This window comes from Artemia franciscana, chromosome 18 (assembly GCF_032884065.1).
Source record: "Artemia franciscana chromosome 18, ASM3288406v1, whole genome shotgun sequence".
Taxonomy (NCBI): Eukaryota; Metazoa; Arthropoda; class Branchiopoda; order Anostraca; family Artemiidae; genus Artemia; species Artemia franciscana.
This window is the reverse complement of record NC_088880.1, coordinates 19,686,270-19,967,148: the sequence shown is the minus strand read 5'-3', so window position 1 is coordinate 19,967,148 and position 280,879 is coordinate 19,686,270. Positions and strand designations below refer to the sequence as shown.

Sequence of the window (280,879 nt, the reverse complement as noted above, 5' to 3'; positions counted from 1 at the left end):
AAGATTAAAGGGTCGATTGAAGCATACGTCAACCGATTGACAGAAGCTTTTGATCAAAACCGTTAACCGTCTCGGGCCTCCTTTATATGTCAGCTTTGATTCTCATTGTATTATGGTGAATAGCACTTTTTTGCCAATACGGCTTAACGTGAATTATCAGGCCAATGCTAGGTCATCCAGCATTCCAGAATGATAACCAGTAATATATTGTCTGAACATGAGTTACACCAAAATCAAGCCATTTTGAGCACTAAACCAGATATTTTGGCCGAAAAAATTTGGAGAAAGTATTTTTAGCAGGACTTTAACCCAGGACTACGATCCGAGAGGAAGGAGCGGAACACTTCTTTACAGCGGAATTCAAGCCTTTTTGGATGCAGAGAAGGAGAAATTCAACTGTAGAAAAGTATTCTAAGTCTTGCTTTGCCATTAAATGTTTAAAAGAGCATGTTTTATGAAAATGTTACAAGTTTAGGGGAGGGGTTGAGCTCCCTTCCAAGGTGAAGCCTCGAATCTCATCCAGCAGATACGCGATTTTCAGATCTAATGTCTTATGTTTAATGCATACAAAGCTGTTTTTAAGCACAATATTACCTACAGGCTTAAGATATCGCTCAGGTGATAAGATCTGCCTAACTCTTTCTTTATAAATGATTTCTCTTATTTGGTCATTATTTATTTACTTTTTCAAGTGAAAGATTTACGTTTTGATGTTGAAAGAGCGAACTTACTTATGTCTAATTGGTTTCATCGTACTCGAAATCTCTTTCTTTTCAGACTTGAATTCATGCTGATGATTCAACAAAAGAAAAAGGCGAAGGGATTAAGATAGTTCATATCTACTTTCAACAAACTGCATAAAAACTCGGTTTTTGGTCGAAAAGAACGGCAACGAACGTCAATTTCGATAGTTTGGTCTAACTTTTTTGCTTACGGAGCTAGTGATATAGATATTTAAATTTGCATTTAATTGTAAGGAGTCGCACGTTTTTTGACGGTTGTCACGGAGTTCTTTTTATCAAAAAATTTTCGTTGATGCGTTATATTCAATGCTTCTTTTAGTGTTCTACGTAGCCAATTTAAATCTAAATAATCTAAAAACATTTACAGATTTGAAGTATTTGAAGCTTTAGATGTTCAAGTCCCACTCTCCATGACTATATTCCTCCGCGATACAGCGGACTGTCTTAACAGTTAAATAGTAAATTTAAGGTATTTTAGTTTTCTACTGAAGCCTGAAGCCACTTAGAAGCCGAATCTATCAACTCTTGGTTTCCTACATTTACAAAGAAATTCCAAAAAAAACAACAATAAAGATTCCAAAATGACAAGCAACTTATTGATACTTAGCAATTTAATGCATTTTTTTTTAAAGCCAATTCCACTAATTCCACACTATATAGCACCTTATAATGCATGCGCCCTGTGAAGCATGCAGCTGTAACCTGCACTGAAAGTACAAGCTACTTACGTCATTCAATACATTAACTTCAGATCTATCTATTACTGGGGCAAGAATTATGATATTGTTAGACTTGTTCCTAGAGAAAGACCTAACTCGCCAATAGGAAAATTTTCCCTTTTTGTCATGTTTCTGACGTACTTATAACGTGTTTTTTTAATAAAAAAAAAAATTATTCAAGCCAAGGGACAGTTAGTTTCCTATATGGGGGTATTGAACAAGGTGGTTCTAATGATCTATTTCTTTTTTGATCCGATTCCAGTTTAAAGACTTATGGGTTTTGGGATTTCTTAGTATGGGACGTAATCATCACTTCCTAGGCTTCTAGCTACTGCTGCAACCCAGATGCAACACCGATTACAAACAGGAAAAAACCTTTTCCTTGTTGGAATAGTAAGGAACGAACCTTAGTATGGAACTAAACCTAGGACAAGTAACTGTTCAAAAGATGCTTGCATTATCTTAACTTTTAGTTGATACGTGTCCGATGATCCCTTATGTAATTAAATAAAAAAAAAACTAGTTTTTTAACTGAAAATAAGGAGCGACATTAAAACTTAAAACGAACAGAAATTACTCCATGTATGAAAGGGGCTGTTCCCTTCTCAACGCCCTGCTTTTTGCGCCAAAGTTTTTAACTGTTTAATAAAGTAGGATTGAGAGAAAGAGTCAAACTTTAGCCACATAGCTATGTTTCACCCATTGAATAATAGCCAAATTAGCATTTTGCGTTACAACACTAACACGATTCTCCCTCGTTGAAAGACAATGCTATTTCCTATAATATTGCAATACGTAACGAGATTTCCTCCTTTCTCATTGGCTTAATTGCTCTTTGAGGGGTGTGCCAGAATATCTAAACACTGTTGACTTAAGCTAACTGGCCAACTGAAGCCAATGAGAAATAAGGAAATCTTGGATATCCAAAATTATTGCTAAAATTCATATCTTATAACTACAAGCTTAAGAATCTTTGGGATTATTTATCGGTATACGATCTACAAAAGATCACAAAAATCAAAGCTGTACGATTAGTACAACTCTTATAAATAGTAAAGGAAGTATATCTTAAATGGCCGATTTTAAAGAAAACTGATAATAATAAAAACAAAAATCACGGCCAAAAATTTTGGAATCTTGTGGCAAATCGAGAGGCTACTTAACAATGCTCTACGTCTTGTAAAAATAGTTTTATTATTACTTTTAAAAATTAGAGGTGGCCCCACTAATTAATTTTTATCAAGCTCTAAAGAAAAAAAATGCAAATTTGTCCAGCCTATCCATGTTAAAGCTTTCAATGAAGCCACGGAAATTTTTTCATCAAAGAATCTGCTCGTGTCTGTTGTTAATACGCTTTTCACTGCTATGGGAAAATAGCATTGGCTTTCAACCTGGGAGAATGACCTTAAAACCGTAAAGCTACGGAAAAATTATGTACCAAACACTTGCACAGGGATGCCATCTTTGAATTGTTTCTCACATTCCAATTCATAAAAAAATAAACACAAGATTCTGACCATAATTCGATCACAAGATTGATCAATAGAACACACTGTTTCCCTCAGTCTTCTTCAGTATTTCTTTTATGTCAATTTGGCTACTAGATCACTCTTTTATGACATATACTTTTAATCTTGCATAATTAAGCTGAAAAGGTAAATTGATCTGCGAGAAAATAAAATAGAAGAAAATCGTCAAACAGATTTCTATTTGGAATGAACACCTTTTTTTTCCTCAATAGTATTTAAAGCACTTAATTTAGAAACTCAGAAAAAATTTATTTACGCCACTCACTAAGTTACTGGCAACTCTGTGTTGATAAGTTGATTAATTGCAATCGGCTTCTGTTTATCATGTTACGTTCATTTTTGAAGTGTAAATGAATTGAATAAAATTAGTTAAAAAGAGACAATCTTTACCGTGTTTAGTTATTCATCTAGGAAAATGATTCCCAACTTTTCCCAATCCCGCATCCTCTTTGAATCTTATCTCAAACCTCTTCTACAATTATGACGCACCTCTGTCTACAATATTTTGCTAATGTACTACATCAGGTATGACTATTCATATGTACCATATACTGACTGTGCCTTTGTGGAGAAATCATTTACAAAATCACCCTAGTGAATCCTTCCAAGCATTGTCGAGGCGTGCGCTCCTTCTAACCCTTCATCTAAGGAGCAATATTCAGCAAAGATAGTTTCTTAACTTTTTTTTCTTGCTCTGATTTTGAATTAATGCTTACGTAATATGTTATTCCCCCACTTTTAGGCCATACAAATCTTAGAGGCACTAATGTTTTGTATTTCATTTCCTTATTTGCGAATGAAAAAAACAGTCTCATCATCGAAACAGCAGATAAGCAAAACCATTATGAGCTGATACGGAAAATCATTCTCACATTCATTTTTGATTGTGTATTTCAACAGATTTTAAATTGCTGTTCCAAATTACTGTTACTGTTCCAAATCGTCGATAATCTGTACAAATGCCATTATTTTTTTAGTTCTTTTTCTTCTTATTTGAAGTTGTTTGTAATTTTCCTTTTGAGTAATTTTTCTTATTCTTTGAAGGTCTTTAAAAACTTTATTTTATTTTATTAGTACTTGATTGCCGATTAATGTGTATCAATGAGAAGTAATATTCATATCTGTTCTTCGTTTTTTGTTGTTGTTTTTTTCGCTTTTTTATCTGGTTGAATATCCACTAAATGAAATTCCGCTCATACTGGTACCAACCAGTCCACATGTCGTAGATAATTTTAAATTGCTGTAAGTGCAAATGTGATCTTAAGCCAAAGAGGGTGTTTTTTTTTCAATAACTTTGTAGTTTTTGGGAATAATCACGCTCCCTTTCAACTGAAATTGCCCCTGTTAATGGTAACTGTAATTAAATCTTAAAGAAGGCATAGCTTTCTAGACGGGAATAATACCAAAGAACTCCCTGACACTTACAAAAGGAAGAGAAAGATACTTGTATCTACGTTAAACCCGTTGGCTTTTATCGTTCAATGTCAAATTTAGTGTAAAGCTTCACTTTTTTAGTGTAACAGACAAAAATTTAGGAGTCAGAGCCAAATAGTCACTTTTTGGGTATCGTCGAATACCAGCAAATCAGGAACTTCCTAATGACTTAATAACAATGTAACTGAAAAGTAATTTACTTTAGAAAAAAATTTGAGATGCATAATACTTAAAGATACATTCAGTATTAATCCAACGGTAGTTTGAGCTTCATGTTTTACTCAGTAAATCTATGGCAGCAGTTGACATTAGTGCATACGTAGTAAAGCCTCATTTCGTCTTCAGCTCTCCTTGAAATTGCCTAAAAGAATAAAATAAAAATTTTACAAGTGACATTTGAAAAGTAGTTGGAAAGGGGAAATTCGTGTTCTACGCTCAGAAATGAATCTGACAGTTCGTGGTAATGAACTGTATTAAGGAACGACCCGGCTCATTTGTAACCGAAACTCTAAAAAACGGAATTTCGATACCAATAGTTAAATCAAAAGAATTGAATTTTAATGCTGGTTTTAAATATTCAAGTTTCGTCAAGTTTAGTCTGACCCATCAAGTTAAAAGCCTGAGAAAATTTGCTCATTTTAGAAAATAGGGGGAAACACCTTCTATAAGTCATAGAATCTAAACGAAAACCACACCATCAGATTCAGCTTATCAGAGAAATCTACTGTAGAAGTTTCAAGCTCCTATCTACAAAAATGTAGAATTTTGTATTTTTTGCCAGAAAACAGATCACGGGTGATCGTATCGAGCCAATGGTCCTAGAATGTCGCGAGAGGGCTCATTCTAAAGGAAATTGAAAGTTCTAGTGCCCTTTTCAAGTGACCGAAAAAATTGGAGGGCACCTAGGCCCCCTCCCACTCTCATTTTCCCCCTAAGTCACTGTATCAAAATTTTGAGATAGCCATTTTGTTCAACAAGTCGAAAAACCTAATAACTATGGAGGGAAGAGAATTTCCATGAAAAAGGCTCAGGATTTTCTAGAATTATTAAAAAAATGAGAAAATAAATAAAAACCAAGTTTTTTCAACAGGAAGTAAGGAGCAGCAATAAAACTTAAAACGAACAGAAAATATTACGTACATAAGGAGGTTAAAAAATTAATAATAATAATAAAAATATAAGGGGGTAAAAAAATTAATACGCAAATTTCGATTTAGTTATTCATGTGCGGTGAGCCAAAATCAAAACACACATTTATTTAAAAACGTTCAGAAATTAAATAAAAACAAACACGTTTTTTAAATGCAAGTAAGGAGCGACATTGAAACTTAAAAAGAACAAAAATTATTCCGTATATGAAAGGGGTTGTCCCCTCCTCAACGCCTCGCTCTTTACGCCAAAGTTTTTTACTATTTTAAAAAGTAGAACAGTGACAAAGAGTCAAACTTTACAGGGACAACCCCTTTCATATACGGAATAATTTCTGTTCGTTTTAAGTTTTAATGTCGCTCCTTACTTGCACTTGAGAAAACTTGTTGTTTTTTTTTTACTTAATTGCACAAATAAGACCACTCGTCTTTGTTATCCTTTAAAGTGTGGACACTTAAAACCCATTTTCATGAGTGCTTAGTCATCCATTTTCTCGGCTCATCACTTCGGACCAATCAGGGCAGCTTATAAAACATTCTTCTTTTCACTTATGATTGTTAGATAATGATTATACCTAGTCATTGACGTCTAGCTAAGCATGCATATAAAATAAACCTAAGGAACCTAAATAATTTATTAGAAATCTAGTCTTACCAGAGACTGGTTTCTCTTTCTTTTATATTTTTCAATGGCTCTAGATGAAACCGGTAATCATTTTAAAGCTGTGTTGCTAAATTATTACTAAATGTTTCACGTTTACCAAAAACAGAGTAATTTATAATAACGGTCTTACAATTTTGCGTTGATGCAAAATATCTGAATTCACAAATGCATTTAGTGTGGCAATTGATGCTTATCTTTAAATCGCTGACGAATATATACCTAACATTGTGTTTTTTATGACATTACTTTATTTGCATCCTTCTTATGTTACACCAGATAAATACATTGAAGTGATTAGTTCTATGTACAAGAACAGCATTACTGCGGTTAGGATAGGTAATGAGGTTAGTAACTGGTTTTGCAATAAATCCGGAGTTAAACAGGGTTGCGTTTTATCCCTGTTTATATGTATCATTTGAATGGACTTAGTTCTAAGGAACAGGCCAATGGCAATGAGAGGGCAAATAATCAAGTGGGAAGATAAAACTCTGCTAGACTTAGATTATGCAAACGATTTGAGCATCCGCTAGATGAATTTTAACCAAAGAAATGATATTTCGAAGGTTTTGCGATTTCAGGGGACAAGAATAGGTTTGAAAGTTAATGTTAAGAAAAAAAGTCGCTTAGACTAGGAATAAATGAAGGTGAAGAGATGACTTTGGGTAAACAGAAAATCGACCAAGTGAATAGTTTTACTTACCTGGGCATTAGTATTACCAAAGATGGTTGGTGCAGTGAATATTTTAGAAGTAAAATAGCTAAGGCCTAGGGTGCTTTTTTGCAGTTGAAAAAAGCTTGGAAGAATAGAAAGATAAGTCTAGGAATCGAGATTAGAATATTAGGGGCTTCAGTGATGACAGTGATCAATTATGATTCTAAAACGTGGGCACTCCGAAAGACAGAGTAGAATTTGTTAGACAGTTTGCGGAGGAATTGTCTACGGATAGTTATTGTTACCCATTTGACTGACAGGATTTCAAACAGTAAGCGGTGCGAAAAATTTGATTATATCCTGCTTTCTTGGGCTACAATGAGATAAGGTTGAGATGGCTAGGGCACATTTTACGTATGGAGGATGACAGTTTGCCAAAGAGCAGCCTTTTCACCCATGCATCTAGCCCAAACAAAAAAAAACCTCCCCGAATTGGATGCAAAAAGGTCGTAGGAAATGATTTTAAGGAAATTGGAAATCCTTAGGATGGTGCAAAGAGGGAAGTTTTGAGTAGATTGGGATGGAGCAGGAGCATAGGCATGTATTGGCCTGAGGTGGTTTGGTGCTGCAGTGAGTTGCTAATAGTAGTACAAATAGTATTAGCATGATCTATTCAGTGTCTAAATTTTTCTCTAGTCGAAATTCCTTAACCTTTCTCTAATCACCTTTGTTTTCCTCGAAACACTACACGGCTAGGGAGCTTTTAAAGTAGGAATCATTGCAGCTCTGAATATTGTTGTTTATATACACCTTGTTGCCCACTTACATCAGGTTGCAAAGTTGGGAAAAAGCTTCAAGGACAAAGGAGTACTAAAAATATTAGAATATACCAATATTTGTTCAATAAGTGGGATTTTTTAATATTGAGTATACTAGTTGACACCTTAAAATTGTCTTATAAGATCACTTACTTGAAAAAAAACTGTTTCTCTATGACCACACTTCGGACAGGAATGCTCTGAAGAACGTGGCAATGTTGGATCGGCTATTACGTCAGTCACAATTTGAGTAAGTTCACTGAGAAGAAATGAATACAGTGAGTGAACAGAAGAAGAATAAATTGGAATACGCTACATGCTCATTTCTAGAGCTTAGAATGGATTTTAAATCGTACTACTTTCACCCTTATTTGCAACAAAGTGTGAATTTAAGGCTAGAGCAGTTTGGGGTATTTGTTATCTAAGATGTCTGATATCTGCAAAGCATTTCAATACAAATTTATCACCAGATACCAGACAAAATACTAAGCTTGAGGTTTACGATTTCAGGCAGTCAGACACATCACAAGTCTTAGTAAATATGCCCAAGGTAATTCAAAGAACCTATATCAAAAAAACGTAAACTATCCCCCCCCCCTCCTTGATGAAAATATATTTGACCAGTCGCAAAAAAATCGACATGTGAAATCAATTGCAATTCTTCGATTAGGCTATATTAGTGAAATATTTTGTAAGAATTAGCAACGAAACCTTCGTCAAACTAGTAATACAAGTAAGTACAAATATATCAGGTAATTTACCGCAATTGTCCTGACCACCCAAAGTCATAATCCATGCCGGGGAGAATTTGTTGCTTCCCTAATACTCAGCTAATAGCATATCTATCTCTGAATATCTTGAAAACCAGATCCGATGCTGAAAACGTATCGGGCCAACCGATCCAGCAGCCCCGGTCAATCCTAACGAATTGCAGCGTACTAAGGTGGGACATGAACGCATGACTAACAAACGACATCGCATTAGACTAGTTAGGTTATTTAGTGCAATTCTAGAGTTAGCTTTAAGAACAGCCATTTAGGAAGGGAAAACTTACAAAAGAAACCTTTTTTTTAAACTTGGATCAATCTTACAGCGTCATTATCCTTTCCAATTCACATCAATAGGTGGCCATGTTTGCATTTTCTGCATGTAAAACTGCTTTATAATGTTTGTTTTCCCTTTAACATGCATAGAATCCCCAAATAAAAGCGTCAGATATAAAATGTCTTATCTATAATTTGGGAATGACAAACTAGTGTACACATATGATAGACTGTCAAAGTTCTGTTAGAATAAAATAACTCTTATTCGATTAAGAGTCTCATTGCACATTTGAAATATTACTGTTCTTACATTCAAATGGCGAAGATCTTAGTAGCATTTTTTTTTTTTTTTTTTTTTTTTTTTTTGTAGCAACCTGTTTCCCAGAACGTTTTATTATCAGATTGAAGAAAAATCCTTCTAAACAAGTAAATAGTCCAGAGAGCAGCATTAACTTGGAAGAAATCAGAAAAAAAAAATATTTTTTACAAGTTATTCATCCCCACGTTTAAATATTTTGCTCGATAATATCATTCAACATAATGATGAACTAAACCAACAAAATTTCCACACAGATACAAAGTTTGCTGTGGTAACTTAAAACTGAGAAAAAAGATTTTAATAGCCAATCCTTCAAAATCAGGGCCCAATTCAGGCTATAAGAAAGCCATTGAGCTCCAATAGGCACTTACTTGTTGTCAGTAACTTTTTCTTATTCAATATTAATCATTCCTTGTGAGTGTGAGCATCTGTGGATAAAACTTAACTGATTTTTAACACTGTCTAATTGATTCCAAATTTTAGAAACAAGCTCAGAATTGATGACAATAAAATATTATAAAGAATTTACTAAGAAACTAGTGAACACGCTTGCTTGAGAATCACGCCTAATTATACTATTTAAGTGAGGGAATTCAAAAAGTTGACATATACTCGTTATTACTTTTAATTATCAATCTATGTCTAACTTTCAGAAATAACGATTATGAGATGAAAACGTAAAAACAGGCAAAACCTTTAGCAAAGACAGTGAACTTTGAAAAAGAAAAAAACATTTTTTTTTTTACAAATACTGATGAACGTCAAAATATTTTGGCTTCACATACAGAAGCTACAATAAAACAGGGGGAAAATGTTTAAAAAAGTGTAAAATTCTTGAGCAAAATACAAAAGATGAAAACAAACAAATGAACGGTCTAAAAAAAGCAAAACAAAGGTAATTCACATGTGAAAAAATACAGTTGTTTATTTTAAACAAATTTGGCAGGACTTTTGGCATATCGGATATGTTTTAAAGCAGCAGCTGTAGTTCAGCTTAACATTTGTGAGTTTTTTCGTTTTCCTTCTTTTTGTTTAGCGTTTGTGTGTTTTTCTTATCTGTTGTGTTCTAGTATAGATCAATCTGTTTAGTCTATTTTTATTTTAATTTTTTTCTGTTGATAAAAGCTTCAGGATATGAATCCAAAACATTCAGACTTTCGTTAGTTTTGCATGAGAAAAATTTTCTATTATCTTAATTCACAGTTTTACTCAGTAGTATATTTTTGTTTGATTTAACAGATTACATCAAAAACTAAAGCTCCTGGCAAAACGACAAGGGTTTGGTACTTTCTTTAAAAGCAAAAATCTAGTATTGATTCGTCTTTACTGTTTGACCCATTGAAAAACCAAAAGAAGCAAGCACATCAACGGAAAAACTTGAATTATACGAATTCTGGTAATTATGTACCATTTATACAATAGAAAAACATCAACGGCTCTTTTGTATGTAATTAAGTGTTTGAGGACCTAGAAAGTGTTTCAGCCAATTTTAATGCTATTACATTTACAAACATAAATAGAAATGGCCGAACTGTCTCTTAAAATAAGCATCCAGTACTTCAAGGGTACAATCTAAAGAATGATGTAATCTTTTGACTTATGAATGGGCCATTCTATAATTAGTCTTATACTTTAAAAAGAGCCACTTACTCAACCTCGTGCATAATTTTGTTGACGTAAATGCAGTTGTTGTCAGCTAACTGTCTGAAGTCACAATTACGGCACTATAATTAAATAAGAAAAAATGAGGTACCACTACTAATAGCCCAATTTGCCAATAAGTGTAAGCATATTAAAGAGGAGAAAGATATTTGGACTCCCAGAAGTAGAAGGAGACTCCACTTTTAGTAGAACACAAACTGCCAACTCATGGCCCAAAGATTCTTTTTAAGGAGGAGTAGAAAAAGAAAAGAAATACATTTGGGAGGGGGGATATTAACTTTTCACGGTAATCTTAATGAATATAAATAAATCTTGAATACGAAACAATTTATAACGTTTTATATCAGTAGCCTACGCCAAGTTGGATTTCAACCAGCAATAATTTTTTAGTGAACATAGTTTCTCAAAAAGGAAGAAACCTTGTGTCATGTGTCATACATAACAAAAAAAAAGCAAACTAAATTAACTTGGACAGGAGAAATAGGAAACCCCGCATAGCTACGCAGTATGGTCTTGTTCCAAAAGATTGCTCTTTACGCTAAAGGCTTAAGGTTCTTTAAAAATACTTTTCATTCAAATACAACGAACCTTGTGCATGAGCAGCCATTCTTAAAGAATATTGACAAAAAGATAGACATTACCATAAAGAGACATGGTCGAGTTTTCGATCTTAACTATCAAAAAATATTTGATGGTTAACATTAAACTTAACGAATTATATATGTCCATAATCAACATAAAAAAGCCGATTCTTTTAATGCATCTATTGGTAATAAAACTTTTAAGGTTTCGGCTACTGTTTGGCCGAGTTGCTCCTAACTTACCGTGTGTTACCACGAACCATTTGACAGAGTTGACTGCAAATTCAAAACGTTGAAAAATCAGAAGAAATATCTGACAAAGGCCAATTTCCACAGTTTAAACTATTACTGACAGTTTTCTTTTAGCTCATGAAAACAGAACTATTAACTCTCAAAAATTTATAACGAACTAATCTTTGAAACAAAGAATCATCCATTACGAACGTCTTTAGTTTGTGTGGCCAAACTATTTAGAATTAACTTGGCGATCTTGATATAACTTGTAGAACTTGGATGATAGACTCGAATGAACGAGAGAAAACTAAAAGACGACACCGAATTTCCCAGATATCTTAGAAAAACCATTTAATTTCTTTCAGTTTGGGCCTGATATAGATATATTCAGTTTTAATGAGACATCGTCAGAAAGTATAATTTTGTTTCTTCTATTAATCAGAGCTGAATTTTCAAATATAAGTAACAGGAAACAGAAGTTTCTAAAAATTTTCTAGCCTACCTGGTCGACAAATACTAAGATTCCGTTCAAAGGAATTATCCCTTGATTAATTTTGCTGCTTCGGAAGTTCCTTTGCTGTCACCCGCTCTGATTGACAGACTGGCAGAAAAAAGGGAAGTAACATTTCACTGTCTTATAAAAGCAGTTGGATCAAAGTTGGGTAAAAAAAAAAATTATATATGTTTTATTTGGCATTTTATGTTCTTGTTATTAAGTTAGTCTTGTCAAGTGAAAGACAATTGCTTGTGATATTCTGCACTTTAACTGAATTAAATTACGCTCTTTTGCTTTTTCCTGAGTCAACCTTTGTATACCTTTCATCAATCAAATTAATCTGATTTCATTTTCATTGAGACCACACAGCCTTTTTTCATTTCAAGACATTTTTCTAACACTAAAAAGCATAATACTGAGATACACCCAAAGCCATATCCAGGGGGGTAGTGTTTGTTCGACTCTTAAAAACATAACCAAATGAATATAAACATGCGTTTTTAAGTTTTTTGGTACACCCCCCAAAAATAAACCCTTTCTACCCCCCTCCCAAAAAAAATCCTTTCGTACCCCACCCCCTCTAAAAAAAATCCTGGATACAGCCCAGGATCCTAAGAAAAATCATAAACCACTTACAGCATAGAGCAGAACTCGATTTTCACGGTCTTCTCTTGGATAAAGCATGTTATTGCTAAAAAATAAACAAAAAAGGAAAAATAGTTATAATAATATTTATCAATACCGTTCTCCAAACATTTTATTTCATAAACTGAAAACCAAACTGAAACTTTCACATTCATTTTATGGAAATTTCAAAAAAAAGCCTGAAAACCGTCGAAAACGCTGGATGAAAACAAACAGTATATCATTGGATTTGTCATTGCTGACAAACCTGTACAGAAGACATACATTCCCATGGTTTGAACAACACGCAAAATTACCTTTTAGCATAGTTAGCACTGATGTAACCTCTTTTTCCCTTTTTTTTATCACTCTTAGCAGGGCACTGAAACATCATAAAGAGCTTATTAAGGCCTCATCTAAAAGAAATTGCTAAATCTTCGTACATTAACAAAAATATTTAAAAGATAATGCAATTTTTGACAAAAAACCGCGTCTTCATGTACAAGATGATGCATCTCATGTACATTTTGGAAAGAGGTTATACAACACATATAATTCTCGAAAATTGATTTTCTGTCGCTGTATTTGAACGATTCTGCTGCATGACTCCCTTTAGTTTGTTCTTTGCTAGATTGGATACACTCTGAATGAAACACTTCCCATTTCTAATTATAATCCTACATATAAAAAATGGGCAAACGCAACAATTTATAATGCTTGCCTCAAAGCTGTGGGAACCATGGCATCTATGGAAGCATAGCTATTAGACCTTTTGACTATTTTGAACAAAATGACAATTTCAAAATTTTGATCAGTGTTGAAAAGAAGGGGTACCTAAAAAGGGCAAGTAAGTGGGGGGGGAGGCTGTCTGCCCTCCAATCTCTTCAACATCTTGCCGACATACCTCGAATCTTTTAACTTAATATCCTCAGCCGTCCCTTAGATATTCCCGATATTTCCTTTTCAAAACCAGCAAACATATAGCAGATTTTGATTGCATTCGGCATCCCTCGTAACATTCACCTTAATACACCAGTAAAAATTGGACACTAGTAAAACCTGTTTAAAAAATGACTTTCTCAAATTTTGGACAAAGTGGCTATCTCAAATTTTGATCAAATGCATTTGGGTAAAATGGCTGTGGGACAGGTCTTATTTCCCTCCAAGCATTTTTAACTCTTGAAAAGCACACTAGAATTTTCGATTTCCAATCGAATGAGCCCCCCTCCAAAGTTTATATGACCGCCCTTCCATGTGAGGTGCCTCTGGTAAAAAAAACCCTACCGATTTGATCCTAGTTTGTTTCAAAATAATTAATCTTGGTTTACTTTTGGTCAACGTTTGTCCTTTACTAGGTTGCAGCTACGGCTGCAACCACAATTAAATATTTTTATCGACTTCATCAAAAGAAACACAACAAAGGCCATGGGAGATTATAGAATCAAATGGGAAGGTAAAACTCTAATAGACTTAGATTTTGCAGAAGATCTCAGTGTCCTAGATAAAAACGTCAGCAAAACAAATGAGCTTTTGGAGGTTTTGTGAGTTCAGGGTGCAAGTATAGCTTTGAAAAACAATGATAAGAAGACTAAGTTGCATAGACTAGGAATAAATGAACTTAACAAGGCCATGTGTGAAACAAAAATATCAATCTAGAAGACAACTTCACTTATCCAAGTTTTACTATTTGTAATGATGGCAAATACGGTGACAACTTATAAAGTAGAATACCTAAGGCACATATTATTTTTTTTATTTGAAAAGAAAAGTGGAAGAAAAACAAAATGAGTCTGTACACCAAGACTAGAATATTGGAAGCTATGGTAGTGACAGTGACCAAGTATGGTTCTAAATTATGGAGACTTTAAAAGGCACAGAAATATTTGTTGAATATATTCTGGAAGATTTTCTATAGATAGTTTTATGCACCTGTTTGATTGACAGTATGTCAAGCAACAAACTGTACAAAAGATACAGTTTGTCCATGTTCTAAAGCTATAACAACAGAAAGGTATCACACGCTTTATGGATGAAAGAAGACAGATTGCCAAAGATTGTTGTTTTTGGCCATCCACCTGGGGCCAAACAAAAGCAGTTTGTTCCCAAATGGGGTGAGAGAACATAAGGAAATATTTAATGGAAATTGGAACTTGATAGTAGGAGGTAAAGATTGAAGCTTTGAATATATTGAGGTAGAAGGAGTATGCACAGCCGCGTTGGTCTTGTGTAGCTTTGTGCTTCAATGAGTTTATACTATTATTAGTAGCAATAGTAGTATTTTAATAGCTTATAGTTAAAAGGTAGACTTTTTCAATCACTTCCATGAATGCCAGAATTTTTGTTTTGATGAAACAAAAAAAAAAAAAAAAAATGCCAAAGAGGCATGAGGAGTGTCCAGTCCATATGTCACTATGTTTCAAACAATTAAGCATTATTCATTGCATTATTTCTACTATTTATAGTTCTTTTTTTGCTACTGGAGCAAAAAAGAAAATAATAATGTTGTAGAGCAGCATCCTGTTTGATTCTTCATCAAATAGTCTTCACATATATAGTAATTGCTGTCATCACAATTGCATGCCCACCCAAAGCAACTCAACCATTTTTAACTGAACCCCAATGAAACTGAACCCTTGTATAAATGAATCACCATGTAACTGGACCCCCATGCAAGTGAAACTCCTTTAGCTGGACCATCATGCAATGAAACTTTGCGCAACTCCACTCTATTAAACTGAAGCATTGCTCAGATGAGCCCCCATTTAACTCAATCCCTGCTTAACCCAACCTCATTTAAATCAAGCCCTGTTTGACTCAACTCGACCCAAGGCCTCAGAATAAGATTGAACTAGTGTTGATTAGAAGCTTAAAATTTGCTTCTTACTTTGTTTGCAATTCTTAACTTATATTACCAATTTGCATAGCCATAGAACTTCTCCCAATTGGAAGAAGCTTTCAGGAATAGGTCAATTGCCAAAATCAGGGCCTGATAAAGTGCTTTTTTGATTTTATTACAAACTACGAGTTTTTCAATTAGTGCTTGGGTAAGGGTTTACCAAGGAGCAAGTGAAAACTCTGATTTTATACCTATCCCTAAGCTCTTTCAGTTTGATTTTTGAAGTTACGTGAAAGCACTTCTTAGTGGTCATTTCATTTAAGATCAACGAGGAAATGACACCTGCCTTTATGGGAGGAGAAAATGGAATATTGATTCTGAAAACCTCATATGATTACTCATTTCAGTGCCCCTGCAATGTTCCAGTGACCTGCTAGCAGTGGAGAAAAAAAAAGGAAAGAGAAAGATGACATGTCTGGTTGTCAAGCAGTTTTATGTATTTCACAAGAATTTGTTTTGTAATTAATTCTAGCATTGAAATAAAATAAATAGCATCTATCATTAACAGGTCAGCTTTGTATTTGAATGAATGTTTTTATTTGGTGGTTTTATTCAAAAATCCTTTACTTCCGCTTCCAAATGTGAATGGGAAGGGCAGTATTCAACAGAGGGATTTTAAACACCAGTTTAAGGGTATTTGATCACAGAGATTTCAGTGGTAGACCTTTTATGGTTTCAGGCCTTTACACTTCAGAAATGACACTAAAATTACATTTTGGTGCCATAAGGCATGTAAAATGGTACTGCCATAACAAAATTATAAAACACATAATGTAGGCATAAGCTTTAAAATGACCTTAAACAGCTTTTTATGATATTATAGTACCCTCTTAGTAGCCTATTGGAGAAATACAATAGGAAAAGGGAAACTACAGTAATGCCAAGTTTTTCTTTAGATGAGGATTAAGTTGAGTGGGCTTGAGCTGGATGTGGGTGGTTCAGTTAAACAAGGACTCAGCTAACAGGGGGGTTAAGTTTCACAAAGTTTTGTTTCATAGGGTTCACTTGCAAGGGGGCTGAGTAGCATGAGGATTGAGTTGCATCCAGGTTAATTTACTCAAGGGTTTAGTTAAACAAGAGTTGAGTTGCATGGCGACTGTGTTACATAAGGGTTCAGTTCCAATGGACTCTTCCTCAATGGACTGAATCCTTTATTTGGTTGACATGGGGGCTCAGTTGCTCAAGGGTTCAGTTACACAAGAGTTGAATTGCATGGCGGTTGTGTTTCATGGGGGCTTAGTTGCGCTTCAGGACAGATGCACAAGGGTTCAGTTAGACAAGAGTTCAGTTGCAATGGAGCCATAACATATATAAGGTTGAACAGAGCTTCCCAGACATTCATTTAGGTTTTGGGGTTTAGTGGCAAGGGGGTTCAGCTAAAGAGGGCTCAGTTAAAGGGCAGTTGAGTTGCATGAAGGTTGCAAGGGGGTTGTTTTTTTGTAAAACCCTTTTAATTGTAAAAGGGTTTGCTTAAAAGGGAGTTAAGTTGCACCTGGGGACAGATATATGAGGGTTTAGATGCACAGGATTCAGTTGCACAAGAATTCAGCTGCAATGAAGCCAGAGTAGATGTATAAGGTTGAGTACACCTTCCCAGACCTTTATTCAGACTGTTTATCTATGTTTATTGGTGTTATTGTTACCTATTGGTTTGGCTAACATTACAATGACAAAAGAGTAGCACTGCATGATTTCCCAGCAAACACTCCTTCTAAATTTAACTTTGCAACTGTAAAAATGCACCCCATCCCCCCAATGTATGGCATCATGCCATTATGAAATTAACAGAATACACAGATAAATTCATTTTTTTAAAGAAACATAAAAATCATATTTGAAACTATTTGCATACTGTAAAGTAAATTTTTATTCTAATATGGCTTTTCATATATCTATATATAGCCAAGGGCTATATCTAGTCCTAAAAAGGGGAAGGGGAGGATCGGGTGAACTGCCAGAAGTGACAACTATATTTGAAAAGAGTGCTTATTTGGGATCCATTGGCACAACTCTTTTATTATTACAGGGTTTTCTTAAAAAGAGCCAAGTAAATTTGGAATTTCTTACATTATTTAGTTAAATAAAACATGAACACACCACTAGATATGTCTTTTTATGCTCTTTCCAAATGCACAAATCAATTCCTTTGTAAGTTTCATTGTAAGCCCTTAAAGAAACCCTTAACATTGCACTTTGTTCCCTATTAGAATATGGTAATAAGAATTTCTGAAAATGATCATACCATAAAAGAATCACAAAAACTTCCTTATCTAATTCCTAAAGGTGTTTTGCTTCACTTTACCCCCCCCCCCTCCTGATTGATAAATATGTAGTCTATTTCAATATATTCAGACTGTTTTTTTCAACGGCATGAGTCTTTTCTTCCTTGTTATTTTATCTAAAATGCTAATAAATCAACACAAGGAAAAGTAATGCTACTCTTAAAAAATGTGTAAATATTTATAGCAGGTTACATATCTATCCAGAAGGGGGAAAGGTAACTGAAGCATTGTACTTTTATTATTAATATAAGTAAGCATTATAACTATTTAAAAGTAGTTTTCAGGAAATCTGATAACAATATTCTGCTTGTACATAATAAAAACATGATGTCACTGTTTTCACCTTCTGCATGCATTCCAACTCACATAACTGACACTACTGCTTCTTTGCTTGATAATATTTTTTCATCTTTGCCCTTGGTGCGAAATTCTATATTGATGAGTGATATCTCAGACCATTTTCCTGTTTTTTCCATGTATTATTTTTCCGATTCGTTACCAAGGAGTAGCCAAGAAGCTGGTTTTTCCTCTTTAAAATTGAATGATCAGGGTGTGCATATTCTAGGTTATAGTTAGCAGGTCGTTCATGGAGTATTTCTGAAAATGGATCTGACATAGATTCTTTGTTTAATTCGTTTTATGATTCTTTGAAAGAAGTTATCTTTGATACATGTGATACACCCCAGTCAAATCCAGCATCGAAAAGAACAACCCCTTTGAACCCTTGGATGACCCCTGGACTCCTTAAAAGCTGGAGGAAGAAAAATTATCTTTGGAAGGCTTACAGGTGCTCTAAGCCATTTTTGCGTGATTCTCGGCTTCAACTTTTCAAAGCTTATAGAAGAGTTTACAATTCGCTTTGCCGAAGGGCTAAATTGTTATTTTATCATAGAAAATTCTCTGCGTCCAGTAAAGACACTAGGAAGACATGGCAAGTAATCAATTCTGTTATCAGGCCATCTTTTCTGTCTCCTTCTGTCCCTTCAAGTGTTGTGATTGATGGCAAAAATGTAGAGGGTGAACTAAAAGTTCAAGATGCGTCTACTTCCTATTTTGCTAATATCGGCAAAACTAAAGCCTCTTCTGTAACTCCTTCTTCTTCTCTACCTGATTTTAGGTCTTATCTAGGACTGCCTTGTCCTAAATTAATGGAATTGGAACCTGTATCTGAAGCTGAAATAGCCAGAATTGTCAATTGTTTGAGGGGTTCTTCATCCTCTGGCCCAGACCGTATTCCGACTAAGGTTGTTAAGTTCATTCTTCCTGTCATTGTGTGTGCCCTCACGAGACTTGTCAATCTTTCTTTTGAAAATGGTGTCTTCCCAAGTGCTCTAAAGCGTGCTCGTGTTATCATCCTTTTTAAAGGTGGATCAAGGAATGATCCTGCAAATTATTGTCCCATATCTCTTTTATCAGAATTAGTAAAATTTTTGAAAAAGCTATGCTTTCTCGACTTCTTGATTTTCTTAATTGTAAACACTTTTTTCATGATTTTCAGTTTGGTTTTAGGGCAAAACACTCAATTGAGCATGCATGTGCAACTCTCTTGAATTATTTAAATTCAGCTCTTGACTCTGGTTTAATACCTACTGCTCTTTTTCTTGATGTTCCAAAAGCGTTTGACTCATTAACACACAAGATTCTTCTTTTGAAAATGTCCCATATTGGTAAAAGAGGGAATGCTAATTCATGGTTTCTATCATATTTATCTGGTCAAGTCATCTTGGTTCATCCAGACTTTTCTAATCCTTCTGGAATAGAGTTCGGCGTTCCACAAGGATCTGTCATTGGGCTGATACTCTTTTTAATCTACGTTGATGACCTTTTTAATGCGGTTAAAAATTTAAAACCTACCATTTGCTGTCGTATTTGTCAACCAGTATCCGTCACTATGTGTGACAAGAGTTTGTCCTTACCGGATACACTTATTGCTTTTGCTGATGACAGTACTCTTGGCACAACTGGTAGAACTGAGTCTGATCTTTGTTCAAGGATGATAGCCCTTTTTGAAAGAGTTATCCAGTGGTTTGACGTAAATTATCTTGCCTTAAATGTCGAAAAGTCATGTTTTCTCATTTTCTCTGGAGCCTCAAAGGCTTGCCCTGATTTAAATGAAGTAAATGCATCAAGAGGTTCTCTAAGTAGACTTAAGGATTGTTACGTTTGATTCCTAGGCATCTTGCTTGACAAAAATCTTTCATTCAAGCATCATATTGACCTGACTAAAATGAAAGTCTCCAGGAGTCTCAGAATCCTTAGAAAGCTCAAATATATATTTCCAGGGTCGATTCTTAGAATCTTGTTCTGCAGCCTAGTCCAGTCTTATGTTTCATATTGTTCTGTTATTTGGATGTCAACTTTTCCCTTGTCTCTGAAGCCACTTTCAAAACTTTATGATAAAGCAAGGACTCTTATTCAGGAAACTAACCGATTTTCACTTAAACCCTTGCTTGATTTGAAATTTCTCTATTTTCTTCCTTGTTCTTCTATCACTTTTTTTTACAGTGGCACGGCCATCTTCCTGGTGTCCTATGTAATAATATATCTTTTGTTTCTGATCAATCGACTTATCATCTCCACACTTCCAACAATATACTGGTTCTTCATACACCGTCAGTGAGGTCTGACTTCAACCCTCTGACAGCTTGCAACAAGATCAGGAACACGCTCCCAGAGTTCATACAAAGCTGGCACTTGTTTGGTATGTTCAAAAATTATGTTAGAGATTTTCTAGCTGGTAAATAATTTTGTTTGTTTGTTGTTTTTTTTTGTCTCTTTATTTTATATTCTGGTTTACCTTGGAGTTGATGTCTCTGGATTGAGTTGGATATTTAATTGAGTAGGTGAAATCCCCCTGCCTAGCTTGTCATTTTTTTAGATTATTAAGGTGGGCGACTCAATTTTGTTTTTTGGATTTTGTTTATATTTTTTTTTTCTCCCCTGTTCTTTCCCAGCCATGGAGCCTTATGGGGGAGATTGTCTTGAAGCAATTTTTTATTTATGGATTTTATTGTTAAATAAAGAACTCAGAACTCACAAAACAAGAGCTAAGAGCTCATATGGCAGTTGTGACGAGGCGAGAAGAGCTAAGAGCCAAGAGATCATATGGTATGAGCTCTAACAAAATTCTATGAATCAATAGATTGATTTAAAAAGGAAAATAAGAGGCTTAATGCCGGTCAGGATTTAAAATAAGAGCTCTGAGTCACGATGTCCTTCTAAATATCAAAATTCATTAAGATCTGATCACCCACTCGTAAGTTATAAATACCTAATTTTTTCTAATTTTTCCTCTCCCTTTAGCCCCAGATGGTCGAATGTGGGAAAACGACTTTATCAAGTCAAATTGTGCAGCTCCCTGACACGCCTTCCAATTTTAATCGTCCTAGCACGTCCAGAAGCACCAAATTCGCCAAATCGCTAAACCCCTCCCCCCAACTCCCCCAAAGAGAGCGAATCCAGTACGATTATGTCAATCACGTATGAAGGACATTTGTTTATTCTATCCACCAAGCTTCATCCCGATTCCTCCACTCCAAGTGTTTTTCCAAGATTTCCCCCTCCAACTCCCCCCAATGTCAAAAGATCTGGTTGGGATTTGAGATAAGAGCTCTGAGACATGAATTCCTTCTAAAAATCAAATTTCATTAAGATCCGATCATCTATTCGTAAGATAAAAATACCCCAATTTTCACGTTTTCCAAGAATTCCAATTTCCCCCTCCAACTCCCCCCAATGTCACAGGATCTGGTAGGAATTTAAAATTAGAACTTTAAAGCACAAGATCCTTCTAAATATCAAATTTCATTAAGATCTGGTCACCCTTTCATAAGTTACAAATACCTCAATTTTCAAAATTACCCCCCCCCCAATTCCACCAAAGAGAGCAGATCCAGTCCGGTTATGTCAGTCACGTACCTTAGACAGGTTTCTATTCTTCCCATCCAGTTTTATCCTGATCTCACCGCTTTAAGGATTTTCTAAGATTTTCGGTCCCCCCAACTGCCCCCCCCCCCAATTACGCTTGATCCGGTTGAGATTTGAAATAAGAGATCTGAGTTACGATTTCCTTCTAAATATGAATTTTCATGAAGATCCGATCACTCCTTTGTAAGTTAAAAATATGTCATTTTTTCTTATTTTTCAGAATTAGCCCTGCCCCAATAGTGCGGATCCGTTCCAATTATGTAAATCATGTATGTAAGACTTCTGCTCTTATTTTTCCCACCAAGTTTCATTCCGATCCCTCCAATCTAAGCGTATTCCATGATTTTAGGTTCCCCACCCCAAACTTCCCCCAATGTCACCAGATCAGGTCAGGATTTAAAATAAGAGCTTTGAGACACGATATCCTTCTAAATATCAAATTTCATTGAGATCCGATCACCCGTTCGTAAGTTAAAAATACCTCATTTTTTCAGAATTAACCCCTCCCCCAACTACCCCAAAGAGAGCGGATCCGTTCCGGTTATGTCAATCATGTATCTAGGACTTGTGCTTATTTTTCCCACCAAGTTTCATCCTGATCCCTCCACTCTAAGTGTTTCCAAGTTTTAGGTTTCCCCCTCCATACTCCCCCCCAAGGTCACCAGATCCGGTTGGGTTTAAAATAAGAGCTCTGAGACATGATATCCTTCTAAATATCAAATTTCATTGAGATCCAATCACCTGTTTGTAAGTTAAAAATACCTCATTTTTTCTAATTTTTCAGAATTACTCCCCCCCAACTACCCCAAAGAGAGCGGATCCGTTTCGGTTATGTCAATCATGTATCTAGGACTTGTGCTTAATATTCCCACCAAGTTTCATCCCAATCCCTCCACTCTAAGTTTTTTCCGAGTTTTAGGTTTCCCCCTCCCAACTCCCCCCCCCCCCCAATGTCACCAAATTTGGTCGGGATTTAAAATAAGAGCTCTAAGACACCATATCCTTCTAAATATCAAATTTCATTGAGATCCAATCACCCATTTGTAAGTTAAAAATACCTCATTTTTTTAATTTTTCAGAATTACCCCCCCCCCAACCACTCCAAAGAGAGCGGATCCGTTCCGGTTATGTCAATCATGTATCTAGGGCTTGTGCTTATTTTTCCCACCAAGTTTCATCCCAATCCCTGCACTATAAGTGTTTTCTAAGATTTTAGGTTTCCCCCTCCCATATCCCCCCCTAATGTCATCAGATCCGGTCGGGATTTAAAATAACAGCTCTGAGACACGATATCCTTCCAAACATCAAATTTCATTAAGATCTGATCAACAGTTTGTAAGTTAAAAATACTTCAATTTTTCTATTTTTCCGAATTAACCGGCCCCCCACTCCCCCCCAGATGGTCAAATTGGGAAAACGACTATTTCTAATTTAAGCTGGTCCCGTCCCTGATACGCCTGCCAAATTTCATCGTCCTAGCAGACCGACAGACCGACAGAATTGGTGATTGCTATATGTCACTTGGTTAATACCAAGTGCCATAAAAATGGCTAAAAATTAAATTTGCAAAGGAACCATTTAGTATGTTTGGAAAGAGCACAAAAAAGAAAAAAAAAGGTAGATATAGAGTGCTTTCTAGAACATACTTTTTATGCTAATATTGAAAGCAATACTAATTACTTCCAGCAAAAAGTCAGTTTAAGGCTTTAAAGGTGACTAATTTTGCCACTAAAAAGGGCCAAAAATGTGGCTAGAAACAAACCATTTCTTAAAATCAATTATCCAAAAACCATAGATTCCAAAGGAATCGATTTATAACAATTTAACACAAAAAATTAATTCATACATCTTTTTCTAAGGACAAATTTCACAATGGTGATAACATTTTCCATGAAAAGATTCAGTATAGCAGCAATTGAAAAACAGACACACCTAAATGCTCCTGCATTCAACTGTTTCTAACCTAGCTTTTTTTTTAGAAGAAAAGAGCATGGAACTTTATAGCTTCTTTGAAAATTATTCACAAGGCACATTTTAGGATGGATTCAGTTTTATCTGGCTCTTTCCATGAAATGTCAGGAGAAAAGGGCTAGCAACATTACAACACCAAACAGAAAAAGTAGTTTTCTATCATTTTTATACAAGGAAATCAATCTGTATTTTTTGTTCATAATTCTGTTCATTAATTTGTCATATTGCCACAAAGTTTAGCTTGCAAAAAATGCACCCTTTTATGTAGACACTAAGAAATTCTCTGAAATCTTGGGAAAGAGATCTTCAAGTTGTCCAGTTTATTGGATAAGATTCTAATAAATCAATGCCTTGGAATATTCAGCTTAAACAATTTATCTATATTGGAATGGTAGGTTTTTAATCAATGTAAAACTCTCCTATTCTTAGAATGTTCTGACGATTTAAGCATCTTAAATGAAAAATTTAGAAAACTGAATGAGTTTTTGAGGTTATGCAAGTTCAGGGTGTAAGAATGGGTTGAAATTGATGTTAAGAAGACTAAGTTGCCAAGAATATGAAAAAATGAAGGCAAATACAAGATGTTGGGTAATGAGAAGATCAATCAAGTGGACAGCTTTACTTACTTAAGTAAAATTATTAGTAAAGATGGTGGGTGCAATGAAGATATTAAAAGTAGAAAAGCCAATTCCCCAGTTGTTGTTTTTTTCATATGTTGAAAAAAGTTTGGAAGAATAGGAAAATGGGTCTGCAAACCATGATTGGAATATTGGAAGCTATAGTGATGACAGTGATCAATATAGTTCTGAAGCATGGACACTCCTAAAATAGAGGAGGATTTGCTCAATGTTTTCTAGAGGATTTGTCTACAGATTGTTTTGCATACCCAAATGACTGAATGTATCTCAAACAGTGAACTTTATCAAAAATGTGGTTTACTTCCAACTCCTAGGCCTACAGCAAGAGAAAGGTTGAGATGGCTAGAGCATGTTCTGTGGATAAATGATGATATATTACCAAAGATTGTCCTAATCAGCCAACAGGCTTGGACCAGACAAATAGCAGGTCATTCCCAAATGGGTTGGAATGATGTCACAAGGAGAGATTTAAAGGAAATGGGAACTTCTTGGGAAGGGTGTAAAGAAAGAAGCTTAAATACTACAATAAGTTAGTTAGTAGTTATTAGTATTTACTATTAGTATTTAGTTATCAGTATTAGTGTGTGTTAATGAATTTTTAAACCTGCAATTTTTGGGCTAATAGCACAATTTCTGGCTCTTTCAATCTGATGACACAAATAGAACTTGATGTCATTCTCATAAGCTTTTCAAAAATGTATGGTTCTCAGTATGGTTCAACAAACCATAACATACTTTTTCAGGCACCACAGACAAGTCAGCTCATTACTATCCCAGAAACTGGATTCGTCCTATGATTAGAAAGTGTAATTACAGGCAATAAAATGGAATTTATAGTGGAAGTAATTAGTATACTAAGAGAGAGCATAAAAACATACACTTACCTTAAATTACCTTAAATCACATCTTCTGGCAACTAAGGTTGATGACATATCTAGTGTTTTGGTTGTCCTTAATCTAAACTAAGCATAGAAAAACTCTAAATTTGCAGCAATACCATCTGTTTTATTTACCTCAACAAAACAGCAACAAGTGAAAAGCTTGTTGCAAAAGGAAGTACTTATCTGAATCTTAAAGTTTTATTCCCTTAGCTCTAACATTTGTAAAATATATTATTCAGTGTCATGAAGTAGGAGAATGGGTAGAGTTTGGTGCACTAAAACATGGGTCAGATCACCATTCCCATTGTTCAGAAGGAAACAATACAAAATTATGAAAACTACTTAAAAGATTCTAAAATAGCCTACTTACTCATATCATTACTTAAGGTGTATTAAAAAGCCCCCTAGTAGTAGTTTTGGGCCTCGTAATCTAAGACAGGGGCAAGATATAAAATAACAGTATAAAAATATAAACAAAATGAATTTAATGAAAAAAAAACAGCAGGCACCTGCCACCCCAGTCCAGGATTCCAGCCAGACATAAGGAACAATTTTAAGAAAACAATTTTTACTTTATTGTATTGTATCAGATTAACAATGCTTCTTGACTACTAAGGCCCCTGCATCAGCCCTGCAGTGCATTGCTGCAGCATGATTTGATCTCTGGGTCCTGTATTACCAAGCTAAGGTCAAATCCACTGTGCCACCACAGGACAATTTTGACTTCATAATATTCAGAATCATTTTAATTAAAAAATTTTGCTGGGAGAGAACCTTTATCTTCACTTCTTACCATGTATTTTCAGTTTTTCTATCACAGTTCTAAATATTTGTGTCTATTCTCTAAGTCTTGAAAATTGTTGTATAAGCCAATAAACAAATGCCATCAAACCTAACTTAACCTGATTTATCACTATTTGTCTATTGATATGTCTTTGTGAGATATAATTAGATGGTACTGATGGTTTTTAATTACATATATAGAGTATGTTAAAACAGCAAGGTGCAGTTGGATCCATGTTTATTTTTCAGAATTTTGTTTTAAAAAATCATTCAACGTGAAAGAAGTTCTCCCTATGCAAAACGTGTTAGCTAGGATTATTGTGCATATGCTATTATGAACTAAGAATTGTTTCTTAACATGTTACCTAATGTATGGCTGGAATCCTAGGCTTATATGATATAACCTATATGCAATGAGGGTAAAATTCTAGTTTAGTGACTTCTTGCTATCTTGGAAAGGGGTTAGGTTAGGAAACTGAAACTTTCAGGGATGGTTCTACAGGCAAAAGTATAGGCTATCCCAGGAAGCTATTTTAAAGTACCAATCTCTACTCCTTCTCCCTCTAGAGAGTCCTGAAATTTGCCTACATGACAGGTCTATAGTTATTGAAATTTTGACAAAACAACATTATACCTTAATTTTCAGTTAGGCTACCAGTTGCCTTTTCTCTGCCTTTATTTCTGATAATGAAATTCCTGTTATTTGAGTAGAATTCTGAGCCATATCAATGTTGTTGTTTTTTTCAAAATTTAGGAAATGTATTTGCATATCTTTAAAACCTTATAAATTGGGATTGAGCAAAGTTGTGAAGCTGAAAACAATGTTGTTGTACTTCATTCAAGCAGAAGATACGTTTTGCAAGGTTTCACTTTTAAAACACATTTATTTTTAAAGGTCATCAAAGGACAGGACCCCCTAGAGGGATAGGGAGTGGAGGTAGGTACAGCAAAATACTTTCATGGGACATACTTTAGATTGTAGACCCATCCCTGAAAGTTTCATTTTCCTAACCTAACCCCTTTCCAAGATAGCAAGAAGTCACTAAACTAGAATTTTACCTGGAATGAGTTTCCTATAGGCCAACTCTGTTCTTCCTGCTGGTTGTTGCAGTAGTCCCATTGTTGTAGCTAGTTTGTTCTTAAGCTATATTAGTAGAAAGAAAAGTCAGGCTGTGTAAATACATTAAGCACATATAATTCAGGCTAGGCTATTCATATTTCTATCAGGGGAGGGGGAGGGTAAAGTTTTGGTTTGTCTTAAGGAATGAAATATTCTTGGCTAAGTAAGTACTTTTGACTTTAAAGTAGGTTTTAGACGTTTCCTTCAAGAATGATATTCTCATATCAAAATATATTCTAAGATCCTGAAAATATTATCCACCAAGAAATACGTCTCAAAAGCTTTCTGCATTCAGCCTAGGCCTACAAAACATCCCAATGCTAAGCTACCATTAAAAACAAAAATCCTACCATTCCTGGCAAAAGCGAATGCCAACAAAACCTGGTCCACGACTAGTTGCGGTATTCATCATACAGAGTTTTTCAAAGTATTTCGTAGCCTAATTCCAATTCCAGAATTTAACGTGTTTAAAGAGGCAATTCCGTTACGACAGCACTGCCGCGACACCGAATTCCGATCTATTTTTATACCCGACGGAATCATCGAGAAAAATGCCTGAACTGCCTGAAATGCCTGAAGTATGGGCTTAGGGATTAAGATGTATAGTGCATATTTACCGTCATGTTCACCAATAGAACACCTGTAACAAATTGACTGTGAACAGGTGAATTAGAAGGTGAGAATTTCGAGGAATTATTGCTAATAAAAGTGAGCAAAGTTGTCTTGATTCAACTTTAGATTAACAATTTGATATTTCAATATCAATACTGAAAATTTACATTGAACTTTGTTAAGTTTTTGACTTTATTACAAGAGCTCTTACACAACTTAGCATGAAATGTGATCTATGTTGATAAAAAGGAGCATCAGTTAACATATTTATTGAAATAGCGAAATAACTACCATTCTCCCTTTATGGAGGACATGTGAGGTAAAATTTTTTATTAACACTTCCTCACGTCTCGAGAAGTAAAAAAGATAAATTTTTTATAAGCTACTTGACTTCAAATCAAATATGGACGAACACATATAAAATGAATGCGACTTCAAAGACTCCAAATCTTGACTTCAAAGATGGACGAACTCATATAAAATGAATGCGTCAAAACGGTTGTCGTAGCGTCAGCACATGAGAAATTGATATTATTACTCCCAACGAAACCATCTCGAAGGTCTCATTTCCTACATGTTTTGTTCCTAGTTCGAAATGGAGGAGAAATAAACGCTGAAATCAATCTTGCTTGGTTTGGTTGGAAACAAGAAGAGGAACCCTCAGCCAATATTTGAAGAATTTGCGAGTGTTTCTACTTACCTACTGGCAGTATATAAACTATACTATACACTTGAGTACACTAATCTTCGGTGTTTGCGCAACAAATAAATTCTTTAAAATCTTTTAAAACAAGGAATTTGTCTAAGAAAAGTAAAGAGTCTTATTAAAACATAAAATGAGCTGAAATAAAGTCATTAAATAGATCAAATTTACTACAGATTGAACTAAGATCAATGACCAAACGTGTAAAAATAAAGATGAAGCTTTTACAATGTCGTAAGGTAGCTTTTGGGCTTTACTTTGTTGCTGTCTTCTGCCTCCGTCCCTATTACCGGAAAAAAAAACCTGCACCGTGATATATGGATAGCTCTTTCACGATCTGCTTAACCAGAGCCATGACGACAGACAATGCTACAGGGTGACCTTATAGAGTACCGTTCATTGAAGATATGCTTCGCTAGTAATTGAAATAGAACTCGACTTGATCCCAATTATTAGATTATTGTTCTTTTTTTGTGGGCTCTGCTGGGCTGAATATCCTCTTTCTAGCTGTATTATTTATTACGGGTTTCCTTCCCGATTGAGATTACTTTTGCGGGACATCGACACTTGAGGATTGCTAGATATTGGAAACACTGTGGACGTAAGATTATAAAAAATCCTCCATTGAGTTGTAGATATCGAGAACTTCCTGTTGTTTTGTTCTCTGCCACTTTAAGTGTTCTGTGTTGACTTGAAAAGAAGCAATTGGTCCCTGACCTTCACTGACCAAACTATTACTATGCTTGAGGTTGTAACAATTGCAATGGTATAAATAGAATCCAGGATGAGAATTTGAAAGGAGCCTTCCAAGAACCGCTGGGTATAAATCTAGAGAGCTTACAATTTTAACGTTGTAAAGAATGAACGAAATATGTTTAAAATTAGAAACACATCTAGGAATATGAGCAAAAACTCACTAAGCTTGATAAAAGAGAGAAAGACCTTGTAAAAGAAAATTATGAGCTATAAATTACGCGGAAATAAGGGAAAATTAGTGGAAGTAGAAAAGGATTTAAATTGTAAATTAAAGAAATGTAAAATAAATACTATGGATGAAACTGTGATGATCTGGAAGATGCAGCCTGATGGTAAAAAACCAAAGTATTGAGTTGCCAGGCAATGAAATTTTGAGGAAGTAGTCAGTCTATACTTTTCACAGTTAAAGACAGGAAGGGGCCTTAATTGCTGATAATGAACAGGCTAAAGAAACATGGGCAGAATATTTTGAGACTGTATCAACTATTGAGAAAAAACTATGGGAAACAGCGTAGAAAAGAAAAATACCGACAGTTGCTGATTGAAGGAAAATTTATTTGCTTTGAGAAGTTAGAGACAGACTTTAATTGACTTGTCTGTGATTCTAGTACAAATTTAATGAAACCACTTTAAACAAGAGGTAAAAAGTGTGAATGTGCTCTACCAATATGCATTAGCTTTTTGTTGCTATCCTAAGCCATTTATAAGATAGTGTGGACACCTTATATTTTCAACTTGACTATATTCAGTCTTTCAATTTACATCTCATTTTCATCGTTAATAGATTCTAGTCCCACAAGTACCGAAAGTGCTAAGACTTTTGGGCAGATTTGCAATCAACTTTTGTTAGCCCTTTGAGGGATTAAAGTAAAACTTACAAGAGGCTTTTTTGAAGGGGGAGCATCTGGACCTCGTATTCAACTTTGGGAAGAAGAGAACAATGGCTAAAAAAATTTGTTACAAATCTGCCCCAAAAATTTTAGTACTTTTGGTACTTGTTGGACTAAAATTTATTAACGGAGAAACTACAATGTAAATTGAAAGACTGAATATACCCAAGTTAATAAAGTAGGTATACTTTAGTAGATAGTCGACAAGAAGTAGACTGGGTTCTTGGCCACAGTGTATATTAACAAATACAGTCCAATTATTTGTCAACATTAATGTCGATGGTGAAGTTGAGGGGACTAACGATAAAAAGCTCCGCGAGAAGTGCTGAACCGGTACTAGGCCAGATTGGCCTTAGACCGGTTCGTTAAACATAGCAAAATATTAAAGATGGCGAAGCGATTGCATGGGATAAAGAGATACCGTTTGATGTAGAAAATTTCGAAAATTGAAATCAGGGTTTAACACTTGTAAATAATATATACTTAGTCTAGTCGAATAACCAAGCGTTGTAACAGTCCTGTCTTTTGAAGAGAAAGCCTATATTCGCGAATTATGCCTTTTACCTTAATTACCATGTCACAGCTTAGGCTACTAGTAGTCCAGACCAAGGCCTATAGCCTACTTGAGAAGCAGAATGGTCTATTTAAGTACTGAAAAATGGGAGTAAATTTATATTTTCAGGAAATTCCACTTTAAGACAGGGGCTTAGATAGATATGCCTGTCTAAATTTTGACAATAAAAGATTTTACTCTAAGCCTATCTGAAAGTCTATTTCTTCAAATCAAGGGAAAGTCTCAGTATGGCCTAAAATCTTTCTGAAATAAACGAATTAAATTATCAAAAAGAAAAAAACACCAAACATAATCTGCTGAAGATTATCTCTTTTGTTAAACTAGAAAAATACTGAAGATTATGAAGCAATTACATGGGATTAGGAGTTGCTTTGTCTTTGAGAAAATTTCAAAATTGAAATCAGGGGTATATAAGTAGGATATTAAAACACTTTTAAATTACATATCCTTAGACTAGTTGATCTTTTGACATATCTTTTGACAAGAAGGCCAAGATTTAAAAATTATGACTTTTACCTTTAACCCAATATCATAGCTTAGGCAACTAGTAAGGCCAGACCAATGCCTTTAGCCTGCTTGAGAATCAGAATATTTAGATGCAGAGAAATGAGTATAAATTTCTATTCTAGGGCATTCCAGTTTATGAAAGGGGCTTAGGTAGATGGACAGAACTTTTAGAGACAAAAACCCAGGGCTTAGAATATACTCTGGGAAAGTTTTATCAAGCTACAATCCCTATGCTTACTTGTTTTATAGGGCTTAGAATATAGGATTTTTACAGCTTAGGTTTAATGACATTAGGGGTGGATCCAGGATTTTTTTTTAGGAGGAGGGGGGTGTACATAATAGGTTGCTTTAGTAAACTTTGCAAACAAAGAAATACCCCCAATCAAAAGGGAACCTCAACAAATATCTTTTGTAGGTAGGTAGTGGAAATGGTTGTAAATGTAATCTAAAATTTGGTGAGGGTTTAAGTTCTAATAAATCTGTTGAAATTAAAATGGTATGAAAATATTGATACAAAAAATAGTAAGTTATAAAAACCATCCTGCTGTAAAAAAAATAAAAAGCTATTCACCATATTTAAAAAAAATATGATATTTAATATTTTCTGTATAATTTTTTGCCTTTGCACTTCTGACCACTATAGTGAGTGAGTTTAAGCTTTTTATTTGTAAAAAAAAAGATGGTCTTGAACCATCTTTTGGGGTCATACACTCTTTGTGACAATTTGTATTGGTCAAATCATTTAGTATGTTGCCTAACTTTGTGACATCTCTTAGTAACTATGACAGTAATGAAGAGTAGGAAATCAGGATAAAGACACAACTTGTATATTCATAAAAGATACATTAAACATTCAATTCTAGTTCTTTTAGGGGTTTAAAAGGAAAAACAGAACAAAGAGATAGAAATGCATAGAAGGCATTTAAAGCAAGGGTTTTAAATATAGGCACTAAAGTGTTAACTAATCACTGTTTCTTTTTAAAAATAGTGTTTTATTAAAGAGTTTCAACTTTGACAAAATCTCAAAGATTTATTAATCAAGATTTTACCTTTCATAACAATGTAGCATATCTTTCTGCTTTTTAAAGTTAACAATATTTCACTTAAATTACAAAATTTATAATATTATGAGAAGAAGTTTTTTTTTCTATTTGCACTCCTTCACATCAATTTATTACATAGTTGATGTCTACCTTAATATTTCTAATGGCAAATTCTGTCATACTAGAGTCCTTTCAGTTTAGAGCTCTGTGTTGGTATTTCCTCTTCTATTCATCCTAAAATATTCAAATAAAGACAAAATTGTCAGAAAAATAGGAACTCTAATAAAGATGCATGCAGGTATGTGCTTCAAACTAAGTATGAGTTGAAATACTCCTTAAAAAACAAATAATTATGTGTTTGTTATCTTTGTATTTGATAGGTATAGATTGGCGATTTAAATTTTCAGGGTTTCAAGCTGTGTAGATTTCTAGTTAGTTTTTTGTAAATCTGAATATTTTCATAATTTCAATTCAAATGTTTAAATCTTGATATGTCTATTGAGCACAAACATAAAAATTTGAAATTTGACTCAGATTTAGCATTAAGTAAGAGAATTTTCCTATAAAAATTTTGATCTAAAAATAACTAATTGTGGAAATATGATTGGATGGCATGTATCAAAATAAGTATAAAGATCTTCAGTAGTATATATAGCAGTTTAGACAATTTTATGGACAAATATATGCAACCCTTATACAAAAATATAGCTACATTTTGTGGCTGGTTGGTATTAAGAAGGTAAGAAATTCTGAAGTAATATTGCAGTTGTATTCTGTTTTTGTGGTTAACTCAAGTTGTGTGAATTTCCCCTTTTTATCATTTTTTTTTATTTTAAATATTTGAAAAAAATCAATGCCATTCCACTGATTCAAACTGAGAATTCAGAGACCCATCTATACCAGCTAGATAAAAAAAAAAATAAGCACATAATCATTTGCGTTCTATTATAAACAATTCTTCAAAAATCTATTCTTCTTAAATGATTACTCTAGCCTTTGAAGGAGTATTTTGCCTCATATACTTAGTTGTAAGTATATACATATACAAACCTTTATTAAAGTTTAAAGAGTATAGCCTTTATCATAATGTTTTAGGATGAACAGAGGTGATTTGTCGTATAATATAGAGTTTTCATTAGATAAGAATATGTAGTAAAGAGGCCACTATTTGCTCACCAAAATCTAAAACTTATACTAATGATTTTTGCACTTCTCCTACATTTTCTACTGTACAAATCCCCTAAACACACTGATGTTGTAAAAACTACCCTGCTTTGCAAAAAAAGCAAACCAAACCAGACTACCAAAAAGTAATGATTCCAATTTCTTTGCCTCTGTGCCATAGAAAGGTATGAAAACAAATTTTTGATAGTAAAAAAGAATTAAATATTTTGCTTTCAGCCCTGTTGTGACAGCACAATCCTGAAACATCCTTTCAACAGCCTAAAGAAGCTAGGATTTTAAATTTCCCCTCCTTTTTATTACAAAATTAAGATTTTCGCCTCCCAGTTGGCTTTTGTGGTAAAATGAACAGATTCCCTTGATAAACCTAAATTTAATGAAATACTTTTTGGCAGTATGTATCGTTAGTAAAATTTAACAGAGACTGCACAAAGTAACTAAAACCTTATTTCAAACTTGTTTGCAATTAAAAACTTATTTAAAACTAAACTATTAAAAACCAATTACAAAAAAAAACTTTCTTCCTAACCCTAATCAGAGCAATTGGACCCAACCACAAATCCACCACTACGCTAGGGGGCGCCACCCGCGCCCCCAGGATCTGCCACTGAATGACATGATGCTCACCTACAGGTACCTCCAGCAAGCCGACCAGAAACTGTTCACCTTTTCTCCCCACCTAAGACAAACATGAGGACTTTCCAAAAAGCTGTTCAGATCCACTAGTAACACCAAGGTCTGATTACAGTTTTTCAGCCAGCAAGTGGTGAAGTATTAGAACCAGCTAAGCCAAGAGACAATTTCCATAACCTTGCCTGAGGAATTCAAAAAGATTAGGAATTCAACAAGGATTAGGAGGCCAAACCATGGACATTCCAGTGGGAAAACCCCAGCCCTCACTACCATAACACTCTTGGAAGACAATAGAGAGTCAGCTTGGAGGATGATGCAGCTCGTCATACCCAACCATCTTGAACACTCAATCTGAAGCTGCTGTTTGCAGTGGTGCCAAATCTAAATGGTTGGAGAACGGTTCTTGAACCACACATGCCATGTGATCACCATTACTGAGTGGGCTTAAATTGCATCTCTCCAGCACCCTCTAGTCCTGATGGTTTGTTGCTTGACCTTAAGACGATGACCAGATCTATTGCCATCATATGCTATGGAGCCTCACAGTTCTTGCTACTAATTAGCTCTGAAGTGCAAATTAAAATAATTGCAAATTAGGCCTATACCAAAATATTGCTCTGTTTTAAGCAACAGTTTTTTAATGTCCTGTTCTGAACTAAACATCTTAATGACAAAATCTTTACTTCATTACATTCAAAACAGATCCATTTATTAGATTATCAGAGTGGCTTCCAGTTTAGCAGCCCTGCATCAAAATCAAAGTTTTCAGATTATTCTTTTTTTTATTTGCATTAGGCTACTCGATATTATGAAGTAACTGTTGCTGAGGATATTTAGTTTGACTGTTTTAAGCAATTATTGTTGAATCACTTGACCTTTTTGACAATTATCACTATTCTTGGCTTATTGAATGTGTATACTATTCTGTAAAAGGAAAACAAAGGTTGATTTTCTCAAGTCAATGTTAATTTCACTGGGTTGAGTGCAAAAAAATGTGTATGTACCTATTATTGCCTATAGGGAAGAGTCATAAGACGTGATTCTACTTATTAAAAAAAGAGGTTTTTTTAGCTGAAAGTAAAGAGCCACATTCAACCTTAAAACAAACTTAAACTATTATATATATGAGGGGAGCTATCCCTTCCCAAACTCTTTCTATTTACATTAAAGTCTTAAAGTTCTTCAAAAAATTTTCACTCAAATAAACTTCCCTTGTGTCTGAGCAGTATTTCCCAAAGAATTGTGACAAAAAGTCAAGCTTTAGTGTAAAGAGCAAGAGTTTGGGAAGGGGTAGCTCCACTCATTTACAATGTAATTTCTGTTCATTTTAAGTTTTAATGTTGCCCCTTACATTCAGTCATTTTTTTTTTGTAGAGTTTTTGACTTTTTTTCAAACCATTGCAAGAACTTCTCCATTTCTCCCCTCCCCATGTAAAATTAAACCTGAATTCTCCTCCCCACAGTAATTCCTCTGCCTCAAAAATATTCTTTTTATTTCCTAATAACAAATACTGTGTGTTCAAAATAGGGAAACTGTAATTTACAGCCCTTTCCCCAGGGGCTATGTGGAGTCTCCAAAGTCAAAGCTTATGAACATTTCAACTATGTTGAATTGAATAGCTGTTTCAAGATTTTGATTGGATTTCTTTGGGTAAAAAAGGGTGATGAGGCATAGTTACCCTCTAATCCATTTGGTCACTTGATTTCCATTTGAAAGAACTCTCTCCCAGTCTCCTATGATCATTGGTTTGATGCAATTTCCCCTGTGAAAAAAATATAAATAATCATTGGTATGTGATCTTTCTTCTGGCAAAAGATGCAACGTTCCACATTTTAGTGGATAGGAGCTTAAAATCTCTACAAAAGGATTATCAGATATGCTGAATCCAATGCTTTGATTCCTATCAAGATTGCTTGATTTCTTGTAGTAATTTCTCCGTTTTTTTTTTAAATTCAGGCACATTTTTGAAATTGTTATTTTTGATGAATAACATTAACTTTAATAAATTTTAAATATTTAGAACCGGTATATAAAGCTAATTGTTTTGATGTGTCAATTTTTATACAAATTATTTTTTTTGGAGTTTAGGTTAGGTCTACTATTTGACCCAAGTTTCTCTTTGTTTACAGCTTGTATTAACAAGCTTCTTTGATTATTCCTTTGTCGTTTTCCTCCAGATCCACTTCACTTGGAGAGCTTAGACCTTAGATCCTCTTGTGCTGCTAGAGTCATCTAGGGCATCCACAAAGAGCCAACAGTGATCCTGCTTGTGTGCTGCCACCCAAACGTCTTCCCACTGGGTTGGATTGTTATGTGAATGTTGGAAAGCTCTTGTTAATAGATGTGATGCAAGGTGTTCTTTGGTCAACCTCTTGTGTGGACTCCCTGAGGTTTGCATTCCAGGATCTGTCTTGGGTTCCTATTTTCCTTCATATGGATTACATGCCCAAGGTATGGCCACCTTTGTTGCCAAATGACATCTGTAAGAATGGGCTGAACTGAGATGGAGCAGGCTACTTCTCCAAAGGAAGTGGTTTTTGCAGGCAATAATCTGTCTCTCTTGTTGCTGATTTAAATTCCAGCACACACTGCTGTAGAGAAGTGCAGAAAGGGTATTGCTATTAAATATCCTTATTTTTAATTTTTTAGAATACTTTTTCAATTGCCATGCTGGTTTCAGTCAGTAGGAAGCTTCACTGGCTTGCCTTATCCTTACTTTACTTCCTGCTTGCTTGAACCTGTATTTTTCACTTGGCTGCCAAGGTACCTGAACTCTACAACCTGCTCAATTGTTGAATCTTTGCATTTTGTGTCTGGGGAAATCAGTTGTTGCCAATACTCTTTGTTTTCTCTGTGTCAGTCTTGAGACCAAGTCAGCCAACATTTTCAAAGATAGTACCTATAAGATCCTGGAGTCTGGTCTTATAACTGTCCATCAATGTGATTTTGTCAGTAAAACCCCAGCTGGCTAGATGTTTGACTTCTCCAATTTGGATGCCAGACTCTGTACAATTGCAGAGTATGCAGTCAACAGCAAGGACAAAGAGGAACAGAGAAAGAATACTGCCCTCTTTTACACTAGACATGATACAGAAATATCTGGGATTCCCTTTGTGGGCTAAACCCAGTATTCTGTGTCTTCATATAATGCAACAATTAGGGCCACCATTTTGTCAGGAACTCTGTATTATCACATATGTTCCATAGCGAATCTTGGTCAAAGGAGTCAAAGGCTTTCTCAAAGTCCATGAAAATCAGGTATATTTTTTTGCCATTCATTGCTCTCTTCAATCATCATCTGTAGTCAGGGGCGGATCCAGGATTTTTCTTAGCAGGAGGCGCATAATAGGTTGCTTTGATAAACTTGCGAACAAACAAATTCAAGCAATTTAAAGGGAACCTCATTTATGGTCATAAATTTAATCTAAAATCTGGTCTGGGTAAAAGCTCTAATAAATGTTTTGAAATTAAAATGATGTAAAAATACTGGTACAAAAATAGTAAGTTATAGAAACCACCCCCACCATAAAAAAATAAAAAGCTGTTCAGCATTTGTAAAAAAGATATGATATTTAATATTTTCAGCATAATTTTTCACCTTTGCACTTGTGACACCATAGCGAGTGAGTTAAGCTTTATATTGTCAAATAAATTAGTTTTGAACTAGCCTCTGGGGTCGTTTATTCATTGCGACTATTGTATTAGTCAACCCATTTAGCATGTCATCTAACCTTATCGCATCGCTCAGTGATTATGATAGTAACAAAGAGTAGGAAATGAGGATTAAGATACAAATTGTATATCTGTAAAGCATGTATTAAACATTAAGTACTAGTTCGTCTAGGGTTGTAGCAAAAAAGAAATAGAACAAAGAGATAGAAATAATTAAAATTCATTTAAAACGAGGGTTTTAAATATAGGCAATAAAGCATTAGCATCCGATGCGTGTATTTTTGCCCAGATATTGTCAGAAGCTTTAAAAAGAGGGGTTGATCCTTCTGTTATTAATTGTCTCTGTTATATGTATAGTCATCTTAAAGATAAAATAAAAAGGGGTTCAGATCTTTTCAATCAATTTAAGGGTGTCAGACAGGGGGGTTTAACTGCCCCTGCTCTTTTTAATAGCTCAATTTCTACTGCTCAATGCTCTGTCGAGTGCACGTGTATTTATGGTGGAATCGATGTTTCTTTATTTACTTACGCTAATGATATTTTGAATCTAAGTCGCACCTTTTTGGGAAGTAATAGAACTTTTCCTTAGCTCCAGCATCAATATCAGCAAATTGGTCTGAATTTTAATGTTGATACAGCTGTAGCAGTCGCTTTATTCTTAAGGGTAACTCTGATATGCAACTTGAACTTAGTGAAACATCTATTCCGCTTTCTGATAACCCTATCTATCTTGGTATGCCCGTTTGAAGAAGTATTAAAGAAACCATTAAACTTGCAACTCAAAACCTTGCTAAAAAGATTCGAATTGCATATGCTTTGCTTACATCTAATATCATAAATCTTAGTCGGTTTCACCGTTCCAAACTTTACAACAGTCTAACTGTGCCCCATCTTCTTGCTATGTCCGCCATTTGGAAATTTTTTTCTGCTTCAAATAAAAAAAAATATTAACCAAATTTATTTGAAATTCGCCAAGTATCTGCTGCATCTGCCTCCTTGGACCAATAATTTTTCTCTGGTACAAAAATTTAAGTTGATTCTGCCTGCAAACATTATTGAAAAGAGAATGGAAGATCTCAAATCCCCCGCTAGAAAACTCAACCACCAGTAGTCTTCCCTCTTCGTATAGTATGTAGTTCTGTTTGTGTTTATTGATTGTAATCTCTCTTTTCGTTGATTGTTTATTTTCTCTTTTTATTCTCTTGTCTTACTCTGTCATTAGGGTTGCAAACCCTCTTTTGTTTTGTTGACGGGTCAGAAATAAATTGAATTCAATTAACTTAAGACCCTAACTATTTTTTTAATAGTTCTATTGAGGGGTTTGCAAGTTTTGCTAGTTGGTGTACCATTATTTGTTTCTGGTGTATTTGATGGTAAGACCAATTTGGTCCCAGTGGTAAGACATATTGGGGACTTGTAAGTAATAATCGGCTATTAGGTTACAATCATCTTCAGTGATGAGGGGTTTGCAACTTTTGTTAGTTGTAATGAGGGGTTTGCAACTTTTGCGAGTTGGTGTACCTAGTATTTATTTTAAGATCCTTAGAGATTAACTACTTAAGCATTTAATCGAAGCGAGGAAACCGAACCAAAGTGTTGCTCTCGCAGCACTTTACTCAGCGAAGCCGAACAAAGGTTGCTGCAACACCTCACGTTGCCTATGCAATGTAGATCTAGTCTTCTTGTTGCATTCCGTTTCCATAGTTAATTCAATTGGTGTGTATTTCCACTTTTTTCATCATTTCGTTGGTGAATGTTAAGACAAAATGCTATTTTGCTGATTCAAACTGAGAATTAGGGGAACCATCTATACCAAATAGATGAAAAAAATAAACACATAATTATTTGCCTTCTTTGATAAACAGTTTTTCCAAAATCTAGTTATCTTAAAAAATTACTCCGACCTTTGAAGGAGTATTTTGACTCAAATACTTAGTTTTAAGTGAATGCTTATACAAACCTTTACTAAAGTTTGGATATATCTAAAGACTCTGGCCTTTATTTTAATGTTTTAGGACGAACAGGGGAGGTGATATGTTATATAATGCAGAGCTTTAATTAGATGGAAATGAGCAGTAAAGTGGTCACCATTTGCTCACCAAAATTCAACACGTAAACTAATAATATCTTTGCACTTTTAATAATGCACTTCATGCGCTTCTCTTTAGTTATATTTTGTGCATAATCTGGTCTTGGAGACTTTTAATGAGTTATACTGTCAGAAGTTCTGTTCATGAGCATGATACAAGAAGATGTTATAACTTGGTTATGGATATTGAAAGTAGTGTGAGATCTGGTTTTACTTTGAAGTATCTTGGTCCTTCCATATATAATTTGCTTCCAGTGAGCTTAAGGCTGGCTGAGCACCTCCCACAGTTTAAAAAAAAGTTAAAGGAGTATTTCTGGGGAATCAGTTTTTTCAGTTCTCTTTTTTAGAGTGGGTTTTTTAGAGTGTGAGTGGGTTATAGGTCTGGAAGGAGGAGTGGGTTGAAGGGGTTGGGGTGGATTGAGTTGTATTTTGATGGTGGTTTTTACCCTGGGGGTGTTTAAGAAATGGTGATTGTCTTTTCTTTCTTTTTTTAGTATTATTATTTTAATTAGTCCAGGATGCCTCTAGAAATATTTATGCATTTCTTATTATTATTATCATTATTGTTAAATTAGGATGCCTTTAGGATATAGTTAATTGCTATGCGTTAGCAAAATTTAAAATTTTCCCTAGGATAGTGATTTATATCTGTAATAGTTTATATTTTTGTTTATTATGTTAATAAAAGTCAAAGTAAAGTCCACAAAGTCAAAGTCATACATTTTCTTTCTATTATACAAATCCCCTAAAAATTAGCAATGTTCTAAAAACACCCCAATTTGCAAAAAAAGCAAACCCAAATTTTATGACAGCCAAAAAAGTAAAGATTTCAATTTCTCTGCCTCTTTGCCATAGAAATACTGAAAAACAAATTTTAAAAGTAAAAGTAGTTTAAATATGAAATTTTTTCCACCTCGTCGTGACAGCACAATCCTGAAATGTCATTTCAGGATTCAAATCACCTGAATCAAAAAGGAGTTTGGATTTTAAATTTTCCTTCCTTATTGTTATTAAATGAAGATTTTTGCCTCCCAGTACGCTTTTGTTGTAATACGGACATGTTCCCTTGACAAATATGAATTTAATTAAATACTTTTAGGCATTATGCGTCATCAGTAAAATCTGATGAGACCACACGAAGTAACTGAAACTTTGTTTCAAACTTGTTTGCAAAAAGGAATAGTCTTAACAATTGAAAACTTATAAATAACTCAACTGTTAAAAACTAATTACAAAAAAGAGCTTTCACCCCACTGCCAACCTGAACAAGCGGTCCCATCCCCAAATCCATGACTACGTTAAGGGGGGAGTGCTCCCCACCTGGATCCGCCACTGTCTGTAGTGGTAGATGAGATCAGTGCAAGAATGGGATGACCAGCAACTGTGGCATTTGTCCCACAGATGGTTATCAGGAACTGTCAGGATGTGCTGGAGAAGAGTTTGGAGAGTTGCTGGATCTATGAGAAGAGTTTACCCTGAATAGATAGGAGACTGATGTCCCTCCAGTTGTCACATTTGGTCGTGTCTTCTTTCCTGAAAAGTTTGATGAGTATACTTTTTGTCCAGTCATTGGGTACCTTTTCAGGCTTCCAAATACTAGTAAAGAATTTAAGCCACACATCCATACTGGTGTTCAGTAGTGCTTTTATCATCTTTACTGTGGTTCTGTCAAGTTCCCGCTCATCTACCATTCTTGAGCAAGCAGGCGACCTGTTGAACTTTTACATGCCCAATGTTCTTTGTTGCTGATTTGAGGGTTTAAAAAGGGTCACATCCGGTGGATCCAAAGGGTGGGGTCTTTTCTGAATCTTCTGAAAATGCAAGGCCTATACTTTGGAAAGTTCTGATGGGTCTGAGATAATTTCACCGCTTACATCTTTAATGAGTCCATTTACATTTCAGTTTTTCCTCACAATTTTGTTGGTAATCTTGTATATGGCTTTGGAGTTTCCATGTTTTGCTGCTTCCTCGACCTTGGTAGCTTTTTTATCCAAACTACTGTGTTTGTCCCCCTTTTACTTGTTTATTCAGGTCTATGTGCCTTTGGTTCTTCAGAACCGTGTTGCTTTTGTCACCACCATTTAGAAGCTACTGCTTAAGGTTACAATGCTCATCAATCAGGTTCCAAGTTCTCTCTGATATCCTTTAGTCTCTGGGTCTCTTTTCATACCCAGGCAAAGCAGCAGTTGTCTGATTGTATACCTCTTTGGTGGTGTTCCAGTCTGACTCGAAACTGACATCAATGTCAGCATCTAAGGGGAAGGCAAAATCGTGTCTGGAGACGTTCTAAGGTCGTCAACTTTGGGTAATTCGGGGATGGTCCATGGTTGCTATTATATTGTACAACCATCACATACATGAAAACTTTGGCAATCTTGGCGTGCTTTAAAATCCTATGTTTTTCCAGTTGCTGGTCGCTGGACCCCCACCAAACCAAATTACTAAGTCATTTGCCAATGCGAAGTCCACTTGCAGCGTTTTGTTTTTATATATAGTGCACCCATCACACAAATGAAAACTTTAGTAATCTTGGGATGCATAATGTTTTTGCAGCAGCAGACTGCTAGACCACTGCAAAATCCTCCTCCTTTATCCAGGCTTGGGACTGGCTTTAATTACTAACAGACAGATGTTTTGCCCACCCTTTCATATGGAAACGATAGTCAAAAAGCTTGATAAAGTAAAAAAAGCAATGAAGTCAAAGTTGGTTTGTTGATACTTTTGTGTGTTGTATCTTTGACTCTTAAAGCCAAAGAAATACTTTCAAATAATAGTATTACCAGGTTCAGTGAAGTCCCTCATCCTTTTATAAGGTGTGCTTAAAAGAGATGAGAAAGAGCAGGTTAAATTTACGTTGAGCTTTGGTAAAACAGGGCCTAGCCAGAGCCCTAGTTTCGTCATTACTCTTTAATTTACAACCTAATGGCATTAGGTAAAAGCAGAGAGATAGAAGGACTGTTTGTTCAGGCTTCTGAGTAAAGATATATCACTCTACTAATTGTGTGGATGCTATTTAGATGTTTCTGTAGTTTTGTAACATTGATGTTGGACACAGTGTTAACCATTTTATCTTCCTAAATTGCTTAAAGCTAGATCAAGAAAAGAGGAGCATCTATCACGATCTTTATTCTTTTTCAAGTTGGTCCAAGCGCATTTTTAGATAACCAAATGTTTACTCTCTGGAACAGTTGTAATACTGTATTAGTAACTTATAATGTTTCTTCCCTAGGTATGGGTAGCTTCATCAGTTCTAGAGCAAATATGAATGAATCTCTTGCAAAAAAGGTTGAAGCCGAAATTGTTCAGCACAAAGTAGTAATCTACTCCAAAACCTACTGCCCTTATTGTGTTATGGCTAAAGATGTAAGTTGTTTACTATTAACGATTATGTTTAAATAATATTAAATAAAAATTATGCATAAAATTTCATACTTGCATAATAGCTTGTCAGGTATATACTATGTGACATAGGATACAAAAGGAAGCCACGCCCCTGGCCTGGGAATCAGAGTCTCCTTTTCTATGGACTTGACTTGGAATAAAACTCCTTAAACTCATATGTAGTTCAAGTTTAGTCTGCAAAAATTAATTTGTTTATTAAGTGATATGACCGTTTTTTTGTGCTTTGAACATGAGTAAACAGTTCTGCTGTTTTATTGCTATAATAGACCCCTTCCTTCCCGATCAGAGTCCTGCATCTACCATGCATTATATCTATAATCTAGTAAATTATTTACTGGGTGATACAAGGGGAATTCAATATTGAAGTAAATATCTTGAGAATAACCTTCAACTTGTTAACTCTAAAGTAAAGAGAGTTTACTGAGTTTATTGCTCAGTAGTGCCATCCCTCAGGCCACTCGTCCTTAGGGGGTGGATAGGGAATCCCCAACAGATGTGTAGGGTATCTCAATAGGAAGTGAGGAACAAGAGGGTACCCTATCCCTTTGGTCCATAATAAAAATCGTGTGTGCACATGTCCCATAAGTTACAAATTTTGTCACAATAATGGGTTAAATTGCATAGTAACATAGAACACCATCATTGGAGGATTCTCTATAGGAGGACAACTGCAGCTTAGCATAAGATCCAGATCTATGGTAAATGGCTTCTCCAAGGTCCTCTGGGGTACATGCAGGACTGGGGAGCTTACAGTCAGCTTTATTCCCACTCGAGAAGTGGCTCCCCTCAAAGAAACGGTAGACTAGTAAACAACACAGCATTTGCACGGGTTCTGATTAATGGATAATTCTTCTGGGGTTAGTCTGTTCAGGTGGACGTTTTTGGGATAAAAAGACTTTTCCTAGCTAATTTGTCTACTATGGGTTGCCTCTCTGTAGTTAGCATAATATTTGTAGGTATGAATAAAAATGGCGTGTGTAGGAGTAATGAGTAGGAGTTATTAGGCTTGAGATTGTCTGTGCAGGATTTTGATTCTTTTTGGTAGAATAGCATCACCAAGTGCTGAAAACAATGTTGTTACCAAGATTGGCTCATGGTTGTACAAAGCCTCCATTCAACTGGTCTCAGGAACATCTTTCTGTCCGGTTCTAAACCGACTTAAGTGCTTCAGCGTAGACCTGAGAAGATGTGTTGGTTTCCATCCTGCACTGGTTTCTGGGACAATTGCTTTTCCTGAGGCCAAAATAATGTCAATGGTTTGTAGAAGGTGAAAATTGCAACTTGGAATGTTACAAAGTAGAAAAATGACTGTCGTATCGATATTTTGACTGATGATTTCAGACGCTTTGAGTTGGATGTAGTAGGAGTTTCAAAAACTCATATCCCATAGGTAGGAAACATATAATTAGGTGAAACAAAATTTATTTACTCGGGCAGGAAGTATGGGGTACATAGACAGGGAGTAGGGCTCATGATGAATAAGGAAGCTGCTAAGTCCTATGTTATTGTAAACGAGTCCTGTTTAGGCTTGGAAGTTATTAATATTTGGATACCAGTCACTTATTTTGTGACTAAAGAGTGTAGGGTATCAGTCCTAAACCAACTTAAGTGCTTTGGCGTAGACCTGAGAAGATTTGTTGGCTGGTGAAAATAGCAATTTGGAATGTTACAAATCAAAAAAGTAACTAATGTATCGATATTTTGACTGACGGATTCAGACGCTTCGAATTGGATGTATTAGGAGTTTTAAAAACCCAATATTTCAGGGGTAGGAAACATGTAATTAGATGAAATAAAATTTATTTACTGAGGCAGGAAGGATGGGGTACACACACAGGGAGTAGGGCTCATGATGAATAAGGAAGCTGCTAAGTCCTATGTTATTGTAAACCAAAGACTGGCAGGATCAATGCAAGGTAATAGGGTATATAAAACTGCTGTTATTGATATTTAAAGTAAAGATCACCATCTAGTGGTGTCTAGGGTTAATTTAAAACTTAAATCTCTGCATGGTAACTACCTTCCAGGAAGCTCTGACGTTGGTAGACTCCAGGATGAGAATTCGAGAGGAGCTTTCCGGGAACAGGTGAATACTAAACTGGAGAGTTTGAAATTTGACTGTGTAGAAGACGCGTGGAATAATTTTAGGAAAATAATACATGAAATTGCTAATGGTGTCTTGGGAAAGAAATTTAGGAACGTACCTAAAAATACTAGTGAAAAGGCTTTATGTTTATTAGATAAGAGAAGGGGCTTGTACAAGCATTTCCTGAGTGAAAGATTATATGAAAATAAGAGGAATGTAAAGAAAGTCATTAATGTATTAAAATGTGAAATAAAGAGGTGTGAAGTGGAGACCATGGATAAGATTGCCAAAGATCTGGAAGATGCAGCTAGATGGCATAATAGTAAAATATTGTACTGGCATGTTAATAAATTGAAAGGGAGTAGTGAATCTGGAGTTGTTCCAGTCAAAGATAGGATTGGGACTACAATTACTGATAAGGAAAGAGTTAAAGAGAGATAAGTAGAACATTTTGAGAATGTGTTAAACCAGGATAGAGTTATAGGAAAACTTTGTAACATCTTGGATGCGAAGGAAGATTTATTTTGTGAGGAAGAATTATTGGCAGTACTAAAATTATTGAAAATAATAAGACCCTGGGTACTGATAATGTGGTAAAGGAGCTTCTTAAAATGTTGACTATGAGGTTAGAAATAAGTTACTGAAGATTATGAATATGATTTTTGAAAAGGAAAAGTACCTAGCGATTTTAGGAAAACGGTAATTAAACCCCTTTATAAGAAAGGTAATAAGAGTGAGTGATAATTATGGAGGCATTAGCCTAGTATCTGAAGGTAGCAAATTACTTGGTACGACGATACCTTTTGGACTAAGATATGCTGTAGATAAAGTTTTTAGACAAGAACAGTGCAGCTTTAGGAAGGGTAGAGGATTTTTTGACCAAGTTTTCACTCTTAGCTTAATAATTGAGAAGTGCCTGAGTCATCAAACACCTTTAGTCTTCACTTGTATAAATTAAGAGTAAGCTTTCGATTCAACTGATAGAAGAGGCCTAGTGAAGGTCCTATCCTTGTATGGTATACCAGACAATTACATTAGATTGATTAGTGTTATGTGGCAGAATAACACTGATGCAGTTAAGGTAAGAAATGAGATTGTAAGCCGGTTTCGCATTGAATCAGGAGTCCAGTAGTGTTGCTTTTTATCCTCATTCATATCGGCTGTTTTGATTGATTTTGTTTTAAGGAGCATATAAAGTTAATGGGAGAACAAGGAATCAAATGGGAAAGAAAACTTTCTCGGACTTAGACTATGGTGATGATATAAGCATTCTAGATGAAAGTGTGAGCAAAATGAATGAGCTGTTAGAGGCTTTGCGAGTTCAGGGTGTTAGAATACGTTTCAAAACTAATGAAGCATGGGCGCTCTGAAAAACGGAGGAAGGTTTGCTAGATGTTTTCCAAAGAAATTGCCTACGGATTGTATTGGATACCTGGCTGACTGGCCATATTTCAAACAGTAGGCCTTATGAAATTTAGGTTCATCCTGCTTTCTAGGGCTATAGTGAGAGAAAGGTTGAGATGGCTAGGGCACGTTCTGAAAACGAGGGATGGCAAATTACGAAATGCTGTCCTTTTTGGATAACATTTTGTCCATCTGGGGCTAAGCATTTTGTTGTCCATCTGGGGCTAAGCAAAAATCAGGTCGCCCAAAGAACAGCCCATAGTGACTGACAGTTTGAAGACGCATTTTTGAAGAAACTTTCTAGCAAGAATCATTTCCCAACTAACACAGATTTAAAAATAATAAATACTTTTCGGGTTCCCTTACTGTTGTGATACTGAATTTTTTTAAATTTCGAAGTAGAGTCCGGAACCCCTCAAATATGGTGGTGACTAAACGATGTAACATTGAAATTGCTGTCCTTGGAAAGGCTAAGCTGTAGGTTTGTAGCCACCCACATTAACAAGGTTAATTGTATTTTTATATTGGTAGCAGTGATGCATCTCCATTTTTGTCTTCTTCACGCTCATATCGTTTTTTTTTTTTGCTACTGTGCTAGAGTAACGTGTCATATGGTACCAAAAATGGTACTTTATAGTTCCATTTCCAGAGTGAATAAGGCTAGGAATCAAAAGCATTAAACAATTCAAGTTACCATTGTTGAAAACTGTTAGCTGGAGAGTTACTGTCTCCCATAATGATTGTTCTCATTTGACTGCTCTCCTTGTGTTCGACTTTTGTTAGACTATTTTTTAATAGTCTGTTACACTGTAATACTTCTGGAATTGCGTTAAACAGTCGCTCCTGAGCTTACAGTTCTATTAGGCTCTTTTTGAAAGCATTAAGTTTTTTTGTTAAGTTACCTACTTTTAACGTACTATCATTAATTACGGCTTTACTGATGTATGTATAGTCCTTAGACTTTGTTTATTATTTGTATAAGACATTGCTTTGCTGTTCCAATTACATACGTGCATTGTCTTTACAGGTTTTTAAAGAAATTAAAGTCGAATATCACCTAGTTGAATTAGATGAGCATCCAGAAGGGTCTGAGCTGCAAGCAATTTTGCATAAAATGACGGGTGCTCGCACGGTAAGTTGGTGATGATTGACTTTCTTCGAATTGTTTTGAATTTTTTTTTCTCTGTCAGACCTAGTGGTACCTGTGTTCAATATTTTATGTCCATTATGTGAAGTTTAATTTATTTTGTGATGTTTTTACCCTTTCCTAGCCAATTTGCAGTTCCTGCTGAAGTAACCTAATCTGTGTACGAGCGGACGTATACAAGTGTGTATTTGACATTGCAAATTAAAAGAAAATCATTACAATGTTTTAATTTAAAAATGCACGTTTGTTTCAGTTTATATTTGAATATGAGAAAGTGTTTTCCGTGTTTCAGAGTTCTAGAAATTCCTCAGATGGTAGATTCAAGTAAAATGTGGGCATCGAGCAATAGATAGCGTAAGGACAATCACGAAGGCAGTCACAGACGCTGATTCTAACTTGGCCGTCGCATGTATACCTCGTATGTGGCATGTCGATAGCTATTTGTAAGGAGAACGACGCTAAATTTATCCCTTCTCCTGTTGTTTATGAATACGATACGCCGTATTCTTAATATATATCAATACGCGAAGATGCAGGAATGCGTCAATAAAATAATTAATTAGAAACTGTGCATTGTTTAAAATATAAAAAAAAACAACTTCTAAATGGTGCCTAGGGGTGCCAGTTCACCAAAATTTAGGATGGGGAGGGAGTTCTCGGTTTTTTAAGTGAAAAACAAAGAAAATACATTTTCGAAATTTTAGAGGGGAGGGGGTTATTTTTTAATATTGTTGTGTAAAAACACAAAAATGTAATTTTTAAAACCTAGGGGAAAACTGACTCCCTTCCTTGCTCAGTCCCCTAGTTGGTGCCCCTATTAGTGACTTCATCATGTTCTGAATTAGGAAAAGGTGGGAAGGGGGTAAGGATCCTCTTGGTGTCTCTTCTGGGAGCTACATAATTCATTCAGTCTTTATTAGATTTCTTAGCCTTTGGTTGCCCATTGTTAACGCTCGAATTAATTTCCAAAAATTTGAAAAGATAACTGTTAAAGCTCTCGCTCACTCTCTAAACAATGCTATACTGTTAAGAAGTTTGCAGACATCACTTTGAAATGAAGAGTTTTACCTGCTGGATTACTGTGTTAAATAAAAATATACTAATACTAATTCGCAAAGCCCACAGATCGCCATTAGATCTGGAAAAGGGAGCTTCATTTCAGGCTGTTTTTACTAGTCAAAGAATAATTATTAAAGACTTTAAGACATTAATTTGCTTAACACCTTAAAACTTAAGACTCTTGTAACTTCTGATTTATTCAGAAACAAAAAAATAGAGCCTAAATTAAATAAAAATTGTCCAAAACCAAGTGTCAAAAGACGAAATATTATATAAAGACCGGGCCCGGGGTTATATCTTGCCGAAATAATGTATTAGGGTAATTAAAATTTTATAATTAAATAGAATTATCAGGGAATTGATTTTTTTAAATATTTGCATGAAAAATTACCTTAAAGAAAGGTAAAGAGCAATGTAAAAACTTAGAAGAAGCAGGAATGAATTAATAAATGTAATTTATTCGAACAGAAATACGAACGAATAACAAGTTTCAACTTTATATGAACAAAAATTACTGTTAATTAACAATTTAAACCTAAAACGAACATAAACTAAAACGAACAATCAAGCCCGACTTAAACTTATCAAAAACTACCAGAAATAATTGTAGGACTTCCATCCGTTCATGCAGCCTAAAGGATAGAATGTCATTTACCCACAAAAAGTTGCAACAAAATATTCAATATCCTGAAAGATATTGGAAAACACCCTTATTGATACTAAACAATTTTTTTTACCGTTATAGATTTTTTTTGCCGTAATTGATTTTTTTTGCAAAGCACAAATACATGTACTAAAAGAAGAAAAGATTACTTTAAATTTCAGTATAATTGCTCTAGTTCTAACAAGCTTTCTCGATGCATAAAATTTTAAGGTTCGTTATGTGTGTACTTTTTCAAAACTTGAGGAATTTCGAAACTTGTTGTAAACGACAGCTTTCTGTGGAATAAGTAGTGTGCTGCATAAACATCGTGTAAGATCATAATATGATAGTACAGAGAACGCTTGACACATCAGTATAATATACATGACAATGAGAATCCGAATCGATGAGCTCTTGTAGGCAGCTCCCCTCATAGTCAAGCCTGTCTTAAAATGAATAGAAAATACCACAGATAAAAATGACACTACTGTCCGCTGAAGCCCTTTAAAAGTGAGAGTATCTTTTGTATTTTACTAAAAACAAAATATATCATAACAATTTTTGTCCTATCACTATAAACTTCTAAAGTAAGTTGTATTCCAGTAATTTCTAGTTACGAGAGCCAACATAAAAAAAGAAATATAAAATATCAGTTGAAACGGAAAATTTTATTTTCTTCTATTACGTCTGCAAACAAGTACGTGTATGTATTTAATTTTTTTTTTACAAGGCAGCTATTGTTGTCTGGTAAATGGCATGTGTTTTTGTAATTTGGCTGTGAATTTTCTGATATTGGGTTCATAGTTCGTTTGTGCAATACGAATTAATTCTGTTTAATGATCATTTTTGAGTTGTGAACGATTCGTTTATTTCATAAATTACTTGGCTCAAAACTGTATATTATACTGAATATAAACAGTAATCCGCAAGTAATTTTTCTTAAGTTTGTGTACTTTGATTTTGGCATTAGTTTCCAAAACTCATTTGCAGATCGTAATGATCTGTAATGTATTCTAAGACTGTAATGCTCTTGGAAGTGCTAGTAATTCTATTTCCTTTGCATTTTTTTTGCAATTGTTATTAGAATAACTAATTTTTCGTATCAAGGCATTATGATGGTACAGTTAGGAATGAATAGCATAAATTTTTCAACAATTTTCCTTATTTTCATTCAATTCACCACTATAATCCCACCATTACAATCAATACGACTCCCAAAGTACTTAAATTCATTGACCTGTTCAATAAAAGGCAGCTAAATTCTCGCAATAAGAAGTAATATCAGAATTCCTCCAGAAGCATTTGTCAGTCGCTTTTCATGTAATCTAGTTTTTCAGCAAAAAAAGGAGAAAAAAGACAAAGACAATGACAAATCATAAGATTGACTTATTTGTAGGTGCCGAGAGTTTTTATTAACGGAACGTGCATTGGCGGTGGCACTGAAACAAGGCAGCTGCATAGAGAGGGAAAGCTGCAAGCTATGCTTTCATAGCATTATTGTCCGAAGAATTCTCAGCGCTGGATCTTTTTGTCTTTTCAATGATATAATTTTGTTACTGAAGTCATTTGACATTAACAGTTCTAGTTTAAAAAAAAAAATGAAAAAAAGTAATTAGCGTATGATGGAAGCAGTAAAGATTATCTGTATCTAAATAATAATCATAAATATGTAACACGTGAACGTTGGAAATCTGCAGGAAGAGGGGTCAGATGCTTCACTTCCCCATGAAACCAGAACAAAACAATGATCTCCGATGCCGGGTAAAACTTGCTCATTTGCCCCTCTTATTCCCACTACTGTGTTTCTTATTATTGTTTTTTTTTTCGATGCAAAACGGCTCTCGTATTATGGGTACAGACCAAACGAAAACTAGAAAATAGAAATTCGTTAGGAAAAAGCTTTAAAAGCTGCATGTTCTAAGCTATGAATTAACTATGACTTTGGTATTGGAAAACAAGGTAAATTTCTCACAAATAACATGAACTATCGTTTTGTATAGAATTTCAATTCAGTAGTTGGTTTAAAATATTTCAACGCAGCTGGTGAACGGGAAAGACTCAGAAGCAAAAGAGAAATACATCAATTGAGTATGACATCGTCCAGAATCAAAATATACTTGCTGCAAAAATAGCTTTTGAACGATTGTAGTCTGGAGTTTCTAGATTCCTCGGAAACTGATTATAATATTATTTTGATGATGAAAACAAAGCATTGGGAACATTTTCTGCCAGATAAATAAAATGGACAAAAGCATATATTTTGGCAGCAATCTCCACTTAGTCCAAATCAGTGCAAAAAACATATTAAAGAAACTAAAATTGATATTGATTTTTGGGTGGGATGTTCGTCCTACTCATCAAATTTCACGAATCTCAGCTTCTTTGATGAACGATAAAAATAAATCGCTTACGAGGTAAAACTAGCTCAAACAAAGTGGATATTGAAAATCCTGACCCTCTGAAACTATCCCTTTTTTCACCTTAAGAACAGACTGGTGGTCTTGAAAACACGGGCTATGGTTTCAGAAGGAATAGAAGATGAAGGTAAGATTTCTCCGACCTATAGTATATTTTTAAATCAACCCCCTGTAGATCAACCTGTTTTTGAAATCTTTTTTTGGAAACATGGGTCAGTTTCTTTTGTTTCCTTACATTAATTTTATGCAATATGTGCCCTAAATATATAGCGAGTACTATGCTGCTACTTACCCAGTTGTAAAACGTCTAAACTACCCTAGGGCAAGCGGTTCTTGGCAGTCAAACCGTTAGCTAGATGAAAAAACCATTCAGGAATGAACCTACGATCCACATAAGGTCCTGGAAAAGTAATCTCCGGCTTCTATTTACCCTTATGTCTTATTTCAAATCTCCTGAAGATTTTCTTGAAATTCTACCCACTTAATATTGAGGGCAGGTAAGATATCAGTATGAATCCTATATTAATTGTCGCACTAACCGGCAGTTTTTTATTTGGTGTATTTATGAGGGTGCTCTGTTAAGAACCACTGCTCAAACATAAGGGCCGTTGGTATGGATTAAGAAATAGTTTTAAACCACTATACCCCCCTCAATCTCCCGTCCTTTACGCTTGAATTTTGTAGTGTTTTATAATGTAAGGTTGTGTCTGAACAGTCGTTCTTAAAGAATTGAGATACAAAGTCAAACTAGCGTAAAGGGTGGAAGTTCGGAAGGGGACAGCCCTTAAACATCGAATAATTTTATATTGGTTTCAACATAATTCTTATTCCATACAGCGCCCCTTGTGTTTGAGCAGTAGTTCTTAAAGCAATTGGATAAAAATTCAAACCTTAGCCTAAAGAGGGGAGGGTGGCTCAGAAGGGAGCTGTTTCCCTCATAGACGAAATAATTCATGTGTTTGTCTTCAGTTTTAGTTTTGCTCCTTAGTTGGTTTTTAAGAAGTTAAAAAAAAATTGTTTATCTAAGTTTTATTGAAGGATTACTGCTCCCACACTGTTTGCTGTTAAATTGTGTAGGTTAATGTTTTTAATTTGGTCAGAAGCGTCTGAGATTGGTAGCATCAGGATTTCATGCGGATTAACACAACTTCTCTAGCACTTAATTTCTTTTATGTAGTAACAAGTGACTAAGGTGATTCAATGCATTTGGAAAAAAATGGAAAGAAAGGAGAAAATGAATTTAGGATGATTCGGATGTACGAGACCAGTTTGGGAGTGCAAGAACATAGTTGCGTAAGTATTCCCTCTTTTTTAGTAAAATTCCCATCATACCCGAACATTCCATTGATGCTTTCCCCACCATTTTTTATATCTCAATCATTGAGACGGGTGATGTACCTTACAACGTTCACCTCTACGTAATAATGGCCTGAGCTGAAAACACCAGCATGACCAACAATGGTAATTGCTTCGTCCTTTCTGTGGAGCGATGCTGATTTAGTAGTCCTAAGTTGATAGTCGTCATCATGTCTGTATTTAATTAGGTTTAAAAAAAAAGACAAGTTTTTAAACCGAAAGTAAGAAGTAACATTAAAACTTAAAACAAACAGAAATTATTCCGTATATGAAAGATGCTATCCCCTCCTCAACGCTCTGCTCTTTACGCAAATTTTTGCTTATTGTTTTAAAATGTAGAAGTGTAACAAAGAGTCAAATGAGAATTTTGAGTTAATATAGGTTTCGGATTTTGACTCGTCCTACATGAATAATTAAAAGGAAATCTGCATATTAATTTTTTCTTTTTTGGCGAAATGGCTTTCTCATAGTTTTGATTGGACAATTCTGAGAAAAAAAGGGTGAGGGACGGGGTCTAGTTGCCTTCCAATTTTCTTGGTCATTTAAAAAGGCTACTAGAACTTTTAATCTTATTTACGAATGTTTTTATTAGTAATAAATATACGTAACTTACGAATTAACATACATAACGAACTTCTATATTCGTATATTTTTATTACGTATATAAGGGGGGTTCGCCCCTCGTCAATGCCTCGCTCTTTACACTAAAGCTTGAATTTTCTTCCATTTCTTCAGGAATGACCCCTGAATCACAAAGGCCGTTTAATCAGAATAAATAGCTCTTTTTTAAATTACTAAAAATACTTTAGCGTAAAGAGCGAGGTATTGAGGAGGAAACGAACCCCCTAATATAAATAATGATTTCTGTTCGTTTTAAGTTTTGATGTTGCTCCTTAATTTCAGATCAAAAATCTTGTTTTTTATATATTTAATTTCTCATTTTTTTTCAAATAATGCTGAAAAATCCATCGCCCCCTTCATGGAAATTCTTTTCCTCCATGGAAAGATCCTCCCAAATAGCCCCCGAACCTCCCGCTACCAGAAAAATGCCCCCTATCATGTCATCAAAATTTTGATCCAGTGACTTAGGGAAAAAATGAGCGTGGGAAGGGGTCTAGTTGCCCTCAAATTTTTTGGTTACTTAAAAGGGGCACTATAACTTTTAATTTCCGTTAGAATGAGTCCTCTTGCAACATTCTAGGACTACTGGTTCGATACGATCACCCCTGGGGAAAAAAACAAATAAACACGCAACAGTGATCTTTTTCGAATTTCGTTCCAATTCTTTAAGAATGACCCCTGAACCATAAAGGTCGTTTAATTAGTATAAGTAGCTCTTTTGAAATTGCTAAAAATACTTTAGTGTTAAGAGCGAGATATTGAGGATGGGACGAAAACCCCCGTGATAAATTTTGTTTGTTTTTTAAGTTCTAATGTTGCTTCTTACTTTCAGTTGGAAAAACTTGTTTTTTTTTTAATTGTTCATTGTTTTTTAAATAATACTGGAAAATCCAGCTTCCCCTTCGTGTAAATTCTCTTCCCCCATGATAAATTCCTCCATGGAAAGATCCTCTCACGTAACCCCGATCCCCCCACCACCACCATCAGAAATAACCCCCGAAAACGTCGGTGTGCTTCCTCAATAACCAATACTATATGTAAACAAAGTGCAAAGTTCATAACTTTCAGCCCTTCCCCCAGGGACTGTAGGGGATTAAGTCGTCCACAAAGACATATTTATAAGATTTTCGACTATCCCCAACAAAATAGCTATCTCAAAATTTTGATCCGCTTATTGGGAAAAAAATGAGCATGGGAGGGGGCCTAGTTGCCCTCCAATCTTTTTAGTCACTTAAAAAGAGCACTAGAACTTCTAATTTATGTTAGAATGAGCCCTCTCGCAACATTCTAGGAGCACTGGTTCGATACGATCACCCCTGAGGGAAAAAAACAAATAAACACGCATCAGTGATCTTTCTTCGGGCGAAAAATGCAAAATTCCACATTTCTGCAGAGAGGAACTCGAAACCTTTACAATTGGGTTTTCTGATACGATGAATCTGATGGTGTGATTTTCATTGAGATTCTATGATTTTCAGGGGGTGCTTCTCCTTTCTTCGAAAATAAGGCAAATTTTCTAAGGCTCGTAACTTTTGATGGGTAAAACTAAACTTGATGAAACTTGTCTATTTAAAATCAGCTTAAAAATCAGATTCTTTTAATGTATATATTTGTATCAAAATTCCGGTTTTTAGAGTTTCGATTACTATTGAGGCGGGTCGCTCCTTATTACAGTTCGTTATCACGAACTGTTTGATTTGTAGGCTTTCCGACTGAAAATATCTATTTTAGGAGGAGGAGGTATGGTGGCAATAGTTGAAGTACTAAAAGATACTTGTGATTTTGTTGCCGAATCGGAAAAAGTAGTAATTTCTAGACATAAATGTAATTAATTGGTAACATTAGATGGAACGGAATAGACATAGAGGTTCAGCCCTTGCCAAGTCACTTGGCCATTCACCATAAAAAAGAGTAGTTATCTTTACCACAAGGACCGATAGTGCTATCAACCCAATTTTCCCACTAAAATATATTCCAGCACTGCGGCTTGATAGGAGAATCTGCAAGCCTAACCAAAAGTCTCCTCTAGCACAAAAACCATATTTATAGAGAGCAAGTACTTAATATATCTTTTTGTCTCAAAATGGAAAGTAAGGGTTTGTACTGAGGAGGAGATGGCAGCAATATACTGATCATATTCGAAGGTTCTGCACGACAATAAAGGAAGCATTGCGACATTTTTCTCCCGTCTACTCGTATAATGCTATAGTAACCAGCGAACTGAAAATCTTTGTCCAAAAGTAAAGTTGACAGAAGACATCATTTCGACCACGGTCTCTATCCAACAAATGTCACTCGAAAAACTATTTTATGCGATTACAACACTTTTTTTATGAAGATGAATACTTTTTGAGATAGTATAAAAAAAAGAAGAGGAAGCAGGGATGAAACAAAGAGTAAAAGTAAACAAAATTTTCTGGTTCCGTTCCTTGTTCAGGAGAATATTCAACTGTAGCTTCCTATCCCGTTAATAACCCCTCTTGCGCAATTGTACTTAGAATCTACCATTTTCATTGGACAGTTTAATTGCCCTGCGAAATAAGCTTGATGTGGTTAATGGTCATGTAACCGAACGAAGTGGGTTGGTATTCTCTTAACAAACAGTCTACCTGATCTATAGCATCATCAGCGTCCCTGAGATACTAGACATCACAACAAAAATCCTCGATAGAAAACTTGTTGGAATTGTACTTTTAAGTTTCTGCAAGCGTAACCCAAAAAGAACTGGACGACGGTATTTACGGTCTTACTCGTGTCGATAAGATTGGAAATTTGAGGGCCTTCTGATTGGAATTTTTCGACATTCACGTCCTCAAACTTACTGGAACCACTGATTTGACTTGGTCATTGAAAGCTTAGGATTAGGGTTTGTCACCAGTTACCCCGACACTGTATTCAATGTCAGAACATTAATCATACGATTTCTCGATGCCTACATGCCTCTCATGAACTGAGATGTTCACGCTGTGCTGGTCCACACATTAGCACCAGCGATAACGTGCGTGTCGTGGCTCCAAAACATGCAAAATGGATAAAAAATCCTCTATAGCCCGAAAGGCTCCATACTTGGAAAAGCTCTTTCTGACGCTTCAAAATGAAATGTTTTAATAAAAAAAATCTTACTTTTGTGTCACTGAATATAAACGTAACTAGATAAAGACTTGTTGATCATTGAACTTTTGCAACTAGATTAGATTTTCCTCCAGGAACATATGCTTCCAAAGGTAAGCAAATACAATATAAAAAGATCCTCCTCACTTTTTTATTTTAGTAAAGAAGCAAGAAAACTATAGGGAGATCTTCTGGTACTCTAGCGATTCTTATTTGAAGCCCAACCCAACCATTTGTGGCCCGAAAATCTTAGCTATTCAACATGACAAAGTAGCTTAACGTTTATCTGCCTTTTTACCGCCATGATTTACCATCTTTTTCTGCGTTATAAAACACTTATACACTTGGCGTTTATCCTTAGTACCATAAACGCTCAAATACTATTTTTTTGTGTTCCTCTAAATTGAGGAAAATATAGAATCCATAAATGAAATTGCAAAGACAAAGTTTCAATTCTCAAAATTAATTCAGTATTAATAAAACTAATTGGAAAACCAAATAAAAATTTACGATATTTAAAATAGCACACGCGAACTGAAGAACAAATGGCAGATTTAAAAATTTTTAAAATGAAGAATAGGATAGAGAACATGCTGGAAGGCAATTGAATTAAAAATTTAGATACCACTAAACTGTATTATTGAACGGAAGGCCTTTCTAAATATTTCTTGTATATTGAAAATTAGTATCGACCTCGAAATAGGTAACCCCAGAAACAGAACAGTATCAGAAACCGGAAATGAAGTACTGTTGCAATTTTGTTCAGCATGGTTATTATCATTGATGAGAAAATAAGGACATTTTTTAATACTGATAGAAAGGCAACTATCAATAAGCTTACTGGAAAGGATATTAAATTTTTCAGTTAAACTAGCATTAGAAAGACTTAATAAAATAATATCATCAGCAAATGAAGTAAAAGACATATCCTGCCCCTGAGAGATGAGGGTTGTAGAAAATGAACGAAGACACTTTGCCAAATATATATTAAAAATATTTGGGGATGGAACTCTTCATTGTCTAACTGAACGACCAACAGAAATTGATTTAGAAAAAGAATCGGAAGCAGCAGAAGCACTATGCTCGTATGGATCATTTCAAGACATTGGACATATTTCTATTTTGAACTTCACAATTATAGCTCTAGGACATATTGGCTTTTCCATAATTTGCACATTCTGGCAGAGCATTAAATGATATTTCCTTTGTGTTTACATGAAGTATGGAAAATCCGGGGTACTTTATCAGTATCATTTTAATTTCTAGTTTTATTATGGGTTCATTTGCAGGGATATATACAAAGTTTTATTTTCCAGCATTTGTGTGCAAGAACCAAAAAGTTGCAACGAAATTATGCCCTTAGGCGGGATCTGAATGTTCAGTAGATGATCTATGGACCGTGGTGTTTCTGCAATAACTTTTTAGTTACGGTTCTAATATAAAATTTCCGGCTGATAGGGAAGGAAATATTGAATGACACGAATTGAAAATCTAGAACTTTTGCTCTTTTTCGAAGGTGAAGCCAGTATAAGCAACATCAAGCAGACACCTTTGAATATAAACATATTTTAATTCATCATTTGATTAGAAGAACCTTTTTATGCTTTTTTTTTGTTTTTTCTTTTCAATTGTTAGCGCAGTTAAATGTATAAAAGCCTATGTCATTCGCAAAAAGAATTTCGTTTTGGCGTAATAAGATGGAATTTGGGCATCATGAATCAATACAAAATAAATTGATGTCGAAAATTTTCTGTCTTTTTTTCCTGTATTTGCATGTCTACATGCCCCATAAGTTTTAAGCTAATCAGCGAAAAACAAATCTATCTTTTAACATTTATTAATCCCAATTTTTTCCCTCGTTGATGTACATAACCTAACTGGAGTACCAAGTGCTGATCCTTAAGCACAGTTTTGATACAACACTTGGTGCAAATAGATGTAACTAAGGGGGTGTGGACCGCCCAGGATGGCATTTTCCAGGAGTCGGTACGTAGAGAAGAGGGGAAGACAAAAGAGAGAATGGAGGGTGACTTCTAAAGTATATTAACACCACGGAAGATCGAGTTCCGATTTCTGAAGACGTTGATTAACCGTTAGAAAGATTGGCGTAGAGAATGGTCTGGATTCGGAAGTAGAAATTGTAGGTACCAAAGATGAATATGCTACTGTGAAATCCTCAAGCTCTTCTGATAAAAAATTTGTTTCAAAAAATCGCCGCTGAGGAACTAAGACCACCTACTCATACCGAAACAAGTCAAGAATTCAAGGTAGAAGGAAGTCAAGGACCGTCAAATGCTTAGGATAAGCATGACAGTAAATAAAAAAAAAAGGCAAGTTCCAAGTTAGAAGAAGGTGGCTTCGCAAGCTAATGATTTTCACGACCAGACAACAGTAATTGAAGAAGGACCGCTTGAGTTTATCAGGTAAACATTCTTAATATCTCCTAGCATGGTGATCATGTTGCAATTGTTTTTTACTATCGTAATAAGTTTAGCCGGCTGCAAGAGAAGCTTTTTCAAAATTCAGACTAAGTAAAAATTATTGCTAATCATGTACGAGTCAGCTCAGATTGAAAAACATCACTTTGCTCTACATAGAAAACGAACTAACTGATTAAATACATTTCAAGGTCACTCCAAAGCGGTTCTTTCGATCCCAGCTGCCAAGAGAGAAGAAGTCACCATACCAGCCAAGGTTGACAATGGAGCATTGGCCTCCAGGATTACGGCCCCACGCAAAGTGAGTCTCAAACCAAGAGGGTTTAGAATTAATTTATTTTCATCCCAGAGCCCTATTCACGTAATTTGTTAAATTAATTATGCTTTATTAGTTGTGCAGATGATTGTTCCGCCCTGTTGCAAGTATTATGTTCACAATAAAACTCTCAACTGTTGACTAATGTTAATGTTATCCCTATCATTTCTAAAATAGTCTGTTTTGAGGCATAGAAGGAGGGTGGTTATTCATTGGACTTCAAAAAAAGGGGTGACACTTTAGAGTTAGTTCCAGGTAATATCCATGCTAGTCCCGCATTGACTTGACCCAATACTGGTCATACAGGACAATGTTTTTGGCTTTGGAGAAATTTTGACTCAGTTACGTTTGTTTAGCAGCTCAAATAACAGATTTTTGAAATTATTCCACTGATTCTCCATATTCTACCAAAGTAATGGATTCCAATCCTAATCACTCATTTCTCTTCTAAGCGTCCTGTAATTGGTATATGATCTTTGTACGCATTAATTCGTTATTTTACATAACGGTGAAATTACCTCATTTAGAATATTACTGTTTTCCGCAGAGCTAGTAGATAACTATTCCTTTAAATCTGATCCTTATTTGGCAGAGAAGAACGAATTGGTCCTCACACGCTAGACTAGGTAGATCTATGTGGAATGATCAGAACTTGCTTCAGGAGGAATTACATCCTCAGTTAATTTAGTCCTACAGTAGGTATACGATTAGGAATAAGAAGGTATGAAAATGAATCACTTCAATGCAGATTATTCAATGAGACGGGTCTCAGTTTTCTTCCTGCATACCATTTTGTTCATTGAAATCAATTGGAATTGATATTATAATTAAGAAAAAAATTAGTCAATACTCATAGATCGGAGGTATAGGCCAAGGACACGAATCTAAAAAATGAAGGGGATGTGCCATGGTTTTTTTATTTTTATTATAAAGATACTGATTTTTCAATATCCAGAATCTTTGTTTAGAAAAATAAACTACCAAACTGAAGGTGTTTTTCAAAAACTCAATGGTAATTACACCTCCTTCCCATTGGTACCCTTGTAACAAGCTAAAAAACAAATTAATCATGTTGACAAGAGCCGAAAAATTAATTAGAACCTCTGATTTAGAAACGCTAAACCATGCTGTCTGTTGAAGCAGCTAAATTTATATCTGCTTTAGCTAATTTATTTATTTTTTAAAGTATCCAGCGTTTTTTTCCAGCCGATCGTGACAGTAGTGAACAAACACAAAAAGTGAAATTCAAATTGCTGTAATTGAGGAATATTGATTTAGCAGGAATTGCAATTTTTATAGCCTATTAATCTATATCTCTTCAAGGTAAAAACAGTAGTAGTTTGAAATTAAATTAAGGTAACAGGAGATAGTCGTGGCTTCAAAAAAGGAATCTTGTTAGTAAAAGCAGAGCCCTTAAATTCCTTGTTTTATAATATTTCCAAGCAGCATATCATATTGCATTTGTGTTTATTAGCCTACAATGCGTCCTATCTCCTTCTGAAATTCTAATCTGATTCATATAAACATATTGCAGGCCTATATTAAAGTAAGAATATAATTATGCTAGTGTTTTCTGTTTAGTTGTTTAGTTTTGTTTTTCCCATATCAGGGCTAGCCTATATATGGGACAATAAAGGGGTGGAGTGCACTACCACAGGGGTGGGGTCACTGTTAGTGAAGAAGTTATTGTGTAGTCTATTGGCAGCTTTCTTCTGGTATAGTTTCCAACAATGCCCCTTAATTCTGGTAAATTGGTCTAGTTGAAATAGCCTATTTAATGGAGAAATACAATTCAAGAGCTTAAGCACCACAGTAATACCACCCCTATTATGTCTGTAGACAAGGTAGGGAATTCCATTCTCTTCAGACAGGATGAGTAATTTAAATGTTTGCATCTGTCAATTGCTTTTATAGCCTGTCTCTGAATGGATTCCAACTTCTGCTGGTCACCTTTGTGGAGAGGGCTAGTAACACACATGCCAAACTCCAAATTAGGCCTGACCAATGCCTTATATAATTTAGTCATCACCATTATATGACCTACTAGTGATTGTTCTTTTTATAGTACCAAGGGCTGACAGTGTGCCAGATTAAAATCTGTCATTTGCCAGAATTTGGGGGCATAGCTGTCTTGCTTCAGCTGTATGTGTGTGTATGGTGAATTTTAATTTTTTATCAACTATGACCCCCATGTCTCTCTCTGCTTCAGATGAGACAATGATCTGTCATGATCCATCCATCCTTATCATGCAATAGGGGCGTTTCCTGTTTTTCTTTCCAAAGTAGATTGTTTGACATTTATTTACACTGAATTCAAGCCTCCACAAAGTTGCCCACTGGGAAAGCATCCATAGATTAACCTATGTAGAGGCTCTTTTATTGGGTGTATCAACAGGTCTAATGAGTTTAGAGTCATCAGTATAAAGACTGGTTTTATTTTGACTGAGTAATACTTTGTGTATTACACAAAGTTTGACTTTGTGTAACATTAGCATTCTTCCATTCCTGAGGATTCTGCTTAGCATCAAGAGACTTCTGAAGCATGTTCATAAGGGAAAGGGCTACTTTATTTCTGCATGAGCTTCTTTCAATACTTGTGGGTGAACTCCATCAGAGCCAATGGATTTGTTAGGATTAAGCAGCTTCAGTCAATTCTCCTCTTCAGAGGCAACTACAGTTATCTTTTCTATAGGTTCCTCAATAGAATATTCTGGTGCTTTTGGTAAGGGGGCATTGCCTGGAAGCATGAACACTGACTTAAATTGACTACTCAATTCAGCTGCTATATCTTTTGGGGTACTAACTTTATTGCCATTCACAATTAGTTCCCAAAATCTCTTAGGGCTAGATTTTGAATCAAATTCCAATTCCCCTTCATATTTTGTCATAAGTTTTCTCATGAGATACCTAACTTTGTTTTGGGTTTGTATAAATTTCTCATAATTCTCATGGGGAGGGTTACTTTTGTATATGCTCCAATACTTCTTTTTATGCACAGCTTGCTCAACATCATGAGTGATAAATGTTAGGGTTTTAGGTCTTCTTTTCCAGGAAATTACTGTATGTTTTTCTGTTGCTTTATTTAAGACCATTTTCATTTCAAGCCAAGCCTCCTCCATACTCTTAACATCAATGAATGAACAATCTTGGCATGCCAACTCTTGTCTGATCTGGCTGTAATTTGTGTACACATGGTTAATCCAATTATTCTTTTGTTGGTACAACTTAAGCCTACAAGTAATTGCAACATGGTCACTTGTTCTAAATAGTGGCTCTGAATTGACACTAATAAGCATCTTGTGGTCATTAATAAACACAAGGTCTAATTGAGTTGGGTTCTGCCCATTTCTATGCCTGGTCAGAAAATCAATTGCTTGATATAGCAAATGTTCATGAAGGCTTTCTAGAAGTGGGTCATTATGGTTTTCAACCCCTTCTGTGACAGCAAACCCATCAATCCACTGTAGTTCTGGTAAATTAAAATCTCTGACAATAAGAGCATTCTTACAACATTGCTTCATCACATTATTAGTAGAATATGCATTTGGTAGAGGGAAACTTCTCTGACAAGGGGAGCTTGGACTTCTATAAAAACAGCCTATGACAACAGGAAGACTTTACTTCAGAATTGTTATCCATATTTGATCAACCCAAGGTTTGTAATCTGGATTTACTGTAAGAGCTCTTACCTGGAGTGGAGATTTGACATACACTGCTGTTCCTCTACTATTTGGCTTTGACAAATTGGTGAGTAGCTCAAACACAGGCATTTGAATCTGTATATCAGTAAGAGCAAATGCAGTATGTTTTGGTTTCACCTACACAAAGGCAAAAATATTTACTTCATGCCTTGTTGACATCACCAACTTAATTTCATTCATCTTTGCAGTAATACAGTCTACATTACTATATAGTACCACAAGTCTCTCAATAATAGTATTGTCATCATTAGCTTTGCTTGATTCAGAATCACATGATTTAAAAGAAAGGTATCCAAAATGTTTTCATAATTTCTGTTATCCATTCTAGCACTAATATATAATTCAGTTTCTGTATACTTTGTAGAGCCAACTTCACTAGTACTATCAAAAATGAAAACACTACTTGTAGGACTATTTACAAGTCTTAAAGGAGTACCAGATATGTCTATGATTCCATGACATTCCCTGCAATGGTGACTGATGCATCAAAAGGGTTTGGAAGTTTTTTGATACAATCTTATCTCCTCTAATTACCATGTCCACTTCCTCATTCAATCTTCTCTTATGCAGTTCTTTATAACATTTTTATCATTTTTTGCAATCATGCTTTAACTTGTCATTTCTAAATTGAATGGTACCCTTTCTTTCAAAAGGTTTTTGAAGGATTTGCTTGTTTATTTTGAAATTAGCCACTGAGAAGACAATTGGGATAGGATGTTGTGTATGGGGTCCTGGCGTAGTTGTTACATTCCCTAGTCTGCAAACATTCTGGACGGTAACATCAGGGATTCTGGAATCACTAGCCAAATAATTATTTATAAATTGAGCATCATCAGCTTGCAAAGGAACTCTGAAGACCGCTATGTTCAGTTTTCTTTTTTGTCTTTCATAATCCGTGGCAATCATTACCTTTATGTGATTTTTGAACTGTTCATCTAAAGCTTCTCTTAATGAAGCTACTCTGACAGTCACTTAGTCTTTCAAGGTGCTATTGTCCTTTGCCATTCCTGAGGATTACTCAAGAGTATGAATCCTGTCTTCTATTGCCTGAGACTGAATGTCAATTTCTGCTTTAAGTTCATGTTTAAAGCTAGCAAAAGAGTCCTTAACTGCCTCCTTAATTTTAACGTCCTGGGTCTTTACTGCATTCTCAAAACCACTAAGAGAGTTCTTAATAGATGCATCCACAACTGGCACAATCACAGAGGCATTAACATTGCTCACTTGGGTGTTTCCCTTGCACATTGGACATTTTCACTCACAACCCATACAACAAGTCATTTTTGTTAGTAAGATTATTCTGGTTCTGAGAGCTCAAGACATTCAATACATAGCCAGCAATCACAATCATTACAATTCAAAGCACTTGAATCCTTGCTTAAATTAACCACACAAGACAAACACTTGTCCCGTTTTTTTTTACTGGGCTATAATGCACCTGTTTCTTGCTAGCCCTAACTTTTTTGAGAATTTTTCAGTTTTCAGTTCTCTGCAATAAGCAGGTTGCTACCTTCAGAGCTAACTCAGCAAGGGAACTGCTGGTCCCTGGTCACCTGATCCCTGCATTTACTCCCAGAATGTACACCAGCACTTGCAGCAGGTGACCAACCCTCTTCTGCTTGTTTTGTCATTGAATCAACACTAGGCTGCCAACTTTTTGGCTGGATTTTCAAATTCACCAAAAAGAAAATTATAATGGCAACATATCGAATCATGCTGCAGGAATGCACTGGGGCCCAAGGGAACTAAACTGATATTTCACCAGTTAGAAAACACATAAACAGGATGAAACACTAAGGTAAGTAACTATAATATAACACTTTAGGGTCTGTTAAACAGAAAAATAATACATTAGGCTTGGTAAAATGTCTTTGGCTCACAATTTGAGGCAATAATCCACAATTCTAATTTCAAAATAACACATGGGCTTGTTTGTTTATCCCTCTTTGGTTCCCTTTTATTCTCTTGTTACCATCAAGAAACATAGTGCAAGACACAAGGATTCCAGGTTTCAACACATTTATCTCAGAAGCTTGATGCCTGTCGTTTTCAAGGGCTGCTTATGGTTAAATTACAAAAGTGAATTCTGATTGCTATTCAAAGAATGCTATTGAGGAATACCACCTTTTGTATACAAGTCTAATTAACAATGTCCATCATAAGCCAAACCAAAAATTTCAATCATCCCTTAGTTCTATGGCGATCTAGCCTACCTTAGTTCTATTCTAGGATGGATGGATAAATGATAGACAATATTTAACAACAAGTGAAACTGACACCATTTTTTGTACAATCCTGAAAAGACTTATATCAGATTTGCCTCTCACTCAGACTACTTGTCTTGGCTTTGTCTCCCATTGGTAATTGGCTTGATGGCAACTTGATTTTAGTTAAAAGATCAACATTCTTGGAAGTTAACTAAAAATTGGGAACTTATATGTTAAAGTGCCTTTGTTAAGTTCTTCATCCATTGACACACTATAGAACCATTTTTTTGTTAGTTTCTTTCAGTTTAACATGAGATAAACAAAGACAAATGACAGAACAGATGAGAAATATCTAATTTGGACTATATATTTGCATATTTGGGGAGATGGGGGTAAAGTATTTGGACAGTGTAAAGTTGGAAAACAATTCTTGCTTCTTAAAATGCAGAATAATTGCACCTAACATATTTTGCATGCAGACCCACTACACTTTAACCCACCCCCTAATGTATAAATATATAGCCCAAATTTGTCTCTCAAGTATTATATTTCATCATATTTTGTGATGTATCAGTAGGATTAGTCAGAGAAAAAGGTTCTACTTGGATGAAGAACTTAACACAGGCGCTATAACTCATAAGTACAAAAATTAAGTCTACTAATTGGGGCATGTAAGAATCTTGGATAAGATTTATTCATAATAAATTAATTATGCAATAAGTATATATCACTAGTCCTTTTCTCCATATTTACAGTAATGTCAATCTAAGAGATGTATCAAATAGGTAGAGACAACTAGGACAAAACTGTTTTTGTTATTATTGTGCCTTCTTGTGAAAAATTCCTGCAGGTGAATGTGACTTGACAAACAAATACATAATTTGGAAATTTGGTTGTAGAAACTATATAAGGGAAAACAATATCAATAAAATTGGGTATATGTTTATACTATTTGATTATTCAGGCAGCTAAGAAAGAAACTTACCTCTATAGTCAGAACTGCATCCTGAATCCAAATGTAACATTCATTTGTATTGGAAATGTACTTAACCCCCACTCCTATACAGAGGCATCACCAGCCTTTTACCTTGGAGGAGGGCATCTGAACTGTGCTGACTAATTTCAGTAGGTGCTTATGACACTCTATATTTGTTACTTTGAATTTTTGGTGTTAAAATAATGTTGATTAGTTACAGAAAATTGTCATATATTGTAGAGAAAACTCAAGTATAAAAGAACAATAAAGACAAAGAAAATAAGCTAAACTTTAAGGCTGTGTGGCTTTTCAACTTTCTACTTTTTTACAAGTATGGCAAGGTCAATGTTTTCCACTAGGTCTTTTTCTGACATCATGAGTATGAGATGGTCAAAGTTGATTGTTTCTCATAGTTGACCTAAATCTGTTTTAATGTTTTAAATCTGTTTTTTATGTTTTATTTAATTTTCATCTTGCTAAATATTTGTTCACCTTTGGACCATTTCACTGCAATAGTTCTTTTTAGCAAAAGTGAATGCTCTTGAAACTAAAGGTAACCCTTGTCTATTTTTTTTTCACTAGAGAAAGCAACTTAGCAAACTCAATGATACTTCCAGCACTTTTGCAAAACTCTGCAAAAAGAACAATGATGTTCCCTTTGTGGACTAGACATCTTAGGTAATGAATATTTCTTACAGAATCGTAGCACTGAAATCCAGTTTTTCTTATTTGATATGATCCTTCTGCAAGACTTGTGGAATTTCTTCTGCTATATCAACTCATTTCTTTGACTCAGAGTCTAAAATGACAAATGAACTCTCTTTAATGGCTCACTCTCTATCAATGTGCTATACACCAAATACTTCACTAAATTTCACTAAATACACTATACACTAAATAGTGTATTTAGTGAAAATTCACTAAATACACTATATACTAAATAGCTAAACACTCTTCATGGGTGGTAGTAGGTGTTCTGCCTGCAAAGAAGTCAGGTTCATTAACTTCTGCTATGATTTTTGAACTTGCTCTGTTCAAATAATTACAATTAATTTATTTTGGCTACTATCTGGCAGATAACTGGTGACATTTGGATTCATGTGGTTTTTCATTTGATGGTCCATTTTGATGTTGTGTCTTGAAAGAAGATTAGCTAGCTTAGTGGGATTTTTCCCCATCATGATTCTTCCCACAAAATACCAGCCCTTGTTTACATAGAGTGATGGCAACATCTAGCAACTTGTGTATAATGAAATGCCTTCTCTCCCTTTCTTTTTCTAACTATATCTTTCATTAACTTCTTCTTGTTAACTAAGTATGGCAAAGATTTATCTCTCTCTATAAACAAATAAGACTACCCACAGAAGATTTGTGACCATTTGATTTTAAGTGAGTGACGAGCATTTCAGCCTTGGTGCCAGTTTTCAGCTCCTGTTATGAGTGAAGAATCTTCGCTTCTGTCTTTGCAGCCAGGTCCAGTTGGAAACAACAAACAGGCAAAGAAGTAGGTTAAATCATTCTTTACACTATACTCTAGGTATGGGTACTCATTGTGCCAGTTTTTAACAAATTGAACTGGTCTTTAAAACCCTGGAATTGGATTTCCTTTTTTTGGAAAATTGATTTTTGGCTGAAATGGCTCTATATGGTTTGATAAACTTCAGCTTTTCTGATTTTTTTTTTCTTAAACCTAGGATTATGCTTGACTCTTATGATTCCAGCTTGCTGTAAAATTTTGGCTTCAGATTCTACTCGTTCCATTCTTAACACTTTGTGAGAAATGACTTTCTCTGACTAACTAGTATTTTGTTATTTGTATTTAGCTTACCTATTAATCTATATTTCTTCAAGGTGAAAATGAGGGCAGTTTGAAATTAAATTATGGCAACAGGGGATATTAGTGGGTTCAAAGAAGGAAACATGTTAGTAAAAACAGAACCCTTAAATTCTTTGTTTTATAATTTTTCCAGGTATCTTGCTGCTATTTTTTTGTTATAATGCAGCCTATCTCCCCCTGAATAGCCTAGTCTGATTAATAGAAATATGTTGTAGGTGCATATTAAAGTAAGAATACAATTACTTTAGTGTTTTCTGTTTAGTTGCTTAGTTTTGTATAGCCCATATTCCAGGGTTATATATGGAATCATAAAGGGGCTGGGATACATTGCCACAAACATAAGTATAATATTTAGGAAGAGAATAAAATAAGAAATCTAGTTATGCTACTTTTATTTCATTAAGATTAAAGGCTGGGTCTAGCTCAAAATCTTTAGGATAAGTTTATAACCTTGTAACTATCAGCAAACATGGTCAAAGACGAAAAAAAAAAAATCAATCAGCAGCCTTTTTAGTTGAAAGAGCCAAATGACTTTTTTACAACTTTAAAACAAATCCAATGGGTAATTACAGTTGGGGTGTAAAAGTCTATGAAGATTGTTTATCTCTGCATTCACTGGCTCACAACCCTTTATGAACCAAATTTGAAAGAAATTGAAAACTATGCATGTCTTGAACATTCCTTGGAAAGAACTAATAAAATGAAACTGAATATTTTATATGTAATGATATTGATTAATGAAAGCTCAGCAATATTTTATTTCACTGTATTTTTTATTTTCAGTGTTGAAAGTGCAAAAGAAAATATTTTTAGTATAATTTGTTTTTAGTAAAGCACAAATAATGCAGTAGGATTTACACTTTAACAGTTAAGGGATGGGAGAGGGGGCAGTTGCCAAACTCTTAATTGTAGTGATTTTTGTATGTTTTAATTTTCATTTGAATATTCAGCTTAAGTTTTACTCATTTTATGATCTATTAATTCATTGATATTAGTATATATGATATGTTGGTTTACTATGATTGTTTATTTAACTTCTGTTCATTTTGAGTTTGAATTAATCTAGAAATTTGTTTCTATTGGTCTTAAAATTAATAGGGCTTTTTAATTTTCTTTGGAAAACTTCTTTTTGAGAAAGTTTCTTTTATTAATTATTATTGTTTGTTTTTGATTGCCAAAGTTTGAAGTTTTTCTACATTCCCCATTTTAACATGAAAGTTTTGTCAAAGTTTCAAAATATCAGAGTGGTATCTTTTCAACATTGAAGTTTCAAAGCTCAACGTTCCCTGAAAGTAGTCACAACTAGATAAGTAACAGTTCCAAGCAGTCACAGTCACATTTGCAGTCCCAACAAGTCTTATTTGCAGCCACAGTAGCAGCAGTATTGGTAGTGGCCCTGAAAGTTTTAAGTTAATGCCCTTAATGATTCCTAAATAATGCTGATGCACCTTATTGCTAACTTGGATACAGATACATTCTTTTGATTTAGCTGATGATTTGGAAAAAAATTTAAAAATTGAAGTATTTTTAACTTACGAACGGTTGATCAGATCTTAATGAAAGTTGATGTTAGGAAGGATATCATGTCTCAAAGCTGTTATTTTAAATCCCGACCGGATCTAGTGACATTGGGGGGAGTTGGGAGGGGGAAACCTAAAATCTTGGAAAATACTTAGAGTGGAGGGATCGGGATGAAACTTGATGGGAGAAAAATCACAAGTCCTAGATACATGATTAACATAACCGGAACGGATCTGCTCTCTTTGGGGTAGTTGGGGGAGGGGGGTAATTCTGAAAAATTAGAAAAAATGAGGTATTTTTAACTCACGAACGGGTGATCAGATCTCAATGAAATTTGATATTTAGAAGGATATCGTGTCTCAGAGCTCTTATTTTAAATCCCGACCGGATCTGGTAACATGGGGGGGGGGGTTGGGAGGGGGAAACCTAAAACTTGGAATACACTTTTAGTGGAGGGATTGGGACGAAACTTGGTGGGAAAAATAAACACAAGTCCTAGATACATGATTGACATAACCAGAACGGATTCGCTCTCTTTGGGGTAGTTGGGGGGGGGGGGGTTAAATTCTGAAAAATTAGAAAAAATGAGGTATTTTTAACTTACGAACGGGTGATCGGATCTCAGTGAAATTTGATATTTAGAAGGATATCGTGTCTCAGAGCTCTTATTTTAAATCCCGACCGGATCTGGTGACATTGGGGGGGGGGGGAGTTGGGAGGGAGAAACCTAAAACTTGGAAAACACTTAGAGTGGAGGGATCGGGATGAAGCTTGGTGGGAAAAAAAGCACAAGTCCTAGATACATGATTGACATAACCGGAACGGATCCGCTCTCTTTGGGGTGGTTGGGAGGGGGGGGGGTTAATTCTGAAAAATTAGAAAAAATGAGGTATTTTTAACTTACGAACGGTTTGATCGGATCCCAATGAAATTTGATATTTAGAAGGATATCGTGTCTCAAAGGTCTTATTTTAAATCCCGACCGGATCTGGTGATATTGGGGGGAGTTTGGGTGGGGGAACCTAAAATCATGGAGAATGCTTAGATTGGAGGGATCGGGATGAAATGTGGTGGGAAAAATAGGCAGAAATCCTAGATACGTGATTTACATAATTGGAATGGATCCGCTCTATTCGGGGGGGGGGGGTTAATTCTGAAAAATAAGAAAAAATGACGTATTTTTAACTTACGAAGGAGTGATCGGATCTTCATGAAACTTTATATTTAGAAGGACCTCGTAACTCAAATCTCTTATTTTAAATCTCAACCGGATCAAGCGTAATTGGGGGGGGGGGAAGTTGGGGGGTACCGGGAATCTTAGAAAATACTTAAAGCGGTGAGATCAGGAGGAAACTGGATGGGAAGAATAGAAACCTGTCTAAGATACGTGACTGACATAACCGGACCGGATCTGCTCTCTTTGGTTGAGTTAGGGGGGGGGGGAATTTTGAAAATTGAGGTATTTGTAACTTGTGAAAGGGTGACCAGATCTTAATGAAATTTGATATTTAGAAGGATCTTATGCTTTAAAACTCTAATTTCAAATTCCGACCAGATCCTTTGACATTGGGGGGAGTTGGAGGGGGAAACCGGAATTCTTGGAAAACGTGAAAATGGGGTATTTTTATCTTACGAATACGTGATCGGATCTTAATGTAATGTGATTTTTAGAAGGAATTCATGTCTTAGAGCTCTTATTTCAAATCCCGACCAGATCTTTTGATATTGGGGGGAGTTGGAGGGGGAAATTTTGGAAAACACTTGGAGTGGAGGAATCGGGATGAAGCTTGGTGGATAGAATAAGCAAATGTCCTTGATAAGTGATTTACAGAACCTCACTTGATTCACTCTCTTTGGGGGAGTTGGGGGGAGGGGTTCAGTGATTCGGCGAGTTTGGTGCTTCTGGACGTGCTAGGACGATGAAAATTGGTAGGCGTGTCAGGGAGCTGCACAATATGACTTGATAAAGTCGTTTTCCCAGATTCGACCGTCTCAGGGGGTAAAGGGAGAGGAAAAATTAGAGAAAATTAGGTATTTATAACTTACGAGTGGGTGATTGGATCTTAGTGAATTTTGATATTTAGAAGGACATCGTGACTCAGAGCTCTTATTTAAAATCCTGACCGGCATTAAGCCTCTTATTTTCCTTTTTAAATCAATCTATTGATTCACAGAATTTTGTTAGAGCTCCTACCATATGATCTCTTGGCTCTTAGCTCTTCTTGCCTCGTCACAAGTGCCATATGAGCTCTTAGCTCTTGTTAAGAGATAAAACATGCATCTAAAAAATGGAAAAATTGCATAATTTCCATTCCTTGCCCTGTGGGCTATGGGGGCATGGAATCCCCAGAAGCATAGCTATTAGACTTTTTGACTATTTCTAATAAAATGGCTTTTTAAGATATCTATCAGAATTAAGGCGAACATTCTAAAAGGGCAAGAGGGGATGATGACCCTTTGTTTTGTTTTTCAACATCTATATCAATATGCCTTTAAAGTTTCAACTTAATACCCTTTGCTGTTCTTACACATTGCTGTCTTATCCTTTTGACAACCCTCCTGCATATAATGTGCTTTGACTTTCTTTGAGATCCACCTCAACATTTTCTAAAAATTCTACCATAATATTTTTAGCCTTTTTGGAGACTTTCTAGAGATATTGTTATTTGACTCTTGGACTATTTTGAACAAGACCAACATCAGTATGTGTTGCATTTGACATCTGTTGCAAAGCAAACATTGACACAGGCAGGATACAGGGAGGTGACCTTAGGTAGTCAGGAACACAAGATCTTTTCTATCTTACAGAAAGTTCCAGAGTTTCATTTAGCATGGTGGTAATTCAAAATGAATTGCCTCCAAGTCAAGGGGGATTAAGGTTTGATCTCTATCCTCATAAAGATGTCAGTGATTCATGTCATATGACGGTAATTCAAGATTTAACCATACTTAGGTCAAGCGAGATTGAAATTATAGTATCACTTTACTTAATGATGATGTAATTTTGAATTATCACCAAATTAAATGAAACTCTGGCAATTTTTGGAGGAGAGAGATCAAGATCATAATCTCCCTTGACTTTTGACAGTTCATTTTGACATAGGCTATTTTCACATTAAATGAAAATCTGGCATCTTTTAGAAGATAGAAAAATCTAGTGTTCCTGAATGAGCTAATGTCAACAGGCTAAAGGTCATATAATTTCTCAATGTTAAAATTTCCTTCCAGTGTTATAAATTCCCTTCTGTAATGGAACAATCTAGTTAGAGCACATCTAACCTCTTTAGGAGTAAAATAGACATAGAAAAGGCAATTCTGTCATTCAAAAGAATGGATGTTTTAATTAATTTTGTGACTATAACAGTTTTAAAGAATTCTTAAGACCTCAAATTTAATTAGGAAGTAAGAAAACATGATTTAAACCACGAAAATACAGTTTTGGACTTAACTGATAACTAACTCTCGCTGATATTTTGTCCAGACGCAAAATGGTACTCTCCATTGCTCAACTCAAAAACCAAGGGAGCAAAAACCAGTTCACTTACCAAACTACAGACCAGGACTCAAGCTCTCAAGCTCTCATAGCAGAAGCAAGTACGTAAGGTATTTACGGCAGCTGGAAGACTTTTTTCTAGCAAGTACGGCCTTGAAAGGCGACTGGATGATTAAGGTGATGATGCTTCTCAAGTTCACCTCCTGGTGACTTCACCCAGAAAAAGCAGGGTTCGCGGCAGAATTTCCAGCAGAAAACATACGAGAAGTATGTTGACAAGTGGCTCCAGCTACCCATGTTTAGCTATTGGATAGAGAAAAGAGTGTCAAACAAGTCAAAGAAAAAGACTTATGTACCATACGGTAAGTTCTGTTTGAAGTATGTATACTGTGGGGAATCAGAGATGACCATGGATGAACTGGCCAACAGCATATAAAACCAAGAAATGAAATCGAGACGAATTCTGGCAGTGGTTGCATTGTAAAACTTCTGACTGTAGGCAGTAATTCCAAAGAAATTCACTTTGGGTAAGCAGAGAGCTACAAACAATTTGCGACAAAATTTTCTTTGGTGCTATAAAATCAGTTTTCAGTCCTTCCAACGAATTCAATTAAGTTTTTCAATCTGAACTTTCACTTCTTCACTTCCTAAAGGAACGTACCAAAAAACTTGTGAATGATATTGTGTATAACTTCAAAAAACTGGACTATATTAGCAGTGTCGGTTCTTTTACCGAACTGGATTCTTACTTTTCGAGTTAGTACCTGTCTTTTTAAACCAGAGAGATGTAAGAATAGATGCAATCGATTCAGTGTCAGAACTCGAAAATGTTCAACAGCCAAGTGATAATACTAATCTCTTTTACCAGTCTTGTCAAAAATACGATAAAGTCCTAATCAAGTAGATTTAAGACCATTTTAAGTTTGAAGATGAAATTTATGACATCTTGGGTTTTGTTGAATCAAGGAATACAAGAAATTTGAAGCCAGAATCTCGAAAGCCACTGTTTGCAAGATATCCATGTTCTGACGTAGAAGTTTTGCCTTTAGAAAATGGGCAAATAATGAAAATCACAGGCAATGACTGATGTCACTGAGCTTCATTCGGGAGATGCCCAAGTTGAAGACCTGTCAGTTGAGCAGTACTGGATGAAGATACTTGATCTGAACACTTGCAATGGCGAAACCAAGTATCCGGAATTGCAGAAATGCATATCCGCATATCTTCTCGTTACCTTTTTGGAATGTACAGTGTGCAGCAATGTCTCCTGAAATTGATCAAAACAGCCATTCCAAATAGTCTCGAGAGCGTCATCCTAGTCCAACCTGTTCAAGTCTTTTACTGGTATAAAAATGAAGATGAAACTACATCAAGAGTCAGCATACCATACGCTGTGACTGGTTTAAAGACAAAGGCAAATGCTACATGCAATGAAGTTTTAGAGATGATATTTATTTGAACTGTTTTGTGTATTCTCGTTAGTGTAAAAGATGTTATGTATATCGTGTTCTCAGGTAAAGAATAACAGTTACATGCTGCACTGTGCTTTTCGTGTAATTTCTATGGAATTCTAAGCAAATTTCTATGTAATTTCTCTGCAAAATACCCCTTTTTTCTAGGGAGAAAAATAGGGAGAAATCAGAGCTGAACACGGGGAATTTTAGGGAAATTTGATATGAAAATAGGGAAAATGGAAATCAAAAAGTGGAAGCACTGGAGGGAGGGCAGCTAAAAAGGGAAGGGAGGGGATATGTTGTCCTGTTATCAGTTTTCAACATCCTCTTCAACATCCCCTAAAAGTTTAAACCTAATACCCTCACCTGCTCCTGCGATACTGCAAATACCGCTATTTGATATGCGAGATGCATATAATATGTATAGATTTACTTAACATTCCCTTACTCTTAGCATTTTCAAACACACCTAGAATCACCCCCCCCCCCGCCTTTTTCTAATGATAAATCCAGTATGTAATAAACTGCGAATTTCTTATTTTTGAATCCTTCCCTTGGGGTTGTAGGGGTATTGCATCCCCAGAGGCATTGTTACGAGACCTTTTGACTGTTTTGCACAAAATTACTTTTTAAAAATTTTGATTAGTGATGAGGCAAGGGAGCATCTAAAAAGAGCGAGGAAGCTGCTTAACCCCCTCTAGATCTTCAACAAACCCCTGAATATACTTTGAGATTTTCAACTTATTACCCTTATTGGTTTGGTAGATATTCATTATACATCCTTCTGACAACAAGCACATACATAGCGTGTTTTATTGTGTTCAGCATCCTTCTCCAAAGCTGTGGGAGGTTATGTCACCCCATAAACATAGTTGCTTGATCTTTAACTATTTTAAACAAGATGTATATTTCAAAGTTTTGATTGAATGCTTTCGGAGAGAGGGCAACTAAAAAGAGCATGGGATAAGAATGGTGGCTCTCAAATCACATTTCGAAATCCCTTTCAACATGTCCTAAAAGTTTCAGCTTAATACCCTCAGGTGTTCTTAAAACATTGTATGTTCTCCCTTTTGATATACTGGATGCACATTTTGCCTTTTGATTAAGCATAACATACTCCTCAGCATTCTTCAAAATTTTAGCTAAATGCTGTGGTTTTCAGCTTTTGGATTCAAAGTTTAATTTTTTTTTTGCTGAAAATATTTTCTCTATCCCTAATGATAAATCCTGCAAATAAGCTTTTGACTGGTTCGAACTGAGCAACAATTCAAATTTTTTTTATCAGTGTTGAGCAGAGGGGTGCCTCAAAAGTGCAAGGAGGGGAGAGAGCTGGTTGTCCTTTAATATCTCTTCAACATCTCCTCAATACGCCTTGAAAGTTTCAACTTAAAGCCCTCAGTCGTCCTTTAGGTATTGTTGATATTCCTTTTTTCAAGAGGTGCAAGAACATAGTGTACTTTGTTTGTGTTCAGCATCCCTCTCAGCATTTTTTCTAAAGTTTCCCATTAATGCTCTAACCTCTTTAGAGACCCAGGATCAAAGATGGCATCTTTCCAATAAAGATGCTTATATGTTAACAATTGGCAACTTGCATAACTTATAGCCCTTGCCCCAGAGACGGGGTAGGGGAGGTGTCACCCTGGAGGCACAGTTGTTTGACCTTTGAACTATTATGAACAATATTACTATCTCAAAATTTTGAGATGCGTTTAAGGGAAAAGTTCTGGGGGGTGGGTGGCTGGCTACCCAAACCACTTTTGACTTTTAAAAAGAGACTGTACAAAAGAGAGATACAGTGAAACTGTATTTCTACTCGAATGAACCTCCTCCAAAGTTTATTGACTGCTCCTTCCATAAAACCTTATATGTTAATAATAAGAAACTTTCATAACATACAGTCCTTGCTCCAGAGGCTGGGGGAGGGTCAACTCCAGAAGCATAGTTATTTGAATTTTTGACTATTTTAAACAAATTGGCGATCTCAAAATTTTGATTTGATGTATTTCGGTAAAAGGGCTTGCTGTGGTGGTGGCTGCACTGTGATCTGTTTTGAATCTCAAAAGTAACTAGGACTCTCGGTCTCAAATTGAATTAGCCTCCTCCATACTTAATGCAACCATCCATTCCACGCAAACTTTATACATTAGCAATAGACAGCTTGTGTAACTTACAGTCCTTGCTGCGCAGGTTTGACGAGGATTTTCCAACTTACAGAAGCAGAGTTATTTGTGATCCTTGTACTATTGTAAACAAAATGGCCATCCCAAAATTTTGGTGGGTTGTATTCAAGAAAAAGGGTGGGGGGATGCTTGCCTTTTGATCACTATAAACTCTTTAAAGGGACTAAAACTTTCAAATTCAAATTGAATGAGCTGCCTCCAAATTTGATACAACCACTTCTTCCATAAACACCTTATATGTTAACAGTTGGTAACTTGTATAACTTACAGCCCTTGCTCCTGGTGCTGTGGAGAGGTATGTCAACCCTGGAGGCTTGTTATTTTCCCTTTGGTCTGTTTTAGACAAAATGGCTGTCTCAAAATTTTGATTGGGTATATTTGGGGAAAAGAAGGTGTAGGAGGAAGGCTGGTTACCCTCCAAGATTGCTTTTGACTCTTAAAAAAGGCACTCGAATATTGGATTTTCAATTGAAAATCAATTGCCCTCTGCAAACTTTTCACGACCACCCCTTTTACAGAAACTTTATATGTTAACAATAAGTAACTTCCATAACTTACAGCCTTTGTCTCAGCGTATGGGGGGGGGGTGTCAAACTAAGAAGCATAGTTGTATGACTTTTGGACTATTTTGAAAAAATGCTAACACAAAATTTTCATTCAAAGCATTTGGCTTAAAAAGGGTGCGTGGGGGGGGGGCGGCTTATTGCCCCCCAAGCTCTTTTGACTCTTATAAAGGAAAATAAAACGGAAAGGAAAATAAAATAAAAGTAAAAGTTTTTTACTGTTTAAAAAGAAGAATTGAGAGAAAGAGTCAAACTTTAGCGTAAAGAGCGGGGCGTCGATGAGGAAGCAGCCCCTTTCATATACGAAGTAATTTCTGTTCGTTTTAAGTTTTAATGTCGCTCCTTACTTTCAGTTAAAAAAACTTAGTTTTTTTATTTAATTTTTCTTAAAAGAGGTACTTGCACATCCGATTCCCAATTGAATGAACCCCTTAAAAGTTTGCAAGACCACTCCTTCCATATGAAGTGGCCCTGGGAAGAAAAATGACATTTAAAGATATAAATATAGACAACGCTAAATAATAGCGTTGCCTCGGCAATGCAGCACTGGACCTTTTCACCAAAAATATTTTCCCCAAGACACACCACCTCTTCAGAATCTGTTTGCTCTATTTTACTCTTAAACCTGTAATTTTTTTTAGCCCTTATTATTCTTTACTTTGGGGTTTGAATTGGTCTCCCACATAACAACAAACTTACAGCTCAGCATATTTTTCCCATTTCAGTTTCATCTGATATTATTTTTATATGCTTTATTTTTGCTTTCTTTTTGTCCTTTCTTGCTTTTATTTTTAGTACGACTGTTCCTGTTTGTAGCTTTTATGCCATTTTCGATGTTTTTTAATCTTTTTTCTATTTATGTTTTGCTCGAATCTTTCTTTGTCTATCAACATTACCTTATGTATTATTGTGGCTGGTGTTTTAAGTTTTTCTGTGTGTCTTTGTTTGGCTTGAAAAGGTTGATTTGGCCATTCGGAGCTTGTGATTTTTCATTAATGCTAAAGAACTTATCTGTCTTACTATGTGGCATTATGGATTCTCAAACTAGGAGGGTATATAATTAGATTTTTGATAGTTTTAAATCGGTTGACCATCTCAAAACTTACACTTGATAGTATTTTGTTCCTCTTCACGGCAAACTTACTGTCCTGTACCTTAAAATGGTAGATATAACTGCCGTGTGATCTCTTTTGTTACTTAACGTGTGGAGTAGGATTTAAAGATGTATAAACAAATTAGACTTACCTAATTCGAATGTATTCTATCTAATGCTTTGAATTCAACACTTGCTAATTGTATGACACTTTACTGTGTACTAACATGGATTTTTATCTACATATTTCCCCCTCCCCCAGTTTTTAATTTCCTCTCAGCAGCAATTTGTTGATATTGGAAAGTGTTAATACTGCCTTCGTAATAATTTACATGTTCTCAAAAGCACCTGTCTGCTTCAGCATTAAAAGTTTAAAACTCTTTCTTGTCGTCATCATTGTGTTAGTTTAAAATTTGATGAGAAAGTAACAACCAACCCTTGGCATCAAAGTATGCTTTCCCTTGTAGATAGCCTTCAACTTACTATTTAGCATTTTTCAGGTACAAATGCTTCTTGTTAGTGATGCCCCTGTGGAGTATCAGAAGATTTTTAAGGATGTTACAGAGAAAGGAGAAAGGGACTGTTCTTTGCCCCTATACTTTTCATCGAGTGCATTCAGTGATTCTGTTCCCAGTGAAGTATATGAACCTAGATTCCTGTACGTAATGCAAGAAGAATATTGCATAGTTAGTTCAAAAGATTCAAGCATAAAGTGCATAGGAACATCTGAAAGTACTACCTGTCATATGATTATACTTTTTTTTGCAGAAACAGTTCTTCTTGCTCATACTGGAATTCAAGATTACAACGCCCTTGAATTAATGGTTTCTAGATTCTTAACTGATGCCAATGCTACTGAAGCATCTAAAGTAGATTTATATCTTGTTGGTGGCTATGACGACAACAGTGGTGTTTCCTTTGATCTTTTGAATTTTCTTTTACATTATTTCGCTAAACATAAGACAAGATTTAATTTGAAGCTAATATGTTGTGGTTTATTCAATTCAAGAGAGCAAAGTTTTTATCATCTTCCAAAAGTTACTGGAGTTTTGGTTGATATTGATGCTAAAAAGGTGCTACGTTGCCAGATCAACAAGGATCAACGAGGGCCAGTTCCCATTTTGCGGCATATATGGCTCTACAGCTCATTCGGTTTAAAAGCCATTTATAATTCGAAGAATGGATGTGTAGTTTTGCCTATGTTCAAAATCACCCTACCTGCAAAATTTAAATTGCTAGAAGTGATTGATGATGAATATGCTCTTAGTATTTTCTCAACATCACCAGAAGCTGAAAGTGATTGTTTCATAACAGAGTTAAGAGAAATGTATGGATTTGTTAAAGATTGTATTAAGAAGAAGATAGATCCATTTAAAGGAAAGGAAAGGCTTTGTTTTAAAACTGAAACTGATGGAAAATGGATTGAATGTGATGCCTGATTTGAACCTTTTTTTATTCTCAGACAAGGAAGTCCTGTGTTTTACTTAGTGAAAGGTCAAAACAATTCTCAATGCTTGTGTTCTTTATTTCGGCTTTAACATTGGTGGATATAAAATTTCGGTGAGACTGGCTAGAATTTCCATGACCTTTTTTTCTCTATGCTGAGGTTTAGGGTTTCTTTGTACAGAGTATCTATTCTTTTTTCTCTGAAATTTTGTTCCAATGATAGTAAAAACTGCTCCTGGAACTGAGGATGGTCAGCTCCCGTCCCTTCACCTGGAAATTCAACCTGACTGATGTATTAATTTTAGTTTTATCCAAATAATTTGAGAAATCAGTTCTAATCAGATGGCTAAGTGTCTGTCATATTTTATAGCTCCAGCCAAATGCGAGTTTTTGATGAAATTCTGGACAGCAAGCTTTCATTTGTCAGGGATTTGTTGCTGATCATTTTTCTTAATGCTAATCGGTGACAAGCCCAGTTAACTAAATGTGACTCGAATCAGAATTAATCTGAAAGTAAATGTTCATAGCCTATTTAAGTTTTTAAAAGCTAGCTTTTGCAGGGGATTAGCTGCTTCAATATCATTTTAGAATGACTCTGTTCCCCCGCCCTATCCCGCAAAAGCTGATGTTCATAGACGCAAAGTGATTTGAGATTTCATGCAACTGAATGTACTTTTCTACTGCTGTTTTTTTAAAAGATAATACTTCTTGTATAATGTCATCTTCGCATCTGGTGCTTCAGAAGTACCTAAACTGAAATGATAAGCTGTGAGAAGTGTTTGATGCGTCTTATTGAGGTTTGCACCTACCATTCAGTGGAAATGTTATGAATTTGTACACTCAATTGAGATTATGAATTCATAATTTTTCATCTGGGCATAATGACTTTTTTGAGAACCTGTTTGTAACTTCAAAGCTTCTTGCTGTGTAATTGTCTAATGTTTGGAATGTATCTAGTACAAAATATTTTTTCTCATTGCTATCCAGTCACTGTATGAATTACTGAATAAATTTTGAAAGATGAAGTGATATAAAAAGATCTTTAATTAATTTTCTATTGTAGAGCTTAGGCTAATATAAACCTGATAATAATTTAGCCAGCCAAGGTTTTATCAAAGTCTGAAACCTACTAATGCACTTCATAATCATTCCTAATTACCAAAAAACATCTCAATGTTTAATGGAAGAACTTCCCACGTGCTCTAACTGTCGAAAATGTAACACTGCTTGATTCGCCTGAATTCCCATGACCACTATTATAATGGAACAGTAAATGTACCTACTTGTGATCTGCCTTATTTTGTTAGCAACTTATAGATAATTTGCAAGTAAGGCAGGGTCTTTTAATTCACGGATTAATAAAAAAGATTTTTTCTCAAAATAAGTTTTTCAAAGAAAAGGAAAGAACTCCATTAAACCAAGAATGAGCAAAAATAAAATCAAATAATCTACCAAGCATAAAACTACCCCCAAGTCAGCATCGATAAATAAATGAAACCCATAACGAACAGAAAATAACCGAGTCAAACTCAAAACGAGCAGAAAATAACATGAGTAGTGCTAAAACTTCGCTAAATTTAAAATCTTTTTTTTTTCAGTAAAGAACAAATTATATTCTGGCCTCTGGGAGGCATAGGGGTTTTCAGCCCTACTGGAAACAGTCAGCCCACAGACTTACGATTGATTAATGTAGAATTCAAGCCGACCTCGCGCCAGGGGAGCTGCCATCTAGCTTGTGTCCTGATTCTAGCAAGTATTGGTGTGTTTTATTTGTGTTGCCCATGAATATTGGCAATAATAGTGCAATGCTGCTGTTACTGCCCCAAAAATGGATTTTAGACCTATATATTTTTTTAAAGTGCCAGGTGAAGGAAAATAGTTAGTTGAATGGGAGAAAATCTGTAGTGCTTTGCCAGGAGCATTACAGGGAGTTGAGAGTACTAGCGCCACTGGGACTCCAGCAGAACAAAAAAATCCAACGATGAAGATAAAACTCTTGTTTGGGGTAGCAATTCTAGTTCTAGTTAGAATTCAAATTGAAAGAATAGTAATAACCTGAACGCGAAGAGGTGAGAGACACTTCTTAGTTTTCTAGTTGCATTACAATTCCGAATTTGATTCTTGGATAGCTGCTGAAAACACCTACACACTCTCCTCGGAAGGAGCTTGCGTAGCTGTGCTGGCCTCTGACAGCTTGGTGCTGCAGTGAGTGATTTGTGTTCATAGTAGATTATTCTATTTTGACAAAGATGACTGTTTGATCTTCGGCTTAATGAAAACCAGGGATGACGCGAGACAAATAGGTGCAAGTAACATTTTATGTAGGTTTTCATAATCAGCTGTAGGGTTTTGCCTCGAAAGCTTGATCTTAATACCCTAACCCGTTTATGAGATATTGCAGATACATTGTTTCGACGACCTGGAGGCACATATGTATTTTTTTTTTTTTTTTGTCCAATTCCTCTTCAACATTTGACTCAAGCCCCGTGGTTCCGGTTATGGAGCTAAAAAAATTTTGAAGTTTAACTTTGGGGACATAAATATGTGTACCCAGAGTAGTAAGGCGTCTCTGCTTTTAAGCGCAGCCATCGGGTGTGTGTGTGTGTAAAAATGGAGCCACTAGCCCCTCAATTCGCTATTACGCACACCTGGGTCTGACGCAATAGCGTGCGTGTATAGTACACCTGTCTGTTTCATCATAGGGAATGTTTTCTAAGAGGTATCTATTACGTACTAGCTGTTGGGGTGGCGCTTCTCCCCCCAACCCCCCAAGCCCCCCGCGAGCGTTACGCGCCATATTAGTTACGCGCCATTGTAGTTGTGTCCAACCTGTGATATATATATATATATATATATATATATATATATATATATATATATATATATATATATATATATATATACATATATATATATATATATATATATGTATATATATATATGTTTTTAACTACGTAAAACTTGCGAATATACAACATTCTTTGTTGTCCCATTGTCTGTACATATAAATAGATTGTCAGGTTTACCGACTCTTGAACATGCAACATATAATTGTCCATGGGGAAAACAATCCGTATTCAGATCTATACCTCATTATTCTAATGATTGCCCTTGAGCATTATTGATGGTGATTGCTAATCAAACATTCCCTGTATCCCCATCGTCATTTATATATCCCCCTGTGCCCCCCGGTGTCCCCGTTGTAGTTGTGTCCCTGTGTCCCAGTCGTCATTTATAGTCGACAAACATGACGTCAGTCGACACACAAACATGACGTCAGTCGACACACACGTCCCAGTCGTCATTTGTTTCCCGGTGTCCCAGTCTGTAATTTCTCTTTGATTGTCCCGGTCGTCATTTATATTCCCTGTGTCCCGGTCTGTATATACATTCGTTTTTGAATTGGTATATGATGAGATAAATTTTTCGTTTTTTTCCTTTTTAGTTCTTTTTTGGTTTTTACCTTTTATAGTTTTTTTTTTTTTTAGTTTTCTTTTTCTCCTTTATTTTTGTTTTTTTTCCTTTTTTTAGTTTTTTTTCTTTTTCAGTTTTTAGTTTTTTTATTAGTTTTTAGTTTTTTTGCTGTTTTTACCCTTTTTTTAGATTTTTTAGTTTTTTTCTTTTTTAGTTTTTAGTTTTTTACCTTTTCTTTAGTTTTTTTTTAGTTTTTTAGCTTTTTTAGTTTTTTTAGTAGTTTTTACCTGTTTTTTTATTTTTTTTAAATTTTTTTCTTTTTTAGTTTTTTTTTTCTTCTTTTGTATTAATGCTAAAGCCAAGGCTCGAACCTGGAAACTCTCGGACCTAGAACCTGGAACATAACGCTTTACCAACTCAGCTACTTCGGCTTGAATACATTTACCTTTTTTAGTTTTTTTTTTATTTTTATTTTTATTTTTTAGTTTTCTTTTTCTCCTTTATTTGTCAGTTTTTTTCCTTTTTTTAGTTTTTTTTTTCTTTTTCAATTTTTAGTTTTTTTTAGTTTTTTATTAGTTTTTAGTTTTTTCTTTTTAGTTTTTTTGTAGTTTTTACCTTTTATTATTTTTTTTTAGTTTTTTTTACTCTTTTAGTTTTTAGTTTTTTACCCTTTTTTTAGTTTTTTTAGTTTTTTAGCTTTTTTAGTTTTTTTTGTATTTTCTTTTTAGTTTTTTTGTAGTTTTTATCTTTTTTAGTTTTTTTTCTTCTTTTGTATTAATGCTAAAGCCAAGGCTCGAACCTGGAACCTCTCGGACCTAGAAGCTACTGTATTTGTATTTGTATCGGATTAACGACGCTTCTTGACTACTACGGTCCCTGCGGTGGCCCTGTAGTGCATTCCTGCAGCATGGTTCGATCTCTGGGTCCCGTATTACCACGCTAAGGTCAAACCCACTGCGCCAACACAGGTAGTTATATGACTGAGCTACTTCGGCTTGAATACATTCGTTTTTGAATTGGTATGTGATGGAATAATTCACACCTCATATGCGGACAGTGACGTCACTTGACACACAGACAACTTATTTTTATATATATAGACTAGGGAGGATTTCTCTACGTGAAGGATGATGTAATCTTGCGTTTAATGGATTTATTGTGAGTTCAGCAAGCTCGCGTGACATGCTTGACTTCAGGGGCCCGTGTGGGAAATCCCCGCTTTTAACTGAGGATTACGCACAAGTGGGTGTTTCATAATGACAGTGCACACGTGGGTGTTATGTAATGTCGGTGAATACGTTGGTGTTGCGTAATGGCGGCGCACACGTGAAATGTCGCGTAATGGCACCCCACACACGGGGTGCTACATAATGACGATGCATACAGGAAATGTGACACAAACTTACACGTGAGTGTTGCTTAATGGTGGGGTTACACCTGGGCTTTGCGTAATGACAGCGCACACGTGGGATGTTATGTAATGACGGTGCTTAGGGGGTGTGATGCAATTTCAGACGTTGGTGTTACGTAATGAGATGCCGCGGCATCTAATCTAACTTAACCTAATCTACCATGTCTTGGTTCTGTCACGCTTGGCACAGTCCTCCAAACCTAACCTAATGCAAATTCCATGAACAAAATCAGTTTCACGGGAACAAAAATACATGTACAAGTTTCACGCAGAGAAAAATAAATGTGCAACAAGTTTCACGAAAAAATTCAGCAGACAACAAGTTCCACGAACAAAAATCAGCATGCCACAAATGAACAAAAATCAGTTTCACGAGGAAAAGAATCAGTGTACAAATTTCACGAAGAGAAAAATCAACATGCAACAAGGTCCACGAACAAAAATCAACACGTAACAAGTTTCAAACAGTTCGTGGTAACGAACTGTAGTAAGGAGCAACCCGGCTCAATAGTAACCAAAACTCTAAAAAATTGAATTTTGATATCAAAAGCTACATCAAAAGAATCGCATTTTAATGCTGATTTTAAATATATAAGTTTCATCAAGTTTAGTCTTACCCATCAAAAGTTACGAGCCTGAGAAAATTTGACTTATTTAGGAAAATAGGGGGAAACACCCCTTAAAAGTCGTAGGATCTTAACGTAAATGACACCATCAGATTCAGCGTATCAGAGAACCCTACTGTAGAAGTTTCAAGCTCCTATCTACAAAAATGTGGAATTTTGCATTTTTTGCCAGAAGACAAATCACGGGTGCGTGTTTATTTGTTTTTTTTTGTTTTTGTTTTTTTTTCCCAGGGGTCATCGTATCGACCAAATGGTCCTAGAATCTCGCAAGAGGGCTCATTTTAACGGAAATGAAAAGTTCTAGTGCCCTTTTTAAGTGACCAAAAAAATTGGAGGGCATCTAGGCCCCCTCCCACGCTCATTTGTTTCCCAAAGTCAACGGATCAAAATTTTGAGATAGCCATTTTGTTCAGCATAGTCGAAAACCATAATAACTATGTCTTTGGGGATGACTTACTCCCCCACAATCGCTGGGGGAGGGGCTACAAGTTACAAACTTTGACCAGTGTTTACATATAGTAATGGTTATTGGGAAGTGTACAGACGTTTTCAGGGGGATTTTATTTTGTTTAGGGGTGGGGCTGAGGAGAGGGGGCTATTTTGGAGGATCTTTCCTTGGAGGAATCTGTCATGGGGGAAGAAAAATTAAATGACAAAGGCGCAGGATTCTCTAGCATTACTATAAGAAAACAATGAAAATAAACATGAAAACGTTTTTTTTTCAAATGAAAGGAAGAAGTAGCATTGAAACTTAAAACGAACAGAGATTATTACGTATATGAGGGATTCTAAAACTACTTTAGCATAAAGAGCGAGGTATTTAGGAGGAGATAAATACCTTACTCTTTATGCTAAAGTATTTTTAGTAATTTCAACTATTTATTCTACGGCCTTTCTGATTCAGGGGTCATTCTTAAAGAATTGGGACAAAACTTACGATTTAGTGTAAAGAGCGAGGTATTAACGAGGGTACAAACCCACTCGTATACATAATAAATAAATAAGGTTATGAAAGTTTGTTACGTAAGTTAATTCTCAAGTTACCTATATTTCTTACTAATAAAAACGTTCGTTAAAAATTAAAAGTTCTAGTTACCTTTTTAAGTAACCGAAAAATTGGAGGGCAACTAGGCCTCCTTCTCCACCCCTTATTTCTCAAAATAGTCTGATCAAATCTAAGAGAAAGCCATTTAGCCAAAAAAAGAATAAATATACAAATTTCATTTTAATTAATTTATGTGCGGAGAGCCAAAACCAAACATGCATTAATTCAAAAACATTCAGAAATTAAATAAAAAAAACTAATTTTTTTAGCTGAAAGTAAGGAGCGACATTAAAACTTAAAACGAACAGAAATTACTCCGTATATGAAATGATTTGTCCACTCCGCAATCCCTCGCTCTTTACGCTGAAGTTTGACTCTTTGCCACAATTCTACTTTTTAAAACAATTAAGTTTTAGCGTAAAGAGCGAGGGATTGCGGAGGGGACAAATCATTTCATATACGGAGTAATTTCTGTTCGTTTTAAGTTTTAATGTCGCTCCTTACTTTCAGCTAAAAAAATTAGTTTTTTTTATTTAATCATGAACAAAATCAGTTTCACGAGGTGAAAAAAAAAATCAATGTACAACTTTCAATGCACAAAATCAATGTACAAAAAAAAAATCAATGTACAACTTTTCAGGAATATTCTAGTTTATAAATTTATTTTTGAGGGGAAAAAGCTTGAAAAAACCCTTAGACGTGATTGTGTGCACCAGAATTGTGTCATCGGGGTGTGGTACATTGTGCTACCCTGATCTCAAATGCTAGGAGTAACCAGAAGGAACGCTAATGGGGATTTTTTCATTAAGTTTAAACCATCGATTCTGGTGTAAACGAATATTTTGCAGGAAAACTCCCGAAAAAATGTCATAAGTGTGATCATTCTTGCTACAGGGTGTCGTTTGTCAGTCATTGAGTCTTGGAATGGGAATTGTCGTGGAACATCGCAATCTAGCAATGAAATGGTAAGTTTCTTCCGTTCAAATAAAAACAATAGTCATTTTTTAGTTTATAAATTTTTTTTGAGGGGAAAATGCTAAAAAAATCCTTAGGTGCGATAATGTGCGACAGAATGGTGTCACTGGGTGTGGTGCATTGTGCCACGCAGGCCTCAAATACTAGGAGTCATCATAAGAAACACTAATGGGGATTTCTTATTAAGTTTAAACGATTGATTCTTCTGTAAACGAATACTCTTGCAGGAAAAATGCTTGAAAAAATGTCACGTGTGTGATAATGTGTGCTAGATGGTGTCGTGTGCCATTTCTAGTTTGCCACAGTGGCGTGAATTGTCCTGGGGGTATCATTTTTAGGGATAGAATGCTAAAACGTGAACCATTAGATTTTTTGCGTGATTTTTAATAAGAAAAGATCTGGAAAATGTTTTAAGAATCATGAGAGTTACTGCAAGATGCCAGAAAGGCTTGTCAAATTGTGGCAAAGTAGCATGAATTGAGATGGTGTATCATAGAGGGTTGTCTTGCGAAAACATGAACCAATAAATTTAAATCATATTTATAACAAGAAAATATTTGGAAAATGTCTTAGGAATAATGAGAAGGTGTGAAAGGGTGCTAAAGGGGGAAGTAGTAGTTTGGTACGGTGGTGAGAATTGACATGGTGTATCACGGAGTGTTTGCTTGCGAAAACATGAACCATTGGATTTAATGTATGATTTTTAATGAGGAAATACCTGGAAAATGTCTTAAGAATGATGAGGGGGCGTCAGAGGATACCAGATGGTGAATCCTAGTGTGACGCGGTGGCGGGAATTGAGAAGATTGGTTTTAAATCATATTTTTAAAAAGAAAATATGTGGACAATGTCTTAGGAATGATGATTGGGGGGGCGGTAGAGGGTCAATAGTAGTGTGCCATGGTGGCGTGGATTGACATGCTGTATCACGGAAGGATGGCTTGCAAAAAAAATGAGAATCATTTGATTTAAATAAAAAGTTAAAGAAAGATGGGCGGAACATTTTGAGAATGTGCTAAACCGAGATACAGTTGCAGGAAAAGATATAGATGAAAAATGAAAATGTTTGTGATGCCTTGGATGTGAAGGAAGATTGTTTAGTGAGGAAGAATTAGCGACAGTACTAGAAGGATTAAAAAATAATAAGGCCCCAGGTGCTGATAGTATGATTAATGAGTTCCTTAAATATGGTGGCTCTGAGGTTAGGAATAAGCTACTGGCGATTATGAACATGATTTTTGAAAAAGGGAAAGTACCCAATGATTTTAGGAAAACCTTAATTAAACCACTGTATAAGAAAGGTGACAAGAGTGAGTGTCGTAATTATCGAGGCATTAGTCTGGTCTCTGTAGGTAGCAAATTACTGAGTAATATGATACTTTTTAGACTGAGACATGCTGTAGACAAAGTTTTAAGGGAAGAACAATGCGGTTTTAGAAAAGGTAGAGGATGTGTCGACCATGTTTTCACTATTAGGTTAATAATTGAGAAGTCCCTTCGTTGTCAAACACCTTTGGTCCTTAGTTTTATCGATTATGAGCAAGCTTTCGATTCTGTTGATAGAACAGCGTTAACAAAGGTCTTATCGTTATATGGTATACCAGAAAAATACATTAAAGTGATTTGCGCTATGTACGAGAATAATACTGCTGCGGTTAAGGTAGGAAATGAGGTTAGCAACTGGTTTTGTATTAAATCAGGAGTTAAGGAGGGTTGTGTTCTTTCCCCAACCACGCATTGCACCCCGGCCGAGGGCTGAGAATCAGGAGATCGGCACCTGCGCTACGCGAACCCTAATCGGTTTGCATGCGAAAGTTTGCTTGTTTGCTTTTGCTTGTGTTCTATCCCCCTTTATATGGATCATTTTGATGGACTTCGTCTTAAGGAGTACAGGAAAGGCAATTGGAGACCATGGAATCAAATGGGGAGGAAGAACGCTCCTGGACTTAGATTATGCTGATGATTTAAGCATATTAGATGAAAGTGTGAGCAAAATGAATGAATTTTTAGAGGTTTTACGAGTTCAGGGTGCTAAAATAGGCTTGAAAATTAATGTTAAGAAGACTAAGTCACTAAGGCTAGGAATAAGTGAAGATGAACAGGTGACATTAGGTAACGAAAAGATTGATCAGGTTGGGAGCTTTAGTTACCTTGGTAGTATTATTAGTAAAGATGGTGGGAGCAGTGAAGATGTTAAAAGTAGAATAGCTAAAGCTCAGGGTGTTTTTTCACAGTTAAAAAAAGTTTGGAAGAATAGAAAGATAAGCCTACAAACCAAGATTAGAATATTGGAAGCTACAGTGATGGCAGTGGTCAAATATGGCTCTGAAGCATGGGTACTCCGAAAAGCAGATGAAAATTTACTAGATGTTTTCCAGAGAAATTGCCTAGGGATTGTTCTGGGTACCCGGCTGACTGACCGTATTTCAAGCAGTAGGTTGTACGAAAAGTGTGGTTCAATCCCGCTTTCTGGGGCTATAATGAAAGAAAGGTTGAGATGGCTAGGCCACGTTCTACGGATGAAGGATGACAGATTACCGAAGATTGTCCTTTTTGGCCAACCGTCTGGGGCTACATGGAAAGCAGGTCGTCCTTGTCTGGGTTGGGAGGATCTCATAAATAAAGATGTAAAGGAAATGGGAATTTCCTGGGAGGGTGTAAAGAGGGAGGCTTTAAATAGATTAGGTTGGAGGAGGAGCGTGCGTAGCTGTGTTGGCCTCAGGCGGCTTTGTGCTGCAGTGAGTTAGTAGTAGTAGTAGTAGTAGTTTATCATGAGCATTTCTGGAAAAAAGTCTTAGAAATGATTAGGGGGCAGTCATACTGTGACATGAAGGCATGAATTGACCTGGAGCATCACAGATGAATGGTTGGCGAAAAAACATGAATCATTGGATTTAAATCATATTTATCATGAAAATTTCTGGTAAAAGTGACTTAGGAATGATAATATGTATCACTGGGGGGGGGGGCATGGGGTAGCCTTATATTGCTATGGTGGCGTGAATCTCTTGGACTGACATGTTCTACACCTTAAAGTGAAGGTGGGAGGTGTTAAAGGAATTTATCGGCGGTGGGAAGACCAAAATCTAAAAGTTAGTAAAAAGAAATGAGGTATTTTCATTAGGACTTCTCAGAAATACCTCTTAATATTGCTTAAAATTATCTCTATATGCAACCCTCCCTTCTCTGGAATCGCTTGCTAGGGTGGGCTTTCCGCATATTGTCCCTGCGGTGTGAACATGCATAGCCTTGGCGCAATGGAAGGCAGAATTTTCATTGAAAGTTCTGAGAAATAGCGCTTAATAAAGATTAAATTTATCTCTAATAATCTCCCCCTTCTGGAATTGCTTGTTAGGACCCCACCGTTCTTTAATTATGGTTCGTTTTGTATATATTTTAGCCTATATTAGGTTTTCCACGTTTTGTTTTTCCGTTGTTGAGTTTTAACTGCTTTTTCTGAGTTTTAATAATGCTTTGTATTTTTTTTTATTAATAAAATTTGTACTCACTAAATTTTGTATCCTTCAGATTTAATGGTTCAGGATAAAACTTCAATCAATTTCACTAATAAAATTTAAGCATCTTGTTGCCTATGCACATAGGTATCAAACAGTTCGTGGTAACGAACTGTAGTAAGGAGCGACCCGGCTCAATAGTAACCAAAACTCTAAAAAATGGAATTTTGATACCAATAGCTACATCAAAAGAATCGCATTTTAATGCTGGTTTTAAATATATAAGTTTCATCAAGTTTAGTCTTACCCATCAAAAGTTACGAGCCTGAGAAAATTTGCGTTATTTTAGAAAATAGGGGGAAACGCCCCCTAAAAGTCATAGAGTCTAAACGAAAATCACACCATCAGAATCAGCGTATCAGAGAACCCTACTGTAGGAGTTTCGAGCTCCTATCTACAAAAATGTGGAATTTTGCATTTTTTGCCAGAAGGCAGATCACGGATGCGTGTTTATTTGTTTTTTTGTTTTTTTTCTTTTTCCCAGGGGTGATCGTATCGACCCAGTTGTCCTAGAATGTTGCAAGAGGGCTCATTCTAACGGAAATGAAAAGTTCTAGTGCCCTTTTTAAGTGACCAAAAAGATTGGAGGGCACCTAGGCCCCCTCCCACGCTAATCATTTTCCCAAAGTCAACGGATCAAAATTCTGAGATAGCCATTTTATTCAGCGTAGTCGAAAAACCTTATAACTATGTCTTTGGGGAAGACTTACTCCCCCAAAGTCCCCGTGGGAGGGGCAACAAGTTACAAACTTTGACCTGTGCTTACATATAGTAATGGTTATTGGGAAGTATACAGGCGTTTTCAGGAGGATTTTTTTTGGTTTGGGGAGGGGTTGAGAAGAGGGGGATATGCTGGGGGAACTTTCCTTCGAGAATTTGTAATGGGAGAAGAAAATTTCCATGAAGGGAGAGCATGATTTACTAGCATTATTTAAAAAAAAAATTAAAAAATAAATGCGAAAAAGCTTTTTCAGCTGGAAGTAAGGAACAGCAATAAAACTTAAAACAAAGAGAAATTATTACCCATTTGAGGGGCTCAACTCCTTCTAATACTTCGCTCTTTACGCTAAAGTATTTTTAGTAATTTCAACTACTTATTCTACGGCTTTTGTGATTCAGGGGGTCATTCTTAATGAATTGGGATAAAATTTAAGCTTTAGTGTAAAGAGCGAGGTACTGACGATGGGGCGAATCCCCTCATATATGTAATAAAAACATGAGAATACAAAAGTTCTTTACGTAAGCTAATTTATAAGTTACGTAAATCTTTTACCAATAAAAAGATTCGTAAAAAATTAAAAGTTCTAGTTGCCTTTTTAATTAACCAAAAAATCGGAGGGCAACTAGGCTTCGTCCCCCGCTCTTTTTTTCTCAAAATCATTCGATCAAAATTATGAGAAAGCCATTGAGCCAAAAAAAAAAAAAATGCAAATTTCGTTTTAATTATTCCTCTGCGGAGAGCCAAAATCAAAACATGCATTGATTCAAAAACGTTCAGAAATTAAATAAAAAAAAACAAGTTTTTTTAACTGAAAGTAAGGAGCGACATTAAAACTTAAAACGCACAGAAATTACTTCGTATATGAAAGAGGCTGCTTCCTCATCAACGCCCCGCTCTTTGCGCTAAAGTTTTTTACTGTTTTAAAAAGAAGAATTGAGAGAAAGAGTCGAACTTTAGCGTAAAGAGCGGGGCGTTGATGAGGAAGCAGCCTCTTTCATATACGAAGTAATTTCTGTGCGTTTTAAGTTTTAATGTCGCTCCTTACTTTCAGTTAAAAAAACTTTTTTTTTTATTTAATGCTCATTCAAGAATGCCCTAAATATAAGTGTAAAATTCTGTGTAGTAAAGAGGAAAAGGAAAAACGTATGGTCATGTATTGAGGCGTAGCATTTTCTAGCCATAACGGTAATCTCACTTTTATTTTATTTCTGTTAGAAATATTTTTTGATGACACTCTCTGAAGCATTACTCAACAACCAAGTGTACTTCAAATGTAAGCAAATTTCGGTAATCGATTTTCCACCCTGTATGTCAGTTATTGCAATCATACGAAACACGTAATACATTTGATCATTCTAGTATGCGCAAACAGGGGATTTTCTTTGCGTGCATAGGTTATTCCGTAGAATCTAATTCCTGAAACATAAAATTGGAAATAGATTGCTGGTCCAACTGTCTATGACGAAGATCCATTGGACGCAAATGGCCCTTTCGAATCCTATCGGGGACAGAGAGGACTCATTGCTACCCAGTGCTTGTAACGACTGTTTTAGTATAATATAGCAGCTCATGATTTGAAATTCAAATTGTAGGGACCTTACTATTTTGTAATATTGATCTCATGTAAAAACGTCATAATTTTTGGGGTTGGTGTATTTGAAGACAGAATTATTTTTATTTTCGGAAAAAAAAAGAATATAAAAAATCAAGAACCAGCCCGCATTTTTCCAAGCAGAATGTGCTTGATCTATTTGTAAAGTTTGTATCCGTCAACCTAAAAAAAAATTGTTTTAAATAGTTCCAGGATCACATCCAGTATTTTCTGAAAATCGCAAGATAGTAAAAGGGCCAAAGAAGCCCCCCGCTCTTTGGCACCCCTCCTCCTCCTTACCTGAAAATACGTGGAGTCTTCTTTGAGCTTTCCAGATCTGTCTGAATCTTGGATTTCCGTGTTCAAAAACTGATTTTGTTTTTATGAAATTTGAAAAAAAAAACTGTCTTGATATTGAAACTACTGCCAAGTTTCATGCTTCCGTGTAATAAAAATTGGTTATGTGTAGGAGTTTTAGCAACTGTTCCAAAGTACATATCTCTTTCTGCCTCTGTTTGGCATTGGCTCCTAAAGTACACAACTAAAAAGAACTCGTCATAATTTTTCTCTAATGATATGGAATTGTTTCCAAGAAAAGTGAAGGCTCGAATAATCATCGTTTTAAAATAGACGCTAAAATAACACGTTCCTTGTTCAATTGTAATTTTCATCTCCCGTGCCTTTTTTACTAATCGTCTCGGGTCACAAAATATCCGATAAAATTTTTAGATAGCCATTTTTTTGAAAACTGTTGAGTGGTTGAACAGATATGCCCCCGGGGATTATATGCCCCCAGCCTCTGGAACAATGGCTGTAAACTATTCAGATTATTTTTTTTGTTTTTACGTATTTTGAAATACAAAGTCTGACACTAGGTGTTCGATTAGCTTCAATCTTGCGAAAATCGTTCTCAGGGCCCAAAAATTGTAATTCTACTGCCCTTTCAGAGACCCAAAAGTGATTGAAGGGCAGCCAATACCCGTCCTGTGTCTTTTTCACCAAACGCCCCCGCCCACAAGAGCTCTGATCAGAATCTTGATATAACCGCTGAGCCAAATGGTTCAATAAATACGCCTATAGGGATGAAGTTAATCCCCCACAGCCTTTGGGGTAAGGACTGTAAATTATGTAGGTTGCGCTTTTTTACAGGTTTTACAACAGAAAAGGCATGCATGCTTTACCCTCGGTGTCCAGTTAGTTCAAAAATTGCAAAAATAGCTTTCAAGGCCAGGAAAATCATACATTTGAGTTGTATTCCCTCTCTGCCTTTTAATGGGGGCCCTATACTTTTGATTCCTGATCCTGACATTTTATCAAAACTTCTTCAAGGCCCAGGTGTTTCTTACGTCATTGGGAAGGTTTTCTTCCCAATGCGGGTGCATTTTACGTCATAGAGAATGTATTCTGAGAGACGCAGGTAGCTGATTCCTTTTAAATAACCTACGAGGGCCACGGATTCCTTACTTGGGGATTTCTTTTAATGTTACATGATAGAGAGTCTTTTAAATACCTTCAGAGGCTTATTTTCTCCAGGATTACCATGGTTGTTACGTAATAGGACCTGTTAGAAGGCCCAGGGAAAAAGCTGTTACACAATAGGGTTTGTTTACTTTCGGTTCTAGCTTAATTGGTTTTATTTACTTTTGGTTGTTACGTAATAGGGAATGTTAGAGTCCACTAGCCAAGGATCAGGTGCTTTCATTAAGACATTTTTCTTCAAGACATTTTTCAAGACGTTTCAAGACACTTCAAGACATTTTTCCTCTAGACGTTTCAAGACATTCCAAGACACTTTTACGACATTTGGCTTCAGGTTGTTTCAAGACATCCCAAGACGTTTTTTAAAACATTTTTCTCTGAGACGTGTTTAAAGACGTTTCAAGGCATCCCAATACGTTTTCTAAAACTTTTTCTTCATGACGTTTTGTTAGTAATTTCTTTAGTTCTTACGTAAAAGTTTCTCCGATTCTTAAAAGACCTACGAAGGCAGAGTGAGAAAACAGGGCCTGCTAGTGGGGGGGGGCTCTCAAGACGCCAGACCCTAATAATTAATTCCAGGTGGGGTCTCTTGACACCCGATTTCGCCGGGGGTCACCTAACCTAACCACTGGGGGGTCCTAGCATCCAATTTTACTGAGGAGGACACGCGTGCGGGTTGTTACGTAATGACAATACTTATGTGAGTGTTGGGTAATGCTTTACGAATTTATTATTATGTCAAGGTGTTTTTGTCGGGAAACCTTTATATTCTAAGGATTTTCGTCCACATTAGGATTCGAAAGGGCCATTTCCATCCAATGTAACTGCGCCCCACACAGCTAGACTATGAAAATCCTTCTAATATATTGATTTGGGAAATAGATTAGACGAAATAACCAATTCTATGCGCGAAGAACTCCCATGTCTGATAATACCATAACAGAGCTGAAATAAAAACGAGAGTACCATTATGGCTCGAATATGCTACCCCTTCGTACATGACCAAAAGTCATTTCCCTCTTCTCTTTACTTCACAGAATTTTACACTTATATTAAGGGCATTCTGGAATGAGCATACCTATGTGCATAGGTTACAAGATGCTTAAACTGCATTAGCGAAATATATTGAAGTTTTATCCTGGATCAGTAAATCTAAAGGCTGCTAACGTTTGTACATACAAATTTTATTAATAAAAGAAATTTACAAAGCATTATTAAAACACAAAAAACCAGTTGAAACTCAACAAACAAAAAATATAACGTGTAAATACCTGATATAGGATAAAATATAAGCAAAAATAAGCGTGTATTAAAAAAAGACGGTGGGTCTTAGCAATCAATTCCAGGGTGGCTTGTTATAAGAGGTAAATTTTAACCTCTGTAAAACATTTAAGCTTTTTTAGGGCTGTTAATGAAAATACCTCGTTTAGCCAAGACTATGCATCAACGGTTGAAAACCACACACTTGGAAAATATTTTCTCTTCAAATTTCTCATAACCTCGTTAGAGACAAATTTAAGCCCTATTAAGAGCATAACAAGGTATTTCCATAAAAATCCATTAAAAATATCTTAATATGACTTAAATTTACCTCTAACGAGATTGCGTGAAATTTGATGAGAAAATATATTCAGTGTGCGCTTGTCAATCGCGAATGCAGTCTTGGCTCAAAGAAACGTGGTATTTTCTCTAAAAGCCCTCAAAGTATCTGAATGTGGTTCAAATTTAGCTCTAATAATAAATTTCCCCTATTAAATTGGTTAGTGTGATCCTTTCCAATCTTTAATTTATGGTTCTTTTTGCTTATATTTATCCTTTATAAGCTTTTTCCATGTTCGGTTTTTCCTTTCTTTGAGTTTGATTTGCTTATTTCTGTGTTTAACGGGCCATCCACATATTGTCATGGTGGTGTGAAGTGTGTTTTTTTGGGGGGGAGGGAGGGGACCACGAAGGGCCTGCTTATGAAAAATACGAGCCAATGGAGTGAAAATATAGTTTTTATCAAGAAAATGTCTGAAAGTGTTTTAGGAATGATGAGGGGGGCCAGGGCACCAGTCGTAGTAAGATTTGGTGGCGTGAATTGACGTGGCGTATCACCGAGGATAGGCTTGTGAAAAACATGAATCAATAGATTTAAATTCTATTTTTATCATGGAAATATCTGGAAAATGTCTTAGGAATGATAATATGTATCATTTGGGGCCATGGGGTAGTCACATATTGCCACGGTGGCATGAATTGCTTGGACTAACATATTCTACAGCTTAAAGTTAATGTGTGAGGAGTTAAATGATTTTTCAGCGGTAGAGTGACTGAAATCTAACAACCAGTCAATGAAATGAGGAGTTTTCATTAAGACCCTTCAGAAATAACTCTTGATAAGGACTAAATTTATCTCTAATAATAATCTTCGCCCTCTGGAGTTGTGTGCTAGGGTGGGCTAGTCACATTTTGTCACGGTGACCCCTAAAGCCCCCGGTCGAAATGATTGCCAGGTCCCCGGTGATTAGGTTAGGGTCTTTGATGAAACTGGGTGCTATGGCCTCAATGGAATTGGATGTTAGCCCCCTCCCCTCTCCCCCAGTAAAATTGGATACTAGAGCCTCCCCGGTGGATAGGTTTGGCAGTCCCGCGGTGTAATTGGATGTTAGGGGGCCCGCTAGAATTGCTCGTTAGGGTCCGGCGTCTTGAAGGTCCACCACTTGTGGACCCTGAAGGTTTTACCCCTCTGCCTTCGTAGGTTTTTAAGAATCATAGAAATTATTACGTAAGAGCTAAAGAAATCACGAAGAAAAACGGCTTGAAGAAAAATGTACTAGAAAACGTCTTGGGATGTCTTGAAAGGTCATGAAAAAACGTCTGGAAGAAAAAATGTCTTAAAAAACGTGAAACATCATGAACAGTCTTGAAGAAAAATGTCGTAAAAGTGTCATGGAATGCCTTAAAAAGTATTTAAGATAAATGTCTTGAAACGTCTTGAAAAATGTCTTACTCTAAACATTTCCTATGACGTAACAACCAAATGTAACTTAACCCTATTAAGTAACAACCAAAAGTAAACAAACCCCATTATGTAACAGCTTTTTTCGTGGCCTTCTGACAAGTCCTGTTACGTAACAACCTAATGTGAAAAAACTATTACATAACAGCTTTTTCCTTGGGTCCTCTAACAAGTCCTATTATGCAACAGCCATTGGAGTAAGAAAGCTCCTAAATGTTTTTAAAATACTCTCTATTATTTAACATTTAAAGAAATCCTGAAGTAAGGAAGCTCTGGCCTTCGTAGGTTTTCAAAAATAATCAGACGTCTGCATCTCTTAGAAAATATTCCTTTTGACGCAACAGACACCTGCATCTCTTAGAAAGCATTTCCTATGACGTAACTGACTACCTGCATCTCCTAGAAAACATTCCGTATGACGTAACAAATACCTGGGTCTTAAAGAAGTTTAAAATAAGTGTCAAGATCAGGATTCGAAAAGATAGGGCCCCGGTCAAAAGCAGATAGGGAACATTATTCATTTTGTGGGAATGTGAAGGAGCAGGGGTTTCAGGGCACTGAAATGGGCCAAAAAAGGTTTTGGTTTTTATTAAATATATTTTGATTGAACACTCGTTGATCGTTCACTAAAAGATTCTCAGAGTTCCCCAGGAATATACACTGAAAACAGCACATGCATTTGAGTAAATCAAAAGGCGCTATGTGAACCTGATTTTTAAAGTTGTTTACAATATCACGAAAATGGCTAGTGAGGTCTAATTGAAACTTTAAGAGAGTACTGGAGGATAGGGGCTAAGTGGACATCAAATTTTCATTTAAAGAGGGCGAGGTGAGGTAAATTTAAAGATACTGTATGTATTCATACGTGTATTTTGTTCTTCGAAATACATTTCTTGAATATCGCCGGAACGTTTCCGGGGATGGATATGAAGTTCTTAGGCACTGTTGGAGAAAAGAAGGGGAAAGTTGGTCAAGAAAACTCAAATTCAGTATGGGGGAAGAGAGTAAAAAAGCTTATCTCCTATGAAACTTTTAATTTATGCATGCTTATGTAGGGAGATAATCAAGACACTATGAGTTGCCAGGTTTTTCAAATGGCGTATCTTCAACAAGGTTCCAGCAAACGGTGTTGGCAGTACCATCAGTTTTTCGCTTTTCATAGCGTTTCAGTATTGATTTTGGTGTATGTTTTTTAGTGGTGGCTACTCTTTTGCATTTTCTTTCTGGCTGAATCCTGTCTACATATTCACACCGCTATTTATATATGCTTTTCTTGATTGAAGGAATAATTTGAAGGTAATACCTATGAAAATAAAACTACTCTTTCTAAGCCTCATAGATGTTCAAAGATATTCTTATTCAAACAGCAGTAAAAGTAAAACCCATGAAGTTTATATACAACAGTTTCTTTATCCTTTAATGTTTATTTGTCGTAACTTACCGCCTTTGAATTACCATTGTGCAGCCAAATTTTATAACAAAATGAAAATTGGCGTGATTAATGAAGACAAGTACAGAAAATTCAACTTTAGAACACAAACAAAGAAATAAATTCAAATGAGACCATAGAAAAATGTTTCACATATCACGAGTTCCGAAACTAAAGTAGTTGATCTGATGTAATCGCCACAATAAATCTTTCAAGTTTGTTGAAAAGAATGCGAAAAAGAGAGGGTAAATAAAGTCGTATATTTACCGAATAAATAACGTCATATAAATATTGGTCAAATAAAAAAAAACTAAGACAATTGTAAGCTTTCCCTTCTGAAGTGAATAATATCTTACACCACACTGCTTTTTCATTTACAAGAAAAAGTTTAAGACAGATAAAAAAAAAAATAACAAGTTTAATCTAGACAACGCAGTGACGGTGATAAAGCAGTTCTTTCCTTTCACTGCTCTATGTATCCATGTGTATCCTGTTCTTCGAAATATATTTCTTGAATATCACCGGAACGTTTCCGGGGATGGATTTGAAACTTTTAGGTACTGTTGAGAAAAGAAGGGGGAAGGTGGGTTAAGAAAGCTAATATTCAGTATTGGGGAAGAGATTAAACAAAACTTTTCTCTAATCGGGACAAAATAACGTTTTTGTACTGTAAGTTCCTATGAGACTTATAATCTATGCATGGTTAAGTAGGGAGATAATCAAAAGACACTATGCGTTGCCAGGTTTTCCAAATGGGGTATCTGCAACAAGGTTGCAATAAATGGGGTGGCTGTACCACCAGTTTTTTGCTTTTCGTGGTGTTTCAGTATTGTTTTTGGTGTATTTCATTAATCCCGTTTTTTCTCTCTTAAGCTATCTCTTCCTTAATTAAGAGATACTGGCTTCTATCGTCATGCCCAAAAGCCAGAGAGCATGTCTCAGACTATGTTCGAAAATGAATGAAAGAAAAGATTCTTTACCTGGGTCCTTATTCACCTAGTCTGTTTTTAAAGGATAGTGGCCATGGTTAGGTTGTGCTTTCAGATGCTTTAGTACCCCTAACTCAGAGATTCTTTGTTATAGTCTAATGCTCTAGTCACGTCGTTTGGCTACATATTCTTTAGTTTTTTTTGTCCTTTTCGTATTGGACAAGATATCATTTCAGCTAAAAAAAAATGAAGATAAAGAGTAAAAGCATTTATTCGTAGTTTCAAAATTGTTTTTTTCTTAGGCTATGCTGTTGTTATTAACTCAGGAAATGGAAATTTTCTATGAAAGGTAAATTTCTAAAGTGCTTGGATACGAAGAGTAAAGAACGAAATGTGAAAAAATGTGTCTAGACAAACGACTTGACTTTTTGTTGGTAGTACAGTTTAAATATTAGGTCGAATTTGAAAGTTCAGCCAAAACGGTGGATTATCACTAATATTTCGTAGTAGTTTTTTTTAATAACATATTTGCTATAGAATTCAGGGAGGTAAGGATGAGATTCTCAACCTTACTGACTGAAAATCTGCATAATGTTCTGTTTTCTATGGGACTGAAGCCCTCCTGTACTCAACCTTGAATATGCATATAACATAATGATCAATTTTTATGAAAGTATCTTTCTTGTTCTTTTTTGTTGCAACTGTTATTTTGCTAAAAATAAATACCAGCCATCGCCATTTGTACATGGAGTAATTTTGTACTTAACATAAAAACATACATTTTGACGTCGTAAACCAATGATACCCAATTTCTTGCCTTTATTCAAGTTTCCTTGGCCTTGTCTACATGCACTATATTTTTCAAGTGGGTCAGTACGAATTGATTTTTTTTTTTTTTTAAGTTACGAGCTGACACCACCAAATTTGTCTTCCAAAATGCGTTGTGCTTATTGATGTTCCTTTGGCTCAGTCTACTTATCCTCTAAGTTTCAATTTATTCGGAGAGTAACAATGTTTAGCTCATTTTGGGGTGTGTTTTTTAATGTTTTTTTCTGCATTGAGGTTGCCTTGTTTCCGTTTACAGACATTGTAATTTTAAAGCCGATCGGAGAAACACTATTTTTGTTTTGTATGTATTCTTGCGTCACGAATTGATGTGAGCATTTTTTTACATTTTTATATTTCATTCGCTGGAAGGGATATCCCTTGTTCCAGTCTACACGTCCTGTAGGTTTTAGCCAATTGGAGGAATCGAGATTACTTGACCATGAGACTGGTCCAGTAATCTTGAGACTGGAAGAAAATGTCCTCCCGCCTACCCCAACACTTTCTGAAACTTTAGGCTTTTTCCTCTAAAGTTGTTCTAAGATATTAAAAGTGAGCCATTTTGATAGCCTGTATTCACATAACGTTTCTCAATTTACCTTGATACTTCACTACTAACAAATGTCCTAAATGACCTCATGGAGCAGAAGTTCCAGGCTGATTAGAGACGAAAAAGTTTTGGACCTTCCTCGTCCCTTCCCCGTGCACAAAATTTGAAGTCTCCTTATCCAGCCCAATACTCCTTTTCAACGCTCCAAGTCTTTGGCGTATTCCTTTTCAATTTATCTTGCAGCTTTACAGTACGCACATTCCCAGCTTCACTGCGCAAAACTTTTCGAAGGATTGGAGACAACATTTTTAGCACACCCACCTTGCTCCTTCCCTTTAAGTCAAAACACGAGTTCAATCTTTTCTCCTTCACCATTCATGTAGGTTTCAACTACGAAAAGTTTCAACTTCGTATGTTCTCCTTGCCCTTCCTAAGTTAGTGAACTGAGGATATGCTATTTTGATGACCAGACAACACAGTCGTTTAGGATTTATCGAAATGCTAACCGTGAATGTCTTATTGGCGCTTATAGTGCAAAATATTTAGATAGATCGAAGACAAGAATTTTTTATCCGGCCTTCACCACACAGGCAAGAATGTAAATTCACTCCCCCCCCCACTAACTCCCTGAAATTGCTAGCCAGCTAGCTCCATTCTTCAAGTGGTTTCCCAAGACATTACGAACATGTTATTTTGATAACATGTATACACATTATTCTTTCAGTTTGCCTCTGCCAACTCTTCCTAAACAAAGTTCCACTTCCACCCTCCCAATGCTCAGAGCTCCATTAAGCCAAGAATGAGCAAAAGTAAAGTCAAGTAGTCTTCCAAGCGTAAAACTACCACAAATCCCTATCAATAAATAAATGAAATCAAAACGAACAGAAATTACAATAAATAGCTAAGTCAAACTCAAAATGAGCCGAAATTAGCATGAGTAGGGCTGATAACCTTCATGCTTTATCAAAACAAGAACACAATTTGCACTTACTAAAAAAAAAAAAAAAAAAAAAAAAAAAAAAAAAAAAAAAAAAAAAAAAAATACTATGGACTGTCAGTATAATTTACATATATTTATATTTATTCCTTTTAAGTTCAGATAATTTATTATTTAGGAAAGGAAGAAAAGTGAAAGCATTTCAATCGTATTTTGTTTTCAGTAAAGCACAAATTGTGCTCTGGTGTTGAGAGAGCATAGGGCTACTCATGTTAATTTTTGCTAGTTTTGAGTTTGACTTGGCTATTTATTGTTGTTTCTGTTCGTTTCATTTATATATTGATAGTGGTCTGTGGTAGTTTTACGCTTGAAAGATTATTTGATTTTATTTTTGCTCATATCTTGGCGCAATGGAGCTTTTGACTTTTCTTTGACAAACTTGTTTTGTCGTAAAAGTTGTTTTAAATTAATTTTGTTCGTTTTTCTATTAACATAGTCTTTTTCATGGAAAAAAGGATATTTTTTTTTACCTTTTTAGTTTTTTTTATTAGGATCCATAGTAGGGGTTGCTATTTGTATGTTGGAGAAACTTTTTCAAAAATTGTTAATCCTGACACAAACGATATTTTTTAATTTAATTGCATAGCTTCTTAAGTTGACCTGAAAAATAAAGCTTAATGTCACTCCCAACAGATTCTATCTATGCCCTTTCACAACTTGGATACACTTACAATCTTTTTATTTATTTGCTCTGTTTTCACCAAAAAATTGTAAAAGAAAAAAATGATTTCACAACCAACTCAGCACCTAATACTAGGATTTGCAAGGGGAGCAGGGGACTTATTAAGTCGATCAGGAAAGGAGTTTAATTACAGAAATATATTTTTGTAATTTACATAGAACAGTATCCCGTTATTATCCACTTAATATCCCCTCAGATCCCTTCATATTAAAGAGGGTAGATCCAGATCTTTCCTTTGGATAAAGACAGAGTTTTACTGGAAGCTCTATCAATGAGGACTCACAGACACGATTTATTGACGAAGAAATTTCTAGATAGGCTGAGACGGGCGGCATGTAATAAAAATATAACCTAAAATATTAGTATTTTGTAGAGTTCTTTTCACTAGTTCCTTGGAAAAGTGCCCTTTGGAGCTTATTAACTTTGTGACGTAGGTACTAAAACAAAATAAAACCAAAAGAAACAGGTTCAGAGAGTTAGAGATAAATCAGAGGGGAATAAGTTGTTTAGAGATTGCCACGGTGATACCTACCTTAACGATTGAACAAAGGTTTTGTTTTCTAAATATCTAGAAACCAGTCAGTTGTTTAGTTTCGAGGGTGAAACTTAGCCTTGAATAGTCGTGTGGCCTTGAATAGCCTAAGAAACAGGTATGTCTTGTTCTATTTGTGCGTTTCCACTAAATTGCTTCTACGGAAGACTTTTAAATTTATTTTTTTTCTTGCTGTAATAATACAAATCATTTCTCGTTTTTTACTTCTTACAGGTGTTGTTCATGTTTGAATAGACATTTATCTTGAGCGAAAGAAAAATAAGACCATTTATTTTTTTAAAACCAACTATAAAGGGGGACTATATAATATGTATTCTCCTTTTTTTTTTGTTATATGGAAAATAGTACAGTGCAGACCAGCTGCATTTGTACCCAGCTGCGCGTTCATATGCATGACAAATATATATTTCCAGGCATGTATGTGGCTTTCTTTTAGGAGAACTAGAAAATATATGTTAAAATATGAAATTCTCGCTAATTATGTGAACGATATATGACCAAACAGTTCTTGGTAACGAACTGCGAGTAAGGAGTGACTCCGTTAAACAATAAAAGAAACTCCAAAACACGGAGTTTTGATATTATTAGATACATCAAAATAATTGGATTTTTATGCTGGTTCCAAATATATAAGATTTATTAGGTTTAATGCTACCCTTCAAAAAGTTTCGAGTCTGAAAAAATTTGCCGGACTTTTGATAGAGGGGAAACATCCTTTAAAAGTCAAGTAATCTTACAAAATTAGACCATCAGATTCAGCATATCAGATAACCCTACTGTTGAGGTTTCAAATTCCCATATGTAAAAATGTGGAATTTTGTATTTTTTGCGAGAAAGCAGATGACGATTTTTTTTGTCTTTCTTTTTTTTCTTTTTCGAGGAATGATCGTACAGAACTAACAGTCATAGAAGATTAGGAGATGGTTTATTTGAATGGAAAATAAAGTTTTATTGCCCTTTTTAAGTGACCAAAAATATTGGAGGGCAACAAGCCCCATCCAATGCCAATTTTTCCCCAAAGCCGTCCGATCGAAATTTTAAGTCATTTAATATGTTCTGCATAGTTAAAAGATCCAATAAGTATTCTTTCTGGGGATGACATGACACCTTAGAGCCCCAGAGGCTGCAAGCTATGAAATTTGCCCATTGTTTAGATATAGTATTTTCATTCGGAAGTATGCATGCATTTTCTGGGGAGGGGTCTGTGTGAAAGGTAGAAATGTGTCCCGTATAAGAAAGGGCTGCCCCTGCTCAATACCCCACTTTTTAGCTAATGTTTGACATTTTGCCCAATTCCTTAAGAACGACTTCTAAGACATAATCATAATTAAATAATTAAATCATAAACTTTTTTGAAATTACCCTTGAAAGTACTTAACTTTTATTTTATCTAAATAAGAAAACAAATTTGTACAACTGATAGTTAAAATCAACATTAAAACTTACAGCAAAAGGAAATTATTCTGTATGTGGCAGGAGGGGGGGCTTCCTTAAAACTTGGCTCTTCACGCTAAAGTTTTTAAATACTTTGTTCCATTTATTCAAGGAGCTGCCTTTCCTCAGCCCCTCTTAGTAGTGAGGGGGTTCCTAATGTAAATAATTTCTTTGGATAGTATGTTCAAAAAACCCTGAGGGCCAGGAAAAACCTTCAGGGGCCGCTTTTTTGTACATACAAGTTTTATTAATAAAAACGAATTTACAAGCATTATTAAGATACTTTATTCTCAAGACACTGAGATCATTATTATACAGGTAGGAGGGAGGTATTTTCAGCTAGAAAGTCGTTAAATCAAGGATTATGAACGTATATGCTGGGAAATTCACCAAAATTTCCCCAATACTGTGTTTCAACCACAACCATTGATCAATAAATCCAGATCTTTTGTGAGGAGGTGGCGAGTTATTAAGAGGTAAATTCAAGGTTTTACAGGACATATGACTCAATTTTTTATATTATTCATTTTCCTTGGTATTGTTTTCTGGCGATTCCCCGCCTGTGACACTCAATGGCTGACATACGGTGCCCTCTGACAAGTATTATCACTCATATGGCTTTTTCAGGCATTCTGCTGCAAAAATATCGGTTTACATTAGAATTGATCGTTTAAACTTATGAAAAATCCTCAATAGAGATTCTTCTGATGACTCCTGGTAATTCAAGCTAGCGTGGTACATTGTACATGGCTGATGACACCCTCTGGCGTAGATTATCACATCTAAGGGTCTTTCAACCTTTTTCCCTAAAAATAGCCTTATAACTAAAAATTACCATTGTTTTATTTGGAAAATAGAAAATTGCTATTGCATCAACAGATTGCGATGTACCCTGTAATTGTCAGTCTGTGAAACTCAATGGCTGACACACGGCACCCTATGGGAAGTATTATTTACGCATATGACATTTATTGAGCATTTGCCTCGAAAAATATCTTTTACGCTAGAATCGATCGTTTAAAGTTAATGAAAAAAATCTCAATTATCGTTTCTTCTGATGACTCCTAGCAACGTGGCTGCTCACGTTAAACTAACCTAAATGCACCTAACTTAAAAATATTTGACTTAATGAAACTCAACATATCTATTTATGCTGCTATCTATAACTATAGTGGAATAGATGGTTGTAACACTCGGGTTGTAATTCACGCTCATGTTTTTCTGGCCTTGAAAAAATCCAATGGGCACCGGAGTGTTTGCTGCTGGTATCGTGGGTTAGATTTGTTGGCCAAATATTTACATTTAATGATGAAGTAATCTTATCTGCTTTTCTTGTTTCGGGTGGCCCTTATAACGTAACGCTAATAGGTTTTGGAGGTCGACAACATGTGCCTTGACAGATCTTAAGATTCACATGCTTCAATATTTAAAATAAATTAAATGTGTCAACATTGATTTTTTTTTCATCAGTTATTTTAATGTTCGGTGGGATTGACTCCCACCGAATATTGTGTGACACCACATGAGGACACCACATTCCTCATGTGGTGTCATTTTTCAAGCAGCATTCCAATTTTTAGATGAACAATATCGTGAGGTCTATGGCTATAAATGGAATCTTAAGTACAAAATATTTAATCATAATAAACAACGATTTATATTAAAGTAAACACCCCAACGGTTATGCTCTTAACAGTGGAATGGGATAAACATGTTCCATTATTCAAAATGGTCGAAAAATGTCACTTGTGTGATAATGCTTGCTAGAGGACATCTAGTCTCAGCCATTAAGTGTCACAGGCCAGGAATTGCCATGGAACATCGCAGTCTTACAATGAAATGGCAAGTTTTCTCTGTGTAAATAAAACTTATGGTAATTTTTTAGTTTATAAATTCATTTTTGAGCGAAAAAGATTGAAAAACCATAGGGCGTGATAATATGTGCCAGAAGGATGTCGTGTACGATTAATAGTTTGCCACTGTGTTGTGAATTGTCATGGGGGCATCATGTTTGGGGTGGATTGCTAAAACATGAACCATTGGATTTAACTCTTAATTTTTAACAAGAAAATATTCGGAAAATATCCTTAGGAATGATGAGGGTTGCTAGGCGGTTCTAGAAGGCCAGTCTTAGTGTGGCACAGTGGTGTGAATTGCGACTTGTATATCACGTTGATTGTGGTCTGCGAGAACATAAACTATTCTATTTAATATATATTTTTTTCAGGAAAATACCTGAAAAATGTCTTTGGAATGATGAGTAGGGGCTGGTTGAAGAATGTGCCTGAGGGTCAATTGTAGTTTGGTACGGTAGAGTGAATTGAGATTGTGTATCACTGAGGGTTGGCTCATGAAAATATGAACCATTGGATATAAATCATATTTTTAACAAGAAAATATCTGGAAAATGTCTTAGGAATGATCAGTGAGGAGAGGTACCAAAAGATATGAGATGGTCAATCTTAGTGTTCCATGATAGCCTGAACTGAGATGATGTATGATGGAGGGTTGGCTCGTGAAAATATGAACCATTGGATTTAATGCATGATTTTAACGATACAATATTCGGAAAATATCTTAGGAATGACGAGGGGGTGTCACAGAGTGCCTGAGGGTCAGTAGTAGTTGCACATGGTGGCGTGAATAGAAATGGCGTATCACGAAGTGTTGAGTTGCTAAAACACGAATCAATAGACTTTAAGCATCATATTATCAAAATGATATCTGAAAATGACTTAGGAATGATAAGGGGTGCCAGAGGTTGCAAAAGGGCCAATGATAGTATGGCCTGGTGGTGTGAATTGACATGATGTATCACGGAGGGGTGGCTTGCGACAAAAAACATGAACCGTTGGATTTGAATAATATTTTTATCATGAAAACTTCTCGTAAAATTTTGTTAGGAATGATAATATGTATCACCTGGGTGCCAAGGAGCAGCAACATATTGACATTGTGGCATGAATTGGTCGGAATAAACTTTTCTAAACCTTAAAGCTAAGATGAGCGGTGTTAAAAGAATTTTTCGGTGGTTGGGGGAATGAAATCTAACACTCAGTTAAAAGAAATGAGGTATTTTCATAGGAGTTCTCAGAAATACCTCTTAAATTTGTTTAAATTTATCTCTAATAACAACCCTCCCTATCTCTGAAATTTATTTCGAGGGTGTGCTAGCCACATATTGTCACGGTGGCGTGAATTTTCATAGCCTTGGTTTCAGTGAAACGTGGAATTTTCATTAAAAATTCTCAGAAATAGGTGTTATTATAGATTAATTAATCTCTAATAACAAGCCTCCTTTGGAATTGGGTAGTAGGACCCCCCCCCACGTCTTTCTGTAATTCATGGTTCTGTTTTGCTTATATTTTATCCTGTGCTACATTTTTCCTCAGTTTTGTTTTTTCCGTTGTTGATTTTTAACTGCTTTTCCTGTGTTAAGATAGTGCTTTTTAATTTTCTTATTAATGAAACTTATACGTACGAAAAAGCCCCCCCCCCTCTGGAATTGGTTGCTACTACCCACCCCCCGTCTTTCTTTGGTTCACACTCGTTTTTACTTAATGCTTTGTAATTATTTTTATTAATAAAATTCGTTCGTACAAAATGTTCTTCCCCTCTGCAATTGGTTGTTAGGATCCCCGGCTTTCTTTAATTCATGTTTTTTTTGCTTATGTTTTATCTTATATAAGCCTTTTTCACGTTTTGTTTTTTCGTTGTTTAGTTTTAACTACTACTTCTGTGTTTAATGATTCGTTTTAATTTTTTTATTAATAAAGTGTGTATATGCAACAAGTCCTCCCCTCCGAAATTGGTTGCTAGGATCCCCCTTCTTTTTTTTAATTCACGCTTGTTTTTCTTATATTTTATCCTATATCATATATTTTCATAAATTTTTGTGAGTTTTGACTGTTTGTTCTGTGTTTTAATGGTACTTTTTAAATTTGTTTTTATCTATAAAATTTGTATGTACAAATGTTTGTATCCTTACATTTAATGATTTCCAAAAAAGACTTCAATACATTTTATCAATGCATTTAAGCATCATATAGCCTATATACATAGGTATGCTCGTTCAAGAATACCAATTAACATAATTTTAAACTTCTGTGTAGCAAAGAGGAAAAGGAAAAACTTTTATTCATGGATGAAGGTGTAGCATTGTCTAGCCATAATGGTACTCCTGCTTTTATTTCATCTCTGATATCAATATTATCTGCTAAAACTCTCTAAAGCATTACTCAACCAGCAGGTGTACTTCAAATGTAAGCAAATTTCAGTAAATGATTTTTCACCCTTCATGTTAATTATTGCAATCATGTGGGAACAAGCAAACAGTAGCTTAATCATTCTAGTATGCGTGAACAGGATTTTTTCTTGTCATGCAATAGATTATTTCGCAGAATCTATTTCATGAATCATAATATTAGAAATGTATTGCCAGTCCAGCTGTCTAGGGCGTACTTCCATTGGATGGAATTGGCCCTTTCTAATCCTAGTAGGGAGAAAAATTATTGGAATAAAGGTTCCATGAGAAAAAATGCATTGAAAGAAAAAGAAATCCCGAAGAAAAAATCTCTTAAAATATTATGTAACACCGATGTGTGTACCTTTATTGCGTACCACCGAAATGTGCCCCTATTATTAAGTAACACCCACGTGTAAGATTGTGTCACATCCCACGTGTGCATCGATATTATGTAACAATACATGTGTGCGCCGCCATACGTGATATATCGCGTGTCTGCCGCCATTACTTAACACCACGCATCTACCACCATTATGTAACACCCATGTGTGTACCGCTATTTCTTAAGACCCATGTGTGTGCCGTGCTCAGTTACAAGCGGGGGTTCTCTACGGGCCCTGAAGTCATGCATTTCACACGAGATTGCGTCACTCCCAATAAATCCATCAAGTTACGCGAGACTACGTCTCTCTGAACTCTAATTACGTAACAACCACCTGTAACTCTTAGAAAACATGCCTTACTCTGTAACAGACTCCTGTATCTCTTAGAAAACATTCCTCATTACAGTCGGTACAAACACTAGCGTCTTGAAGAAAATTAATAACGCCTGGGTCATAAGGGAATTGGCAATACACTTCTTTGTCATCTTAAATCATTAAAAGAAGAAAAAAGGGGAAGATATGGGGGTCACAAAAACCGTGGAGGGGACGCTACTTGTGTACTAATTATTCGTCTGTTTTCCTTCTTGGACCAATCCATTCCTCTTTTAATATTATTTTCTACTTTCTCGCATTCTCTGTGTCCTCATCGTTACCTACAAGTGCACCGACCTGTATAAATAACATTTTGCCGATTAGCTTATTTTTTTTCTCTGTAAAACCATTAATGAAATGCTGCATAAACTCAATCACGTAATAACTTTCCAAAATAATGGATTCGCTCCACCGGTTGTTGTATCTTCCTTCTTTTTTTCAAGTCTACTATTAATCGTGCTTGTTGAGTCGAGACAATGGTAATTGTGAATATTATGTTCTACTCTGGTTAGAAAGTGGGTATTAGACAAAAAATTATATTAGAGTAATTTGGCTGTGATCTCATTAACAGGTTTTGACTCCAAAATCATAGGCCCAATTCTTGCTTGACCTGCATAATTACCAATCTGTTTTAAAAGGTAGTTTTCTATTTGGAACTAATAGCTGAGTCACATTCTATTCAACATGCTAAAAATTTACTTGCTTTTCATACCTTCGGTTGACGGAATTTTTTCCGTGGATGAAAGGATCATTGTTTTAATGTCCATCCCTATCAAAATATTCCAAGAAAAGGAAAAAAGAAATTGCACAAGGTGCTTTCAGTACAAAATAAAAGACTGAACGAAAACCTTTAGCTTGTCACTAGTTATTTAGGCCTTTTCGAATAAATTTAGTCTGTCTCCGTGTCAACGACATTTAGGCAATTCTATAAAAAAACGTATTAATACTTTACAAGTCGTATAATGATAATGCCAGTAAGAACAAACAACTATTAAAAAACAAATTAATAGCAGTAAATTATTATGCTGATGATTTGTGTGTGTCTGTGCGTTTTTTTTTTCTTAACCACAATAGTGTCCCAATTTTTCAAGACATTTAAATAGCTAACAAGCCATATTGTAAAAAAATGAAGTTATTAACTATTCAAATTTATTTTAATGTAGCTTGAACAAATTTTTGAGTTTTTTACTAAAAAGTAACGTGTCTAGTTGTTTCTTGCTGTTCATTCTTTCTTTTTTATCCAGTTGTCAGGGTTACGACTATTACGTTATACTTATATTTTCCAGGTATAATTTTTTGTCTTTGTTGAAAAGAAACGGGTGCCTATTGTTATTTTTAATTTGGATTTCTGTGTCCCAATCTAAACGTTTTCTAAAGTAACAAAATCAACAACAAAGTATACTTAGTAGCAAGCATTAAGACATTCATATTGCGTTTTAGATGCCTGTTTCATCTGACGAAGAAACTCTAGAAAAGGTGAACACGGTTACCAAAAATGGTCCAAGGACAAATCAACTTATAACCAATGAGAGTAATCCTGAAGATTTTATTCTCTCTCAACCTCGTGAGTTATATGCATCTCACAAACGTCCTGGACCTGAGCAACTGCCGAGATGGCCAGCAGAATGTGAGGTAGTTTTTATTTTTATGCAAGAGTCAAAATCATCATTATCACTTCTTATTAGCTCTCGAAGTTTAAACAACTGGATAGTTTGAAAAGCTGGAGCTTTTCATAGGAGGTATTAGAGAATGAGCTTTATAACGCCCTACTTTTTGAGCAATCTTTTTGTTTTCTTTTTAGTTTTTATTATGACAATTTAAGTTGAATAATATAACATCATGAGCCTGGGTTTTGTCTGGACCCTGGCACTCGAAACGCGGCAGGTTTGTATACATTTCATTCTCTAACTATGTATTAGCACAATTATCGTGCTATTCTTACTTTTAAGTCATGAGGTGTCAAAGCAGCAATTTCAACTGAATTAAAGACGTAAATTCAATTCTTCCTTCCTGTTAATCCATCAAATAATCATCCATTTTATAGGATTTGTTTTCTCCTGTGAATCGTTGTGATTCTTACTGTGGCTTCTGTTCTGACTGCAGATTTCGTTTACGATCCGATGTCATCATCGCTGTCGCTTATATTCTAACCACAGATCTTTTTTATTCATCATTTTCGTTTGGGATTCGTTGTGATGCTTGTTATCGCATGTTTTCTAGCAGCGAATTTCGTTGTGATTGATTTTCTGCATCATTACCTCAGACGTTTCTTCATTCCCTTTGCGTTAGCTGTTCGGAGTTATTCAAAATCATGTGTAATTTGGCAGGACGTCAAAGATATCAAAACACGTCTTTCAAAGCTTTCCCCAGTGGTTATATTTTGCTTCAGTTGCCTTGATGTATAATTCAGTTTAACCAGGAACGCTCCATTGTCTATACCCTCTGAAATATGCCCTCTGAAATACAATCACCGACCTTCCTCTGTAATAGCAAGACATTCTGGTATTAATTGAATTCCTCTTTTCTGTTTATCCTTCACGAAGAAGCTAAAATAACACGTGTCTTAATTCATTATAATTTCTGAAATATCCAAATTATATGCTACTATAATTATCGTGTTATTCTATAGTTTTAAGTCGTAGAGCGGCAAATCAGAAATTTCATTTAATTAAGAAGTTCTGCCTTGACTCCAATTCTTCCATCCTGTTTACCCTTCACAGACACCAAAATGATTTCAATCCATTCCATGGTGGCTAAGAAATTCATGTGTGAATTCATTGCCTTTTTCCTGTGTATCTGTACAGGCATTCAAATAAAAAATTTTGTGGTTACAGTGGTAGCTGAAACCTAGTTAAAGACAAGAACGGCCTGGAACAATAAAAAGGTTGTTGGACCGAAACACGAAGTACATCATTAAAATATCCTTGGTTGAAAACCTTAGACAAGAAACTTGCAGTCCTTTAGCTTAACAACAAGGAAAATCCATTCTCTTGAAAACCAAGGAAAGTCGTTTTTTCTGCATGGGAAGCTTATTGTTGTCCGTTTTTCTTCTCTGCAGCTAGGGGGGTACCCGAAAATCATACAGGACTGATTAAGGGTTCATTTAAGTGGCTTGTCCTCTTGACAGTGAGGGTAGCTTCAACAGCTTTTCAATAACCTAATCATCGCTGCAGCTGCACCTGCAACCAAGAAAAAGACGATTTCCTGCCTTTAATTATCTTTGAAAAAAATTCTCGTCAACCATCTCTTGAGGAAATTTCTTTGTTTTTTATCAAACAGTTCGTGGTAACGAACTCAATATAAGGAGCGACCCGGCTCAATAGTAACTAAAACTCTAAAAAATGGAATTTTGATACCAATAGTTACATCAAAAGAATTGCATTTTAATGCTGATTTTAAATATATAAGTTTCATCAAGATCAGTTATACTCATCAAAAGTTACGAGCCTGAGAAAATTTGCCTCATTTTAGAAAATAGGGGGAAACACCCCCTAAAAGTCATACAATCTTGACTAAAATCGCACCATCAGATTCAGCGTATCAGAGAACCCTAATGTAGAAGTTTCAAGCTCCTATCTGCAAAAATGTGGAATTTCGCATTTTTTGTCAGAAGACACATCACGGATGCATGTTTATTTGTTTTTTTTTCCCTGGGTGATCGTATCGACTGAGTGGTCCTAGAATGTCGTGAGAGTGCTCATTCTAACGGGAATTAAAAGTCCTAGTGCCCTTTTTGAGTGACCAAAAAAATTAGAGGGCATCTAGGCCCCCTCCCACGCTCATTTTTCCCAAAAGTCACCGGATCAAAATTCTGAGATAGCCACTTTATTCACTATAGTCCAAAAACCAGTGCAGTCCTCGTGGGAGAGGTTGCAAGTTACATACTTGGACCTGTGTTTACATATAGTAATGGTTACTGGGAAGTGTACAGACGTTTTCAGGGGGATATTTTTTGTTTAGGGGGGAGATTTGAGAGGGGGGTTACGAGGGAGAATATTTCCATGGAGAAATTTGTCATGGGGGAAGAGAATTTCAATTAAGGGGGCGCAGGTTTTTCTAGCATTACTTGAAAAAACAATGAAAAAATAGATGTGAAAAGTTTTTTCTACTGAAAGTAAGGAGCAGCATTAAAACTTAAAACGAACAAAAATTATTACGCATGTGAGGGGCTTACCTCCTTGTTATACCTCACTCTTTACGCTAAAGTATTTTTAGTAATGTCAACTATTTATTCTACGGCCTTTGTGATTCAGAGCTCATTCTTAAGAAATTGGGACAAAATTTAAGCTTTAGGGTAAAGAGCGAGGTATAGACGAGGGTTGAACCTCCCCCCCCCCCTATACACGCAATCAAAACATACGACGTTTTCATACGCAATGAAAATGTCTTTTAAGAAATTAAAAGTTGTAGTTGCTTTTTTAAGTAATCAAAAAATTGGAGGGCAACTAGGCCTCCTCCCTCGCTCCTTTTTTCGCAAAATCTTCCGATTAATTGCAATTAATTAATATGCAAATTTGGTTTTAATTATTTATGTGCGGAGAGCCAAGGTCAAAACATGCATTAATTCAAAAACGTCCAGAAATTAAATATAAAAAAACAAGTTTTTTTAAATGAAAGTAAGGAGCAACATTAAAACTTAAAACGAACAGAAATTACTCCGTATATGAAAGGGTCTTTTCCTCCTCAACGCCCCGCTCTTTACGCTAAAGTTTGACTCTTTCTCTTAACTCTATTTTTAAAACAGTAAGAAACTTTAGCGTAAAGAGCGGGGCGTTGAGGAGGAAAAGCCCCTTTCATATACGGAGTAATTTCTGTTTGTTTTGAGTTTTAATGTTGCTCCTCACTTTCATTTAATCATTGGAAAAGGAGGTATTGTTTATCCCTGGGTGTGTGAGAAATTTTAGAAGAACCGCCCCTTAAAATCAAAATACTATGAAGAATATGCTGTTAAAACTAGAAAGATTCAGAGGGAAGAGGGCATTTGCAAAGCCTTCCTTCTGTCCCCAATTGACGGGCGTTTTTTAGACGTTAATGGTAGTGGTAAGTACATGAACGCTTTGAAGGCATATGGTAAATAAAATATTAATTGCAAGAATTTCTCTTAGTTCCACATTTCCACCCTCCTCTGATGTCCCAGTGCCCCACTAGTAATGGAGAAAAAGAAAAAAAGAAAAAATTAAAGTATCCTTCTCTTTTTCGAAATTCACGAAAATGTGATTTACTTTTCTGTTTACTGTTCGGACAAGCATAAACAGTATTTATCATTATTCCTTAACAAACTTTGAATTGGAGTGAAACATTTTTAACTGTGCAGTTTTTTTCAAAACCTTTTTTTTTTCACTCGCTAAGAGGCAGGGAAGCATTCACGAGTGGTACTCATCAAAAAAGGATCTTCTATGGAAAGTTTTGGCACCTCTTGTAAAATCAACGCATTTTAGATATTATGAATCAGAATAACTAATAAACATTTTTTTGTTACATATGTTTTAGTCAGAGGGAAGCATCCAATTAAGGAACTTCGATTCTAGAGATCTCAATCAACGGCGCGCTGTTTGTGCTTTCAGTCCTATTTACTCCAGAAATGGTATAAAAAGTCCCAGGGTACTGTGCGCGACCTTGCGATAGCGTTGCCTGGGCAGCAGCCCACTAGTGCTGGAGAAATATAAAGGATAAAAAAGGACCCATTAGCTTTTCAAGCTTATTTCAAAATTTTTGAAAACGTGCATTCTGTTAAGATAGGCCTAGATAGCTGTTGTTATTCCAAAATTAAAGTTAAAAGAACTTTTTATTGAATAGTTTTTTTTAAACGTGTTTTCTTTCCACCTGCGAAGGGGCTGAGAGAGAAATATGCAATGTTGCGATAGTCTGCTTCCTTTGGTAGACAAAATAAAAAAAAGGAGACAAATCAATGTAACCAATGAGAAAAGTTATTTTCCTTTATGTTCAAGCTGGATCCATATTTTTTTTTTAAACTGGCACACTGAAATTTTCTGGCCTATAAATACTATCTAGGTAGGTCACAAGGTTGGGAAAATTCACTTAGCGCCTTACTGTTGGGAGATTTTTGTAATGTAAATATTTTAAAGAACATAAACGTGACAAGACAAATCCGAACAGCTAAAGTAAAGGGTACAGAAGAACTGTCTGAGGTACTGATAAACGAAAATGAAGCACAAAGGATTATGCGTTTTGAAGACATGCACCAACGACAATCACAACGAATTAAAATGAAAATGAAACACAAAGAACAATGTTTGGTTAGAAGACAATCAAAAGCGATAATTACCATTATCTTTATTCTAGGGTTACAAATCAACAATTTTAACTGAATTAAGTAATTATAGTGTGAATTCAAATCCTCCTTCCTGTTTAACTTTCACAGACTCGGACACAATAAACTGGTACATTCCTTCATTCAAATGTAATTTTGCTTTGTTCAAACCAACTGCAGATTTCGTAGTGTAAAATTTTCGTTTTCAATTAAATAAAATTTTTGCTGTTTTAAATTCCATGGCCTTTGCTTTAGCTGTTCCGAGTTATTTTTCATCTATTATAATTTGCATACGTCACAGATACTAAAAGCGATATGACCTGCCTTGATGGAAAAACTGTATAATTTATGCTCTTGAAATGAATATAAATATGGCGTCACTCACATGAAATTCTTTTCTAAAATTGAGGCTCTAAACGATTTTTTTCAAACTCGTGACCTATCTAGATTTTTTTTTCTTGGCTAGAAAATCTGAGGTTGTCACTTTAAAAATAATGTATATATTGAGGTGTTTCAAGAACAAATGCTCGTTTACATACTCAGTTACATAGTTTCTCGTATAAAGAAAGTAGATATATTAATTCTTTTATTTCAGGTTGCATGTCCTGCAAATAAACATTTGATGAAAACCCCTAAGCGAGAGCCGTATTATTTTATCAATGGCCATGAGCCCCAACCCGAGCCCTGGGGAGAGCGGTACCCTTTGGTTGGAGGATGCCTAGTCTTTAACTATGAAATAAACAGCCCAGTACCATACGTAAGAAGTATTCAAGCTGTTTTATCTGTTTTATTTCACTAATTTTTCAAGTTCTAACTATCATAAGTCCCTGAAATAGGAAGTTCTATTTTTCTTCAAAGCTACTAAGTAGCGCATAGATTTTGAGGAGGTGCCAAGTATTGTCAAAAGGCCGTCAGTTTTCTATTTTAAAACTGACAAAATGACGAAAAATGAAACGAACAGAAAAATCTCAAAAAGAAATGTATCTCTGCACAATTAATAAAACAAAAATCTACCAAGGAGGCAAACCAGTATGTCTCTCCGGGGAGTATCAGTCTATAACACATCCAAAAGCTATGGATGTATCTTTCATTTTCATAAATTTACAGGAGAGCGAAAATACAGCTATTCAACTTTTCACAAGAATAGTATATTCTTCAGGAACTTAGACTAAGTGTAATATTCGAAAATTATATGAGGTCACACTCCTAAACAATTTCTACCTTAACAATGACTTGTAGACATCCTTCATATAAACTTCTTAATTTACATTAGGTAAAAACATCTTTTTCAGTTTTTCAAGTAGATGAACATTATCATCTAGATTCTTTTGTGTTTAAAAAAAAAATTGAATAAGGAAAGTGTGACTTACACTTCACTTCCGTTGTTTTTGGGTAAATAGGGAGATAGATAGATGAATAAATCTATTCAATTTACTCAAAAATACAAAAACATTAATTCCCAACAAAGATCAGAGCTTGTAAAGTTGGGTTCGTGAATAATAGGACATAGAAACAACAAAACATCTCATATTATTAGAATAAAAGACAAAATTATTTGATCAACCAAAAAAACTCCAATAAGAACGTAAAGCCTTAGAAACTAGGAAGAAAGAAATGCCGGGGAGGAGAGGAGTAGGAGGCCATTTCATTATGGAGACATAAAAATAAAACACACAAAGCAAATATAATAAATTTTAATGTATCATCATCAATAGTGAATAAAAAAAAATAATAAACAATCTTTGATGTTTGCTTCATTAAATTCAGCTGAGATTTTTGGAGTGGATCAATCAGTTTTTTCCCATTCAGCTTATATTTATTTGAAATGAATATTATTTGATACCTAATTCAAAATCTTTATCTTTCGGATCTTGTAAAAGAAATTCGGTATATTCCAGACCACCGACGGGCCAAACGAGGGGCAAAATCAGCAAATATTTATTGTAGAAATAATTATCAGATTTTGAATTTGAAAATGCCGTATGGGAATGTTTATTTCTCGTATATGTTTTAAGCCCTACAGATTTTATCATACCTGTATTTTACATCAACACAGGTATTATTTTATTATTTCTGGTCCGTTCCCTCTTATGCCTTCATTTTCTATTTTGTCAGCAAGAATTTCATGGTTTAAAGTGTCAAAGGCTTTCTTAACAACGTAGAAAATAGTAGCCACATGGAAATCATCACCTAAACGATAACTTATTTCTAATAAGTGAGCTCTAACTGCGTGTTGTGTCGAACGGCTTGCCATAAATCCAAACGGTTATTTGTTAAAAAATTTTATACTATCCAAATAATTAGAAATCCTTTCTTTTAATATTTGTTTAACACTTTAGATAATGGTGATACAATTGAATTGGAACGTAAACTATTTGCATCAGATTTATCACCTTTTTATGTAACAGAATTTCCCGGGCAATTTTTTATCTACAAGGAAATATACCTGAACCGATCAATAAATTGAAAATGCCATTGAGTGGTTCAAAAATCACTCTAGCAATACTTTTTAACAATTTTCTCGATAGTTCATCATATCCTACTGAATTATTATTGGTTTGAATAGTGATACTTTGTTTTGTGTTTAGCAACACAGGTGGTTCATGGTTTGAATAGGATACTTTGTGTTTAGCATTTTTAGAAGCTATGGCTTTTTTTTACTATTTCACGAGTTTTTCTTTTGCTTGTTTTATTAAACTAGGTTCGGGCAAAGGACATTTTTGGACATTTCATTTTCGCCTTTTAGACATTTTTGCTCTCCGGACATTTCACACAACTCAAAAGCCTAAGAAGACAGAAAAATGTTGAAGAGTTCTTTATATTATAGTCAGAAAGAGTACGCCCATCTTTTAGCTGTATACCAGACCAAATCAGACGCTGCTGATCAGAGGGCACGCCTTCCTCCTCTTGGATTTTCGCTTTAATATATTCAATTGTGTGCGATGGTTCTACCTCAATAGCAATTGTCCTTCCTCTAACGGTCTTGACTAAAATCCACATATATTTCAGGCGAAGCGTCGAATCCTTCTCTATGTTATAGTCTGAGAGAGTACGCATACTGTTTTCCAGCGCTTTATCTGCAAAAATCAAAATTTGCTGATCCTGGGAAATACCTCCTTTATCTTGAATCTTTGCTTTGACTTTTTCAATAGTGTCTGTGGGCTCAACTTCAAGCGTAATTTCCTTTTCTGTGAGTGTTCTTATGAAAATTTGCATGATTCTATCTGAAAGATAAATACAGTAATAATGTAACAATACTCTCATTGCACCCTAATAGTATTGATTTCGCTAGTACAAAAATTGACAAATATTTCAGCAAAAGAAAACTTTATTCAGAAAAACTTAATTGGGAAGTCCTTGTGAATATTTTAATTAAATGTATACATTTTTTTTGCAATTTTTATGTTTCGATTCAAACTACAAAAATATCTCAATTTTTTTCTTGTTTGTTAGATAAAATCCTCTCGCTACATCATTGAGCTTATGGGTTTGAACGCAACCACTTATATAATGTCAGGAGGAAGGTTCAAAAAGCGAAAATTTGCAATTATAACAAATGATGATTCTCTATTTTGACAAGGTATTACAACAATTCAAAAACGTTAAAAAAGAAAACCAAAAGTTTCAAGCTTAGTACATTTCGATCTTAGAAATCGGACTTGCTTCAAGAATCAAATATTTTTGAAAAGAAATTAAATTACTTAAAGAGCAAACATATATTTGACAAGGGATTAAAACAATTCAAAAACTTCAAAAAAGAAATCTTTTTGAACGCAACCAGTTATACAATCTCAATAGGAAGGCGCAAAAATGAGAATTTGCAATTATTACAAATGGAGATTCTCTATTTGGCAAGGGATTACGAAAATACTAAAAAAAGAAAACTAAAAGTTTGAAGCTTTGTACCTATCGTTGTTATAAATCGACTAGCTTCAATGATCTTTGAACAGAAAGAGTATGAAAAGACATTAAATTGCTTAAAGAGCAAAAAACTAGTAATTGCAAAAATATTTTATTTTATTTCGGACTTGTTTTATAATCAAATATCTTTAATAAAGCTTAGTAAGAAAAAACAAAAAAATTACAAATTGTCTACGGTTAGAGGACAAGTGACGATGAGATTCTATATATAGAAGCCTGCCGCGTGTCGATTACTTTGGCTCGGTGGCTGGTAATTGCAAAAATATTTGTATATAATTTAACAAGGGATTACAACAATTCAAAAACTTTAAAAAATAAACCAAAAGTTCGAAGCTTAGTAAAAATCCTTGTTAAAATCGTACTTGCTTTAATAATCAAATATCTTGCAAAAGATTCAGAATGAAAAGAAATTAAATTGCATGAAGAGCAAAAACCTGGTAATTGCAAAAATATTCGTATATATTTTAACAAGGGATTACAACAATTCAAAACCTTCAAAAAGAAAACCAAAAGTTTGAAGCTTAGTAGAAATTCTTGTTAAAAATTGTGCTTGCTTTAATAGTCAAATATCTTGCAAAAGATACAGTTTGACAAGACATTAAATTGGATAAAGAGCAAAAAACTTGTAATTGCCAAAATATTTGTATATATTTTAACAAGGAACTACAACAATTCAAAAACCTTAAAAAGAAAACCAAAAGTTTGAAGCTTACTAGTAATCCTTGTTAAAAATTGTACTTGCTTTAATAATCAAATATTTTTGAAAAGACCACAATATGAAAAGACAGTAAATTTTCTTCGCACTTTAGCGTAATTACAATAAATAATAGAGGTTAAAAGTGACAAATTAAAACTAAAATTTACAACTTACTAAACTAAGGAATGAGCCCAACAGAAGAAAGCAAGCAAAGGAACAATGAGAAAAAATATTAAAACAAAGAAAATAAAACAAGTCGATAGGCAAATGAAGTGGAAAGGGAAAAGATGAATAAATAATTGAAATGATTGGTCAAGTCATACAAATCATGCTAAATTCTTTATTTTATTTTAGTTTACAAGATCATGCATTGAAGGAGCATACCTGCCTGTTAGACTGGAATCTTTTGAACAGCCATCGTGGGTTTCAAAAGAACCGAAAAAAGATGACCCTTCCCTTGATAGAATTAGTCAATCCGGAGTCAGCTACTCCTTAGAATCAGAGAAAAACAAACCTGGTAGTATTTTAAATAACCTTTACGATCATGTTGGACCGATGATTCCTCCCGATGATTGGTATGGGAGTACTGTTCCTCCTTTGAAATTTGAATCACGATTTGAGAGTGGTAATTTAGCAAAAGCTGTACAATTAACGGCGTCCTTGTATGAGCTGTATTTACGATCAGATCTGTTCTGCAATAGGCATGCATCTTGGTTTTATTTTAGAGTTGAAAATATGAAATCCGGGTTCGTATATAGGTAAGTTTCAATCTCTATTTCTATCGTAAAAACTTTACTATCTTTTCTAGGAAACAAGTTTAGAATATGTACAAAAAAATAAACCTAATACAGAAATTAGGCTACAAATCAACTTCAGTTTTTCCTGTAAAATGATGTTTTGGTTCAATTTTTTTTTAGATTTCGTAACATGCCCAAAATTTTAGACACTTACTATGTTACCTACTGGTTTGGTGGGGAACCGGGAGTTCATCAGGGTTGCATTCCATCATTATTGTTATTGATCATTTTGATGCATGGTGTGTAGAGATTCTTTAATATTCTAAGAGAAGATAGTATAATGCTAACGTATTGCTCCCTAGGTAAGGGTCTGGGGATAACAGAATCTTTTCGGGAATTTTGAGATTCTAAGAAGCGAAAATATGCTAGAACTTGTATATTCATGAACAAAATTAGTGTGTTTTAGGATTTAGTGGGGACGGAAAGGGTAGGTAATGAGATAATTAACCAAATAGATAGTTTTACTTTTTGAGGCTGTATAAGTAGTAAGGAAAGTGACTGGTGTGAAGGGGTAGAACCTAACCTAACCTTAAATAATTTTGGCACTGGGAGTTCTCTGTAGTTAAAAATAAGGTTGGATGCATTAGAAAGTCTTAGAGCAAATATTTTGAAACTAGAAGTCATAGCAGTAATGGGTGTTAAGGGTGCATCTGGGTCTTAGGTATTACGAAAAGCCGTGAAAAAAGTTCTAAGTATTTCAAACAGGAAATGTCTAACGATATGTATAGATGATTGTTCAGCACTAATCAAGATCTTGAAGAAAAATTTATGTTGATCCCTCTCGTCGTCGTCGACATTCAAGAAAGCTCATAATAGTAAGGACACTTCTTTTAAGGACTTTACTTTTAGCAAACCAATTGAAGCTAAACAAAAGTAGAACGTCATTTCGTAGGTAGGAAGATTTTGAAAGAAAGATGTAAAGAAGTCCCCAATTTTTACAAGGGGGTTGTGGGTCAAAGAATAAAGTAAACCTCCAAATAAAGTGGGATGAGGTAGGGTGTCTATTCTTGCTTAGGGTGTCCTTTTATTATATCGTCCACAGCTATCTGTTGCTACTAGTAGCAGCACATGTATTTTAGTCATTCCAATAGCATTATAAAGCAATGAAATAAAAAAGAAATGTAAAATTAGTCAGAAAATGTCAAGTTAGGTTGTCAATCTAGAATATTATCAACTTTCTCTTACTGAATGTTTAAAATCTTGGAGGCTAGTTGAAGAAATTTGTTTTTGCCAGTGTGTAAGAACTAAATTAAGAAAGGAAACATATGACAGCATCGATGCACCATGTAGGCTGGAAGCATGGTGCACTGCTTAAATTGAGCATAAAATGACTAAACACAATGGATGAATAAAAATGAAGTTCTGGCCGCTGTCTGGCCGCAAATATCATTTTATTAGAATAGTTTCGGTTTTCGCTCATCAATCAAAAAGCTTCGTGACACATACAGACATCCTGAATGAGAAATGGAACATATTTGATACAATTTATTACCTTATTACAAAAAAGTTGAAAGTGTTACTTAATTATTAAAAGGCGTAAAGTATTGTTTTTATTTCGCATTTTAAATTTCTTAGACCATGGAAATTTGGGTTTCATGTTTATTTTCTGTAGACTTATCACTCTTAAAATGTCTCCGGTCACTAGCTTTTTTTCTCTTTTTTCATTTCTTTTTATACAGCTCAGTAATTAATTTGGATCCACTGACAGAATATTAAAATATCTTTGTTGAAAAAAAATAAAACGCAAGGAGTATCTAAGAACAATGAGTCTAGAACTCCGTCAGGATCCAGATAGATTATTTATGTGGCTCAGCTCTTATTTTCCAGCTCCTCAGGTGGATGATTGCTATATCAATTTTTGATATAGCAGCTTTGATATAGCAGCTTGATTCGAACAGCTTCTAGCTGTTCGAGCGTTTTTGTTTATTTTATCAAATTTAATATTTTTTAAATGAAAGTAAGGTTTTTTCGAATGATTGAAAAGTGTGACACCAGAACCTAAACGAACAGAAATTATTCCGTATATAATGAGAGTTGGCCCCTTCACAACCCTTCACTTTCTACACTAAAGTTTGACTTTATGTCCCAATCCATTAAGAGTGATTGCTCAAACACGAGGGCTGTCTAATTGGAATAAGAAGTTTTTTGAAGCACTATAGTATTCTAATGTAAAAAGTGATGAGTTGAGAAGGGGTGTCCTCCTTCTTACGTATTTTTACCTCACTTGCTTTTATTTATTTATTTTATCTCTCGTGGTTTCTAATAACATGCGTGCCTAGGATTACCCTAAATTTTAAGAGGGCTATTGCCCCCCTTAAAAAAACAACTCTCTAAATAAAAAATTAATCTTTGCAAATCAACGCTTCAAGAAAAAGAGTTCATTTAGTGTATCTGCTTTTCGAACTAAAGTATAACTATCCGAAACAGGCAATTGTCAATGCTGAGGGAGGAGGAGTCATATGAAAAGGAAGAAACTTCATATTTTATAGGTACCTTTAGGTATCAATTACCTTTAGGTACCTTTATTACCTAGGTACCTTTAGGGTTCTTGTACATTTGAATTTAATTGCATAATTTCATCAAGATCTTCGCCTTCTTTGGAGAGTTTCATTCCTATTTCTATAATCATGTAAATTTTGCCATGATAATAGATTTTAATGAGCGGCTTTAAATTAGTACAGTTTTCATATTAAGGATAAACATGAATCATAGATATTATAATCAAAACCCCGTTTTTATAGATTCCTGTTTCAATTGACGAGGGCCTCTTTGCTTACATTTTTACTGTGACCTGTCAAGGCTCTCTGAAGTGTATACGAGAATTGTTATTCCCTTCCTCAGCTTCCAGTTTTGACATTCAAGTTTAATGTTCTTAAAATAATCTTTGGGTACGATTCACTATAATTGGCTTTTATTCCTTTTCTGTTCCAAAATTTAGAAAAAGATTGGCTGTGCAAAGCCTTATATTTTGTGCATTCAACTGCATATAAAACAGGTTTTATTATTATCAAAGTCCTTTTTAAATTCAATCTTTACCTTTCATTGAAAAACTTTTGTGATAGAAAATTGATATATTAAAAGATTTAGGTATATCATAGTTTTATTGGATCACCAATAGGACTGCAAATCATTCTGCTTACTTTGCTTGGATTTCATGGTGAAGAGTCACGAAAATTTGGAGGGGGAAAAAAGGCTTTTTCTCAGTTTTTTTTTCATAAGGAAAAAAAACTAAAAATCTAACTATTAAGGGTAGTTTTGCTTTATTTCATTTCAATGGAGATATAAACAAGAGCTAAGAGCTCATATGGCACTTGTGACAAGGCCAGAAGAGCTAAGAGCCAAGAGCTCATATGGTATGAGCTCTAACAAAATTCTAAGAATCAATAGATTGATTTAAAAGGAAAATCAGAGGCTTAATGCCGGTCGGGATTTAAGATAAGAGCTCTGAGTCACATTGTCCTTCTAAATATTAAAATTCATTAAGATCTGATCACCCACTTGTAAGTTATAAATACATAATTTTTTCTAATTTTTCCTCTCCCTTTAGCCCCCCAGATGGTGGAATCTGGGAAAACGACTTTATCAAGTCAATTTGTGCAGCTCCCTGAAACGCCTACCAATTTTCATCGTCCTAGCACGTCCAGAAGCACCAAACTCGCCAAAGCACTGAACCCCTCCCCCCAACTCCCCCAAAGAGAGCGAATCCAATACGGCTACGTCAATCACGTATCTACGACATTTGCTTATGCTATCCACCAAGCTTCATCCCGATTCCTCCACTCTAAGCGTTTTCCAAGATTTCCGATTTCCCCCTCCAACTCCCCCCAATGTCAACTGATATGCACGGGATTTGAAATAAGAGCTCTGAGACATGAATTCCTTCTAAATATCAAATTTCATTAAGATCCGGTCACCCGTTCTTAAGTTAAAAATACCTCAATTTTTCTAATTTTTCCAAATTAACACCCCCCAGCTCCTCCAAAGAGAACGGATCAGTTCTAATTATATCAATCACATATCTAGAACTTATGCTTATTCTTCCCATCAAGTTTCATCCCGATCTCCCCACTCTAAGCGTTTTCCAAGATTGCTGTTTCCCTCCTCCAGCTCCCTATGTCCCTGATCCTAGTCGAGTCGAAAATGGAGCATCTGAGACATAAGATCCTTCTATATATCAAGTTTCATTAAGATCCGATCACCTATTCGTAAGATAAAAATACTCCAATTTTCACGTTTTCCAAGAATTCCGGTTTCCCCCTCCAACTCCCCCCAATATCACAGGATCTGGTCGAAATTTAAAATAACAGCTTTAAAGTACAATATCCTTCTAAATATCAAATTTCATTAAGATCTGATCACCCGTTCGCAAGTTACAAATACATCATTTTCTGAATTACCCCCCCCCCCTCAACTCCACCAAAAAGAGTAAATCCGGTCCGGTTATGTCAGTCACGTATCTTAGACTTGTTTTTATTCTTCCCATCCAGTTTCATCCTGATCTCTCCGCTTTAAGTATTTTCTAAGATTTCCGGTCCCCTCCCCCAACTGCCCCCTCCAATGAGGCTGGATCCGGTTGAGATTTAAAATAAGAGACCTGAGTTACGAAGTCCTTCTAAATATGAAGTTTCATGAAGATCCGATCACTCTTTCGAATCGTAAGTTAAAAATACGTAATTTTTTCTAATTTTTCAGAATTACCCCCCCCCCAAATTCCCCCAAATAGAGCGGATCCGTTCCAATTATGTCGATCACGTATCCAAGACTTCTGCTTATTTTTCCCACCAAGTTTCATCCCGATCCCTCCGCTCTAAGTGTTTTCCATGATTTTAGGTCCCCCCAAACTCCCCCCAATGTCACCAGATCCTGTCGGGATTTAAAATAAGAGCCTTGAGACACGATATCCTTCTAAATATCAAATTTCTTTGAGATCCGATCACCCGTTCGTAAGTTAAAAATACCTCATTTTTTTAATTTTTCAGAATTAACCCCCCCCTTAACTACCCCAAAGAGAGCAGATCTGTTCCGGTTATGTCAATCATGTATCTAGGACTTGTGCTTATTTTTCCCACCAGGTTTCATCCCGATCCCTCCACTCTAAGTGTTTTGCAAGATTTTAGGTTTCCCCTTCCCAACTCCTCCCCAATGTCACCAGATCCGGTCGGAATTAAAATAAGAGCTCTGAGACACGATATCCATCCAAACATCAAATTTCATTAAGATCTGATCAACCGTTCGTAAGTTAAAAACACTTCATTTTTTCTATTTTTTCCAAATTGACCGGCCACCACTCCCTCCCCCCAGATAGTCGAATCGGAAAAAAGACTATTTCTAATTTAATCTGGTCTGGTACCTGATATGCCCGCCAAAGTTCATCGTCCTATCTTACCTGGAAGTGCCTAAAGTAGCAAAACCGGGACCGACAGACAGACCGACAGAATTTGCGATTGCTATACGTCACTTGGTTAATACCAAGTGCCATAAAAAAGGTGTCTTGCAAAATCTAGAGGATGGCTTAATTGCCATAAATACAAAAGTTCAGATCAACAGCTACAAAATAACAGTTCTATGAGCACTTGGCAACAAAATCTTGGTATTCAAGCGAGGTTTTTTTGCTATAATAACCTGATAAGTTATTATAATTTATTAAATTTTTCCTTTTTTACAGGTTTTCTATAGTGAACATGCTGAAATCTGACAGTTTGTACAGAGATGGGCTAAAACCATTGATGTATTCTGAAAAGAACGCAAGCGTATCGAATATAGGCTGGCAAAGATGTGGAGATAACATAACGTACTTCAAAAATGAGTCACTGCAAGTTTTTTAATTTTAGTTTGTTGCTTCATGAGTATAATTTACTATGCATACCTATGATCATAGATGTTTTGTATTATTAGCTACTTGAAAAAGGAACAGTCTCTCTCATATACAGGATAATTTCAAAATAAAAAATATATCAACTCTGTATTGTTAGGCATATGTGTGTTCAGCCAACTTTTTAATTTTAAAAGAAAACCATTTTTGTCAAGGTTTTGTGCCAGGTGAGTAGGCCTTTGCTCCTCCTGAAGTCTCAAGGTTTTTAGTCCCCTCTCCTTCAGGCTACAATACATGCTTCCAAACTGCAACACATCAAAATTTCTAGCTTTCATCACCAGTTACAACCCAAACAAGTTGCCTATGCTAATCAAATGTCGATGCCTGATATTTTGCTTATAATTTGAAATTAAACCCTATCCACCAAAATTATTATTCAATTCGATTAGCATATTCTTCTCTTGCCTACATATATCCTTGGGAAATGCTGGTTTTCTCCAAAGCATAATTCCGCTAATCCGAATTGTGTAGTCATCCTTTTCTCGGTTACAAACAATATTGGCAGAATGCTCTATTAACGAACAAACAATTTGCGATGATTTCCTTAGTATTACCTCGTCAAAAGGGATTCTAAAGTATAATATTACTTCGTAAATGTTTTCAGGAATTAATGTTATGTAAGAAGATTAAAGAGGAGAAACATAACAATCTGATTGAAAATGATTTTACTCTGGCTAGAAAATAGTGGCTCCTAAGAATACTTGCTAAATTATCGATCGTTTAAAACTAAAACGCATTACGAGTATTTCTCATGATTTTGGTTTGAGTGCAGATTGTATAGGCTATTGCATATTCGGTACATTTTGTTATTGATAGGCTATAACCCACCAAAGATGAAAATCACCCATCGTCTGGAAGATTGCTTGGAATTTGTGAAGCAAAAGTTTCCTAGATCAGGTATAATAATCCAAGTAGACTTCAACATTCATAATGGCAACTTTCTGAAAAGTCGTACGACTGATGCAGAAGGTGTTGCTCTGCTAGACCTAAGTCCTGCTTGTGCCCTAGAACAATTTGTTGAATTTGACACTTATGTTGGCTCTCGTGAATCATCTCTTCTTAACTGATCATTCGGATTCCTTTATTGTTGAAAGCTAGCCTTTTGCTAGCAACCATGTGGCACTTATAGCTCGTGGAAATCTCAAAATGCCTCCACCTCTAAAGTACGAGTGGCTCATCAGACTGGAATGGTCTGCGTAACTTTTTATCGGCAAAGCCGTGGAGTAAATTTTTAAGAGAAGCCCCTGATAAAGCAGTGGTACTTTACGAAAAAGTCATTACAGAAGCCATTGAGCAATTCTTCCCCCATTGAGCAATCAAAAGAGTAAAGGTCTCATCTCGAAATAAGCCTTGGTTCAATGTTGGTTGTAGAAAGGCAACTAGGGCCAGAAAAAAGGCTCACAAGAAATGGTGTTTGATTGAATCCGACGAGGACCAGGCTGCTTTTATTAGAGCTTGAAACGAGTCTTTAAATCTGCACGTCAAGCTTGAGGCAATTAAAAGCACAAGTTTGTAGACAAACTAAAAGTGCCCCTGCAAAGCAGGGGCACTCAAAGCCCCCCTATGTTCTAAGTTCTACCGTCATCTAAATTAACATCAAGTCCCAGGCTTTGTTTTGAATTAACGATGATCCAGTCAGGCCAGGAAAAGGCAGATGCTCTTGTACAAGCCTCTTCAAAGGTCTCCCAACTTGGTGAAGACGGATTCTCCCCTCCCCCCTTTCCCTCCCCCCTTTCCGCCACAAACTGATGCAAAAATCACCAGTGCTGACATAATTATTAGTGTGGTGCTCAGAACACTAAGCCAGCTGGATATCACCAAAGCTTCAAGAACTGACAAGAATCCCAATCACATCCAATATGTGCCCCTGAGCTTGCTGGTCCTCTCGCCTCTCTGTATAGAAAATGCTTTGTAGTGGGAACATTCCTGGAAGCCGGGAAAACTGCTTATGTAGTCCCTGTTCCAAAGATAGAGTCCAACCTTACTAATGTAGGATAGTTTCGTCCAATAAGTTTCCTGTCCTGCGCAGGTAAAGCTTATGAAAGCGTCATTATAAAGACCCTTTATCAATATCTTGATTCACATCTGTTGCTTGCAGACACGCAATACGGTTTCCGCAGAAAACAGTCTACATTAGACTGTCTCATTGCACAGTATCAAAAGTGGGCTGAGTTCCTTTTTCAGGGGCACGATATTCGCCTTCTCTCCTTTGACATCGCAAAAGCCTTTGATCGTGTATGGCACAAGGGACTTCTTTGGAAACTGAAAGCCTATGGAATTGATGGTCGACTATTTGAGGTACTTACTGACTTTCTTTGTCAATGATTATTGCAAGTTGTCCTTGATCGCTTCGTATCAAAAGAACACCTAAACTTATCAGGAGTAACCGAAGGAAGTATTCTTGGGCCAACTCTTTTCTTGGTGTTCATAAACGACCTAGGGGACAACCTTGTGAAGAAACCTCACCACTTTGCTGATGACACAGCATCAAAAACATCAATTGCAAAAGACGAAGATCCCAGTGAACCCCATAAGGAGCTTCAGGCTGACCTGGAGAGGGTAGAGGCGTGGGTAGATGCATGACTTGTAAGTTTTAACGCCTTGAAAACCAAAGAGCTCCTTGAAAACCACCTTAAAACCAAACGCCTTGGAAACCAAAGAGCTCCAATAAGCTAGGAGTTATCCTAAGATGCAAAATTCTTCTCCCTGATGAGTCTATTCTGCAACTTTTCATTTCGTGTGTAAAACCTGTCATGGAATATGCATGTCTACTCTTCGCTGGTGCACCTAAAAGCCACATCGCTCAAGTCCCACAAATTGAAAATAGAGCAATTCGTGCACCAACCTCTGGCAACACGAAAGCTAAAACCCCACAGTTGATCCAGGAACACCTCGACGTGGCTTCTATGTCGGTTTTCTACACGTACATGTCTAACCCTCTATCAGAGGAGCTATCAAAGCTTGTTTCTAATAGAACTAAGTCCTTGTGATCAACTCTCCGAAGTAAAGCTCGTCAGGACTATAACGTCAAGTAACAACGTGAGTTGATACACTGCACCTGCTTGGAGTTAATTTCTCTTTAGATCTCTCATGGACTGAGAATCTCAGTAAAATTAAATCCTATTGCTCCAAGAAGCTAGGAGTTATCCTAAGATGCAAAAGTCTTCTCTTTGATGAGTGTATTCTGCCAGTTTTCATTTCGTGTATCAGACCTGTCATGGAATATACATATCTTCCCTTCGCTGGTGCACCAAAAAGCCACATCGCTCAACTCCAACAAATCCAAAATAAAGCATTTCGTGCATTAACCTCTGGCAACGCGAAAGCTAACCCCACAGCTGATCCAGGAACACCTCGTCGTGGTTTCCATGTCGGTTTTCTACACGTGCATGTCTAATTCTTCATCAGAGGAGCTATCGAAGCTTGTTTCTAATAGAACAAAGCCCTTGAGATCAACTCGCCGAAGTACAGCTCGTCAAGACTACTTTGAGCAGGTTACTCCCCGCCAAGAATATCTGAAAACGAGTTTTGCACGGTGATCGGTTGTCACATGGAATAGATTGCCGGTAGAGGTAATCCCGGAAAATCTTTCCCTTGACGCGTTCAAAAGAAGGCATGATAAATACCTTAGTGCTGGAAAATGCGGTAATTACCAGGACTAGCAGCAAATCATCATATCTGATGGAGCTATGAAGTCTGTAATAATAAGAAAAAATAGCTCATACACTTAGGCAGACGCGATTGGATTTTGTAGCTTTTCAAATATTGATCTCTCACAATTGTAACAGGTTACCCCTTTTTCGATGTTTTGACGAACTTTCATCCTTTTTATCCCTCCTGCCCCTTTGTAATAAGCTCTTGCTTATGTAGACTTCTAAAGGAGACTTGCACACTAAGTTGAAAGACACTTTTTTCAAGTGATGTATAAACGAGGCTTTTTGCAACCTTAACCCTTCTTAATCGGGAAATCCTTAGCTGTGAAACATTTTCCGTCCCTAAATCAGCAAAAATTAAAATTTTTGACTTTTTTATTTGTCTTAATTCAAAATACAGTTTTACCTGTATTAATTAGTTTTAAACGATAGTTTCCAATAACTTTTGATTCAGTTAGCAAACAACAAATCGAATCTTTGATGCTTTAGCCGGAATTTTACAATAGTTAAAAACTTATATTGCTGTAGACTCTTATTACTACCTAAATAGCGCTGCACGTGATATAGTGCTGCAGACATTGGCAGATGATAGAAAGAAGGCTCCCTTTTGATTGTTAAGTCATACCGGGTTCTTGGGCCAGAGATACCAATCAAATTGAACAAATCAATTGAATTAGTTTTAAACGATAGTTTCCAATAGCTTTTGATTCAGTTAGCAAACAACAAAACGAATCTTTGATGCTTTAGCCAGAATTTTACAATAATTAAAAACTTATATTGCTGTAGACTCGTATTGCTACCTAAATAGCGCTGCACGCGATATAGTGCTGCAGACATTGGCAGATGATAGAAAGGAGCCTCCCTTTTGATTGTTAAGTCATACCGGGTTCGTGGGCCAGAGATACCAATCAAATTGAACAACTCAATTGAATGGAGGTGACAGAAAGTATAAGAGGCTGCAGGGCCGATTGAAGCTATCGTACCTTTTGAAATTTTTTGATCAAAGCGAAAGCAGTGAGACAGGGGGAGACAACAGAAATAAAAAAGCCGTTGAAAAGTGAATCTTTCCGTAAGATTCACGCCCCAATTGAATCGTACATTCAAACCAAAATCAAGCAGCAATTCTTGTTTTCCGTTATTTCAAGCAATTTTGTTGTTGCTTGTTTCCAGGAATTAATAGATCGAGATCTGTAATTCACATCAGAACGTTGAACTTTGGGAAACGCTACCTGTCTTTTGTAAAGAAATAGTGCATTTACTCAACAAAGATATTTCAATGAAACAATTTGAAAGTGTACCTTAAAGTTTATAAAGTGAGACTTACTGACATAAAATCAACAACCAAAATAAATTTACAAGTCACCATAATAATTATAACTCAGAGTTTTGTATAATAATTATCTTGTTTTTTTTACCAGTTGTATTTGGTTAGTCGCATTAAAATATTGATTGTCTCAAACATTTTTCTTGTGACAAACCTGCAAAAAAAGCTTTCAAGCAGCTTCTGAGAGACAAAGCAATCAGATGATTTCCACACTAACTCTAAGAGTTAAACGAAAGGAATACACTTCCATAAATATATTACATTTGATTGTACAGTAAGTTGCAACCTCACTACATTCAATCTCAACAAATTCATAATTACTTCTTCCTTCATAATTACTAATCGTAAAAAGCATTCGGAATTGTTTCGTTTTTGATGTTTTGTGTCAGACACTGAAGATAATTTGCCATTGCTTTTCTTCTAGGGTTGATGGTGTTCAGACCTACACATTAACGTTTGCTATTAATTTTCCATATACTGATGATGTCGTTTATTTGGCGAGCTGTTACCCATACACCTATACGGATTTGCAAAGCTACTTGTCAAATATCCAGGTAGATTAATGTTATCCTCTCTTCGCCTAGTCCTATACATTTATCAATACCAAAAAATTGCCTCATTGGAGCTTTTTTCTCTCTGCACAGTCTTCTCTACAGTGTAAAATCAAAGAGGACGTGTCTTCACGTGTCTTCACCTGATCCGTTTGGTGGTAGGAGCATACTCGTTAAAATACCAGAAAAACGCAACAACGGATTTCAAAAGTAATACAAAAAATCTTGAAATTTAGAAAGCTATATCCCAAGGCCCCTTTTTTTTCATGTCGGGCTCAAAGCAGCTTGCTGGTAACATGTATGTTCGATGCAATTTTGACCAGTGATTTATTGTTAAAGTCTTTTTTTCGGAGTTATGACCGTAAATAAGTAAAAACTTTTGCATTCTAGATCTTGGCTAGATTACAAATATTGATCCGCGAGTACTAACTTAGTAACAAATGAATTCCTCCAATGTAATTTTTGATTTTCTTTTTTTTTTCATATCACTTTGTATCGAAGAGATAATTGTAAAAATTTGACACCAGAAGTGATGACACTACAGGGTGCATTCATTCAAACCTAATTTTTGCGTGAAAGTTTGTTTTATTGGCGTATCGTATTAATATATCATTTAAACTATGTAATACTAAACATTCTGGAATTCTATTTCAAAATTTTATTAATAATCCGTTAAAACTGTCTAATATTATTTGTAAAAAGCAACAAATGTCGAATGGATTCTGTGCCTATCAAAAATTGCTTATGCACGAGGGGTTTCTCGGGGGTGTACTACTGGTTGCGCTATTTGGAAATTTTAAATAGAGTAAAGTGGAGGACAGGGCTATTAGATGTCTCACCTTCAGGTAGCTTAGAAGAATAATGAGCTTATAGCCGTACTTGTTTTAGCTGTGAAACATTTTGCTTAAAAATCTATCCAACTTCGCTTTAGGCCCTAACGTGATTCCATAGAATAAGGTTTTGTACCAGCTACCGTTGGATAGAAAAATGTTTTTGCCCTTAAATAAAAATCCTTTGAGTGGTACCCTACTGAAACTAAAAAAATATGCGTCACGCTAGAGGGCACGTAATCGCAATTCCAGTAAATCACAACTCCTTTATAAACATTATCCTGGTCTAATTTGTAATTACTCTAAAGTAGATACCATAGGTGAACAACCTACCAGTACCCGTAAAAGATCTTGAAAGTTCCTCTACTGAGGACGTCAAGTAAAACTTACCATTCTCATGTTAAGTAGCACACCAATAATCTAGTGCCGATGAAAACATTGTATACCAGTAACAAGTATCTCAGCGAAGTTGATAGCCTCGAAAATTCACGGAAAAACATGCACATCTCTTTACTACTTTTATATTACAGGCGGATCCTGTTAAGTCAAAGATTTGTAAGGTTCGACTTCTCTGTAGAAGTCTGGCTGGGAATTGTGTCCATGTGCTGACCATTACTCAACCTCAATCTTCAGTTGAAACCACCAATCTAGTAAGTCAATTTAAAAAAAGGGCCTGTTTTTTATGCTTTGTATGTTTATCTTGTAATTATAACAATGATTTTATGGGTTCTATAATTTAATGATGGTTGAATATAGCAATTGCTGCATTTGCTTCTGATTCAAGTTTTTCATTACTGAACAAAGCGACAGGTATCGAAACTCAGAATGACTAAATAAATGGAAAGCAAGGGATAGCGGAGAAAGAGAGAGGAATAAATATATAGATAAAGAGAAAGAGATAGTGGAATAAAGAGACAGAGAGAGAGGAGAGAGTTGTTATACCACACAAAGCATGTGGTAACTCAACGCCGCATCTCTTTCGCACAGTCGTTGCTCCTTCTGCTGTAAAGCATGTGTCTAAAAACGAAGAAAATCTCGTGTTATACAATCATATTATGCAATTCCAATATACAATCATGAAGCTAGGCCATTGCACTTACTAGCTCTAGCTTCCGAAGTCTAACAAACCTCTCAAAAAGTAACCATTCATCCAACAAACTCAAAATATACACAAAAAGAATACACAAAAAGAATAGACAAAAAGAATTAGTAAAATTTTGGGAAATAGAATAAGAAAGATAGAAAGATTCAATATTTTGATTGATGTATAAAAGATCGATATATAAAATAATGAAATACTAAGAGAACACGGGGCTATTAAAAAAAACAAGAAAGATTACCATATTTAATGCCAAGTTCCAAATAAATCCCACGCTTTGCGTAAATAGTAATATTTTATCAGAATGTTGCTTATCCAATTTCTTTTTTGTTTGTTTGAATTTTCATAATTTACAAAGTCTACGGGTTTTAGTGTTATATGGTTTACTGATACACTGAAATAATTTTCAGTTGATCCACTTTTCAAAGAAGTTGCACTTCATTTATCTTTTCCTTTACGTTAGCAGTAATCATTTTTTATTTCTTTAGGAACCAGTTTTAAGACCAGCAGTAGTCTTAACCGCACGTGTTCATCCTTGTGAGACACCATCTTCTTGGGCTATCAAAGGAATCATTGATTTCCTTACTAGCAGGTCAGCAGCTGCTAAGGTTTGTACTAGATTATTCTTCCTTATTCGTCTAATTTCCATGTTTATATTAATTTTGTGCTTTTCTTTCTATTTAGACCCTAATTTCGATTAAAAAAAGAGCACCAAGGCACTAAAAATTTTTTCTTTTAATATATATTGTAATTAAAGAATTTAGTTACGCATTATTACTGACAGCGAACAATATTAGTAATATCCTTCCATAGTGTTAATTTTTTATACATTTTTCTTAATAAAATTTTACCATTATGATTAACCGAAATTATAGTTACCATTCCTGTATCATCTTGAAATGACGATTCTTCTTCAAGATACAATTTTTCAGGTACTGTGGGCTGGAGTTCATTTTTACTAGGTTACACCTGACGTCGCAACCATGATGAGATTATTATTTGGAACTATTTTATAGTATATATCAGCTTTTACTTTCGTGTTGGGCAACAACAAATTTGATAATTGTCATTTCTTGCAGGCTCTGCGGGAAAAGTTCATCTTTAAAATAATTCCCATGCTTAATCCAGATGGTGTAATTGTCGGGAACTCGCGATGCTCTTTGGCTGGTAGAGATTTAAATCGTCAGTACAGGGCAGCTAGTCGAGAAGCAACGCCATCTATCTGGCACACAAAGCTGCTTATTAAGAAGTGAGTTTGCATGTAATCATTTATTAAAAACCTGGTGAGTCCAATTGTTGGTGCTAATTTTCTTTGCACATTTATAATCTAAATTTTGAACAACGAAAACTTGTCAGTCAGATTTCATAAAACAAAGATTTGGCATCAAATTTGAAATAAAGACCAGCCCCAAAATTTACATTTAAAAATAAAAAAATCTATCTAAACTAAAAGTGAATCTAAAGCCCAAAAACCTTCTAGAATCACCGAATTAAGATATCTATAGGTTTAATTTCGACCTATAAGTTTTTTTTGTTTGCAATTCAAACCAAAAATTGCTGATAATGATACTGCATTGACGCTCACAAAAAGATATTCCTTGGTCATAATGAAACGATTTTTTATGCAACACTTCTTTTCTTCCTTTTTTTTAGAAATGTCCGTATCTGGTGAGTAGTGGAACAAGGTAACGGGCAACAATTAAGACTGAATAATGGGAACTGTTTTTCTGCTCGTAGTCAAAATCATCCTGCCCATTCAACATTTATGAAAAAAAAATTATTAGAACATACTTTTAAATTTACAAATAAAATTAAATAAAAGCTTATTAGTTTTTCTCAAGAACTGAATGAGTGTTCAGATAATTGCGAATATGAATAAGCGTGGAATATGAGCGCTGTGTGGGGCGAAAACTTCCCTCTTATGTGGGAGAATTATTATATTTTACACAATTATTCTATTCTTCGAAAATCAAATACACTAAGTGAAATGTTTTTCTTTGAGTATTCCTATGCAAAAACTAAATTACATCTATTCCACATAGTTTATTACTTTTGTAATATTTCTGAAAAATTAGAAAAAATGAGGTATTTTTAACTTACGAACGAGTGATCGGATCTCAATGAAATTTGATATTTAGAAGGATATCGTGGCTCAGAGCTCTTATTTTAAACCCGACCGGATCTGGTGACATTTGGGGGGGGGAGTTGGGAGGGGGAAACCTAAAACTTGGAAAACACTTAGAGTGGAGGGATCGGGATGAAACTTGGTGGGAAAAATAAGCACAAGTTCTGGATACATGATTGACATAAAAGGAACGGATCTGCTCTCTTTGGGGTAGTTGGGGGAGGGCTTAATTCTGAAAAATTAGAAAAAATGAGGTATTTTTACCTTACGAATGGGTGATCGGATCTCAATGAAATTTGATATTTAGAAGGATATCGTGTCTCAAAGTAATTATTTTAAATCATGACCGGATCTGGTGACATTGGGGGAGTTTGGGGTGGGGGAACCTAAAATCATGGAAAACGCTTAGATTGGAGGGATCGGGATGAAACTTGGTGGGTAAAATAATCAGAAGTCTTACATACGTGATTTAAATAATTGGAACGGATCCGCTCCATTGGGGGGGGGGGGGCTTGATTCTGAAAAATAAGAAAAAATGGCGTATTTTTAACTTACGAAGGAGTGATCGGATCTTCATGAAACTTCATATTTAGAAGGACCTCGTAACTCAGATATCTTATTTTAAATCTCAACCGGATCAAGCGTAATTGGGGGGGGGGGGCAGTTGGGGGGACCGGAAATCTTAGAAAATACTTAAAGGGGTGAGATCAGGATGAAAATGGATGGGAAGAATAGAAACTTGTCTAAGATACGTGACTGACATAACCGGACCGGATCTGCTCTCTTTGGTGGAATTGGGGGGGGGGGTAATTTTGAAAATTGAGGCATTTGTAACTTACGAAAGGGTGACCAGATCTTAATGAAATTTGATATTAAGAAGGATCTTGTGCTTTAAAGTTCTAATTTTAAATTCCGACCAGATCCTTTTACATTGGGGGGAGTTGGAGGGGGAGACCGGAATTTTTGGAAAACGTGAAAATTGGGGTATTTTTATCTTACGAATAGATGATCGGATCTTAATGAAATTTGATTTCAGAGCTCTTATTTCACATCCCAACCAGATCTTTTGACATTGGGGGGAGTTGGAGGGGTAAATCTTGGAAAAAACACTTGGAGTGGAGGAAACGGGATGAAGCTTGGTGGATAGAATAAACAAATGTCCTTGATACGTGATTGACAGAATCGTACTGGATTCGCTCTCTTTGGGGGAGTTGGGGGGAGGGGTTCAGTGATTTGGCGAGTTTGGTGCTTCTGGACGTGCTAGGACGATGAAAATTGGTAGGCGTGTCAGGAAGCTGCACAATTTGACTTGATAAAGTCGTTTTCCCAAATTCGACCATCTGGGGGGCTAAAGGGAGAGGAAAAATTATAAAAAATTAGGTATTTATAACTTACGAGTGGGTGATCGGATCTTAATGAATTTTGATATTTAGAAGGACATCGTGACTCAGAGCTCTTATTTTAAATCCTGACCGGCATTAAGCCTCTTATTTTCCTTTTAAATCAATCTATTGATTCATAGAATTTTGTTAGAGCTCATACCATATGATCTCTTGGCTCTTAGCTCTTCTCGCCTCGTCACAAGTGCCATATGAGCTCTTAGCTCTTGTTTTTTGTATAATACTTGTAAAATCCTGGTACAAAGGAACACTATTACAAGAGAAAATTGGGCTGGGGGAAGGTGAACTCATAAAAACTTCCATTGGTTTTTAGAAAAAAATTTCAAAGTATTTGGGCCAAAGTGACCCTAAATAGCAAGTTTATAATCGACGAAAGATCGGTCAATTCGAACACATATGTTAAAGAGGGCCAAAAAAGTTTTTCTTCCTGGAAGCTTCGAACTTATATTTGTAACCCTTTAATAGTCCAAGGGGACCGTAAAATGGGCATATAAACGGCGATTTTTTTTGAACGGTTTCAAACTTATATGTTTGAGGTTTTAGGTCAAGTGGACCTAAAAACTCATGGATCTTCTTTTGAACAGCTTAAAGAGCCGAGATCCTGGGCCCAAGGAACCTAATAAACATAATTTTTTTTAGCACACATAGACCAGAATAATCTTTAGTTTTGCTCACATTGGAAATTATATCTCCAAGACTTGACCAAAAAGGTCACCACTTAGAAAGAGTTGAATATAACTTCAGCTGTATTCATCCATGGCGCCCGAAAATGGACCCTAAACATTTTTTTGTTTCTGATTGGTTATAAAATTACAGGGCTCGGCAAACTTCAATGAGAACAATGCAATTTAAAGCTATAAACTTGGTTGGAAAAATTTGGGACTTCAAGAACAATGCCAGAAATTTGTTTTTCCAACGGCTTTGAACTTACTAGGCAATTAGAATAGACCAAGGAAGGTCTGATTGAACCAGTGAATAAAGGTGAAAATCGTTGACAAAAAAATAAATCATCGTATCAATTTACGTCACAATAATATCCCAGAACAAAAGTATTTTTTTCTTTGACTGTTTGAAGATGTAGAAGGGGAAAAGAATGAAGATAATAAAAATAAAATATTGAAAAATATGTCAGTTTGTGTCACCTATGCATGTGAATTTGTCAAAACTTTTTGTAAAAGAATTTAGTTTTCCTGTATCGATTACGTACAATCTTACCTACATAAAAAAAGGGAAGAGGGGGAGACTGGGGCCCGGGCCCCTCTGAAATCCTAAAATTTCTTGAATTTCTGCACACTTCTTTTTTATAATATTCATAAAAATAGTTTTTTACTATTGTTCAACATCAACCTCCCTCGGCCTCGAAAATATTCATGTGTAAGCGTCTAGTTTGGTGTATAACCCCCCAAAATTCTGTTTCTATAACCACACATTGCGGGGTGGTTTTAAAAACAGGCTCTTTTCTCTTAGAACTTTAATTCTATTCTTACAGATATTCTTAGTTGTTTCTACTCTATTGAATGTGGTTCGCTATCTTTTCCCGTAAAGAAATTCTCATAAGCAATTTACAGTGTATTGCTTTCTTGACTTATTGCTTACAATTTTTTTCAAAAGTCATGCAAGAACAGAATAATGCTACTTTTTTACTCAAAGATAAACATCCTTGTGGTAAGCATCTGAATTGATCTTTGCTGTAATTTCTACGTACTTCAGCACGAATTACTGCTTAAATTTCCCTAAGATATTTCTTAGGGAAATTTAAGTTCCCTAATTAAGTTCCCTATTAAGTGCTAGCAGTTTCTTGTTTGTTATATTTTCTTGCTATGACGGTAATTTGAGAAAATTCGATTAGTGTCCACCACTCGGTAAGTGCCAAATCCGATTTGAAAAAAAAACATCATTCAAAGTTGTTTTTTTTTTTAGCTTTCATATATATTACAGGGATTACACAAAAACGAAAAAGATCTTTACAGACGAATTAACTCCTAAATACTTTTTTTTCAGGCTACAAGAAGAAAGGGAAGTTCTTATGTACTGTGATATTCATAGCCATGGACGGAGCCACAATTCGTTTATGTACGGTTGCGAAGCCAGAGATGAAAACGGAACACCAACCATGTTAGAACAAATTTTTCCTCTCATGTTTCATAAGAACACAGTTGCAAAGGTCAGTTTTGACACGCTACCACAGCATTAAACTTATATTCCTTAAGTGTCAGTGGTTTGAGGATTATTCGAGCCTCTTAGAAGCAAATATGACGAAGCCACTTTTGACTTTTGTATTGAAGAACCTGCTTTTCTTCGTTGGAGATGATTCACCATCCAAAATATTCTTAGGGGGTTGGGGGGGGGGTGTTGGTACAAACAAGTTTTCTGGGTAACCAGTAATTTTTTGCCACTGTTTTGCTGAAATATTTCGAGATTTCAGTTAAGCGATAGTAAGTTGGTGAAATTTTGGGTCTGTAAAACATGAAAAGGCCCAGTCAAATGCTGGTAAAATCTTTGAGAAATTTCACCAAACTGAGTGAAATGGGGATATCCTGTGCCGATATCTAAACAATTACTGACAGGCCGAATCCATAAGAGTTTAACCAAGAGTTTTTTTTTGTTTTGCATTTTCATACATTGTCTGTTTCATAGGCTACGTCAAATTCCCATCTAAATGACCTGTTTTTTGACTAGGAGAGTCCCTTTGTCACAAAATAAGTACCCAGTTTCAAATTCTAGCAAGATAAATGAAAAAAGCAATACTCTTTTTCTATAGTAGTCCATTATATTGTGCATAACATCTCCCGTAACTCATCTAGACCTGCGCATTACTCTATTAGGCAATGTATTAGATCTCCCTAGAATGCAGTTTGTTTCAGATTAAAGAGAATTAGATTCATAATTTCATTATGGTCGCTTGCTTCACTTTAATTAGGCTTTAAATATAACTTAGAGGAAGACAGAGAGAGAGAGAGAGAGAGAGAGAGAGAGAGAGAGAGAGAGAGAGAGAGAGAGAGAGAGAGAGAGATTGGCATAGAACGATTGAGAGAAAAAGAGACGAAAGGGTGACAGAGAAAGGGGGAGGGGTATGGGAATGCTCGCCTGAGGATTTTTCAAAGTGAAATTGTAGCTGACTTTAACAGTCATGTTCACGTGCATTCCATGTATTTGTATCTCTAATTTTTGTAATTGATATACAATGAATACTCAGTTTACTGATAATATGCCATTTAATTTAGTTGTTACAACATGAAAAGAAATTGAAGTTGAATATTTTTTGAAAAACTAGTTTGTTCTATTGTCACTTTTCATATTTTTATTCCATCAGAATCAGTTTTAAATAAATTAAATACATGTCGTTAAAAACATGGCAACAGTAGTGAAATGGAAAATTGGTGTCGGAAAATTATACAACCACCCTTTGTCACCATGTTATAGTCCTGCGAGCTCTAAAATGAAAAATCGTACAATTGATTGATCCGAGGAGGATTTGCTACAAATTCCAAAAATTTATATCTACAGATTAGTCAGTGGTGAAAAAACCCTGAAAGTAATTTTCTCCAAGGGATATGCTGATTCTGATGTCCGTTATTTGATAATATAAGTGGCCTTGAGAGTTCGTAGGGAGATTGTTGAACAGGATGGTGTAAAATGCGGCTTTTTGCTATTTCATTGTGCAGATCATTCCCATCTGAAATTATGTTCCAAGTGTTGCTTCTAAGGCCAAACGAAATCACAATGTAAGAGTAGTGAAAATGCTCATGGTATACAGAAGATCACCCATCTGCAAATTTTATCTAGCATTTTTCCAGCAAACCATCTTGTCGCGCATGTGTTAAGGCGAATATCAAGTACCAGCCACACGCAATGTATGAACGCGACAAATGTCCAACTGCCAGAGCTATTATGGAAGAGCTGAAATTAAATATTACTTACCATCAGTGATGTCGAGTTCTAATAACTGTGCATTAAATGTAAATAGTGATTCCGGTTAATTTAAATTCTTACAAATTAATCTGCAACATTCGTACACTCATTTTCTCCCTAAAATTATCTGATCAAAATTTTGAGATAGTCATTTTGTTGAGTATAGTTGAAAGATTAAATAACTATGACTTTATGTGTAAAATGACCCCCCCTCCACAGTCCGTGGGGATAGTGTGTGAGTGGTTCAGCCATTATTTAAATGTTAAATATAATTAACATAATTATTATAATAATTCGGCCTATAAATTTTGATGGTACAACGTCAAAAAACTTTATATGATCTGAAGCCTGATGTTACAAGACCCGTATGTAAACAATTTTGGGAAAATGCCTTGCATACCATCTAATTATGCAGTTTTCTCTAAATTTGACCTTAGTAAGAGATTTATAGTGCGGGAATACTAGTTAAAAAGAGTTTAAATTGTTATATCCATTATGATGTTTCCTGTAATGATTGTTTAACTGTTTTGCTTTACCCTAAAAGTAGAATAGTTACTATTCTAAAACTTTGAAAAAGATTAAAAAAGAAAAAAATTAAAGCATGTTTGTTTTTTTTGTATGTTTTAGGGTTTGCATATGACGTCTTAAAAAAAAGAAAAACCTAAAAAGAAATAAAAACTAAAAAATAAAAAAAATAAAAAAGGAAAAAACTAAAAAAACTAAAAAAGCTACAAAACTAAAAAATAGAAAAAACTAAAAAAGAAAAAAAATTAAAACATGTTTGTTTTTTTGTATGTTTGAGGGTTTGCATATGAAATCTGAAATATAAAGAAGAAAATGAAAACTAAAAAAGAAGAAAAAGGTAAAAAACTAATAAAAAGAAAAATCAAAATAAAAAAGGTAAAAAACTAAAAAGAAAAAAGCTAAAAAGCTACAAAACTAAAAAAAAAGAAAAACTGAAAAAGAAAAAAGGAAAAAAAGAAAAAATTAAAAAACAGAAAGAACTAAAAAAAAGAAAAACTAAAAAAAAAAACTAAAAAAGAAAAAACTAAAAAAAGAAAAAACTAAAAAAGAAAACAAATCAATAAAAATTAGAAACTATAAAAAAGAAAAACTAAAAAAGAAAACAAATCAATAAAAAGAAGAAACTAAAAAAAGAAAAACTAAAAAAGGAAAAAACTAAGAAAAGAAAAAACTAAAAAAGAAAAAATTTAAAAAAGAAACTATATCTATATATATAAAAATAAGTTGTATATATGCATGTTTGTTTGTTTGTGGGTTTGCATGTGACGTTATTATAAATATATAAGGCTTTGTAAATGACGTAATTATAAGATGACACTACAGACCGGGATAGCGGGACACAAATGACGACCGGGACACCGGGACAGAGGGAATATAAATGACGACTGGGACAGTCAAAGAGAAATTACAGACTGGGATACCGGGACACAAATGGCGACCGGGACACAGGGACACAACTACAACGGGGACGCCGGGGGGCACAGGGGGATATATAAATGACGACGGGGACACAGGGAATGTTCGATTAGCAATCACCATCAACAAAGCTCAAGGGCAATCGTTAGAAAAATACTTTATAGATCTGAATACGGATTGTTTTCCCATGGACAATTATGTGTTGCATGTTCAAGAGTCGGTAAACCTGACAATCTATTTATATGGACAGACAATGGGACAGCGAAGAATATTGTATATTCGCAAGTTTTACGTAGTTAAAAACATATCTATATCCATCTACAATGGCGCGCAACTACAATGGCGCACAACTACAATGGCGCGTAACTAATATGGCGCGTAACAACTTACGCGCGCGGGGGGGCTTGGGGGGTGGGCACGAAGCGCCCCCACCTACTAGGTGTTGGGGTGGCGCTTCGCACCACCCCAACAGCTAGTAAGAAATATAAGATGCTTGAACACTGTCTGATCATTATTGCCTTGTTATGCCCATGGCAGGAAGCCACGGCTAGTCGTTGGACTCATGACATACAGTTGGTACTAGTGTGTATTTTTCCTATGTATTTTAGTAGTTTCCTTTAGTAGTTTTTTTTTCTTTCTTAGTTGATTTTTGTATTTTAGTAGTTCTCTTGCGTATTTTTCTGTAGTTTAAGGAATACCATATATTGGTTTACTTAAGTAATAAAATCATATCATATCATCATCATGCAAAGAATTGACAATTAGTTTATTTTTATCACATTGGTATATTTCATAACATAATTCAGCGAAGTTTTAGATAAATTTGTATTTCAGTTCAGTTTTAAGCAGTCCAAGTTTGTCATTCAGAAGAACAAAGAAGGGACAGGCAGAGTTGTTTCATGGACAATGGGTATTCCACTCAGCTATACTTTGGAAATATCTATAGCTGGGAGTACACTAGGAAACAGACGGAGAACTCACTTCACAATAACAGACTTAGAAGCCATTGGAAGGATTTTCTGTCGGACTTTGATGGATTATTTTACACCTGGATCAAGACAGGTAAGAAGTAAAATTAGTTTAATCCAGTAATTTTGTATTTTTAAGTAGCATATTTTGTTTAGTTTCGGAGAAGATTTTGAAAAAGCCCTCTATTGTTGGTTAAATTTCGTACAAAATCAGTAGACTTTCAAGGTCTTAATATGTTATCTCAAAGGCTGAGTGAAGAAAGAATGAAGCAATAAAAAGTGTACCTCGTATTTCCGAACAAGAACAAATTGCCAAAAAGCTAAAATCGTTGGATCTTGGCAGCCGTAAGATGCAACATTGTAATAGAAGGAAGATTTATTTTGTTTTGTCTACATTTGCAGTATGCAAAAACTCTTGTAGATGAAATGTATAGGAAATTTCCATGAATGTGGCAAATATGACTATTTTTTCTACAAATTCATTATTCAAAAAAGTAAACGTGCTGCTCAAAGTGGCTTAACCATTTACTTAAAAGAATCTATTACTTTTTTATTTTCTTTCCAAAGTTCTTACAAAATTCAACTCGGTGAAGATAGATTTTGGAACTGAATTTTAAACACAAGTTAACAAACTTAAAACGATTTTTTAGTACTATTTCGAAGTAAAGACCTTTGTAGTTTTGCTTATGGGTTTTATAAACTGAAGCTTAGAAATTTTGCTGTAAAAATTCTTATTCTTTAACATGTGCCAAATAAGTACCATGAATTTTTACAAATGATTTTTCTTTCCAAATAATCAATTGCTTATAACATTTTTAAATTTAATTTCCAATCTTTTTAATAACCAGAAATGACGTCCTTTTATTGTAAAATCAAACTGAAACGTATCAGCATACACTTTTTCTCAGAGCATGTGCTTTCTTGTATTAAGAATGCTATGATAATGGTATAATTATATAATGGAATAATAGCATGATAATGGAATTAAAAATGTCATGGTTGCAGCAGCAGTTGCAGCCTAGTAAAGAATGAACTGCCGTCCATAGCAATAAAATCTATCAGATATGTAACCCGTCTTACAAACTCGTACTTGAAAATCTGTTTTGGTAAGAAAAAACTGACAAATTTCAGAAAATGTAATGGGAGACAGGGATTTATCACTGCATCATAAGAGAAATTCTCTTATGTAATTGGGTTCATAACTCTTTTTTCTTTTTAATACACTTGGAACATTCAAATACAGAAGCTCAAACTTTAAAAATTTCCATTACTACTTGTCTAATGTAGTAAAATCAAACCAAAAATGAATCTTGTGCTTGAATGTGCTCCTCGTTATTTTTTGTGAACTTGCAAAACCTGGCCTTTGAAAGGCCCATTAATTAGTCCATTAATTAGTATGAGCCAAATAGATAGTCGCAAACCAAGACTAGAGGGATGTGTTGCGAGAGCAAGGGTGTATCCAGGATTATTGTTTGGTAGGGAAATAACAGTTCAATACGGATAAATACTTTTATTTGACAGTGAAACCAACATAAAATCTCTGGATATTTTGGTCTTATATACAACGGCCGTCTGTAGCAGATAAAGAAGGTCACTGTATATGTGACTGAAATATCCAAAGATTCTTTGTTTGCTTCACTGTCAAATGAAGGGATTTATCCTTATCTAACTGTTAGTTCTACATCATGAAAAGGCAGTGTGGTCTTCGGAAATACATGTTTATGAAGGGGAGGGGGCTACACAGTAAAAATTTTAAAGACACGCCAAAAATATTTTTATACAAATTTTTGTTACGTTTTGACGAGCCGGACAATTTTTTATTGGGAGGGGGGACAAACCCAGAAAGCCAGCCATCAGAAACGGCCTTGTAGTAGAGTATAGATATAAAAGTCTTTTCATCCTTCACTTTTTTCCTTATAAGTAACTACTTGATTTTACTCTCCTTCTGCTGCTTGGAATAATTGTTGGTAAGGATCTTCTCAATTCTTTGTCATTGTAAATTGAACATGTTCTTCGCTGTTTAATACCAAAAATAGTGAAAGACATTGTAAAATTTAAAATTTGGAGGACAGCGAATCACGATGCACCAAAAACCCATATCCATTTGTTTGGAACCTAGTGCTCGACAGATTTGGATTTGTTAAGATGTTTGCGTCATCATTTCCTTTGATGATTCTAAGAGAGTGGCTGAAGCCCAAATTACCAAAATCACTGTCGTATTGTAATGATAAGTGGCTTCAATTTTGAAAAAAAGAAGGGTGATACAATGTTTCTTAAAATATGGAGAGGGGGAGGGGGCGATTTTGTTGTTTTCAGTTTTCTTAACAAAAATACCTAAAAAAAAAGCGCATTTTTAATGGAAATAGCGAAAATAGAGTGTTTTTCAAAATTTAGAGGGAAGGCTCGGAAGTAATTAAAATAATATAGGAGGAGCAAATGCCCGCTACCCTGATTGATGCCACTCCCTGTGATTTGATCAAACCCAAAGCCTCATAAAACAAGCAACGTTGCGTTTGCCAATTTTCCATTTTGGCAGGGAAAAAAATATATAAATAAAATAGATCAGAAGGGATAGATATTGAACATATATAGAAATTTAAAATTTTCCTATACATTTGTCAAACCCCCTCCACAACCCTCCTTCCCCCCTCAAGAAATATCAAAACTTATCCGTGCTGATCTATTCGTACAATTCTGCTCCCAGGTATCTGCCCATATCAGCTATGTCACTCAAACTTTGTAAGTTTCTATTTGTACTTATTTGTGTTTTCGTGCATGTGATTCTCTCATTTGTGCATGTTTTAAGGATGATCAAGTTTCAGTAATGGAATTTATTTTGCTTAATAAAACAGGTAACGAACTATAAGTAAGGAGCGACCTGGCTCAATATTTATTGAAAATTTAAAAAACGGAATTTTTATGCCAAAAGATACATCAAAAGAATTGGTTCTCTATGCTGATTTAAAATAAATAAGCTTCATTAAGTTTAGTCCTACTCATCAAAAGCTATGGGCCTAAGAAAATTTGCCTTATTTTCGAAAAAAGGGAGAAACACATCCTAAAACTCATAGAATCTCAATAAAAATCACACCATCAGATTCAGCGTATGAGAGAACCCCATTAATAAGTTTTCAAACTCCTTTCTGCAAAAAATGTGGAATTTGTGAATTTTTGCCAGAAGAAAGATCACGGATGCGTCTTTATTTGTTTTTTTCCCAGGGGTGATCGTATCGACCCAGAGGTCCCAGAATGTTGTGAGAGGACTCATTCGAACGGAAATTAAAGTTCTAATACCCTTTTGAAGTGACCAAAAAATTGGAAGGCAACTAGGCCACCTCACACGCTCATTTTTTCCCAAAGTCACCGGGTAAAAATGTTGAGATATTCATTTTATTCAGCATAGTCGAAAAATTTAGCAACTGTGTCTTTAAGAACGACTTAATCCCCCACAGTCCCCGGAGGAAGGGCTGCAAGTTGTGAGCTTTACACATTCTTCACATATAGTATTAGTTATTGGAAGCATGCAGACGTTTTCAAGGGGGATTTTTTCTGGTGGGGGGTGAGATGGTTGCGTGAGAGGATCTTTCCATGGAAGAATCTTTCATGGGGGAAGGGAATTTTCCATAAAGGAGACGCCGGATTTCCCAGTATCATTTAAAAAACGATCAGAAATTAAATATATAAAAAAGTTTTTTCGACTGAAAGTAAGGAGCAATATTAAAACTTAAGACGAACAGAAATTATTACGTTTATGAGGGGGTGCATCCCCTCGTCAATACCTCCCTCTTTATGCTAGAGTGTTTTTAGTACTTTCAAAAGAGCCATTTATTCTAATTAAAGGGCCTTTGTGATTCAGCGGTCATCTTAAAGAATCGGAACAAAATTGGAACTTTAGTGGAAAGATTGAGGTATTGACGAGGGGGAGCACCCCCTCATATGCGTAACAATTTATGTTCGTTTTGAGTTTTAATGTTGCTTCTTATTTTCAGTTAGGCAAAACCTGGTTTTTTATTTAATAAGTCAAGCATCAATAATACTGCTTCTGCTTCAAACATTTTGGAGCTCTGCTTCTAAAAAGTGTTCGATGAAATTGAACGAATTTAGAATTTAAGTGGTCATTTCAAGTTTTTCACATTTTTCCTGCTTAACAGCTACTTTACCTTATTCGTTAAATTCATATTCTGTCAGCACTTTGAATTACATTGATGCAAATCAGTCTTAATATGCGTTGTTTGTCTTTCAGGAAATATTAAGCAGGTTAGGTTCATCCTCAAAGCAGTGACTCGCTTGTTGTCAGCTGGATCCAATTCAGAAGAGCCAATTCCAATTCCCTTATCAGACTATTCAAGGTAGCCCCTCTAGTTTTCTTAATGAAAATGATATTTAGACTAAAATTACAGAAACCAATGGGTCAAATAAGTTCATGATATCAAAATCCTCTAGATTGGAGTAGTCGTCGCTGAAAAGAGTACAAGGGGTTTTGATTGAGGGGTTTTTTGTTCACTGCTTTGTTGAAATTAAAACCCGTTTTTTACTGCTTAATTTTTCGTAGTTAAAAATGAATTATTCTTCTAAGTTGTTTTTTCTTTAAGAGAGAATCCTTGAAAGCAGCAACTTTGCAAAATATAAACAACAAATAACACTAATGACCTGTGTGGTTATCACTTTAACATACCTTAATAAATGAAATAAATGATAAACACTTATGAACAGAATTCCTTGCCGTAACCAAACCAAAAATTCAAGTAATGCCATTGGAAAGAGAATCAACACTCCATTCCAAACAAAAAAGAAGTACTAAAATGCATAAACAAAAAGACAGCTTTTTCAAATAAGACCCTTGAAAGTCATTCTATTTACTCAAACCCCTTGGAAAAGACTGTGAACAACTGGGAAGAACAAAAAGATAAGAGAAAATCAATCTTGCCGACCTCTCAATTGTCTCACTAAACTGGCTTCAGTAGACCTGCATTCTTCAGGGCACCAATCTATTTAAACTTATCAATGCAGCACTCAGAAGCAGAACCCTGTAGAACATCAAACATAAAAAGTACCAGAAAAAAAGAAATCTGATATTGGTAAAATGCTAGTTTTGATTTCAAATAGCTCTCATTGTGGTCATATTTTTCTTTTGTTATCACGCTTTATCTTTTATGTCTCGGCTTTACTGCTGCTTCATGAAAGCGATTTTATCTTAATTCTTGTTTTATGTTTCTGTTATTGCATGCTTCCTCTTTATTTACCATGCTGCTATCGAAATAGAAAAATAATCACTGAGTCTAGTCTTACGGATATAACGCATGTTTGTCTGACAACATAAGCTTTCCTCTAACGCCTACCTACGGTTGGGCCCACACCATCGCCTTATACGGTTGTTTAAATCTGCCCAATTCTATATTGCTGTTAATTTTGTCGCACTGGCTTTTAAGTTCTTCTCATTTCATAAATTTGCTCTTTCTGCAGTGTGCTTTTAACAAAAATAGATGACCAAACTGAGCAACACTGAACTAGGTGAGGGAGAAAGCAAAAAAATAAGTAAGACATAAAATTCAACTTGGAAACCAAAGCATAGCTTTTCTTAAGATAGCTCTATTCCAAGTTGTTATTGGCCAAATACAATCAATATATTAATTATATTAATCATTCAATACAATCAAACAATATATCATCTTTGCCCAGATTTATTATTACTTATTAAAGCATTTCACTGAATCTTTTTTTATTTTTGATAACACTAGAAACTTCTGTGGTAGGGCAGTGGATTGATTTCTGCTTTGCAATTTGGGATCGAGGTTTGATTTCAGGCCCCGCAAGGAGGGCGATGGGCTTGCTATCTTTCTTAGCAACCAAACCAAGTATCTGAAACGTCAACCTATCGACATCTTATACGCCATCAATGGTTTTATGGGGTCCTTTTTTATCCTGTGAAAAACTATTTCATAAAACTAAGTTGAATCACAAGTGAGACGCAGCTGTTAATTTTAATTTTTTTTTTCAAGCATTTTATGAAACTTTTTTTTTAGTAAAGAGTAGCTTGATAGTTTTTAGGAATACAGATGTGGATCGTGAAAGATCATACCAGAAAAAAATTGAAGATGCTTATTTTGGATTTTAGTGACGAAGGAGCGAATTCTTGGCATTCTGAAGATGAATATCCCTGGAAAATAAGACAAAGAAAAAGTAGAAGAAAACATGAAAGAAAAGTTGATTATCTAAATGTGAGTCCTATAATGACATTCAGCAATTATTTATTTTTAATAAAATCTTGCCGTTAAAATTAATATTAGAAATTGATCTAAATAAAAGTTAGATCTGGTTATGTAAAAGTTAGATCCGTAATTTTAACGTTACGTTGACGAAAAGTAATAAAATCAAACATTCACTATTAGACATAGGCTTCACTAATGTCCTTCAATGAAAATTAGTGAAAATCTTTATTTAAACAGAAAAATTGAAACTAAAGTTATTTCAATAAAACTAACCACAAAACAATACTACTTTCTTATGAAGCTCTTAACAGTTTGTTGGAATAGGATGAAGTGCCGTTTTTAGCTACCTTCTGGAAAGACATAAAGTGCAGCTTTGGAAAAACTTTTGTTTTTCCAAAGCTATAATCGAGTATTAGGGCCAAAATTTTAGATGGCGCAAAAATGTTTCAGGAAATCTTATATTTTTTCATTTTGAATGTAATCTGAACAAATTATAAAATGAACTCTTGTCCTACAATGCAAAATTGCACAAGGATTGTCATCCGAGAATGTAATTTGTAGTTTTAAGTCTGAACAGACTTGGGGACCAATGTCATCCAACATCGCTTTCTTAAATGTTATAAGCTAGTTCTTTCCTACGTGCTTGTTTGAGGAAATCTTGGGACTTCCCACCCAGGATAATATTTTATTCAGCTTTTTATAGTCCAGTTTCATGTTGTTCTAGAGACACCTAGTAGACATTTTTTATAACAATGTGCTCTTCTTTAATTGTTTTTACCGATAAGATAAATGCCATTTGTCAGCAGTTCCAAAGCGTCACACAAAATTGACAGTCAGATTGAATAGGGCTATTTTAGACCATCCACAGTGGGATGATTTGGGCCTTTTTCTATCAAACTCTTAATTTATGGAAGCATAGGTACAGGTACACTTGTCACTTTGACGATAATCTAAGGGAGATTTGGCGCCCCTAGGCCCGGACCAAGTGGGCCTATTGGTAAATCCTGGCCTGAGTGCAGCACTGCCATATTTGGCTGTGATGCCTGTGCGTCAAACTTTCAATGTCAAAATTTTAATCAGAAAAATCTAAATGCAAAAAACGTGTCTCTAAAAGTTGTGTGACCCGAATAATAACAAAAACTAAATAAAAAAAGAAGATTACTGACGAGCTTCAGGCGTAAGATCCATATCTATGGACAACGGCCTCTGCAAAGGCATGCCTCGACCCTTCTGGGGTACTGGCAAGACAGGGGACCTTGCAGTCAACTCTATTCCCACTTGAGGAGTGGTGCCCCTCGAGAAAATTATAGCCTAGTAAACGATAGAGCATTCCTACGGGATTCTGATTAGTGGATAATTCTTCTGGGCTTAGTATGTTTTGAAGGGCGTTTTTGGGGTAAAAAAAACCTCTTCCTAGCTAATTTATTTACTATGGGTTTCCTTCCCGGACTAGCGTAATATTTGTAGGCATGAATATATAATTAGTTGGAGGTAATAGGCTTGAGACTGTCTGTGCAGGATTTTGATTCTTGTTGATAGCAGAGCATCGCCAAGTGCGGATATGACCAAATGTGACCCAAGTGACCGAAATGAGCCCAGGATTGCAAAAATCCTCCATTCATCCTGGAGCTCCTAGCGACTTCTTGGTATCAGGTTATAAGCCGGCTAAGTGCTTCGGTGTACACTTGAGAAGATATGTTGGTCCCCATCCTACACTGGTATCCGAGATCATTGCTTTTCCTGATGCAAAATAATTCCAATGATTTAAAGAAGATGAAAATTGGAACTTTGAATATTACGACATTAAAAAATGACTATCCTAACGACATTTTGACTGATGAATTCAGGCGATTCGAACTGGAATTATTAGGAGTTTCAGATCCTCATATCACAGGGGTAGGAAGCAGGAAATTAGGTGATATAGAATTTGTTAACTCTGGCTGGAAGGATGGAGTACATAGACAGGGAGTAGGGCTCATGATTAACTAGGAAGCTGCTAAGTCTTGTTTCGACTAGGAAGGTATTAATAATAAAATACTAATCGCTCATTTTATGACTAAAAGTTCAGGGTATCAGTTATAGTATGCCCCTGTAGAACCGACTGACGGCGATACTAGTGACTCAGAAGAATTTTATTTACAGTTACAGGAGCAAATAGACAGGGTCCCAGGTAGAAAATTGTGTTTTTACTAGGAAATGTTAACGCCCAGGTCGATAGAAATAGGGATAGATGGTATCCTAGTCTAGGTAAATTTGGTGTAGAAAAAGAAAACAGTATTGGCAACAGACTTGTGCAATTTGTAGGTATAACAATCTAATTATACGGTATACGGTATTTGGTCATAAAATTGCCCAAAAGTTAACATGGTATTTAAGTGATGGTAAGACAGCAAACCTTATTGAATGTGTTATTGTAAACCGAAAACTGGCAGGATCAATACAAAATACTAGGGTATATAGTAGTGCTAGTTATTGATTTTAAAAGTAAATATCATTTTTATCAGAAATATCACAATGTAATACACAAGTAAATATCACGATTTAATATCAGAAGTAAATATCACAATTTAAAGCTGAAATTTTGGATGGATAACTACCTCCTGAGAATTTATGATGTTTATAGATTCCAGGATGAAAATTATTGAGAAATTTTCCAGGAATAGTTAAATACTAAACTGGAGAGTTTAGAATTTGACAATGTGAAAGATGGATGGAATATTTTAGGAAAACGATTTGTGAAATAGCTGATGGTATCTTAGGGAGGAAAGTTAGGAGCATAGCTAGGAATATTAGCGAAAAAGCTTTATAATTAATAGACAGGAGAAGCGGCGAGCACAAGAATTATCTGAGCGATAGATCATATGAAAACAAAAGGAATGTAAAGAAAATCGAAACAGCGATAAAACATGAACTAAGTCGGTGTGAAGTGGTGACCATGGATAAAATATAAAAGATCTGGAAGATGCAGCGAGACGGGTTAATAGAAAAATATTGGACTGTCATGTTAATAAATTGAGAAGGAGCAGTAAATCCGAACTCACCCAAGTTAAATATAGGAACAGGGCCACAATCATTGATAAAGAAAGAGTTAAAAAGAGATGGGCAGAACATTTTGAGAATGTCTTAAACCGAGATAGAGTCGCAGGAAAAGATATAGAGAAAAATGAAAAAAAGTTTGTGATACCTTGGATGTGAAGGAAGATTTGTTTTGTGAGGAAGAATCAGCGCCAGTACTAAAGGGATTAAAAAAATAAAAAAAATAAGGATGCATGTGCCGATAGTGTTGGAAATGAGTTTCTTAAATATGGTGGCTCTCAGGTTAGAAATAAGTTACTGAAGATTATGAGTATGATTTTTGAAAAAGGAGAAGTTAGTAAAGGATCCAGGGGGCACGGGGGGTACCACCCCCCTAAAGTAGTGATAAATTTATAGTTGGTTAAATTTATGGTTCCTTATTATATCATCTGTCTTTAAAGACGGGAGTAGAAAGATTCTCTGGCAAACAAAAAAGTCCACGTGGAGATCACTTGCAATCGCGTGGACAATGACTTCTAAAAGAAGCAGCCTTTGTGGATGCAAAAATCATGCTTTTAACCGATCGATTTCCAAGTACAATAAATGTCAATATATCAGGAATGCTGTCGGTACTATTGAAGAGGTTGCAAGTTTTTTTTTAGCGCTTCGGCAAACCGAAATTTCTTTGTTATACAAGGTTGCTGCGAAATTCGTTGGGTTGAACTTCACTAAAGTAAATTGTGATTCAGTGCTGATATGCCTAAAATAGTTGAAGCCCTTAGAATAGTGTCTTCATGACGTGACAGTTGTTCATTGACAAAAGCAAATTGCTTGTTGTGCGCAAATTTAATCTCCGACTTAATTGCCACTGTTTACTGTTTGGGTGATATAACTGACACAAAACTTGCACTAAGCAGATTACTCTAGACTGAAGCATTAGATTTGTTTTCAGCCACAGAAAAATATCCAAAACCCTAAAGCTTTTAAATAATAAAAAGAGGGAGAGATGTGATGAGGTTTTCCAGATTATGCTTGAAAGTGCAGAGAACGTGAGCTACGGACGTGACTGTTTGCATTCCAAGAATGGTAATAAAGCAAACTTACTTATCTGAAAAGAGCTGTTTATATTCCAGTACTAGATCTCATTATTTCAGACATGACCAACAGATTTTCTGATGAGTCGATGACATTTTATTCACTAAATGTGTTCTTGCCTCAAAATTTAAATTCTGTACCTGATCTTCAAAATTTGAAATCTAAGACTAGCCAATTTGTCACAAATTCTCATCTGATTTTGGACAAAACAGCAACCTTTAATGGTGAAAATATTAAATGAGATATTCAATTGATTAAATTCAATTATTATTGATGATATTATGAGACTGATATTCAATTGTTAAATGAGAGGTATTGAAGAATGGCTCTAATTATTAAACATTTAGATCTACAGCGCAAGTTATCTAGAGCTATATCCAATTGGACATGGCATGTTACCCACTTCTAAAATCCTTCCTTAAAATTCTTCTTTCTCTTCCAATATCGAGTTCCACAGCAGAACTTAGTTTTTCAACATTGAAACGGCTAAAGAGCTGGATGCGGACCAGGTTTTCAGAAGACCATCTTACAGGACTAGCCGTTCTAAACGTTAATCGAAATATTGAGGCCGACATCGACCGTATAATCAATGCACGGGAGCAGAATACTGCGGGAGCAGAAAGAGAAAAATAGACTTTGTCTTATAAAATTGTGAAATGTCTTCTATGTATTTCTATTTCTTTGTTGTTTTTTTTCCTGTCCCACCATAAAACCAACTATTATTTAATGTACATCTAACTAATGTTCATCTAACACATCTAACTCGCTATAGTCGTCAGAAGTGCAAAGCCTACAAACTATGCAAAAAATATTAATTATCATTTTTTTTGTAGAGCGTGAACAGCTTTTTCATTTTTTTTTTATGGCAGGATGATTCTTACAAACTTCCAATTTTTTGTATCAATATTTTTAAGTTACTTTAATTTCAACAGATTTATTGGAACTTTAACCATCGCCAGGTTTTATATTAAATTAACGTCCATGTTCACTACATACCTAGGACGTAAAATTGTTGCGGTTCCCTCGGTCACTAGGGCTAGGATGAAAAGGTGACGTTGGGTAACAAAAAGATTGATTAGGTAGGCAGCTTCACTTGCCTTGGTAGTATTATTTGTAAAGACGGTGGGAGCAGTGAAGATGGAAAAAGTAGAATAAGGCTAAGGGTGTTTTTTCACTGTCAAAAAAATTTTGGAAGAATAGGAAGATAAGTCTGCAAACTTAGATTAAAATATTGGAAACTACAGTGATGATAGTTGTCAGATATGGCTCTGAAGCATGGGTGCTCCGAAAAGCGGAGGAAGATTTACTAGTTGTTTTCCAGAGAAATTGCCAACAGATTGTTCTGGGTAATCGGCTGACTGACCGTATTTCAAACAGTAGGCTTTACAAAAAGTGTGGTTCAACCTTCTTTCTAGGGCTATAAAGAGAGAAAGGTTGAGGTGGCTTGGGCACGTTCTGCGGACGAAGGATGACAGATTGCTGAAAATTGTCCTTTTCGGGCAACCGCCTTGGGCTAAACCAAAAGCTGGTCGTCCTCGTTTGGGTGGGAGGATGTCTGAAAGAAAGAATGAAAGGAAATGGGAACTACCTGGAAGGGTAAAGAGAGGTGCTTTGAACAGATTGGGATAAAGTAGAAGCCTGCATAGCTGTGTTGGCCTCAGGTGGCCTGGTGTTGCGGTGAGTTGTTAGTGTTGTTAGTGAGCAGTAGCAGTAGTAGTTAAATTTACATAATTTTGTAAACCAAGAGGGAAGGGAAATTTCATGTAGATCAATGAAAAAATTATTAAACTTGAAAAAGCCTTTTCAGCTTCAACAAATTAAGAATTAATTAAACAAATTAAGAAATTTGATTTAATATACTGGTGAGACCTGAACATTATGTCGGAATAAAAAAATAAAAAAATTATATTAAGAAGACTAGTAAACAAAGAATTACCCATTGTTATTTTTTTCATTTTTTTTTTTCAAAACTGTGCATAACATAATAACAAGAAAAATTAGAATTACAGGTATAAAAATTATGGTAGCTCATATCCCATGCATTTACATGAATTAGCACATTTTGGGAAGTTTTACCAGCCGAGCTACTATAAAGGTATTTATGTTAGGGACCGTATTTATATTCACTTCTGGTTAATGGCGTAAATATTTAAGTGTTCCTTCATATCCTGTTTGTAAAAACCTAACAAGACCGATATTTTGTTTACTTTTTACACTCTTTTCACAGCGGTTTATAGTTTTCCAAATGTTCTTTTCTAATTCAGTTCCTAAATAGGAACAATTTTTATCTCGATATTTAGCCTCATCACAAAAGAGGTTTCGAACCACATTTTACACGCTAGTAGACCAAGTATGGCAGTGAGCCGTAAGTTCTTTAGGCCGTGAGTTATTTTGCTCAATTTATTTTAGGTAGCCCGTAGCATATCTAAGCAGCAAGTGAACTTACTCCGGGATTCATCTACCTCATCTCGCTCACCCAGTTTAAGCCCAACTCCCACGCCAAATGTTTCCCGTTATTCTTCACCAGTATCTAGTCGAAGACATTCAATGTGCCACACAGATCCTAAGGATTTACTATTGAGATTGGTTGAAAGAAAGCCTCCTTTGAAGACAAAAAAATGGGCGGGAAAGAAGTCAAACAGTCTTCCGCATAGGAAGCGTCAAGAGAAAGGAGTTGCAACAACGAGTGGTGGCTCTTCCCCTGACAAAAATCAAACGTGGACGGAAAGAAAGTGTGAGTCTGTTTATTATTATATTTTGTCTGCAATGTACCCATAGTAGCCAAGGAGAGTGGTAGACGAAGACAGGCGTAAAAAAATGGAGATAAGATAGTTTGCCTCCTTCCTCCAACACCAAGTTCTCTGTCCTCTCCCGAAGAAAACCAAGTTCACCCCTCCCGAAGAAAAATCCTGAACGTTTCAAAACAATACCCAGCCATGATATAGAACAGGTGATACTTGCCAAACTGCTTATGAAATTTGTCATCTTTTAATGATACCTAATGATAATATGAAATGTCTATAATGAGAAATACCTATTTGCCTAGACAGGTTAATAACTTAACCAGTCCAGGGAAAAAAGGTAAAAAAAAAGAAAAAAGAATAAAAAATGTACACTCTCTTCTCAGAATCCTGGAACCTACTGACCCTGATTGTAAGACTACTCTGGAGAAATATTCATTTCAGTTACCCTTTGTGCAAATCCATATTATTGTTTTCAGACTAGTAATTAGCTGTATCACTGCTGGATTCAGAGAGGGGGACTACGGCCCCCCAAGGTTTTCCTGGCACCCTCATTCCTTGTTTTTTTTCTGTTTGCATTCTTTTTTAAAATAAATTTGTCAATTTGAGTAATTATCGGTGCCCTGGTCACAGTGCCCCCCCCCCCAGATTTTGCTTTTTGGCGCCCTCGTCACGTTGCCCCCCCCCCCCCCAATGATTTTAATCTAGATCTGTTAAATGCTATGGACGCTTACCAAGTGCATAAAATAATATAGGTACCGATTTTGAGAGGATTGGAAGGTGGGAATTAACCCTTACATACTAATTGGAAAGAGGAAGTTTGCCTCAGCGATAAATTTTTTTAAAGTTTCTACAGGATCTACGAGTTGTTACTTTCGCTATTTCGTTGAGGGTAATGCTTTTAGGTAAATAAATGCAAGTTAGATAAGCTACCTTTGGTTGTTAAAAAGTAGTTTTGGAATTTCAAGATTATGAAAATAAACAAAAATAGTGAAAAATTAAAAAGTAACCAAAAAGAAGAAGATGATGAATAAAATTGGAAGGTAGAAGAAAATATAAAACAAGTTGAGAAACAGAGGTTTTAGTATAAAAAACGGAGTTTATTTATGTTTATTGTATTTGGATCTAATTCTATTGAAGGTAGCTATTCCCAACCCGATTTATAAAATGAAGACATCTTCGTGAACCTTGCTAGTAGTGAAAGTTCTTTTAATGTTACCTTCATATACAAGATTGTAAGCATGCCACATGTTTTCTTCGTCTTTAGAAATTATGGTAACCACCCCGAGTCTATGAGCTTCTAAACAATTTATGACACAGCTTGATAATTAGATAGGTCCTAACTGCGTAAAATAAATCAGTTTTTTGTTAAAACTTAAGAATGACTTCAGTGACGCTTCGATACTTTAAATGTCTGTTATCCTTTTTTATATCCATATATATTAGTTTCTGAGAAACGGCTACAAAAAGCAAGCTAGCTAAACTACAATATAATACCCTTTCTCCCCCTATCCAAAGATATAAACCTGTTTGTAAGAACTATATTTATTTGCAGCTATTTTGGAGATCTTGGAGGACCAAATCTTGGTTGCATTTACTGTGGGAACATATATGAGTGTAGTTTTCTGAAAGGCTCAGGCCATCATATCGTTATTTAGGTTTGCGTGTAACTGAAACCCAGTTCAAGCAAACCCATTTAACTGAACCCTCGTTCAAAAGCCCCGTCCATTTAACCCCTATTTAAATCAGCTCCCATACAACTCTACCCCCACTCAACTCAACCCCGTGCAACTCAGCCTCATTGATCTCAACTCCATTCAATTGACCCCTCGGGCAACTAAAACTCAGTTTAACCAAGCCTCTGTTTAACTCAGTCCAACGCCACTCAATCCCCGTTTTATGACCGGTGTTAGTACAAAAAAAAAATCAAAAGGACTATGTGCGGTTATTTGACCAAAATGAGATGTTTGCAATATCTTGAAAATAGCATGGTGGTTAGAGATGAAATTTTTTTAAGGTTCTATACGAGGAAGAAGGTGGGAGGAGAACGTATATTTACAATTTTTCATGGGGGAAGTCCTAAAAATGTCACACCTCCGATCCACCTAAATATCTTTGAACTTTCAGCCCCAATGGGACTTAGAATTTATTAACATCTAAGTATTGAGGTAAAGCACATAAGCGAAATAACTTTACAAATGTTCCCAATACTAACTAACAATAAGAATATATCAATTAAAAACAAATAAAAATTGATGTAAAACGAAAATTTTTGGAAAAAAATTCTTCAAAGAAAAGTAAAGAGTAACATAAAAACACAAGATGAGCGGAAATAAAGTGCAATTATTAGGGTTGAAAATAAACAGATATTACTATCAGTAAATAAATGAAATCCAAAAATGAACAGAAATTAAAACAAATAATAATATGAAACACAAAGATAGTATATAGTCAACTGCTATAAATGAATAAAATAAGTCCTAAAATGAACATAAAGCAAAATGAAAAATCCAGTCAAAGTTGAAACGAACAGAAATTACCACAGACAGGAGAGATGCTGCTACTAGCAAGTCACTGCAGCACCAGGTCGCCTGAAGCCAACAAAGCTGCGCACATTCCCTTCTCCATCCCAATCTATTCAAATCGCCCCTCTCTCTACCCTCCCAAGAAGTTCCAGTCATTCTTAAATTTTTTTGTGACCTTTTCCACCCTATTTGGGGATAACTAGCTTTTCATTTGGTCCTAGATAGATAGCTGAAAATAACGATCTTTGGCAATCTGAACTCATTCATCCGCAAAACTTGTCATAACTCTCTCGAATTTTACCTTATTATAGCCCTAGAGAGTGGGTAAACCACATTTTCCATAAAGCTTACTGTTTTTAATATGTTTAGTCAAACGGGTACCCAAAATTATTAGTAAACTTAATTGGGGAGAAATGGCTTCAAATTCCGTTGCAAGTATTTCTTACAAAATGAATTTCTATTTACATACCTGCTAAACAATAAGAAAAATTGAAAACATCCATGTAAACAAATTTTTTTACAAAACAGGTAAAAATTTTGTTTACATGCATTTTGTTACTTTTTTACGAGTCAGGCCAAAAATTCAGGGCTGGAGCTCTGGAAAAGATCTAGAAGATTCTCATCCGTCTTCCGTAACACCCGCATTCCAGAACCATGCTTGACCATAGTCATCATTGAAGCTTCCAATGTTATATTCTTGATAAGCAGGCTTATCTTCTATTCTTCCAAATATATTTCAACTCGGGAAAAACATCCCAGGCCTTGGATATTTCCCTTTTTATAACTTCACTGCATTCAACATCTTTACTAATAATCCTTCCCAGGTAAGTGAAGCTATCTTCTTGATCAATCTTCTCACTACCCAATGTCACTTCGTCATCTTCATTTATTTCTAGTCTAAGTGACTTAGCCTTCCTGATATTAATTTTCAAATCTATTTTCATATCATAATCTCTCAAAACCACAAAAAAATCACTCATTTTGCTAAAAAAAAATCTATCTAGGACACTCAAATCATCTGCATAATCTTAGTCTAGTAAAGTAACTTTCCATTTGATTCCATTCTCTTCGTAGCCTTCACCATGCTCCTTAGGACAAAGCCTATCAAAATTATTTATATAAATGGGGTTAGAACACAACCCTGCTTACCCTCTGACCCTATTCGAAACCCGCCACTATGCTCTTTCCCTACTTTAACCACAGCAATACTGGTCTCATACATAACACTAATCACTTTAATGTATTTTTCTGGTATACCATAAGAGGATAGCACCTTCCCTAAGGCTCCCCTATCGACTGAATCAAACGCTTGGTCATAATCCATAAAACTGAGGGATAAAGAATTTTGATGATTCGGGCAATCTTTAATTATTAATCTAAGAGTTGGTCAACACATACTCTCCCCTTGCTAAAACCTCACTCTCCTCCTTTCAAGTTTTTCTGCAGCATCTCTTAGTCTAAAAAATATTACCATACTAAGTAATTGGTTCTTACACGAACCAAGCTAATGCGTCTATAATTACTACACTCATTTTTGTCACTTTTTTTAGAGCTACTCCCCTCTAACCCATCTAAAAGTGACTGCTTCATTTGCACTTTACTGAAAACAAAATATATTTAAAACATTTGCTCTTCTATAATTAAAGCTTTGAAAAATAAAAAGCTCCCATGATTTCCATAAATAATTATTTTTGTATATTAACAATCAGTCTACTTTTATTAGCTCTTTCCAATTATCTTGATTATTGTGGTGATTTTATTTATTTTTTCTCAATGGTCTGACGAATAGTTTGGATTTAATGCAGCTCTTTGTTTTTGTCGGAAAAAACTTCTTATTTCAATTTTTCTTTAAATTATATCTCAAATAAAAACGAATAAAACATTTACATACAAGAAGATCTTGTCTCATCGGGTTTACTATTAAAAGACTATAGCCTATATATATATATATATATATATATATATATATATATATATATATATATATATATATATATATATATATATATATATATATAAATATTTCTTTTTTCTTTTCATGCTCAGATGTTTCAAACGTGGACTTGGACAGCTCTGGTGATTCTCTCAGTGTTGCAGGATTAAAGATAATAAGTGCGGTAAGATCATTTTATGGAGTTGTGCATTAAAATACTGCCATATTTGTATCACTCAGGCTATTAGAGCACGTGTAGGCTGTATAGGAGAAAAAAAGAGAGCGTGAAAACAAAATAGAGAACAAAAAATCAGAAATGAAGGCATTCAGAAGAGAAAAATACAAATAGAGTAAGAAAGAGAGAGAGAGAGAGAGAGAGAGAGAGAGAGAGAGAGAGAGAGAGAGAGAGAGAGAGAGAGAGAGAGAGAGAGAGAGAGAGAGAGAGAGAGAGAGAGAGAGCAAGAGAGACAGACGATAGCTACCATATCCTCCAAATATTTGCTTTTATATTAAACAGTTCGTGGTAACGAACTCTAAGTCAAGAGCAACCCGGCTGAATAATAAACGAAACTCCAAATCATAGAATGTTGTTACCAATAGATATATCAAAAGAATTGGATTTTTATATTGATTTTAAATATTTAAGCTTTATTAAGTTTAGTCTTACCCATCAAAGGTTACGAATCTGAGAAAATTTTCTTGATTTTCGGAAAAAGGGGGGAAACACCCCCTAAAATTCATAGAATCTTGATGAAAATCACGACATCCGATTCAGCGCATTAGGGGATCCTACTATATAGGTTTCAAGCTCCTATCTTTAAAAATGTGGAATTTGTACTTTTTGCCAGACGAAAAATATTTATGTTTGTTTTTTCCCCAGGGGTGATTGTATCGAACCAGAAGGCCTAGAACATCCAGAGAGGGCTGCTTCTAACAGAAATGGAAAGTTCTAGTTCCCTTTTTAAGTGACCAGACAAATTGGAGGGCAGCTAGGCCCCTTCCTCCGCCACTTTTATCCCAAAACCGTGCGATCAAAATTCTGCGATTCCTATTTTGTTCAGGGTGGTTGAAAAGCATAATAAATATGTCTTTGGAGATAACATGACATCCCATAGCCCATGAGGAAAGGTCTTTAAGTAGTAAAATTTGCCCATTGTTTACCTATAGTATTTGTTATTGGGAATTTTCATACATTTTTCCGGTGGGGAGGGAAGGACGAACTTTTTGCTGGGGGCTTTGCACGGGGAGAATTTTCCATGGAATAGGAATTTTTCCGGGAGTGAACTTTTCAGGGGAAATTGTGAACTGGGGGAATTTTCCAGAATTCCTGTACGAAATGTCTTTATAATGTCTTGCTTTCTCTTTACTGGCTTGATTTTACGCGTGGAAGTGTTAAGGGTAATTGTGCCAAGTAAATTTTCACCAGGATTGAATTCCTCAGAGGATATTTTCGTAGGGAGGGGGTTTTTTCCGTGGAGGTCGAGCCAGATTTTCTTTCCCCCTCGTATACGTAATAATTTGTGTTCGTTTAAGTTTCGATTTTGCTCCTTACTTTCTGTTGAAAAAACTTGTTTTTTTTTTTATTTCAGGACAAGAATGATGATCTTATAACTATGATAACTGAAAAGGACGACAAAAATCCTCACAAGGCCGCACGAAATTTGACGGAGTTCAGAAAATCAAAGAAAAAAGTACAACCGTTCAGACCAGGTTAGTGTCTTTGACGTTTTTCAAGTCTATTCAGCACAAATGCCTTCACCCGGTCGCCATTCTATAATTATTTTGTAATACGATTAAGTATCCCCCGAGAGTAGTTTCGCTAATACACCGTTGTTTATTTGTAATATGTCGGGTATTAAAGTAAACATTTAAAAACTATGATTGGAATCATAAAGCATTATACTGCCTTGTAGCTAGGTATTAGGAGCGGATTGGAGCTTCTTGCTCAAGGTTTGATAGAAGGTTATATTTGCCAAACCGGATTTGGCAAAAATTATTGTGAAAAAGCTCAAAGGGCTTGAGATCTGAGGATGGATGTAAGGGTGTGGCTCAGAGTAAGCAAATAATCGCTGGTAAAACAGGCATGTTTCTTGTAGTCAGTGCTGCATTTTCTCCCTAACTCCTGTCCTCCCGGATTAAGAGGAAGTAATAAGAAAAATTCCGATAATGTTTTCAGAAAGCAATAACAATTTAATAGTATTAGAGGAAACAAACTGTGATAGAAAAAACAGCGAACAAAAATCAAGTGTATAATAATAATTAGTTTCATTTGTCTTACAATTTCCTTAAAGACCTGATGTTAACAATCTAAATAGACATAGTAAATTTCATTTGCAATATTTTGATTTTTTTGAAGATATAATTGGGATGTGTAAAATATTATTACTCGAGGAAGGAGATGGGACCCTTTGACCCTGAGTGATAAAAAAAAAGAAAAGACTCTTAACCTTTTAAACTGCAACTAATATTGCACTGTAATTGGTCAGTATAATTTGAGGGTAACCAATTGGCTTGGAACGCATTAGGGGTGCATGTAGAAAATGGGAATGCATGTTTTTTTATGAAAATTGAGGTTTCCTAAAAGTTTTTTTCCCAACATTAGGAATTTTAGAAGATGTTCAGAAAAACATAATGTTCTGCTTGTTCACTTGAAAAATTCCTTTAAACAATTCACGACCTGAGAGTTAAAAGCATCCTCTTCCATAAAAAATAAAAATTTTGCAGATCTTTCGCTCTTTAGAAAGTTCTTTTTGCTCTTTTGGATGGTGAGTGTGGAGATTGTATGGCCCTCAGTTGCTTCACGAGAGAAAATTAAATTTTATCCTACACGACGCGTCAACGATTTTTCTGAAAGTGAAGTCATCTTGCTAGGAAAGTTATTCTATGTCACTTGTATGTTTACACTGCGATTAACGGCAAAATAAGATATACAATTTTATTACCTGTGTAGTGGAGTGTTTGAAAAGGAACATTCAAAATCTTTAATCAGAATACTCTGTCGGAATAAGTTTTGAGAAGTAGGAAAGTTTCGCTCTCAGGTTGTGTTTTATTTTTTGTGTCGAATTGCATTGTGAGTACCCCACTTTAGTAAGCAGAAATTCTGCATCAGTTTATACACGATACTTGCGGTTGTGGATTGAAATAGGATTAAGCACAACTACTTTCAATAAAGCCAAGCTTTGATTGACTTTGAAACGAAATATAAGGCCAGTAAGAATCAATGATTGGTCAACAGATGTGTATAGAGTCTGGCCAAAGCCTGCAAATATACCGTTAACATTTATTGCTAAGATCATCGTAAGATACCGTAGTTATTGCTAAGATCAATAAAATCTACAAAAGAAATCTGCTATTGAATATCATATACAACAATAGAGTTTCCTTAGTTGCCGCGTTTGCAACACCTTGGCATTTTTATATTATTTTCCATGCGAAAGTGTGATTCCAGCGTCTAATCGCCATTAAATTGTTATTACAGTGAATGTATTTTGACCTCTGATAACAGGGCTTATACTAAGCAAAAGGATTAATTATGAGGCGATACTTGTCTTGCAACTTATTTGTTTTCTCTCTTATAGATGCTTCGATTTTCTGCCCAATTTTTGGATCTCACGCCCCTCGCTCTTTAAGACCATCAAGGGCTGCGTCAGTGGAAAGACGACCACAGTGAGTTTTACTTTTATACTTTTTTTAAAACTCCTAATTTAAAAATTGCCTGAAAAAAAATGAGGAGACATGTCTGACTATTCTTTTTTTATTATTTTGTAAATATACAATTATTTATTTTCATTTGTATCACATAAGTATCAATTTGAAATAGTCATATCACAAGTTGAACAGACTCAAAAACTGTAGGCCTACAATTAACATTAATACTGTCGAAAGTGCGTTGAAAAAAACTAAGCACTTTTATAGCATTTTTTCAAGATAAGATTTATACTTCATTCCCTTGAGAACGCTGGACCAACATTCAATCTGTGCGGCGGGAGGGGGGTGGGTCAAAATGCTTGGAAGTCTTTGACTTTGTACTTTCACTCTTAAAATTTCTGTGAATGCATCACTGAAATTATCAGTATAAGTGAAAACATGTTATTGATGTATGAAAAGGTTGTGAGTGTGTACATATCTAATATTATACCGTTGCAAAAAGAAGCTACTGAGCAATGAAAACAAGCACAAAAAGTGACAAATAAATGAATGTTTCATCAGCATGAATAAATATGTAAGAAACTGGCATATAACTGCTCTACAAGTTTCAATGTGCTCCATAATTACCCTGAGAAATCCCCTGAGGGGATTCCTTACCACGAGGAGCCTCGGCAACCAAATAGTAATACATCATTCATTCTCAATCACACCACTCTTCATCGGATTTTATCTACAACGTGCAATGTTATCACTTAAATCTTTCACTGTTTTTCTTTTGGTACACATCACATGAAGCATGCATTCATTCATTTACTCAAAAACTGGGAATTAACCGACACACTACTCATATACCTACATTATCGGCCTTTAGTTGTCTTACGAATTCTTTCTTCAAGAGGCAAACCGTCATCCTTTAATTCAATAGACCACTTTAAAAAACTCTTTTAAATTCCCCCCTCCCTAAAAAAAACAATAGATCCTCCCCGATTCTTTTTCACCCGACCACATATTCTTAAACAATTTACTGGTTTCTTCTGTTTGCCACGTGTGACTCACTTGGGCTCTCAAACCTTTCTTGGAATGCAACTATTTTCAATATCCAAACCTTTACCTTCAAAGCAATATCCTCCAGGCCGACATCTCTTCAATTTTCTCTTTTTAATTTAGTAAAAAACCAGGAATCTACCGTTCAATCCTTAAAGGCTCAAGATATGCCAATATTACAATGCTCGTCCGGGTGGCTTAGTCATTTTTTCCTGGATATATTGTATTATTTATCAACCTAACGCTTATCAGAGGTGCTAGGCCTTAACCTTCTTTAATTGATAAGTTATTTGCTCCTATACCAACTGCTAAAGGTCACTAATATGTCGTAACTGTAGCTGTTCCAATTTCAAAACCTCATCAGACTCTTTTTGGACAAAGGAACTACCTTTGTCCTCAATATCTGCATCCGCACTACACTATTTTTAAAACCCCAATTGGCTCCTGAAAGTCAAGTTACGACAATGCTTACCAAAAAGTTTAACTTTTGCTTTAAGTTTCCAACCTAAATAGTTCCATCCTCTTTTACCTCTGGACCTAGATTTCCGAAACTAGTATTCCCCTCTCCATAATAACCACTTAGGGAGCGTTATAGGATATTTTTACTTTCAGCAATAAGTACAATGTTACCTAATGATAACGTACGTGTTCAATTTTCTATCATAAACTATTCTAAATTGTTTAAATATTAAATAAACGACTAAGATGATGAAGTACAGCCCTCTTCTACTCTGCTACCGCTTGTAAATACCTTGTACAGCCTACCTCCAACCAATTCAACCTGTCTTACAGATATATAGCATCATCTATGAAAGGGGCTGTCCCCTAGTCAACGTCCCACTCTTTACTCTAAAGTTTCTTATTGTTTTTAAAAGTAGAGGTGTGAGAAAGAGTCAAACTTTAGTGGAAAGAGCGGGGCGTTGAGGAGGGGACAGTCCGTTTCATATACGGAATAATTTCTGTTTGTTTTAAGTTTTAATGTCTCTCTTTACTCTCAGTTAAAAAAAAACTTGTTTCTTTTATTTAATATCTGAACGTTTTTGAATTAATGCAGGTTTTGATTTTGGCTAACTGTACATGAATGTACAGTTAGTAATAAATATACGTAGCTTACAAATTAACTTACTTAACGAACTTTTATATTCGTATATTTTTATTACGTACATGAGGGGGTCCGCCCTCTTGTCAATACCTCACTCTTTACACTAAAGTTTGAATTGTGTTCCAATTCTTTAAGAATAACTCCTAAATCACAAAGGGTTTAATCAGAATAAACAGCTCTTATGAAAGTACTAAAAACAAACTTAAGCATAAAGAACAAGCTGTCCCCTCCTCAAAGCCCCGCTCTTTACGCTAAAGTTTTGTTTTATTGTTTTAAAAAGTAAACCTGAGAGAAAGAGTCAAACTTTAGCATAAAGAGCGGGGCGTTGAGGAGGAGACAACCCCTTCCATATACGGAATAATTTCTGTTCATTTCAAGTTTTAATGTCGCTCCTCATTGTCAGTTAAACGACTATTTTTTATTTAATTTTTGAACGTTTTTAAATTAATGCAGGTTTTGATTTTGGCTCAACGTACATAAATAATTAAAACGAAATTTGCATATTAATTTTCCTTTTTTAACTAATAATAACCTTATAATAACCTAAGTATGATTTTTATTCCACTTATTTAAGAATGACTCATGAATTACAAAGGCTGTTTAATTAGAACAATAACCTCTTTTATAAGTTTAAAAAACAATTCTAGTATAAGAGCGAGCTGTTGAGGAGAGACAACACGCCCCAAATGTGTAATATTTTCTGTTCTTATTAAGTTTATTACAGCGTATTAAGCTACTTGAGATAAAATTAAATGCTAAGATTGGCCGAAAAATAACACAGACAAATTATCGTTTATATCGGCCGTTATTTAATAAATTCGACTTTAGCGTAAAGAGCGAGGTATTGACGAGGGGGTGAACTCCCTCATATATATAATATGAGGAGGTTCACCCCCTCGTCGATACCTCGCTCTTTACGCTGAAGTTCGATTTTTTTTTCCATTTCTTTAAGGATGACCCCTGAAGCACATTGGCCGTTTAATTCGAATAAATAGCTCTTTTGAACTGGGTTGTCACGATTAACTCCGAGAAAAAAATTAAATAAAAACTAAACACGCATCCGCGATCTTTCTTTTGGCAAAAAATACAACATTCCACATTTTTGAAGACAGAAGCTTGAAACTTCTATAGTAGGGTTCTCTGATACACTGACTCTGATGGTGTGATTTTTATTAGGATTCTACGACTTTCCGGGGGTGTTTCCCCTTTTTGGAAAATAAGCGAAATTTTCTCAGGCTCATAATTTTTGATGGATAAGACTAAACTTAACAAAGCTTATAAGGAAACATTATATATTAAATTCCATATAATAATTTTACGAACTACCTAGCCTCGGAATATGTTTACGAAACTAAAGGATACACTGCACCCATGGGAGTCTTTTGAATTTTGACGAGCCCCTTTTTTCAGAAGATTTGAAAAGTTCCAAAAACCTCGTTAAATTTTAAGACAGTGAATCGCCTGGAATAAGGCTGAACTATCAAGCAGTTCGTGGTAACGACTGTAGATAAGAAGCGACCCAGCTTAATAGTGAACGAAACTCTAAAAAACGAATTTTAATACCAACAGATACATTAAAAGACTTTTATTTTTATGCTGAGTTCAAATATATAAGGTTTATTTTAAATATATAAGCTTTATTAAGTTTAGTCTTATCCATCAAAAATTATGAGCCTGAGAGAATTCCGCTTATTTTCCAAAAAAGGGGAAACACCCCCAGAAAGTCATACAATCTTAATAAAAATCACACCATCAGATGCAGCGTGTGTGTGTATATGTATATTTATATAACGGATTAGTCGAAGCATTTGATTATGTCCAAGAAGGACAACATTTTCTTCCGTTAAAACAAACATCATGTAAACATAGACAGAGAATTGCAAATGGTTTTGCAGCAGACCTAAATTAAGAAAAAGCGCAAAAATTATCCGTCGCACGGGTAGCTTGCGAATCAGAGGTGTTATTTTACGAAGCATATACCAACAATCTCACGTCTGATTATTTCCTGCTTCCAAAAATATCCCTAATTATTCTTGACGCTCTGAAAGAACTTTAATGCCCCTCAATTGACTCAACATTCTCATTAAGTTTGACGTTAAGCTTATTGATGAAAAAGAAGAACGCTGTAACTTACGCAATTTATATGAAGTTCCAGCGAAACCCACACAACAGTTCCAAATTATATCTGTTTCTTATGAAAAATTTCTTTTTCAGAAGAAAAACAAAGGATACTAAGCCTAAAACAAGAACTGGAAGAGGAATTTCTTTATTATCGACGAAAAACCGATCTAGTAAATCCCAAATGGTATGCTCAGAAGTGCAGCAAAGTTCATCCCAACAGCCCGTTCGTTGTTTATCTATCCAAAAGAAAGTTAAAACCAAAGTAAAACAAACATCCCGGGATCAATCGCCTGTTTTAAGACCAACAGAATTTGTATTTGGAGTTGACATTCGATAGTGATTGTAATAGTTCTAGTGCTGTATAATGAAACGACCGATACAATAGAAGTACCCATATGCATTGCTCTTGTGGAGGTGGAAAGAGTGTTAAACTTCATGGATTAAAAGTTTTTTAGTTTACGTCTCAGTGTCGTATATATTTAAAGTACGGTATAGGTGTGTTACCTTTACTGCAAAATCAAATTTTGATTAATAATCACTAAAATACGCGCTTAACACGAGTTTCCACCCTGAATCATACTATTTTTACTCAAAAGTTAATTTAAACGACACATAGACACTATATTCATAGTGGAAATATTTAAAGTTTAAATATATTTAAACTATAAAAAATATTAAGTTTAAATATATTAAATATAGTTTAAATATATTAAATATATATTTAAGTTCAAAATCTCTATTATGCATCAGACTGAATAAGTGAAAATGAAAGGTGGATAAACAGTTACAATTTTTGGAAATATTTATAGATTTTAATCTTTAAAATGTTATTTAAATCTTATTTTGAATTACAAGTAGCATCTTCTCAAAACGAAGATATTTGCAAAAAAAAAGAAAAAATCTAAGAAATGGGATAAAATCTGTCATTTACTTACTTGTGATTTATATTACTTCTATAATAATTAGGTCTTACAACACTAATAAAAGCTAGAAAAAACGTATTAATGTATTGCAAAACAATCTATTTTCGGTTTTCATTGAAAAGTCATCTATCAGGATTAAACTAAATAAAATATCGAAAACTGTGCGTTCAATCTCGGACATTCATGTCGCAAGCGGTTTACCTGTCCATAAATAAAAACAATACAGATAGATGAATGAGATGATTTCTACCTTAATTTTAACGTCACACTTGTACTACAGAACACAAAAAAGAAAAACGCAATAAATTAGTTGGAAAATTAGTTTTGCATCTTAGACTAGAAAAATGCTGAAGCAACATTTAATATTTTCTAATTTCAAAATTTTCTAACATAAATCATAAATCTAACTGGTCAGCTACAAAATCTATTCGTGAAAGTTGAACATGGTCTAATTCAAGAAACTTCAAACAGGCTGCATAGGTGGCGCTCTAGTCGTGTGTAATTTTGATTTTATCGACAAGATTTGATCTACGCTGAAAACACTAAATTTGACGGGGTGATTTTTATCAATATTAGCCCCTTCTTTTGGAGTTTCTCTTTTTTTCTGAAATAATGCAAATTTTCTCGGGCTAGTATCTGCTAATATATAACTTTAAAATTAATAAATTTAATATGTTTGTACGTACCATGAAAATCACATCCTTTAGATGCATATGTTGTTACCAAAATTCTTTGTTATTCTTTATTATTAGCGCGGGTTTCTTTTCCCTTCCAGTTAGTTACCACAAACTGTTTGAAAACTGAGTAATGTTTGATCCTTGACCTAAGTCTCTACATTTACCTAAGGAAAAGATAGGCATTAGCTTATCCTTATCCTCTGAAGCATGGGCACTCCGAAAAGCAGATGAAAATTTACTAGATGTTTTCCAGAGAAATTGCCTACGGATTGTTCTGGGTACCCGGCTGACTGACCGTATTTCAAACAGTAGGTTATACGAAAAGTGTGGTTCAATCCCGCTTTCTGGGGCTATAATGAAAGAAAGGTTGAGATGGCTAGGCCACGTTCTACGGATGAAGGATGACAGATTACCGAAGATTGTCCTTTTTGGCCAACCGTCTGGGGCTACACGGAAAGCAGGTCGTCCTTGTCTGGTTGGGAGGATGTCATAAATAAAGATTTAACGGAAATGGGAACTTCCTGGGAGGGTGTAAAGAGGGAGGCTTTAAATAGATTAGGTTGGAGGAGGAGCGTGCGTAGCTGTGTTGGCCTCAGGGGGCTTGGTGCAGGAGTGAGTTATTAGTAGTAGTAGTAGTATTAGCTTATCCTCAAAGCTTCATAAAACTAGGCTTAAAATAACACATTGTAAGAGGGACTTCCAAAAGTTAGTCATTTTCAAGCAATAGATTTCAGTGATGATTACATCATTATCGGTATTATTATTATTACTAGGCTACTGACTTGAGCACCTTTTATGGTTACTGGAGTAATAGAACACAGAAAAGAAAAGCTGCCTGTTCCATTCTAGCAATTGTCACATGTTTAAGACTATTGAGTCTTGAATCAGTTCAATATTATCAATTTGTTTCAACACCAGAAAATCAAAGCCTTGCTGTTCATGAGACTCTACATGGCAGCAGAATTCCGGGAAGTTGAATTCTCATGTCCTTTTGTCTATTACAAAACAACATTTCAGAAACTAGTCCTTGTCCTTGTACTAATGAATATAAAAGTGTTTTTCGCTGCCTTGTTAAAGCTCTTTATGATATTTAGTTTTTTCGTGAGCTTTTTAGTTTGAAATTAAGTTTGGAATAATTCTGCAAGAAAAACCTCAAGATTCTCCAGCCTATAGCTTTTGGAAAACCAGAAATTTTTCGGCTGTTGTTTATTTATCGATGGAGTTCCTGACCCGTCTAAGACACTCTAAATCCTTGCATAGCCCAAGCTTCTTTCAAGTTGAAATGGAACATTCGGCAGCTGTGAGTCCGTTTCACCTTACTTACTTCCGTTGCAAACTTATCGATTGCAGCGAATGAAAAGACATGTCTCTTCTGGTTTTCAGGATAGTACTAGGGGAATTTTTATTTGAAGAAATAAAACAAAACATTTGAGAATAGTTTATTGAGTGCATAGTTCAAAAACCGGCAAGGAACCGTTTAATTGATGATCTGCTTCACGATTTCTGAAGGTGTACGTAGTGCCATTTATCAACTAAAAAAAGAAAAAGATTAATAAATAACAAAGAATTAAAATTCCAACAAAGAACAGATTCTCAAAAGAATCTGTTGTTCAATGAGACATTATCAATGTGACCCTGTGCATTGGATAAATGAATTCAGAAAAATAAAAATAAAATTTTATCATTTGCGACATTGAATGCAAACAAAAAGAAAGAAATTACGACCAATAACATTAAATGTATAAAAGGAAAAGCCTATATTCGTTTTAAAAAGTGAAATGTAATCTATATACAGTATTATTGTGTTAAAGCACTTTTAAGGTCCCAAGGTATTTCCTACATTCGTACTCCACATTTATAGATTATTTCCTATTCCAGGTTATTTAAAAAGTAGAGAACCTTTCCTATTTGTTCGAGGCATTTTTATTGAAGATAGTTGACAATACTTTTGTAATAAAATATTGAATGCCCTTTCCCTATTTGGTTACAGATCAAATTAAAAGAATGTTTGTATTTTTCTCAAGTTTTTTTTTTAGATTATCAATAAATTTAAGTGCCACCAAGCTGTCCAACTATTAGCCAACGACTTTAACACTTTTATGGTAGTTTATGTCCCAAAAGTTTCCTTTTGGAGAAAAGAAAGGAAATACTTGGATCAAAGCTTTTAGTTTTGCCATCAATTTGTCATCAAAAGTCATCAATTTGCACCACTACTTGATTGGAGTTTAATAACCATAGTTGTAGCAATAGGGGCTACCTAGTAAGGAGCGAACCACACCTCACAGTAACCAAAGTTTGAAAGGCACGTTTCTAAATAAATTCTCGAATGTTAAAGAATCAACCTTTGACAGTGATTCACAAATGGTAACTATTATCCATGTCAAAATTAAAAGTAAAAGGTAAAGACAAAAAGAAATTTCAGAAAGAGCTTCAAAACCCCCTGAAAACGAGGACGTGTCGAATCTCCTTTGAAATTACCATTTGAACCACTATACGCCATAGAAATCAAAGACTTTGAGCTGAAGATTCTCAGCCTCTCATCTCAAAAACTAAAGGAAGTCACATTTAGCTTGGATATCACTGATTTGTCCTTTTTCTCCTGGCACAACCATGGCACTGAAACATCGAAGAGAGCTGTTTTATGTCTCATTCAAAAACTATTGCTTTTATACCCATAATTTTTTTAACTTCGTCTTGACAGTGTTAAAGTAAAACAGCAGTTTAAAAAAATCAGAATTCTTTGGAGACATTGCCGTCTCAAGCATCGAAACTGGCGGAATCGCCATAGCCAAAAGCCCTTCACCAAAGGTTATCGGACCCATCCCCCTAAAAATCAGAGAAAGCAATATTTTAACCTGTCTAACATTGATGTGAATCCCTTTCTTCCGGCACTAGTCCTAGTAATGAGCGATAGCTTGAAAAAAATTGGTTTGTTTCTTAGTAGGTTCCAGCTAAGAAAAAGCCGAGGAATTTTCCTGTGTGTGATATACTAATACCAAAATATATCTGTCAGAAAATATAATACTGAAAACTTTACTCTTTTCTACCAAACTTCGCAAACTACTTTCCAAAACTTAGTCAATCCAATCTTATACATTATCAAATAATCACGAAAAAATATGGAAATACCAATCCATTAATAAGAATAACAATCCCCTTCGTCCTGAAGCTGACAGTGAATAAGTTAACTCTAATAAACCGTAATGAAAAGACGTTTAAATGTTGTGAAACAGAACGGGAACAAGTCGGAAGTCTAAATTCCACGGACCTAATTCCAGACTCTTATTTCTTTACGAAGCAGCGGTTATTGCTACTAGAGCTCGGTCCAAACATTCTTCAGCGGTAGCTAGTACCTCCATGATCATGGTTCCAGCGATAGCTGCTACCTAATAAAGGAGGAGCCATGACTTATAGTACCCAAAAACTAAAAAAATGCGTTTAAAAAATACCTGTAAGTGAGAAAAAAACGGTTATTTCTAGCTGATTCAGGAATGGTAACTATTATCTAAATTACTCTAAGAAGTAAAATGTTATTTTGAAAACAAACTTTAGGGAATTTCGAAAATTCAGCCTGAAATTCCTAAAAATTCGCGTCAGATCTAAACACAAAGTATATATCTGTAATTCTCATGACCAAAAACCATCTTCCAGAAACAATTCCCTGGCTCGAATAACAAGAAAAATCACTCTTTTTCATGGTCAAGTTACAAGTGAAAATTTAAGCAGTGATTTGAGAACCATAGAAATGAAGAAAGGGAATAAAAAAGCAAAAAAAAAAAAAACAGAAATGTAATGTCAATACCGCTGAAAATTGACACCTTCCATTAATTCTCTGTTGGGTATATTCAGGGCATAAAAAAATGAAAACCGGTTATTTATTTGAGTGAGGAACTTTTTGCAAAAGTTCAAGCATATGTCGCACTGAGCAGATTGCGATCTTTAGAAGGTTTGCGAATTGAAGAATTTACTGTGACAAGTTTATACAAAAATAGTCCCAAATTTAAATGCAACTGGCTATTTGAGCTTCAAGAATCTGAAATTAAATTTCTTAGTTTGTTTGACAGAACACAAACCAACGTTAAATATCCCCTGTAATTCAAAAATTTTCAAATAATCATTTAAATTCATAAAAAAATCAAACAAAATGACACTTCAGCATATTATGATAGCCTATGAAAAAAGTATAGACCGTTTGTCATTTTATAAGACTCTAGCTCGATTTGCTTGTATACCGCAAAATAGCTGATCGCATCACCAATCTTGGAACCTACTTTTTTCTTGCTAACAAATTTAAATTCAGTTAAATCATCAATGCCATCTAAGTTTTGCTAATTGTCATCTTTATGGAGCTTCACTTCTTTTAGACAATGACTATAATTCTCTTCTCTTTTTTTCTTTTTCCGCTGAGGTATGTAATAAAAAAGTGTTGGTTTAAATTTAAATGCCCAGACTAAAGCTAAAAAAATTGTAGGATTTTGTGTGATTTTTTATGTGATTGAGAGTGAACAATGCACATAAATACATTTCACCATAAACAAGGTTAAAGCTTTTTTATACCATTCAACATCAGAATGCCAAAATATTTTTTGGTAATTCCGTTGAAATTTAGACTTTCATTTATTAATACTCATTTTACCTTCAGAGGAAAGGAGAGCAGGTGCCTGCTTTGTTGGCAATGTAGATATAATCTCAGCTACTTTGACTCCATCGACCTTGAATTGACTAGTTTCTACGTTGACACATGTCCTGGAAATAATCGTATACAGAAAAAAATAATGCGAAGAATATTAAATGCTAATTGAAGAAAAAACAATCGAACCCAATTTACACATGACTCGCTTAATATTGCCAGTAGTCATGGCTATTCCGCTAGTGAATTAATTCCAAAAAACTATTGTTTAAATATACATTCCCCTTGTTAAGTGACTAAAATTAAGTCCTTTGCTTGTGATTATGATTTTATCACGCCGATAGTAATTATAAAGATCAACTGACTCCGAGAAACACGATATTTTTCTGATAAAAATTTAGAGGAGTAAACCCAAGAGAATTAAGGTAATATTCTCCTACTGTACTGAGGTTAAGTAGATTTACATAGCAACAAGGTAACTTACAAGATTTTTCTTTCATTTCTTTTTATAGCTGCCATCCCGCATATGAAGTTTAAAACAATTTGAAACGTATCTGATGGAGCTACCTCTCAGATTAGTCCTAGGGACCTCCCCCCTTCACAGAAAAAAATGTGGCACAAAATTCAATCTCGGACCTCCCCAGGAACATACTCTGTTTCAATAAGGAGAGCCGAGAAGGGACCCAAGGATGGTCCTGAGATTTAAATTTTGTGACAGGCCAAATGAAAACTTAGAAGAGTGTTTGAACGTGAGAAAGAAAAGAATTCTTTACCGTTACAATTTTTTCATACCAACACTTCCCGAATTTTTCCAATAAATTTCCTAACTTTGGGTATTTCCTTGTTATTTCCAACCAGTAGATTCAAACTAAGCAAACTTTATTCCAGCAAAACTTGACTAATATAAAACTCAACCAAGTAAAAGGGAATCCATAAGAAACCCAATTGTCAAACAAATCAAACAGCTCGTGGTAACAAACTGTAGTAAGGAGCAGCCCGGCTCAATAGTAACCGAAACAAAAAAAAAATGGAATTTTGATACCAATAGATACATCAAAAGAATCGGGTATTTATGCTGATTTTAAATATATAAGCTTCATAAATTTTGTCTTACCCATCAAAAGTTACGAGCCTATGAAAATTTGCCTTATTTTAGAAAATAGGGGGAAACACCGCCAAAAAGTCACAGAATCTTATTGAAAATAACACAATCAGATTCAGCGTATCATAGAACCCTACTGTAGAAGTTTCAAGCTCCTATCTGCAAAAAATGTGAAATTTTAAATTTTTTACCAGAAGACAGATCACGGATGCGTCTTTATTTCTTTTTTTTTCAGGGGTGATAGCATCGACTCAGTGGACCTAGAATGTCACAGAAGGACTCATTCTTACGGAAATTGAAAGTTCTAGTGGCCTTTTTAAGTGACTGAAAAAATTGGAGGGCACCTAGCCCCCCTCCCACGCTTATTTTTTCCAAGAGTCACCGGATCAAAATTTTGAGAAAGCCATTTTGTTCAGCATAGTCGAAAAACCTAATAATTATGTCTTTCGGAACGACTTAATCTCCCACAGTCCCCAGGGGAGGGGCTGCAAGTTACAAACTTCGACCATTGTTTACATATATTAATGGTTATTGGGAAGTGTACGGACGTTTTGAGGGGGACTTTTTCGCGTTGAGGGGGACTTTTTTCGCATTACATATAGTAATGGTTATTGGCAAGTGTACAGACGTTTTCAGGGGGACTTTTTCGCGTTGAGAGGGGAGGGTCATGGGTCAAGGGTTACGTGGGAGGATCATTCCATGGAGTAATTTATCATGAGGGAAGGGAATTTCCATGAAGGGGGCGCAGGATTTTCTAGCATTATTAAAAAAAAACAATGAGACAATAAATAATAAAAAAAAATCAGCTTGAAGCAAGGAGCAGCATTAAAACCTAAAACGAACAGGTATTATTAAGCATATAAGAAGGTTCGTATCCTCCATAATATTTCGCTCTTTACGCTTAAGTATTTTTAGTAATTTCAACTATTTATTCTACGGCCTTTGTGATTCAGCAGTAATTCTTAAAGAATTGGGACAAAATCCAAACTTTAGTGTAAAAAGTGAGGTATTGACGATGGGGTGAATCCCCTCATATACCTAATAAAAATATACAAATATAGAAGTTCGTTACGTAAGTTAATTCGTAAGTTACGTATGTTTATTACTAATAAAAAAGTTCGTAAAAAAGGAAAAAGTTCTAGTTGCCTTTTTAAGTGACCAAAAATTGGAGGGCAACTAGGCCTCCTCCCCCACATCTTTTTTTTATCAAAATCGTTCGATCAAAACTATGAGAAAGCCAAATGCAAATTTCGTTTTAATTATTCATATGCGGTGAGCCAAAATCAAAACATGCATTAATTCAAAAATGTTTAGAAATTAAATATTTAAAAAAAAAACTAGCAAGTAAATGCAAGTAAGGAGCGCGATTAAAACTTCAAACGAACAAAATTTATTCCGTATATGAAAGGGGTTGTCCCCTCCTCAACGCTTCGCTCTTTACGCTGAAGTTTTTTATTGTTTTAAAAAGCAGAGTTGTGAAAAAGAGTCAAACCTTAGCGTAAAAAGCGGGGCGCTGAGGAGGGGGCAGCCTCTTCCATATATGGAATAATTTCTGTTCTTTTTAAGTTTTAATGTCGCTCCTTACTTGCAGTTAAAAAAAACTTTTTTTTTTAATCATAATAGGACCAAATGTTCTGACTTTATGGCGAATTACTAACCATGGAAACAACAAGTCATAAAATGTCTCTCGTCATGACGGATGGAGGAAGGATGAAACTGTAAATTACCCTCACTTTGAAGAGGTATCTTGAAGGCATTACATGGTGATGATAATTATCACCATAATCATTCTGACAACATCGTCAGAGACGTTTAACATGACAACAAGGGCAAAGGTGGCCACAAAGAAATTGAGGACGTTGGTGACGAAGATAATGAGACAAAATACTTTCCTCTTTGATCAGTTTGAAACTTACAGCCATAGTATGCTTGGTCTCAGAAGCATCTAATGAAGAAAAATCACACAACGAATTATTCGAGGGGGGGAGTCTCAAAAAGGAGCCACAAATTTTTTTTCGATCGGATCGAAACTAATCCTTTAGTACTTTGGCTAAAAAGATCCTAACACAAAAGGAGAAATGGGGATAAATTAAATTGATTTTCCCTGAAAATATAGCCGAATGAAGGTCCGATTTTTTTCTTTTTTTTTTTGAATAGCTTGAAACTTCCATCAGTAAGTTTCTGTACTAATAGGATCCTAATACATAATAAAAACAATAAAAAAATGGTAGAACTTTTTCGAAACGACCTGAAACTGAAACTACAATTTTCTAACCAAAAAAAAAAAGAAAATTATCAATTTTCTAACCTAGAAAATTATCGGCCGCAGGTCAGAATCATAGTACCACTGAAAGCGAGTGTTTGGCAATTGGGTGTGCAGTTAAAAAACTTTATTATTATATTTATGGGCGCATATTCAAAATTATAACGGACCATAGCTCACTGAGATGCTTAAATATTACGAAACCAGATGACAGACGTCTTTCATGGTAAGCATTATGCCTCCAAGATAACTATTTCAATGTGAAAGCCAGACAAGGCACAGCCAAGAGAATGCCGACAGCATGTCCAGACTACAATTGCACATATTTAAAGGAGGCATAAATTAAAGATTTCTGCTGTAATTATTACTAAACAAATAATCCTCTTTAGCTATTATGTAGTATCCTTTGATAGATGGCTTTATATTGGTCAATGGTCAAGGCGATAGCCAAGTGAATCCGAGATACAATGGCCATGCTTAATAAAAACATATCATCACTAAGGTACTGAACAAAACTATAAGATATTTCCCTAGCCTCGTCGAAGGACGTTAAACCTACCATATTTTCTGACAAAAAATCGTTGGAGGGCCATGACACACGCCGCTTTTTTTCGCACATTCAACAGATTGAAATTTAATTCCTTTTAATGCAGATTCAACCTTCTTAAACAGACAACAGTCGCTTGTTGCAAAGTCAGGCAAATAAGGGGATGGTCTAACACTCGAGTCTTTTACTTGGCTATGAACGTCTTGACAGACAATGCAGAATGGGCCAGCGCACTGTATTGACAGAGAACCCGTGACGTGTTCTTCCACAATAAAGTCGTTTTTTTTCTCATTCTTTCACGGAGTCGAAGATCAATGAAGCAATGTTGATTAATCGATTAAAACTCTGGGAAGGTACACAATCCCATGACTAGAAACAACCGTCATCGCTTTGAATCTCGATTTGGTCATTTGAGCTTTTGTAGCTCTCGGTGAAGATTGGTCTTTTTGTGCATGGATTGGGTTTCGTTTAATGATTGTAAGTGAAAAACCAAGATTCGTCATATGTTATAACTCCTAGCAAGAAAACGTAGTGTGACCTTGGTGGAGTCCTGTAAAATGTCAGGTGAATCTCACAACAATTCGTGGCTCTATTATTACATTTATCATTTTTCCGGCAAAACAAAACATCAGCTCTTATAATAACGAAGGCCATGGCCAGAATAATTTGTTTACAAACATGGGAGGTGCCTCATTGCAAGAGAAGGCTTCACACTACACAGCTTTCGGTCGTCCTTTTTTTGGCGAATGCGTATTTCTTTTTTGGAAGCATCAGGCTCGTTATCTTATAGCCAAACCTCGTATTTAGAAGCGGGTGAACCCCTGAAATTGGCTGGCGGGTGGACCCCTTGAGGGCAAAGTTTTGAAGTTTTGAAACACCTTCAACGGGTTTAAGGAGATAACGTTTATCTCATATCACCCGGTGAAAAACCATATCTGGGCTACATAATAGCATAAGAAAAATAGGTAGAGGAATTCAGCAGTGAATTCCTATATACTGAGCTGGTTATTCCTAAAACCGGTTTTGACTTGCCCATGCGAGACCGAAAATCAAACGATAAGGGCGTTTTGGCCTTTAAGTGGATAGAGTTTTAGGCGAATTCTTAATATATGTTGAAGCGCAGTGCCCACATTTGTCGATCGTAGCAGCTAAAGGCTCCCAAAATATTTAATAAATCAAAAGTATATACAAGTTAACCATAACATGCCAAAAATCTTTATATACTAAATATTTTGCAGCAAATGCTGTCGTATTGACTCGTGACATTCAAAATGGGTTAAACAATATTTTTCTCCGATCAAATGTAGAATAAAGTCTAGTCACTGAAAAAAATAAATATAAATTACGTTTTCCCAAACGGTGTTTAAAACAAAAATTGACCATTGCAAGATTTTCTCAAGGATTTGAAAAAATGCTTGCCCTTCTATTAAGTCAATAGCCCCCTCTCCCCTTAGACTCTACAATTTACATTTTGATGAAGTGTAGCATAATTGATAGTGATATTTCCTGTTACTTGACATAAAAAAAACTCACCTTTCCAAATTAGGACACTTGGCTTGATTATGAATAAGCTGTTTCCAAAAGATATGAGTCTCATGAATGACTTCATGAGCAAAATCTTTGTTCTTCGCTTCGGCGTCAAAAGCAAACTGATTTGCAGGTTTTCCATCTGGCATCTTATATACCCTAAACCATTCTACGGTGGCTTTTAGAAAACCTGGCATATGCTTCTCAACATCATCAATGTCTGGAAAGAAAATACTATACTATAAATTTTACTTTAAAAAAAGAAAGAAAAAGCAAACTTACGCAGTGTGTATATTCCGATTTTTAATTTGTAGGTGTTAGGAACCAGTTTCTTAGGTCAAATAGAAAAATTATCTTGAAAAAATCAGCGTCAAATTTAATTTTAGTAGAATCGAACCATTTGGTTATGCTTTCGCTTAGGTCTAGGCTCAATTTCGCGAGGAAGTCTTTGTAAACATAATTATATCCGTTTTTTTTAGGCCTTGAAAAAGAAACTTTTAAAGGCATATTCATAGCATAGTTGTATAATACATCGATGTTCCCTTCCCTTAGCATCTGAAGTCTCTAGTCTGCTATGCGGTCCTTCATCAACCACTCTCTCTCCCTCTTTCTTTACTGGTATAACATATATGCACGTGATCTCTTTTCAAAACCGTGCTATTTGTTGTATTTAATTAAGTTCAATATTTAACAGGCCTTCGAGCTTTTTTAATGAACACTTTTATCTGAAACAAATTTGTATTTTACCTAACTAAGTTATTAATCCAAGCTTCAATTTGGGATAGAACACGTTTTCCCCAATGGTGATCAACTATTTGGTGGCTTCACAATGTATTCCAAACAACTACATTTTGCACTCTTTGCCTACCTTTTTTGAACTCAATTCCTTTAAATACAAAAAAATATTTTCGGCAAAATAAATGGAAAAGGATGATAAATACACAGTCTAGAATTATTTTAAGCCAAAGGTCCACCATGTTAAATTAAATAGACTGGGGGCACAAAATGGATTAATTTCATGGACACCCTTAAAGGGGAAAAAACTGAATAGACGGTATCAATGGGCAGCTGCACTTTTTCCTGACATAGTTTTTAGTTCTCATTTCGGTTAATCCCTACCCCCCCCCCCATATCAGAGAGAAAATTGAGGATGAAAAATCTTAACTTTAAATTCTTAAACGACTAAAAGTAGTATAATTAAGTAGTAATTAAGTAGTATAATTTTTTCTACTTAACCTATGAACACTTGAACACAATGACGTGAATTGGCCCCTTTTTATCTCTCCCCCCTCCAAAAAAAGCATAACGTATTTTATGTCATTCGACTCCGGACCACCGAGCTACTTGTCCCTCTAAAAAAGACCCAGCAGCTGAAAAGTTAATTCGACACTGCTTTCGCCAGCAATGATTCTAGAGGATCTTTCCCCTATATCCTTTGAATCCAGATATGTTTGACTCCAGGCTCAACTCTTTCGAAGCATACAATTAGCTAGAGCCTTCTATTTTATATCTACAGTGCAATAACTTATAAAAGGTAGTTTAAAATAATTCTAGGGAGGATAGAAAGACTAGGGAGGATAGAAAGTGAGATTTTAAGAGATGAAATATGCTGGGATGAAATTCCATAGAGCAATTGAGTGTTATGAGGGGACTTTAGACGGTTAAACACGTAATAGTTGAAAGGAACCAAAGCGTAAGAGGGGAAATATAGTGCTATATAGACTTTGTCAGAATAGGTTCCATATATATCTCAAAAATGAATACATTAAAAAGGGCAGCAAATCCGACAAATTTCACGAAAAATCGAAATATGACAGTTTAATTATTAACCCTTTCAAGCCGGTAACTCATCTATCTATAAATTAAGAACTTGTCATTTCTTACAATCAACTGCACCAAGAGGGTTAAGTCCAACTTAAAAATTCTACCTGGCGAATAAAGTAAAACAACCAACAATTACAAGTCAAAAATATCTTTGATGATAAAATAACAGCAGAGTTTCTTATATCAATATACTAATTAGATAAGCTTAATGGCTATCTCCTGAATCAAAATTTGAGGTCCACTTGCCTCGCCCGTGACACTCCCTGAAAGTATCAGCTTGATCCCTCAAGCTGTCCCGATATATAGTCCCAGTCTCAATGCTGTATCTGATCCCGGCAACACATGGTGTCGTCGAAATACTTAACCGTTAATAGCAACTAAGTTAATAGATTGTAAATTCCATGGGGGCTGAAATGGGAAAAAAGCGTCTAGGTATATGGGAGGCAAAGTATTTTCAAAAAAGCTTACATCAATATAAAAGAACGACTTACCATTCAATTTTTCAGCTAGGGGATCATTGACATCAATGGCAATAATTTTCCAGTCCGTTTCCCCTGGAGAAAAGACAAAACAAATAATTAATTTAGGGATCAGATATTCTCCTATACACGAAATATAAAAATCAACAAGCCTAATGGCTTAGCAAATTAAGGGACTTACACACGATATCTAACAAACCAAGATCAGGGAATTGTCCCCTGACAACCAAATTACCTTGCTTTCAACATTATAAAATCAATTCTGGAAAATAAATTGCTGTTTGTGAAAGCCTTCATTCCTCCAATTTTAAATGCTTAGTGCAAAAAAACAATCGCAATTTTTCCAGCACACATAGTCTTGGTGCAGTAACTTTTTTTGCTGGCAGCAGATAAAGAAAAATAGGAAGTCTTTCGTGTAAAAACTATGGGTATTGAAAATTATCTTACTGTATTTTTTAACTAGGCACCGGGAAAAAAATCTACATAGAGAAAAGTCTCCGAAATAACCATTTTTCAAAACCCAAAACAGCAAATTTTCACAAAAGAAAATTAAAGAAAAAAAATCAAGACTCAAGACATTTAAAAAGTTTTCCTATTAACCTATTCTTTGGCTCCATGTAAAGGTGCTGGTGAATCTCATCCAATGCAGGATAGTTGACCTCAAAATGAACCGATAAAAAATGTCAAACAAAAACCACAAAAATAAAATTATTTTTTTTTTATAGCCGCAGCATTCTTACCCCAAAAAGGCTCAGCTAAGACTCTACGTGTCTTGCAAACATATAAACGGATGAAATATTTCATGCGGGCATTTTTCACATAACATTAAAAAAACAGGCAAATGACTTTCTTTAAGCTCACTCCAGGTAATTGCGCCAGTTTTATCCCTTAAATAAAATATCATCCCTTAAACACCCAAGTTGTATGTTGATAAATAGTAATTACCATTTTCCCCCACAAAGTCATTCCTTTTAGTTAGAGGGACAAAACTAACTAAAAATACAAAACTAAATAAAACATAAAAACACACCGATAAAAAATGTCTAACTAAAACCACAAAAATCAAATATTTTTTTTTTTTTTTATAGCCGTAGCATTCTTACCCCAAAAAGGCTCAGCTAAGACTCTACATGTCTTGCATGAAATATTTCGCGCGGACATTTTTCACATAAGATTAAAAAAATAGCCAAATGGCTTTCTTTAGGCCCGCTCCATATAATTGCGCCAGTTTTTTACATCCCTTGAATAAAATATTCTTAAACACCCAAGTTGTATGTTGATAAATGAAGTAATTACCATTTTTTCTCCACAAAGTCATTCCTTATAGCTAGAGCGACAAAACTAACTAAAAACATAAAACTAAATAAAACATAAAAACACACACGATAAAAAATGTCAAACTAAAACCACCAAATTATTATTACTTTTTTTTTATAGCCGTAACATTCTTACCCCAAAAAGGCTCAGCTAAGACTCTACATGTCTTGCAAACATATAAATGGATGAAATATTTCGTGCGGGCATTTTTCACATAAGAATAAAAATAACAGGCAAATGGCTTTTTTAAGCCCATTCCAGGTAATTGCGCCAGTTTTTTACATCCTTTTTGTAAAATATTCTTAACCACCCAAGTTGTATGTTGATAAATGAAGTAATTACCATTTTTCCCCACAAAGTCATATAACTCCATATAAACCACATATAAACAGCCATATAAACCTCATATAACTCCATATAAACAGGCAAATGGCTTTCTTTAAGCCCACTCCAGGTAATTGCGCCAGTTTTTTACATTCTTTTTGTAAAATATTTTTAACCACCCAAGTTGTATGTTGATAAATGAAGTAATTACCATTTTTCCCCACAAAGTCACATAACTCCATATAAACCACATATAAACAGCCATATAAACCTCATATAACTCCATATAAACAGGCAAATGGCATTCTTTAAGCCCACTCCAGGTAATTGCGCCAGTTTTTTACATTCTTTTTGTAAAATATTTTTAACCACCCAAGTTGTATGTTGATAAATGAAGTAATTACCATTTTTTCCCCACAAAGTCATATAACTCCATATAAACCCCATATAAACAGCCATATAAACCTCATATAACTCCATATAAACAGGCAAATGGCTTTCTTTAAGCCCACTCAGGTGATTGCACCAGTTTTTTACATTCTTTTTGTAAAATATTCTTAACCACCCAAGTTGTATGTTGATAAATGAAGTAATTACCATTTTTTCCCCACAAAGTCATTCCTTATAGTTAGAGCGACAAAACTAACTAAAAACACAAAACTAAATAAAACATAAAAACACACACGATAAAAAATGTCAAACTGAAACCACCAAATTAATTTTGTATATATATATATATATATATATATATATATATATATATATATATATATATATATATATATATATATATTATTGATAAATGAAGTAATTACCATTTTTTCCCCACAAAGTCATTCCTTATAGTTAGAGCGATCAAACTAACTATAATCCCAACAATATCTTCAGCTAGTGACAAAATATTATAACCACTTCCAACAATTGTTCTATGTAACTTAAAAAGTAGTCTCTGTAAGTTGTATCAAAGCTACAAACCTTCGTCAATTAAAGCGAAACATCCAAGGACCTTGACCTCAATGACTTGGCCACGCTTTGCCACACGGTGTCCGATTTCACAAACATCAATAGGATCATTATCTCCTTTACACCCAGTTCTTTCATCAACCTCATTCGGATTCTCCCATGTCTAAAAATAATACATGGCCTATACATAGATAAGGATTTCTCCATAGAAAAAAATAACAAAAACTCAAACTTGTTACTTTTAGTTAACCATATAGGGTGTAATGCCACTAAACTGTGTTCACTCGTGCTTCAAAAGATAAAGATAGTGTCATCCGTAGGACATTATTCGGAGGAATGGCCATCTATTGCAATGGTCTTTTTAGCCCTTCTATAGCCAAAAATTTCAATTTGTAAGGTTTTTTTTTGTTTATTTTGAATATGAGGGTTTAAACTTAGCGAGCTCATCCCTTAACCCAATACAACCTAGCGTAGAAGTACTTGTTTTCTTTCAGTGTTCTGTTTTTACCATTCTAATAGAAAGCAGATTCTGATCTATGGCGTAGCTCGAGTTTATTTTGAACTCATACACTTCCAAATTCCAAAAATCAATTTAATGGAAAACCGAAGTGAGAATTCCGAAAATTCTAGATTTTTTTTATCATTACTGTCGCCATGTCTTTTTCTTTGGAAACCAGGCCAATTTATAAGATGCAAGCTCAAGTCGAATGTTATTCCCCTTAATACATGGCTAATTCCAACAATCGGCTAAATTAAAATCAAATTTGGGAGCGTCTAATTTCTAGGGCGATTCATCAATAGCACTCGAGCTCTTCCCCCTCCCTCCACATTTCCGTATGAATATGCAAGCCAAGAACCTAAACCACGATAAAATACATTTATTATTTATCATTGTTCAAAACACCAACCGTGAATAGATACCAGACAACAAAATTAAATAAAACCCTCTTAAATTGATACATAAGCAGAAAAAATGTTCAATTAAGAAAAGGTTGAAAAAAGCAAACAAAGTACAGCATTAAAGAGCAAAAGGAACCCAATTTGACTTCAGAAATCATGTGCAATTATTTATGCAGATTTTTCGAGGGGCAATTAGCTTATAAAAAGTTTGAAAATAAGCTATGTTCTGCTTTTGTAAATGTATAAATGAGGGGGTCAGGATTAATGCGGACCAAGTCCCCATCTAACAATCTTAAAATATAGAAACATCATTAACAAAAAACCGTACCAATTGATATACTGGCATATTTCCACAATTACTATAGAGCTATAGGAATAACTTGCTTTCTTTCATAGCTGCAACTTTAATATTGATTAGTTCTATTTTAAACTAAAAAGTTATCAAACCATGGGTAATACACTTTACATTAACTTAGTAGTCATTTAAAATTCCTATCGACAGCAGTAGGTCTGGTTTTTATCACTTCAATAGGGAATTCTTTTCTAAAAGACGCTTTTCTTTGGAAGCATTCCGCTGCAAAAGTGACCCCTCCACATGTTAGCCATGACACGATAAATCTAGAAAACTAGACCAAAATTGGGGGAAAGAAATTCTTGGAAGAAGCCATTATTCTTCATTATTCCAGTTCATTATTCTTCTGTTTTGCTTCTACTTTCAATTTTTTACAAACCCTTTCGACTCAAAATCAAATGCCGCAAGGAATACTAAAATTCCTTATCACATTTTAAAATAATGCTAATTCGTTGAACAGGACTTAAACGGGATTGAGGTAACAAAACAATATTTATTTTCACACTGGTTTTCTACTTATACACGATTGATTTAAAAAGGAAAAAAAATCCAAAAATGTTTTGTAAAGAAGCAAAGAGCTATTTCAAACATTAAACAGGAAAAAAAGTATCTTTCAACAATTCGAACAACGAGCAGAAACTAATACGAATGAATATATTAAAACCCAAAACGAAGAGAAAATAAAAAGATTAATCAAAAAAGAAGACCACAATAATAATTATTCTTTCCGGGAAATGAAATTTCTTGTGGAATTACATTCGTGGCTTTCAATTATACTCCATTATATAAAAATTATCATTTTTTCCAAAAATATTTCATTTTGATTCTGTTTCACATTAACTTATAGAAAATTAATCGCTAAATAAAAGCTTTTACTAAACATAGGTAGTTTCTGATGCAATCAGCTAAGGTCGTCGTTACGGAATATATTGAATTGATGTATCAATTAATAATTCAGCGATTGATTTTCTACAAACCACACATGGTAATTAACTAAAAAACAAGCTTTGGTAACAATACTGATAATAATGAATCAGCTTTTTCTTGTAATCACAAGTACATGAAAATATAAAGAAGTGATTTTGCTTAAAGTTATTCACCAAAAGTTATAAGCCAAAGAAAATTTGCCTTATTTTCAAAAAGGGGGCAAAAGCCCCAAAATTGCAAGAAATCTTGATGAAAATTATACCAATCATATTTGGCATATCGAAAAACCCTACTGTAAAGGTTTCAAGATCTTATCAAGAAAACTGTGAAATTTTGCTTTTTTTCGAGAAGGAAGATGACAGATGTGTGTTTATTTGTTTAGGGTGGTTGCTCTCAACCGATTTTGTGCCATGCCCGACGTACGTATTTCTAAGATCCTAATGCCCCCCTCATGATATTTATATTTTGTTATTCGAAATTTTACGTGTATTCACCAGAGGGAACATAAAAGACCATTAACTTGGTATCTTTTTTGGGTCGTCCCTTGGGTATATTTTATGCTAATGAAAAATTTAAGCTCTAAATTCAGCCAAAGGGTGTAAGTACTGTCCATGACCACGTCAAAATATTGATATGCCCCATCGGTGGTGCCTACACCCAACGTTGGGAATCACTGGTTTAGGATGTATTCTTTGAATTTTCTTTTTATTGCTACCTCATCAGTTTTTATGGGGTTCTCCGAAGTATTCGGTAACCTAATCCATAAATTTGTTGTATATTTCTGTAGATGAGCATATTCCTCCATCCATCAAGCGTTCTTTACTAAATAATATGGTCAATCAATCTTCCTTTCGGTCGCTGTTCTATTGCGACGAATACCTTGGTAGAAAGTCACGACTTTTTCCTGGTTTCATGGTCCCAGTGGGCTTCCCTGTCCCTCTCAAGCAAATAGGATTTCAAATTCTGATAATCTTGATATCTCAAATGATTTGGGCTATTCCGAAAATAGCTATTCGTACGATATAGACTGATCGTTTCTCTTACATTTCTCAGACTTTTTCTTCTTCACAGTATTCTTTTACATTTTTGGAGCGTTAAGTTACTCAACGCTTATTTACTCAATTCGGAAAACAAAACACTTGATTTTATATGTTAAAAAATTGGTTTAGTTCACTTTTAAAATTAAGGTTGAATGAAGGGTTCTACATCGAAGTAGGTTGAGAACTATTTTTTTTTACAATTTCCGAAGTTTCTAGTTCACAATTTTGGTGAAATAATTGAACCAAAAAAATTTAATGGATATGTCTAGATTTGGATAGAATGGATCCTGTTAAAAAGCTTGGTTTGAAAACAAATCGTCCAATATTCAGAAATATGTTGAATTCCGGAAAATTATATAACTGTTTGTAAATCAGCTTTTCAAAGTGTTTTTGCAAAGACTGATATCCATCGCAAAAGGTCCAAAATTATAAGAATTTACCGAGTACCGACTTTTATGAGCTGGAATAACTTAAGCCTTCTCAAAAATGCCCGGCAACGCAAGATTTTCATACGAAAAAGTCAGCGACGGCCTCCTCTTTATCTGTCAGCCAATTCTTGTTTCGACAGCACCCGTGTCAGTAGAAGCCACCCCCAAGAATGAAGCCCACCTAATTCAAGGATGGAATGGGAAGAAAAAGTTTGATTTTTCTCAGTCATTTTAACGTGGAAAACAAATTGATCTTTTTTTATGCTATTTCAGAAAAGAATCAGCCAGGACTGAGATAACATCTCTTCCACATACATTTCTTTATGTTTGTGCACCGGTTTTGAAGGAACTGCAGTATATTTTATGCTTGGGTTTGCTACAGTTTATAATTAAATCCCATGTTTTCCTGCTATTAATCCCATATGCCTGAAATTGCTCTATATAACGTATTCTTACGATTTCAATACTTATTCAGAGAACCACCACATGGCCTATAATCATCGAGTTGTCTTAGCTTCCTTTTTTTAATTGATGCACTGGAGTAAGGAAACTGTTAAAGGGAGATGGGCAAAACATTTTATGAATGTGTTAAACCATTATAAAATTGTAGGAAATGATATAAGCTACTCAATATTGTAAATATGATCCACTTGTGTTACTGTTGTGCTTAATTTTCCAAAACGGCAACCTCTAGAATTTTTTTTTCAAAATCTCCTCGTCTAGTGTCAAATAGGTAAACGCGAGATACTGCAAACGATGCTTTTCTAGATGTTCCAGTGACGCCCGCCAATCAATCGGAGCACTCTCAGTTTGCTGTAGCTCCTGCCAAAGCGCAGAAATTGCTGCCAGAGAAACTGAGGTGCAAATAAGCGATGCGCGCTTCTAAAACAAAATTTAAAAGGTTATCGCAAGCCGTTAGGGAGATAGATAATTGGGTGTGCTATATTCATGTATATGTGAACTTAGAAGTGGCCGGGACACCTCTCTCTTCGCATGGGTACTGCTGATATACGATATGAATTTAATGACGAATTATTAACCGCATGTACTTGGTGCTAAATTGGTCAAGTGTGAACATTGATATTTTTTTTTCATTCATAAATACTTTTGTCCATGTTCATATTATTTGTGGGCATACTCAAATGGTAGTACTGGTTAAATATTTACGTAAACAAAACTGAACTGACCAAATAAAATAAAGCAGGGGAAACAACGTTTGTGGCTTCAGGGAGCCAGCATCTAGAAAGCTCTCTTCCAGGCCCGATTCACTGTAAGACTGAGCTTTCCAATTACGGATTTTGCTCAAGTTCTAGACAGTATATTAAGGTATGAAGAGCAATTCCCATCACAGAACTACCCCATCATTGAGTAGAACATCGGCATAGCCAACAAACCCTATCTCCCATGGATTACAGTCGTCTTTTCTTTTTTACTTTTTTAGTTGAGCTGGAACTTCTGCCAGAATGCTACCATGTTCAGCAAAAACGAGTGAATTGTTTGTCCTTTAAAGATTATGAAAGGGAAGGAGGTAATCAAACCCAATGGTGACTACTAAAAAAGACGTACACCACTTTGGAACGGTATGGAATTACTTATTGATCTTAGTCCTTTGCAGAAAAGCTGCCCGTCAAAACCGCTAATAGAACGTCTTTTAATTAGATACAACAGATGCTATCATTACCATGTTGATTAGACAAAAAGCCGGGATTATTCGAACTAACTGTTAGCCAAGCATGGCAGAACATGTGTCATCGTTTATAATTATTTTATCGCTTGGAAATCAAAACCAAATCCCGCCTAATTGAAATAATGCGTTTATTAACACTTTTTTGTTTGTAAATTATCATCCTATATTTGTAAGACGCGTCTTAACCATCTTAGCCTATCTTTTGTTTTAGACCAAAATATAACTGAACACACGTTCTTAATAATTAATTTTGCAAAAAATAGGGAAAAGTGAGATTACCTGGGGTAATGCACCATAGTTCCATATATATCCATGATGAGGGAAACAATTCGCAACGTATCTGAGGTTACCTTTTTTGATATCTTGCTTAATAGGATTTAATGGTTCTTCTTTGCAGATCTAAACAGAAAAAGCAAATCCTTATTTAGGGTAAAAAAAATTTAGGTATTCCTTAAAACGGGCGTTTTTTCGCCCTATTTCATAACTAAATAGAAGTTACACAAAAAAATAATTCTTTGTACGATTACGAAAAAACAGAAGAAAAGGGTAGCAAAATATAGCTAAACACAAATGTGTACAACAGATTGAATACATTCAACTATTAAATATGATTTCTAGTTTAAAAACATCCTCTGAAGAGTAGGGTGATCTAGAGTCTGGAACTTATTTTGAAAATCATTTACTCTCATAGGGACAGCAACATCTGGATCTATCAGACCAAATCTTTTGATCAAATACTGGTTACTGGTCCATGATGGTAGCCCAAGAAAATACATAGCATACTTAAAACAAATCATAAGCAGCTTTTTCTTATCTGTCTGAATAAAACATTTCCAAAACGGAGATATGTAGGCCTACAAAAAATGTGGTAGAACAAATAGATTATATGACCGGGCTAGAATATGAAGATCAATCCTGTCTTATTCGGGACAAGCCTTCCATATGCACTACGAACTTTTCTAAGGGTATCATCAATAGCAAATTCACGCGTATTCTTGAGCGATGTAAATAGCAAGTTCACGCGTATTCTTGAGCGATGTAAATAGCAAGTTCACGCGCATTCTTGAGCGATGTACTAATTCGGACTCCAAGGTAAGTAATAGCCTGAACTGGTTTTACCTCAGTACCTTCTAGAATGATAGATACATAATCGGTTGGCACATTATAGTTAAAAAACATCAGTTTCGTTTTCGTTGGGTTAAACGAATGGCTGGTACATTATATTTTACTGGCGATTCATTGTAAACTTAACGACCATCTTCCCCTCTTGTTCACCTTTTGACAGTGCTACTATTATGGATCTTTTTAGTTTTTTGTGGTTTCGTAAAACTAATTATAAAACAAAAACAATCTCTGATTGGTCGAAAATGCTGGCGGCTACAAATTAATGTTTTGATACGCATACGTGTAAATTGAGCTTCATAGACATGTATCATCTTCTTCCCAAGAAAAGCGAGGAGTTAATATACACACGCTTTATTTTCATTGCTGACATTGGACACGCTTCTCTCTTTGACTCATTTACAATTCTTATATGTGTCATGAGATTCAGTGGTGCCAATAGCCCCGAAACTGACAAGAAAGTGTGCTATATCTTTACGGGGGCATTTCAAAATCTTAAAGTGTAGCTACTGATAATTTTAGATAAGAAAATAATCCAATGTATTTTTTTATCCTATGAAATTACAAAATTTATAATAAAAAATCACAAAGTTATTTCTCCCTCACTCCCTCTCTCTTTGGAGTAGCTAAAATTTCGTAAAATGAATAATATGTTAGAACTTCCGTTTTAGACACAAAGGTTTAAAGCAAGAAGTTTAACTTAGAGTACTCTATATATTTTACTACAACTCCCATATAGAAACTGAGTTAAGTGATCCTGATTTTTCTTTGGGGACAGATATTCAACTCTTCTCATTTTGGAAGACATATCTATTTCGTCATAAACCCTTTTTCATTAAAGTTTACTAAGAGAAATTGGCGAACATTCTCGTCTCAATTTGTAAAAAACTGAGTCTTCACAAACTCCTCTGTTTTTAGCTGCTTAATTGAAGCTCCAAACCTAGCCTGGCGGACATAGAAATTACCAAAATTGTTACGGGATTGAAAAATTCCGCATCATCTAGCCTTGATAATATTCCGACTAAACTAATTAGGTTCATACTTCCTTCCTTATTTCTCCCTTAAGGAAACTTGTTAACCTCTCCTTTCAGCATGGTATTTTCCCGAGTAGTCTCAAGCGTGCTCGAGTCATCATATTACATAAGGGGGACACGAAAGATCCAGCCAACTATTTGCTAATTTCTTTGTTGTCTGTGCTTAGCAAAATAGTTGAGAAGGAAATGCTTTCTCGTCTTAATAATTTTCTTTACTACTAAAGATTTTTTTCACGATTTTCAATTTGGTTTTCGAGCAAGTCATTCAACTGAGCATGATGTGCAGTTCTACTGAATTATCTTCACTCTGCCCTAGACTCCCTTTTGATTCCTGTTGCTTTGTTTTTGGATGTTTGTTGTTCGTAAAGCCTTTGATTCTTAAACTCATAGTATTCTTCTATTTAAACTTTCGCTTTTTGCCCGGGGGTCCCTCAAGGGTCAATTTTAGTGCTAGTATTGTTCTTAATATATGTAAATGGCCTAATTTTTGTAGTTAGAAATGAAAATCCTCTTTATTGTTGTCGTCTACGTCCTCCAACATTCTCCCGTGCCCATTATCATAGTTTAGATTCCTCGGATGCTCTTGTTGCTTTTGTCGAAGATACCACCCTTATTACTTTTAGGAGAACAGAGGATGAGGATCGTGCATAGTTAGTTGACCTCTTCGAGAGAGTCTCAATCTTGTCTGATGCTAACCCACTTGCCTTAAATATTTCTAAAACTAGTTTTTTAGTTTTTTCTCGTATACATCAGGCTTGTCCTCAACTATCTGAAATTCATACATCCAAAGGCTTTATATGAAGACCAAAGGATAGCCATCTCCGTTTTCTATGTATCCTCCTATATGACAATTTATCTTTTAAACACCATATTGATATGATTAAAATGAAGATATGCAGAAACCTCGGTATTAACCCAAATATATTTTTCATGGACTCATTCTAAGAATCTTATTTCACAGCTCAATTCATTCCAACGTTCCCTATTGTCCAGTCATATGGATGTCTACTGTCCCTTCTTTTCTAAAACCTCTTTTGAACACTTACAATAAAGCTATAAATCTTATCCAGGATCTAAATTGTTCGGCAACTAAACCATTACTTGATATTGAAAAACCTTAATTTTTTTCCTGTGTGTCTTTCGCTTTTCTTCAGCTCCATGATGATATTCCTAGAGCCCTTATTTACGTCTTCTTTTTTCTTCTTTCCCAATTTGGCTCGAGAATGCCAATCGTTTGGCTCCTCCAAAAGACTTGTAAAAAAAAATAGTTTCCACATGATTAATTTTTTCCTTGACGCATATAGTGCTATCTATTTCGATTCATTGCAGTTTGATAAAGCTTGTTTAATGAACTTTCTTTTCTTGTGTTTATTTTTATAAAGTAAAGGCTTTACATGTTAACGGTTAAAGTATTTAATGTTATGTGATCTGTTTCTTAATTCCCCTGCTACAGGACATGGAGCCTTTGTGGGGGTTTGTAGATTGTTGCGTAATTATACTGTAATATGGAAAAATAAATCTATCTAAAAAAACAAGAAAAAAAGAACAAGAGCTAAGAGCTCATATGGCACTTTTGACGAGGCCGGACGAGCCAAGAGCTCATATGGTATGAGCTCTAGCCAAATTCTAAGAATCAATAGATTGATTTAAAAGGAAAATAGGAGGCTTAATGCAGGTCGGGATTTAAAATAAGAACTCTGAGTCTCGAGGTCCTTCTAAATATCAAAATTCATTAAAATCCGATCACTCACTCGTAAGTTATAAATACCTCATTTTTTCTCCTTTTTCTCTCTCCCTTCAGCCCCCCAGATTGTCTAATCGGGGAAAACGACTTTATCAAGTCAATTTGTGCAGCTCCCGGATACGCCTACCAATCCATCGTCCTAGCACGTCCAGAAGCACCAAACTCGCCAAAGCACTGGACCCCACCCCCTAACTCCCCCAAAGAGAGTGGATCCAGTACGGTTACGTCAATCACGTATCTACAACATTTGCTTATTCTACCCACCAAGTTCCATCCCGATTTCTCTACTCTAAGCGTTTTCCAAGATTTCCAGTTTCCCCCTCCAACTACCCCCAATGTCAACAGATCTGGTCGGGATTTGAAATCCCGACCAGCTCTGAGACATGAATTCCTTCTAAATATTAAATTTCATTAAGATCCGGCCACCCGTTCTTAAGTTAAAAAATTCCTCAATTTTTCCAAATCAACAATCCCCAGCTCCTCAAAAGTGAACAGATCCGTTCCAACTATGTCAATCACATATCTATAACTTACGCTTATTCTTCCCATCAAGTTTCATCCCAATCTCTCCACTCTAAGCGTTTTCAAGATTTTTGTTTCCCCCCTATGTCCCCGGGTCCGATTCGAATTGAAAATGGAGCATCTGAGACATAAGATCCTTCTATATATCAAGTTTCATTAAGATCCGATCACCCATTCGTAAGCTAAAGATACCTCAATTTTCACGTTCTCCAAGAATTCTGGTTTCCCCCTCCAACTCCCCCCAATGTCACCGGATCTGGTCGGAATTAACAATAAGAACTCTAAAGCACAAGATCCTTCTAAACATCAAATTTCATTAAGATTTGGTCACCCGTTCGTAAGTTACAAATACCTCATTTTTTCTAATTTTTCCGAATTACTCCCTCCCCCCCCCAACTCCACAAAAGTGGGCGGATCCAGTTCAGTTATGTCAGTCACATATCTTGAACATATTTTTAATCCTCCTACGAAGTTTCATCCTAATATCTCCACTTTATGTGTTTTCCAAGATTTCCAGTCCCCCTCCCAAATGACGCTGGATCTGGTCGCGATTTAAAATGAGAGATCTGAGCTACGAGATCCTTCTAAATATGAAATTTCATTAAGATGCGATGACTCCTTCGTAAGTTAAAAATACCTTATTTTTTCTAATTTTTCAAAATTAACTTGTTCCCCCAACTCCCCCAAATAGAGCGGATCCGTTCCAGTTATGTCAATCACGTATCTAGGACTTCTGCTTATTTGTCCCACCAAGTTCCATCCCAATCACTCCACTCTAAGCGTTTTCCAAGATTTTAGCCCCCCCCCCCAACTCCCCCATATGGCACCGAGTTCAGAGCGGATCCATTCCGGTTATGTCAGTCACGTATCTTGGACTTGTTTTTATTCTTCCCGCTTTCATCCTGATCTCTCCGCTTTGTGTTTTCCAAGATTTCCCCCCCCCCCCTAACGATCCTGGATCCGGTCGGGATTTGAAGTAAGAGATCTGAGTTACGAGGTACTTCTAATTATAAAATTTCATTAAGATCCGATCACTCGTTCGTAAGTTAAAAATACCTCATTTTTTCTATTTTTTCAGAATTCAGCCCCCCCCCCCCCCGACTCCCCCAATCAGAGCAGATCCGTTCTGGTTATGTCAATCACGTATCTAGGACTTCTGGTTATTTTTCCCACCAAGTTTCATCCCGATCCCTCCACTCTAAGCATTTTCCAAGATTTTTGGTTCCCCCTCTAACTCCCCCCAATGTCACCGGATCAGGTCAGGATTTAAAATAAGAGCTCTGAGACACGATATCCTTTCAAACATCAAATTTCATTAAGATCCCATCACCCGTTCGTAAGTTAAAAATACTTCACTTTTTTTATTTTTTCCAAATTAACTGGCCCCCCACTCCTCCCCCCATATGGTCAAATCGGGAAAACGATTTCTAATTGAATCTGGTCCGGTCCCTGATACGCCTGCCAAATTTCATCGTCCTAGCTTACCTGGAAGTGCCTAAAGTAACAAAACCGGGACTGACAGACCGACAGAATTTGCGATAGATATATGTCACTTGGTTAATATCAAGTGCCACAAAAAAAGGAGTGAGCGAATTATCCCAAGAATGCTGTTGCCATCAAAAGGTGTCTTTCACCAGCACTAGCAAATCAATCTTAAGCTACATAAGAAAGTAGGAGCCAAAAGACTACAAAAAATAGACAAAAATCGAATTTTGAACCTAAAATATGTACGTTCGAGAGTTTTTATCTTTTTATCAATCTCTTTTCTGCCAATTTTATTTGGCAGCTTATTACCAAAGGCACGAATTCCTGAGTTTTATAAAAAAAAAATCCATTCAGCGTCTTCTAATTTTATACCAAACTATCTCCCATATGTTAGAATTTTTTCAAAGTAGCTTTACACGTTTAAAAAAATTTCAAAATAGCTTTACACGTTTACGGCTGTACCCCAAGTAATGCATCGTTCAAAATACGGTAAATAAATAAAACAAATGGGTAGATGCTTTACAATAAAAGTAAAGTGAAAACAACATTTAAAGTGGGAATACCAATAACGCCTAACTCAGTACTTATAATTTTAGAAAATGACTAATTCATTCTGAATAGGATTTAAACATATAGAAAATGATAGATTGAAATAATAAGGAAGAAAAAGAAAATGATGAGTTTACCTCCATTTTTGCGTTAGTCCATCTAGGCACTTCTACAACCATATTATAAGTCTTTTTTAACTCGTTGGCAAATAGAGGTATGTCATGGAATGGGGAAAGATAAGTTGTTTCATTTTCTGAAAGAAATATTTCCGATTAATTTTTTGGATTGAGTTAAAGTATAGAAAAAGAGTTTCACATTCAAATATCGCAATAGCTCTCCATTACAGGGTCGTAGTAGATTCTGTACTTGCCAGGAAGTGGTACACTGATGGAAACTTCTTAAGAACTGATAAAAATTAGATGGCGATATTGTTAATATAAACATTTTATGCAATCAAATATCAACTGCACCACATTTTACAGTGGTACATATTTCTTGAATTTTAGTAGAAAGCAATTAAAATTGAATTTATTTACGATTCAAAATCATGTGTTTAGGTGATAGTAGCTAGTAAATTACTTTATTCAATAAAAAGTAGCTAATTGAGAAAAAAACTGACTATCTTCTTTAATGTATTTTATCCTGGGAATCGTCCTCGTTTCCAGTGTTCTAATTTGATATTTAACTTGCACTTTGTTTACACTCTAGTCTCTTATTACAATATCATATAGTTTTGTTTTTATTTTGTATACACGTAGACATTAAAAGAATAATTTTACTATTAAATAGTTATTATATAATTGTCCATGGGAAAAACAATCCGTATTCAGATCTATACCTCATTATTCTAATGATGTGTCCCTGTGTCCCGGTCGTCATTTATATTCCCTGTGTCCCGGTCGTCATTTGTGTCCCGGTGTCCCAGTTTGTAATTTCTCTTTGAGTGTCCCGGTCGTCATTTATATTCCCTGTGTCCCGGTGTCCCAGTCGTCATTTGTGTCCCGGTGTCCCGGTCTGTAATTTCTATTCGAACAATCCCTGTGTCCCGGTCGTCATTTATATATCCCGCCTGTGCCCCCGGCGTCCCCGTTGTAGTTGTGTCCCTGTGTCCCGGTCGTCATTTATATTCCCTGTGTCCCGGTCGTGATTTGTGTCCGGGTGTCCCAGTCTGTAATTTCTCTTTGAGGTTCCCGGTCGTCACTTATATTCCCTCTGTCTCGGTCGTCATTTGTGTCCCGGTCTGTAATTTCTCTTTGAGTGTTTTTTCTTTTTAGTTTTTTACCTTTTTTCTTTTTTCAGTTTTCTTTTTCTTCTTTATTTTTCAGCGTCACTATGAAGTACTAATCGACGAACCTTTGTTTTTTTAACTTAAATCTGGTAGGCATTGATGACCTTATCCAAGTCAAAATCCCAAACCCAATCATCATCGCTATCATTTTCAGTTTTGATATGTTTTGACTCCCGCTGTCCAGGTGGATTTTCATCTAACTGCGCGGTTTTGCGTTCTTTAGCCGCAAGCCTGTTTTCTTGCTGTTCTTGTGATTCCCCGGCACGCTTTCTTTTCTTACTTTCTCTATCAGCTGCAAGCCTGTTTTCTTGCTGTTCTTGTGATTCCTCGGAACGCTTTCTTTTCTTACTTTCTCTATCAGCAGCAAGTTTTTTGGCATAAACTCTTTGAGCAGCTTCCTCGGCTGTTGCCATTGTAGGTTCTTCAGTCATTTTACAATTAAACATTTTTTCGTGAACGCATGTCTTAAATACCATTAATGACGTCACCTTCATAGCAAAAATGACGATAACTAACTTCATGACGTCAGTCGACACAGAAACATGACGTCACCTGACAGACAGACACACAGACAGACAACTTATTTTTATATATATAGATATATTATATATATATATATATATAATATATATATATATATATATTATATATATATATATACTTATTATTATATACTTATATATATATATATATATATATATATATATATATATATATATATATATATATATATATATATATATAAATAAGTTGTCTGTCTGTGGATCTGTGGATCAGGTGACGTCATGTTTCTGTGTCGGCTGACGTCATGTTAAAAAACTAAAAAAGGAAACAAAAAGAAAAATAAAGGAGAAAAACAAAACTAAAAAAATAAAAATAAAAAATAAACTAAAAAGAAAAAAGAAAAAAAGCTAAAAAACTAAAAAATTGTAAAAACCAAAAAAAACTAAAAAGAAAAAAAGGGGAAAAATACAAAACTTTATTTCATCATTTACCATTTCAAAAACGAATGTATATACAGACTGGGACACCGGAATACAAATGACGACCGGGACACAGGGAATATAAATGACGACCGGGACACAGGGACACAACTACAACGGGGACGCCGGGGGGCACAGGGGGATATATAAATGACGATGGGGACACAGAGAATGTTCGATTAGCAATCACCATCAACAAAGCTCAAGGGCAATCATTAGAATCATGAGGTATAACTAAAAAAAACTAAAAAAAAGGCAGAAAACTAAATGCTTAAATGCTAAATACCAAAGAGAAAGTTGAACAGAACAATTCGAAAATGCTTTAAACTGGGGTAAAATTATAGGCACTCATGTAGAGAATAACGCGAGAATTTTCCGTAACTTGGAAGCGGAGGAAAACTTATTTAGCAAGAACGAGTTTGAAGCGGTACAAAAAGCATTGAGAAATAATAAATCTTTCTGTGCTGATAGTAAAATAAATGAATTTCTGAGATATGGCAATTACGAAGATAGACATAAGATAGTAAAAACTATGAATAGGATTTTTGATAAAAGAAAGGTACCTGGTGAAACTAAGAAAACTTCAATTAAATTCCCTTAAAAAAAACAAAAAAAGTGAAAACAGTCAATTTATTAATAACAGAGGTGAGTTAAGGCACTACAGAAAGATAAGAAAATAGAAAATAGATAAATATTTTATAAATAATGGAGATACTTCATTCGACTAATAGAAAAGCTTCAGTGAAGGTCCTGTCCTCGGTACCGCATATCCGTTGAGCATGAAAGAGTGATGTGCTATAAACGAGAATGGTGTTGCTGCGGTTAAGTAGGTAAGGTTAGTAGTCGGTGCAGTGTTGAACGAAGAGTTAAGCAGATTGTGTGTTATCCCCATTTATCTAGACTATACTGAAGGATTTTGACCTAGGGAACACAGCAAACACTATCAAAGAAAACAGTGTCAAAAGGAAAGGTAAACTCTCTTTGACTTCGACTGTGCATACGATTTAACTGAGCTAGATAAAACGTTAGCAAAATAAATGATTTTTATAAGATTTTGAGAGCTCAGGGTGCAAAAATAGGTCTGAAAATTAATGTTAAGAAGACTAAGTGGATTAGATGTTAGCCTTCCTTAACAATATAGTGTAACATTATTGGTAAGCATGGCGGATGCAGTTTAGATACAAAAAGAAGAATAGCTGAGGTGTAGGATGTTTTTCCACAGTTGAAAAATGTCAGAAATTGGACATATCAGTCTTCTAACTAAGATTATGATACTGGAAGTGATGGCTATGACAATGGCCAAGTAGAGAATTTATGTGGGTGCTTCGAAAGGGTTGTTTCCAAACGTTTGATATTTTCCATAGATCTCGCTTAAGAATGGATTCGGGTAGACATTCGAATATCCGTATATCATACAATAAGCTCTAAAAATATTTGTTAGATCCCCCTTTTTAAGGCTATAATAAAAAAAGAGGTCCATGAATTAGTTGTGCTTGGGTTAAAAAATGATAAATTGCCAAAAATCGTTCTTTCTTGGTTATCTAATTAGGGCATTCTCAAATCGGCAAGAAGATATCTTAAGAAAGGATTTAAAGGAAATTGGAACTTAATGGAAGGAAGTCCATTGTGAAGCTTTGAATCGAACAGGACTTAGAGTAGAGTAGCATCCACAGGCCTGAGAGGGCTTCGCGGTGCGATAAATTGCTAGTAGTAGGAGCAGTATTGTTAAAACAAGTGCTTTGGTCATGCAAATCTTCAAGTGATTCAACTAAATTATTTCACAATAGAATGAACAATTTCTTTTACATTGCTGTTTATTATAACTTAGTTACTTTCTAGTTAGTTAGTTACTATGCTTCTAGAGCCAACAATCACTAGCAGTTCTTGTTAAGAAAAATTCTTGCATGAATAAAATGATTGACGCAATTGCAATGATGGTTGGTGCATGGTTTTGACTTGAAGTAATTGAATTACCTTGACAATGAAAAAAGTTTTTTTTTCTAAGAGAGACAAGTTAATTTTTTAGATTATTGGAAAATTAACGAATTAAAGGTAATAAGTTAAAAGATATTACCAAAATTATGAAGATTTCAACACGTCACTGGGATTCGACGATATTTAACGAACTTCCACTGAAACACTGTTAAAAAATTGATTTTTTGCCAACTTCCGAAATTAGAAGTCTGTCTAAAAATGTGAAAGATTAGCATACATCTAGATATGATTTAAAGGTCAAAAATAGGCGAAAGATATGACCCTTTTTAGCTTGAAAAGAAACAGGGTCGGCTTACCATTTAAGCTTGTTTGGCATAATTCCAAAGTTTGCGAGCACAAAAAGGACATAAAGAAGAGGTGGCATACGAGATTTGTTCAAACAAAAATGTGAATTCCCTCTTTTCTGGAACAGCATTTACTTATTTATTCAACATCTATTTTTCCCCCTTAAAACAGACGATCTCGGATATAAGATACTTGTACCAGCGTTTTTTCCAATCTTCAAATTACTCCTGATAAGTGCTTTTCTAATTTTTTCTCGAGCTCTTCCAGCGATGCGGTCTTTTTCTGGCATTAATTCTTTTTGTTGCTTCGATTTGGATGATTAAGCTTTAGTTTGGACGCCATCACCACATAAAAACTATAAAGCAGTTATGACAATTTTGGTCAAATATTGATCGTCGTTGAAGTCACTTGACGTGTCCTAAGGGAAGCTCAGACAACGGTATTGATCAAAATTGGTTACTTTTCAAAATTGGGAACCAACTTGGCTGCCCCACGTCCTATGCCCAAAAAATCCGAAAAATTGGAAGACTTGATTCAACCAATATCCCTATATCCTTAGTAACTCCTTGAGTGGTGATTTGGCGATTTCCCATTACAATTTTAACCACCGCCTCAATGTTTCCACCGGTTGCAGATGCAGTGAGGTGTCCAGAGCAGGTACTGTTATCGACATCTTCTGATTCTCTGTTAAGGGCTTGTATAATCGCTTCATTTTAATTTTCACACCGAATTTTATACAGTCTGTTATCCAATTTTGTGTAAGGAAAAATTCGTTAAGAACGCGAAAATATGTCTAACCTTTATAACTGCCAAAGAAAAACTAAAAATACAAAAAGACTGATCATGTAAACATATCATTCCTGTTAATTATCTTTGCTCGTTCAGACATAGGGTCAGAAAATGGAAAACTATTTTTTGCCATTGTTAATGATTTGAAAAGATAATCAAAGCTAGGTTTTTTAGTCCAATAAAATTACGTTTTCTCCGACTATTGAACATTAATATTATCTTTTATCTATGGAATTAGTTATCAGCATCTATGAAATCATTCACACGTTCCATTTAATTATCTTTGCTCTGTCTGAAACAGGGCCAGAAAATGGCGAACTATCTTTTGCGCCATTTAATGATTTGAAAAGGTTCTAAAATCTAGGTATTTTTAGTCCGATAAAATTACGTTTTCTCCGAGTATTGAACATTAATATTATCTGGTTTCTATGGAATTAGTCAACTGCATCTCTGAAATTATTTTCCCGTTCCTGTTAATTATCTTTGCTCTGTCTGAAATAGGGCCAGAAAATGGCAAACTATCTTTTCCCCTTTTTAACAATTTGAAAAGGTAATTAAAGCTATGTATTTTCAATTCGATGAAAAAATGCCCCCTGCACGGGTGGCGTAAAAGACAGGTATAGTGACATGTTGCATTTCGACAGATAGAAGACATAACTCGGTTTTCAGCTGTAAAAAAGGGTCTTACTACATCTTTTGTTTCCTACAAGACTATTTTATGCAATGTTTAATAATTCACAAAGAATTAAAAAACGAGCCAATAAAGCATTAATTCATTCAAGTATTGGCCAAAACGAAAAGATAATGAAGTATTAAAAAATGAATAAATCTTAAAACTTACTCAGAAAAACTCTATATTCCAAGGTGTTCGGGGCTCCAAACTCTTCAACTGTGTAGTACATCTTGCTTGAATACTTCCTATAGCAAGTAAGAACTCTATGAATTTTTGAATTATATGTGTCCTGTACAAGATTACGAGCTATACTGCCATTTTGGAAACAACCAATTCTCTTTAATTTCCATAACTGCTTGATCATTTTCAGGGAATCTCCGCCTTTCAGAAATGATTACATCAATATATAAAGGGGATAGTTTTGTCAAAGCGAAATAAACTATTTTAAAGTTTTCATGCTCTTAGTACTGACTAAAAGTTATTATCATACCAGATCAGAACGAGGCCCAACGCTATTCCAATGATGAGTTACAATCAAACTGGCTTAAGACCTTAAATTATACTACGGATTTCCAAAATTTGTCTTTGTTACATGAAAAAAAATAGAATCATTGTATTTACTCCAGAGGAGATATATTAGACCAGCCATAATTAAAAAAAAAAAAATTCAGTTGAGGTTTAAGCCCCTCTGATGCGATGACTCTCCCAAATAACAATTTATTCCGAAAAATTTGGTTTAGTCGGCGTTTCTGTAAAGGCCATATATTAAAAGATAAATATTATTTAAAAAAAAAATCAACTAAATTTGCATTCTTTCTTTTTGTAAGATCCAACATTTTGTAGAACTTTTGTTAAATACGAAAATAATCTCTTTGGGATAATTTTTCCATAGCCAAGGATCAAAAACGAAGTTCTCTAATTGACTTATCGTTAAGAAGTCTCCAATAAATCGAACTTGGGTTTTGGCAAAATCGCGTAAGGAACCTAGATCAGCCTTCATTGAGAAAGGGTTTAGTTGCTTCCAAGAATTACAGTTAGAGTCCGACCGCCAGGTCATGGAATGTGACACCCCCCTAACCCAAAAGGTAAAGTTAGGTTTAAAAGTGGATTCCGACCAAATTGAACACGGTGATTCCGAATATGCCGGGAACTAGGTTCGGAAATAATGGCTTAAAGTAGAAATAAAGCCCTATGCTACTCCATTTTTTCCTCTCAATAATAAGTTTTGCTCTCAAGCACAGTAAGTTGAAAAGTAGATTCCAACCAAATCGAACCCGCTGATTCTGAATATACCGGGAATAAGTTCCGAGAAATGATGGCTTAAAGTAGAAATGAAGCCCGATGCTATTCTGTTTTTAAAAAGCAGTGGGATGAAAAGTGAATTCCGATCACAACGAACCCATTGATGACGAATACGCCGTTAATAAACACTTCCCGAAAGGGTGGTTTAACTGGAACGGAAACCTTATAAGTTATTTTCCTACACAGCAACAAATTCCAAGATTAGGCACATGCACAGTGGGCTACCGCTGGCAAAAGTTTATTCCAACCAAATCGAATATGCTGATCACGCAAGAAATGGATAGCCACTGGCTGCTCAAGAATACGACGCGAGTCTGTTGCTTAATAGCCTAAGCCTGTCGGAGTGAATTAACGACTACAGGGAGTATAACAACAATCTCGTGTATTGAAATGTGATAAAATGACTAAAACACAAAGAAACAAGTTAAATGGGACACATCAATCCCAACCTTTCCCAACAATGTTTCACAGAATAAAAGTCTTTAGTCTTCATCCGAGTCGACTGAGCACCTGCCCCCACACGAACAAAGTAAGTCACACTGGCTTCCTAAAGCACACGGACAACGTGCTGAGCACCCATTCTTACAAGAACATGATTTCGGAGCATCTTTGACGGTCAAAGGTCACTGAAGAACCGTGGATTTCACAGGAACAACGCCATCTGAATGGCTGAATGCCCACCCATAATCAGAAGGATTGTGAATGAGTGGCTGTGCCTCGGTTGCTTGCAGCATCAAACACCACCACAAAACAGCTCTCTTCATGTGATACTTGATCGAGTTCTTCGTTGGTAGCAGGCACTATGGACTGTTTCCCTTATGGAACAAGTGCACCCGTAGATCACTGAAGCTAGCGAAATCGTCTGGTCGCTTGCCATAAGCAGTAACAACTATTTTTCGACAAACATTTGTTAACCAACCAGGTATTCCATCAAACGCTGGAGCGCACTTTTCACTTTTGAAGTCAACTCTTCGAGCTTATCCAGGACACCAGCTTTGAAAGCCACATTTATGAAAGTATTTTTTCCTTTTGAACAAAAAAAAAGCTAACCTTGTCAAAACCGCAGAAGTAATGAAGCAGGGTAATGAAGTTCGCAGCAGCAGCTGGGATTCTTTCGACTATTTAGTGAACTGGGAGGTTTTTGTCTCTGAACTTGAGGTACAGCTCAGGATTTGATGCATTGAACCGAGAAGTTATCACTCTGAAATGCTGAATGAGTATAGCGAGAATGTCTGTGTCTATGGCTTTCACTATGACGCGTGGAAAGCCCCTGCGGTAACACTCGGTCACATGGAGTACCACCCTCGTGTCCGCCTCTTCGTGTGTAAAAGCTAGCCTCTCAGCGAGTAGAGAGCAAACATTAGGAGGAAGAACTCTAACATGAACTTCTCTTCTTTCACGAAAACCTTCAGCAAGCACTAGCGGAAAGGGCGTGTTTTCCGTCTCCTCTTTCCATGCCCCAAAAATAATTTCAGCTATTTTTGCTTTCGAGGATGACTGTGTCAGCATCACCTCCCAGTTTTCCAGAGTTGTATCCAGGGAGATTAAACAAGTTCTTCTATTGCCCTTGCTCTTTCTACCATGATAGCCACTGCTGTCTTTGAGGAGAAAAGGACAACCTTCTGGGTCCTTCACAAAATACAATCCATCGTATGTCGCACGCTACGTGGAGTTCAGTCAATTGCGTCGTATCTCTAGTTATGTTTCACAAGGTTCTTAAAGCACAGTTTCCCAAAGTATTGGTTTTCAAAGGGGTTTGTGTTCTGACCTATGGCATAAAATCCATAACAACAGCCTGCCTTGCTACTGGTGTGGGAGAAATGTTTATAGTCCAGGAATCAATCTCACTGAGCATCCGTATAGCATCTAGAAGTGCAGCTTTGGACCCGTCCATAAGGAAATGCCAGCACCAGTCTCTGTTCTTTCAAACAGAGCTGGCGACACCGGAAGAAGTTCATGCGGCATCAATCTTCGCAGCATTGACAAAGACGAAGCGGGAGCACTACCGCAGGCAAGCACTATTTTTCTAGTCACTTCTAGTTCCTCTTAGATGTTGCTGAAGGCTTTCTTTTTTATGTCAATTACCTTTCTTCAGGTGAGTAGTCATTGTAGCTACTTTAACTTTTGAAAAGGAATCGGGCTGCCCAGCAAAAAAATGCTGCAATGGCTTTTAAGCCGTTTTCTTCAGCAGACAAAACACTTTCCCCAACTGATTTTTCTGCAATCTCATTTCTAATGATGTTCGTAAGTTCTTTTTCTTGGTAGTCTAAGGGATTCACGTGACTTTCGACTACTGACATGGTCTTCAGTACTAAGTTTTCGTTTTGAAATCCATCCTCTCGGAATCATTGCGCTCGCTGGTGCCATCAATTCCAGCTAATTTACAGAGTGAAGCTGGAACTTTTGCACAGAACGGAAAGGTAGATGGCCACTTGGCAATCGCAGTGGTGTTCAGAATCATCCCTTTTATACTACCTTTTTGCTTTGCCTCAAAGTTCAGACTTGATTCCAAGGCATGGTCTGGAGAAACGGCATTAGCTGAGCCAAAAGATCTTTTCATAGTGAAGTGGCCTAGGAAGAACTTTTCTCGAAGTTGTTCGGGCATGCGATCCATGTCTTTCAAATACCTTGTGAGGCACGTAAGATAAGAGATAAGATAATATTTATTTTCAAAAGACTATCACAAGCTCTATAGAGCCGAATTCGCTTTATATGTCCATAAGAGTTAAGAAAAAAAATTCCAAATCAGTATATTAAGTCAGACATTTAAAATTAAAAAGAAATTAAAAAGGCAAAATCATCAACGATAAAGGGCAAATCAGTAAACTTGACAATTAAATTATAAAAACATTACAGTAAATCAAAAATAAAAACGGCAATAGATGAAAAGGGGAATTTGGCAAGTACATAATCACGAATTATTATTATTATTAAGGTGTTCCAGAATAAAGGGGATAAAACTTTTACGAAACTTTTTTTGTAACAGCATGGATCGGAGAGTAAGTTGGGATTGCGTTGCGTATTTATGGTGACCTGCAGATACCATGAAAGGAAGCATCATACTAGCTGCTTTCAGATGCAAGTCCCAGTTCCCACAGCGATCAGCAAGTAGAAACTGGAACATAATCAAAACCATTCGAATGTATTGGTTTGGATACCCATCCTGTCTGTATTATGGTAAGTTCTGCAACATTATTCCCACTCTTAATAATTAGAAATTTAATGTTTCTAAATGTTTTACCTTTCTTGTGGCTAAGTTCTCTTAGTAAGTAGCAACAAAGGGTGGTATTTGCTTGATTTCATTATCAAGGCTCTTTGTTCTGCAATTTTATCTTCTCTTCTGTTTTATCTCCTTAGGCCTAGCACTATTAGTGGCGATTATTGCTCGTGCGCACTACCTAGTGAGCAATTCTTAACTAAAACTGGCATGTACCGAAAAGGGAATTCATAATTCTGAAAATCAAGTACAAAAGAAAATAAAACGTGTTTTTAGGGGCAAAACCAGCGTCGGACACCCGAGTTCAAAGCATATTCGGAATCGGGATTTTCTGGTCTATAAAACAGTGTCGTCAGAGTGACTGTACCTTTTGGGTCGGATGTTTTAGAAACTAAGCGTCTTTTGCCGAGCTGGCGGTCGAACAATTAGTTGAAGTCGGTATAACTAAGAAATAGTACTTCGTTAAATCTAACGCAGTGCTTTATTTGATTTTAGACATAACCTATGACGTGACAAATTAAACTCGAAAAAGCTTCCCATATTTCATCACAATATCAAGAGATAAGGCTAAACTCTTTTCAGTCTCGACAAACTCAATATAACTGCATTAAATTCTCGCACAAAACGGGATAATCCAGAAGATTTAAACTTTCATTCAACAGCAAGATATTATTGTCCATCGGTAAGAGAGATGAACAACCACTATTGTCATTCAGACACCTCGAATGAAATACAGAGAGTTGGAATATATTGGGAACTTTATTAAAAGGGATTCTTTCATCGGATTAAATTGTGTGGTTCGGCCTTTCGAAGTTCTGACAAAGAATAAGCTCTTTTACCCTCTATCAGGGCCAAAAGCAATTGGAGGGCAAATAGCCCCTCTCCACATGGCCTTTTTTCCCACGCCAGTGTTGTATAGGACCAATTTCTGTGATCCTATACCACGGTATTTTGTTTTGGGTAGTCAAGAAGTTTAATATGTATACCCCCAGGGTTGACCTAACAATCGTACTCTTGGGGTAACGGCCCAAATTATGTAAATTACCCATTGTTCACAGATAAGCATTAGTAATAAAACTCGGATATATTTAGGCTTGCATATCCGATCAACCTAGAACTCCTAGGCTTCGTTCCCATGGACTAGATTTCCCAGAATTTTGCAAGGGTATATTCCTGGAACAATATGTGCCCATTGAAAGACATTATTTGCTCTCTTAACAAAATAGAAGCATCTGCAATATTTACGGCTTACGGATTTCAAACTTGTTGTTAATGGAGGGGAAGACAAAAAGTTGTCTCTCATCAGCCTAAAACTTTTGCGTTATGAGTCCTGATTTATACACGGTGAAGAGTATATAGGTAGCATATCTTTGACATCTCAGGAACGACTTGGGGGACCTAGTAGAAACTTTCAGGGAGTGCAAGAGGAATAAAGGAACTTCCATTGTTGTTGCCAGTTTTCTGTTAGGAGAAGGTTTGGTAAACAACAAATTTTATTTGGTCTCAGATCCGCCTAAAAATGTTGCACCTCGAGCAACTGTAGGACGATTTGTCACCGCGAAATAGCAACGCAAACAATATGTGTACTAAAGTTATCAAAGTAGTATATCTACAATATCTTGGGAACAGTTTGAGGGATCAAATCGAAACTTTTCGGAACGCAGTAGAGTTAGGGCTTTAAATTGTGTACCTAGGAGGGGATGAGGGCTTGAAGCTTACATCCAGCTTGACACTTATACCTGTTTCAGCAGGTCTTTGAGCACGGGCCAGCCAAAAATGAGCAAAGATGTTTTTTTCTCAATCCTATGAAAATAATATCTAGAAGGCATTGGGCCAATGTAACCCCAATGCATAAAGAAAATACAAATTTGTTTACCAAAGAATGAGGCCCGAAAAGGGAAAAAAACTTGTATTCTTTCCGAACAGCTTGAAAATTATTTCCGTAAGTTCCTTGATCTAGCCGACCATAGAAAAAAAAAACTGATAACAACATATGGTTCACCCAAAAATGGGCAAAAAGATGTTTTTACCAATCAGTCAAGGCTCAAAATATGTTTGGACAGTCCAGAGCAAAAGAAGTTACTGTACATACAAAGTTTTGGACCGTCCCAAGCAAGAAGATTAAACAATTCGTGCCTCTAAAAAAAGGATCCGTTAATTTAGCGTCTCTGATCAGCTTGAAAATTTCACACATAAGACCCTAGGCTAAGTGAGAGTAAATGCAAAAAAAAAAGGAACTATTTTCGGCTATGTTATTTCGACACGCCTATGCACAACTGCTCCCCTAATAAGCATGCAGGACCTTTTTCAGGAAATTATTATATCGGTAGAACTATGTCCATCAAAACATCTGATAAATGAAACATTGTTAAAAAATTATGGAAAAAACATACGAGACTTTGCAGACTCCCTATGGAAAAAACATACGAGACTTTGCAGACTCCCTCCCCCCTCCTCGGTAACCCTCCCCCCTCCTCGGTAATTCCCAGGAAGTACTAGGTTTTGTGCTAACTTTAGTGAAATCAAATCTCTTTTAACCGATAATATGTACGATAACACTTCGAAATAATTAGCATTTCTATATATAATAAAACAACTGGAAATTTACTATCCCAATTCATATAAACTGGGATATCTAGCGTTATCTTATCAACCTTTTGCTAATTCAGAAAAACTTACCAAGGTAGCCTACAGAAATAAACTTCTTCCTCTTAATATGATCGAGCAAACAATAATCAAACACTTAAGAAATCGGTAAGGAGCGCTTATCTCTAATTCATTGCAACTAGACACTGTTGTCTAGTTTGTCTTATCTTCAAATTGGAAAACTTTTCTAAGCGAAATTTCAAAAATCAAAGAAAATCTTGTATTTCCAACTCAATAGCAATCTTGATCCATTTGTCCAAGATTGTTTTGATCAATATTGGGGGAACGGAGACGAGGGGGATGTCTAATTTAATCAAAGGACACTTGGCACCCAGGTTGTCAACCGGGCATTTTTGCGATATCTCATGAACATCTTAGGATAGTAAGTTCAAACTTTTAGGGAAAAATAAACAAAACAAGTTTTTTTTAGCTGAAAGTAAGGAGCGACATTAAAACTTAAAACGAACAGAAATTACTTCGTATATGAAAGGGGCTGCTTCCTCATCAATGCCCCGCTCTTTAGGCTAAAGTTTGACTCTTTCTCTCAACTCTGCTTTTTTTTTAAAGTAAAAAACTTTAGCGTAAAGAACGGGGCGTTGATGAGGAAGCAGCCCCTTTCATATACGAAGTAATTTCTGTTCGTTTTAAGTTTTAATGTCGCTCCTTACTTTCAGCTAAAAAAAACTTGTTTTTTTTATTTAATTTCTGAACGTTTTTGAATCAATGCATGTTTTGATTTTGGCTCTCCGCAGAGGAATAATTAACACGAAATTTGCAAGTTTTCATTTTTGGCTAAATGGCTTTCTCATAGTTTTGATCGGATGATTTTGAGAAGAAAAGGAACGGTGGAGGAAGCCTAGTTGCCCTGCGATTTTTTGGTTACTTAAAAAGGCAACTAGAACTTTTAATTTTTTACGAATATTTTTATTAGTAAAAGATAAACGTAACTTATAAATTAGCTTACGTAACGAACTTTTGTAAATCTCGTGTTTTTATTACATATATGAGGGGTTTCAGCCCCTCGCTCTTTACACTAAAGATTAAATTTTGTCCCAATTTATTTAGAATGACCCCTGAATCACAAAAGCCGTAGAATAAATAGTTGAAATCACTAAAAATACTGTAGCGTAATGAGCGAGGTATTAGGAGGTGAGCCCCTCATATGCGTAATAATTTCTGTTCGTTTTTAGTTTTAATGCTGCTCCTTACTTCCAGTTGAAAAAACCTTTCATATTTATTTTTTCATTGTTTTTTTTTTTAATAATGCTAGAAAATTCTGTGCTCCCTTCATGGAAATTTTCTTCCCCCATGACAAATTCCTCAATGGAAAGTTTCCCCAACATATACCCCTCTTGTCAACCCCTCCCCCCAACCAAAAAATCCCCCTGAAAACGTCTGTACACTTCCCAATAAGCATTACTATATGTAAGCACTGGTCAAAGTTTGTAACTTGCAGCCCCTCCCACGGGGACCATGGGGGAGTAAGTCTTCCCCAAAGACATAGTTATAAGGTTTTTCGACTACGCTGAATAAAATGGCTATCTCAGAATTTTGATCCGTTGACTTTGGGAAAATAATTAGCATGGGAGGGGGCCTAAGTGCCCTCCAATTTTTTTGGTCACTTAAAAAGGGCACTAGAACTTTTCATTTCCGTTAGAATGAGCCCTCTCGCGAGAGGAACACTGAGTCGGTACGATCACCCCTGGGAAAAAAACAGAAAACAAACAAACAAACAAATAAGCAGGCATCCCTGATCTGCCTTCTGGCAAAAAATACAAAATTCCACATTTTTGTAGATAGGAGCTTGAACCTTCTGCAATAGGGTTCTCTGATACGCTGAATCTGATGGTATTTTCGTTAAGATTCTATGACTTTTAAGGGGTGTGTCCCCCTATTTTCTAAAATAAGGTAAATTTTCTCAGGCTCGTAACTTTTGATGGGTAAGACTAAACTTGATGAAACTTGTATATTTAAAATCAGCATTAAAATGCGATTCTTTTGATGTAGCTATCGGTATCAAAATTCCATTTTTTAGAGTTTTGGTTACTATTGAGCCGGGTTGCTCCTTACTACAGTTTGTTACCACAAGCTGTTTGATATTGAGGAGGATGTTGGACCAAATTAGAAGATATTCTTTACATCCTGATTGTAAAAAGGGCGTATCCACAATATCCTTATAACATCTAAGGGTATTAAGTTGAAACTTTTAGGGAATGTTGATGGGATTGTTGAACCAAATCAAAAGACGATATATGAATCCAGATTGTTAAAAGGGTGTATATGCAACATATGAGGAACAACTAGGGTTAGCGAGTAAAAGCTTTAAAGAATGTTGAGGGGATTTTGAACTAAATCAAACAACACCGTCGGCATCCAGGCTGTCAAAAGGGCGTATCAGCAGTAAGTCAGGAACAGCTTGAAGTTTTAACTTGAAACTTTCTAGGAATGTTGAGGGGGTTTTGAATAGTGTTGTGAATGGTAAAATTGGTCACACTAAAATTGTATATTTTTCGCATTTCTCCGTAATTTTATGAACTCCCGTAAAATTGGTATTTTATCTATTTTATTTTTATATAATTTAAGTGTTTTGCATAGTTTACCGGTATCTCATTTATTGACACATTTGTGGCGCCTTGCAGTTTTGACCACATAAAACCACCCAGAAGCTGACAGAAACAGGTTTGGATATGATATTGTTATTGTGTATAAGCTATATTAGACGGTTTAAAAGGCCGTCTGTCTGACTTCAGTCTCTTTTGTTATCAGAACGATAAATGTATTAAAGTACTGGTAATTAGTAATTTAATAGTTGAAGTATAAAGTGTAATAAAATTATATTAGCTCTTTGTGCTTTTAAAGATAGAAAAAGCTACAAACAGGATTATACAGTCCTTCCTTGCAGCTAAAAGTAGGTGTTATCTGTCAGCTTGCACTCTTAGTCCATACCTAACAGAACAAAATAAAGCTTTGAGGAAAAAGAAGTTTCTGAGTGATAATAGTTGTCTTACCTGAGATCCAAGAAGTTATTTAATTAACACACTGACGTCTTTTTTCAACTTAAAAAAAAGTGATAGAACTCATCAAATCCTCTTTTGGAGAAAGACCATAAATATGTTGAAGGTATTGTTGAACAACGTCCACAATGAATCAATTGTAAATTTTACTTATTTACTTATAACCCACAAAATACAAAGGAAAAATTATGGAGTAAAAAAAAAAAAAAAAAAAACACGGTTCTATACAACATAAATAACTTAACTCAAGTCAAAAACGGCCAAAGAGGGTCAAAAACGCTAATCATTAGCTGAGTTTTAAAACAGTGCAGCTACTAGTTTCAGTTGTGAGGGCACATCAACAATGTCAAATTTAGAAGCGATTGTATGGTTCCAATACCACCAAGGCAAAGGCAGCAGATGTTTACAGTACTTCCTGAGCATATTTTCTTTGTATCCTTCTTGCAAAGGAGGAAAGCAAGACCAAAAAGATGAAAAACAGCAGGGGCACAAAAACTAGAATAAAGATGACAAGTTCTTTTTGGCTATACTGACAACGATTGGGTGAAATTTTTCTGTAACAAACTCGCAAACTTTTCAGAATACTGAACAGAATAGCAGAGCAAGTAGATGAAAGTGATGTGGAAAAAGATAGACTTAACCATTTAATACTTGCTGTACATGGTATAATCAAAGAACTCAAGCAAAGAGCTAGTGGAGGACTCCAAAAATACAAGAACTCACATTTGGCAGTATCAATTGAAAGGCCTACTGCAAACAGTGCGGCTCAAAGCAGGTCAAAGTTCGTAATTAGATTCTACTTGTCCAGCTAAGAAGCAGAACATCGTCAGCATAAGCAACATGACCACTACCTTAAGTATCATTGCAAAAAAATGATGGGTAATGACGCCAGAGACATGAAGCTAAAACACATTTAAATATAATTGGAGATAACATGGCACCTTGCCTAACACCTTTTTTAACAGGAATATACTCCCCTATACCCCCATTCCACTTCACCCTAACTGAAGAATTAGCATACCAATACTAAGTACAGAAACAACAGAATGGTTGACGCCAGACGCTGCTAGAGAAAACAAAAAATTACATTATCAAAAACAATAGATATATCAATGGTCAAATAATACAGGGGACTTTTTAGAGCAATAGGTTGTTTCATTAGCCAACCCACAATATGGTGAGCTTGACCACAGCCTGTACCTTTTCTAAAACCAAGCTGGAAGGACGTAAAATCATACTTGGAGTTAATGGCCAGTAGAAGCACATACTAAACTAGCTTACTAACAAAACAAGACAGTGATAGGAGTATATTCGAGCAAGCACTGAGGTACTTACCCCTCTTAACAATGGAAGATATAAAACCGGACAAAAAACCATCTGGCATAATGGACTGTGCCAAGCACTTCTGAAACAATAACTACAAATTCTTCAGTAAGTCAGAACAATCATAAGCAAAAAACTTGAAGCAAAGACCATCACTATCAAGAGACTCAGACTCATTCACTTGCTCAAGAGCTCAGAGTAAAACACCAGATTCCACTGATAGCACTTGAGATTGGTTGATACAGATTGAAATGATTGAGTTGACAAGCTTTGTAAAATGATTTTAGAGATTAACATTAAATGAAAGATAAATGTTTTTAAAATGGAAACCAAATCACACAGCCAAAGAGAGGAATTAATTGGAGGAGAACACCTCATACTGTTTATGACATGATCCCAGGATTTCTTGTTGCAGGGACCATCCCAGGCATTTAGTCTTGCTCTGTGCAGAGAATACTTGTACTCTCGTTTTGTATTCTGCTTTATTTGATGGACTGAACCAGAAGGAGGACAATCACAGGCTATCCACATGCAGAGTCAGAACTTAGCTTTTTCTTTAGTCATCTTCAATTTAGGATAGGCCTTAAATAAGGTACTGCAAGTACCAGTTCACAGTTGCTCAAAGGGGACAGCTTTTTTAGCAGCAGACTTGAGACAGAACACTATTTGCTGATAATAAGAGTTGATATCTATCTGCATTGAAGTTGTATATACAGATGTTTGCAAGTGGAACGGTGTGCTAATAGATGATAATAACTGGGTCAATGTCAATACATAAAGTTGAATATTGAAATTTTTCCAATTTATCTTTGAGAACCACTCAGGAGAGTATAAGCAAACAGATCTTGCCATAGAACAAGATAGTTGGCATGCAATAGGTAAATGGTCATTGTCAATTTTAGAGTTGTTCACATGAATAACTGATGAAAGTAGTTGATTCTGACACAATTACACAATCAAGGTTGGATTTAAGACCACCATGATTGTGAATATAAGTAAATAGAATATCTTCATCCACCAGATGGAATCCTCTGGGCAGTGAATTGAGAGAATTTTCAGATCAGTCAGAATTTGATAATAAGTCAGTATTCATGTTGCTGGCAACAACTCATTTGATATTTTGTTTTGCAAGGTTGCTAAGTAGTGTTTGTAGGCAATTACAAGCTTGTGAAAAAGGAGACAATGACTGCACAGCTTTTATATTACAGGGGAAATTGTGTTATAAAATATATTACAGGGGAAACGTCTATAAACCCAGTATTGCCACATGTTATGGCTTAGATGTTAGCATCACTATGTAATACAATTGGTTGTGTGTTATGTCTAAGATCAATGGCCACTCAGCCAGTAGTATTGCAAAGTGATGCTAACATCTTAGCAATAAAATGTGGTGATACTGGGTTTATAAATGTTTATTTCCCCTCTAATAGAAAAATTGTGCAGTCATTGTCCAGACAAACTATGCAGACAATCAGGACCTCCTGATGGTCTGTTACAGGTTTCTGGGCTGCTCCTAAGAAGATAAAATGGATCTGAAAATGTTGTAGGCTATCAACATTCACCTTGACATTCACATTGACAACATTATCATTGTCAATCAGCTCATTAATTATTAGATGTTTGTCTTTTGTACCATTAATATTAAGGCACACAAAGCTAAACTGAGTTTGAGGATTCATTTATAAGCGTTATAGAGAGCCAATCAGGATTTTGCATGTTAGACTGAGACTTTTGTGTTCTTGGTAAAATTTTTACATTTTGATGAGGCTTGCAAGGGTTTTCCTTGGAATTAGATGAGGGCCAGAACATCTGGAACACTTGGGATGTGCTGGTGAGCAGGGACAAGCTTCATTCAGATGATTAATACTTTGACAGCAACAGCATCAACACAGAATTGATTGAAAGGGCTTAGTAAAGAAAATTTTGTATCAAAAGCGGATTCCCGACTCCAGGACCAAGTTCAGAGCAGCTTTGTCAATGGCAAAAAGGCAAAAAAGTGTGTAAATGACTGATTTGATTAGCACTGACAAGTCTGTCAATGCTAAGACCTCTAAATTAACTCTTGAATAGTTATCATGTACTCCATGGACAACTGCTAGAGGCTTTTTATCAATCACTTTGGTTTCAACATTTGGAATGGAGCTATTAACAGCTGCAGCCAGCATGTTGGCTGAGTGCTTATCTCACATCATCACAACCCAGCTTTTGCTTTGTGGCTTGGATTTCAGAGTCACAATCCAATCATGATAATCCAGCGTTTTGAGCTTCTTCATGTGTAGGATATGGTCACTGAGCTTCAGGTGCGGGTTCCTTACAATAATCTCTTTTTCCATATTTGAGGTAGGAGATCCAAGCTTAAAACAGTCCATAATAACCTTAGAAACAATGACATGCAGCTTGGGGGGAGGGGGGGGGGGTAAGAACAGCAAAATATTTATGAGCATGACAGGTCTATGCCCATTTAAATTATGATAAAAAATGTTTTAGCCTAGGCCTACCTAAAATTTAGGCTTTAATGCATTCCTCATTGGTGTTGATATAATTCCTAGTAGGCTAGGCCCATTTCCACAGAATCTTAAGCCTTATTAGTAAATTTGTAGTTTACAACATAATTTAGCTAAGATTGAACTGAATACATTGTTTGATGGCTTTTATAAGCTCTTTTGAAACTCAACAATTGGTAAAATTTTAGTTTTATCACAAGCTGTCTAAAGTGGAAACTATGGAGCAAAGCAGCATGGTTTCCATGCTATAGCACTTAGAAATTCTAATTCTAGAAGCATATCCATTTCTGGTTACCCCTCTTCCTCCATGGGGGCAACTAAAAAGGTATAAAGAGGGCAGGGTTTTGAACCCAAGGGAAAAGGTGGGGTTGTATAACCTGAATGAAATTACTCTTTAAATACTAATTCCAGTCATCACTGGTAATTCCTGTATAGTAGGAAGTTGAAAGATAATTAAAAAACTCACACATCCTTTGATGGTAAATCCAAGAAGGTTCACTTTCTCTTTTGAGTTTAAACTAGTCAGCTGTTTCTGAACAAAACAAATGTCTGATTTTGTTTACAGATGACATTACTTATAGAGCAAAGCATATTAGTCCATGAACCCTGCAGGCAGTGAGGCAAGGTCTGTATTCTGGTTGGTTGAATTGTTAGTTGATGTTCATGACATACTTTTAGCTAATTGGTTAAGCCTTGTTTGTTATGGTCATGATGTTTCATCATTGCAACCCTATTTTCACCAGAAATTGTGGTTAGTCAAGGGCAAAATCTGTGGTGTTAAAAGTTCAAAGGGAGGATATTTTAGTTTTTTTGTGATTTTTTTTTTTTTTGAATTACTGCATGTACCTAGATTCTGACGTTTGCATATTGTTCTTGTCATTATTCATTCATATTGCCCAATCCCAACATTTCCCTCAGCTTCAAAACCCTGCCCACTTTACACATTTTTAGTTTTGTTGAAGGGGGATTTTAGAAAGCTAAAAAATGGATGAACTTCTGTAAAAATGACAAAGAAACAATATGCAATCATCAGAATCTTGTTATATGCAGTAATATGCATTTTCAACAGCTTATGATGAAACTAAAGCTTTACCCAACAATCACTTCTGGGAAAATTACAATTTGAGTATTTAATGAGGGACCAAAAGGTAAAACAGTCCATAATAACCAATAGCTTGAAAATATATTTCTTAGAAAAACTGTCTAGTGAAGAAAAAATTGTCATTTTTAGCTACCTCAGGAATGATACTTGCTATTTTCCTTGGTCTTAATAGTAAAATGTTATTTAGAAATAACAAAATAACTTAGACAGAAATAACAATAAATAGAAATAAACAGAAATAACTTAATTTTTTAAACAGAGCACAAAACCCCTCAAAAATGACAAAACAGAAAAACTGACATTGTTTTATGAGAATTTTCTGACTCTTTTTACAAAAGTCTGGAAATATAATAGTAAGGGACTTGTTTAGTAGAAAAAGAGACCTTTAGGGACCTTCCTGATTAGGGATCAATAAGGAGCTGGTCCAGCTATTGTCTACAGGATAGATGATGCAATGAACATCATACTCAATACTCAAACTAATCTCTCCTAGATCTGAATACAAGATGGTCAGCAATGTATGATCATCATCTTCTGGAAAGACACAGGCAGTACCAAAATGGTTCAATCCCTTAGCTTTCCATATCAACCTTCTCGAATTTCTTTTTTCTTTGTTTTCAACTATACTCCTACTACTGCAACTACTAATAACTCACTGCAGCACCTAGTCGCCTGAGACTAACAAAGTTTTGTACACTCCTATATCCCAAACTACTCAAAGCCTCCCTCTTTACACCTTCTCAAGAAGTTCCTATTTCCCTCAAATCATTCTTTATGATGTCCTCCTGTCCCATTTGGATAGGATCTACTTTTTGTTTTGTTCAAGACAGTTGGCCAACAAAGTCAATCTGGTATTCTGCCATCCTCCATGTGCAGAATGTGTCCTAGCTATCTCAACCTTTCTCTCATTACAGCCCTAGAAAGTAGGATTGAACCACATTTTTTGTACAGCTTACTGTTTGAAATACAGTCAGTCAGTTAGGTACCCAAAGCTGTTCAATGGCATTTTTCCTGGAAAACATAAAGCAAATCTTCTCTGTTTTTAGAGCACCAACACTTCAGAACCAGAACTATGAAGGTACAAAATTTAAAGAAATACACAAGTAACTACTTTGATTAATGATAAGAAGATCATCACAAGACTTCAACATTTCAAAATCAATTGTTAGTTGTTGTTTTTTTTTTTTTTTTTGGGGGGGGGGGGGTTGGCTTTGCTTCCTTTAGACCTTCAAAAGTCTACTTATCAGTAACTAACTTTATTTCTGCATATTTCTATTTTATGTGCAATAGAAGTGATCCATCCAACATGGTTTTGGCAAGCTGAATTTCAATCATGTCTTTCTTCTTAATGTGCATTCCAAGCCATTTTTTTCTGTAATGACTTTTTAACAGCCTCTATTCTTTGCTTGCTGGAAAAAAATTTAGCAAGTATTTGCTTTTCTTTCTCTGCAACCTTCCATCATTCTTCTACTCCTGTTTCTTCCAGCTCTCTCTGGTTATTGAGATAACCTTTGTAGCTTGAAATGACATTCTTGTTTCATATTTATTGTTTTGATTGATGATGGGGATAGTACTTCACTGTTGAACAAAGTAGCCTGCCAATGTCCTACTCATTTTGATTCCATTTGCAAAGAAAGTTCAAATACAGGATTTAAAATCAAAACCTCACACTTTGTAGGCCTAGTCTAGGCCCAGAGCAATATGCCATGAGGCACTAAAGAGTGGTTATAGGCATTTACTGCCCCCTGGAAGAAAAATCCCCCCAGGAAATAACCCCAAATGAAAAATATCTCCCCATGGAAAATATGGCTTTCTAAATTCAGGAATTTTATTTGAGCTTTGTTTTTTTTTGTAGGGGGAAGGAATTTTAGTACTTGTGTATTATACACCACTTACTTAAATTTATGCTGTGTAAAACTTGAGAACACACCAGTTTCTTTGTTTGTTTCTTTCAGCTTAGCATGAGCCAAGACAAAAACAAGTGACAGAATAGATGGGAAATCTATAATTCGGGCTACATATTTGCACATAAGGGGGAGGGAGGGAGGTGGTAAAGTATTTGGACAGTTTGAAGTCAAAAAACAACTCTTGGTTCATATGTGCAGAATAATTGCACCTAATACATTTTGCAGACTTGCTATACTTTACCCCCCCCCCCCCCCCCCCAATACCTTTTTATATGCTCAAATATAATAGCCAATTTTGCTGAAAATGAATTTTATCCCACCCCTATATATACCAATTCAGGGTAGGCTATAGATATATTTCCACATTAGGAGTAGAGGTGAAGATAAAGTTTAAACTTGCCTTGTAAAATTCTAGTTAATTGACTTATTGCTATCTCTGAAAGAGTTTAGGTTAGGAAAATGAGACTTTCAGCACAGCAATGAATCTACAGACTAAAGTATGTCCCGGAATCTACAGACTAAAGTATGTCCCGGGAACATATTTTGAAGCAACTAACTATACTCCTTCTCCCTCTAGAGGGCCCTGAAATTTGCCTACATGACAGGTCTATACCTATTGAAATTTTGACAAAACATCATTTTACCTTAATTTTCAGTTACTAGTTGCTTTTTCTCTGCCTTTAGTTCTGAAAATGCAATTCCTGTTATTTGAGTAGAATTTTGAGCCATATCAATGTTTTTTTCAAAATTTAGGAAATGGATTTACATATCTTTAAAACCTTATAAAATAGAATTGAGCAAAGTTATGAAGCTGAAAACAATTTTGTTGTACTTAAATTAAGCAGAAGATCTATTTTGCAAGGTTTCACTTTTATGACACACATATTTTTGAAGGTCATTAAAGGTCAGGGCCCTCTAGAGAGAGAAGGAGTAGAGGTAGTTGCTTCAGGATACCTTCCTGGGACATACTTTAGTCTGTAGATTCATTGCTGAAAGTTTCATTTGGTAAAATTCTAGTTAATTGACTTCTTGCTGTCTCAGAGAGGGTTTAGGTTAGGAAAATGAAACTTTCAGGGATGAATCTATAGACTAAAGTATGTTCCAGGAAGGTATTTTGAAGCAATTATCTCTGCTCCTCCCTCTAGAGGGCCCTGACCTTTGATGACCTTTAAAAATATATGTGTTATAAAAGTGAAACCTTGCTAAATAGGTCTTCTGCTTAATTGAAGTACAACTAAATTGTTTTCAGCTTTATAGCTTTGCTCAATTCATTTTTATAAGGTCTTAAAGATATGCAAATACATTTCCTAAATTTTGAAAAAAAAAAAAAACATTGATATGGCTCAGAATTCTACTCAAATAACAGGAATTGTTTTTTTGAGAACTAAAGGCAGAGAAAAAGCAACTAGTAACTTAAAATTAAGGTAAAATGTTGTTTTGTCAAAATTTCAATAGGTATAGACCTATATGTAGGTGAATTTTAGGGCCCTCTAGAGGGAGAAGGAGTGGAGTTGGGTACTTCAAAATACCCTTTCGGGACATACTTTAGCCTGTAGACCCATCCCTGAAAGTTTCATTTTCCTAATCTAAACCCTTTCCAAGATAGCAAGAAGTCAATTAACTAGAATTTTACCATTTCATTTTCCTAGCCTAAACTCTTTCCAAGATAGCAAGAAGTCAATTAACTAGAATTTTACCCTTGCTTTTCATTTGCATCAGAAATAAACTTTACCCTCTCTCTAATGTGTAAATATATACCCTGACACCAATTATATTTGGAAAGAGCATAAAAAAGGTGTTGAGTGGTATGTTCACTTTACTTCTAAGTCAATAATATGAACAGCAAATATTTACTGTCAAGTTTGCTATCTTGTATGCACTAAAAGTAAGGAGAGGGAACATAGGCCATAGTAGCTTGGCAATAGCCTACCTTTCCAGGTTATATTTTAAGCCCTGGATTCATTTATGAAAGTTTTATCCACCTAAAGCAACTAGGCTACTTTTGAACATAGCAAGAAATCCTCATGCTAGAATTATACAGTGCTTCTTATAGAAGCGGCAATGAGCAGGATTGATAGGCTACATATCCTATTGCAAGAATTTGACCCTTTTTACAGATAGCCTATTTTAGCTCTTAGTTTGAGATAAACTAAGTGATAGGGCTTAGCCAAAGACCTTTCCAAGATAGCCAAAAGTCACCAAACTAGAATTTTACCCTTAGTTTAAATGTCTTAGCCCCATCAGCTCTTGTCAGTTTGTGTGGGCCTACCTTTTTGGATCCTTTCTCTAATAGCCTAGGCTAATAATTTTGAGTGATATAATAAATTTGAGTTTTAATGATTGTGAGTTTTTGAAATTTGAACTCTTCTTGTTCCTCTAAAAAATCAGTTATTCTCTTCATTTCTAAAGTTCTATTTGCGCCACCACAATTTCTAGAATCTTTTGTTTTCAGGCAACAAGGAATAATAATAATCATCCAATGAAATGAACCAAATTACAAATTTGTTCACATAGCAAACCGTAATAAAATGAAAAAGGAAGAAGACAAAACCATTATCAAAGCATAGTAGGATAATCTTCCCTGGTTTTGGGATGAGTAAGATTATACCATGATTGGTTATTCTGTTTTATTTTAATTGCTAACTAACAAATATTTTTACTAACAATTCCCAGAAACTTCTTAATTATCAGAGGGTTCAAAATCAAGCATTCAAACGTAAATACAGGTCTAAAATATTTCAAACATCAAAAGCAGCATAAAATATCAAAAAACATGATTAAAAATAAAAGTCATTGCTAGTTATATTTTAAACAAATAACTTGTGATCCTCATTACTGTTATTCAATTTTTTTGTTTTGCCCTTAAAATTGTTAATAACAACGCTCTGAAAGGCTCAAATTTTCATAGAAGTTATTAAGAAAAACGTTTTGTCATATCTTAAATCACAGCTGTTATGAAACCTGTTATCGATATCTTTTTTATAACGTTTAAATCATCCTTATAAGGGGTGATCTTTTCACTATATCTGTGACAATCGATCCTTTCCTTTTATTCAATAATGGCCACTAATTCAGTTTGAAAATAAGTTCTGACCAATTGTAAACAAAAATTTTTCGTCTGATTGTTAAGCAAGTAATAGCTTATTTAATTTGCACTTAGTGCAATGATTTCCAATCTGTAATTTTTGGGGCACAAAACGAATCATGGTTCTTATAGCCCCTTCTCTTCTTGTTATACGTAAGGGAAATATGAGATTTGTTGCACTCTATTTAAAATAGAATCACAAATCTTTTTAATTTGTGAAAATCTGGAGACTATGAAGTGTGCAAAAAAAATTCAAACTGGTTCTTAATTAGTTAAAATCTCCAAGATTGTAATTTCTGTATCATGGACTCAATTTGATCGGATATCACAACAATGTTAACAGGAACGCTTTGTAATCCTACATGAAGTTTATAAATATATGAAAAAAACTCACTTTAGTATGCAAGCTGCCAAATCATATTAAAATCATGGAATGTCGAAGCCAATTGAAAACGGTTGGTCTGCAAAAAAGACTTGTGCCTCATTTCTAAATTCAAAAAATCTCGGGAGTACCATTCTTAAAGATAACCATCGAACCTCTGCACGAAAAAGCAATCTGACATGTAGCCTTTCCATATTATTACATAACAATTTAAAGAGTCTTTATTTTCTTGCAACTCCTTTAATATACTTGACAATTTTGACTGCTTTGTCAAAAACTTCTTTCAATGGATGAGGGAGGGGTTTTGAAGATAGAATTCGCTTATGGATAGCGTACTGACACCAAGAAGCAGAGCATCTACGTGTTTGATGCAACCACTCTAAGATCTTTGACAACCAGACATTGATTAGACACCCCAACAATTTTCCTAGCCGATATTGAAGTTGATTGAAATAGCTTTTAATTACATTAAAGAAGTCCTCACTAGGGTATTTTTAAATCATAGCATGGCATAGCAACATATTTTCCTCAAGCACATTATTATCCTAATTTCTTGCAATTACAAACAAAATTGATAAACTCGGAAGATCAATCTACTTGGATCAAAAGGAAAAAGCTTTGTTGTATTGTTCTCACTAACGTAGATTCAATGTCATTGGACATAAAGCGAAATATTTTAGAAACTATATTGTCTGAAAAGGGGATATCATCGGTTTTCTTTTGTGCGTTCATCATCCACCTTCGACCGATATTTAACAGCATTTTCAGTACAATCAGAAGCCGGATTTCCAGTAATTGTATGGTTTTTACCATATTTGATAATATGATAATTGCTTCTTTATGATACTTCTGCTGCATTTGTAGTAAGCTGACCAATTAAGTCAGAACTTGATTCTAGTGAAATAAAAAAAATATTAAGACGCAAAATGCAAAATGAAATGTTTGGAAATGCTGCTACTTCTTACTAAGATGAAAATTTGGAAATTAACCGTAAAAGAATCACACATTCTGGTATGTATAGCCGTTGAAAGCAAATTGAGATATAACCACTACCATGTTCATGTACGTCTGTGGTTATGGATGACATGGCTGACCTATAGTATAAAAAATTCATTTTATAGTATCTTGCAACTTGATATATTCTTAATTTTCTCGCGTGACCTCTAGTGCCTTTTTAACTTAGGAATACCATGGAATATTATAAGTGCTCTTAAATGTGTTATGATTGATAATTATATCTTGATGTTCTGTGGGGCAAATAGTCCTAGTGGCGTATATATAATCATACCTTGTACATTGTGTGATGAGTTTAACAAAAATAATATTATTATACCAAATCTCCGTATCTATATATATATATATATATATATATATATATATATATCTATATATATAAAAATAAGTTGTCTGTGTGTGGATCTGTGGATGGATCAGGTGACGTCATGGAAAAAACTAAAAAAAGGCAAAAACTACAAAAAAACTAAAAACTAATAAAAAAAACAAAAAGGCTAAAAAACTAAAAAAACTAAAAAAACTAAAAAAAGGTAAAAAACTAAAAAAAACTAAAAACTAAAAAAAAAACTAAAAAAAAGGAAAAAACTGAAAAATAGAAGAGAAAAAGAAAACTAATAAAATTTTAGGCTAAAAAAGGTAAAAAACTAAAAACTAAAAAAAAAACTGAAAAAACTAAAAAAAGGCAAAAACTACAAAAAAACTAAAAACTAATAAAAAAAAATAAAAAGGCTAAAAAACTAAAAAAACTAAAAAAAACTAAAAAAAGGTAAAAAACTAAAAAAAAACTAAAAACTAAAAAAAAAAACTAAAAAAAAGGAAAAAACTGAAAAATAGAAGAGAAAAAGAAAACTAATAAAATTAAGAATAAAAATAAAAAAAAAATAAAAAAGATAAAAACTAAAAAAAAAAGTAAAAAGAAAAAACGAAAAAAAACTAAAAAAGCTAAAAAAAAAAGGTAAAAACCAATAAAAAACTAAAAAGAAAAAAAAGAAAAAAACTAAAAAAAATTTTCATCTAAAAAACTAAAAAAAACTAAAAAAGGTAAGAACTAAAAAAGAAAAAAATAAATGACGACACTCAAAGAGAAAGCGACCGGGACAAAAGGAATGTTCGATTAGCAATCAACAAAGCACCGGGACACGGAGTATAAATGACGACCAGGACATAAGTAAAAAAAAAAAACTAAAAAAACTAAAAAGAAGGTAAAAACTACAAAAAAACTAAAAAGAAAAAAAAACCTAAAAACTAATAAAAAACTAAAAAATCTAAAAATCTAAATAAACTAAAAAAGAAAAAAAAGAAAAAAGGAAAAAAATAAAGGAGAAAAACAAAACTAAAAAACGAATGTATATACAGACCGGGACACCGGGATACAAATGACGACCGGGACACAGGGATATAAATGACCATACATAAGCCATAATGATCAGGACATAAGTAAAAAATATAAATGACGACCGGGACACAGGGACACAACTACAACGGGGACGCCGGGGGGCACAGGGGGATATAAATGACGACCGGGACACCGGGACAGGGAACGGTCGATTAGCAATCACCATCAACAAAGCTCAAGGGCAATCATTAGAATCATGAGGTATAGATCTGAATACGGATTGTTTTCCCATGGACCATTATATGTTGCATGTTCAAGAGTCGGTAAACCTGACAATCTATTTATATGCACAGACAATGGGACAGCAAAGAATGTTGTATATTCGCAAGTTTTACGCAGTTAAAAACATATATATAATATATCTATCTATATTCACAGGTGGGACATAGGGACACAACTACAATGGCGCGTAACGACTTACGCGCGCGGGGGGGCTTGGGGGGGGCGCGAAGCGCCCCCACCAACCAGGTATGACGACACTCAAAGAGAAAGCGACCGGGACAAAAGGAATGTTCGATTAGCAATCAACAAAGCACCGGGACACAGGGAGTATAAATGACGACCAGGACATAAGTAAAAAAAAAAACTAAAAAAACTAAAAAGAAGGTAAAAACTACAAAAAAACTAAAAAGAAAAAAAAAACTAAAAACTAATAAAAAAACTAAAAAATCTAAAAATCTAAATAAACTAAAAAAGAAAAAAAATAAAAAAGGAAAAAAATAAAGGAGAAAAACAAAACTAAAAAACGAATGTATATACAGACCGGGACACCGGGATACAAATGACGACCGGGACACAGGGAATATAAATGACCATACATAAGCCATAATGACCAGGACATAAGTAAAAAATATAAATGACGACCGGGACACAGGGACACAACTACAACGGGGACGCCGGGGGCCACAGGGGGATATAAATGACGACCAAGACACCGGGACAGGGAATGTTCGATTAGCAATCACCATCAACAAAGCTCAAGGGTAATCATTAGAATCATGAGGTATAGATCTGAATACGGATTGTTTTCCCATGGACCATTATATGTTGCATGTTCAAGAGTCGGTAAACCTGACAATTTATTTATATGCACAGACAATGGGACAGCAAAGAATGTTGTATATTCGCAAGTTTTACGTAGTTAAAAACATATATATAATATATCTATCTATATTCACAGGTGGGACATAGGGACACAACTACAATGGCGCGTAACTAATATGGCGCGTAACGACTTACGCGCGCGGGGGGGCTTGGGGGGGCGCGAAGCGCCCCCACCAACTAGGTGTTGGGGTGGCGCGAAGCGCCACCCCAACAGCTAGTATATATATAAATGTAGTGTCCTTCCGTCGGTCTGTCTGTTACGCTATCTTTACCGTTACACTTTTACACGTTATTACCGTTATTACCGTTACGCGAGCTAAAAAATTTGAGGCTCTTTTTAAATTTTATTAAATTGCTTAAAATGTAAAAAACTGGTGATTGCACAAATACTTCAATATATTTTGACAATGGATTAAAGCAATTCGAAAACCTTAAAACAGAAAACCGAAAGTTTGAAGTTTAGTCTATCTATATATATAAAAAAAAGTTGTCTGTGTGTGGATCTGTGGATGGATCAGGTGACGTCATGTTTGTTCGCATATGACGTCTGAATTATTTCACACTAATACAAAAGAAGAAAAAAACTAAAAAAGGTAAAAACTACAAAAAAAACTAAAAAGAAAAAAAAACTAAAAAAGCTAAAAAACCAAAAAAAACAAAAAAAGGTAAAAATCTAATAACTAAAAAAAAACTGAAAAAAATAAAAAAAGGCAAAAACTACAAAAAAATAAAAACTAATAAAAAAACTAAAAAAGCTAAAAAACTAAAAAAACTAAAAAAAACTAAAAAAAAGGTAAAAAACTAAAAAAAAACTAAAAACTAAAAAAGAAAAAAACTAAAAAAAAGGAAAAAACTGAAAAATAAAAGAGAAAAAGAAAACTAAAAAAATATGAATAAATATATATAAAAATAAGTTGTTTGTGGGTTATGTCTGTCTGTCTGTCTGTCGAGTGACGTCGTGTTTGTCCGCATATGACGTCTGAATTATTTCACACTAATACAAAAGAAGAAAAAAAACTAAAAAAGGTAAAAACTACAAAAAAAACTAAAAAGAAAAAAAACTAAAAAAGCTAAAAAACTAAAAAAAAACTAAAAAAAGGTAAAAAACTAAAAACTAAAAAAAACTGAAAAAACTAAAAAAAGGCAAAAACTAAAAAAAAACTAAAAACTAATAAAAAAACTAAAAAAGCTAAAAAACTAAAAAAACTAAAAAAAACTAAAAAAAGGACATAAGCGAAACGCTCAGTTGTTAAGAATTGCTGAAACTCATCGATGCTACGATGCCCTACAATATCCTATCATTTTTTGGGATGGAGCCGACGGCTATCACTTTAATATTAAATTGATGAATCCAGCCACTAACAAAGAAATGAATAAGAAATGCAGTGCAATGCATTATTATTCCTATAGACTAATGATTCGGCAGGATGAAGAAAATTATATTTTAAAATGCCGTGAATTGTTTCACCAATTTATGGTTGATATGTATGCTAAAATTGAATCAGAACGTTGGCTATATATCCGCCTGAATCAGACCAAGCTCCGCTCTGAACAATACATTCATTTGCGAGATGCAGTTATAAATGACGGTAATACCACAAACGTTGGAAGATTAACAATTTTACCTTCGTCATATGTTGGCAGTCCCCGTCATATGCATGAATATGCTCAAGATGCTATTGCGTATGTTCGTCTCTATGGTCGTCCAGATTTATTTATTACATTTACATGTAATCAATCTTGGGACGAGATACTGCAGCTTTTACTTCAAGGACCATCGGCGGTTCATAGGCATGACATTACGGCACGTGTCTTCCGGCAAAAGTTAAAATCACTGATAAACTACCTTGTAAAACATGAAGTGTTTGGGTCAGTGCGATGCTGGATGTACTCAGTGGAATGGCAAAAACGAGGTTTGCCACACGCACATATACTAATCTGGCTACATAAAAAAATTACTTCAAACGAAATTGATGATGTGATTTCCGCTGAAATACCTGATAAAAATGTCGATAAGGGGTTACATGATATTATTGTAAAAAATATGATACATGGACCTTGCGGTGCACTGAACGAAAATTCACCATGCATGGCCAAAGGAAGGTGCACAAAGCAATATCCTCGACTTTTAGTACCCAAAACAATTACTGGCAATGATGGTTACCCACAATATAGAAGAAGATCTACTGAAGATGGCGGTAAAACAGCAATAATAAAGAAGCGTAACGGTACCACCATCGAAGTAGATAACCAGTGGGTTGTTCCATATTCCCCTTTATTATCAAAAACATTTAATGCACACATAAACGTTGAATACTGTAACTCCGTAAAGGCAATCAAATATATATGTAAATACGTCAACAAAGGCAGTGTATGTACAAAATAACATTTCCAAGTTAACGTCGGAACAAAAAGACATTTATGATACGATAATGCATTGTGTCGATAACAACGTTGGAGAAATTTTCTTTTTGGATGCGCCAGGAGGTACTGGTAAAACGTTTGTGATAAAACTGATTCTGGCATCAATTCGATCTAAAAATGATATAGCGTTGACAATTGCGTCGTCCGGAATAGCCGCAACATTGCTGCCTGGTGGAAGAACTGCTCATTCCGCTTTGAAATTGCCTCTGAACTTGCATTCTACAGAAACTCCCACGTGCAATATTTCCAAATCATCTGGGATGGGTAAAGTATTGCAGCAATGCAAACTTATTATTTGGGATGAGTGCACAATGGCACACAAAAAATCGCTCGAGGCTCTGGATCAATGCTTGAAAGATTTGCGAGGGAAGTCGAAACCCTTTGCAGCACCTTAATATTGCTTGCGGGAGATTTCAGGCAAACATTACCTATAATACCTAGATCAACTCCTGCAGACGAAATGAATGCTTGCCTGAAAAATTCTAATTTATGGGCACACGTAAAAACATTAAAATTAACTACAAATATGCGTGTCCGATTGCAAAACGATGACTCTGGTCAAACATTTTCAGATCAATTGCTGGCAATGGGAAACGGAAAGCTCCCAGTAGACTCAATTTCAGGACGTATACAACTACCTGCTGATTTCTGTAATTTAGTGACGTCCAAAAATGAATTGATTGAAAAAGTATTTCCGAATATTCTAAAAAATTATAAAAAATAACTAGCTGTTGGGGTGGCGCTTCGCGCCACCCCAACACCTAGTTGGTGGGGGCGCTTCGCGCCCCCCCCCAAGCCCCCCCGCGCGCGTAAGTTGTTACGCGCCATATTAGTTACGCGCCATTGTAGTTGTGTCCCTATGTCCCACCTGTGAATATAGATATATATATATATATATATATATATATATATATATATATATATATATATATGTTTTTAACTACGTAAAACTTGCGAATATACAACATTCTTTTCTGTCCCATTGTCTGTACATATAAATAGATTGTCAGGTTTACCGACTCTTGAACATGCAACATATAATGGTCCATGGAAAACAATCCGTATTCAGATCTATACCTCATGATTCTAATGATTGCCCTTGAGCTTTGTTGATGGTGATTGCTAATCGACCATTCCCTGAGTCGCCATCGTCATTTATATATCCCCCTGTGCACCCCGGCGTCCCCTTTGTAGTTATGTCCCTGTGTCCCGGTCGTCATTTATATTCCCTGTGTCCCGGTCGTCATTTGTGTCCCGGTGTTCCAGTCTGTGATTTCTCTTTGAGTGTCCCGGGCGTCATTTATATTCCTTGTGTCCCGGTGTCCCGGTCGTCATTTATATCCCCCTGTGCCCCCCGGCGTCCCCATCGTAGTTGTGTCCCTGTGTCCCGGTCGTCATTTATATTCCCTGTGTCCCGGTCGTCATTTGTATCCCGGTGTCCCGGTCTGTATATACATTCGTTTTTTAGTTTTGTTTTTCTCCTTTATTTTTTTCCTTTTTTCTTTTTTTTCTTTTTTAGTTTATTTAGATTTTTAGATTTTTTTTTATATGTATTAATATTTTTTTAGTTTTCTTTTTCTCTTATTTTTCAGTTTTTTCCTTTTTTTTAGTTTTTTCTTTTTTAGTTTTTAGTTTTTTTTTGTTTTTTACCTTTTTTTAGTTTTTTTAGTTTTTTTGGTTTTTTAGCTTTTATAGTTTTTTTATTAGTTTTTAGTTTTTTTTTAGTTTTTGCCTTTTTTTAGTTTTTTTCAGTTTTTTTTTAGTTTTTAGTTTTTTACTTTTTTTTAGTTTTTTTTAGTTTTTTAGCTTTTTTAGTTTTTTTTCTTTTTAGTTTTTTTTGTAGTTTTTACCTTTTTTTAGTTTTTTTCTTCTTTTGTATTAGTGTGAAATAATTCAGACGTCATATGCGGACAAACACGACGTCACTCGACAGACAGACAGACAGACATAACCCACAAACAACTTATTTTTATATATATTTCTTCATATTTTTTTAGTTTTCTTTTTCTCTTTTATTTTTCAGTTTTTTCCTTTTTTTTAGTTTTTTTCTTTTTTAGTTTTTAGTTTTTTTTAGTTTTTTACCTTTTTTTAGTTTTTTTTAGTTTTTTTAGTTTTTTAGCTTTTTTAGTTTTTTTATTAGTTTTTATTTTTTTTGTAGTTTTTGCCTTTTTTTATTTTTTTCAGTTTTTTTTTAGTTATTAGATTTTTACCTTTTTTTAGTTTTTTTTAGTTTTTTGGCTTTTTTAGTTTTTTTTTCTTTTTAGTTTTTTTTTGTAGTTTTTACCTTTTTTAGTTTTTTTCTTCTTTTGTATTAGTGTGAAATAATTCAGACGTCATATGCGGACAAACATGACGTCACCTGATCCATCCACAGATCCACACACAGACAACTTATTTTTATATATATAGAAGATAAATGGCTAAGTGAAAGAGCGATTCTCGCACCCAAAAATATAGACGTCCACGAAATCAACAATATTGTTTTGACCAAGATTCAAGACCAGGCAGTCCTTTACAAGTCAGTCGACACAGTTTTGGAACCAAATGAAGCGGTTAATTATCCATCTGAATTTTTAAATTCCATAGATCTTTCAGGGTTTCCACCACACGTGCTACAACTAAAAATAGGCGTACCAATAATATTGTTACGTAACATAAACCCACCAAAGCTTTGCACTGGCACTCGACTTGCCGTAAAAAAAAACAATGGAAAACCTAATAGAGGCCACAATCCTGACAGGGCCTTTTGAGGGTGAGGCTGTTCTTATTCCTCGCATTCCCATGATTCCAACAGATCTGCCTTTTCAATTTAAAAGATTGCAATTCCCAATTCGATTAGCATTTGCAATCACCATTAACAAAGCTCAAGGTCAATCATTAGAAAAATGTGGTATTGATCTTAATACTGATTGTTTTTCTCATGGACAATTGTACGTTGCATGTTCGAGGGTCGGTAAACCTGACAATCTATTTATATGCAGCGAGAATTGGACAGCGAAGAATGTTGTATATTCTCAAGTTTTACGCAGTTAATTTGTATTTCGGAACCAAATGAAGCGGTTAATTATCCATCTGAATTTTTAAATTCTATAGATCCTTCAGGGTGTCCACCACACCTGCTACAACTAAAAATAGGCGTACCAATAATACTTTTAAGAAATATCAACCCACCAAAGCTTTGCAATGGCACGCGACTTGCCGTAAAAAAAAAAAACAAAGGAAAACCTAATAGATGCCACAATCTTGACAGGGCCTTATGAGGGTGAGGCTGTTCTTATTCCTCGCATTCCCATGATTCCAACGGATCTGCTTTCTCAATTTAAAAGATTGCAATTCCCAATTCGATTAGCATTTGCAACCACCATCAACAAAGCTCAAGGGCAATCACTAGAAAAATGCGGTATAGATCTTAATACAGATTGCTTTACCAATGTACAATTGTATGTTGCATCTTTGAGGGTCGGTAAACCTGACAATCTATTTATACGCACAGACAATGGGACAGCGAAGACTGTTGTATATTCACAAGTTTTACGTAGTTAATTTGTATTGTATCTATCTATCTATCTATCTATATAAAAACGAGTTGTGTGTATGCATGTTTGTTTGTTTGTAAAAAGAGCGTTTGCATATGACGTCATTATTAGTACATACGGCTTTGTATATGGACAGACAATGGGAAAGCCAAGAATGTTGTATATTCGCAATTTTTACGTAGTTTGAAACACATATATAAATCTATCTATATTCACAGGTGGGACACAGGGACACAACTACAATGGCGCGTAACTAATATGGCGCGTAACGACTTACGCGCGCGGGGGGGCTTGGGGGGGGGCGCGAAGCACCCCCACCAACTAGGTGTTGGGGTGGCGCGAAGCGCCACCCCAACAGCTAGTATATATATAAATGTAGTGTCTATCCGTTACACTATCTTTACCGTTACACCGTTACACGTCATTACCGTTACACGAGCTCAAAAAATTGAGACTCTTTTTAAAAAATTGAGACTCGGAATAGAGAAAGAAACTGTTGTTTCGGTTTTACGATTTTAGTACGTTAAGAGGATCTGTACATCGAAAGTTAACACCGCGAGCGTCGCGATCGTAAAATTTTCAATTTCTTGGACAATACGCCTGCTTAATGTGGATATTTTTCTCGAGCTGTTTTCAAACTTTGTGATCGATTGATCGAAAATTTGATGTTTTCAAATTTTTCTCGAGTGGTTCACAAACTTTTCAACTCAGTTTCAACTGGAGGTCCCAAACTGGAATCAACATTCGCTTCATGCATATCCCTTTACTGAGTCCCCCCCATGGGAAATGAGTCCTCCAAGCTGTCAAGTAGAACTTATCTCTATTAGTAAAGATTTGATTCCTAATTATGAGATCCAGACTATTTTGGCTGAACACATCTCAAAGGCTTACCCCAACTATAGAAAAATATATACTGATGGATCCGTCCAGAGGGAAAGAGCTGGAGCAGGAGCATGTATCCCATCCCTGAATTTGAATATTTATTCTTCTCTCCCATTGGGATCTTCTATCTTGTCTGCTGAATTATGTGCCATCCGCCTGGCCTTGGATACTCTCATAAATTATAACATTGAATCTGAAAATATACTCTGTCTCTCCGACTCTAAATCAGCATTACTACTGATCCAAAATATTAATAGAATTGCTAATGACAAAGATTTATATAATATTAGAAGACAGCTTCTTAATCTAAGGATCAAGGAAAATGAAGTTTATTTTCAACATGTTCCTAGTCATAAAGGTATAAAATATAATGATATGGCTGATTCTCTAGCGGCAAAGGCTTCCATGTTATCTCCTAGTCCTTCCTCTGACCTCAATTCACGAGATATTATCAGGCAAAGATCCAAAGTTAATCACAGTACATTAATGTTATCTCCATTTCATACAAGATTAAATACAGTGCTATATTACCGGCTGAAATCAGGTGCCCTACTTCTAAATAGCTTGTTATTTAATTGGAAGCTACATCATTCCCCTTTATGCCGAATCTGCTTTTCAACAGAGGAAACAATCCAGCATATTTTATTTGATTGCCAGGCTCAGAGTGAGGAGACTGTTGCTCTTAAGCGTTTCTGCTCCTTGGCTAAGATTCCAAATACTTATACAGCTATCCTGGATTCTAACCTGCCATGGGAAATTGATCGTAAGATATTTAAGGCAGCAATTGATCCCTTAAAGAAGAGAAATATTGTTTAATAAGGATTAAAGCTTGAAGAAGTCAATTTTTAATGGGAGGCGATTTATCCATAGTTTTTGATTGTGCAGAAGAGAGCGGGAATGAGTAGGAAGAGCCGTATTGGTACCGGCCGGCCTAGTGCCTTAAACTGCTGGGGACAGGTTGCTCAGGTACTCGCACTTCCCACAATCAATAACAGTCTATTATTGTTCATAATCGTATATATCCATTGTTTGCAGACTGGAGGAGAATAGCGCTTCCAGTAGCTAGTTTTTCTGAAGAAGAAGTCAAAGAGGTGAAAGGAATTGTTGTTAGTCCGTATACCTCCCTACAATTTTTGGAACTGGAACTGGAAACTTTGTGAACCACTTTACGAACGCCGTCTGAGCCGTCCATAACCCTAGTAGTAAGGATAGATTGACCATCTATAAGAAGAAAGGGAAGAAAAAAGTCTAGCATGACATCAGAAATAAAGTTTTGAACAAAGTTTGTAGGTCAAGGCTAATAATATTATCCCCTGAGACAAAATTTTATAGAGTTTAGGCTAATCTGAATGAAATGCTGTAAATCTAAAAAGTAGTCTAATACCTTTAGAGTTTTTATATAAAACATAGTTTGTTTGCTCTCTGATAGGAAATGTCATGATAAAGTAAAATTAGGGTAAAATCCAATTTTAGATACTTTTGTTGCCTTGGAAAGCGTTAGATCAGAAATATAAGACTTTCAGTATTGAATCCAGGGCCAAAACCATATTCTGTGAAGGTGTTGTCAAGATTCTATGTTAACCCTCTTCTGGTTTAAAAGTCTTAAAAATGTACCTATTGAATCTTTTAATAAAGCAACATTTTATCTTAATTTTTGTTATTGTTTTAAAGTTTATCAAAGGTCAGAACCCTTTAGAGAGAGAAGGAGTAGGCTACAAGTTGGTAGCCTACCTCAAAATATCTTCCCAGGAGATGCTTTAGTCTGTAGACCCATCTCTGAAAGTTTCATTTTCTTAACCTAACCCCTCTCCAAGATAAAGTAAACTAACTAAGCTAGAATTTTACCAAAATTAGAACATTAAGGCTCCTTATTTTATGTTCCTTTTCAACATAGTAGTTGGTACATGTACATGGTAGCCTACACTCCCCCCCCCTAATTAACCCAGGTATATGCTAGGCTACATAAGCTAGAAGTTATCCAGTTTAGCCTAAGTGCCTGCTTGAACATTAAATAAAAAATACTATGATATTTTGAATAAATGAAAAGGGGGTAAAAGTCTTGTTAATTGACTTTTTGCTATATCAGAAAGGGTTTACGTTAGGAAAATGAAACTTTCAGAGATGAGTCTACCAACTAAAGTATGTCCTGGGAAGGTATCTTGAAGCAACTACCTCTACTCCTTCTTCCTCTAGAGGGCCCTGACCTTTGACAACCTTTAAAAATGTGTGTTATAAAATGAAACTTTGCAAAATAGATCTTCTGCTCAATTGAAGTACAACAAAATTGTTTTCAGCTTCATAACTTTGCTCAGATCCATTTTATAAGGTTTTAAAGATATGCAAATACATTTCCTAAATTTTGAAAAACAAACAAAGACATGGCTCAAAATTCTACTCAAATAACAGGAATTGCATTTTCAGGACTCAGGACAAATAAAAAGCAACTAGTAACTGAAAATTAAGGTAAAATGTTGTTTTGTCAAAATTTTAATAGGTATAGACCTGTCATGTTGGCAAATTTCAGGGCCCTCTAGAGGGCCCTGAAGGAGTAGAGATGGGCAATTTAAAATATCCTCCCAGGACATACTTTAGCCTGTAGACCCATTGCTGAAAGTTTCATTTTTCTAGCCTAAACCTTTTCCAAGATAGCAAGAAGTCAATTCCCTAGAATTTTACTGAAAAGGGGGAATAATAATAGAATGACTTTATATGGGACCATCAAAGGGTGATGGGATATTACCACAAAAACAATCATCATTGGCAATAGTACTGCCTAAGTGAAGAGTGATATGGCCACAATGTATTATTTATTTATATTTTTGTTGTTTTTTTGTTTTTGATTTGTCTTAATCCAGACACCTTCTATCAAAGGAATTTTGGTAGAAACTCCAAAAGGGCTCATTCAATTGGAAGCTGAAAGGGTTAGTGCCCTTTTTAATGGTCAAAAACTATTGGAGGGCTACTATCCCCCCCCCCTCCAGTGTCCACCATTTCCCCAAACATGTCCAATCAAAATTTTGAGATAATAATTTTGTTCAATGTAGTTGAAAGGTCCATACAATTGTGTGTTGGAGGATGACAACTCCTCACAGCCTGTAGAACATGGGCTGTATTTATGCCCTTGGAACATATAAGGTTTTTGTAGAAAGGGTGGCTGTAGGAACTTTGGAAGGGGCTCATGGGATTGCTAATAAGAAGTTCTAGTGCTATTTTTAAGATTCAGTGTGATTGGAGGGCAGATGACTACCTCCACACCTAGTATTTTACCAAATTATATCTGATAGAAATTTTGCAATGACCATTATATGTTGTAGAAACTTCAAATAGGGCTTATTCAATTGGAAATCAAAAGGGCTAGTGCCCTTTTTAATATTTAAATTTGATTGGATAGCAACCAATCTCCCTGTGCCTACCATTTCTCTAAACACATCCAATGAAAATTTTGAGATAGCCATTTTGTTCAGTCTAGTTAAAAGGTCAGGAAATTTTTGCTTTGAGGATGACAACCCCCACATCCCTTAGGGTGAGGGTTATAATTTATACCCCCTGGGTATATAAGGTTTTTTCTTTTATAGAAAGAGTGGTTATGAACTTTAGAGGGGGGCAATTGGATTTGTAATCAGAAGTTCTAGTGTCTTTTTTAAGATTCAAAGTGATTAGAGGATGGATCCCCCCAACCACCTCTTATTTTCCCAAAATGCATCTGATAAAAATTTTGAGATTGCTATTTGTTGTTGTAGAAACTTCAAAAAGGGCTCATTTGATTAGAAATTGAAATTACTAGTGCCCTTTTTAATAGCCAATAGTGATTGGAGGGCATATAAGCTTTATGTGGGAAGGGTGGTTGTATAAACTATAGAGTGGGCTAATTGGATAAGAGATCAGATGTCCTAGAGCACTTTTTAAGATTCAAAGTGATCAGGGGACAGCCCCACCCCCTTTTGTGTTTTCCCTAAATCTATCCAATAGAAATTTTTAATAGCTATTTATTGAAAAATAGTCCCAAGATCGTATAACAAGGCCATTGGGGTTGACAGAGTCTGCTGGTAAGGGTTGTAAGTTAGCATAAAAGGTTTTTATGGAAGGTGTGGCTGTTGAACTTTAGAAGAGGCTATTTTGATAGGAAAAGTATAATTCTAGTTCCCTCAAAGAGTCAAATATGGTGGAGAGCAACTCCCTGCAAAAATGCATTCAATTAAAATTCTGACATAGCCATTTTATCACCAATAGGATAAAGGCACCAATGATTTGACAGTGCAATTATGGAACCACTGTTGAAATTTTCCTTCAAAACAGGATAACTCTGCTTAGTTGTGACTTGGAACACCATCTCTTGAAGCCTTCGTTATATTTTGACAATGGAAAACATGGACAGCATATCCAAGACACCCAGATAAAAAAAAAAGAATTTTCAATTCATTCAGTTTCCTGTTTTTGACACAAAGAGAGTTCCTGACAATTTTTTAGCTATGTAATGTTCAGACTGTCATCACTTGGCTATTTTTTGGCAAAAGAAGTTGGGATTAGTACCAATGCATCTGATCTTCTCCAAAATGTAGCCATATTGGCTTTTTCTTGATAAAATGAAATTAAAATGGCAGCATATGAATGCACTAGGATCCATCAACAAGTATTCCCCAAGTATTTTGACAAATGTCAAATTGGGTTCTGACTTACATCATAAACAGGTAACTTTTGTGTTCTGTCAAATTTGTAGGTGAAAACGCTCCTATTTAAGAAAATTGGAGTATTTTACTCTTTTCTGATAAAACTTGAAACTTCTAATCAAATAGTTAGATTTGCAGATATTTTTCTACATACTGAGACCCTTTTCAAACCAAAACTCTTCAAATTAAGCCTTCTGGAGTAGAAAAGGGTCTTTTTTTTTTTTACAAAAAACCATTGAATCATTGGTACCTTTACCCTAGTCCAAAAATTATATAACAATGTCTTTACAGTGAATACCACCCCCCAGACCCCATGGGCAAGGAATGTAAGTTATGTCCTGGGGTATATAAAGTTTCTATGGAATGGGCATCATATAGGCTACACTTTGGATTAGATGGAGCTCATTTGATTGGAAGTCAGAAGTTTTAGTGCCCTTATTAAGAGTCAAAAGTGGATAGAGGGCAATCACCCTCCCTCACAGCCTATCATTCCCCAAAATACATCCAATCAAAATTTTAAGAGAGCTATTTTGTCCAGCAATGTTAAAAGGTCCAGTAACTATGTTTTTGGGGATATCAACCTCCCCACAGTCCTCAGGACAAGGGCTGTAAGTTTGCCTTCCAGAGAATAATGAGGGGAGTGTTGAACTAAATCAAAACATGTTACGTGTATGAGTTGTCAAAAGGGTGTAACAGAGTAATAAGTGAGCATATTCATTTGGAAAATTAAGGAAATGATAGGGGAGATGATGAAAAAGGCAATATTTGCAAGCTACCAATATTGCCACACTACTGTATTTACAGTACTGAGGGCAAATTTGAACACAATCAAAAGACATTATATGCATGCATCTTGTCAACATAGCATATCTTAATTGTAACTTTCAGAGAATGTTTAAAGGAGAAGATCATCTCACCAAAAGGCAATATGTTCACATTACTGATAAATCTACTGTTACTACTATATTTACCACTACTATTACTACTTCTGTTGCAGCTACTTGTAAGACTAATTAGCATTGAGATGAAAATTTCAAGAAGTATATGTACATACAGGCTATCAAAAGGACATATCAGCAATGTTATGACAATGGCTAACTGCATAAAGTTGAAACTTCCAGAACTTGATGTGAGGGATGCTCTACTGACTAAAAGGCAATATGTTAATACTGTTGCAGCTAGTAGTAGTACTGTGACTACTATTACAACCGTGCCTAAGGGTAAGAAGGTGAAGCTATCAAGGAATTTTGGGGTGGGAAGGTGAACTGAATCACAACACATCATCTTTATGCAGGTTGGCAAAAGAGTTTAACAGCAATATCTTAGGAACAGTTTTGTGTGTGAAGTTGAAACTTTATGGGCTTATTGTGAAAGATGTTGAACTAATTAAAAGAAAAAATTTGCATCCTAATGTTACTGGTTCTACTATTGCTATTATTACTACTTCTATTACTTATTCTGCCACTAAACTGTTTGGTGTGTGCAGTTGAAACTAACAGGGCTTGTTTTGAGGAATGTTCAACTGACCAAGAGAAAATATTTGCATCCTAATGATGCTGCATCTACTCATACTACAACTACTGTTACTATTATTACTACTACTGCCACTAGAGCTTAGGCTACTACAATTAATTCTACTGCTAGACTGCTACTACTGCTATTGAAATAAAGGGTATTGAGGCAAAAAATTTGGGATGCATAGAAATTCCATGGAACTAATTTGAAACACACTATACCCACACAGGTTGTCAAGCAGACATCAGAAAAGGTTCAGGAACAGTTGATGGCATGAGGCTGAAACTTTCAAAGTTTGTTGAAGGGAATGTTTAAGAAACCAAAGGTACTATGTGCATACTGCTACAACTATTGCTACTGCACAAGCTAAGGGTATTGAGATGAAGCTTCTAAGGAATATTTAGGCAGACGTTGAATTAAATCAGTATAAATTATGAGCATGTGGGCTTTCAAAAAGGCGACAGAGCAATATCTGAAGAACAACTTATATAAATAAATTAGACCTTCAAGGGTAAGTTGTGGGGGATTTTGAACTAGCCAGAAGGCACTTCGTGTATACTTTTAATGCTGCCATTACAGTTACAATAACTAATGATGTTAAGGGTACTAAAGTTAAACGTGTAGGGAATGTTTAGGAGGGGCATTGAAGCATTATTATAGGCAACATTACTCTATAATAGCCATAAATTCAGCATTGTAGAACTGCTCAGCAACTATGTCTTTAGGGATGTTGGGCATTTCCAACCTCCAGAATTCTGCAATTGGACCATTATGCTCTAAAACTCAATTTTGCTTTAAACTAAATGAAAAGACATTGCATATATGGTTGCCAATAAGATACCTCAGCAGTATATTAATAATGACTGGGGGTATAAAGTTGAAACTTTTGGGGCTACTACTATTACTACTTCTATTCTTACAATTTATATAAATAAAAAGAATATAAGTGTATCCAGGTTGTAAGTGTGTCCAGGTTGCAGTAAGAGCATAGATAGAATCTTTTGGGAATGATATTAAGTCTTATTTTGTAGTTTAGGAGTTACAAAATTAAATAAAAAAATACTGTTTGTGTCAGGGTTAAAAATTGTTGAAGAAGTTGCTCCAAGATACAACTAGCAACCCAAACTGTGGATTCTTACAGAAAAACATCTAAAAGATATAAAACAATATGAAAAAAACTATGTCAATAAAAAACAAACAGAAATGAATTTAAACAACTTTTTCCATAAAACGTGTTTTCCAAAAAAAAAGTAAAGAGCTCTATTAAGCCAAAAATGAGCAGAAATAGAGTCAAATAATATTCTAAGCATAAAACTACCACAAATGACTATCAATGAGTAACTGAAACTAAAAAAAAACAACAGAAATTACAATAAATATCCAAGTCAAACTCAAAACAAGCAAAAATTAACATGAGTAGGACTAATAACCTCCATGCCTTCTCAGGACCACCACATAATTTACACTTTACCAAAAACAAAGTTTTTATTTGAAAAACTTTTTTTGTGGAAAACCTTACTTTAGACTGTAGTTCCACCTGAGGCACTGAGGGCATCAAGGAGGAGCATCAATCTTTCCTCATGTTTGCTGCTACAGTGATGTCCTCCCATTTTGGTAGAATAGAGGTGTGCAGGTTTTGCTGATCCCTTTGGTTGGTCCAGTGCAGTGTGGTTTTCTGGGTCTTCCCTGGCAACACGTTCCTAGTGGTTGCCAGTGTAAAGCAGCTTTTGAGAGTCTATGGTCATCCGTATGTAGGACTTGGCTCAAATATCTCCACCTTCTGTCTCTGATAATGTTGATTATTATAGATTGTTGAGTCATTTCACAGATGGATTGGTTTTGTCATCTCCTGTAACTAGTGGATGTTCAATATACTATGAAGACACAAGTTTTCAAAAGCCAGGACTCTTCTCTCTTGTTTTTGATTCAGGTGCCATGTTTCTGCTGTTTAGAGTAGTTTTGACACAGCATTGCTGTTGAAAAGGTGTAGCTTCAGGTGCAGAGAAAATATCTGAGATCTAAATACTTGACATATTTTCTTGAAGGTGCCTTTTGCTGGTCCTATTCTGGTGAGTACTTCTTTTGTTGTCAATCCAGCAGTTTTCTCAGCATTCATGTGTAGGCAATATGGTTTGCCTTTACTGTAATCTCGTCAAGTAGTTCTTGAAGCCGCTTTTTGCTTGACACAAGTACTGCTAAGTTTTCTGCAAAGTCAATATCATTGACCTTGACTTAAGGGCTTAATCTGATGTCTCCTGTCCCTGTGTTCTGCAGGATGTAATCAACCACTATTCCATAAAGTAATGGCGATAGAACACAACCCTGTTTTACCCCTGTCAAAATCCGGAAGAAAAAGTTCGGCCCTCTGGTTTCTTGATGCAATATTCACCATTCTCATACATGTTGGTAATAGTTGTCACTGTGTTTTCAGGGATTCCATAGTGGATGAGAATCTTCCACTAACTACAGAGTTGAATGCCTTCTCAAAGTCCACAGAGATCATGTAAATCTTTGAATGCCACTCTGCTTTCTTCAGTATGAAGTCAAAGTGTATAAAATAACGTTTGCATATGAGCAATTTGGCCAAAAGCCATACTGTTCGTCTTGGAGATGATGATAAGTTGTGTTAGGATCCTGTTTGTGGAAAAAGTTATTTAAATTAATTATAAGATGGTATTAAATAAGGAGAAAATAAGTCCTACTCTTTTTGTTTTATAATGTTGCACTGTCATCCAGTAGTACCTTAAAAGCAAGCTTTTTTCTATTTTTAAGCAGCTTATTTGACTGGATCCTTCCCACTTCAGCCTCCAACTTTCAAGTCTCACCTTTTTCCCATTTCATATTCAAATCATGTTTTTTTTTGTTTTGTTTTTTGCCCATTTCATATAATTTAGAATTCACTTCACTTGATATTATTTTCTGTGCAATCACCTATCGTACACTTCCACAAAATAGATCAACTAGATAAACTATCAAGTATACTGAGTATACAAATGAAATCTTTAAAAATGTATTGTGGTCAAAAGTATGACCATGTTGTGGTATATCCTGTTCTGATAAAATGTCTGAAACCTTTTAAAATTTAACTGGATCAAAGGTATGACTTTGTTGTGGAACCATAATTCCATTGAATTACTTTTCTTTTCAAAGGATTGTGTCCTTGATAAATGAAAGGATGCCAGCAGAATCTTAGGGGGGAGGGCTAGGGATCTAATAGTGAGCTAAACAGTTTCCATTTGGATGATGGAAACTTAATTGTTGGGAAAAGTTTTAGCTATCAGTTTTGTTTGGACAGCAGAAAAAACCTATTTTTTTTTTTTTCTAAAGATCTCTGATGACAACATGGATTGGTAATTAAAAGAAGAAGAAGCAATTTGCTCTAATATCTACATATTTATTTGTGATTTGATTCCCATGACATCTATTAAGTCTTGCGTGATTTCATACTAAAAATTTTATCCTCATAGCACAAAATTATCACCTAATACCTGTGGATAAGAGTGGTTCTCTTGAAGGAAACACAGTAACACTGCAGAATTATAGCTCTTCTAAAGGAAACACTGTAAAAGAAAAAGAGTAGCATCTTTAGAGTTCTAATTTTATGCCCTTTATTTTCCCCATCTCCCTAATGGTCCCAGGTATAGTCCAAGGCTATAATGTATTAAAGGTAATTATTTTGGTGGGGAAAAAATGTTTTCCCACTTTAGTAAATAAGACAGATAAGCACTTGAATAAGGCATTGACCCCTACTCACCCATCCAATCACTTAGGACAAACAGTACAACCAAAAACAAGCAAAACTCAGGACTAAAACTAATGACATTCTTGCAGGAAGAAGTAGACTGGATCCCAGGTAGTAATGGTTAATCAACAGTAATAGTAATCAACAGTAATGGCTACAGACTGCTGTAATTTTGCACGCATAACAATCTAGTTATAACCAATACAGTATTTGGCCATAAACTGGCCCAAAAGTTGTCACGGTAGGCTACTCACGTGACGGTAAGACAGCCAACCTTATTGATTTCCTAAAATTGCTGCAATTTTAGGAAAATATTGATTAAATCACTATATGAAAAAAATTGATAAAAATGAGTGTGGTAATTGTAGATGCCTTAGCTTGGTTTTTTATAGGAAGCAAATTACTTAGTATGAAGAAACTTTTTAGACTTAGAGATGTTCTAGACATAGTTTTAAGAGAAGAGGAGTGTTCTTTTAGGAAAGAGTAAAGATGTGTCAACCAAATTTTCTCTCTTAGGTTAATAATTGAGAAGTCTCTGAGTCACCAGGCCCCTGTAGTCCTTGGTTTTCTAAATCATTAGCAAGAAGTTGATTCAGCCAATAAAAGAGCTTTAGGAAAGGTCCTATCCTTGTATAGTATACCAGATAAACATATTAAAGTGATTAGTACTATGTATAAAAATAACAATGCTACAGTTAAGGTAGGAAACTAGGTTAGTAGCTGGTTCCATATTGAATCAGGAATTCAGCAGGATTGCATTCTATCCCCATTTATATGGACTTGATCTTATGAAACATGGCAAAGGCTGTGGGAGAGTATAGTATCAGATGGGAAAGTAAAACCCTCCTAGACTGATTATGCTTATGATTTTAGTATCCTAAATGAAAATATTAGAAAAAATGAATGATTTTTTGGAAATGTTGAAGGGTCATGGTACAAGAATAGGCTTGAAAATTGACGTTACAAAGGCTAAATTTTTTAAGACTGGGAATAAGTGAAGGTAAAGAAGTGATGTTGAGTATCAAGAAGATCAATCAAGTATATAGCTTCACTGGCTTAGATGGCGTCATTAGTAAAGATAGTAAATGCAGTGGGGATATTAAAAGTAGGATAACCAGGGTGTTTTTCACAGATGAAGAAGGTTTTAGAAGAAAGGAAGATAAGTTTGCAAACCAAAATCAGCATATAGGGAGCTACATTGATGACAGTGGTCAAGTATGGCTCTGAGACATGGGCACTAAAAAAATAGAGGAAGATTTATTAGAAGTTTTCCAGAAGAATTGTCTATTGATTGTTTGGACCACATTTCAAAGAGTGACCAGTACAATAAATGTGGCTCTTACCTGTTTTCTTAGGCTATATGACAGAAAGGTTGAAATGGCTAGCACTCATTTTGCTGATGATGGATGACATATTGCTAAATATTGTCCTTTTTGGTTAACCACCTAAGCCCAAACAAAAAGCAGGTTTACTCTAAATCAGTTGGGAGGAGGTTGTAAGGAAGAATTTGGGAGGGTGTAATGAGAGAGGCTTTAAGTAGATTGAGTAGGAACATGCATAGCTATATTGGCCTCGTGTGGCTTGGTGCTGCATTGAATTGTTAGCAGTAGTAGTAATAAAAAAATAATTCATATCTTAAAATAAAACTCCATTCTGATATGTTTGTAAATATGTATAGTAAATCCATTGGTTAAAGGGTGTAACTTTTTAAATCTGATTACTGTGGTTTCTATAAAATCAAACAAAATTTCATATATAAAATAGGATTTAGAAACATGGATAGAAATTGAAACAAAAGAGATGTTTTGTGTGATTAATTGAAATTTGCTATATGTTATAAAATAAGAATCTCATCACTTCTAATCTCAGTTTTGTATATAGTTTAAGGCTACATTTGAGACCTGTAGATGGGGGGGGGGGGGTATGAATTTTCCTAGACACCAACTATAAACATCACAAAGAACATAAAATTAGAAATTGAAAGGTACTCCCCTTTTTGTTTTATAGTGTCTCCTTCAGAAGGGCCCTAACTTTATGGTGCTACTGAAAACACTATACAACAAAAAGATTAGTAAATTACCATTTGATTACAAACTATTCCAGTACCCTCCCCCCTTCCCACCTACTGAGGCCTGACATAAACCCAAACTATATGCAAAGCTCTGATGATTTTGTGGGTTTGCCATTGTTTTAGCACTTATTTTTCTTAAGCTATTGATCCATGAAGTTATAAAGGCGATTTGGTAAAGTTCTAGTTGAGAGTCTTCGTGCTATTTTACAAAGTAATTGAGTCAAGTAAATCAAACTGTCAGGAATAAATGCGGAGCCTAAAATATACCTAAAACGAGGTATTATATCTACTTTTTCCTTATTTCTATGGCTTAGAAGATAGCATACATGATAGGTCTATACATATATCAATTTTGACAGTAAACGTTTTACCTGTCTTTCAGGTTTTCAGTCTCCTATCATTTGGTCTAGATCTAAAAATGTAATTCCTATTATTCCAGCAGAATTTTAAGTCATTTTAAGGCTCCTACATAAGTTGAAGAAAGGATTTCAAATCTATAAAACTTCGTAAATGAGGATTGAGCAAAGATATGAGGTGCTTAAGTATTATAAGCTAGGTTATATTTAAATTTAATATCTAGAGATTCTATTAATTGTCAGTATCTTGTTTTCTTGTTGTAATCATAGTTCTAAATACTGATTTCCTTTATAGATCTGAACAGAATATGGTCCTTCATGCTTGTAATTGTTTGAATGTCAAAATTGATCTTGGTACCACCCTTACATGTCTTGAAGAAGTTGGAAAAACGCTTTTAAATGATGAGGAAAAGTCCAATACATTCTTTAAAAAGGTAAAGATGTAACATTGCTTATCATTTCAAATGTATGTTAAAGTTTTCTGAAAATTGCCAAGGTCAAGGTGGGGTAGACTGGTTATAATACCAACTTTTCATTTTTATTTCTCACCTGTATGTTATCAAATCCACAATTTCCACCTTCTATTTGCTTGCAGCAGGTAAAGACTGTTCACTGTATACCTAAAATTTAGTACTAATAATGGAACGCAGTATTACATGTAATCAAAGTAAAGAGTTCTATTTTTAATCTTAAGGAACCAAAAAACTAAAAGTTTTCCATGAAAAGTGATGAACAAATTTAAAATGAGTATAATTTGCTTGTATAAGATACAAAAATTAAAATAAACATAATATTTTTATGAACGAATGATTGGAATCTAAAAAAAGAAAAAATCCCGAAAAAAGTGTAACATTGCTCCCCCCCCCAAAAAAAAAAATTAATTAGTGTAAGCCCATAAGTAATACCTTTAATGTCAAATCATCCTATCCAAGTTAGAAACACCAAGATATGTGACGGATTAACTAATTGTCATAAAGGATATTTTAATTGGGAATAGGTATCTAAAAGAAATGGTTTTTAGAAATTTTGAAAATAGAAAGAAAAAATTACATCGATCAATCGTTGTATTTGTAACCCAAAAGAAACCACAAGGGTTCAAAATGGAATGAAAAAGAGGAAAAAATAAGTGCACAGAAAATACCATGCTTTTCAAATAACATCACTAACAAATAATCTACTGACAAATAGCATCTATGGACAAGAATAAGCCTACTGTAACAGGATTTATAAGGGACGCTTAATCTTAGTTTCTTACTTAGATGTGTGATAAGGAATACCATTGTCGATTTTATAATATCTCCTATTGGAAGGCCAAGATATCTTATGCAAGAAGATAATCAAATGTTGTTATTTCCCAATTGTACGCATTCAGCATTAGCTTATGATTTGCTAGCAAGAACGTTGGTCAGTAGCAAGAAACTTCAGAACAATTTCGGTACGCACCCTACTAAGCACATAAAAATTTTCCTCAACAAACGGTACTATTCTACTTAAATGTAAAATGCCATTGGTGTAATCGAGCATGGAGAGGTCTAGTATTTTAAAAATAAACTGATTTTAATCTTTTTGGGGTTCAGTCATACTAATATTATACAAGGAGGGTGAAGTGGCCCTACCCTGGCTGATTCCTTTCCGAACTTATATTACAGCTCTATAAATAATATTATCATCACAGGTAGGTATTTTCACGAAACACATGGCCTAGCCTATATATTTTCAACCATTTGCATAACTGAGTTATCAAAACTTCACTGCTGTGCACTGTACAATAATTGGAAACAGATATCAAATTTGAAAGCACAAAAAATGTCACAAAAATCACAAAATGTCACAAAAGCACACATCACAGCACAAATCACAACACAAAACGCGCACATCAAAAAGCACACAGCACACATCACAGCACAAAAAGCACAAAAAATGTCACAAAAAAGCACAAAAATGCACAAAACTTGCAGGGAGAGGGACCCACTGCTGGAAACATTACTCTCTGTAGCAATCAGTACATTAGCAAGCAGATAATTTAACCTTTCTTAAAATAAAACTGTAACCTATCTTAAAACCAAACTGGTTATGCATGGTAAAACAAGCCTAATTTGCTTCCTTAATAACTAGTAGCTCTGGCAACTTCCAAAGAACAAACGAAATTGTTATAGACCTATAAGATCAGCACTGCCTGTTATCTTTACTCTTATTTATAATAGGAGTCAATATACCAATGCAAGAAAGATTTGGGAGCAGATCCAGAGTTAAAAATAATTTGGTATAATAGGTAGATATTGCAAAAGCTTATCGCTTGCTTATAGTAAGTTTAAACTGCATAACGGATCGTTTCTACCAGAGAACTTCTTACAAAGGTGGTTTATAGCACGATAAATATCAGGGACCAAATTACAAAACTGATACCTGATCCAGCACCTACAAGAATGTGCGCTAGTAGAGATTTGTTATGGGTAACTAACACATGATGAAGAGTAAAAGGTTTACAAGTGAAATTGTTCATCCAGTCGCTCTCACTTGGTGATTTATTGGGCCTTTTTTTCTTCTATAAACCCTCGGATCTGATTTAAGTTAGCGGTGAGATTCCTGCTCTTGCTGTTAAAAACTCCAACTTTATGATTGGGGAGGCACTTCGTAAAATTACGCTCATCATATATATAACATTAAGGCATTTACAACGCTAGATTTTGGCCAGTCACAATTGTTCCATATTTGTAACCACAGCTTAAAAGATTTATAGCTTTTCTACAAGGTCAGATTAGGTGACCAACAAAGTATTTGTGACCCCAGATAAATGTGTGCACAGGAATGGTGCAGCACTAAGTACAGGGCATTGCCTGTGTAATTTCGCTACAGTGAGTGTTGGTTACAATCTGTTTTTCCAAGTCTAGAAGCTCTGAAGATTGTTGCAACTTTAGGAAGAGGAGCTTAATTTTGTAAAGTATGCCGTCGAGCTCTGCCTTTTTCCATCTGTATCGATTTCTTCCTGTCATATTTAAAATCCCGCTTCCATTTCTTTTTAACATTTTTAAAGGGAGTATTATCAATAAGCCCGAGGATGCTAAACGATCCGATAATGAAACACGAAATCAACTCACGAAACATTCACAGACACACAATTTGAATAGAGCTTGAAAATAGCTCCCGAGCTGTGGATAGGCCTGTTCGTACGTATTTGGTCATCTTGGACAAGATTCAGATTGGACATAACAGATAAAATGTATTTGTGATTTTGACTGATCTGGTAGTAAGAGATCACAGCTGACGGTCTCAGCAAGGATGACGCGATGAGATGCAATGAAACACTGTTGGAAAGAATTAGCAAGCTTTATTTTAGGACGAGATTGCTTTTCCTTGGAAGTCATGTCCTTGTAATCACTCAGTAAGTAGCAGCAGTATATCGCCAGATATGCAACTTTTATACCTGGACAACCATGTATGTCGAAAAGACTAATTAATATTGCCAGACCGCCTGAAAATCTTCCTTTGTCCAAATACTTACCTGGTGCAGCAAAGTTCGAATTCTACCGTTCACCCTTAATATGGGAGAGAAGTCAGCTGACAGAAAATGTTGTTCTGTGGACAGTTCGTCATTGTAAGATATTAAGTTTAGTTTTAGACAGGTTTATTGATTACATTGCTGTTTAATGAAGCCATTTTTATCTCAGAGCACATACAATTATAACTGTAGCATGTGTAGTCTGAATGCTTGTAGAGTGTGTTTATCAGTACAGCCTTACAGGCTTTATCTTTAGTGTACTCAGTGTATATTCAGGGTTTGTTCAATGAATAAAATAGTTCTTGGTAATGAACTATAAGTAAGGAGCCACCCGGCTCAATAGTAACCGAAACTCTAAATAAAAGAAAAACAGAACATTGTTACCAATAGACATATCAAAAGAATCGGCTTATTGTGCTGATTCCAAATATATAAGTTTCATTAACTTAGTCTTACCTATCAAAGACCACGAGCCTGAGAAAATATGCCTGATTGAAAAAGGGAAAACACCTCCTAAAAGCCTTAGAATGAAAATCACACCATCAGATTCAGCGTATCAGAGAACACTACCATAGAGGTTTCAAGCTCCTATGTCAGAAATGTGGAATTTCGTATTTTTTGCCAGAGGAAAGATCATGGATCCGTGTTTATTTGTTTGTTGCATTTGTTTATCTCAGGGGTGATTGTATCGACCAAATGGTTCTAGAATATCGGAAGAGGGATTATCCGAACGAAAATTAAAAGTTTTAGTGCCCTTTTTAAGTGACCAAAAAGATTGGAGGGCAACTAGGCCTTCTTCCACGTCCTTTTTTTCAAAATCGTCCTATCAAAATTCTGAGATAACCATTTTATTTAGTATAATTGAAAGGCGTTTAGTATTTGCTATTGGGAGGTATGCATACATTTTTTTGGGTGGGGAGGAATTTCCACGGGAGAATTTTTGGGGTGAAATTTTATCCTGGGGAGATTTGCCATAATTCTTATACGAAATTTTGTTTGTGTCTTGGTTTCTCTTTGCCGACTTAATTTTACGCGTGGAGATGTTAAGGGCAATTGTCTGGGGAAATTTTCACCCGGATTGAATTGTCTAGAGGATATATCAGTTGAGAGAGGAATTTTTTCCGTGGAGGTGGAGCCAGATTTTCTGGTATTATTTAAAACACGATCAGAAATGGAATAAGAAAAACACATTTTTTTCAACTGAAAGTAAGGAACAACACTATAATTTAAAACGAGCAGAAATTATCACGTATTTGAGGGGGGTTACCCCCTCCTCAACACCTCGCTCTTTCCGCTAAAGTTTGAATTTTGTCCCAATTCTTTAAGAACGGCTCCTGAAACATAAGGTTCGTTTAATCAAAACAATAAGAAACTTTTTTGAAATTTTAGCGTTAAGAGCGAGGTTCTAAGGAGGCCCCCCTCCCCCATCCCGTCATATACGTAATAATTTCTGTTCGTCTTAAGTTTTAGTGTTGCCCATTACTTTCAGTTGAAAAATCTTGTTTTTTTTTTATTCAATTCACAAACACCACCACCTGGAGTCCAGATCAAACTTCGTTTCGCTTCAAAAGATGTTTTGGACAATTTTCTTTTATATTCATCTTCTTACTGCAAAGCACAATCAACCAAAGTGAAGTGAGTTTTGGGTCCGTATTAGACGTTATAATTAAACTTTAATAAGTGGATAATCTCGTGGAATAATCTTATTTTCTTTCTGTGCTGACAGCTTGATATTCAGTAAATGACTCATATCTTGTTTAAATTTAATCAGAGGAAATCTTCATTGTGTTGTCTAAAACAAAAACAGGAAATTTGATTGACAAATGCGTGAGCTGGAATTATATTTGAAATTTACTCGGAACATTACAATGCTGTTAGACTAGGCGTCTCGTCGAAGTTGGTTTGTCCTTGACCACGTGAAAACTTCCAACGCTACAGCTGTTTCTACATTTTAAAGTCCAAAGAAAAGGTGAAACCCTTTAGGACAACGAAGGTTTAGGAAAACTCTGACTATGAAGACTAGTGGAAGTAAAAGTTTCCATTCCTGAATCAGTTTTGAATGACAATTCTTGTTCCCTAGACTGTTTTTTTTTCTTCAAATACGCTTTTAAACTTCCAGTTACTATGGGCCGTGGTTCGTTCTTAACTAGGGGTGATTCCATGGTTCGCTCTTTACAGGATTCTGTGCTGCTACTACAACGACATTTGGGCTTGTGCCATCCTGGTTCTAAAATGTGTTTGCTTCTATTTGACACTTGTATTCGCAACTTTTTGTATGGGTTTAAAGGAAAGTCTAGTCAAATTATGTTTTCAAAGTACAGTTAGGTATACCCAAGTTCAGTTATATAAGATCGTTTTTTTTCTAGTTGGGATCAATGTTTATACGAATTCCTGCAGCTGATCCTCTCATAGTTCATCCATGGCTTTTGACAGACAGACCGATTGGACGATGGACAGTATTTCACTGTCTAAACTGTCGTACTGATGTATATGCATGTAGTGTTCTTGACGGCCAAAAGACTTTGGTTACAGCTAGCAGTGGTATTGTAAGTTATTTTTTTAAATTTAGTCTATAGTGTAATTGCCAAGAAGGTAAACTCTATCGGCTTTAATTTCAAATGATACAGCCTTTAAATTCATTTATGAAACAAAATTGATTGGTTGGGGATGAAAATCAAAACTGGTCGATTGGACGTGTCACTAGATTATTAATAAACTGCCATCTGAATCAGTTAGCAATTCTTGCAATCAGAATCGAACAAAATATTAGCTTGTTATTTGCATGAGAATTTGAGCTGCCCAAAATCGGGAACAAGTGCTAAAAGAAAGTTTTCCTTTTTTACTTTGACAAAATAAACTAGAAAGTGTAAGCTTGACATGTTTCTATGGATAAGGAGCCAAATTGTTAGGGTTTCGGGTGAAATCATTTCCTAATTCCTTAAATTCTGGATGCCAGCTTTGTTCAATATTTCGTGCATGTATCTTGTGTTTGTGAGGTAACTCACAAAAATAATTTTACATTGATCTGATATTTGCTCAAACCCTAGAGAAACCATCTTGAATCTGCTGATCCTGGTAAGGTGCAAAATCAAACTTATCTATTCTGCTAAGTTTTACTACTGTGTACATTTTGGACCATATCCTTGTACTTCCAGGATTGCTGTCAAGAATAGCTTTGATCTCAAGAATAGCTTTGCCAAGCGCCTATCATGCTCCAGAGTCCTCTAGGACAACCCACTTCAGGGCCAGCAAATTTTGCAAGAGGTTACAGACAACGTCAGCAAAGATTTATTGGGTATCCTGCAAACCCGAAGATTGTAATAATCTATGAAATGCAAACATACCGGGAGAAATCATTCGAGATTCAGAGGATTTAAGTTCCGAATTCGACACGACTGAAGCATTAGAATTCGATCGTGAGTCTGAAATGGATGTTGATGAGTCAGAGAGGGCTGGTCCTTCTACAGTGCTGAGCTGGGCAGCAGCTAGAAAGAATTCAAATTACCCACCACCCTGCGTAGATGAACGTTGGTTCATTGTAGAGTTCTTAATTAGCTGTATTAACAAATATTTTACGTGCTGGAACTAGATACGCCCTCTTTAGATGGCCCTCTGACCGTAATATGCCTGCGGGAAAAACTAGGATGGATCCTTATATCCTGCCAAGGTGAAAGACTCGGCATCCCTCTGTCTGTACAAGATAGAGGAAGATCTTCCAGCCCTCAGTATCACTCAAGGCACGCAATTTGTGTTTGATCATGACTTTTGGTCATCCACTGCTCGTCATTTGTACTAGTTTGCCTTTTTTTAGAAATAACACTGTGTTTCTCCCAATCAACAGGTTTTTTTCTACTGAAAGATTTGGGCCATAAGAATTCATACTCCTGTTCAAAGTTTTTAGCATTACAAATTAAACGCCCCAAGAGGTAACTTTGAAAGCCGTTTTAAGATTGATATAGCTCTCACTATGCAGAAACCAGTTACTTTTTATAGTTACTATTTGACGCAGAATGACGTATTCACAAAAATCCAAAAATAATTCTAATTATTTTGAAATTTATATAGCTCTCACTCTGTGTAGACCAGCAATATATTACAGTCGTCATTTGGTGCAGAGTAACTTATTCCCAAAAAGTTTAAAGAACAATACCACAAAATAACCTTGATTTTTTGCGATTTTTAGTTTAAAGTTATTCCTCTCTATGGTACCTGGTATATGATAAAAAATTTATGTTTATATTTAATATTAGAATTTGCTAACTATTCTTTAAATTTGATTTTCCTTGACAAGTATGAAGGAGCTCCAGGAAGTGAGTTCCACTTGACAATGAAAACAATCTGAATCTAATCTTTTTTTTTATTATTTATTTATTTTTATGCTTATTCCTTCAGCTTAGAAGGTTGCCGTTTGCGATAGCAATTTTTTTCACCTTGTTCTCTTCGTTGAAGTTTTGACGAAGTTTGAAATTTTAGTTCTTTGGACACAACCTTATGAAGAGGAGACCAAAAAATTAAAAACAAAATAGAAAGTATTAATAACAATGGTTAGAATATCTCCCGTTTTTTTTAATTTTTCTTTTCAGTTATCATTAAAAGAGGATGGTCGACAAATTCATCCTCGTCATGAACATTTGTACGATCTTCTTAGAAAACTTGCTACCATATCCTAACCATTTAATCATTTATAGAATTTACTTTGTAAACCTCATAAGTTTTTACGATGGATATCGGCTGATCCGGTATTTTTTTAAATTAATAAACCGGGACAACCATCCTTACTCATATGAAGTCTGATTTTCATTAGCTTATCCATTTTTAAAACTCGTCACGGGGTGCAGGATTAGGACTAAGCAAAAGTTACATTAAAAGAAACACAAGATGCCATAGGTTCTAGAAGCTTATGCTTGTTTGAGGATTCTATTGCCATTCAAGAATAAATTAACTAGGTTTTTTCTTCAATCGGTTAAGAATTGATAAATGCCCATTTCCTCTTGGTAAAGCCTCTGTTTAGTTTCCAGTAAATACATAGAAACAATATTATATTTTGAGATGATTTTTTTTTTTGCCTTAGAAAATCAAAATCCTTATCAAGTTGACCAGAATGATCAATTTTGAAAAATGTCTTTTCTCTCCCCCAATATTTTCGTGAATTAGTGCCACTGCATCTGTATTTTTATAGTCTTAAACAAGTATGTTCCATCCTCTATTTAAGAAAATCCAGAAAGATTGGATTTGAATGCATATAGCCACATGAGGGATTATGTGGTTTTACCACCCTCCCCCTTGTCTCCCCCCAAAAAATGTTTGTCCGACTCGTAAAAACGTAACAAAAATGCGTAAATTTTTGATGCGTTTCTAAAGTTTTTTGTACCCCCCCCCCCTCCGAACAGAAATACTGAATACGGCTTTGTTGGTGACAACTGTAAAAAACATAAAATCTATTTCTAACTATGTTTGTCTGTTTAAGAAACTATGCAGCATTATTACCCTTGTAATTGTTATGGGTGGACTCACATAATTCAGGCCACGAAGGCCCATTGCCTCCACGCCAACTAAAAAAAAAACAAAACAATTTGTCTCAATTCAGATATTTGAATGCAAACATGCCGGATGACCAGCGGCTCTCGGTGGATACCCCGAGAGTCTTTGGCGTCACAGGAGAGTCACAGGTAAGGTCAATATGGCACCGGCGGCTGCTAGGATATTGATGCTCACTTAGGCTTGGTGTTTTGAGGTTGGGCTTCCTTATGTTTTTTCCCCTTTTTAGAGAACATTCCTTGTTAGTGTCAAGAGGTGTCCATCACTCTTTTCTTCTATCCCGAAACCCCCAATCACCAGCTTCGGACCGGCTTAGGCTGGACTGAAGCTCTCTCTCAGAAGAAAGAGTAGAGTTACCCACCACTCGCCAGCCATTAGCAGCCTTTGATCTTAGAAATGGGTCTAGCAAGAGAACTTCTCTCCCCTCGGATTGTTCCTCCAGAGATCTTTTCTTGTGCTGTAGTAGGTGCTTCATATAGACTTCATATAGGTGCTTCATAGATAGGTGCTTCATGATTTTGGTAGTCATAACTGGCTTACCATTACAGGTCAGACACTAGGTAGTGTGAACAGTGGCTGGACCGGGATTGAAATTAAAAGTAATTGTTCAATATTTGTACCCATTGCTCTCATGGGCACCGCGAGAAGATTGTCACCCCTATCTCGAAGCAACAACAGGAATTCTGATTGCAAAATTCTTGTTTCCTAAACTGCTGTACGCTGGTCATCAAAACGAAAGGTTGTTTGCCGATTCTTTGAAGTAGAAAACAACCCAACAGTTCTTAGAAATATAAGGAAAACGAGTTTCTGAGATACTTTGGATCCAAATAATTATCTAACATCATGGAGCAACTAAATAAGCTAAATTTAAAGTTGCAAGGTAAAGAAACTCATATTATTTACTTCAAAGTCCAGGCTTTCATAACAAAGCCACAAAATTGGTGCCGTAAAGTAAATCTTGAAAACCTTGCCATGTTAGAACACCTTTCCACAGAAACTGAAGAATCAGATACAGAAATTGTTATTTTCCTGAATTTTCTGAACGATAAGCTCATTTTTGGTTGCAATATGTCATCCATACGAAGGATCCTTTTTAGGATCCTTCGTATCATTAAATACGTTGTTTTTAGATATTGGTGCTATTTTCTTCTACTTACCTGTGCGAAAGCGGATTTTCAATTCTTCTGCGAATCAAGACTAAATCTATGAATTATCTGGAGATTGATAATTAAATGGGATTGGCCTTGACAAAAACTAAACCAAGAATTATAACTCTTACTGAGCAGAAACAAGCTCAATTAAGGCCTTTTTAACTATTGTAAGATCATTAGTAACTAATAATCACTAAAAATAACATCACTTCTGTTGGGATTGATACCATTATCAAGTACTTTTGTTTAGTTATGAATTATTGCGGATAAGAAAGGAGGATCTTGAACATTTTTAAGTTTTTTTTAAATAATTACGATTAAGAAAAGGTTGGGAACCACTGATAGTGCTTACTGGTATCATTTTCTGAATATAACCCGTGTCACCCTGAAACACTGCCACGATGCTCATAACACCATTTAATTGGCGTGTGTAGCCAAAATATGTAATCAATAGACTCTTTTCTGTGACAATTTTTTTTTTTTTAATCAATCCTGTGACGAATCTATACTATTTCGTCTGTTTAATCTCCGTTGGTTTTTTCAGAGAGACCCTAGTCGAATACAAGCGTTGGAACGTAGTGCTTTATATTCAAAAGCGTTTAAGATTGTATTAGTTTCTGAAGATTTTTCCGCATCCAAAGGTAAGGATTTAATTTCGACTAGCGTTCAATATTTTTTTAAAAAGTAGCTTTAAAAAAAAACACAAAAGAATTTTTTTTCTTTTGTGTGAGTGTAATCTTCACACACCCCATCCGCCCTTAGTTTTCTGGGTTTAGTAGAGACAGTGTTTTCCAAATGCGCAAATTCTTTTGAAGTAAATTGAAGCTAGTTACCGACACCAAGTTTGGCAGAATGACAAAAATGAATTAACTGCATATATAAAACTGTTTACTAATTCTTAGATATTAAACATAATGAATCTTAAATAGTTGCACGAATTTGATCTTTAGTGGTAATTGTGGCATCGGCGCCCTCAGCTGAAATGGAAAGCTAAAAGAATTTTCCATTAACGAAAATGAAAAGCCAAAAAAACATATATAATTTTTTTTTTTATTTCTAAAATCACATGAAGGATAAAGTTAAAACCCGTAAAGAATCACGTGGCTTGATTGCCAACAGTGTCTCATTGTTCCAAAACAAGGCTTGAAAGAACAAATTAAAAATCTTCCGTGAAATTCAAACTAGACTATCAGTATTTGGCTCAGATTAACTTCTAATTTACCATAAATGCTATCCAATGTTGGGTCTGGAGATCAGTTTACTGACGTCCGTTGTCAGTCCATTGGCGATTGATAAATGAATTTACAAAAAGACAGATGTTAAAATGATTTCAGGCTGGGATATGCCATCCAAGCTGGATTTTTTTGGTCCGAACGTTGTAAAATATGGGATATTCTTCAACCATAAAAGTCAGTGCAAGCATCGCTCAATCAATATACAAAATATTTATGAAATTAAACGAGAAGCTGCCAGAGACTCCTTTTCAAAAATTCATCTCATTGACGAAGGCCGAAGGTCTGAGTGGACTAAGAGATGGCGAAGGCCGAAGGTCTAGGCGAGCTGACAGATAACGAAGGCCGAAGGTCTGAGCGAGCTGAGAGATGATGATGGCCGAATGTGTGAGTGAGCTGAAAAATGGTGAAGGCCGAAGGTTTGGGTGAGCTGACAGATAACGAAGGCCGAAGGTATGAGCGAGCTGAGAGATGGTGATGGCCAAAGGTCTGAGTGAGCTGAAAAATGGTGAAGGCCGAAGGTTTGGGTGAGCTGACAGATACCGAAGACCGAAGGTATGAGCGAGCTGAGAGATGGTGATGGCCAAAGGTCTGAGTGAGCTGAATAATGGTGAAGGCCGAAGGTTTGGGCGAACTGACAGATGGCGAATGTCGAAGGTCTGAGTGAGCTGAGAGATGCGACAAATCCGTAACAGCACGGCTGAAAGTAGCTTTCTTCCTGTAGAAGATTGAAGCAATTCCAAAAAATTTCCAAGGTAGAGACCTAACTAGACTTAAAAATTGTAAAATTCACAGAAATATTGCTTGCGAAGCAAAATAAATGATCCATATTCTATTTGATATTTATTCTCGATACATTTTTGAAACTGAATAAAATCTTTTAGTTGCATATTTTCCATAAAATGATTTCATTTTCGGCTTTGTCCTCACTCTGTTGGAAGTCGGAATCCTTTGTATTATTTTAGAATGTCTGTATCTTCAATATAATCTGTGACAATTTTAGTGAGCTCAAACAACCATAAAAGACTAAAAAAGGACCAAACTGCTGACATTTAGGCATTATATAGCTATTTGTAGTGCTTTATAGTTATTCTGTTCACCATAGCAAGCATACCCCTATGAATTGTTTCACGTCGGCTCTTTATGACTTTGGGAGGTTCTTGGTTAGGAAATTTGTAGGAATATTTTCTTTCAAAAATTTACGTATAATTACTCTTTCAACTAATTTAAAGATGCTGTTTTGTAAAACTCTTACAACTTGCATCTAAACATGATGTGTTTGGCAAAATTTTCCAAAAGGCCAAAAAGTTTGTTTTGGTTACTTTTTTTTGTCTAAACCTTACCATTCCAGTCAAAGTTACAGTCCACGTAGAGAGAAGAAGAGATCACAAATAATTTAGATATTATTCTGTTTCTATGCAGTATTGTCTTAATTCATTTTTTTTTCGTTTTTACCACGGGCGAAAAAATCGGGGGGGGGGGGGGGCTCAACCCGGTACCCCTCCCCTTCCTTCTCTCCCGGATTTGGCCTTGGGACAGATGAGAGGTTTTTGTCTAAGGTATTATGTATAATTAAGGTATTATGTTAAGGTATTTAGTTTTGTCTCCGTGTATTATGTAAAACTATTTTTCGCATAATTTGTTATTTGTTATATGCGGCAAAGAGGCTTCAATAATGAGAGGCACTATGTTGTTTAAGAGCTGAGATCTTAGCCTATCGTGTGAGTAGAATTTGGGTACTTATGGTTTGTTTTGTTTTTAGTGATGCCCGGTATAGACGCCGAATCTGCTAAAATTTATGAACATGCTACATTGTACCTGGAACAGGAGGAAAAAGAAATGCTGACGAGAATACAAAAGTACAACGATGAGCAGCAGGCCCAGTATTTGAAAATTCAATCACGTGTTGTTCAAGAAAGAAACATGCTTTTGAGGTATGATTATCCCTAATATTTTCGTAAAGTAATATATTGCTACGGTCCTTGAATTTTCATTGTACAGACCTTACTTATGTCCTTTCTGGTCTCTGTGGTAGATTTAAGGTGTCCCAGTTTACATGCTGTCCGAAAGCAAGCCATAAAACTTTATCACCCTTAGTATAGGGTACTGTCTATGTTAGTAGACTATACTATTGGCTGTTTCCCCTCTGGAATCTGCTTTACTGATACTACTACTAACAACTCACTGCAGAACCAAGCCGTCTGAGGCTAACATGCTACGCACGTTCCTCCTTTATTTCAATCTATTTGATTGATCTGAGGTCGGCACTTTACCGCGGTATGGATTTCCCTGTAAGTAGGGAGGATTGGCAAAAAATGATCAATTCTGACAAGATAAATGATGAAACTATGACAAGTAATTGCCTTCCAACTTCAGCTTGGTATAAACATTATTCTTCGATTTTTTCGGTGATTAATTATTCAGTGCATTCTGTGTATACTCGCCTTCTTATCCCCCTCTTTAGTACAACGTTTTCGCAGCGCCATATAGTGCCCATATATTTTTCTTCCGTAATTAATGCTGTTAAAAGTTTAAAATCTGATTTAATAGATAAGGATGGTATTTCTAAGATGCATATGCCGATTGAATGCACCCCCCCCCCCTTATATCTCACTTTCAGCTTCTTTTTCAAATGTGTCTATGTACTACATACGTACCTGAGAGTTTTCTGTGTGGCACTGTTTCGTCAATTTTAAAAAGGGGAAAGTCACCGATTGATTGTTCTTGCTATCGACCTATTACTGTATTTTGTAATATTAGTAAGGTTTTTGAGTATATCCTTCTACCATTTTTGACTAAAAATATTATTGAGGATGAGAACTAATTTGGTTTTCGGAGTGGGGTGGGTTGTCAGCATGCGCATAAGATTCTGTCTTCTCTATTGGCTGATAATTCTTCCGAGGGAAATAGTCTTTATATTTGTGCTTTGGATCTTCCGAAAGCGTTTGATAGTGTGGTCATAGTCAGCTCATTTTTTCCTTGTATAATTCTGGGTTCAATCTCTCTATTATAATGCTTCTTAGGTTTTGGTATTCAAATTCGTTTCTTCAATAGGATCTGTACCAGACACTATTATAAGAATGCGACGAGGAGTTAGACAGGGTGGTGTTCTGTCCCCTACGCTTTTTAAGATTTGTATTTCTAGTGTGCTGGCTAAGATTTCAGGTACATACCTTTCTGGTCTTGCGGATGTTTCTTATCTTGCGTATGCTGACGACTTGCTTCTGATTAGCCGTTCCAAAAAGGGTCTTTCCAAAATGGTCTCTATAGTTTCTGATGCTTTCTCTAATATTGGCCTTTCAATTAATATAGATAAATGTGAGTTTCTTCCCTATAACTGTATTACTGCTACTCCCCTTCACTGTAATAACTTCACTATCCCTCTTGTTGATTGTATTCGTTGGCTTGGTATCTCTATTACTAACAATCTTTCGAGCTTACGTCAGCGTACTGTTTGTGATATAAGTAAAACGATTCAGATTGGTTATGCAAAAATTGTTGCAAATAGAGGGAAGTATAATAGACGTGCGTTGGCTAAACTTTATTGTACTTTCTGTGATCATTCTGTCCTTTATGCTTCAGGTCTTTTCCCCCTTCTTAATAATGGTAATTTAAAAAGAATTCGGATAAATTATTTCAAATTTTGCAGATTTCTTCTGTATCTTCCACCTTGGACAAAAACCGGACTCTTGTTAAAAAATTCTCAGTTCCTGATATAACTTTAAAGTTGGAGATTCTTCACAGACAATTCTCCAATACAGCTTCTGCGCGCCTATCCCCTCACCACCGTCTTATCCGTTTTTTTTCGTTGACTTTGTGTGTGTATTTGTTTTTCTCTTTGTGTTTTTTGAATTTCATTTTTTTTTGTGTATCTAATGTTCATTTTTTTTTCATAGTTCGTTATTTTGTGTGTTTATTTAATTTTTTGTATTAACGTAAAAAATCTCTGTTGTCATTACTTTTCATTTTTTGTATGTTTTGCTTTTTTTGTGTGTATTTAATTGTTTGTACTCCACATTTTAATACTTTTATAGTGTTGTTGTGGGTAAGAAATAAATTATTATTATTATTATTATTATTCGAAGCATCCCTTTTCACACCTTCCCAGGAAGTTTCCATTTCTCTTAAACCATTCCTTGCGACATCCTCCCACCCCAATGGAGGACGACCTGCTTTCCGTCTAGCTAGACAGTCCGCCGTAAAGGATAATTTCTGGAACAATGGCCGAAAATAAGCTTCTTTGTTATGACAAATGAATCGTTCATACATAATTTGATCAAGTCCTTTAAACAATAAACCGAGAAAATGAAAAACATTCATTGTTGTTTTTTTTTTTTTTCTAATGAAAAAAGTCAAGGGGACTAATAGATTGGGATGGGTGGCTGAATAAAATAAAAAGCTAAACTGAATATAAAAACGTGTTGATGCCATTGACTTTGCATATTAAATGCTACCTAACGGTACCACTAGGTCCTTTTACTTTTGTTATCTTAAATTTTTCTCCTCAAATCCAATTTTTTAATTTAACAAAGAAAAAAAAACTGGCAAGATAAGGGAACGTTAAACTCAAAATAAAGAAACTGTCATATGTGTGTGTGGGGGGGGGGGGGGTCATCTCCTGTCAACACTCATATTTCAGATTCTACTTCGAACCAATGACTGGCCTCGCATCCTACTTTAAAAAAGTGTTATTTTTGAATGTAGCAATCATCACTTTAACATACTTAACTGTTATTCGATACTAGTCTAAGACGTCACTTAAGCTTTTTATCAGCTTAGTACAATGCCTGTTTATGATCCATTTTTCCCAAGACTAAAATATTCTTATAATTTAGGTACCTTTCAATGTTTGATCCAAGCGTGAAAATTTCGTTGTCGCATCCTCTTCCCTTCTTAAAACGTCTTGTTCTTTTCTCATTGCTATATCTACTGCATCTTTGTACCGAAATCAAGCTGATGTCTTGATAATAAATCACACCCCCTCCTTCTTATCATTTTTCTTAATTTTGGGTTTAGTTTTCCTAAAATCACTAAGAACCTTTTTTTTGTCGAAAATCGTATAAGTAATTTTCAATGTCTTAGCTTCAATCACTTTATTTCAAAAATTGACTTACCATACTATCAGCGGCCGAATCCTTTTTACTGTTCAGTCCTTTTATAATCTTCTAAAAGTACTTACTAAATTAATCTTCTTCCAATTAAAAATTATCGAATATTCTCTAATAATTTTCTATATCATTTCATACTACTTTATCACGGTTGTCAGAATGATTTGCTCTTCTCTTCTTGACAATACTTTCAAAACGTTCAAACTTAATATTTAATTTTTGAATGATGTTGAGTTCAACTGGAAGCACTCGGGAGAGGGAGAGGGGCATAACAATTAGTTTTCATGTTATGTTCAGGGTTATATTTTAAAAGAATGTGCCTTCTACCACTCCCTTATTAGCCAAAGTTTTACTTCTTCGTAACATTGCTTAGAGAATCAAAATTGTTATTTAGATGCATTTGCTGTAAACAATACCATAGTATTTTACCAAATATGAGGAGTACTGCCCCCCTCAGTCCTTTTACGTCATAGTTTGTGTAAAACATATTTAGGCGTTGGATTTTCATTGATCCTCATTGATTTGTTGATTTTCATTGATTTAAACCACTGGTTTAATTTACTACTTGCTCTCTTCTGCTTTAGCCTCTTGACAGCAAAACGGGAACAGACACTCTCTTCTTCTTCTTCCTTGAAGTCTTCCGAGCCATTGGATGTCTCTCTGAAAAAGTCTTCAAAAGGTGTTGCAAGTTCATTTACCTCAGTCTTTTCAAAAAATGTAAGTTGCTTTTTTTTATCTCCATTTCTTCGTTATTTGTTTCACGTGGTTTGCTGTTATAATAATGCGACTCGGCTACCCATAGCGTTTGACGGGACCCATTTTCACCAGATTATACTTGGTGAATAGCGATTAGATGTCATTGTAGTTTTTTGTCTAGGGGGGGGGGGGGGTAGACGCAAGAGAGGACATGTAACCTAAAGGAAAGAGGGCGAAAAGAACACGTTTTGGAACTTTTAAGCATGAAAATTCATCTTTTTTTGTTCAGAGTTTATTAACCAATAAATGCAGATTGGAAATAAAACACTCCCCCTCAAAATGCTCCATGGCTTGGGATACAAGGGGGATAAAAAATATATAAGCAACAACCAAAAAAGAGAGAACAATAGCCAAACAACAGATAAGATCTAAAACCAACATAAAATATTTAAAGACTAACATATAAGATTAGATACCCGAGGCCTGGGAGTCAAAGCGCAGAGAAGACCACCATAAACCATGAAATAAACACCCAGGGGACATCAACTCGACAGAAGAAAAGGAAAAATAAAATATTTAAATTAAAACAAAATTCTATTCTGTTTGATTCTTAACTAAATGGTCATTAAGACACCTTTTAAAAGTCCCAAACGAGTGACAAACTGTTAACAAGCACTGAGGGGATTGAAATCTGACCATACAGTAGGGGTAGAAGGAATGCAGATACTAAGTGAAGAACGAAGGCTATATGGAAGTGAATCAGAAATAAACACCAGAGTTTTTTGAAGAGATTTTGGAAGATTGCCATGAAGCTGATAAAAGACAAAAGAAGCACAAAAAAGAATGTAAATAGACTCTAGGTTTAATAGCAGTTTTGGTGAGGAACGGTTAGTGTTCTAGGAATGGTTGGAAAACTAACATATAAGATTAGATACCCGAGGCCTGGGAGTCAAAGTGCAGAGAAGACCACCATAAACCATGAAATAAACACCCAGGGGACATCAACTCGACAGAGGAAAAGGAAAAATAAAATATTTAAATTAAAACAAAATTCTATTCTGTTTGATTCTTAACTAAATGGTCCTTAAGACACCTTTTAAAAGTTTCAAACGAGTGACAAACTGTTAACAAGCAATGAGGGGATTGAAATCTGACCATACAGTAGGGGTAGAAGGAATGCAGATACTAAGTGAAGAACGAAGGCTATATGGCGGTGAATCAGAAATAAACACCAGAGTTTTTTGAAGAGATTTTGGAAGATTGCCATAAAGCTGATAAAAGACAAAAGAAGCACAAAAAAGAATGTAAATAGACTCTAGGTTTAATAGCAGTTTTGGTGAGGAACGGTTAGTGTCCATAACCACACGCCGTGCTTTACTATGCATGACAGAGAGTGACCGCAGTGTAGAAGGAAAAGTAGACATCCATTCAATGGGGCAATAAGAAACATATGAGAAAGCAGAAACATGACGCTTCAGTATAGATCCAGGAAATGTGCGTCTGAGTATTTGAATAATACCCAAACTCAGTGAGACCTTAACCTGGCTATACGGTGTATGAACGATGGGTTCTCATCAAGCAGGATACCAAAAAGCTGGACCACCCGTTTCTATGGTCTACACAAGGAGCCATGTGACACCTAAAGGTGTGTAAGCGGAGGGAAAGCTATACTAATTCGAGAAAAGTAAGAAAATGCGACTTACCAACATTCAAGGCCACGTAATTCGCATCAAACTAAGAAATTACTCTCTTGAATATTATCACAAGGTTAGATGTGATATCACATATCGTCTTCCCAGGGGTCCCAAGAGTGGTATCATCAGCAAAACATACGAGATCACCTTCATTGGAAGCAGCATTGGAACACCAAGGAGCATCAAAATGACACAGCTTGCAGCATGCTAGAGGCCTGTTGTTTTTGACTGCCGAAATCAGATCATTAACATAAATCAGAAATAAAACAGGGCCAAGAACAGTTCCCGGACACCATGATCTACTCCAGAAGGGCTCCGGAAAAGTGGATCAATTGAAATAAGCCTACCAGAAAGATATAATTCAAACCAAGAGAAAGCATTTGATCTTATACCAATATGTGATAGTTCCCAGAGAAGAATCCGGTATGTCAAAAGAATCAAAAGTTTTCTTAACTTCCAAAGATATAGCTGCCGGAATAAGATCAGAATCTATTGCCGAATGAATAAAATTCAAGAGAGCTAGGTAAGCATGCTCTGTAGAATGATTCGCTCGGAATCTGAACTGGAAATCATCCGAAAATTATTTTGCCTCCAGAAAATTAAGAAGCCTAGATAGCATAGCCTTCTCAAAAGTTTTGCTAAAAACCGATAGGAGAGAAATTGGCCTATAATTAGCAGGACCACTCTGAGAACCACCTTTAAACAACCCTATAACCTTAGCTTGTTTGAGAGTTTCAGGGGAAATTCCTATCTCGAAAGACAGATTGACAGGCTTAGCCAGTGGTGACAGAATAGCTGTCAGATTGGCACGGATAACCCTTGTAGGAATTCTTTCTGACCCTGAAGACGATGATCCTTTAAGAGTATTTACGATACGAGGTACCTCAAACTCAGAAACAGAGTTCAAGATCATTGACTTTGAACATGAGAGTCCAAGATATGCTCTTGAATCGCAACGAGAAATTGCAGAGCTCGCAGAGGAAGCAGTCGTCTTCCCTATTTTAGCAAAATAAGAGGTAAGCTCTACCTGAATATCTTCTTCTCCTTGGACAGTTTTTATCATTGACTATCAGCGTTGTTGGATCTAAAGGCAAGGGGGGAGTAGGTCTAAGGACCGAATCAATAACATACCATGTCTTCCTAACATCCTTTCCACACTCAGAAAATTTCCCATGACTATAATGAGACTTGGCCTTCCGACACAGATGATTAAATATTCTCCTATAGGCCTTGAACCGTTGATGATGAGCTGTAGATGATGAAGTCAATTTCCTTTTTTTTAATAATGTAGTAGTAGTCTTGGTTCAATAATTTATTATCTTAAATTAGAGTATAAAACATTAATCAGTAGCACGCCAAAAGCTCAGCTTGCGAAGACTTCCTGTGAAAGCTACGCCTTCTAAAAATTAAATATAAGTAGAAGTAAGTAAACGTAATGAAGTAACTCCTTTTAATTATTTAGAAGTAAGAATTAAAAAAGGTAAAACCTCATACCGAATGAAACACTTACAGGTATAATATCATGATCCGCAATAATATAACCATTTTCTCAAATTTTCGTTTCTAATTGTAATTTTTTTTAATACAACGTAATGTTTCGATCAATACCGGTATTGCACAAACCGTAACAACGAAAAAAAAGTGTCGCTTTTTAGACAGGTAAATTTAAGCTCCTTTTTGTATAGTAGCTTTCAAAGGGCTCTGAAGTAGCTCTTTATGGTGCTCCCCTAAAAAGTAGAAGAGAGACACATCGGTGACATACAGACTAAAATATGATTCTCTGCAGTTTTGAAGATGGAGGACAGAAATCCTTCAGTTTTGGGACATGGGAATTTCAATCAAATTCTAATTATTTTTCACTTTAAAGTTAAACCTAGAAATTAGTTACCACCCCTGAATAAATGTCAATCGGTAGTTCTTTTACATTTGGAATTTTACTTCTAAACATATTTATAAACTTCCAATGGCTTCGTTTGCTCTTTATTAGATTGCAATTATTGCTGCGATATAAAAAAAAATTGTGTTGATAACACAAAAATAAATTGTCGGTATTTCAGAAAAATATCGTGTTTTGAAAATTCTTACTTGTGCTACATCAACTTAATTTTCTTGTATTGTGTAACCACTTTGCTTTCCCACAAAAAGTAGGGCTGTTTCAAGTTGAGTGTGTGCCAGTTCCAAGTTTTGAGTTTTTTTTGGTGTTTGACTTCATGCTGAATATGACAGAAAGTTTGAAATGTTGTCCAATAATCTTTAATATTGCGCAGAGAATGCCATTGCAACAAGAGTGCTACGAGACTTCAGGATTTTTACGGAACTGTTGTCTTTTAGATGCCCCAGGCAACGACAGAGAGGGATACAAAATTAATGTTTGGGGGGTCCTCCAATAAAAATTGGCTTCTCTCGCTGGTGCTTGTCGTCCCTCCACCTCTGTAACTAGTGTAACTTCTGACCTTCCGAGAGGGGTGCACGTGCACATAAAACCAACTTTCGCCCATGGGCAAAGATACCAAATATTATGCACTGCTAGTTAATTCTATCTTAAGATTTAGTTTATTATAGATGTCAGTCAGAACTGAAAACCCCACTGTTTCTCGACCAGAAGATGGTCTGTTTGATCTTGACGGCTTAGACCTTGCGGACGAAGCGGTCGAATCTGCAGTGGAAGCTACCGAAGTTTTAATGAATACTAGCAAAGACGATATTGATGAGGAAGGTTTGCATCTTTATGTTTTCTATAGTGATTGTCTTCTATTTAGAAGCTGAAAATGCTTTGAAAAATACAATTTTAAAACTAAACTGATTTTTTCTATCTATTAACTTCATAAATAGAGATGGACAATCATTCTGAGAAAATTCATCGATTGCTCCATCTTAGTAAATACCCTCTCAATACCAATCATTTCCTGTGTTACCACAGAGCTTGAAATCTTAATATTTTTGTACTTCCCAGGTATGGTTAGACACATCTATGTTTTATGAAGTTGATACGCCTTTACAACTATGCCAGTGAATGAAGACTTAATAAACGAATCTTAGGAGCACATTTTCAGAAAAAAAGGGTCAGATATGCCCTTTTTAATAGGGTAGATACTCGGTGTACAGTCTATTTGCTAATGTTTTCCTTGTTAATCTGATGATTTTTAGTGTCAAACTAAAATACCTCTGTATAGAAACTACTCTGTTAGTTGTGTGTTTACTATTTCAGCAAATATGCCGATAATAAATAGTAGTTCATTTCAGAAGGATGAATCCAATGTTTTTGTCCTTGATTATAACTATTGTTGTAGTTATTTTAATAACTCGAGGGGAATTATAGGTATTTTAAAAATGTATATTTTGGGATTTTTTTCTAATTCTATTTTCATTTCATTTTTCTTGGACCCTCCTTTTGCTGGCACTGTGGCTGGGGATATACTGAGAGGTTGCTAATCCAAAATCGTTTAATAGGGTTGAATGCAGGATGTAATCAGTGTCTTGAACTGCATAACACGAATCCTTTTGATGTATCAGTAAATTGCTTGCCACAAATAGAACAAAAACAGGTTTTTGCGCCATGTATTCAGTGCAAGTCACTATATAATTAGGTGAAAAGCACTAGGGGACAAACTATCATGATTTTTCGCACTTGGTATTTTGTGTTTTATTGCTGCAACGAGTTTTTCCTATTCAAGGTTTCAAGGTTCAATCGGATTTAATTAAAAAAAAAGGAAAATACCAAAATAACCAAACTTAAAGTACACTGCTCTGTGACAAAATTCACGTTGAGACCCATACACTGCTCTGTGACAAAATTCACGTTGAGACCCATACACTGCTCTGTGAATAAACTCACGTTGAGACCCATAAGCTAAATATGAGACCCATATTGCTAAATATGCTACCCAAAAATATGAGACCCATATTGCTAAATAACCTGGTAGAACTTAAGCTACGTTAGACAAGACGAAGTTTCTGTTTGAGCTAAAATTTCTCATGTATATTTCAGGTAACCACGGAGATGGTGTAGCCATTCCTCAGTCATTTACAGTTGGTAGCATTGCCAAATCCTTGCCAATGGGTGTCCCACAGAAAATGCTGGGAAAAGTTGTTGATATTGACCTTGACGCGGTAAGTTTCCCTTTTTTTTCTTACTCTCCTTCTTTATCATGCTCTCTTTAAGCAATGAATAGTGCATAAGAAGAAATGACCCTTTTAATGTGATATACCTTATCTCCCTTTAAATTTGTAACGTACAGGCGTATGTACAGTATACTTACTCTGAGCAGTCCATTAGACCGGGATCTGTAGTAGTAAGATTAAAGTTTGAAATTTATTCTTCAGAGATCTGTGCATTGGCTGGACCAAATTTAAGAACAAAGGGGTAAAATTTACTGTTGGCAGTAGTCTTAACAATTGAAAGTTTGAATTCTTGCCGGTTACCGCAATTCCGGAAAATCGTCCAACAATTAAATACACTGTATGTTAGTCACAACGCTAATAAAAGTTGTTTCGGTTTTAGTTTGTTTACCGTGCTTTAAAGGTTTCTTATCTGGATTGACAAAGAATCAATCCACGTTATACTATTTTAAGCAATATTCATGGGTTCGATACATGTTAGAAGAGAGGAGAACTATAGAAGATCCATATTGCCCATAGGAAATTAAAGCATTGCCCACAAGAACCTAAAAGAAAATCAGTGTAATTTTTGGTCAAGGTAATTACACCTTAAGTTAAAGGTCCAATAATGGAGTCTTGCTATTAAGCACTAGATAACTGGCAGGATCAAAAGGGAAAGGTTAGATCGATGTGTGCTTTAATCAACCTTCAGTTGACCCTTCAATCAACCCTTTTATCTTGACTAAAGCTAGTTTCAAGGTTAATTTTAACTCACGGCCAGATGTTTAGTTTCAGTTCAGAGCCGTGTAGTGAAGTGTCTACCGTGTGTGAAATGCAGTCTAATGCTGTAATTCCAGCAATTTCAATCTTTTACTGAAAGCAATTTCAATCTGATCCCTGATGAATGTAAGGTCATTGTAGTGCCACAGGGAAGGCTGTGGGATGTCAGCTGTTGACGCTCTAGACTTATTTTTCTGCTCGATCGCCTTGTACTCGCAGTTGAAATTTATTCTTAAAACATTAATATTCTCTTTTGGTTCGAAAACTGCATAATCTGGTTTCAATGTCTTTACCGCCCGCAAAATCCTTGCAAATGCCACACTTTTCTTATTTCGGTTATAATAGTCTCAACTTTTAACTTTCCATAGCTCAAAGTGATCCCGGTGTTATTATATTAATAAACAGATAAATTCGCGTTCTGTATTTTTGTTTTCTTCCGATGTGTCTTCTATTGCTGTTGGTGAGTGACTGACGCAATGCTTGAACAAACCGAGTATAGACGGTCAGTCATCCTCATCAGCCGCTTGAGTCATTCAAACTTTATATCAATCACCGTCAATGTTTGATTCAAGCGCCAAACAGGTTCCTAGACGGTCAATCATGCTTGAATCAGTCGATTGACGGAAGCTTTTGATCAAAATGGTTGACCGTCTCAGGCCTCCTTAAGAAAGGTGATAAGAGTGAGAGAGAGAGAGAGAGAGAGAGAGACTTTTATTTTCAAACGACTTTCACAGCGCGTGGTGCCGAATTAGCACTTTACGTCAGGTATTACAGTCAGATAAAAACTCCTTCCTGGGAGTTGGGTCTTTGAGGTCGGGATCTTAAAGGTTGAAAGGGCGGGGGGAAACAAATCTTGGAAACGGGGGATTGTCATGGCTTTATTGCCAAACCGGGTACACAGGAGGGTTCTTCTCTCTGATAGGATAGTGAGCTGGAAATGCTTAAGAAGAAAGTGATATGGGAGTTTACCTTGACCACAGATAATTCTTGATGCTCGCTTCTGTACTGACTCTATTGAATAAGATTGGGAAGTAGTTAGGCCAAAATACCAAACCAGACAAGAATATTCAAGAACAGGACGAATGAAACTTGTATAAATTCTTAAAAGGTGGAATGCAGGTCAAGAAAACTTGAAGAAAAATTTAAGCGTAGAAAGTGCCAAATTAGCTTGCTTTGTGATGTTAGTAACGTGGACCTCCCACTTCAGATCGCTCGAGATAGTGATATCGAGGAGTTTGCACTGCTGGAGCATTTTTCCAGTAAGGACATGTCGACAAACTTCTAGCGGTCAGGGTGTTCAGTAGCAAGTCCATTTATCATAATCAGGAACAGGAGCGGGTTAAGCAGGGTACCCTGGGGTACACCACTTTAAACTGGAAGGAGATCTGAATAGACATTTTTATACTTTACACACTGAGTTCTACTGGAAAGGAAAGACGCTATTATTCTAACAAGGTTTGGGTTGACATGAAATTCTTTTAGAAATTTTTTCAACTAAAACATTGTGTTTAATCAAATCAAAAGCTTTTTGGAGGCCTATTAGAAGTAGATTTAGCCAAACATCAGGTTTTCCAAATATTGTAAATAGTAAGCTTACACGATAATAAGTAGTAGAAAGGCCATGTTGATTACCAAATTGCTTTGGGTTAATAAGTTGTTAAATTTTTGATTTGAGCCAATCAGTCAGAAAGCTTTCATATAATTTCGAAAAAACTGAGGTGAGCGTAATTGGTCGAACGCCATTGAAACCCCCCTCAGCGCCCTTCTTCTGAATATGGGGAATAGACTCAAGAGCCTCTGCGGAAAGTGGAGGTAATGCCTGGACAAGCTTGGCGATGTGTTTGTTGAAATCATTAGCATTTTCAATACTAGGGTCAAAAAGCTGAAAATCAATATTACTAATTAGCTTGCCAGAAAGTTTTTTAACTAGATCATACCACTTCTTGGGTTTATAATTAAAAATATCCTTCATGGTATTTTTATAGTACTTGGCAGCTGCTTTTAGAATTTGTTTTTTTTTATCATTTTACGCATATGGTTGGCTTCATCTTTTTTACCATTACAAAGTAAACGAATTTTGTCTTTGATCTTGGCTTTTAGAGGTTCATAGCGTAGGGTCTATCATTTGAACAGTTTTTAGTGTTCTTTTCGGGGAAAGATTCTTCGTAATTATCAGATAGATTCCTTTGAAAGATTTGAACTTTAGAATTGACATCAGGAGTGGCTAGGGCCTCAGACCAGCGCTCTTCAGAAATCCAGGAACCGAAACTGAGAATACCTTTGTCGGTTAGTGGGCGATGCAGCGTTTCAGTGATTTTGTATTCGACCTTGATTTGATCCAGTGGTTGCATTCTGAGAATATAATGATAGCTCCCTCCTAACGGTGGTAAGGCTTCTGTTTGATTGTTGAACTTATGCAAGTTAGTACAGATGGCATCTAAAGAGGAGCCTCCTTTGGTTGTGGGTATATTTACCACTTGCTTTAGGTGTAGACCTCTGCATAGGTATTCGAGTTTCAGTACATTGGCATCACCAAGGAGTAAAATCCCAGCGTTTGGGAATTTCGAGAGAGTGAAATCAGAATTGGCTTGAAGTTTTTCAACGAACTTTCGTCGAATCCCCGTATGCTGCCCTGGGGAGTAATAAAAATTACATACTAGGATATTAAACAGTGGACGAGGTGTACTTTCGGTTTAATACTTATCCACATGGTTTAATCTTAATCATCAATGCCGGGTCTTGTGATCAATTTTGGACTAAATTCCTCACGGCACAGCAAGAGAAGTCCTCCACCACGCTTACCAAGCGGGTGATCAGTTGGCTTCAGTTTTAAAAAAAAATTTGTAGCCCGAAGCTTTCAGGGAGTCAGGGTATTGCACTTGGACTACAGTTACGGCAACAATATGGGAATTTGTGAGATTCGCCTTAATAGCTAGTTCTGTCATTTTCTCGAAGTTGAGACTCTCTGCATTACGGAGCAAGAAATTTGGAAAATAGTATCTTGAACCAAACGAAGCAGAAACTGTTTTATTTTTTATTTTCGGGGCTCTAGGGGAATACTTTGGGTATGCTTGAAGAGTTAACGGGGGAGACTGTGGTGTCACAAATGAGGGTAAGACTGGAGGAAGTTTTAGGGTGGGAGCGGGGGAGGGACCAAAGGGCTGTCTGGATCATTATTCGGGAAACTAAACAGGGAAATGTCCCTGCCAAAATCCGATAACCTATCCCGCACATTCGAGGGGAAAGTCAGTGAGAGGCCGGTTCTTTAGTAGGGGGCTCTGCTGCTTGGAAGGAGGAATGGGTCCTTTGCGATCGGAGAAAACCGACTAGGGGGCCAGTCATTGCACCCCACCTTGCGAAGTTTTTTGGATGGGAATAAGGCAAAGGTTCAATCAGGCAAGGACTCGCAGGTTTATCGTGGACTAGCCTAGTTCGGAGGGAGAACTCTTGTCTGGGTATGGAAACGTGGGCGAAACTAGAAGTTCTGTCAACACAAGTTAAAATACTACATAAATCTACATGATCAAAAGAGCATTTGTTATTTCTACAACTTTTCGACCTAAAATCACTGCATACATGTAAATATTTGCACTTTCTTTTTCATTTTACAAAAAACCACTCTCAAAAAATCTACATAGTGTATGGAATTTGCAAGGTCGCTGTGTAACCTGACCTGCATTCACAGCATTCAAATTTTGGGTCACTTAATTAAATATCGGCTGCGGGCTATAATGCGTTGAACTTGGCACTAAAACAAGGTTATTTTCTAGTGATGAGGTATTGTAGGTACCGAGACTGCTATTATGCGGTAAATTTGGCACTAAAGCAAGGTCACTTGCATGTGTTGAGTCGCTGCTTGAATTTTGGTTAGGATAATAACAGTAGGCTGCGTTATTTTGTGACTATGTACTTGGTCACTTAGTTGATTTATTGTTGCAGCACTTATGAGTGAGTCTTCAATCAGCTTTTAGAATTGAGTACTGAGGGAACACTGGTTTTCGCGAAAAGAAGTCAATTCATGCTCCATTTTAGCTATGCGAGCCTGTCGAAGGGCAATTTCTGACTGAAGTAGTTTTTTTCATGGTTTTGCTTGGTCACTTCCTGATAGGAAGTTCTAGACTCAGGCGCGATTTTGTTGAGTTCATCTTGAATGTTTGAAGCTTTTTAATCTTTAGTTATCGAGTTAATCTTTAGCAGTTGTCGAGGCATTTGTGTGATCTCTGTAGGTAGCAAATTACTTAGTAATATGATACTTTTTAGACTGAAAGATGCTATAGACAAAGTTTAAGAGAAGAACAGTGTGATTTTAGAAAAGGTAGAGGATGTGTCGACCAAATTTTCACTCTAAGGTTAATAATTGAGAAGTGCCTGAGTTATCAAACACCTTTGGTCCTCAGTTTTATAGATCGCGAAAGCGTTCGATTCTGTTGATAGAAGAGCTTTATCAAAGGATTTCTCTTTGTATGGTATGCCAGACAAATACATTAAGGTGATTAGTGCTAGGTACGAGAATAATACAGCTGCAGTTAAGGTAGGAAATGAGGTTAGCAGCTGGTTTCATATTAAGTCAAGAGTTAAGCAGGGCTGTGTTCTGTCCTCTTTTATATGGATCGTTTTGATGGATTTTTTCTTCAGAAGCGCAGTTATGAAACTCATCTCAATTTCTTTTTAGACGCCTGAAGATACAGCTGATATACCCGTCTCTATGCAAGCAATATCTCAAAGTATCCAGGGTGACGTCATGTGGGAACGGCCTAGACCTCGTTTGAACACTATGAACTAATTCTAACTCCTTTTTGGACTAGAAAATTCGACGAAAGAAGTGATATCTTTGAATATTTTTTGAATCTTCGTTTGTTGCGATCGTGATACAAAGGAATTATTGCAAAAATCCGCTGAAAAAAAAATAAATCAAGACCTTTGAAAAAGCTTTTATTATGTGTTAATTTTTACTATCATTCGGTATATGCCAGGGAATTATATACGTTTCAACTAACATACAATGGCTAAGAATGGCTAACGCACATTTTGACAATTTTCTAACTATATTTGTCCACTTTTGGGGTAAGAAAATACTACTTAAAATGCGGGAAACACTTTAAATAAAAAAAATTATTATACTTTGGTTGACAGATTTATTTATTTTTATCCGGTAATCAAACGTTTTTAAAGTGTCTAATAAAATTTATCTTAAGATCTCTGTTTTTCTTTTATTCTTTGCATTTGGAACATAGACAAAGTGGCTGAGAGCAAATTACGCAAATTACTAGATTTAAAGGAAACAGGAATTTGCTGGGAGGTTGTAAAACGGAAGGTTTATAATAGATTGGGATGGAGGAGCAGCGTATGTAGTTGTGTTTGCCTCAGGCGGCTTGGTGCTGCAGTGACTTGTTAGTAGTAGTAGTAGTAGGAGTAATTTAAATTGTACAAAATTTTTGCAAAAGATTACCAAAGATTCTCCTTTTTGGCCAACAGTCTAGGGCTAAACGGAAAGTATGTCGTCCGTGGTTGGGGTGGGAGGATGTCATAAGAAAGATTTGAAGGAAATGTGAACTTCCTTGAAGGTTGTAAAGAGGCTTTGAGCAGATTGGGATGGAGGAGGATCTTGCGTAGCTGTATTGGCCTCAAGCGGCATGGTGCTGCGGTGAGTTGTTAGTAGTAGTAGCAGTAGTAGTAGTAATTTAGATCGTACAGAAATTTTGTCATCTTGTCTTTTTTTAACATTTTTAAAGTTTATTAATTTCTTTCAAATATGGAGAGTTTCAGACCTTTTCTAAAGATAATTTAACTATTTAAGTTTTTCTTAACAACTTTTGTATGGTGACGTTTTTTTTTTTGCAAAATTATTAATATACTTTCATTATGAATGGGGTGATGTAATCAGGGTTGCAGCGGTGGCTAGCAACCTAGCAAGAAACCATCAATTCCAACACTAAGAATTAGAATAGCCCATAACTACTAGAAATAGAGTCAGTTGTAAAAAGAAAGTGTACCATTATCATGATTGAAGCTCCAGCTGCAACCTAGCAAAAGGCGAACCCCAGTCCATAGTAACCAAAAGTTAACAAAGACGTTTTGAAACAAAACTGCCTAATGAGAAAAAAATTGCCCTCTGATAGTGATTCAGGAATGACTAATATTTTTTCCGTTCACTTTTATTGAGACGGTTATGACGACATTCATTATCTAGTATATCAAAATGTAGATTAAAGAAATATTGATTTTATTTTTAATTTTTTAATTACGAAAGGTCCTAGAAAAGAACAGATCATTGCATACAGTAACTGAAAGTTAATATAATAAAGCACGAACTCTATTCGAAGTAACCGAAAAATTAAAATAAGTCATCTTATGGAACATGGTGCAACACACGTATCTTCTGATAAGATAATGTGATGCTTGCATCTTTTATAATGCTGCTTCTCTATAGTATATTTGACTCGACTGCCTGATTCCTTTTTGTTTTATAGTAAAGAATGAACTCTAGCCCATAGTAACTGAAATATTAGAATTAATTATCTTGGTTTGATGATGCAACACACCTATCTTTTGAAAAGATTATAAAACAGAATGTTATTAAGACTGAATATTATATACAGGAAAAAACCCTTTATTACTGTTAAAAACTTTGGTAAGATTATATTCAACTGAAATAATGTTATACAAAAAGTAACCTCAGTTCGAAATCTATACAATTATTATTTAGATGTTATGGTTGTAGAGATAGTTGAAACCTAGCAAAGAATTACCACGGCATATAGTAACTGAAAGCTAAGATATTATAAGTATCTTTTGAACAGTTGCTTTTCTGGGGTATGGTGCCATATTTAACTTACTTAGATGCCCGATTCTTGAAAATTCCTCTTTTACTTTTCCAACTTAGAAAAACCCATATGCTCTTTCCTGTTTGTAATTGTTTTTGAAAAAAGTGCCTTGTTAATCATGATTACAGTCCTGTTTGCAGGGGTAACTGCAACCTAGTCAGGGATGAACACGATTACGAGAAAAACATGACGAATTGTGTGCGCATGAACGCAACTTTGACTAATATTTCAAATGATGGTGAATACTACACAATATTGTTGGAATATAGTGGCTCTCAACTCCTTGATTTTGGCAATGATCTAAAGCTGATATTATTATGAAACGATTAAAAAAGTCCCTAACTACTATGAAGAAAAGAAATTGCTACCCCAACCCATTGTCTTTACTGCACTGTGACTTGAACTCACATCCTTCGAATTCGAAAGAGAGCATCAAAGCCACTATACTGTGATGACTGATAATTTAGATTGTATTATTAAATATGTGATTAATATGGAGTGATAGAGAAAATGGAAAAGAACCGAAACCTTTTGCCCCTATTTCTGCAGATAGTCTTTGGAATTTCCTCAATTTCAGATTAAAATATGCAAAGTAAATTTTACTAAACATCTTACAAATATTACAGTTTTCTCAATAACACAGTTATTTGTAACAATTTCCTCAATATTTTTATAGTCAATTACATAAAAGGTCGTTACTTTCATTATAAATGGGGATGATGTAATCAGGGTTGCAGTGGTGGGTAGCAACCTAGCAAGAAACCATCAATTCCAACACTAAGAATTACAATAGCCCATAACTACTACAAATAGAGTCAGATGTAAAAAGAAAGTGTACCATTATCATGGTTGAAGCTCCAGGTGCAACCTAGCAAAAGGTGAACCGCAGTCCGTATTAGCCAAAAGTTAACAAACGTGTTTTGAAGCAAAACTGCCTAATGAGAAAAGAATTGCCATCTGATAGTGATTCAGGAATGACTAACATTTTTTCCGTTTACTTTTAAAATAAATATTTAATAGGAGGAGTCCCAGGGATCACGAGAATTATGGGCTAATACCTTTAGCGACTTTACTTGGCAAAATCTTAGAAAATTATTTATAAAGCCGGTTAAATGGTTGGCTAGAGGGTTTTGTAATTATGAAGGAGGAAGATGGAGGTATTAGAAAAGGTTATAGTAGTAAGGATATAGTGTTTGTTTTATGTGGGTTAATTAAAAAATATACTAAGTATTTTTTTACTTAAAAAAGGCGGTTGATAACGTTAATGGATTTCATCTTTAAAGAGTCTTGAAGATGCGGGGCCACCTCCCTGTTTTGTTCGTTTGTTTTTAAATATGTATTCTAAAACTAATGCAATAGTACGAGTACCTTGGTCGGGATTTTCTAAGCTTTTAAAGTTAAGAAAGGAGTAAAGAAGGAAAGCGCCTTGTCACCTTGATTTTTGTGTCTTTTCATTAATGTCATGGTTGAATTAAAAAAAAAAGGACTCCAACAGTGAGTTTAGGTAATAAAAACTTCTGAGTTTTGTTGTTTGCGGATGACACTGCTCTTGTGGTAAATTTGGCACATGATTTACACAGGTTACTAGATCTAACAGAAGATTATCTAAATATGGTGCCTTCAGGTAAATATTCAGAAATCAAATGTGGTTATATTTAACAAGAGAAATAATAAATGTGAAAATAGATTCTGATTTGAAGGGGAGGAGGTTCAGGTCGTGGATAAAATAAAGTGTTTCGGAAATATGTGGCGGAGGGGGCCATTCCAGCTCAAAAGACAATCCCTATAAGAAATCAACAAAATGTGCTCTTTGCAAGTCCTCCAGTCATCCATGCTGCAGCTTCAAGTACCTTGTGGCTCAATCCCTATTAAAGCAGATACCAAGACAATGACGTGTCCTATATAAATTCTATCATGGAATAT

General features: G+C 35.4%; 6 protein-coding genes and 1 long non-coding RNA gene across 16 annotated transcripts; 5 read left to right on the top strand and 2 right to left on the bottom strand.

Moving 5' to 3' along the window:
* Positions 1-4,606: 4,606 nt before the first annotated feature.
* LOC136038725 (DNA-directed RNA polymerase II subunit RPB9-like) lies at positions 4,607-27,669 on the bottom strand. The gene is made up of 5 exons (XM_065722063.1): positions 27,515-27,669; positions 12,679-12,733; positions 10,720-10,793; positions 7,861-7,966; positions 4,607-4,786 (listed from the first exon to the last, which is right to left on the bottom strand). Exons 1-5 carry the CDS (start codon positions 27,574-27,576, stop codon positions 4,703-4,705), a joined length of 381 nt encoding a protein of 126 aa, XP_065578135.1. The 5' UTR covers positions 27,577-27,669; the 3' UTR covers positions 4,607-4,702.
* LOC136038728 (glutaredoxin-like) lies at positions 25,405-51,128 on the top strand. Its single transcript, XM_065722064.1, has 4 exons — positions 25,405-25,436; positions 43,056-43,189; positions 47,746-47,850; positions 50,964-51,128. Exons 2-4 carry the CDS (start codon positions 43,058-43,060, stop codon positions 51,057-51,059), a joined length of 333 nt encoding a protein of 110 aa, XP_065578136.1. The 5' UTR covers positions 25,405-25,436; positions 43,056-43,057; the 3' UTR covers positions 51,060-51,128.
* Positions 51,129-61,023: 9,895 nt separating this feature from the next.
* On the top strand, positions 61,024-171,227 carry LOC136038720 (cytosolic carboxypeptidase 3-like). 6 transcript variants are annotated; one of them, XM_065722050.1, is made up of 20 exons: positions 61,024-61,149; positions 81,896-82,056; positions 87,642-87,758; positions 111,916-112,107; positions 117,342-117,503; positions 121,719-122,122; positions 127,827-127,973; positions 133,435-133,564; positions 134,922-135,041; positions 135,979-136,098; positions 136,570-136,739; positions 141,017-141,179; positions 145,202-145,429; positions 148,040-148,074; positions 151,451-151,553; positions 158,064-158,388; positions 162,967-163,037; positions 164,443-164,563; positions 166,432-166,519; positions 170,862-171,227. In XM_065722050.1, the coding sequence occupies exons 3-20, from the start codon at positions 87,756-87,758 to the stop codon at positions 171,103-171,105; spliced, it is 2,826 nt and encodes a 941-aa protein (XP_065578122.1). In that variant the 5' UTR covers positions 61,024-61,149; positions 81,896-82,056; positions 87,642-87,755; the 3' UTR covers positions 171,106-171,227. The 6 variants fall into 6 exon arrangements, with proteins under 6 accessions (XP_065578122.1, XP_065578125.1, XP_065578128.1 ...); XM_065722053.1 differs by lacking the exon at positions 87,642-87,758; XM_065722051.1 differs by lacking the exon at positions 81,896-82,056 and having other exon boundaries at positions 61,047-61,149.
* On the top strand, positions 68,064-81,334 carry LOC136038723 (uncharacterized). Its single transcript, XM_065722061.1, has 2 exons — positions 68,064-68,214; positions 79,352-81,334. The coding sequence occupies exon 2, from the start codon at positions 79,358-79,360 to the stop codon at positions 80,288-80,290; it is 933 nt and encodes a 310-aa protein (XP_065578133.1). The 5' UTR covers positions 68,064-68,214; positions 79,352-79,357; the 3' UTR covers positions 80,291-81,334.
* A 2,529-nt stretch (positions 171,228-173,756) lies between the features above and the next one.
* LOC136038722 (inorganic pyrophosphatase-like) lies at positions 173,757-224,545 on the bottom strand. Of its 3 annotated transcripts, none has more exons than XM_065722060.1 (9): positions 224,432-224,545; positions 205,316-205,392; positions 199,272-199,387; positions 192,958-193,077; positions 187,357-187,507; positions 184,753-184,815; positions 182,444-182,657; positions 177,005-177,114; positions 173,757-173,900 (listed from the first exon to the last, which is right to left on the bottom strand). In XM_065722060.1, the coding sequence occupies exons 2-9, from the start codon at positions 205,374-205,376 to the stop codon at positions 173,863-173,865; spliced, it is 873 nt and encodes a 290-aa protein (XP_065578132.1). In that variant the 5' UTR covers positions 205,377-205,392; positions 224,432-224,545; the 3' UTR covers positions 173,757-173,862. The 3 variants fall into 3 exon arrangements, with proteins under 3 accessions (XP_065578132.1, XP_065578131.1, XP_065578130.1); XM_065722059.1 differs by lacking the exon at positions 224,432-224,545 and adding an exon at positions 212,346-212,463; XM_065722058.1 differs by lacking the exon at positions 224,432-224,545 and having other exon boundaries at positions 205,316-205,526.
* Positions 224,546-229,629: 5,084 nt separating this feature from the next.
* LOC136038362 (uncharacterized) lies at positions 229,630-230,031 on the top strand. Its single transcript, XR_010620203.1, has 2 exons — positions 229,630-229,936; positions 229,990-230,031. It is a non-coding gene; the product is annotated as an uncharacterized LOC136038362 (long non-coding RNA).
* Positions 230,032-237,154: 7,123 nt separating this feature from the next.
* LOC136038719 (uncharacterized) lies at positions 237,155-277,060 on the top strand. Of its 3 annotated transcripts, none has more exons than XM_065722047.1 (9): positions 237,155-237,271; positions 248,632-248,770; positions 254,202-254,381; positions 259,069-259,165; positions 261,519-261,690; positions 265,449-265,581; positions 269,817-269,970; positions 271,243-271,364; positions 276,805-277,060. In XM_065722047.1, exons 2-9 carry the CDS (start codon positions 248,645-248,647, stop codon positions 276,913-276,915), a joined length of 1,095 nt encoding a protein of 364 aa, XP_065578119.1. In that variant the 5' UTR covers positions 237,155-237,271; positions 248,632-248,644; the 3' UTR covers positions 276,916-277,060. The 3 variants fall into 3 exon arrangements, with proteins under 3 accessions (XP_065578119.1, XP_065578120.1, XP_065578121.1); XM_065722048.1 differs by having other exon boundaries at positions 237,169-237,275; XM_065722049.1 differs by having other exon boundaries at positions 237,201-237,267.
* Positions 277,061-280,879: the final 3,819 nt, after the last annotated feature.

Bases quoted from the DNA above. Each gene is read 5' to 3' on its own strand.
- LOC136038725 (XM_065722063.1), bottom strand. From the start codon at position 27,576: ATGATGAATACCGCAACTAGTCGTGGACCAGGTTTTGTTGGCATTCGC. The intron at 10,794-12,678 runs GTAAGTGGTTTA...ATTTAATTATAG, and splicing joins ATCGAGTTCTGCTCTATGCT to TGCCGTAATTGTGACTTCAG. The intron at 4,787-7,860 runs GTAAGTGATCTT...TTATTCTTTTAG, and splicing joins GAGAAACAGTTTTTTTTCAA to GCAATTTCAAGGAGAGCTGA.
- LOC136038728 (XM_065722064.1), top strand. From the start codon at position 43,058: ATGGGTAGCTTCATCAGTTCTAGAGCAAATATGAATGAATCTCTTGCA. The intron at 43,190-47,745 runs GTAAGTTGTTTA...TTGTCTTTACAG, and splicing joins ATTGTGTTATGGCTAAAGAT to GTTTTTAAAGAAATTAAAGT. The intron at 47,851-50,963 runs GTAAGTTGGTGA...ACTTATTTGTAG, and splicing joins AAATGACGGGTGCTCGCACG to GTGCCGAGAGTTTTTATTAA.
- LOC136038723 (XM_065722061.1), top strand. From the start codon at position 79,358: ATGCTTCTTGTTAGTGATGCCCCTGTGGAGTATCAGAAGATTTTTAAG.
- LOC136038720 (XM_065722050.1), top strand. The intron at 127,974-133,434 runs GCAAGTTTTTTA...CTTTTCTTCTAG, and splicing joins TACTTCAAAAATGAGTCACT to GGTTGATGGTGTTCAGACCT. The intron at 163,038-164,442 runs GTAAGATCATTT...TTTTTATTTCAG, and splicing joins GATTAAAGATAATAAGTGCG to GACAAGAATGATGATCTTAT.
- LOC136038722 (XM_065722058.1), bottom strand. From the start codon at position 205,511: ATGATCAAGCAGTTATGGAAATTAAAGAGAATTGGTTGTTTCCAAAAT. The intron at 177,115-182,443 runs GTGAGTTTTTTT...GATTATTTCCAG, and splicing joins AAGTGTCCTAATTTGGAAAG to GACATGTGTCAACGTAGAAA. The intron at 173,901-177,004 runs GTAAAATGAGTA...TTCTTTTTTTAG, and splicing joins TGCTCTCCTTTCCTCTGAAG to TTGATAAATGGCACTACGTA.
- LOC136038719 (XM_065722047.1), top strand. From the start codon at position 248,645: ATGGTCCTTCATGCTTGTAATTGTTTGAATGTCAAAATTGATCTTGGT. The intron at 248,771-254,201 runs GTAAAGATGTAA...TTTTTTTTCTAG, and splicing joins CCAATACATTCTTTAAAAAG to TTGGGATCAATGTTTATACG. The intron at 254,382-259,068 runs GTAAGTTATTTT...TGGTTTTTTCAG, and splicing joins TTACAGCTAGCAGTGGTATT to AGAGACCCTAGTCGAATACA.